The sequence below is a fragment of the Microcaecilia unicolor genome, chromosome 11, assembly GCF_901765095.1.
Source record: "Microcaecilia unicolor chromosome 11, aMicUni1.1, whole genome shotgun sequence".
In the NCBI taxonomy this organism is placed as follows: Eukaryota; Metazoa; Chordata; class Amphibia; order Gymnophiona; family Siphonopidae; genus Microcaecilia; species Microcaecilia unicolor.
The window spans coordinates 99,880,384-100,140,442 of record NC_044041.1 but is presented as its reverse complement, the minus strand read 5'-3'; the positions used below and the strand labels follow the sequence as shown (position 1 = coordinate 100,140,442).

The window sequence follows — 260,059 nt, the reverse complement described above, 5'->3', positions numbered from 1 at the left end:
CAGAGGCACTCATCCAGGCCCGCTGTCGGGAAAGACGAAGGGGCCGGTAGGGGTGTCGGGGCTGGAAGCTGCTCGGGTCCAGGAGACTGCACCGAAGTGCTGGCACCCTGACGTGCTGATACCTCCACGACAGAGAGGGACCTCTCCTCTCGACGCTGCTGCTTCCCTGGCGCCGGGAGCTGGATGCGTCGTGGGTGACCGATGACGGTGCTTCTTCGCCTTTTTACGGTGCCCGTCATCGGCGCTCGGTGGGACAGAAGAGGAGGAGGTGGATCCCCCTCGGCCTCGAGGAATCGGGTCCAACAGGGTTCGGTCCCGAGGGCCCTGGGTAGAGGGAGTGACCGGGGCCGATTGCCCACGCGGCCTCTCACCCCTGCCGTCTCCGGAGAGCCGGTGGGCCGACGGGACTTGTGCTCCTGGGGTCGGTGCCGATTTCATGGACATCGATACCGGTACCGAAGATCCGGCCGTCGATACCGATGCCGTCGACGTCGAGGGGCCGGCGCAAGTTCCAAAAAGACGGTCCCGAAGAACTTGCCTCGCTACTTGTGTCCGTTTCTGGAGACCGAGACACAAAGTGCACGTCTTGGTATCGTGCTCCGGCCCAAGGCACTGGAGGCACCAAGCGTGGGTGTCGGTCTGCGAGATATGCCGGCCGCACCGACCACACTTTTTAAATCCACTCGGGACCTTCGAGGACATCGATGGAAAAATCGCGTCGGCGAAGTCAAAGTCGTCGATGGTGGCGGTAAAAATCACACCTCGAAAATATATCGACTGCGCGGCCACAAGGCCGCAACGAGACGCCCCAGCTAAAAGACGAGGGAAAAACAAAGTACAGCGTTTTTTTTTTTTTTTACTCAAATGAAAAAAGAGAAAAACGGAGAACACGAAGAGAAAAAGTTTGCAGTGTGGAAAAGAAAAGACTGAGCGGGAACGGTCGCGCACGAGCGGGAAGGCGGCCGCGCATGCGCGGTGGGCGTGCCCGCGAAGTTTTTGTTCCGGTTGGTGGGGCTGCCGTGGACGTCAACCCAGTCGTGAGAACAAGCAGCCTGCTTGTCCTCGGAGAATGCCTGATATGCCTTTCAAATGTTAGGAAAAGGTTTGGGTTTATCCTTCATCGATCCCTACCAATCCTGTGGTGCAGAAGCAGATTCTCTGGTACATCAACAGGACCCCTGATGATGTGGCTGAATGTGATCTGGTAGTTTTCCTGGATTTGTGATCTGTTCTAGTGCCCATTTTGATACAGAAAGTGAAAGTGCCTTGGTGCTTTGTAGCTTTTACTACATGAGACGTGGGGTAAGGAATATTGTAGATGAAAATATTCGAGTTATTCCCCAAGTTTTCCACGTCATCACTGTGACCCCTGACGCAGGTGCTAGTCACCGAAACACGGCCCGTGTCGGGTCAAGGCTCATTCATTAAAGAACTTTGTTCCATTTTAAAGGCCCGTGGTGCTGTTTTTTTGTTTGTATTTTTTTTGACCATTAAAAAAAAAAAATCCAAGTGAAAGACGTAGAAAATAGGAGAGGCCAGCATTTTTAGTAGACTGTTTCCCCCATTTCCCCCAGACATCCTAGGAGAGCAATGGGGTACTGCAGTGTACTTCATATAAATGCTCCCGGTGTTATGATTGGGGTCTGAACCCCTCTCAAACTTACCTCTTTCCTGGGGGTCAGCTTCTTAGCTGGCTTCTGTTTCTTTTCTCTGTCCTTTCTGAGCTGGCTCTGTCTCTCTGTGCTGGCAGCTTCCAGCAGCATGGCTCTAATTGTTTCACTATACTGCACCTGTGTGTGTGTTGCCTGAGTTACTCTACCTCTCTTTGGGTGTACTGGCTTCAAGTGCTTCACAGTGTTGCATTGGTGTGGGTTGGGCCTCTCTGGGTCAGTGTGCTTTTGCCTAGGTCTAGGGAGTGTGACATCATCAGGGAGGGCCTTGATAAGGAAGTGGTGTTGTTTCCTTCAGGGCCTTTGCAACAGTGGTGTTTGCTTTAGGTAGGGTGGTGCAGTGTGCACTTCTGACTTTGTGTCTAGTTTCCCTGCTTGCTTTTGTTAAGGGCCAGGTTAGGGTTAGTGCAGTGTGCACTGGTGACTGTGTGTTTAGCTTTCCTGCTTTTCCCTTATGGTTCCCCTGCTTTTCCCTCTTGGTGTTGGAAGCATTGCTATGTGTAGGGCTTTGGAAGCTCTGTTGCTGATAGAAGTACTTCAGGGTTTGGTGTTGTTAGGAACACTGCAGAGTTCGCTGTTAGAAGTACTTCTGGTGTTTGTGCTATTGGGAGCATTGCAGTCTTTGCTGTTGGTGTTTGGTGATTTAGAATCACTTTTGGCTTATGTGTTAGCTTCCCTTCTTTTTCCTTGTGGCTCCCCTGTCTTCCCTTTTAGTGCTAGGAGCTCTTCTGGTTGCTTGCTAGAGTAGTGCTTGGGAAGCACCGTGTTAGTTGTATCTAGCTTGCTAGAGCAGTGCTTAGGTAGCTTGTTAGTTTTGTGTTTAGCTTATTAGTGTAGAGCTCTGCTTGTAGCTTGGTGCTTAGTAGCACCTGTGTTAGCTGTGTTTAGTTCCCTGCTCTGTTAGTTTAGGGCTTAGGAAGTCCCTTTCTTGAGCAGGGCTTAGGAGCTCCTGTTTAGTATAGGGCTTAGGAAGTCCTTTTGTCAGTTTACTGTTAGGAACACTCCTGCTGGTTTAGGGCTTGGGAGCACGTAGATCAGTTTAGGGTTAGGAGCACTTCTGTTTCCAGTCCTGGTCCCTATGTCATCCGGTATCCAGTAAGTCCTGTCGGCTACTCGAACCCAGGAGCTCAACTCCTGGGGGGCTTAGTAGCTAAGCGCAGGTGAAGCTGTGCGGACCAGTCCAGTGTGCTCCAGTCCAGTGTGTTCCGGACCGGTGTGTGTTCCAGTCTGGTGCGCTCCAGTCCAGTGTGTTCCGGTCCGGTGTGTGTTCCAGTCCTGTGTCCTCCAGTCCGGGGGATTGCAGTCCAGTGTTCCAGTCCTGTGTCCTCCAGTCCGGGGGATTCCAGTACATGTGTTCCGGCTCGCTGGGCGGTGCCTGCAGTCCCTGCCGGTGTCGGTGTGCTTGCCCAGCGTTGGTTGGTGGGTTTTGCCTGCTGCTGTCGCTCCTCGTCAGCAGCCCAAGGGCTCACATTTGCTCCAGAGCCCGGCCCCGTGGGCTCTGAACCTGAGAACCTGACACCCGGGTACACAGCTCATCATTGTTCCCGTATCTTTGTCTGCTCAGCATCTCAAAACCCACTACCCCAACCAGTGGTGTGCTGGAGCAGGCTCTCACAGGCTCGCAAGAGCCGGTTGTTAAGTTTTTAAGAATTTTGGGAGCCGGTTGTTAAAGTAGGGCCCTCCATAGCTACTTTAACAACTGGCTCCCAAAATGTGGGCTTGGGCCCCTTCTGAATTATCTTTTACTTTGCTGGTGGGGATGCTGAGCCCTGCCAGCCAAGTAAATAGACTACTGCTGCTCCCCGCTTCTTGTTTCCAGCTCTGGGCAGCAGGCTGGGACTTCTCGAGCATGTGAGAGAAGTTCCAGCTTGCTGCTCAGAGCAAGACGTTGGGAGTGGTGGCAGTCTATTTATTGGCTGCCAGCAAAGATATGCCTAGCGTGCCCGCACGAAGGGAGGGAGGAGAGAGAGGCAAGTGTTGCTCCCCCCATCCCCCCCCCCCGGCCCTTCCAACTTCAGAGCTGGCTACGTCTGGAGAAAGAGCCTGTTGTTAAAAATTTACCAGCACACCCCTGCCCCCAACTGTACAGCACTACAATAGCCCTTATGGGTGAAGGGGGCATTTAAGGCTCACCTCCAACCATAGGAACCATTTTTTTTTTACAGGTGGTGCATTCCCCCCTCCTCTCCTCCTTCCGAGTTCCAGGTCCCCCTCCTTCCCTCTCTTCCAAGTTCAAAGCCCCCCTCCTTCCCTCTCCTCCGAGTTCCAGGCCCCCACTCCCTCCCTCTCCTCTGAGTTCCAGGCCCCCACTCCCTCCCTCTCCTCTGAGTTCCAGGCCCCCTCCTCTCCATCTCCTCCCCTCTGAGTTCCAGGCCCTCCTCCCTCTCTTCTCCTCTGAGTTCCAGGCCCCCCTGCTTCCCTCTCCTCTGAGTTCCAGGCCCCCCCTGCCTCCCTCCCTCCGAGTGGCAGCCCGACCTGCGCTGCCTGCCCTCTTCTCCCACAACAGTCCTCTGCCTACGCCTTGCCTTCCTGCATGCTGGCCAGAATTTAAAAGTCATCTTAACTCGGGGTTCGGCGGCAGCAGTGAAAGGCGAGCAGGCTCGGCGCTTCAGCCTGCCTTCCCTTCTCTCTCAGCTCTGCCTCTGGTCCCGCCCTTGCGGAAACAGGAAATGAGAGCGGGACCAGAGGCAGAGCTGAGAGAGAAGGGAAGGCAGGCTGAAGCACTGAGCCTGCTCGCCTTTCACTGCTGCCGCCGGACCCCGAGGTAAGATGACTTTTAAATTCTGGGCGGCACGCAGTAAGGCGAGGGGCAGGTGGGAGAAGAGGGCAGGCAACGCAGGTCGGGCTGGCTGGGAACTTCCATTCTGGGACTTCCGGCAGGTCAAATATTAGGGGTGCTTGAGCACCCACAGCACCCATGGAGTCGGCGCCTATGCCTCCACCAGATTTTCCTTCAGGGGTCCTGCTGATGTGGCTGAAGGTGATCTGGTAGTTTTCCTGGATTTGTGATCTGTTCTAGTGCCCATTTCTGGTGAGTTTTCGAGGGCTCACAATTTCCACCACAAGTGTAACAGGTAGGGGGAGGTATGGACATGGTCTACCTGTCCACAGTGCACTGCACCCACCACAGACTACTCCAGGGACCTGCATGCTGCTTTAATGGACCTGAGTATAACATGTGAGGCTGGCATAGAGGCTGGTAATATTTTTAATCACATTTTTTAGGGGGGGGGGGGTTGAAGGGGGTCAGTGACCAATGGGGGAGTAAGGGGGGTCATCCCTGAATCCCTCCAGTGGTCATCTGGTCATTTAGGGCACCTTTTTGCGCCTTATTCATTCTAAAAACAGGTCTAGCTCAAAATGTCTTAGTTTTAGTCCTAGGGGCAAGGAACAACCACAGAAGGTGGAGGGACCCACAATTCCTACGTCAAAGTAATACAACGAAAAGGAGTAAGATGGTCTGGCCTTCACAAAACCCAAGGGAGACGTATAAAAATTCAGTCTTTATTAGGAAAATATCAGAAGACTCGACACAGCAGCTGTGTTTCGGTGCCTTTGTGCCTGCATCAGGAGTCTAGAAAAACATGTTTTAGTATATTTGTATTTTATGCTTTAGTATATTTGTGTTTTTGAATCATGATTTTATGTTTTAGTATATATTTGCATATGTTTTTCTAGACTCCTGATGCAAGCGCAAAGGTGCCGAAACATAGCTCCTGTGTAGAGTCTTGTGATATTTTCCTAATAAAGACTGAATTTTTATACGTCTCCCTTGGGTTTTGTGAAGGCCAGACCATCCTACTCCTTTTAGTTTTTGTCCTGGACAGTTTAATTTTGTTTCATTATGGCTGAAAAATATCCAAGTTTTAGGAACGCCCAAATCCCGCCCCTAACATGTCTCCTCAAAATTTGGACACACTGCAGACAAACAGCATAGAAAAACATCTAAAAAAAAGGTTTTGAAAATACAGATTCAGACTTTTTTGTGAGAAAACTGTCCAAATGCTGCTTTATGTCACAACATTTTTCTCTTTCAAGAATGAGCCTCAATGTGTCCCTGTTGGAGCAGATTTGTCCACTTAATCTCCCAGTGACTTCTCCAAATGCAGATCCCAGATTTCTTCAAAAAAGCTATAAATAAATCCTAATAAATAAAATAATAAACTATGGGCCTCTTTTACCAAACTGCGCGTGATTCCCACGCTGCAATACCGACGAAGCCCATTCAAAGTGAATGGGTTTGTTGGCATTCCTGCACTGGGAATCGTTAGCGCACTTTAGAAAAAGAGGCCCTATATTTGCTCCTCCTTGGCTGTCTATTAAGGTGTTCCATTTGTGAGTATCACATCTATATTATTTGAATGTTCTAATCTGAGCCTATTAAGGTATTTCATTGGTATTGTTGCTGACTTTGTAAGTATCATATATATCTATGTTACATGAATGTTCTATGCAGCCTATTATGGTTTATCATTTATAAACCACAGACTTTTATCATATTTTTGTTATATGATTGCTTTATTGTACTGTTTTAATGATTAAGGTCACCAACTTGACATTCTAGCTCATAGATTCACAGACTCCACCAACTTTCAAATATCTGAAGTCTCATGGTTGCCAACACCTTGGTCAGACCATTTTAAATTAAATTTCACACTTAACTGGAAAGAAAATAACCTGAATACATTTATAAAAAAACAAAAAGTCTACTTTCAAAACAAGAGGCAAAATTAACTTAGAAGAATTTTGGTCCAATATCCCGTTAGACACAGTTCTCACATATTCACTTAATAATAGTGGAGGAGTGGCCTAATGGTTAGGGTGGTGGACTTTGGTCCTGAGGAACTGAGTTCGATTCCCGGCACAGGCAGCTCCTTGTGACTCTGGGCAAGTCACTTAACCCTCCATTGCCCGCTGCATTGAGCCTGCCATGAGTGGGAAAGCGCGGGGTACAAATGTAACAAAAAATAAAATAATGACTTTAACCACACCTGGGACAACCTATGTACAACTGTGCTTAATAATATAGCACCAATGAAAACAACATTTTCTGAAATCTCCTTTAATTAATGCATTGGATATGTTGAAAAAATATTTCAAAGATATATTGGGGCTCTCAGAAGAGGTTTATCCCCCAATAATGAGAACCCAATATATTACTGGGACATCTTCATTACCTAAAGATAAACCTCAGGTGCCTCCTTCTATGGAATTGAATTTGACAGATTTCCTGGAATCCTCTCTTGAATTTATTATTGAACATACTACATTACTGGTGACATTCACACTTGAACAGGACAGCAATAACATCTTACGGTTATATTTCAGGCATATGAATGACTTATTCATGGGACATAAAATACAAATTTTCCCTGATTTGGCGCGAGCCACTCAGAGGAAAAGAAAAGAATTTTTGATGTATTTTATTTTTATTTGTTTGTTAATTTGTACCCTGCGCTTTCCCACTCATGGCTGGCTCAATGCGGCGGGCAATGGAGGGTTAAGTGACTTGCCCAATAAATCGAAGGTTTTAAAGTTAGGGGGAACTTTTATTTGTAAATTTCCATGTAAGTGTTGTATTACCTTGAATTTGGTAAACTACCTTTTCTTTAACCCTAAGAAACTATTGGATTTCATTGAAGCAAAGGAAAAGAATGTTCTACCACAGGAACAGAACCCGTAATTAAGGCAATGCTGTTAAAATTGGCTGTGGATGTTCGTATTTCCTGTCCGTTCTGTTATTCATCTTTCTTTTTTTTTTAACTTTTTAATTTTAATATTAGAATTTCTTAGTTCTTGATTCTTTATGTTGTGGACAAAAGTAATATTAGAAGTACTTTTGATTTTATATTGCAGGCAATTTTAGTACCTTGTAATAATTATTTCTGAATTACCCTTGCATTTATGTTGTATGGATATAAATGTAAAAATTTAATAAATAAAGAATTTAAAAAAATAAACATCCTTGACCATTATGGAACCTGTGGAGCTGTGTTAAAATGGTTCCCAGGCTTCCTAAGGTCTAGATCATACCAAGTGAAACAAACAGGTACAATTTCATCAGCATGGTTCCCTGTTTGTGGAGTGCCCCAGGGCTCTGCATTGTCCCCCATCCAATTTAACATCATGTTGATTCCATTAGGCAATTTACTGGAGAAATAGGGTCTCCCAACATTCATTTATGCAGACGATGTTACCATCTATATTCCATTCACTAAAGAAATTAAATTACTCATATAAATCTTAAATCACTTACCACTGAGAACATCACATATCCCCCTGACTCAACTATGAAAATCACAATTGACCAATTCCTCACTTTAGATAACCAAATTTCTAAAGTGGTCTCAAGTGTCTTCAATTCATTATGGAAATTGAGAAGACTAAGACCATTCTTTGCAAAATCAGTCTTCCGTACCCCTATTCAATCCCTAGTCCTAACAAAATTTGATTACTGCAATTCTATTTACACAGGACTTAAAGGGGATCTCCTCAAAAAACTACAAACCGCTCAACACATTGCCGTACATCTTATATTCAGACTACCATGATTCACCAAAGCAACCCCGTTCTCTATGATTTGCATTGGCTGCCAATAAGATAGAATTTCATTCAAGCTATGTACCTTCATTCACAAAATTTTGTATGGTTCAGCCCCAATATATATGAACAACCTCATTGAATTACCCTCACGTAATGCCTCTAAATCTTTCTAGAGAATATCTTATCCTACATTTGTAAGAAAGTAACCTACAAAACAACCCATACTGCTAACTTTGCATATCAAGTCACTAAAATGTATACTGCTAACTTTGCATATCAAGTAACTACTACTACTACTACTAACTAACATTTCTAAAGCGCTACTAGGGTTATGCAGCGCTGTACAATTTAAACATAGAAGGACAGTCCCTGCTCAAACAGCTTACAATCTAAAAGACAAGAGAACAATCTAAAGACAAGTGAACAGTCTAGAGGACGAGTGAACAGTTAATCTGATAGGGTGGATAGATTGGGGCATTCTATATTTCTCGAGCGGTTAGGCGCCGAAGGCAGCATTGAAGAGGTGAGTTTTAAGCAGAGATTTGAAGATGGGTAGGGAGGGGGCATGGCGTATGGGTAAAGGAAGATTGTTCCAGGCATAGGGTGAGGCAAGGCAGAATGAGCGGAGCCTGGAGTTGGCAGTGGTGGAGAAGGGTACTGAGAGAAGGGCTGTGTCCTGTGAGCGGAGGTTACGGGCGGGAACATAGGGGGAGATGAGGGTGGAGAGGTAGTGAGGAGCCGCAGACTGAGTGCATTTGTAGGTAAGGAGGAGGAGCTTGAATTGTATGCGATATCTGATAGGAAGCCAATGAAGTGATTTGAGGAGAGGGGTGATATGAGTATATCGGTTTTGGCGGAATATAAGATGTGCAGCAGCATTCTGAATGGATTGAAGGGGGGATAGATGGCTGAGTGGGAGGCCGGTGAGGAGTAAGTTGCAGTAATCAAGGCGAGAGGTAATGAGAGCGTGGACGAGAGTTCTGGTGGTGTGCTCAGAGAGGAAAGGGCGAATTTTGCTGATGTTGAAGAGGAAGAAGCGACAGGTCTTGGCAGTCTGTTGGATATGCGCAGAGAAGGAGAGGGAGGAGTCGAAGATGACTCCGAGGTTGCAGGCAGATGGGACGGGGAGGATGAGGGTGTTATCAACTGAGATAGAGAGTGGAGGAAGAGGAGAAGTGGGTTTAGGAGGAAAGACGAGGAGCTCGGTCTTGGACATGTTCAGCTTCAGGTGGCGGTTGGACATCCATGCCGCAATGTCGGATAAACAGGCCGATACCTTGGCCTGGGTCTCCGCGGTGATGTCAGGTGTGGAGAGGTATAGCTGGGTGTCATCAGCATAAAGATGATACTGAAAACCATGAGACGAGATCAGCGAGCCCAGGGAAGAGGTGTAGATTGAGAAGAGAAGGGGTCCAAGGACAGATCCCTGGGGAACTCCAACAGATAGTGGGATGGGAGTGGAGGAAGATCCATGGGAGTGTACCCTGAAGGTGCGGTGGGAGAGATAAGAGGAGAACCAGGAGAGGACAGGGCCTTGGAACCCAAAAGAGGACAGCGTGGCAAGAAGTAAATCATGATTGACAGTGTCAAACGCGGCGGAAAGATCGAGGAGGATGAGGATGGAGTAGTGACCTCTGGATTTGGCCAGGAGCAGGTCATTGCAAACTTTAGAGAGTGCCGTTTCTGTCGAGTGCAGAGGGCGAAAACCGGATTGAAGTGGATTGAGGATGGCATGAGAGGAGAGAAAATCAAGGCAGCGGCTGTGAACGGCGCGCTCAAGTATTTTGGAAAGGAAGTGTAAAAGAGAGATGGGACGGTAGTTGGAGGGGCAGGTAGGGTCAAGTGAAGGTTTTTTGAGGAGAGGTGTGACAACGGCGTGCTTGAAGGTGTCAGGGACAGTTGCAGTGGAGAGAGAGAGGTTGAGGATGCGACAGATGGAGGGGGTGACAGTATGGGAGATGGTGTTGAGTAGGTTGGTGGGGATGGGATCAGAGGAACAGGTGGTGCATTTTGAGGAGGAAAGAAGGCGGGAAGTTTCATCCTCGGTGATCTCAGGAAAAGAGGAGGAGTGTGGTAGCCGTGTTAGTCCACTCTTAAGGTTATCAATAGAAATCAAACAAAATAAAACATGGAAAAGAAAATAAGATGATACCTTTTTTATTGGACATAACTTAATACATTTCTTGATTAGCTTTCGAAGGTTGCCCTTCTTCGTCAGATCGGAAATAAGCAAATGTGCTAGCTGACAGTGTATATAAGTGAAAAACATTCAAGCATTGCTATGACAGTCTGACAGGGTGGGAGGATGGGGGTGGGTAGGAAGTATGCATGGGGACATCAAAGTATATCATTGGTATTCTAACAGGGTGGGTGTGGCCCATTATAAACCATAAAGCTGTATGTCTCTGTTGATCACCCTCCCCTCACCTGTCCACACCCACCCTGTTAGAATACCAATGATATACTTTGATGTCCCCATGCATACTTCCTACCCACCCCCATCCTCCCACCCTGTCAGACTGTCATAGCAATGCTTGAATGTTTTTCACTTATATACACTGTCAGCTAGCACATTTGCTTATTTCCGATCTGACGAAGAAGGGCAACCTTCGAAAGCTAATCAAGAAATGTATTAAGTTATGTCCAATAAAAAAGGTATCATCTTATTTTCTTTTCCATGATTTATTTTGTTTGATTTCTATTGATAAGGAAAAGAGGAGAAAGAGACCTGGGTAGGTTGGTTGAGGGAGAGGGTTAAAGGGTGAAGAGGAGGTGGTGGCTTGGTCGTGAACTCAAGGTTGATCTTTTGCACTTTGTCGCGGAAATAGTCGGCCAGTGATTGAGGAGAGAGAGATGGGGGAGTAGGAGCGGGCGGGCACTTTTAGGAGGGAGTTAAGGGTGGTGAAGAGACGACGAGGGTTGGAGCTGAGAGAATTGTCAATTGGGTGTAATAGTCCTGTTTTGCACGGAATAGGGAGGAGTGGAGGGAGGATAGCATGAATTTGTAGTGGAGGAAATCTGAAAGGGTACGGGATTTCCTCCAGAGGCGCTCAGCGGATCGGGTGCAGGAGCGAAGGTAACGGATGCAAGGAGTCAGCCAGGGCTGGGGATTGGTGCACTTTGTGGGACGGGAGATGGATGGCGCGAGGGTGTCCAAAGCAGAGGAGAGAGCGGTATTGTAAGCGGAGACCGCTTTGTCGACAGTTTCGGAGGACGTGATGGAGGGGAGGAGATTAGAGATAGTAGATGATAAGGTGGAGGGGTCAATAGCCTGGAGGTTCCTGGAGGTGGTAGTTAAAGGTGGAGGGGGGGGGGGTGAAGAAGTGTGAATGTGATCAGGTGATGGTCGGAGAGAGGAAGAGCTGAGACGTGGAAACTGGAGGGTGAGCCGGAGGAGGAGAGGACGAGGTCAAGACAATGGCTGTCACGGTGAGTAGGGGTGGTGGAGCACAGGTCCCCCTCACCTGTCCCCGTCCTATCCTTGCAAACGATCCCGGGATGTCTCCAATCTCGTCTCTATTCCCCTCCTTCCCCCCTCCTCCCTCCCCTTCTCATGCGCCTTGTGGAATGCCCACTCAGTCTGCAACAAACTGTCTCTCACCCACGATCTCTTTATCTCTCGCTCCCTTCAACTACTCACCCTAACCGAAACCTGGATCTCCCCGGAAGACTCTGCCTCAGTTGCAGCCCTCTGACATGGAGGCTATCTCTTCTCCCACACGCCCCGCCCAGTTGGCCGCGGCGGAGGCGTTGGGCTACTACTCTCACCCTCCTGTAGTTTCCAACCCCTCCACCTACCGCAGTCTCACTGCTTCTCATCCTTTGAAGCCCATTCCATCCGGCTATTCTACCCTCTACCACTCAGAGTGGCAGTCATTTACCGCCCCCCCTGATAAATCCTTCCCTTCCTTCCTTACCGACTTTGATGCTTGGCTCTGTCTTTCTTGACCCCTCATCTCCGTCCCTCATTCTCGAAGACTTTAACGTACATGCTGATGACCTATCCGACCCCCATGCGTCTAAGTTCCTCACCCTAACATCCTCCTTCAACCTCCAGCTGTGCTCCACCACCCCCACTAAAATGTGGAACTCCTTACCTAAAACCATCAAATGCACCAATGATTATTTGTTATTCAGTCTAGTCTTTAAGGAAACAAGTACTCGCCTTAAATAAACTTATGGCATTAATTTTTACCTCATCCCACCTCCAACTACTCCTTTCTATCCAGCTAATCCTAGCCCTCACCTTTTTCCTCCATATTTAAATTATCTAGCTTAACTCACTAAGAATTTAATTACATCTGTTCTTAACTCAAGTTTTACTGGTCTAACATTATATGATATATTTTACTTTCTGTTTATATATTTTGGAACATATTCATGCTTTTCTAATTGTTACGTAAGCCACATTGAATCTGAATTCTACTCGGGGTTAATGGGGGATATGTTTATTTTATTTATTGTGAACATTTATATCCCACATATTCCCACCAAGGCGGGCTCTATGTGGCGTACAATACAGGAGAAGGTACATCATAATAACAGTAGTGCAAAGCTGAAGGGAAGGGGAAAAAAAGATAGAGAAGGGGAGGTAGGGGAAACTGAAGGGGAATGGAAGACGGAGATGCAAGGATTAAGCTGCTGAGGAGAATGAACGATCACATAGGTAGGTCTTCAGGGATTTCTTGAATACGCTGTGATCAGTGGTCGCTTTTAACGCTGACGGGAGAGCATTCCAATAACGGGGGCATTGGTAGGAAAATGAAGAGGCAAAGAGCAGCTTGTATCGTAAGTTCCTGCAGGTAGGGAAGTGGAGATTGAGGTAGGTGCGGGATGACTGCACGGCATTCCTGGGTGTGAGGTTGACCAGATTGTACATGTAGGCAGGAGCGTCCCCATATATGATCTTGTGTGTAAGGGCACAGACTTTGAACTCAATCCGCTCCTTGATCGGTAGCCAGTGGAGCTTCTCACGAAGGGGTGTTGCTGCCTCAAATCGAGATTTGCCAAATAGCAGCCTTGCTGCTGTGTTCTGCGCTGTCTGGAGTTTTTTTAAGGGCATGCTCCTTACAACCGGTGTAAATACCATTGCAATAATCGAAATGGCTCAAGACGAGGGAGTAAATAAGTGACCTGAAGAGGGCAAATGGCAGGTACTGCTTGATACGCCTGAGGGTCCTTATGGACAGGAACATTCGCTTTGTGATGGACGAGATTTGTAGATCAAGAGTCAAGTGGGGATCCAGAATGACTCCTAGGAGTTTCAAACTTGCAGTGACAGGAATGGAGAAGTTTTGCGTAGTAACCGTGACAGGTATGGACTTCTTGAACTGGGAGGAGAGGATGAGGCACTGCTTTTATCCTGATTAAGTTTAAACTTGAATGCGTTAGCCCAGTTGTCCATGATGGTGACACTGTCCTGAATTAGTCATAAATTAAATAAACTTATGGTCCTGAGGATTAAGGACCATACCGCCCTCAACCGTTAAAGTGATCTTCTTTGTGACTGCCATGATCAAAGAGTCTACCGAAGGAAGTCTTAGGGACTCCAAATCCATGCTGGCATAGAGGCACGCCATTGCCTGTGCCACTCTTTGCCCCGCATCCAGTGTATCTCATTGTGCCGAGATGAGGATCTTCATAGCCTCATGGATATTAAACGGTTTTGAGGGGCTTTTGGTCCCAGACATGCTAGAGGGGTTGGGTGGCAGCCCGGCCACGGAATCAGGTGAAGAGATATTCAAAATCTCGAGTACCCTGATGATCAGGGTGGGAAGGTCATCTTTTTGATATAAATGTGCCAGCTTGGGGTCATCCCCCTCTTCTGGCGGCAATTCCCCCTCCTTCAGAAGGTCTGTGGCCCCTAGAAAGGATGGCATTGTTTGTGTCCGACGCAATGGAGGCATCCTCCAAATCAAAGGCCTCAACCAAGGCCCACTTAGCCAAGAGTGGCTGTTGCAAGGAAAGAGATCTCGGGGGGAAGTGTCCTGTCACCAAGAACCCCCTGTCCGTTTCAATAAGGATTTGTGCATTAGAAGCACAAACTCTGGTGAAAAAGGAGCATCAGTGTTCCCAGTTGCCTCCACTGGTTCTTCTCTCAGACAGGGGTCTAACAGAACAAAAGTCTGCTCAGCCTGGGCCTTCCCCCCTGCCACATGCTGAGCTGAACGTGGCAGGGCTGAAAAAATGGTGCCCATAGGAGGGCACGCCGTCAGGCCTGTGGGTCCCACCAAAATGGGAATTGGCTCCTCCGTGTTGTCTCCCGAAACTGAGCTCCCCCCTGCCCACAACCTCGATTCTGGCGCACTTTGACACGTGCACATATCACACCCTTCAGTTGCTGCTCTTTGGCTTCCACAACGGGAGCAGCACTTTGCGGCTTCTGATGGCACTGACATAAGGAGTGCTGAAGGGTGCGCCACCATCCGGTTTCCCCTCCTTTTTTTTTAAAACTCCCCAGTAAACCTTTCTATATCTAAATCATTCTAAATCATTTCTATAGTGCTACTAGATGTATGCAGCGCTTACACATTATATGCAGGTACTTTCTCTGTCCCTAGAGGGCTCACAATCTAAGTTTTGGTACCTGGGGCAATGGAGTGTTAAGTGACTTACCCAAGGTCACAAGGACCTGCAGTGGGAATCAAACCCAGTTCCCCTGGATCAAGGTCTGCTGCACTAACCACTAGGCTACTCCTCCACTCCTACCTCAGGGGCCTGTTGTAGTTTTTTGGGTGTTTTTTTTTAAACCAAGAGGCAGAATAGCTGGGGCAAACAAACCAAGGCACAGATGCCTGGGAACATAGGAGGGAGAGATACCACCAGGTTTACTCTGAATATTCCAAGGGACCTCAACCCTGATCCAGGGTCAACAGGTACCAGGGGATGGGCTAGGAACCAGATCAATCCAGAGTTGCACAGGTATGCTAGATAGAATACTGAGAAGCTAGCTGCACGACCATATATAGCTACATAAGTACATAAGCACCGCCATACTGAGAAAAGACCAAGGATCCATCAAGCCCAGCATCGTGTCTCCGACAGTGGCCAATCCAGCTACTTAAGTTCTCTCTCTATCTTCATCTGCTAGTATGGAAACATTTTTGACTAGTTTTCAATGTCAGAACGTTGCCATCGACCCACACAAAAATTGTATTCCCTTCATCTCTTCCATCAAAATTTTAAATTTGCACAGAATTTTTTGTGAGTTGGGTAAGATTCCAAAATACTGTTTTGGGAGACGGTGAATTGGAATAATTATGTAGACAGGGTACTCCAAAATAAAATACTAAAAAAACAAGATCATGAAAGTATTAATACATTCGCTGAAATTAATACCAAGTACTTAATCTTTGAGGGAGAGGAAAAGGAAGCAATTCACTAACGCAAAGGAGAAACGCTGATCACTGGCTAGTCAGTCGACTCGTTTTCCTGTGTAATAAGGTGTTATAGTAAAATAAATGCTTCCTTTCCTACGTAGTTTAGATCCAACACCCTCCTCCCTCTCTAGATTCAATCTGTGAGTTAAGCAAGCCACAGTGCCACCTCACCCCACTGTAAGGTCGAGCGAGCCGAGCCCCCAAGTGCATGCATGGAGACGTAGTTCCCCTGTCTTCAGGGTTTCCCAGAGGGGAAATTTCGAGAACTGCAACTCCACGCATGCAAAGCGAATAAACTCCAGATCTGGCTCGGCCTACGGCCTGTTCGGGCGCCTTGACTCTTAACGCGGCAATTGGAACGAGTGTGAGCGGACGGAATAAAAAAAAAAAAAAAAAGCGCGGGCTTTCGTTAAATCGTTGCTTGTTTTCCACAGCAGTTTTCAAAATACTATAGGACAGCCAGTAAATACATAAACAAACGGTCTGGAACCCTGGCTGCTTCTCTTTCACACGTTGAGATTTGTTTTTCTCTCTGACTGTCCTGCCCCCGCACCCACCCAGCCTCCACTCCAGCTGTAATTGCGTTGGCTTGGATTGCAAAGATGGCCGCGCGCGGGCTCTCTGCGAACGAATGGCCTGGGCGCCAGCTGCACCGCAGCCCTTCCCCCACAGGGGGGCAGAGCCGAGTTTCCACTTCTCCTCCCCCTCCCCTTTGTGTCTTTGGCGCCTTCCTCTATCCGCCTCTCTCCCCCCTCCTCCTCCTCACTTACTTTTTTTTTTCCTCTCTCTGGCGCACAGGCCCTTGCTCGCCAACTTCTTTTTATCTTTGCACCTCCTGGGTGAAGGGGGACGAGGAGGAAGATGGAAATGAAGAAGCGGCTGAACCTGGAGCTGAGGAACAGGAAACCGGCAGAGGTAGGAGGGGGTTGCTCGGAGGTAGCCCCGATTCTCTTTCCTAATATCCCCCCCTCAGCTGTTTTTTTTTTTTCTCTCTCTCTCTGTTTCTCCGCCACATCCTTTGGGGCAGGCTCGGTTCCGCCAACTTTTTTTTTTAAGCGGCCGCGCACGTGGTGGCGGCCCGGAGGCCCTGGCGACGCTTCTTCCCAGGGCATTCGTAAAAAAATTACACTCCTCGTTCTCCGATCCGGGGCTGTTGAGTAGAACGTTTGGGGTGATAAACACGTGGCTGTGTCCCGATACTCCCCCCCCCCCCCCCACGTCCTACAGGGTTTGATCGGTGGCTGTGCTGCTGGTACAAGGCTACTCTTGTACCCTGCACAGACGAGGTGGTTGGGGCTTGGCGTGGGAGGGGGCATTCTGATAATTTGAAGAAAAAAAATATGAAGATATTTAGTCGTTGGGTGTCGTGTCTAATCTCGATTTGGTTCTCCTCTCCATGTTGTCCCCTTTACCGACCTCGGGTGTTTTTTTTTCTTTTTGTGCCACTTATATTTGTTGTGGGGGGAGAGGGGTACGTCTGTGTTGTATATTTTAATTTTTGGTGGTATGCGTTTCTGATTTCCATGTCTTACTGTAAATGTTTTTTAAAAAATGGTACCGGATTTTGAGTACCTGGTTCTAGTGTAACAGCCTTTTCCTGCTTTTTTTATTTATTAAAAAATATGCAAATCTTGTCATTTTGAGGTGGCTAGTGTAACAACAAGTAAGTCTCGACCGCCTAGGACGTAAGTGGGGGTTAAGGTGCCGTCGCCGGACGGAGGGTTAGAGTTGGGGGTTAGGCGGTTTACTAATTTCTCTTCCCCGCCTATACCGTCCACCCCACCCATACCCCGTGATCTGCACTCTTGGGGCTGCCATGCAGTATGAAATAAAGTTCTGTATTTCATCCTGAACTAAACTTTTTTTTTTTTTTTTTTAATATATCGAGGCTGAGATGTTTTTTTTTTTTTTTTTCCTTCTTTGATTCTGGGTGAGGGGGGGGGCACCACGTTCTTTGGGGCTTAAGGAGCGAGTAGTTTTCGGGTTTTGACACAGCATTCATACTGCATCTCTTGAGTTTGCTAACCTCCCGAGCAGGGCCGGCGAGGAGGTCGGCCGCTGCTCCCCCCCCCCCCCTATATTTTTATTGCCGTGATAATGGATCGGCCATGTGGGGCGACCTTGCTGTGCTAGCAGGAGGCAACGTGGATCCCTACCCCCTAAGTAGTTAATGCATGTACCGCAACACCTTATTTTCTCAGTTGTTACATCTCAATCTCCCTCTACCATCCCCCCCCCCCCCCAACAAAAAAAACGGTTATTGGGCTCTCAACACTATTTACTACTGACTCCAATTACCTAATAGTTCTGAGGTTATATTAGTAGTTCAGCTATTCAGGCTTAAAATGCCTCCATTGGGTGGGGGAGGGAAAGAGGTTGGTGAGATCTACCACAGTTGTATACGTATATACACTTAAGATATTTAAAGAGCGATATAAACGCAACCTTTTAAAGCAGGTACACTTCTTGATCTTTGTTGTATAAACAAGACTTTGCAGGCCAGAGAGGAGTGGGAAGTCGATGATAAGCTTCTACACCCGCTGTTGAATTATTTTGTACACCCACAGAGCATGGATCATATATTTGAGTAGTGGTGAAATGGCTTTAGCTAACTTGCTAGTGAATTGGAGGAGAGCATTTTAGGCCAACATGCTGTCACTTAAGAAATACAAAGAAAATATTGTTAAAATTCAGGTTGTATTATTATTAACCCCCCACCACCACACACACACACTTTTTTTTCCCCTCTCCCATCTGACCTGGAGTCAATTTGGGGACTTATTCAGGAGCAGGTTTTAAAATTTTAAGCTATGAACTGTGAGCCTTAAAGAGTAAAAGATGTACCCAGGGCACCATATTCCACTTATCAATTTGTTTTAGCTTCTAGAAGGTAGAGGATTCCTGGTATTTTTTGGGGTGCTTATAAGTTGATGTTTTGCTGTGATGCTCTGAGCAGGGCAGAGCTGACTAGAGCAGTTAAAAAGAATCTGACTTTACCAGCATTTTATTCTTATTGGGATATTCTGTTTTAATCTTGAGACCTCTTGTAACAAAAATAATTTTAGTTTTGGAAATGCAGGCAGAAGCCGCTGAAAATCTCTGTGAAAACTGCACTTTGATATTGATATTTATGACTTTTAAAGTGTGATCTTCACAGGCTTCCATACACTTGTGAGGACTTGTGCTGATGTGATGAACCTTAACTTTGGTACAGTGGTACAGATGTGGTCAAGCTCCTGCTCCAGAGGTCATATCTAAAAATTAAGCATATATTGGTGTTTAGGGACTCTAGGTTCATATAACTTGTGCTGGCTGGCTGACCAGGCCTATGGCCTTGTGTTGAACCCGACTCACTGGTGGTAATACATTCATCTTTGGTAGGTGCTGTTACAGGTTTCATGATCTGCAGCTGTGGCTTGCCCATTGATTTTGGAGAGACTTATAAGGCCCTGTCCCACTTCATTATAGTTTTTAAGCTTATATAATTGGTATTTCCTGTACATTGTCCTTCCTGGTTCACTGCCCCTTACAAGGTCACTTGTATTTCATGGTTTTATGCTCTCCTTAACCACCTGGTCTTTGGTAGCCAGCAGCTTTAATTTTCATCATGTTACTGTATGCCCTATGTATGGGGTTGCTTAGACCCAGAAGAGCCTCCCCTCACATCAAACCACTGATGAACACTGGTGGGTGACAGTTTTTGCAGTCATCAGTAGATGATCACAAGAGCTTGAAAGGCATTTTGTGTAGTCATGGTTAAAAGGTTAATTAAAACATATTTCTGCTGTGGAAATACTGCTTAAAAGCAGGTTTGGCTAGATATTTTTGAAACAAGCTTGATTGCTTTTTGGTTCTGCTGTTCTTGATCTGCCAGCATTTGCCAAGGTAGATGGTTTCTTGTGTGTCACTTTTTTGGGAATAGGTAAAACACCTCCCCCACCTTAGTATAAAAATAAAATCCCGTCCCAGCTAGTGGCTGCGTACCAGGGTTCTGTTGACACATTGCAATCATGGGCCTTTTAAATTGAGCATTTGGAGTTGCTGCTGTACCTTGACTGATTTAAAACCTTTGCATGACACTGACGCCCAGGTGCATCAACCAAACATAAAAAAATCTAAAACGTAAAAGTCCTTAACGAATTTGAAAAAACGAAGAATGCACTAAAAAAACAAGTCGAACATATTTGGTGCAGTATTGAAAAATACAATGTATTAATCATTCGTTAAAGTGGTGTAATCCCCATAGGTAATTGGCCCCTAAAGCATGTGCAGAGCGCCAAGCATTTTTCTGGCTGCTCTGCGCATGCCACAAACGTCAAAACAAACAAACACATGGCTCCCTGCTTCCCCCTGCATTAAATAGAAAACTAAAAACATAAATCAAAAAAGGATCGGGAGGGGGCAAATGCGCTCGTCAGGAGCGTCCTGTATGGACGGCCTTGCTCCCCGCTTCCCCCCCCCCCCGCACAGAAACTCCAAATTTTAGCAGTCCCCGCCCCTCCCTTCCTGTTCCTTTCTCTCTACTCTCCCACAGCTCCGCCTCCCGCCCCCCCCTCTGCATTACTGGGCCCGCGCAGCGCCTCTCACCTCTGTATGAAGGCGCCGCACGGGCAAGAAGATCTGATCGCTGCAGTCTTCAGGATGTCTCTCTCCTTCCCTGAACTGGGCCCGCCCCCGTCTGACGTAGGTTAGTGCATCCCGATTTGTCCACATTACAATGGTAGTTACTCGTTTGCATTCCGTTTTCGTTGGCTGCTAGCGTAGTCGGAAAATGGCCTTTAATGCATGCTACGGTTGAAAATTTCTTCGTTAAAGGGTCATTAAAGTTTAGTGCACCTGGGCCTGAGACAGGTTGTTTTTTTTTCCTGCCCATTTCATGTTATGAATAATTGTTCCCCCAAACCCTTCTCTAGTTGTTCTTTCAGTGTCTGTTGGATAGTTCTTCTTTCCATGTGTCTGCAGTATGTGTATTGGTCTCTGATCAGTCAGTCCCTTCAGCACTTCTGGGGTGCATAATTAAAAACTTTTACTTAATTCCTTAAGGTTTTTAGTCAAAGAGGTATTTGCTTTACAAATCAACACGAGTAAGGACACACAGCTGTGGATAGATCAGGAAGAAATTGGATTTGTATATACTAGACTCTTGATTGTAGTGGCCTCCATGTTGTGAGTTGAGTTAGCCGCTAGTGGCTGCCCTTGTGTTTTGTTTGGATTTTGCTCGCACCTTTTTCAGTAGTAGCTCAAGATGAGTTACATTCAGGTAGGCTGGGTATTGCACAGTATGTAGGCTGGGCATACCCAGTGAGGGGTATGTGTTTTCAGTCTAACCCTGAAGTACCAGTGCATCTGACTAAGGACTATTCACAATGAATATTCATGAGATGCGTTTGCATACCACAGTTTTATTTTTTCTGTTTTGTGTAAATCTTTTCCGTTTCACTCTTCAGACTCTCCTCTCCAGATAGCACAGCGTGGTGATTGTGAATAACCTGTAGCCGGAGCAAAGTTTAGAACTGGCCCACTTAGTTATGTCCAGACATGGCCTGCCATTTATGTGTTAAGAGGGAAAGGCTCCCTCTGTTGGAGCTTGAACTATAGATTACAGCAGGGTTTTTATAGATAAACCAGACCTGTGTGTGACATTACAGGTCTGAATTCTTCTAGGACCATGTTACTTATGGCTCTGATTCATGTGGGCAGTTAAAAAAATGTCTTCTATAAGCAGGTGTGGAAATACATATGGAAAATTTAAGTACCAGAGTTTAGGATACTGAAAAAATGTTTTCTTCACTCTATTGCCCTTCTCTTTTTCTTGCCATTTTGCTTTCTTTATTCTATTAGTGTGTTTGTTTTTAAAGGTTAAGTGCCAGATGTGGATGCTCACGTGACCAGAGTCTCTGGAGTATTAATATTAAGTGTTAAAGCTTTTGTGAGACATGTATGTCTATATTCTGTCTTCATTTGTCTTTGACTGGCTTCCCATCTTACTCCCTAAAACCAATTGCCAGAGAGAAAAGCCAGAATTTAGCACAAACAGGTTAAATACATTCTATAACAACGTCATGCAAGGTTCAGCGTTGGGAGTCACGGACCGAGAAAGGGATCAGCTCAATGTGCTGCTGCGGCTAGGAAAGCAAATAGAATGTTGGATATCATTAGGAAAGGGATTGATAACAAAAATAAGGATATTCTGCTGTTGTATCGCTCCGTGGTGCGACTGCACCTCGAGTATTGTGTTCAATTCTGGTCACCGCACCTCAAAAAAGATATAGTGGAATTGGAAAAGGTGCAGAGAAGGGCGACAAAGATGATCCAGGGGGTGGGACGACTTCTCTATCAGGATAGGCTGAAGAGGCTGGGGCTCTTCAGCCTGGAGAAAAGGCGGCTGAGGGGGGGAGATTTGATAGAGGTCTATAAGATAATGAATGGAATGGGTCGATGTGGAGCGTCTGTTTACGCTTTCCAAAAATACTAGGACGGGGCATGCGATGAAGCGGCAGTGTGGTAAATTTAAAATGAATCGGAGGAAATTTTTCTTCAGTCAACGAGTAGTTAAACTCTTGAATTCGCTACCGGAAAAGGTGGTTAAGGCGGTTAACTTAGCGGACTTCAAAAAAGGCTTGGACGGCTTCCTGGAGGAAAAGGCCATAGAATGTTATTGAATGGACAAGGGAATAGTACAGTATTTCTAGGATGAGCGGTACAAATTGCTTGTTCTTTTGGCCGCTGTCGGTGACAGGGTGCTGGGCTCGATGGACCCTTGGTCTGTCCCAGCATGGCAATGCTTATGTACTTACATGTACTTATGTGTTTAGGTGAAACAGGTCCAGATTTTCCTAAGGTAAACAAGTTTAATCAAGTATGTTTTTTTTCCCTTTGGCTGAGAGGGCCAGTTTAACTCCGATAGCTTTGTTTTTGACTTTTTAGACTGCCTCATTCCAGCCCTCCATCTTCACCTAGTCCACTCACAAAGGCTGGATTCTCTGTCCCTCCCCCCCCCCCCCCCCCCCCCCCCCCCCCCCCCCCCCCCGTGTCCGGCTTTGGAGGGACCTCCGCCAACAGGTTCGTTTTTGCCGAGATTTGTATACAGTATTTACCGGTTAATAATAAGTATTTTAATTACTCTGAAAATCATGCTTGTTGGTGGACTTTGGACCAGAGTTTGATACTCGTGCATAGATCCCCCCCCCCTTCCCTGTTCTTGTTTTGTGAGCCGTTGGTTGGAAAACTGCATGTTTCCATATTTAGTTTGTAAGCTATTCTTTTGTTTATGGTTTTCCCTTTTTTTCCAGTAGTTATGCTCATACTTTGATGTGATGTCAGAGTGTGCACAGACAAGTTTTTCCTGACATGCAATCTTGCAGCATCCGGATTTCCTTGGGCCTATGTTAGAGGTGGGGATAGCTGTCTGGGAGGAGCTTTTCCTCCCCCATACACACGTGTATGCACCTACGCATATATAAAACTGTATTATTTCTAGTAGCGCTATAGAAATGATTAATAGTAGTAGTTCTTTATCTACAGCTTGTGGTGACCTTCACCTGGGCTGTGGGTGTGGTTTTGTATACATCTTGACAGCTGTAGAGAAGTTTTGCCTGCATGTTTTTACTGGAGAATGAAATAAGATTAGTGTTATAAAATGATTTGAAAACAAAAAAAATGGCAGTTTTTTCCTTTTGAATAATTAGGATGATGGTGAAATTTCACTTTTTTCACTGTAACGCTTGAAAAAAAATTTGTACCTGAAATTTATATGAAAGGCCAACCCCCCCCACCACCAGTATGCACGTCAGTAAATCAGGTCTGGGAGAGGGTGGCGGTCCAGTCACAAGCTGGAGATCAGGGTTCAGTTCCCCTTGCTCAAGATAGTCCAAAAAAACAAAAGATGTTAGGGCCAGCATCTGTAGTGCTCCTGACCCAGTTCTGTTGCAGGGAATCCCAGCTGCTGTGCTGTATCGAAATCTTTTGGCAACCTTCTGTAGTTTAAGCATCCCCCCCCCCCCCCCCCCCCCCCAAAGGCAGCTCTTAGTTAAGTGATTTTTATTTTCCTTCATTTACTGTTAGAACCATCATAAAGAACTTGGATAAAAAAGAATGAAGGCCTCGATGCTCAGAAGCAAATGTGGGCGCTAGAGGCCATTAGCGCCGTACTAGCGCCCACATTAGCAAGCACACCATCCTCAGGCAAACACAGGAACTAGCACATGTGCTGAAGAACAACACAAATAACATGCAAATATATGCAGAGGAGGGAATTTGCCAAGGTGCCTGCACAGGTTCACTGCACATCTCACTTGGCTCAGTGTATGTGAGATTCATAAATGTCATGCACTACTCCTTGGTGGCCATTTACTCCAGGCAGAACAGATGAACGAAGGACAGGAGAGCATTATAGGCACTCTTAGAGTGATATGGTTTAGGTTCTTGAACCCCCCCCCCCCCCCCCCCCCAATATAAGCATTCCTGTTAAACCCGTCTAGCACCTCACCCCCCGGGGGGGAATGATGGGGCAAGGCCTTGCAAGATTTGATAAACTATAGTGCAGACTTTAAACTTAGTTTGGGCGGCAACATGGAGGAGGAGTGGCCTAGTGGTTAGGGTGGTGGACTCTGGTCCTGGGGAACTGAGTTCCATTCCCACTTCAGGCACAGGCAGCTCCTTGGGACTCTGGGCAAGTCACTTAACCCTCCATTGCCCCTGGTACAAATAAGTACCTGTATATGTAAGCCGCATTGAGCCTGCCATGAGTGGGAAAGTGCGGGGTACAAATGTAACAAAAATAAAATAAAAAATAAATTGAGCTGAAAAAATGAACTTGCCAGCAGTATTTTGAACTGTCTATAGTTGTATTTCGTCTTGGGCTACCAGCAAAGAATAGATTGCAGTAGTCCAGTTGTGATATTGGCAAACTCTGAACAAACAACCTAAAAGCTTGAGAGTAAAGTAAGGCTTTAAATCGTATGCAATTTCCTCATTAAGAGGAACAACTTCTAAAAGTGTATTGTCATTCTAGTTGCACTTTTGTTATTGGGTTGATTGTCTGTTATTGAGCAATGTTTGTTGTTTATATGAGAGATATTTCTACAAAGGGAAGGACTTCTTAACCAGTAATGATATTTGCAAATTTAGTGTAAGTTGACAGTTAAACAGTACACCTAGTATTTTCAGTTGAGACTTAAAAAATGGAATTGTAAGCCTTCAAAACAAAGAAGATCATTCCAAATATGATTCATTTGTCCAAGCAACAGAAACTTTATACTATTTGCTATATGACATGGAGTATCCGTGGGCCTATTGTCTGTAGGTATTATAGTGATATTGTCTGCGTAGGAAAAAATCTTAAAACCAAGAGATGGTATGTAATAGCCCAACAAGCTCATGAAGACATTGAACATGATGGACAATGGATAGCCTTGCGGAATTCCACATTGTGGCTTCCAAGCAGAGGGGAGGTTTTTTTTTTTTTTTTTTTGAAAGCTGAAGGATCTTGTCCAATAGCACTTAAAATTGTCACCATAAGACTATGTTCAGCCAGGTCAAAGGTGCAAGATAAATCAAATTGCAACAACAGAGCCCTTTGACCTCTACCTATCATAGCTCTCCACTCAGACAAGATAGCTCCACTAACTGATTCCTTGCTATAATGTTTATGAAAGCTTGATTGTGAGGCATGTAGGATACGGAATTTATCCAAGTAAGATGTTGAGATGTTAATGATCTCTTCATAATATTAGTAAACAATGGGATAGATGCAATGGGCCTGTAGTTAGACCTCATGTGCCTCACTGCAATATTCTTGATAAGTGTGAGTGCTATATTGCTAGATTAGCTGGAAAGATACTCTTTGAAATCTAGTCATTGTTTCAAAATTTCAAATGAACTCTGGAATTTTCCAGTAAACAGTGGGGTGAACTGTATTTAAATAGTTCTTCTGTTTCATTAATCTTGTCAAAATTTATCCAAAGCTATATACAGGGTACCCCAATTCATCAGCAAATCCAAACTGTTCATAGTTATTAGTGCTGAGCATTAGGGAGCTGTGTTGTGGCAGTATTTTTCTACCGCTGTACTGAACAGTGCTGGAGTTTTGAGCCATCTGCACTTTCACTTCAGTGGGGACCAGGAAGGAAGTGCGGGGATATTTTGAGGACTTTTGTTGAGGCTGCCACATTCAAACTGGTTTCTAGAGCTTTTTACCTTTTTGGATGTAGGTGGTTTGCAGGAACAAGGAAAGAGGGGGTGGGGGGAAGAAGCATACTATTGGTGTGCACAGTGGGCGCTCCTACCAGCAGCACAAGGTTGCTATCATACTTGGCTTGGGAGGAAGGCCAAACGACCCACGTATCCTGGAACCGCCCCCCACAAAGTGCCTCCTTCCCTGCCCTATCCAAATAAATGTAGCAGCTACACACATTCCAGACCACCCTCCAAATGCCTCCTTTCTCACCCACCCATAGTGCCCCCCCCCACCCCCGACAGCATAGTTAAGTGAGGTAAAGGAAGCTATTGGAGCTAAAAGAAAATCCTTCAGAAAATGGAAGAAGGATCAGACTGAAAATTAATAAACAGCATAAAGAATGGCAAGTCAAATACAAAGCACTGATAAGGAACGCAAAGAAAAACTTTTTTGAGGTATTTTAGAAACAAGAAGTTGGCAAAAGAATTGATTGGACTACTAGATGACTGAGGCAGGCGTAAAAGGGGCACTCGGGGAAGACAGCCGTAGTGGAGAGATTAAATTCTTTGCTTTGGAATACCATATCTGGCACTGGTGCATCAGATAAACTGAATCAAATCTCTAAACCTGGAAGACATGACAATTTGACAAATTGAAGAGTTAGCAAATCACTTGGTCCGGATGGTATTCATCCCTGACGACTGATAGAATTGAAAAATGAACTTGCAGATCTATGGTTAATAATATGCAATTTATCTTTAAAATCAGGCATAGGATTGGAGGGTGGCTAATGTAATGACAATTTTTAAAAAAGGTTCCAGAGGCGATCTGGGAAATTATTGACCGGTGAGCCTGACGTCTGTGCCAGGTAGAGAATATTATAAAGAACAAAATTACAGAGTATATACATTTCTTTCAAAGGGCTGAACAAACATGTGGATAGGGGTGAGCCAGTTGATATTGTGTATCTGGATTTTCAAAAGTACCCCATGAAAGACTCCAGAGGAAGTTGGAGAGTCATGGGATAGGAGGTAATGTCCTATTGTGGATTAAAAACTGGTTAAAAGAAAAGAGTAGGGTTAAATGGTCAGTATTCTCAATGGAGAAGGGTGGATAGTGGGGTTCTCCAGGGGTCTGTGCTGGGACCACTGCTTTTTAACATATTTGTAAATGATCTAGAGATGGGAGTAACTAGTTAGGTAATTACATTTGCTGATGACACAAAGTTATTCAAAGTCGTTAAATCACAACAGTATTGTGAAAAGTTACAAGAGGACCTTATGAGACTGGGCATTTAATTTGAGCAAGTGCAAAGTGATGCATGCGGGAAAGAGGAACCCAAACTATAGCTAAAGTGATGCAAGGTTCCACATTAGGAGTCTAGAGGTCATTGTTTGATACATTGAAACCCCTGGTCAGTGTGCAGTGACATCTAAGAAAGCAAATAGAATGTTAGGTATTATTAGGGAAGGAATGGAAAACAAAAATGAGGATGTTGTAATGCCTTTGTGTCGCTCCAGGCGCGAATACTTTGTGCAATTCTAGTCGCTACATCTCAAAAAACATGGAATTTAGAAATGGTACAGAGAGGGGCTTCAAAAATTATAAAGGGGGGGTGGCTTTCCTATGAGGAAAGGCTAAAGCGACTAGGGCTCTTCAGCATGGAGAAAAGACAGCTGAGGGTAAGATATGGTAGAGATCTATTAAATGAGTAAGACGGGGTAGTCGTGAATCACTTGTTTACTCTTTCCAAAAATAGTAGGACTAGGGGGCATGCCAATGAAGCTACAAAGTAGTAAGTTTTAAAACAAATTGGAGAAAATATTTCTTCACTGAACTTATAATTAAACTCTGGAATTCGTTGCTGGATAATGTAGTAAAAGCAGTTAGGGTTTAAAAAAGGTTTGGATAACTTAAGAGAAAAGTCCATAAGCCATTATTAAGACGGACTTGGGGAAATTCCACTGCTTATATCTAGGATAAGCAGCATAATGTGTTGTACTGTTTTGGGATCTTGCTAGGTATTTGTAACCTGGATTGGCAACAGGATGCTGGGCTTGATGGATCTTTGGTCTGTCCCAATATGGCAATGCTTATGTTCTTATGTAATTGTCTTCCTATTGTGCTCTGCTGGCATTTTCTCTTTTACCCCAGGAATACATTGGGGGGGGGGGGGGGGCAGGTAACTGTAGAAGGTAGCTTGTATCAAGATTTGGAAACCAGCCTCCAATTTTTATAGGGGAAAATTCATCACCTTATCTTTATTTAAGAATTTTGAATCTTTAAAAGAAATTACATCATGTGCAAGTCATCCAAAGAGGAAGCTGCTAGACCTTTTGAAAAAAAATATATATATATTAAAAAAAAACTTGGTTCCTCTTTTATGAGTAAGCAGACTAGCATAGAAATCTGGTACAAATACAGTAAGACTATCCGGTTGCTTAATTATCTGGATTGCTTTTGTTCCTTATCTTTTCCTATTTTTATCATAATCTCATCAGTTATCACATTATGCCTGGTATACCGTAAACATTTAATAACATCACAAATAGTTTGATATTTTTCCCATTTATAATTGAAAATAAAGAATAATGCTCAACATGTAACTCTCTAAAAGTATGCTCTCCTTTTTGGAAAAAAAATGTTCAGTTGTCCGAATTTATGATTATCCAGACCATCCTCTATAGAGGATAGTTTGGGTAATCGGAGTTGTACTGTATCAGGGCTGCAAAAGAGCCCAGGTACTAGGTCACTTGGAATTTGGAGTGCGAGACTAGGCCTTAGGAAAAAGCTGGGGAAGGGGCAGAGAGAAGGAAAACAAATGAGCAAAATTTAAATTTAGGTGATGAACACGTGCACAAAATATGATTTAGGAAAAACAATTTTATCCCGGCTCTTAACTTATTCCCAGTTGTTTGACTCCTAGTTGTCAAGTGTTTTTTTTTTTTTTCCCCTATTCACCTTGCGACAATTGCTGTGAGGGGAGGGGTTTGCCTCTGGTTCCTCTGAAAAGTGTTTGAGATGGGGGGGGGGGGGGTGGAATAATACTGGGGATTTATTTTATTTTTATTACATTTGTACCCCGCGCTTTCCCACTCATGGCAGGCCAATTTGGCTTACATACTGTATATAGGTACTTATTTGTACCAGGGGCAATGGAGGGTTAAGTGACTTGCCCAGAGTCCCAAGGAGCTGCCTGTGCCTGAGGTGGGAATCGAACTCAGGTCCCCAGGACCAAAGTCCACCACCCTAAACACTAGGCCACTCCTCCTCAAGGATTGTCTGCTTATATTTAGGGGGTTGGGGATACCACACTGCACGGAGCATCATCTATTCTTTTTGGAGGGGGAGACATGGATTGAGGCTACAAACCAAAATTCTGCTTGCTCTAAAACCTTAGCTTATTTGACTGTGGGAGTTCTGCTATACCTTGTGGTTAGGGGAGTGCAGGTGGTGTTCCAGATTTGGCTTATGATTCCCCTGGGGTGGGAATTCATATAACTTGCATCAACTGGGAACATCCTGTACCTTCTTTCTGGAGGTGTTTCTTTAACTGACCTGGCATAGAAGGATTAAAAATTTTTTTTCATTAATCTCCTCCTGGTCGGGGGGTTCTTTCCTACACCAGATGGCACTTCTTGGACAATAACTCAGATTCTAATGGTGGTGGGGTTTTTTTTTTTTTTTTTTGGACCTTTTCTGGCATTCTAAAATGGAGTAACCGCCTAATGGTTAGAGCAACAGAATGTGAATCAGAGAAGCCTGGTTCAAATCCCATTGCAGCTCTTTATGACCTTGGGCAAGGAACTTAACCCTTGATTGCTTCAGGGACAGAAATTACCTGCACTACCTGAATGATTACCGCTTTGATTGCTTTTGGGCTTCCAGATGAGGTGTAAGAAACTAAATACTATATAGTAGCCCCAAATGATGGCCATTTACCATAAATGCTAGCTGTGAATGTGTACCCTATATATGTGGGTGGTGGGGCGGTTGTGCATACAAATGGGACATTTCTAGACCAGAAAGTTTGTGGGAGCAGGAAAGGATACACCCAGAAATTAGAACAAAAAGGGGTTTGTCAGGCCACTTTCAGATTGGGGTAATTTGAATCGCTAGAAGACTGTTTTGTTTTCTTAATAAAAATAATTTTGTCTGGAGAAAGATAATGTGGTTTGTCTACATAGAGATTGTGGATTTGGAAGGGGGATGGTTTGTTGACCTGCTTTCTGTAGAATGGCTCTGGAGCCATTCATGTCAGAGTTCTTCTCTGTAGGTTTGTAGTGGAGGCTTTGAGGCCAAACACTTCTCCCTTAGATACAAAACAGGAAAAACCCTTTGCAAGTGCTGGCCCTATGCCCGGCTGACGAGAGTTTGCAGTGCGCACACTCTGGAGGACTGGTCTGACTGTATAATGGCTTGGGAGAACAGGCTGACTCACTGTCGGCAGGAGACCTCCTTCTCTCCCTCCCTTTCATTCCTAGCATGCCTGTAAGTGCTCTGTTGGGCTGATCAGGAGTCTGAAAGGATGCTGAGCTGTGCAGGCACAAGCTTGGGGCTTTAGGACTTAGATGTGTGCATGGTCTCTGCAATACATGCGCAGTAGTTCGTCCTAGACATATGGGCACCAGAGTATGCATAGTCCTTCCCACTGCAAAAAGATGAATTGCAGCATTTTTACATTTCCCCTTGCCTTTCTCTTCCTTCGCTCTCCCTCCTAGCTCTGGAATTTCCATGAGGATCTTGGTGAGATGCATTTGAAATGAAAGTAGCTTGTTCTGGGGTTAACAAAATGATTAGAAAAGGTGACAAGGGTCAGATACTTCCTGTCAAGGGCATTATACTGTATCCTGTGTGCTGGGTTTTCTTTTGTTGGGGAGAGAGGCTGAGGCTGCTAGGAACTTTTCTTCCTTCAAGAAGGAAGCACCTGATGCTGACTTCATAGGGGTAGTTTTAAACCAGTTGTGATCTCTGCAGGGATGAATTTTTTTAACAGGTCCCACATGTCTTAATTGTGGGGCTATGTCCCTGTCCCCTGTACCTCACCTTGATTGTCTTAGTGGGTCAGTTGCCTATGTGCCCCTTCTTTACCAAAGGAGGAAAAAGGGGATGGAAGTGTTGATCTGATGTCTGGTTTTAATTTAACCCCAGTGGAAGGACATGGGGAAATTGTGTGAAACTTGGCTTGTTGCAAAAAGTCCTTGCTCTGGTAAAAATGGCAATTGATGCTATTCTGGGGTAATTTTAAGCCTATTTGTGTCTGTCTGCCTGCCCTTGTTTGTATTCTCTAGTGATTCTCTTCCCTGTTGCCCTAGGGCTGCTGTCCTTTGGAAGATGATAGCTGAAGGGTGAATGATTGGCCCTAAAATTTGAGCTCCTTTCACACCAAATCTCTCTATTTTTGCCTGCTTACCTGTGTCTAAATTCTCCAGGTGAAAGAGTTGGTTCTGGACAACTGCCGCTCAGATGATGGAAAGATCATTGGTCTTTCTGCTGACTTTGAGAACCTGGAGTTCCTCAGTATGATTAACGTCAATCTCGTGTCTGTCTCCAACCTACCGAAGCTTGGCAAACTGCGAAAGGTAAGGTGGGTGTGTATGGAGTCTGGGGCTCATTCTGCTTGGAATATGGTATATATGTTGGGGGAGGGGGGAATGACACCTAACTTTTGTGGTAAGACCTGGAGATTAGAGGGTAGGGTGTGTCTTGTGTGGGATATGTTGCATGAATGTGGGAGAGCAGTGGAATTTGTCAAGATTTGTAGGCTGGATTCTGAATGTGCTCCTGCTATGAAGAGACCTTCAGTATTTCCATGTATTTGCCACTCTACACTCCTGAATTTTCCAGTGTTCGGCTCTGGATTAATCAATCTGGCTTCACTGTTCACTTTGAAACTACTCCAGGATTGAAGGCAGAAGAGTTTGTTTATATGCAGTTCTTGAGTTGACTGCAGTTCCTCCATCTGCCTATATTTTAATTCTGCGTCTTAACTCTTGGAATACTAACACAACAGTGTTGGCCTTTTTCCTCTGTGGGAATGAACTAATGAACTGGCAACATTGAGTGACATGTGCATTTGCTATTGGATTCGAGGAGAATATCACCTTCCTTGTCACTTGCAGCAGATGAATCCAGGAACTAGTGGGTTAAGTCCGCCTACCAGCAGGTGGAGATAAGAGATAAACTAAAGGCAGTGATGTCAGACTGCCAGCTCCTTCCTCAGTTAGTATGTCTCTATCACAGCAGGTGGTGGGCGGCTTTTTCTCCAGCTCCTGGGCCCAAGGCCTCTGAGGGTGCACCGGGCCGGTGGCCAGTTTGAGCCGGGGGTGGCGGACTGGTGGTGTCTCTTTTGGCAGCATACTCAGTTGCTGGGTCCCTGCTGCACCTCAAATTCCCTCTGAACAGGCTTTTGCTGTTCCTTTCCTTCCCTGTTTGTTTCTGCCTCCTCACTGAGAGCAGGTTTGTGTTACTGCTGTCCGAGTCCTGTTTTCTGTTGCCTGCTTGTCTGAGTCTGCCTTGAAGTGGAGTCAGAGAGGTTTTTTTTTTCGGCTCAGCCGTCAGTTCCTGCACTTTCCCGGTTCGGGGTATGTCCTGCTGGGTTCTTGTTCGGGGGCGGGCGATGGCAGTGGAGGTGGTGAAACGCTGTTCCTGATGCGGGAAACGGCGTTCGGCGGCAGGCCTTTGCAGCGCGGGCTGCGCTGATTTGGCGGGTCTCGAAGGAGCAGTGGTGCGCCCCCCCCCCCCCCCCCCCCCCCCCCCCCCCCCCCGAGAGTGTGGTTTCCCGCCTGGAGCCTGGTGATTCTCGTGCCATTTTGCAGTCAGTCATGGAGCCGGCTCCGGTAGTGGTTTTGGGCAGAGCTTCTTCTACGCTGGTAGGGGAGTCGGGGGGGGGGGGGGCGTCAGGCACTGTGGGCGGTAGTGCAGGTGCCATGGCTGTGACCTCTTTTGCGGGGGGAGGGGTTTTCGTTTATTTTGCTACTCCATCAGGCGTTTTTGTTGAAAAGGGCCGTGCCCCCACCCCCCTCACGCGGCTGCGACAGCTTCAGCCTTTGATCATCTCAGGGGGTCTGGGGGTAACCAAGAGATTTGGGGTTTTTCCCCAGAGGATTTCTCCTCCCTTAAAAAGCCTAGGTTTTTTAGGGGGTCTCTGGAGGGGTCCTGCATACAGTCGCCTGCAGCTCCCTCTGTGGTGGCGCTCTCGGAGCAGACGGGGATAGAGGATGTGGAGGACGGTGACCTCGCTGACCAACTGGAGGACTCTTCCGCCGTGTGGATTTTCCATAAGGAGTTGTCGTCCTGCTTAATCTCTCACGCGCTGGAAGCCCTGAATATAGAGGACCCTGAGGTTGCGGCTTCTCAGGCGGTCAACCCCAATATGGCTAGTACCAGATGATCTTCTAAGACCTTTCCGGTACATGAAGCTGTTGAAGAGTTGATTTCAGCCCAGTGGGCGGATCCGGAAGAGGGGCTGAAAGTGGCCAGGGCTATGGCCTTGCTGTATCCAGTTTCAGTGGATCGTTTAGAGAAGTTTGCTTTACCTAGGGTAGAGGCTCTGGTGACGGCGGTCACTACTCTTCCAGTGGAAGGTGGTGTGGCACTCAAGGATATGAAGACAGACGGCTGGGGCCTCTGAAACGTGCCTTTGAGGTGGCCACTTTGACACTTCAAGCTTTCTGTTTAGTTCTTATGCGGATAGAGCTTGTCTCAGTTGCCTACATTCTGTCATGGATTCATTTTCTGAGTTGGATATGTCGGATGCTGCTCAATTGCCCCTGATGGATATTGGGCTGGTGTACTTGGCCTTGTATGATTGGGTCCTGCTTTGGCCAAACTCATGGCCTTCACCGTTTCCTCTCAACGTCTTCTGTGGCTCTATCATTGGGCCGCGGATATGGCCTCTAAGCAGCGGCTTATTAAATTGCCTTTCCAAGGGAAATTGCTTTTTGGGGAAGACCTAGAAAAGGTTGTTAAAGATTTGGGGGATTCCAAATCTCAGTCTCCCAGAGGATAGAACCAAGTCTACGCCCAGGCAGGGAGCTTCGAGGTCATGGTTCAGGGAGTCGCAACGGTATCGCCCGGGGCTCTCCAACGCAGCCTTCCAGCGTTCTCATTTTGGGCAGCATTCTTCCTTTTGCAACGAGAAGCGTCTGGCTGGAACCCCCTCCCTCCCTCTCATCAGGGGGCTCCGGCTCGATCCTCCCAATGATGGGGTGCAGGTCCACTCGGGAAGCTTCGGAGAAGTGGGTCCTCAATGTAGTGCAGAAAAGCTACAATTTTTAGAATTCTTCAATCCCATCACAGATTTTTTTCTGGAGTCCCGCTGTTTATCACAGTCCAAGAGGACAGCGGTTCTGCAGTGTTTGTGAGGCATGCTAAGGATAGGGGCTATCGTGCCTGTTCCTCCTCTCGAAAGGCGCAGAGGTCGGTACTCCATCTTCTTTGTGGTGCCAAAGAAAGGAGGGTCTTTTTGGCCTATTCTTGATCTCGAAAAAGTTAACCAGTTTTTGCGGGTTCGTCAGCTCCGCATGGAGACGTTGAGGGCAGTTATTGCTGCTGTTCAACCAGGCAAGTTTTTGACGGCTCTCGATTTGAGGGAAGCGTTACCTACACATTCTCATTTGGCAGCCCCATCAGCAATTTGTCCGATTTGTAGTGCTTGGTCAGCACTTCCAGTTTCGGGACATTCCTTTCGGGATGGCCACTGCCTCACGCACTTTTTCCAAAGTAATGGTGGTGGAAGGATCAAATTGCTTTCTCAGGTACAGACCTTACTGAGTCGTCACACTCCTTGAGTGTGGGACTATGTTCAGCTCCTCGGTTCCATGACAGTGACTTTGGAGGTCGTTCCATGGGCAAGGGCTCACAAGCGGCCTCTTCAGAATTTCTTATTGAGCAGATGGTCGCCGACGTCGCTGGATTATCAATGACGCCTTCCTTGATCGAGCCGGGCCAGGGATAGTATCGCGTGGTGGCTCCGGTCAGGCAATTTGCAGAAGGGTGTTTCTCTGCCTTCTCCCAATTGGGTGGTAGTCGTGACGGATGCCAGCCGTGCGGGCTGGGGAGCCCATTGTCTCATCAAGTAGCCCAGGTATCATGGACCCCTCAAAGTGACTTGGCTGATAAATCGTCTGGAGTTGCGAGCAGTCGTCAATGCGGTGTGGAGTTTTCAGGACCTTCTGCAGGGGCAGGTTTGTGTATTCTCGGACAACACCACGATGGTGGCCTACATCAATCGGCAGGGGGGCACTCGCAGTCTTCCCTTGGTAGTGAAAGCGTCTCGTCTTCTAGTATGGGTGAAAGCGCATGTTCAGAGTCTGTCGGCAGTGCACATTGCGGGTCAAGACAATGTTCAAGCGGATTTTCGTCTGATCTGCAAACGTTGGGGAAGACCAGTAATGGATCTCATGGCCATGGCTTGCAGTGCCAAAGTTCCCCAGTTCTTAAGCCGCAAACGGCAGCCAGGATCCAGACGCTTTTCTCCAGCCATGGCTGGAGCAACAGCTACTGTATGTTTTTCCTCCGTGGCCTCTGATAGGTAGAGTTCTTTGCCGCATAGGGCGACGTCGGGGGCCGGTCATTCTAGTGGCCCCAGACGGGCCCCGATGGCCGTGGTACGCGGATCTCGTTCGAGCACCCCGCCACCATTGCAACTTCCGGTGACTCCCGATCTGCTGCATCAAGGGCCATTTCAGATGGAAAATCCCTCCCGCTTTGGTCTTACGGCCTGGCTATTGAGAGGCGGCAGCTGAGGAAGAAGGGATTTTCAGGACCAGTCATTGCCACTCTTTTGGGGGCACGGAAGCAGTCTACTTCAGCAGTGTACGCACGAGTGTGGAAAGCTTTCTCGGCGTGGTGTGCTTTGCATGTTGAATCGCCTTTTCAGGCGGACATTCCGGTTATTCTGGAGTTCAGGATGGTCTTCAAAAGGGTTGGCATATAATTCCCTTTGAGTGCTGGTGGCCGTGATAGCTTGTTTTAGAGGCAAACTGGACGGTTCCTCTTTAGCAGCTCACTCTGATGTGGTCTATTTCCTACGCGGGGCTCTTCAGCTTCGGCCTTCTCTGTGGCAGCCGTGCCCCACATGGCATTTGAATGTGGTACTGCGAGCCCTCCAGGCCCCACCGTTTGAGCCGTTGAATAAGGTTTCTGAGAAGGATCTAACGCTTAAGACAGTGTTTTTGGTGGCCATTGCTTCGGCTAGGAGGATTTCTGAAATTCAGGCTTTGTCTTGCAGAGATCCTTTTTTGCAGTTTTCTGAAGCAGGGGTGTCAATCCGGACGGTGCTGTCGTTTCTACCTAAAGTGGTTTCGGCTTTCCATGTCAATCAGGCGGTTTATCCTAAGTCTTTTCGAAGAGAGGGTTATCCAGGGGAGTTTGCCTTGCCTCGTTTCCTGGATGTGCGGAGAGCCTTGTTTCGGTACTTGCATATCTCTAACGAGTTTCAACGCTCGGATCATCTCTTTTTGCTCTTGTCGGGATCGAAAAGAGGTGAGGCTGCTTCTAAGGCTTTCATTGCTCGCTGGATTAGGGAAGCCATTGGAGCGGCTTATCTGCTACAAGGGCGGGCGTCTCCAGTGGCCCTGAAGGCGCATTCTACTCGGGCACAGGCCGCTTCTTGGGCGGAGACGTCGGCCTTATCTCTGGAAGAGATTTGTCGGATGGCTACTTGGGCGTCCCGTCATACTTTTGCAAAGCATTACAGGCTAGATGTCTGCTTGGGAGGATGCGAGTTTTGGGGCGGGAGTGTTGGCTCGGGGAGCGTCGGCTTCCCACCCTACATAAGGAATGCTTTGGGTACATCCCACTAGTTCCTGGATTCATCTGCTGCAAGTGACAAGTGACAAGGAAGGTAAAATTGTCTTACCTGATAATTTTCTTTCCTTTAAAGCAGCAGATGAATCCAGGATCCCTCCCTAGTTTCTCCCGACGGTTTTTTCATTTTCCTCGCAGTGTGGCTATTCAGACAGATATGGGAACATGGAATGGATTCCGATTTCTGGATCAAGTTGCAGTTATTTTGAAGTTCTTATTTGGTTCTATTTTTCATAGTGAGGATGTTTTCTGGTTATTGGTTTCATATTTTTTGCCTTGGCAAATGCTTATGAATGACATACTAACTGAGGAAGGAGCTGGCCGTCTGGCATCACTGCCTTTAGTTTATCTCTATCTCCACCTGCTGGTAGGCGGACCTAACCCACTAGTTCCTGGATTCATCTGCGTCAAAGGAAAGAAAATTATCAGGTAAGACATAATTTTACCATAAAGAAGTATATGGTTTACAGGGGACCCCAGATAGTACAGAGTGAGGATGGTAAGGCTCCTGCAGGCCAGGAGTAGGACAGATGACTTACTGGGATCAATCTTAATAATTTTGTAAATTGTACATTTGTGGAGGATCTCATGCGGAAGAGGGATTGGCATTTCTTGGCAGGCTTGAGATGCACCTGGTCCTTAAAGGATAATAAAAGAATTATCAAAGATAAGGTACTATGGGTGTAAATTAGGACCAAGAAGCATAAGAGGCACATGTACAGCTAGTATATGCTATAGCCTACTACAGTGCTTCTTAACCCTCTTCTGGAGGCACACCTAGCCAGTCAGGTTTTCATGAATATGCATGAGATGGATTTGCATGTAATAAGGCTCTGCTATACGCAGATTTCTCCTGTGTGTACATTTTGGTAATCCTGAAAACCTGCCTGGCTTGGTGTGCCTCCAGGAGAAGGTTGAGAAGCACTTGCCTACTGACCTAAAGTTGCTGGGTTGTGAATCAGGATTGGCCACGTTGGGCAGTGGTGCTCAAACCTGTCCCGGGGGAACCTCTGCCTGTCAGGTTTTCAGGGTATTTGCAATGAATATTCATGAGTTAGATTTGCATTCAATGGAGGCAGTGCATTCATATCTAACTGATGAATATTCATTGTGGATATCTTGAAAACTGGACTGGCTTGGGGTTCCTCCAGGATAGGTTTGGGAGAGGTAATAAGAGACTTCAGTTCTGTCTAAAGACGTGAAAATGGACATCTCTCTACACTGTCCCATTGCTGGCCTAATCATTAAACAATCACCTAGGGCAGCAGCAAAGAGCAGCTCAGTCAGACTAAGTCAATAGATCGCAACAACCACACAGTAAAGGAACCATCAGTGTACCTTTTTACCAGAAGGACGGGTGAGTAGGTTTCAAATAGCCCATTTACCTGAGTAAATGATTTTTGGAAACTTACCTGATTATGTTTAAAAGTACCTTTTTTATAGGAATGTGGGATGATCATGCTTTCAGGGTATTAAAATCTTTGGGGAGGGGGTTGTCTGGGTCCTGAAAGGTAATTTGGAGGGGGGGGGGGGAGTGTTAAGGCGTGTTCTACGTTGATACTGTTCCCTCAAGTGAATATTGCAGTAACAGAACAAAATCAGCAAGTCTTTCTGTACTGATTGGGTGAATGAGTGTCTTGATACCCCCTGAGGCATGCAGATGCCATGCTTTTTTTTTTTTTTTTTTAAATTTAATAATTTTTTGTTGTCTAGCCATGCAGTGTTTTTCATTTAGCTTCTTCATTTTTCTTTTCCCTGAATGTAACTCGCCTTGGGAAGTAAGATTAGTATAGTTTGTCTTGCTAAAAGCTGTTGTATTAATTCATGAAGCAGCAAAGTATGTAAAATAATGCTGAACATTTGTTTGCTTTATTTCCACATTGTCATCTTTGCCTACTATAATGGGGTCCAAATTTTGCTAAACGAATAATTTCTTGGCGTCATTAGATTTGTCATACATGGCCTGTACCATCCTGAACTATTGGGTGGTTATCCCTGCCTACCAGCAGATGGGGGTAAAGAAACTGAACTTTCCATGTCACCAGTACATGTGGGCTGGTGCTCAGTGGAAAAACTCCAGTATTCTTCTACTTTCACCAGAGATGGTAGGTTGTACATGCTGGTGGTCCTGGTCCTCGAGGTGCTTTCTCCTTTTGCACATGAGTAAACTAAGTATTCAACAGTGTGCAGAAAAGAACATGAACATAAGTGAATACTGCTTGTCCAAAGGTATTGTGGCTAGAGACAATTCTCTTCAGAAAGTAGAGTAGTAATTCATACCTCTTTTTTTTCTTCCCTTATAGCTACAAATGTAACTTAAGCCTGATTAAATGATTTCATTCTTTCTACAGCTGCTATTCTAATATAGACTTGAATATTTTATCTTACTTGCAGTATCACTATATTAAATTTTGAAATGTGAACCTTTATCTGGTCTGACACTCCTCCTGTATCATCTGGGGATGATGTATGGGCAGCTTTTATTAGTACTATTGGAGGGGGAGGGGAACTGTGGCCCTTGTGTAAAGAGTATACACAATGGTAGGACTCAGGATTGCTTGGTTTCAAGAAAGATTCCTGGTTTAAGGCCTCTGATGGAGGGCCATCATTGCAGTAACTAGATTGGGTAAGTTGTGAGGAGGGAACAAAGAAAATAGGGAGAAAAAGAATCCCAGGATAGTTGCAGGGCTGACCAATCTGTTAGACAAGACTAGGTGGTCACTTAGGGTAGCAGCTTGTGGGGAGGGGGCCACACCACTGGGTCATGACAGTCACACAGACAGAAAGAACTATCATCAGTGTTTACCTTCAGGAAGGTTAGGTAAACTTACAAATAGCCATTGACCCAAGTGAATGACCTTTCAAAATAGCCCCTGTTATGATGTCCAATTATGTGTTTATATAGAATGGTGAAGTAATCGTGATTTAATTTAAAATATTGATATTGGAGGGAGGAATCGGATTGGCTAGGGACCTTTAAAAAAAACAACTGGGGGGTGGGGGGTTCTAAAGCTGAAGGTTTGCCTAGGGTGCCCAAAACTTGCATTGGTTCTGGATAGCTGTGAATGAACTCGCTGAATTAGTTCCCAGCCTTGATTTCTATGCAGTTTGAGATAAGAAAGACTAGGAGGATAAGGGGTTGAGTAGAAGGGGAAGCCCAGGTAATGTTCTTGAGCAAAGGGTTCAAATATGGGTTTCTGCCCTGTGGCTACCTCATGCTTGAGTCTCTGAAACATTATTTGTTAGACACCACAAAATTGTCTTTACTTTTTGAAGGGATACTGGAATGTAGGGTGGCAGAAGAGGGCAACAAATGGTTAGAGAAATGGAAAATCTTATTTAATGTGGGAAAACTGTAGTGTATACTCTTGGGCACAAGAAAAGGATTGCGCCTTGTGCTTTGGACAAGGATATGGGACTTGGAATTAATGAACTAATTTTTGCTGGCTGTCTGGTAGGTTTACTGTGCTGACATTTACCTTTCATGTCTTGCCTGTTTTATCTGCCCTCGCCTCTACACCAGTTGGAGTTGAGCGACAACCGAATCTCTGGTGGCCTAGAGGTTCTAGCAGAGCGAACCCCAAATCTGACACACTTAAACTTGAGCGGCAACAAAATTAAAGACATCAACACGCTGGAGCCCCTGGTGAGTGAAAAAGCTGGGGGAGTTGGGAACATTCACATTGGGCTGTATGCGACCTGTGGTAGGCTTATACCCTGGATGGGGTGCCTCAGTAGCTGCTGGTAGGTGAAAAATTAGATAGTGTGATGAGCTACTTATTGTCTATCCCCCTTCTCTCATTCTGACATTTGTCACTTCCCATGGACACCCTTCTCTGTGCGTAAGTATATTTTAAAATTCTGGTGTTTTTATTTGTGATTTGCACACAGCTACTACTGGTTGGTGACACAGTAATTGATTAACTTTCTTGGGCTGGTATTGGGAAATATACCAGCTTGCTGTTTGTTTTCAACATTATGTGTTGGAGACTTTGAAATCCAGGTTGATGATTGTGACAGTCTTCACAGGATGGGAGCGTGGGGTAGGGTCTTTGATCCTCCACAGAAATTCCAGCAGTGGGGAAGTTTGCTGCAGAGCTCAATCTTGTATTTTGCAGTAGAGAAGAGAAAAGGGATCACTTCATATTCTGTTGTATTTTTTCAATTTGCAGAAGAAATTGCCGAACTTGCGAAGCTTGGACCTTTTTAATTGCGAAGTGACAATGCTGAACAATTACCGGGAGAGCGTGTTTGAGCTTCTTCCTCAGCTCACATACCTGGATGGATTCGATGCAGATGACCAGGAAGCTCCTGACTCAGACCCAGAAGCTGATGGACTGGATGATGAATATGATGAAAACGGGGAAGGCAAGTTTGTGTGTGTGTGGGGGGGGGGAGGGTTAACCTTTGAGGCTCTATTCCTGACCTGTAACACCTGCCTCTTTTATAGGAGGTCTCAGGCTCAACTTTTTGGCTTGTTCTGCTGTCATGGTTCCTTAAGAAGGGCCTGATGGAATTTTGGGGGAAGGTCACTTGGAATCTTTTCCATGGTGGGTGCTGTTTTCATATTTGGTTTCATTTCCCAGAGGGTGAGGAAGACGAAGAAGATGAGGAGGAAGAGGAGCTAGATGAGGATGCCATTGATGATGAAGATGAAGATGAGCTAGATGGAGAGGAAGAGGAGGATGGTGTAGATGATGAGGTGAGTTGACAGCATTTTGTGTGTGTGTGTTTTGGGGTGGGGGGGTTATAGTATATCAGGACATATTATCTTCTTGCCAATGACACCCTTCAGCTGGTATCTACTGTGCTTAGTTGGTGAGTCGAGGTGGCTACAGCAGAAGCCTCTATTCAGAACAGGAGCACCTTTGTTCCTACAGATGCAGATGTGTAGGAGGCGCTTTAAGGTGAAACAGTTATTTATCTTCAGTCCCACTTCAGTCTTATGAATTGGAAATAGTTGGGGTACCGACTTCCCAGATGGCTTCCTTGAACATGCAGAACCTTGCTTACCTATTAATTGGTTCCTTGAAATAGTTGGGGTACTGACTTCCCAGATGGCTTCCTTGAACATGCAGAACCTTGCTTACCTATTAATTGGTTCCTTGAAAGACCCAAAATTTCTATCAATACACATCATGTCAGTAGCACACAGATCGTAGGTCCTATAGTACACCATCACAAGAGCCATGTATGTAGGTATTTCATATTCTCTGAGGACAAGCAGGCTGCTTGTTGTCACAACTGGTGATGTCCACTGCAGCCCCAGGAACGGAAATCTCCCTAGCAACAAAAAGCTTGCTAGAGCCTTCGAGCGCACGGCCGCAGCCATTAGTATAGCCAGTTTAAAAAAAAAGAAAAGGAACCTTTATTTCCTTAGCGTCCCTCCGGACCAGGATTGGATTGATGGGGTGCGTACGCCTACCAGCAGGTGGAGACTGAGAAAATTCTAAGACTAGAGAGCCGATGAGAGCCCTAGCCTCAGTATTTTCTCAGTCTCCAGCAGGCAGGAGGTGAGCCCATTAGTCAGTCAGTCAGTCAGTCACTCTCTCTCTCTCTCTCTCTCTCTCTCTCTCTCTCTCTTTCTCTCTCTCTCTCTCTCTCTCTCTCTCAGATATTAGAGATATTTATAATAGTTCTTGGGTGTTAAACTCGGGTGTCTCAAGTCCCTCCCCCCTTACTCTCCATCTCCCTTGCTTAGTTGGGAAGGGCCTACCCTTTCATTGGAAAGGTGTACTGCCTTTGGGAGAGGCAGCCATTATTACTTTTAAAACCTGTAATATAGGAAACAAAACAGCATTAAAAGCAAATGTCTTTTTCTTTCCCCTCAGTTATAACGAGCATTGGTTGTACTCTATGGCTCTTGTGGACTGCATAAAAGCAAATAAATATTTCAGTACCCATGGTTTCAGGAAGCGGTTTTTTTCATGTTTGGGTTTTTTCTTGCCCTTTTTTTCCTCGCGTATTCCCAGCGGGGGTTCTTTAAAAAAAAAAAAAGGCGTGAAGCGGTGTTTACTCAGGGCAGAGGGAGCTCCGCTGTGGCGGTCACGCTTTCCCGTTGTTTTTTTCTTCAGCGCTGGAGCGTCAGTTCCTGAGCCTTGTAAGTTCTCGGCGGCGCAGAATTTTTAGTAGGCGTTTGTTCCATCTTGGTTTGCCGCTTCCTCGGGCTTCTTCAGTCTCCTCTATTGCGGTTTTTGGTCCTCTCTGCTTCTTTTATTTTTGGCGCGAACGGCCGCCATTTTTGTCTCGGCAGCTGCAGTGTTTCTCCAAGGGAGGTCTTCCATTGTTTGTTCTAGGAAGCGGAGCTACATTTTCTCGGTCACTCTGGAGGCTCTCAGGCCACGGTATTTTCCCCTGAGTTTGCCTTCAGAGGTTCCAGCTTTTTTATATGGCCAATTTTGGTCTTGGGTCTGTTTTTCATAGGTGTCCTTTACCTCTTTTAGTCTTTCAGGAGATCTGTTGCTTCAGATCCATACGTACAGTCTTTGTTAGCCCAGCATCGGGCCATGGGGCTATTTGGCTACTCTTCTATGCTGTATGATATATAAACGCTCATTCCTAGCCCCTTATACATTTAATGTCAGGTAGCCCTTTAGAAAGATACCTGTATGTCTTTGTTTTTATATCTATATATACTGCATTTGGACTGCCTGTGTGATTTTTCCTTTTTACATGTCAGGATATCCACCCATAGGTTAGGTATCTGCTTTTTTTCCTTAAGCATGGTGGCAGTCAGGCATTCTTTTAGCTGCAGTTTCTGTAAAAAAAAAAAAAAAAGAGGGCAGCTGCAGTATGGTGCAGGTGTGCATCCAGATGCCACGAGTGGCAAGCTGAACAGGAGCAGTACAAGTCCACCAGGCATCATAAGAGTGGTAACAATAGCCAGTAAAAAAAAAAAAAAAAAAAAAGAACACTGGGAATTTCCTTGCAGCAGTAGCAGACACAGCTGGTTTCTGCCTGGTATGAATTGTAAGGACAAAAACCTCTGGGAATATCCTTGCAGCAGTAGCAGCCACAGGCAGTTTTTGCCTGGTATGAATTTTACTTGGGTGTATTTTTTTTTTCATAACATAGTTGTTTCAATACTATAAATAGTATAAATATCTATTTTGTGCAACTGCAGCGGCTGGTATTTTATCATGGGGTTCTCCGAGGACAAGCAGGCTGCTTGTTCTCACTGATGGGTGACGTCCACAGCAGCCCCTCCAATCGGAATCTTCACTAGCAAAGTCCTTTGCTAGCCCTCGCGCGCCTGTGCGGCCGTCTTCCCGCCCGAAACCGGCTCGAGCCGGCCAGTCTTCTTTCGTCCGCACTTGGTACGGTCGTGTTTTCGCCGTGTCGAGCCCCGAAAGTCGACCTCGCGCGTCCTTTTTCGACGTGTTTTTTCTTAGGAAAATCCTCAAAAACTGTTGAGAAGTGCTCTGGAAGCCCTCTCGGGTTTCGTTTGCCCCTTCCCGTATTTTTTTCAGATTTTGCCCCGGTAAGTTTTCTTTCGTCGTCGGGGTAGGCCTCTTTTCGGCCTCGGTCGAGATTTTTCTCCCTCTAAGTTTTGGTGCTCGTTTTCGCAATTTCGGCTTTTGATTTCGCCGGCGTGATATTTCCGCCCATGACATCGAAGCCTGCCAGCGGCTTCAAGAAGTGCACCCAGTGCGCCCGGGTAATCTCGCTCACTGATAGGCACTCGTCGTGTCTTCAGTGTCTGGGGGCCGAGCACCGTCCTCAGAACTGTAGTCTGTGTTCCCTGTTACAAAGGCGGACTCAGGTAGCGAGATTGGCCCAGTGGAACGTTTTGTTCTCGGGCTCTTCGTCGGCATCGGCACCGGGGGCATCGAGTGCATCGACGTCGTCAGCGTCCAGACCTTCTTCCTCGGCTGCTAGTGTATCGGGTGCATCGAGGCATCGAGTCTCTGCATCGGCGCTGAGGCATCGGGCGACTGCATCGACGTCGGTGGTACCGGGACCTCGTCTGCTGATGTCGTCGGACGGTGGTGCATCGTCTGGAGTGCAGGTGAGGGCTGTCCATTCCCCTGCTGGTGGCAGTGAGCCTTCGGGTGGGTCTCCTCCTACCCTGAGGGCTCCTGCGGTACAGCCCCCCCGAGACCGACCTCCTTCGGCCTCGGCCCCGAGGAAGCGACGGCTGGATTCTACGTCGTCCTCGTCGGTGCCGGGGAGCTCCGGTGACATGCTTCGGAAGAAGTCGAAGAAGCATCGACACCGGTCTCCTCCCCGCGTCGGCACCGAGAGCTCTGGGTCGCCGAGGGAGTCGGCACCCAGCAGGCATCGGCACCGAGAGGACCGCTCACCCTCTGTTCAGGAGGTGTCGATGCGCTCCACTCTGGACAGCCCGGAACAGCCTCCACGCCCGGAACAGGTTCTGACGTCGACGCCTGCATCGACCTCTCTGCCTTTCTCTGCAGCCGCTCTGAACGAGAGCCTCCAGGCCGTTCTCCCAGAGATTCTGGGAGAGCTGTTGCGCCCTACCCCTCCGGTACCGGCGGTGCTTGCGCCTCCGGTACCGTCGAGCGTGGCGCCGGCTGGCCCATCGCCCGGGGTGAGGTCCCCGACGTCGGTACCGCGTGCGGTGCCAACTGCGGCCACCTCCCAGGAGGGCTCCCCGACTACGTCGGAGGAGGGAGCTTCGCCGATGCGGGCGAGGGAGTCTACCTCTCGACGCCCCCATCGTGGACGTGGCTCCACGGAGTCGAGCCGGGCGAGGTTGCAGACACAGGTTCGTGAACTTGTGTCTGACACCGAAGGTGAGGCCTCGTGGGAGGAAGAGGAAGACCCCAGATATTTCTCTGACGAGGAGTCTGAGGGTCTTCCTTCTGATCCCACTCCCTCCCCTGAAAGACAGCTTTCTCCTCCTGAGAGTCTGTCTTTCGCTTCCTTTGTCCGGGAGATGTCTAAAGCCATCCCCTTCCCGGTGGTTGTGGAGGACGAGCCCAGGGCTGAAATGTTTGAGCTCCTGGACTATCCTTCTCCACCTAAGGAAGCGTCCACTGTTCCCTTGCACCATGTCCTAAAAAAGACATTGCTTGCGAACTGGACCAAGCCACTAAGTAATCCCCACATTCCCAAGAAGATCGAGTCCCAGTACCGGATCCATGGGGACCCAGAGCTGATGTGCACCCAGTTGCCTCATGACTCTGGAGTTGTGGATTTGGCCCTAAAGAAGGCTAAGAGTTCTAGGGAGCATGCTTCGGCGCCCCCAGGCAAAGACTCTAGAACCTTAGACTCCTTTGGGAGGAAGGCCTACCATTCTTCTATGCTCGTGGCCAAAATCCAGTCTTACCAGCTCTACACGAGCATACACATGCGGAACAATGTGCGGCAGTAGGCGGGCTTGGTTGATGCTCTTCCCCCTGAGCAAGCCAAGCCTTTTCAGGAGGTGGTCAGGCAGCTGAAGGCGTGCAGAAAATTCCTGGCCAGAGGGGTGTATGACACCTTTGATGTTGCGTCCAGGGCCGCTGCTCAAGGTGTGGTGATGCGCAGGCTCTCATGGCTGCGTGCCTCCGACCTGGAGAATAGACTCCAGCAGCGGATTGCGGACTTGCCTTGCCGTGCGGACAATATTTTTGGAGAGAAGGTCGAACAGGTGGTAGAGCATCTCCACCAGCGGGATACCGCATTCGACAAGTTCTCCCGCCGGCAGCCTTCAGCATCTACCTCTACAGGTAGAAGATTTTTCGTGGGAAGGAAGACTGGTCCCTACTCTTCTGGCAAGCGTAGGTACAATCCTCCTTCTCGACAGCCTGTGGCCCAGGCTAAGCCCCAGCGCGCTCGCTCTCGTCAGCAGCGTGCGACTCAGCAAGGCCCCTCGGCTCCCCAGCAAAAGCAAGGGACGGGCTTTTGACTGGCTCCAGCAGAGCATAGCCGACATCCAAGTGTCAGTGCCGGGCGACCTGCCGGTCGGGGGGAGGTTGAAAGCTTTTCACCAAAGGTGGCCTCTCATAACCTCCGATCAGTGGGTTCTGCAAATAGTCCGGCAAGGATACACCCTCAATTTGGCCTCCAAACCTCCAAATTGTCCACCGGGAGCTCAGTCTTACAGCTTCCAGCATAAGCAGGTACTTGCAGAGGAACTCTCCGCCCTTCTCAGCGCCAATGCGGTCGAGCCCGTGCCATCCGGGCAAGAGGGGCTGGGATTCTATTCCAGGTACTTCCTTGTGGAAAAGAAAACAGGGGGGATGCGTCCCATCCTAGACCTAAGGGCCCTGAACAAATATCTCGTAAAAGAAAAGTTCAGGATGCTTTCCCTGGGCACCCTCCTTCCCATGATTCAGGAAAACGATTGGCTATGCTCTCTGGACTTGAAGGATGCCTATACACACATCCCGATACTGCCAGCTCACAGACAGTATCTGCGATTTCAGCTAGGCACACGTCACTTCCAGTACTGTGTGCTACCCTTTGGGCTCGCCTCTGCGCCCAGGGTGTTCACAAAGTGCTTGGCTGTAGTAGCAGCGGCACTTCGCAGGCTGGGGGTGCACGTGTTCCCATATCTTGACGATTGGCTGGTGAAGAACACATCCGAAGCAGGAGCCCTGCAGTCCATGCAGATGACTATTCGCCTCCTGGAGCTACTGGGGTTTGTGATAAATTACCCAAAGTCCCATCTCCTCCCAGTGCAGAAACTCGAGTTCATAGGAGCTCTGCTGGATTCTGACGGCTCGCGCCTACCTCCCAGAGGCGAGGGCCACCAACTTGTTGTCCCTCGTCTCGCGGGTACGAGCGTCACAGCAGATCACAGCTCGGCAGATGTTGAGATTGCTGGGCCACATGGCCTCCACAGTTCATGTGACTCCCATGGCCCGCCTTCACATGAGATCTGCTCAATGGACCCTAGCTTCCCAGTGGTTTCCAGCTGCTGGGGATCTAGAAGACGTGATCCACCTGTCCACGAGTTTTCTCAAATCCCTGTATTGGTGGACGATTTGACTCTGGGACGTCCTTTCCAAATTCCTCAGCCACAAAAAGTGCTAACCACGGATGCGTCTCTCCTGGGATGGGGAGCTCAGGTCGATGGGCTTCACACCCAAGGAAGCTGGTCCCTCCAGGAACGCGATCTACAGATCAATCTTCTGGAGTTGCGAGCGATCTGGAACGCTCTGAAGGCTTTCAGAGATCGGCTGTCCCACCAAATTATCCAAATTCAGACAGACAACCAGGTTGCCATGTACTACGTCAACAAGCAGGGGGGCACCGGATCTCGCCCCCTGTGTCAGGAAGCCGTCAGCATGTGGCTCTGGGCTCGCCGTCATGGCATGGTGCTCCAAGCCACATATCTGGCAGGCGTAAACAACAGTCTGGCCGACAGGTTGAGCAGGATTATGCAACCTCACGAGTGGTCGCTCAACTCCCGAGTAGTGCGCCAGATCTTCCAAGCGTGGGGCACCCCCTTGGTGGATCTCTTCGCATCTCGAGCGAACCACAAAGTCCCTCAGTTCTGTTCCAGGCTTCAGGCCCACGGCAGACTAGCATCGGATGCCTTCCTCCTGAATTGGGGGGAGGGTCTGCTGTATGCTTATCCTCCCATTCCTCTGGTGGGGAAGACTTTGCTGAAACTCAAGCAAGACCGAGGCACCATGATTCTGATTGCTCCTTTTTGGCCGCGTCAGATCTGGTTCCCTCTTCTTCTGGAGTTATCCTCAGAAGAACCGTGGAGATTGGAGTGTTTTCCGACCCTCATCACGCAGGACGAAGGGGCTCTTCTGCATCCCAGCCTCCGGTCCCTGGCTCTCACGGCCTGGATGTTGAGAGCGTAGACTTTGCCTCTTTGGGTCTGTCAGAGGGTGTCTCCCGCATCTTGCTTGCTTCCAGGAAAGATTCCACTAAGAGGAGTTACTTCTTTCTATGGAGGAGGTTTGTCGTCTGGTGTGACAGCAAGGCCCTAGATCCTCGCTCTTGTCCTACACAGACCCTGCTTGAATACCTTCTGCACTTGTCTGAGTCTGGCCTCAAGACCAACTCTGTAAGGGTTCACCTTAGTGCAATCAGTGCATACCATTACCGTGTGGAAGGTAAGCCGATCTCAGGACAGCCTTTAGTTGTTCGCTTCATGAGAGGTTTGCTTTTGTCAAAGCCCCCTATCAAACCTCCTACAGTGTCATGGGATCTCAATGTCGTTCTCACCCAGCTGATGAAACCTCCTTTTGAGCCACTGAATTCCTGCCATCTGAAGTACTTGACCTGGAAGGTCATTTTCTTGGTGGCAGTTACTTCAGCTCGTAGAGTCAGTGAGCTTCAGGCCCTGGTAGCCCAGGCCCCTTACACCAAATTTCATCATAACAGAGTAGTCCTCCGCACTCACCCTAAGTTCCTGCCAAAGGTCGTGTCGGAGTTCCATCTGAACCAGTCAATTGTCTTGCCAACATTCTTTCCCCGTCCTCATTCCTGCCCTGCTGAACGTCAGCTGCACACATTGGACTGCAAGAGAGCATTGGCCTTCTATCTGGAGCGGACACAGCCCAGCAGACAGTCCGCCCAATTGTTTGTTTCTTTTGATCCCAATAGGAGGGGAGTGGCTGTGGGGAAATGCACCATATCCAATTGGCTAGCAGATTGCATTTCCTTCACTTACGCCCAGGTGGGGCTGGCTCTTGAGGGTCATGTCACGGCTCATAATGTTAGAGCCATGGCTGCGTCGGTAGCCCACTTGAAGTCAGCCTCCATTGAAGAAATTTGCAAAGCTGCGACGTGGTCATCTGTCCACACATTCACATCTCATTACTGCCTGCAGCAGGATACCCGACGCGACAGTCTGTTCGGGCAGTCAGTTCTTCAGAACCTGTTTGGGCTTTAGGATCCAACTCCACCCCCCGAGGGCCCTGTTTGTTCTGTTCCAGGCTGCACTCTCAGTTAGTTGGTAAATTTTTTAGGTCAATCTCAGTTATGTCCTCGCCGTTGCGAGGCCCAATTGACCATGGTTGTTGTTTTGAGTGAGCCTGGGGGCTAGGGATACCTCATCAGTGAGAACAAGCAGCCTGCTTGTCCTCGGAGAAAGCGAATGCTACATACCTGTAGAAGGTATTCTCCGAGGACAGCAGGCTGATTGTTCTCACAAACCCGCCCGCCTCCCCTTTGGAGTTGTGTCTTCCCTTGTATCTCTTTTGCTACATATGAGACTGGCCGGCTCGAGCCGGTTTCGGGCGGGAAGACGGTCGCGCATGCGCGGTGCGCACAGGCGTGCGAGGGCTAGCAAAGGACTTTGCTAGTGAAGATTCCGATTGGAGGGGCTGCCGTGGACGTCACCCATCAGTGAGAACAATCAGCCTGCTGTCCTCGGAGAATACCTTCTACAGGTATGTAGCATTCGCTTTATAGCTATTTCTGGCAATTCTATTCCTTTTCAGGTCTGACTTATTTTCTATGGGTACATGTTTCATTTTTTTCTGTTCTCACCTCTCTGGCTTCAGGGGAAGTAATATGTGGATGACACCCTTTGCATACTTTGCTATCTGCTCCTATGTGGCCAGTAGCCTAGGACCTAACTGTATCATGTGAGGCTTTGTAGTTCAGGACCCCTGTTTTTACACTTCCTGCAGCTCAGGAGGGTCTATATTTTTTGTCCATTGAGGACGCTATGCCTTAGCCTTTGTCCCGTTTTGTTCAGACATCTGTTTACAGGCTACCTGTTGCTATCACTGCAGGCATGGTAGGAGACAATTGACAGGGGCTCTTACATTTTCAAGCTATTTGCCCAGTCTTTTCTTTACAGTACGGGCATAAGAGGTTTACAATAAGAGGGGGAATGATGGGGCAAGGCCTTGCAAGATTTGATAAACTATAGTGTAGACTTTAAACTTAGTTTGGGTGGCAACTTGGAGGAGGAGTGGCCTAGTGGTTAGGGTGGTGGACTCTGGTCCTGGGGAACTGAGTTCCATTCCCACTTCAGGCACAGGCAGCTCCTTGTGACTCTGGGCAAGTCACTTAACCCTCCATTGCCCCAGGTACAAATAAGTACCTGTATATGTAAGCCGCATTGAGCCTGCCATGAGTGGGAAAGCGCGGGGTACAAATGTAACAAAAAATAAGTAATGAGGGGATAGAATGAAGGAGGGAGATGGGATTTTTTTTTTTGGGAGGGCGAGGTCTGAGTGAATTTTCTGAAGACAAGCAGGGTAGAGCTGTGTCACTGGTCTCGTGTAGCTTAAATTAAGCCTTTTGGCTTACTGGGCAGGTATGGGAGTTCCGCGCTGCTTCTCTCCAGCTTTTTTTTTTTTGGCCATATCCTGGTTGGATGTAGTTTTTCTCTTTAGTTTTTCTCTTTCCTGCCATAAATGGAACAGGACTGTCATAGGATCAAATGCAAGGATTTTCTCCTACCATTGCCCTCGAGTCTCCTCCTGTAGCTGCACCAACTACTCCCTAGTATCAACTCAGGGCCCAGCTTAATCACCGCTGTGGGAGGTGTCCTGATGGTATCATCTCTTTCTGGCACTCCTGCTCACTCAGACACAGCTGTGGCTCTGGTGGTGGGTTCATTTGGGGGGGGGGGGGGCAGTGCTGTCGGATTTCAGACCTTTTCGGCCGTCCCCACTCAGTAATGACAGTGCAGGCTATAGAGCATGGCAAGACATGATTCGCTACTTGCACAAGTCATGTGCCAGTAAAAATGAAACAAAGCTCTCAAGGGCATGTTGGTGTGTGCGGGGGGGGGGGGGGGGGGGGGATCCATGCACAAGGACGAAGTTAAGGTTCCCAAGAAATGCAAAGACCAGGCTCAACCACCCTCCTGATCCTCTGTAGACAGGAAGTGGGCACAGGCCCCAGTACTCTTCTTCCAGACCCCTGCCTCCAAATGTAGTACCTCCAGTGGCTACACCCTGCCTCATCCTGAAAACTCAACCAATGCAGCCATTGCCTCCAGTCAGCATTCTTCTCAAGTAACTGTTCATGCTTATGCAGGACAATTCCTACAAAGGTCAGAGGCCTCTGCAAATCCTTCTCTTATTTAGCCACTAAAGCAGATGTGTTTCTAGGAGGAAAAAAATGCCCAAATACCCTTATGGAGCAGTGAGGCAAATGATCCCTGTCCTGCAAAGCCAAAAGAATTCAAACGGGCATTATGATTGTCAGAGAGTGCTGTCCTGTCCAAAGCAGAAACAGAATGGTACAACTGATAAGCAAAAACATCTGCCAATCGAGTTAAAGAGCTTCCCCTCCCCCCAATGAGTGCAAAAGTAATAAGAGCCATCCAGATGGAGGACATGTTTCAAACTTGTAAGCCCAAGTCACGCCCAATGCTGAAGGTCCCATTCTCAACCCCAGGCAAGAATTCCACATTGCCACAAATTGGGAGAATGACCAAAACACTGGGGGACACATCCCAGGGTCTCATAAGGTCTTGCCAAAATTTTCAAATAGGGATTAATGAAGTATTATCCCATAACCTAGAGGTGAGCATAGTATGGGGCACCTGCAATAAAGTTAGAAAATGTCATGGTGTAAATAGCTGCTACCTACACCGGGTGGTATACTCTTCCATATCCAAAATCCAGTCTCCTGGATGGTGAGCTAGACAATCTAAATGACATGTATTTAAATTTTGGACTCCTAAGCCCTCTATTTTCCAATTACCCAGCATCAGTTGTATAGGGATTTTTGGTTTGTTACCACCCCATCAAAAACAGAAAAGATTTCTATGAAAAGTATGACTCCTTTTTCAAAAGTTTAAGGGGAAGCATTTTCAAAGTATATAACTATCTAGGAAATTCCACTATATTAGAGAGATGGATCCTGCCATGTAACCGCAAGGAAAGACACTGCCATCTCTATAATGTGGCAACCATGGAATCAGGTGAGAAATGTTAAGCCGATATAATTTGAATGTTTTCATAGATAATTGAATCCCCAAATAATGAAAGGAATGGGGTGCCCATTTTAGTGGGAACGAACCTCCCTCCCACCCTGCCGAAGTGAATCTGAAGAGGCCAATGCCAAGAACTTCTGTAAACTTAAATGAAAACCAGAAAAATCTCAGTATTCCTCAAAGGATTCCTTTAATGCCTCAAGTGATTTATGAGTATCTGTAATATGAACTAGCAGATAATCTGAAAATGCAGAGATTTTAAATTCTGAAGTGTCTGGGTTACCCAAAACGTCTCTAATGAAGGGGTCTAAGGCTAAAACAAATAACAAAGGACAGGCATCTCTTATAGCCAAAGAGAAATCATCTTCCATAATAGGGGCATTCAAAAGGTTTGCCTGTCTAATAAGAATAATAATAAACCATAATTTTTTTTTTTGTTACATTTGTACCCCGCGCTTTCCCACTCATGGCAGGCTCAATGCGGCTTACATGGGGCAATGGAGGGTTAAGTGACTTGAATTGAAACACGCGGGAGAGGAACAGTCTCCAAGTATAAACGGCCATCTAAAGTTATCCTCACCTGGCGTGGCATACAGATTTTTCATAAAATTGTTTAAATATTCAAAATCTGACGCCAGCTGGTCCCTGCCAGCTATAAGATTCCCTGTAGGGTCACGTTTAATACGAATCACATTGGACAACAATTTACCACTTTTTCTGCCATGAACAAAAATACAGTAAAGATTTAGTAGCCTGTAACAATGTATTCCATATCATCATGCTGATCAATCCATAGACTGGTGGGTTGTGTCCATCTACCAGCAGGTGGAGATAGAGAGCAAAGCTTTTGCCTCCCTATATGTGGTCATGTGCTGCCGGAAACTCCCCAGTATGTTCTCTATCTCAGCAGGTGGTGGTCACACACAGCAGCAGCTCTGGCTAGGTCTCCAAACCTAATTTTTAGGTTTTGTTGAGTACCTGGGGTTGAGGGCTCTTCTTGAGCAAGTGCAAACCTGGTGGCGCCAGGTCCCTCCTTTTCTCCCCCCTCCCGCTGGCTCCATTAAAAAAAAAAAAAAAATTTTGGACGTCCTTAAGGGCGTTTATTTCGACGTTTATTTAAACGTTTATTGCAGCTACTCATTGGGACACCAGGTCGTTACAGCTCGGAGCGAGAAGCAGGTAATTTTTACCTTTTTATAGCGGGCAGGGGGTTCCCCGATCGATCTCCACGTGGCCTTTAGCGTCGGAGGGCGAGGGCGCGAAGAATCGCTCCCCGGACCGCATGTGCGCTTCAAGCGGGGATGCGGAGGTCTTAAAGTCTGATTCGCCCTTGTTGGGTGTCAGTTTGGAGGCCGGTCAGTGTCCCGGGTCTTCCTCCGGTGCGGCGGTTTTTCCCGCCATAAACGCCCACCCCCCGCTGCTCGCCTCCGCCATTTTGGCCGGCCACGCGGCTAGGACGGCTTCTTCTTGGGCCGCCCTTGAGCTGGGAGACGTTAATGCCATGGCCGCCCTTGATTTGGGCGACGGCAAAAAAGCGGCTAAAGTTAAGCGCCATTTTTCCCGCGCGGCTCCTTCGCGGAGTGTCGCGCCGGACGCCATCTTGGATGCCAAGACGTCCCTGGTATGCGGACTTGATCAGGCTCTCAGTGGACGACCCTCTGCGGTTGCCAGTGGAGCAGGGCCTGTTGCATCAGGGTCCCGTGGTGATGGAGGATCCCTCCCCCTTTGGTCTTACGGCCTGGCTATTGAGCGGCAGTGTCTGAGGAAGAAGGGCTTCTCAGACAAGGTCATCGCCACTATGCTGAGAGCGAGGAAGCGCTCTACTTCTACTGCTTACGCCAGGGTTTGGCGTACCTTTGCAGCGTGGTGTGAAGCAGGCTCACTTTCTCCCTTCACTGCTCCAATTTCTTCAGTGCTGGCGTTCCTGCAAGAAGGTCTGGAGAAAGGCCTGTCGCTCAGTTCCCTTAAAGTCCAGGTAGCGGCTCTGGCTTGCTTCAGGGGCCGCCTGAAGGGTGCTTCCCTGGCTTCGCAGCCAGATGTGGTACGTTTTCTCAAGGGAGTTAATCACCTGCGCCCTCCTCTGCACTCATTGGTGCCTGCGTGGAATCTCAACCTGGTGCTAAGAGCCTTGCAGAAGCCGCCTTTTGAACTCTTGTCGAGGGCATCTCTGAAAGACCTGATGTTGAAAGCAGTCTTTTTGTTGGCTATCACTTCAGCCAGAAGAGTTTCCGAGCTCCAGGCACTCTCATGTCGAGAGCCTTTTCTGCAGTTCACTGAGGCAGGAGTGACTATTCGCACAGTGCCTTCCTTCCTGCCCAAGATTGTTTCTCGCTTCCATGTGAATCAGCAGCTCTGTCTCCCTTCCTTTCGTAGGGAGGACTACCCAGAGGAATACTCCGCTCTCAAATATCTGGATGTGAGACGAGTCATCATCAGATACTTGGAAGTGACCAATGATTTCCGGAAATCGGATCATCTGTTTGTCCTGTTTGCAGGTCCTCGTAAGGGTCTGCAGGCTGCTAAGCCTACAGTGGCAAGATGGGTCAAGGAAGCCATTGCAGCGGCTTATGTGGCCGCGGGGAAGGTGCCGCCTATCCAGCTCAAGGCTCACTCCACTAGAGCTCAGGCGGCTTCGATGGCAGAGGCCGGGTCCGTCTCCTTGGAGGAGATTTGCAAGGCGGCAACTTGGGCATCGGCCCATACCTTCTCCAGGCATTACCGCTTGACTGTGGCTGCTCGGGCGGAGGCCCGGTTTGGAGCTTCAGTGTTGCGGTCAGGGATTTCAATGTCCCGCCCTGGGTGAGTACTGCTTCGGTACATCCCACCAGTCTATGGATTGATCAGCATGATGATATGGAAGGTAAAATTATGTATCATACCTGATAATTTTCTTTCCATTAATCATAGCTGATCAATCCATAGCCCCTCCCAGATATCTGTATTGTTTATATTCTGGTTGCATTTCAGGTTCAAGTTTAGTCTTCAGTTCCTGTTCAGGAGGACTTCGTGTTCAAGTTTTTCAATGGATTCTTCAAGAGTTGAGACGAATTTGTGTTACAGTGAGCTGCTGCATTCCTCTCCCCTCCGTTTTACGGGGCTGGATTGAGACATAAATTCTGCCGGCGCTCCCTCCCGCTTCGTGCGGCTGTAGGGCAGCTTTGTACCCCTCCCGCTTCGGCGGTGTTAGGGTCAGTCAGCTCCTCCAGCGGTTGCAGGATAAGCCAGATCCCCCCGCATCGGCGGGGTGGTGTCCCTCCCCCGCTCTGCGGGGATGAGCTGGACGGATTCCCCTCCCCCACTTGTGTGGGGATGAGCTGGGTTAATTCCCCTCCCCCGTTTCGGCGGTGGTGAGCTGGGCAGAGTGTCCCTTTGTGGGTGTAATTCTCTAAGTGCTGAGTCCTGCGGATGGAGCTTGGATATCGACATACTGAGGAGTTTCCGGCAGCACATGACCACATATAGGGAGGCAAAAGGATTGCTCTCTATCTCCACCTGCTGGTAGATGGACACAACCCACCAGTCTATGGATTGATCAGCTATGATTAATGGAAAGAAAATTATCAGGTATGATACATAATTTTACCTTTTTGAAAGAAGAATCACTTTTACTACACTTGTATCAAGGGTGTAGTGAAGAAATCACAGGCTGCTGCCCGCAAACATTTGAGGGCATTTTTGCAATCCTTATATGAAGACTCCAAAATGAAAACTACATATTCTGATAGAAGGAAACCTGCTCTTTCTAATGGTGCTAAAAGAAAGAATATTGAAGCTGTCCCACTGGAGATCAAGGGCATCAAAGAGTGCCCAAAATGGGCAAAAATGCTTTTTATACCAACTTTGAACGCTTATAATTTTTCAACCACTTGAAGGAAAGTGCTGCAAATTGGAATGCCTCATTACAGCCGTGCATTTAGTACATCTACCAAAAATCAACCTGAAAGGCCAACTAGTTTAGAAACTACAGCAGCCTCAACATCACTGTAAATTGATTTTTGCCGTTTTTTTGGCAAAGTTTGAGCCTAAACCATTCAAAAAGTAAGAGGACTAGGAACATGGGGTTTTGCCAGTTCATTAAGCCCTAAAAGTAGTGCAGGTTCTCCAAATATCCCCCTTGTACTACTAAAACTTCCAGTTTTACAGCTTCTGGAAGTTGGCCCAAAATGTCATTTTTGCTCAGGCGACATTTTGCAACCCTTTACTTGAGGTCCCCTAGAACCTCCAATTTTTACTCTTTTGAACTAAAATTTTGCACAGCTTAGTTTTTTATCATGAAGAAACTATGTACCAAATTTCATCAAAATCTGAGATGGTGAGGTGGGGATGACCTTTAAAATTGTTCCACTTGACACGGATTGACTCCTATCTTTTTTTTGAGATCCGGTGACAAGAATCGCACACAATATTGGAGGTGCGGTTGCACCATGGAGTAATACAAAGGCGTGATATCATCATTTTTGTTTTCCATTGCTTTCCTAATTATACCTAATATTCTATTTGCTTCCTTAGCCGCCGCCGCCACACACTGAGCAGGGGGTTTCAGCGTATCAATGATACCTAGATCTTTTCTGGTCTTTGATTCCTAATGCACTTGCTCACATTAAATTTGGATGCTCAGACTCCCAGTTTGTAAGGTAGTCTTGTAATTTTTCACAATCCTCTTGCGATTTAACAACTTTGAATAACTTTGTGTCATCAGCAGATGTAATTACCTCCCTAGTTACTCCCATCTCTAGATCATTTATAAATGTTAAAAAGCAGCGGTCCCTGCACAGACCCCGGGGGAACCCCACTATCTACCAGTCTTCATTAAGAATACTGACCATTTAACCCTACTCTGTTTTAACTAGTTTTTAATCCACAATAGAACACTATCTCCTATCCCATGACTCCAGTTTCTTCTGGAGTCTCTCATGAAGTCACAGCAAAAACAAGGAGGTTAAAAGTACCTTGCCAAGTGCTTTTGAAGATCCAGATACACAATATTGACTGGCTCACCTTTATCCACGTTTGTTCAACCCTTCAAAGAAACGGGGTGCTGGGCTTGATGGACCTTTGGTTTGTCCCAGTATGGCAATGCTTATGTTCTTATGACTTTGTGAATCTGTTTGTCTGCATTTCTATGATTTCATTCATTGGTGAATCGACACTTAATGCATCCAAGATGAAGCTTTTATTTTTCAGTAGTGATTTACTGTGTGTGCCATCTTATGTTGCATTACGTTCTGGTGAGAAATTACAAATATAAAAACTTAGGGGAGTTATTTTGGATATTAAATTGACATTGGAACCTCAGATACTTCATCTAAGAAGATATTTCTTAAATTACATCAATTGAAAGTAATTAGATGCCCCCCCCCCCTTTTTTCCCTGAACATTTTCGAGTGTTGCATGTGATCTCAATAAGATTGCTGTAATGTTTGTGGGTCTGCACTCAAAGTTTTTTTAATAGGTTACAGCTTTTACAAAATACTACAGCAAAATTAAGAAGGTTTGATTTATTTATTTTACATTTGTACCCCGTGCTTTCCCGCTCATCAAGGCACAATGCGGCTTACATAGTAACAAGAGAATACAATCAATAGTAACAGAATCAACAAAGGGGTATGTGATAGGACAAATGAACAAGGAGTAAATGGGATAGAAGAGGTATGAGAAAAAGGATAGGGATAGGTAAGGCGGTGGAGCGATTAAGGAGAGGATGGGAAGAGCATGGAGGATAAGAAGGTTGGTAGGAGATGTTTCTGAGTCATTGTAGATAATGGTTATTTGAACCAGTAGATAGATGATTTAGCTTATGTTTGTTTATGATGGGTCAAGTCACTTGGGTAAACCTGTTTAAATAGATGGGTTTTCAATTGTTTCCTAGAGGGAAGATATTCATTAATTGACCGAATGTATCTAGGTAGAGCATTCCAAAGTTGGGATCCCAGGAAGGAGAAGTTAGATGCATGGTAGGTTTTGTACTTAGTCTTTTGCAGTTGGGAAGGTGAAGGTTAAGGTGTGATTGTGAAGATGTTGACATGTTTCTGTATGGAAGGTTTATTAGATTGACCATGTAACTTGGTGACACTCCATGGATGATCTTGTGGATTAGTGTGATGGCCTTAAAGTTGACTCGTTCTCTAATAGGGAGCCAATGAAGTTTCATACGGAGGGGTGTTGCACTTTTGAATCTAGGCTTCCCATAAATAAGTCTAGTTGCCGTGTTCTGGGCAGCTTGAAGTTTTTTCATGATTTGGGCTTTACAATGCAATGAAGATACCATTATAGTAATCAGCGTGGGTGAGTACCGTGGATTGTACCAAGCTGCGGAAGGTATTCAGGGGGAGATAAGGTTTCACACATTTCAACATCCACATCATATTGAACATTTTCTTTGTGATGGATGTTGCGTGGTCTTCAAGGGATAAGTGTTTATCCAATGTAACTCCAAGGACTTTCAGAGTATTGGATATAGGAATTGTATAGTCTTAGATACATAAATATCCAATACTCTGTAGAGCTCTGAAAACATTTTTTATATTCATTTTAATATTTGATATCGTACCAAATTATCTTTGTATTTCATATTTTATTGTAACCTGCTTGAATTCCTTGTTGACATAAGCAGGATACAAATACCAAAAATAGAATATTTGAATGAATCAACTAGCTGTAAAGGCACACATTGTAGACCCAGCAAGACAGAAGGATATAGTGACCTGCCAGTGATCCACATTGCAACTGTTTTAGCTAGGTTGAGAAGCAAATGATGAGCAGTTAACCACTTGTCTACTGTGTCAAGACGAGCTTGGTCTATCTAATGACTTATTGGAGATGGATGCTATCTACAAGGGTTTTAGGGTCTTGAAGGAAACTGCCCTAATAAAGGGGAGAAAAATAAATGTGTATGGTATGTTTGAATTCTATTCTGTTGATTATGGCTTTCCTTTCCTGCCGTTTTATGTGAAAAGTATTTTTTAAAATTGTAAACGGCTGCGACCTATTTCAGAAATGGCAGTATATCAAGCACTGAAATACAAAATACAGATTGTGTGTTTGGGGGGGGGGGGGGGGTGAAATGAGATGGGCAAATTTTTTTTTTTTTTTTTTTAAAGCTTGTGTGGATTTCCAGGGTCCGAGATGAGACAGGAATGTGAGAATTTGTCCTTGACAACTGAAGTCTGATTTTAGTTTTGAAACTCCTTGAATTTTTCCCTCCCTCATAAACTGTAATTGACTTCTGCCTATGTCCAGCTTATTCTTGTCTTGCACTGCCTTGGATGGATTTCTTTAAATAAATCCTAATGAATAAATGAAAACCTTATGTAAATGAAAATAACTTGAGCCACTGCTGAAAAAGGCATGAGCTAATTCCAAAATCCCTTTCCCATATTACCTCCCCGTGCCTCACACACAATAGATCTTGCATTCAGTGTAATATCAATGACTGATCCATTTAGTGAATAGTTGTTTAGTCAATTGTGTGTGTGGGGGGGATTTATTGATCATCCCACTCCCTTTTCCCTGCTCTTCTAACCCACTGTGATTGAGCAGTCCTGTGCTTCTTACCTTGTAGAAAGTAAGAACAGTACTTGCAGTGCAACCCATTTCATCTGACCACACCTATGCAGTTGCACTTTGCAGAAAGTTCCTCTTCAAATTGTGTGGTTTTTTTTTCTGTGTGTGGATGCTTTAAGCAGCCTCTCAAGGGTACTTAACTATTGTGCTGCATGTATCCCTTGTTTGATAACTGAGGAGGAATTTTAAATTCTGCTCATGCTTTTCCAGTAGTAGTTCAAGGTGAACTACATTCACATACAGTAGGTATTTCCCTGTCCCTGGAGAACTTGCATGAGGGCAGTGGAGGTTGAAGATAATTGGCCCAAAGTCACAAGGGATGTTAGGGATGAACCCTGGGTTCTCCTGATTCTCATCTTGCTATTCTAACCACTATTGCTCCTCCACTCCCACACCTGCATTATAGAGCTTAGTGATCTGACCTCTTCTGATGGTGTTTCCTATGCAGGATGATGATGAGGAAGATGGAGAGGATGAAGATGAGGAGGATGAGGAAGGTGAGTGTTTGGACCCCCCCCCCCCCCCCCAAAAAAAAAAAAAAAAAATCCTTCCGGAGTCTAGGATTTAGATCCATTGTTAAACCAAGTGCTTGGCTTCTGTCTTATGCTTTCCCCACCTTCTCTCCTCCAGACCTTCCACATGGTGAGAAGAGGAAAAGAGCCCCAGAGGATGAAGGAGATGATGACCCAGAAGATGAGGACGATGATGATGATGAGGATGATGAATAAATCTGTTGGGGGCCAATTGATTTTAGAGACTGTGACCACTCAACATGTGCAGTGTGCGTGTGTGTGCGTGTGTGTACACCTGTGTGTGAGAAGGCTGTTTCTCCTGTACAGCTGCGGTGTCTAACAGTAACCTTTTTGTTTATTTTTAAATATAGATGTATAGAGTATGATACAGCATTTGAGGGGGGGGGGTGAGATCTTTTTGTTTTTTTTTTCCCCACCCAAAATCTCATTTTGCAAAGACCAAAGTGTCCTATTTTTAAATTATCCCCTTCTCTTCCCCCCCCCCTGTGGCTCATGCCACATCCTGCCTTTAAGGCCATACTCCTGTTTTAGGGTTGGGGATGCCACATGGGCTGGAGGGGGGGGGGGAGGTGGGAGGGAATGCTGTGGGTTTTTTCTTAAAAGCAGGCAGGGCTGCAGCAACAGTTTGGCTGTCACATATGGCTAGGACTTAGCTAACAAGAATGCACGCTGCCACCCTGCCCTGTTGATGCTAACGTTGGTTTTTTTTCCAAATAAACTATGAAAACAAAATATGGTGCAATTTTTTTTTTTATTTCTTTGCTTACCCTTCTGTGTATTCCTGACTTAATGAGCCCCCCTCCCCCAACAGGTTCTTTCTTGATGGTCACCACCTCTGCCATCATGTTATTGCCTACCCTGCAGTTTGGCCTGTAGCTGTAAAGAGATGAGAGATTCTTTTGTCCCCCCCCTCTCCTTCCTAAAATTATTTGCCATTACTGTAACCATCAGCTGAAACAAGTTTTATTTTTATTTTTGTGAACTTTGGAATGGTAACCTTGGCCTCTGAAGATGTTATCCCCCAGAACAAGCACAGTATGTTCCTGGTGTGGACAGGGCAGTTGCCTGTATGTTAAGCTGACATGACCTTTGACAGTTTTAATGGTGGCTTTTCTGTAAGTTGTCATTTGGGAACTGAATGTACATCTCCAGCTTCTTTACTATGGGTTGGTATTACTTAGTTTACAAACAAGTGACTGCAAGATAGGGTTGGTATTACTTAGTTTACAAGCAAGTGACTGCAAGGTATCTAGATAATAGCTGTGTAGAAGGACCTAGGTTGGATTTCCAGGCCAGCTAGAGATGTTTCAGAGGTAAAATGTATCCACTGGGTGGAGGATCCCATTCACTGCACGGCAGTGATACCTAGTACCCATGATGAGTGCCTTAGGTATGTAGCTCCCAGAGAAGCTCTATTCCTGTGATTACTGGACTAAAGATGGTCAGAAAAAGGGTATGATGAAAGGGGGAGGAAAATCCCCCCCCCCCCTCGGACCGACCGTTCACTTGTCTATTAGATTGTAAGCTCTTTGAGCAGGGACTGTCTCTCTTTGTTAAATTGTACAGCGCTGCGTAACCCTAAGTAGTAGTAGTAGATTCCAGCTCTGGTCCTGATGGAGCTGGAGACCAGGGTAAAAGAGGGATTATTTGCAGCTCTTGCATCCCTGGGTGAGGGCTCGTATGTACCCTCTGTAGTGGGCCCTGTTGTCACTGTGGACTTTGGCCTTACAGGATTTCCATCATTCTGTATCGTACCCAAGGTGAGACTCTAGTCTGGAACAGTCCAGGTCACTGGATTCCCCCCCCCCCCCCCCCCCCACTTTAGAGTTTTGGTCACCACAGATGCAAGTCTCCTTGGTTGGCGAGCTCACTGCCAGGGATGGGTGGCCCAAGGAACCAGGTGGAGCCAAGAGGCAACCTGGTTCATCAATCGTTTGGAGACCAGGTGATGCAAGCAGCTGTCCATGAGTTTGTATCTTTTTGAAAGGAAAGTTGTCAGTGATGGCGCTGTGGCTTACATCAACCAGCAGGGCAGTAGGAGGAGACGGGCAGTGGCAAGAGCCATCTACAGGCCCTTTTAGCAGTCCATATTGTAGGTAAGGACAATAGGTGGATTTTCTCAGGTGCTCCGTCCTGAATCTGGGAGAAAGGCCTATTGCCCCAGCTTCCAGTTGGCTCACTGTGGATTGCTGGGGCTCCAGTAATTCAACCTAATGGCATCCAGAGTGAGGCTCAGATGCACTAACTCCACGATAAAAGCCCTTCCCTTACCTGAAAAAAATGGGCATGCATGAAGGAAATTGCATGCAAATGATCTGCTTGCTGTTAGCTCATTTGCATGCGATTCATTCTCTGGGGGGGAAGCCAGTCAGCTGAGCATGCGCAGAGCAGTTATGCGTTGCTGCTCTGTGCATACCACAGACTGCTTCATACACGCAGACAAGCTGCATGTATAATAGCCGTCCACAGCCTTTATTTTTTTGTTTACCTTGATCCTGTTTAAAATGCTTATGCAAGATGCTTCACCTCCTTTCCCAGGAAGGCTCCAATATCAGTTGCCAAAGAAGTGCCTGCGAATCACAGCACGTTTAGCTGACACTGGTGTCGGCTAAAAGCGCTGTGATTCGCAGAGAGAGACCAGCTGGAATGACTCTAAAAGAAAAATAAAGTGCTTCTTCCTTAGCATCCCTCCGGACCGGCCCAGGATTGGACTGATGGGTTGTGTCCGCCTACCAGCAGGTTGGAGACTGAGGAAAAAACTGACTCTAGCGAGCCAATAGGAGCCCTGGTCATGTGACCCTAGCCTCAGTATTTTCTCAGTCTCCCAGCAGGTAGGAAGTGAGCCCATTAGTCTCTTTTGTGTTTTTCAGTTTTTTCCTTCTATTCTCTTGATTCTGGGTGTCTGTGCCACAGGAATTCGTTGGGGCTTGTTAGTCTTTGTTAGCATCATTATTTGCAGCCCCAAGGGTGTTAAACTCGGGTGACCCGAGTCCCTCCCCCTTTCCTCCCCATCTCCCTTCTGGTACCTAAATTTCTAAGGGAAGGGTTCCCTTGTTGATTAGCACAGGGAATTACCTTTGGGAGAGGCAGCCTTCTTGATTAAGGGGTCTAGATCTGCAGCGAAAACTTTTCCAATGCATCAGGATATTTGGGACGTTATTAAGGCGCAATGGGAGGCTCCAGATGCGGCCTTTTGTCCGACTAGATCTATGTCTCGTCTCCAGATTCCAGAGGCAGATAAAGCTGTCCTTAAGGTTCCGGTTCTGGATGCAGTGGTGTCAGCGGTTACTAAGCGGACTACGGTTCCCGTGGATGGCGGCACGGCTCTTCTGGATGTTCAGGATAGAAGATTAGATTCTCTGCTCAGGAATAGTTTTGATGTTTCTTCCCAGGCCCCTCCCGTATTCTGTATTTCTGCTTAGGTTTATATGTTCTGTTGTTTGCAGAGATGTGTTCACTTGTTCTTTCTTTTTGTAGAGTTGTTTTGGTTGCAAGTTTGAAAAAAAAAAAAAAAAAAAAGGGATTTTCTGTTAAGGCCATACCGCTGCTCTGGTTAGGGTACTCGGTGAGCCATTATGTTAAGGCCATACCGCTTCTCTGGTGAGGGTTGTCGGTGAGCCTTTGTTAGAGCACGGTATTTACTAGTGCTCCCTGGTTGCTTGAATTCCTTGGGGCACAGACTGTATTCTTCTTTCTGCTTTGTTATTCAAATACTGAGGCTAGGGTCACATGACCAGGGCTCCTATTGGCTCGCAAGAGTCAGTTTTTTTTCTCGGTCTCCAACCTGCTGGTAGGCGGACACAACCCATCAGTGCAATCCTGGGCCGGTCCGGAGGGATTAAAGGAAAGCAAATTAGCAGGTAAGGTCTAATTTCTCCTTAAGCTGCTGACCATCGAGAGGAGCAAGAACTGGCAGATCAAACTTCCTTGCAGCTCACAGCAGCCCCAGCCAGGCATTAACGAGAGGTGCAGACCTCCTGTTAGATTTTCCACAGTAAAGGTAGGGACTGCTTTTGTGCATGGGGTCGGAGGCTGTTCATTGCCTTGCATGCACATTATAATAGTAATTAGCTCATTATAATAGCTATTAACTCGTTTGCATTCCATTTTTGTTAGGTGCTACTGTGACAGGGAAATGGTTCGGAGAACCCATGCATCCATGCATATCTCATTTTACTACTTTGCTTGCTAAACCAGCTAGAACTAGTTTAAAAACCACTTTTTGATTGCTGGCTGATTAGGGGATCTGGGCCTGAATGTAAAGGTAGTGTGCTGCTTCAGTATAGAGGGAGCCAACTTCTCAGGGGATCCCATGAACTTTGGCCATTGGAGCTCCTCTATTTCTCTCCGTGGCCTTTGATAGGCCATCTGTTAAGGATTGCAAGCCATCCCTATGTAGCCCTGCTGGTGGCTCAGGACTGGCCTTCTGGTGGGGGAGCCTGTTCTGCTGCCCAGGGGTTAAGGTCAGGACTTTGAAAGGAGGTGTTTAGAAAAGCATGATTTCTCCCCTGCAGTGGTCTCTATGCTGCTCTGTTACAGGAATTTTTCTATCCCTGGCATGTGTTTGGGTTTGGTGTGTTCTTGAATCCTAGTACAAGGAACAGGTCCTGGAGAGCTCAGGTTCCAAATATTTTGGGATTTGTGCAGCAAAGCCTGGATTAGGGGTTCTTAAGCTTAATGAGGGTTCAGGTCGCTGCTTTGCTTCTCAGGTATTTGACTTAAATTCTGGTTCCCTTGGGTTGCTGTCCTGTATGGTTTTGAATGCTGACTTAAGAACAGTGGATAAAAAGATTAATTAGCAGAGGTGTTTATGAAGACAAATTTGCCATATGCACTTAATTCCTACCCTTTACTCCTCGTAGTTTCAGATACTGGAGTTCAGTCACTTGGTCAAGTAAAACTTATTGGAGCTTGAACAGCAAAAACAGCTGGAATAATTTCTAAGGAATAGTGAGGGGGAAAAAGCACAGAGGCATTACTAAATACTCAAACAGATTTAATGGCCCAGCTTAGAAAAAAATGATCATGAACTTTTGTAACTTCATTATGATTTTGGTCTAAGTTGGAGCTTGAACAGAAACGTACAGAGCAGCTGGCTAGTTTCCTTCTCCAAAGTTTATGGCTGTGCTCAGCAATGCTGATCCTTAACCTCCAGAAAATATTTGTTCACTGCAGATACCTTGAAACCAAATCATAGCATTTTATCTGCATATATTTGGTGTCCAGAATAAGTGGATTATGTCCATCTACCAGTACTTGGAAACAAAATAAGTCTTGTGTGCTTCACCCTGTAAGAGCATTGTGCAGCTTTAGATCTTTAGTATTTTCTCTGTCTACAGCAAATGATGACAAACTGTACGGTTTCTGGACTTTCTGTGATATTACCTCCTGGACCAGTTGGTTTTCATTTAAATATTTTTTTAGAGGGTTACTCAGAAGTCTGTGCTCCCCCCCCCCCCCCCCCCCCAAAAACCCTTTCCTATTCACCTCCCATATACTTCTTTTGGTAACTTTCAATTTGAAAGCAGCAACAGGCCAGCTGAGCTTTATGCTGCTTTGAGGGAACTTGGGCAGTTTTGTCACATACTGTACTTATTTAAAATGGTGGAAATGTTGATTTTCACTGTCAACATTTTTTTTTTTTTTTTTTTTTTTGCTTGGTAAGGCTTGATTAAGTTTCTGCGAATTCCTGTTGGCACAGATGGAGGCTCTGGTAGAGAGCCTGATGCAGTTCATCAGGTCAGTGCAATGCTTGTGTTGAGGTGGGAGCAGGACCAGATTGTTGTCCCAAGTCAGTCATCACTACTGGTTTTGCAGTTTGCACTCTTCAGGCAGAAAGCATAGCTTCCATTTTAACTTATTACATTCCAGTGGCTGATTTGAGGCCTATTAATGTGGAAGCTGCTTTGGTCCAGTCTACACTTATGTTGGTACTTTAGGGAGATCTGTGTCATCTCTGGGAGGAGCACAGGGTTCTCTAGGTGCAGGGATGCCATTTTTGCTTGAATCTATTTTGCTGCCAAGAATGCATATTTAACAAAAGTAGCTTGGGGGAGGGCATTTTCTGCTCCTTTGGGTATATTTCAATGGTTTTTATTGATGACTGATCAGAACAAGGAAAGTACACAACCTTCCAACAATGAATATAACAGATTCCAATAGCAACACAGTGGCCATTCTCATGCATTTCAAAATGTCAAGTTTTAACTGATAAACCCTCTTCCCATACCCCTTCCCAATTCTATATCAACAAGTTAATAAAGTCCATATCAAACGTTACAAACCAAGATAGAACCATAGAAATAAGTAGCAACTCCTGTTACCCACTCCCTCCCATACCTTCTACAACATCCCAGTTACAAAAGGGTAAGCCCCCAAAAAGGGGGTGAGTAAAGAGGGAGGGGGGCAACCCAGCACAGACAGCAGCGAGCATCTCCCTTGAAAAATGTACTGAACCTCTACCTGAAAGTATCCAAAATCAAACTTGTAGCCCTACGTGGGAGTGACTGAATATATACTTCCCAGATAGCCAAAAGCATTTTCTTCCTTTTAGGGAAACCCTGGGCTTGGTTTTGTTTTAATAGCACTAGTGTATACAGCCTATTTCTCCAAGCCCAGTAGGAAGACTCATCTCCCACCCAGGCCCCCAGTATTCCATGTTTACCCAATACTAAAGGCCTCTTTCAGTCAGTGACACGAAAAGCTTCATATTTATTCAAAAGCAATCCTTCAGGCGTGAGTGGCAGAGAGCATCCCCAAAGCCCATCAAAATAATGTAAAAATGGCCTTCCAAAATAGCCGTATCTTTGGGCATCCCCAGAAAGCATGGTAAAAGGAATTATCTCAATTACATTTCATGCAGACCAGTGTTCCCAGTACCCCAATCTTAAAATACTGCTCCTGAGTAAAATAGGCCCCATGTAGTGTCTGAAACGATACTCTCTCAATTCGGCACTCACTGATATTTCAGGTATTCGCTTAATTAACTGACTATAGTCTAAAGCAGAGGCATGCAAACCAATATCCCCATTACATTTAGAAATCGGGCCCTCCCAAGGTCAAGCAGGAGAAAGAAGCAACTCTCTGTGAAGAGAATCCTGCAAATGACTACCCACAGAGAAGGCTAAACCATTGACATCTAGCGATTGTATATAATGTCGCAATTGTGTGCGCTAAAAAATCTGTATTTCCCACTAACCCCTCATTCTGTAGATGCTCCCAAGAAAGCATTTTACCCCCCTCTCCTAGCACATGGTGTAAAAAAAACAAAAAAACCCAAAGGCCTCTGGACGCCCAATGCCAAAAATTAATATGTTCACGACCTGGCAAAAATTGAACATTTTCCAGTAATAGGGAGCTGATCTGAAACTTCTGGATCCCCCCCTAGGAGATGAAACTAATATCGCCATACCTCCTGCATGGGGCAAAGCAACACACTTTGATGAAGATCAGACGGCACAGTCCCCAGTGGACAATGTAAAAGAGAGTTAATGTGTCACAGAAAATAGAATACACTTTCATATTCCACGGGGGTGAACCCCTGTTCCCTAAGAATGCAACCCCCAAGTGGTGTAAGAGGCACGCTCCAATTATAAATGCACAAAATCGGGAGCACCATGCCTCCATATTTCCACGCGCCCAACAAATAGCCAAACAACATTTTTGGTTTCTTGCCTGTCCAGCAAAATTTTGCCAAAGGTTTACATAAAGAATACAAATCTTGCTTCAACAGTCTCAGCGGCAACAACTGCAGCACATAGAGCCACTTAGGAAAAACAGCCATATTGAAAAGCTAAATGCGGCCACGCACCGATAAAGGAAGATGTAGTCAACGATCCAAATATGACCTGATAATGTCTAGCAAAGCCGTAAGATTTTTATCGTATAACTGTGACGTAGCTGGTAATTGAATCCCTAGATATCCGAAAGATCCACTCGCCCAGCGTAAGGGAAATGGTCCCTCCCACTGCCGCTGTAACTTCTCGTCTGTGGGCAATGCTAGTGATTTTTCAAAATTCAACCTAAAACTCGAAAAGTCACCATATTCCTTAAAACTGTCCAAGAGAACCTCCAGGGATCTCTGGGGTCTGTCAGATGTACCAATATATCTGCAAAAGTGGACAATTTGAATTCATGTGATCCAATCTTGACTCTTTAACATCTCGGTTACCCACAACATCTGTAATCCATGGATCTAAGGTCATAACAAAGGAGACTAGGGACAGCTTTGTTGGGTTCCTCTATGTATATCAAAGGAGGGTTAGAGAACATTATTAACCCATATTTTTGCTTGTGGAGAAATATATAATGCCTGTACCACATTCAAGAAAAAGGTTCCTACCCCATATGTCCGCAAAGTGGCAAATAGAAAATTCCAAGCAACGCGATCAAACACCTTTTCCACGTGAAAGCTGACCAACAAAGAGGGAAGATGAGTCCGCTTAACCTGCTCAAGCGAAACGAGCTTTCTCATATGCCGAATGGCTGTACACTCCTGAACAAATCCCACCTGGGGGGTCAGCTATCAAAGAATGCAACACCTGTGCTAAACGATTGGCCAATATCTTAGCAAATAATTAATAGTAACTTTAACAAAGAGAAGTCTACCATTGGGATCTTTCCAAATCTGATGTCCTTTAATATCTAGTCCCTTCCAAAAAAGAATCAAGAGTCCCGCTTTGTGATGGACTGCAGGAACCTCTATTAGGTCTCCAACCCACCATCTTTTGAACTTTGAATGTTCTATTGCAGATGTGTGTTTTTTGCAAAAAGGCAGGTCCGCTCTCTGCTGATTCAATGCTTGCAGCACTTTCTGTCTCTTAATGGGAGACATAACCCCATTAACATTCCAATGCACTACTTTAAGCGGTCATAATAAAAAAATATATATACCATACCGATAAAGCCCATACACTTGAAAGGGCCACGGAAATGTCCCAGCCAGCAGTCCCCTACCCCACAATCACAAAAAACTAAAATGACATAGCAGTGCCATTCCATACTGCACATGCCCCCACCCCTCACTCCCAGGAACACCAGAAAAGGAGAAAAAAAATACATGAAGAAAGAAATAGAGAAAATACAGAAAAAGAAAAACCAAACAAGACAAAAAAAACCCCAAACCCTTTACTCCAAAAACAGTAATCTCCTCTCAGATCCCCTTGATGGTTTCCTCCCCAACATCTCCCTTCCCCCCTCTCCTTTCTCCCCTGCATCCCATTATACACTATCCCATTAAGGACTTGGTTCACGCAGGAACTCTGTCCTGTGAACCCCAACCTCTTTGCAACATAAACGTAAAAGAAAATGGCACCTCTGGCCTCCGGACGCTATCAGGAGAAAACAAAACAAAACCCCTTCATAAATACATACACGTATACATATCTACACCTATACCTCCATACATACAGACCCATACACATACACATACACACTCAAATGAACTGGTGCAGATGTAACTATTTGAAATACAATCATCCATCCCACACTGAAATCCCAAACATACCCACTATGTCCCCATACTATAGGCTGTTCTCAGCATTTTACTAGGAATATCCTACAGCCAAGCAAAAAAAACAAACACGTTTTTGTTCAGCACAACTACGTTGAAACCCAAAACCATATATATCTGCACAATCTGACACACATCCCTTCATATATATAGGCAACTATAGTCCAACTTGCACCATGATGAGGATGTCATGCATTTAAAGACCTTCAGACATATATCAGCTAGATAGTCACTGTTGTGTTAAAGGTATCCCAAAGCAGGATGTCATTTAGGTGCCATCTCTACATAGCTAAAGACATTGTCTTCCTGAAATTAAAGCATACTTCATGTCAGCAGATAGGCCATTACCAACCACTGCTACTGCATATCAGATACCCCATCATGTTGAAGATCACAATGCATAGGCTCCACAGCTCCTTCCACCACATCATAGTTCTTCTGTCCCAACCGGTGCAGAACTTAAGCTCAATGTCAAAAACATATCTGCAATGAAATGGACTACAGCAAACGACCATCCAAATATAGAGCCAAATGGTCCCATCCACTGAAATAGTCACACTTAGACACTCGTAGATGGCAGAGATTGAAGAAAGGCGTTAGCTTTTTCAGCCGATTCAAACAGTTGTGGCTTCCCTTCAGTAAATACCTTTAAACACGCTGGGTATAGAAGCGCAAACTGAATATGGCATCTGTGCAATTCTGTACACACTGGAGCATATGCCTTTCATAAAAAAGAGACTTTCGAGGAAAAATCCTGAAAGCAGAGGATAACTTGGTGAAGACATCCCTGTGGATGAAGAGGAGGAATATAGAAAAATGTACGCAGATATAAGACCTTATGGCCTATCCAGTCTGCCCATCCATGCCATCTACTCTCCCTATCACTCCCATAGAGATTCTATGTACTTGTCCCAAGCTCTCTTGAATTCAAATACTGTTTTCATCATCACTTTCACCGGGAGGCTGTACCACAAATTCACCATCCTTTCTGTGAAGTATTTCCTCAGGTTACTTTTTTTGAGTCAATCCCCTTTCACCTTTATCCTGTGCCCCCTTGTTCCAGATCTTCCTTTCAATTGAAAGAGACTCTCCTGTGCATTTTTAACGATTTTTATTGAAAACAGTATACAAATACAAATTGCCTCCGCAATTCTATGCAAATACAAACCAGGCTTGTAATCGTTAAACCTAATTGCAGGAAACTGATCTCAAATTTTTACATTTTTATCTCACATCCCTCCTCCCTTTTTGTACCTGATAAACGTTTAAACATACATCTTTCAAAACCCATCCCTCCAAATTAACTGTAATATTTAAACTACAAAGTAGAATATTCTCTCTCGATTGACATTTCCTTAATTACTGGAAACTGATGAATGTTAATTCCTTGGTGATAGCTCACCGCAGCTAAGCCATCACTTTTCCAACAGTCTACTATTTGCAAATAAGAACAGTTTGCTAGCTTTAAAAGTTGTATTCTCAACCACAACTTAATAAACATTAACCCTCCCCCCTATAACCTGCTACCCCTCCTTCCTTCCCTTCCACCCTCCCTCCTCCCTACCTAACTCCCGAGACTCCCATCTTCCCTGCCCTCCCTCTCAAGTTCTGTGTGCATCCCCCAATAACCATCCTTCTATGTTTTACTGGACTCCCCAAGGAAGCCCATTCAGAACTTGACTGCGTGCCATTGGGGAGATCTTGTTCAAATATGCCCCCCATATGGCCAAAAATCTCTGCTGCCTCTTGGGTGAGGGTTGGGCCCCATGAGATTCCCATAACATGAGCTGATGTAACTTATTCCTCCAGTACCAATAGGAGGGGAGGTCTGTCCAATACCCGGTGATTATAGATGCACTTCTTCCCTAGCACATATGACTTGCTTAAAAAAAATTGCTCTCCTTGTGTGCCAGCTCTCCACAAGTTGACAGAGCTGAACATCACTTTCTCAAACGTGAGAGCCACTGGGTGCCCCAGCACCTTACGGAAAAAACTGGAGAGAGCCAATCAGAACATTTTGATGTATCAGCACTGCCATATGCTATGCAAGAAAGAAGCCCCTACCGATGTGCATTTTTGACATTTGTCTGTATTCACCACTCCCGTGTGGAATGCCCATCTTTGAGAAAATTAAGCTCTGTGCACTGTTCTGAAATGGCATTCCTGAAGTTCCACACTGTGCACAATCCGGGTTACCCCCACAAGTGATGCCACTATGATACGCTCAGAAATCAGTCTCTTTACATCCTGACTCAAATGAGCCGACACTGCCACATTTCTAGCTGATACCTCCCCAACTCCTTACAGAACCATGACATTGATACTTGCCCAGCTGCGTCTCCCTCTAAGAATTCCCTTAGTCTTTTCCCAAAACCTAGTGATAAACTATCCCTCGGGAGGGTATGCACAATGAGATAATTGAAAAGCAAAAATCGCTGCTGGACCGCATCCACAGTGCTGCACAAAGTCATGTGCCAAGACTAAGGACCCCTCAGTCTGAATGAAACTTTCCAACAATGTCACCCCCTGATCCTCCAGACTACGAAAAACAGCATTTTCTCATCCCCGGCGTAAAATCAGCATTGCCTTGCAAAGGTAACAATACACTACTAGTTGGTCTCTATCCCCACAACTGAAGCAACTCTTGCCATAAAAGCCACAAAGGCCTGAGTAGTACACTACTCCGAGCCCTCTCAGGGAGCCGTTTTAGGGGAGCATGTATCAAATAGTTCAAATGCCAGGGACTGAAATATGCCCGCTCCATAGCCAGGTCTGTATAAGCGGTAGTGCCCAAGATCCAGTCCCGCAAGTGGCGCAACAGACACGCCTGATTATATAAGTGCATATCTGGCAATACCAGGCTCCCCTGAATCTGAGCTCCAACCATATGCTGCCATCTCAACTTGGGCTTTCTTCCTGCACAACAAAACCTTACCACTATCCATCGAAGCATGGTCAATTCTCGCTGTAATAACCAAATTGGAAGCGACTGCAATACATAAAGCCACCGTGGAAAGATTATCATGCGATATAGGTGTATTTATCCTAGAAGAGATAAAAGGAATCGAAGACCACACTAACAGCTGTTCTTTCATGTCCCTGAGCAGCTTTGAGATGTTAAGTTCATATAGTTGAGCTGGATTCAACGGCAGTTGAATTCCCAAATATCAAAAAGATCCATGAGCCCAACGCAGTGGGAAGCTATCACCCCATTCATTCCGCAGCCCCTCAGTACTGGCTAGTGCCTCTGATTTCGCAATGTTCAGCTGGAATCCTGAAAAATCACCATACTCCGCTAGGCTTTCCATAAGATGTGGCAGAGACTGATGAGGATCTGTGAGTAGTATCAATAAATCATCGGCAAAAGCAGCTGTCTTAAAAACGACGTCCTGAACTCTAGCCCCTCGGATATCGACGTTACCCTGAATTTCCCATAATAATGGGTCAAGTGTGAGAACAAAAAGAAGCGGCGATAGAGGACACCTCTGTCTATTTCCCTATTAATTGGGAACCAATCGGAGAGCAGACCATTGGCATACACTTGCGCTTTGGGCTCAGTATATAAGGTTTTTATCGCCTGGGCGAAAAATCCAGTAATACCATATGTTTTCAACACTCCAAAGAGAAAAGCCCACTCCACCCTATCAAAAACCTGTTCGGCTTCAAAGCTGATTAAAAGGGCTGGTGTCTGCTCTATGCGGACTGTTTCCAGCGCCGCCAGTATTCGTCTCATGTTCTTAGCAATCACTCTGCCACAAGTGAATCCCACCTGTGGTTCCACTACCAAGGTGGGGAGAAATCTCGACAATCTATTAGCCAATATCTTGGCCAGAAATTTGGCCTCCGCGTTTAGCAAGGAGATTGGACGATACGAATCAGGGCGGTTCATGGGTGTACCCAGTTTCGGTAAAACACTAATTTGGGCCGAATTAAGATGAAAGGGCAAGCATGTTGAATAGCTGCATTAGTCACTTCTGTCAGCAAGGGACTTATCTCAGATTGCAAAAGCTTATAAAATTCATGCTGCATTCCATCTGGTCCAGGGGCCTTGCCCAACCTGCTTTGCTTAAGCACCCATTCCACCTCCTCAACAGCAATAGGCTCATTCAACACTCTCAACTCCAAGTCAGACACCTGAGGCAGATCAATACTAGAAAGATATGCTGCACTAGGCATCGTTGACTCAACTTGTGGCGTATACAGCTGCCTAATTTTTTTTCCAAAACTGTATTGATCTCAGCATCGGTATGTACCCGGCCTCCTCTATCATCTATCAGTATGAGTATTTTACAAGTGCCCACCTTCTTATTTGCCAGTCTAGCCAAAAGTCTCCCACTTTTATTGGCAAATCTATAAAGTTGATACTTATAGTATGCAAAAGATTTCTTGGCTCTCTCATGTAAAAGCTCATTCAAGGCTTGTTGTGCCTCTAGTAATTGTGCTCTAGCTCGCAGCGAGTGCACCATCCCATACTGCCTCTGAAGAGTTGTTACCCGCTTCTCTAGCCGAAGCATCTCCCTAAGCCTAACTTTCCTTTTAAAGGCAACATAAATAATTTCTCCCTGGAGAACGGCCTTTGCTGACTCCCAAAAAAGGATTGGGTCAGTCCTGTGAACTTCGTTGTTATCCCTATATTCATGCCACTTAGCTAGCAAGAACGGCAAGAATTTACTATCCCGATATAAGAAAGTAGCAAATTGCCGTGCTCCAATCGAGGGAGAAGACCTGCCCAAATACATTCTAATTTCTTCCCAACCATGATCTGAAATCATTATAGGTCCAATCCGAGCATCCTCCACCAAGGCCAAGAGTTCCCGCGAAATTAATACATAATCTATTCTCGACATCGTAGAGTGAGCTTGAGAGACATGCGTATAATCTTTCTCCAAAGGATAAATGTTCTCCACACATCAACCAACTCCAGGGCAGTGCACAACCTAGGAATACCCCTCTCAAGTTCTGGCCAATTCTCTCCCCGTCGGCTGAGATCTATCCAGAGTGGGATCTACCACGTTGTTCAAATCCCCCCTAACAATATTGGCACTTCCCCAAAGTCATGAATCCTGCAAGTAATCTGTGCAAAAAAATGCTCTTTCACAATTATTTGGGGCATATATGTTGCATAATAACAGCGGCTGTCGCTCCAGTACCACTAAGGCTAGGCCAAACCTCCCCTTCGAGTCCACTACTACCTGCTTGGTGTCTACATTTAGGCCTTTTCAGATTAACGTCACTACTCCTGTTCTACCCACCACTGAGGAATAAAAAATCTCTCCCACCCACCAGCGCTTCAACTTAGCATGCTCCACCTTCGAGAGGTGTGTCTCTTGTAAAAATGCTATGGAAGTGTTTTGGTCATTAAGGGCTTTCAATAACTTTTGCCGCTTAATCGGGGACAGGATTACCCGACATTCCAGGTTACAACCTGAAGCGCAGCCGTGCTACTCTAATCTAATCACAGGAAATTACTAACAGCTGTTACCTGAAAACAAACCCCTGCACCAAGAGAGTGTCCCCGCCTCCACTCCCTCAGCGAAAAACTGTGTGAAAAGTATCCCCCTAGGCTAATATCCAAACAGTACCCAATACAGTGTTCATATGGTATGCACACAGGAATCCCCCCAAATCCACCCTCCTCTGCAAAGACCTCCCACCTATCCCCATCCTTCTTTGTTTCCACCCCAACCCTTCTGACCCCTTGCTTCCCCCCCCCCCAAATCCTTACCCCCATCATGCATCTTTGCATAACTTCCCGCATAACCGAGTTAAGAGCACCCCCCCCCCCCATAATGCTGGTGAACACGTTCCCCTTCCCCCCCCTCCAGTGCTGCATTTCACAGCCCTGTCTTTCTATGAACATCACCCTCATGCAGGAATCTTTTTATTGCCCTCTTGCTGATGTAGACGGTAGTCCATTGAAAACAATAGCATCCTCGGGGTCACATCCGATGATCCTTATGTCTCTTCTAAACAGCAACCTGCAATCTGTGACCTCTTCCGCAGACATAACGGTTCACAATCCATTGCATCCCAAAGGACTCCAGCTCTCTGCATTCATGCCCAGATCTTTATCCATTTTGTTGCGCTGCCGTCATCCTGTCTACATACAGCCTTGCCTCCTCCACACGGTCAAAAAATAACACTTGTCCGTTATCAATCAGTTTGAGCTTCGCCGGATACAAAAGGCTAAATTTGTATTTCACTCCAAAAAGTAAACGTATCTGAGTAGAGGTAGTTAATACCAGTGGTGTGCTGGAGCCGGCTCGCACGAGCCGCTTGTTTGGGGCGAGCCGGCTCCATTGCACGAGGTAAGCATGGTAGGAGGGCGCCATCACAGGCCATGCTTACCTCCCCTCCCGCTCCCAAGCATGTCCAGCGATGTCCTTCGCCCCCACCTTCCCCTCCCGCTCCCATCCGTCAGTTTCTATTACCTCCCTCGAAGCGCCGCGTTATTTAAAGCCCTGCTGCCCGTCTCCAGCCTTCCCTGCTTGCTTCTGATGAGTTTGTGCCCTTAGTCCCACCTTCTGACATTCTGATGTCATTTCCTTTTTCCGCGAAGACGGGACTGAGGGAACGAACGAACTACTACTACTTAACATTTCTAGAGCGCTACTAGGGTTACGCAGCGCTGTACAGTTCATCAGAAGCAAGCAGGGAAGGCTAGAGACGGGTAGCAGGGCTTTAAATAATGTAGCACTTCAACGGAGGTGATAGAAAAAGATGGATGGGAGGGGAGGGTGGGGGCGATGGAGAATCGCTGGACATGGATGGGAGCGGGAGGGCAGGGGAGGGAGGAGAATTGCTGGGCATGGATGGGTAGAGGGGGGCAGGGGAGAGAGGAGAGTTTCAGGACATGGATGGGAGGGGAGGGCAAGAGAAATTCTGGACATGGATGGAGGGGAGGGAAGGGAGAGAGAAGAAAGGCTGGACATGGAGGGAAGATAGAGGAAGGAGATTAGATGAGGAAAAGGAAGTGAGGAGAGAAACTGCACATGGATGGAGAAAATAGGCAGAAGCTGGATCCACTGTACAGTCAAGTCTGCGGAGGACCAGAAATGAAGAAGAAAGGAGAAAAGAAATAAATGGAAAGGAAGCCCTGAAAACGGAGTCAAGGGGAACAAATAGAGAGCAGCAGAATCAAATACTGGGCCAGCATGATCAGAGAAACAAAGTCACCAGACAACAAAGGTAGAAATTTTTTTTTAATTTTCATTATAGTGTTTGGAATATGTCCACTTTGAGAATCAGGTGCTGAAGATTAAAAGTTTATATTTATTTACTTATTTATGGCATTTTATCCCATATTAAACATGAATTCGATTGGAATCTGGAATCATTTAATTTATTTTTCCTGGAGAGAGTAATGCATTGCCCCCCCCCCCCCCCCCCCCCGGCTATAGCCAGCTCTGCAGTTTTGGGGGGACGCAGTGGTGGACGGGGGGCGCCGAGGTGGATCGGGGAGAGAGCCTGTTGTTAAAAATTTACCAGCACACCACTGGTTAATACCCTCCCTGAACTGCCCCGAAGGCGCACAATCATAAGTACATAAGTAATGCCATACTGGGAAAAGACCAAGGGTCCATCGAGCCCAGCATCCTGTCCACGACAGCGGCCAATCCAGGCCAAGGGCACCTGGCAAGCTTCCCAAACGTACAAACATTCTATACATGTTATTCCTGGAATTTTGGAGTTTTCCAAGTCCGTTTAGTAGCGGTTTATGGACTTGTCCTTTAGGAAACCGTCCAACCCCTTTTTAAACTCTGCTAAGCTAACCGCCTTCACCACTTTCTCCGGCAACGAATTCGAGTTTAATTACACGTTGGGTGAAGAAAAATTTTCTCCGATTTGTTTTAAATTTACTACACTGTAGTTTCATCGCATTCCCCCTAGTCCTAGTATTTTTGGAAAGCGTGAACAGACGCTTCACATCCACCTGTTCCACTCCACTCATTATTTTATATACCTCTATCATGTCTCCCCTCAGCCGTCTCTTCTCCAAGCTGTATAGCCCTAGCCTCCTTAGTCTTCCTTCATAGGGAAGTCCCATCCCCGCTATCATTTTAGTCGCCCTTCACTGCACCTTTTCCAATTCTACTATATCTTTCTTGAGATGCGGCGACCAGAATTGAACACAATACTCAAGGTGCGGTCGCACCATGGAGCGATACAACGGCATTATAACATCCTCACACCTGTTTTCCATACCTTTCCTGATAATACCCAACATTCTATTCACTTTCTTAGCCGCAGCAGCACACTGAGCAGAAGGTTTCAGTGTGTTATCAACGATGACACCCAGATCCCTTTCTTGGTCCGTAACTCCTAACGTGGAACCTTGCATGACGTAGCTATAATTCAGGTTCTTTTTTCCCACATGCATCACCTTGCACTTGCTCACATTAAACGTCATCTGCCATTTAGCCGCCCAGTCTCCCAGTCTTATAAGGTCCTCTTGTAATTTTTCACAATCCTGTCGCGATTTAACAACTTTGAATAACTTTGTGTCATCAGCAAATTTAATTACCTCGCTAGTTACTCCCATCTCTAAATCATTTATAAATATATTAAAAAGCAGCGGTCCTAGCACGGACCCCTGAGGAACCCCACTAACTACCCTTCTCCATTGTGAATACTGCCCATTTAACCCCACTCTCTGTTTCCTATCCTTCAACCAGTTTTTAATCCACAATAGGACATTTCCTCCTATCCCATGACCCTCCAATTTCCTCTGTAGCCTTTCATGAGGTACCTTGTCAAACGCCTTTTGAAAATCCAGATACACAATATCAACCGACTCCCCTTTGTCCACATGTTTGTTCACTCCTTCAAAGAATTGAAGTAAATTGGTCAGGCAAGATTTCCCCACACAAAAGCCATGCTGACTTGGTCTCAGTAATCCATGTCCTCGGATGTGCTCTGTAATTTTGTTTTTAATAATAGTCTCTACCATTTTCCCTGGCACCGACGTCAGACTTATAACCATCTTCTCTATTGTATATCCAATTCTAAACTCCCATCCTTTATAAGGTTTGTAATCACTCTGTGTTCAGGCATAGTTCCAAGGTGAGGTCTAATGCAAGTACTCTTACTGAACTCCCATGAAATCTATGCCATTCCTGCTATCATTCTAAGCCTCACTGCTTCATAAGAGTGAGCATTTCTAGCACACAAAAGCCTATCGGCTTGGTGAAAAATTAAAGATACTCTTCAATTCTACTGCTTAACCATGTGGTGGCTTAAAAGGAAAAATGATTTTTCAGCTTATTCTGAGGGGGTCACAAACACACACACTATCCTATGGGTAGACAATCCCACTTTGTTTAAGAAATGCGTAGTATCCTCTGGAACTAATCCTTGGACTCAGAGTGTGGCTGATGATATTAACTGCACCTCTGATATTGAAACTAAATTTGAAAAGTACTGTTCCTTATACTCAGTTAAGTCAGAGCGTAAGAGAAATGCTGCTTCTCTTTGGTTACTGTGGGCCACATGTAAGAAAGTTTTACTAGAGCGGGCAGAATTGAAAGAAAAATTACTAGCCAAAGAGAGAGAATGTATGCAGATAGATAATGAAAAGGAGTTCTTCCATATCATCAAGCTGATCAATCCATAGACTGGTGGGTTGTGTCCATCTACCAGCAGGTGGAGATAGAGAGCAAACTTTTGCCTCCCTATATGTGGTCATGTGCTGCCGGAAACTCCCCAGTATGTTCTCTATCTCAGCAGGTGGTGGTCACACACAGCAGCAGCTCTGGCTAGGCCTCCAAGCCTAATTTTTAGGTTTTGTTGAGTGCCTGGGGTTGAGGGCTCTTTTGAGCAAGTGCAAACCTGGTGGTGCCAGGTCCCTCCTTTTCTCCCCCCTCCCGCTGGCTCCGTTAAAAAAAAAAAAAAAAAAAAATTTTAAACGTCCTTAAAGGCGTTTATTTCGACGTTTATTTAAACGTTCATTGCAGCTACTCACTGGGACACCAGTTCGTTACAGCTCGGAGCGGACAGCAGGTAATTTTCCCCTTTTTATAGCGGGCAGGGGGTTCCCCGATTCTTCTCCTCGTGGCATATGGCGTCGGAGGGCGAGGGCGCAAAGGGTCGCTCCCCGGATCGCTTGAGCGCTTCTAGAGGGGATGCGGGGGTCTTACAGCCTGATTCGCCCTTGTTGGGTGACAGTTTTGTGACCGATGAATGTCCCGGTCCTTCCGGCGTGGCGGTTTTTCCCGCCATAAACGCCCATCCCCCGCTCCTCGCCTCCGCCATCTTGGCCGGCCACGCGGCTCGGACGGCTTCTTCGTGGGCCGCCCTTGAGGTTGGAGACATTAATGCCATGAACGCCCTTAATTTGGGCGACGGCACAAAGCGGCTAAAGTTAAGCGCCGTTCTTCCCGCGCGGCTCCTTCGCGGAGTGTCGCGCCGGACGCCATTTTGGATGCGCAGCATGTCTCTCCCCCGCTCTTGCGAGCGCCGGTTGAGGGTGCGTCTAGGGCTGTTGCCCAGGCTGCGGAAGTGCACAGTCTGGGGGGTTTCTCCCCCGAGTTTGTTTTGCTGCTGCATCAGGCTTTCCTCATGCAAAACGCTGCCCCTGCTCCCTCGTCTGGTAAAGAGGTTGAGGTTCCCAGAGGTAAACACCCTCGGGTTGAATCCCAGGCCTTGGAGGACTTTGTCTCCTCCGATGTAGATGAGGGCAACGTGTCTGAGGTCTCCCAACGGTCCTTTGCGGATTCCTTGGAGGAGACGGATCCCCGCTCGGATGGAGCGGATGACCCCTCTGCAGCGGCTCTTTAGCTCAGAGGATTTGCCCAACCTGTTAGTGCAGGCCATGGGCATTTTGAAGATTTCCTCTCCGGAGGACGTCTCTCCCTCAGCCCCTGTTGGCTCCGCCATTATGCTGGGGACGAAGCGCCCGCCTAGAACCTTCCACATGCATGATGCCATGCACTCCTTAATTTCGGCTCAATGGGATGTCCCGGAAGCGAGCCTTAAAGTGGCTAGGGCTATGTCCCGCCGCTATCCTTTGCCTGAAGGTGAACGTGAGGCCTTTCTGTGGCCTACCGTGAATTCTTTAATCACTGCGGTGACTAAGAAAACGGCGTTACCAGTGGAAGGTGGCACGGCCCTAAAGGACGCCCAAGACAGAGGATTGGAGGCGGCCTTAAGGTCGTCCTTTGAGGCGGCTGCTTTAAGTTTGCAGGCCTCAGTTTGCGGCTCCTATGTGGCCAGGGCGTGCCTGACTATGGTGCAGCGGGCTTCCCCCTCGGATCATTCCTTGAGGGCTGTTTGGCCGGCCCTGGAATCGGGCTTAGCCTATTTGGCAGACTTGCTGTATGATGTCTTGAGAGCCTCAGCTAAAGGCATGGCTCAGACAATCTCTGCGCGGCGGTGGCTTTGGCTGAAACATTGGTCTGCTGACCATGCCTCTAAATCCCGCCTGGCTAGATTGCCTTTTAAAGGCAAGCTGCTCTTTGGGGTCGAGTTGGACAAAATCGTGACTGATCTCGGCACGTCTAAGGGCAAGAAGTTACCAGAGGTCAGGGCTCGGGCTAGTACTCGCCCTGGTACCTCCAGAGGACGGGCTCAGGAAGCCCGTCGGTACCGCCCGGGCAGGTCGGGCTCCTCTGCCCTCTCTTCCTTCAAGAGGAACTTCTCCCCCAAGCAGCATTCCTTTCGCAGAGACCGCCGTCCCGGAGGTGCTCCCTCCGGTCCTCCCCCAGGGTCTCGTACCCAATGACGGGGCCTTGGTCCACGCCTCAGTGCAGATTGGAGGACGGCTGTCCTCGTTTATGGGCGAGTGGACCACAATAACTTCAGACGCTTGAGTGCTGGAAGTCATCAGAGACGGCTACAAGCTAGAGTTCTGCCGACCCTTAAAAGACGGGTTTGTACTCTCTCCCTGCAAGTCTCCGGTCAAAGCTGTGGCAGTGCAGCAGACCTTGGACAATCTGTTCCGCCTGGGGGCGGTCGTTCCGGTGCCAGAGAATCAGCCTGGCAAGGGACGTTACTCCTTTTTCTTTGTGATTCCAAAGAAAGGAGGTTCTGTACGGCCTATCCTCGACCTCAAGGGGTCCATTGGGCCTTGAAAGTTCGGCACTTTCGCATGGAGACCCTCCGCTCTGTTATAGCGGCAGTGAAGGCAGGAGAGTTCCTGGCATCCTTGGACTTCAAGGACGCGTACTTGCATATTCCCATCTGGCCTCCTCATCAACGCTTTTTGCGTTTTGCAGTACTGGCCGACACTTCCAGTTCAGAGCCCTCCCGTTCGGGTTGGCTACTGCTCCGCGGACCTTCTCCAAAGTAATGGTGGTCATCGCGGCCTTCCTGTGGAAGGAAGGAGTTCAAGTCCATTCTTATCTGGACGTCTGGTTGATCCAAGCCCCTCTTATGCAGAGTGCGGCAAAGCTGTGAACCGGGTGGTTGCTCTTCGAGCTCCCTGAGGTGGATCATCAACTGGGAGAAAAGCCAGCTGCGCCCGACTCAGTCCCTGGAGCATCTGGGAGTTCGATTCGACACCCAAGTGGGCAGAGTGTTCCTGCCAGACAATTGGATTGTCAGGCTCAGGTGGACTAGTTCCTAGTAGCCTCTCCTATTCGGACTTGGGACTATGTGCAGCTGTTGGGCTCTATGTCGGCCACGATGGGTGTAGTGCCCTGGGCCAGGGCTCATATGAGACCACTTCGACAATCTCTGCTGCTGCGCTGGACTCCGATGTCGGAGGATTATGCTGTGCGCCTTCCCTTGGACCCAGCAGTGCGCAAGGCGCTGAGCTGGTGGACGCAGACAGACAAGTTGTCTGCAGGAATGCCTCTGGTGACCCCGGAGTGGATTGTCGTCACGACGGACGCCTCTTTGTCGGGCTGGGGAGCCCACTTCTTGGGAAGGACAGCGCAGGGGCTCTGGTCTCCTGCAGAGGCAAAGTGGTCTATCAACCTCCTGGAACTCAGAGCCATTCGGTTGGCGTTTTGGGAGTTCATCCCGGTACTGGCGTTGAAGCCAGTACGGGCCCTGTTGGACAATGCCACGGCTGTGGTCTATGTCAACCGCCAGGGAGGTACCAAGAGCGCCCCTCTAGCCAAGGCAGCCATGAATCTGTGCCAGTGGGCGGTAGCGAGCCTAGAGCAGCTGTCAGCAGCCCACATTGCCGGAGTCATGAATGTCAAGGCGGACTTCTCAGTCGCCATACCTTGGATCCCGGAGAGTGGCAGTTATCGGCTCAGGCGTTCTTGGATATCACGAAGCGCTGGGGCCAGCCGAGCCTAGATCTATTGGCGTCATCGGCCAGTTGCCAAGTGCCGCGCTTTTTCAGCAGAGGACGGGACCCTCGATCTCTGGGAGTAGATGCTCTCCTCTAACAGTGGCCAACACAAGAGCTTCTCTATGTGTTCCCGCCCTGGCCCATGTTGGGCAGGGTGCTAGACCGATTGGCAAAGCATCCGGGCCGGATAATCCTGGTGGGGCTGCCAGTGGAACAGGGTCTGTTACATCAGGGTCCCGTGGTGATGGAGGATCCCTCCCCCTTTGGGCTTACGGCCTGGCTATTGAGCGGCAGCGTCTGAGGAAGAAGGACTTCTCAGACAAGGTCATCGCCACTATGCTGAGAGCGAGGAAGCGCTCTACTTTTACTGCTTACGCCAGGGTTTGGCGTACCTTTGCAGCGTGGCGAAGCAGGCTCATTTTCTTCATTCACTGCTCCAATTTCTCCAGTGTTGGCATTCCTGCAAGAAGGTCTGGAGAAAGGCCTGTCGCTCAGTTCCCTTTAAGTCCAGGTAGCGGCCCTGGCTTGCTTCAGGGGCCGCCTGAAGGGTGCTTCCCTGGCTTCGTAGCCAGATGTGGTGCGTTTTCTCAAGGGAGGTAAGCACCTGCGCCCTCCTCTGCACTCAATGGTGCCTGCGTGGAATTTTAACCTGGTGCTCAGAGCATTACAGAAGCCGCCTTTTGAACCCTTGTTGAAGGCATCTCTGAAAGACCCGACGTTGAAAGCAGTCTTTTTGGTGGCTATCACTTCAGCCAGAAGAGTTTCCGAGCTCCAGGCACTCTCAGGTCGAGAGTCTTTTCTGCAGTTCACTGAGGCAGGAGTGACTATTCGCACAGTGCCTTCCTTCCTGCCCAAGATTGTTTCTCGCTTCCATGTGAATCAGCAGCTCTGTCTCCCTTCCTTTCGTAGGGAGGACTACCCAGAGGAGTACTCTGCTCTTAAATATCTGGATGTGAGACGAGTCATCATCAGATACTTGGAAGTGACCAATGATTTCCGGAAATCGGATCATTTGTTTGTCCTGTTGGCAGGTCCTCGTAAGGGTCTGCAGGCTGCTAAGCCTCCAGTGGCAAGATGGGTCAAGGAAGTCATTGCCGCGGCTTATGTGGCCGCGGGGAAGGTGCCGCCTATCCAGCTGAAGGCTCACTCCACTAGAGCTCAGGCGGCCTCGATGGCAGAGGCCGGGTCCGTCTCCTTGGAAGAGATATGCAAGGCGGCAACTTGGGCATCGGCCCATACATTCTCCAAGCATTACCGCTTGACTGTGGCGGCACGGGCGGAGGCCCGGTGTGGAGCTTCAGTGTTGAGTTCAGGGATTTCTATGTCCCGCCCTGGGTGAGTACTGCTTCGGTACATCCCACCAGTCTATGGATTGATCAGCTTGATGATATGGAAGGTAAAATTATGTATAATCATACCTGATAATTTTCTTTCCATTAATCATAGCTGATCAATCCATAGCCCCGCCCAGATATCTGTATGGTTTCTATTCTGGTTGCATTTCAGGTTCAAGTTTAGTCTTCAGTTACTTCAGGAGGACTTCGGGTTCAAGTTTTTTCACTTGGATTCTTCAAGAGTTGAGACGAGTTTGTGTTACAGTGAGCTGCTGCATTCCTCTCCCCTCCGTTTTGCGGGGCTGGATTGAGACATAAATTCTGCCGGCACTCCCTCCCGCTTCGTGCGGTTGTAGGGCAGTTTTGTACCCCTCCCGCTTCGGCGGTGCTAGGGTCAGCCAGCTCCTCCCGCGGTTGCGGTTGCAGGATAAGCCAGATCCCCCCGCATCGGCGGGTGTGGTGTCCCTCCCCCGCTCCACGGGGATGAGCTGGACGGATTCCCCTCCCCCACTTGTGTGGGGATGAGCTGGGTTAATTCCCCTCCCCCACTTGTGTGGGGATGAGCTGGGTTAATTCCCCTCCCCCGTTTCGGCGGTGGTGAGCTGGGCAGAGTGTCCCTTTGTGGGTGTAATTCTCTAAGTGCTGAGTCCTGCAGATGGAGCTTTGATATCGACATACTGAGGAGTTTCCGGCAGCACATGACCACATATAGGGAGGCAAAAGTTTGCTCTCTATCTCCACCTGCTGGTAGATGGACACAACCCACCAGTCTATGGATTGATCAGCTATGATTAATGGAAAGAAAATTATCAGGTATGATTATACATAATTTTACCTTAATCACAATGACTAGTTGCTTAAGTTATCAAGTAGATTCTCTTAAACAGCAAGTCCAACAGCAGGTAGCCCAAGAAAATCAGATGCAGACCCAAATTTCAGCCTTAGAAATACAAGCCAGCCAGGTTCCCGGTTTGAAGCATTTAGTCAGAGAGTTATCACTGCAGACTCCCACTCTAGGTGAAGAGCATGCACATTGTCACAGGGAGATACAAACCTTAAAACAAAAGCTACAGGATTCTCGCTTGCAGGCATCAGCTATTACAGGCCTTCAATATACCCGTCCAGACCCAAATCCATATACCCCCCCAGACCCAAAGACAGCCACAGCTAAGCCTGTCAGCTGTGATAAAAATATCACAGTCTCAACCTCTAGCAGGAGGTTTCACTCAAACTATTAGCTCCCAACCCTTATCACAGACAGATATGGAAGTGATAGCTAAGCAGGTAGGCAAGATAGACCCCAATAATTTTCCCCATGCTTGTATTGTGCTATGGAAATTAGAGCAGGAAGAGAAGCTTGATGCAGAGGAATTGATTAAGATTATTCGTCTCTGTATTAAACCTGAATATGCAGAGCAAATGGAAAAAGCTATTAGCTTGGCTAAACAGGTAAGCTTTTCCTTACTTAATTTGGCAACAGCTGCTTGTGTCTCTTTTGGCACGAGAATGTTTAAAGCCCAAAGTGCTGTTATCCAACAGGGTAAGAATGAGAGCACTGAAGATTATGTTAGAAAAGCCATCCTATTACTGGTGATGACTGGACTAGCTGAGGGGAGAGATTCAAGAGGGCAGATACCAAAAGATCTTTTAGATGTGCATATAGATACTGAGGATCTAAGGGAAATTTGTCAGGGCATGCATCTTGCTATTGCAAGAGCTTTATGCTCGTGGGCCCCAGGTGAGCCGACTTCTGCAAGAGAGTTGTGTGTGAAGGCAATGAATGTCCAAAAGTATCAGCCTTATGCCTCACACCCAGTGGCAGCAGCTGGACCAGTTTTATATCCTGATTTAGCTCCATACCAAGAGCAGGCCCCCCAGGCCCCCTCACAGCATCCAAAACCCCAGTGCATAGGAACACAGCCTGCTCTGTATTCTGATTTAGGCACTCATAAAGGTGAGCCTCCAATTAAGTATTCAGCTCCTCAGCACACATTTGTGCAACCTATTCTGCAGTCTAATTTCAATACTCATGAAAGCAGGCCCTCAACTAAATATTCAGTTCCTCAACACATAGATGCACCACCTGGGCTGCATTCTGGCCTAGGCTCTCATAAAGGTAAACCTTTAATAGAGAGATCAGCTCCTCAGTATGTAGCTACTGAAAACCGCAAGCAAGCATGTGACATTTTGAAATCTCATGGTGAGAATCTTTCATATTGGGAGAACAAACCCACTAGTGTCCTCACAGCAAGAGCCTTACAGATAGCTACCCAGAAATCGTATAAAAAGAGAAATCTGCCACCAGATAAGCAGAAACCTATAACTGCAGGTCCTACCGTGCCAGACACTGACATATTCTCAGGCCTCCCTGAAATGTATTTCAATGAAACATGAGGAGACGCGTCCAGCCTGGACTGGACTTCTCCACAGCATGACCCGCTCTGCAGATGGCAGTGGGATCCAGGTGGTTGATTTTTAGTATAGGTTGGACAGGAGTATAGGAAAAAGGTTTGCATTGAAGTACCCTTATAATATTGTTTAAGATTTAAAATGTCTCTTTGTAATAAGTAACTCCCACTTGAACTGAAACTGAAGAACTGTTGAACCTTGATTGGATTAATAAGATGTGCTTATATATTTATAGAATGAACTAAAGCCTGTCTGCACACTGCTTGAATACTATGGTCTAAGATTATAGGAAGGAACTTTGGAGCAAGAGAGGGATCCCCCACCAGAACCAGCCATGTGACCTGCTATATTAATGTGAAAGTGTCTTTTTCTTGTCTTTTTCACAGTTCGATTTTCTACTTATGAGAGAGTGATCCTGTTCTACTTATGAGATATTAATATTTTTAATGGTGCTAGTAATTGATACATACATGGCTATCTCAGATACATTTTAAAATAAACAAATCTGTGCCTTTCTACTTATGAGATAGTGATACCATGTATAATTTTTGCTTATTATTGCGCATAAGAAGTACTTCTCAACGAATGAAACTGCTTTGGTAATCCAAATTGGATGCCGCATATGCTGCTTTTGTGTTTATTTGCAGGTTAAGCCCAATCCTGAATCCGGAATGGACCGATCGGATACATAAGGCCTACTAGAGCTCTTTGTTTGTTTGTCATGTGGTCTCCATTTTTATCTGTTTGTTTTATCTTATGGTATACCCAAAGAGCTATAACACCACAGACATTCCTAGACCCTCCCACTAGCAGCCCTTCCATTAGTTCAAATTATGCCATGTCCTTTTCCAAAACATGTTCTCACTGGTAGGCAAGCTATAATAATAAAAAATAAAAAGTGTTCAACATGATTCAAGCTATGGTATGAGTATAGCCCAGCTAAGGCTTGTCTTACCATTTTTATTAAGTTCTATGAATTGTTATTTAATGTCATGTAATTATATGTGTGTATTTAAAATTATGAAAAAAAAAGGTTTCTCTTTATCTGACCCTCCTGATACAATCAATATAGTGAATGTTTCTGATTACAGCCAGTACGCAAACAATGTCTCCCTGGAATGAAATATTGGCTGTGTGCAAAGCACAATTAGCATATCTTTTCTAAATTCTTTACAACATTAAACACATGGTTATTGTCTATTAATTTGCTACATTAAACACTGCTAAAGCAGATAAAAATTGTAAACTTTACCACACTCATTACACGTAAAGAGTTTCTCTCTGAAAAAAAAAAGTCTCTCTCTGAAAAGTATTTCATGGTACTATACCATGACTCTGTTTTTGTTTATTTGGTCAGTGAATGATAGGAATAATTATTTTCCTTTTGTGTATTATTATGATAATTGCATACATATGTCTTTCTTATTTCTAATGAAACAGTAGTATAATAGCTCCACATTTACACTCTTGCTTATGTATTAGAACTATCTGTCCTTTTATCACTGCTGTGAATACCTCAGTTAGCCTCTGAGATAGAGAATATAGGGAAACCTTCACAGTGTCAGGAAACACTCATGGAATATTTTCCTTGGAATGTCAAACGCTGAGAATAGTGACTGAATAGATTGTTCCACCCCATTGCGGTGGTATAAATTGGTCATATGCTCACTCTCATACTATTGATTTGGCTAGCATACTGGGTAAGATATCCTGTGGCACAAACCTGGGAGCAGCCTATGCCCCTGAACAGGTGACAAAAAGGAGATGGTCTCTGGGGCGTGGCAAGATGAGACTTGTGTGGCTGACGTCATATAAAGTGTACTTGCAAGCCTATTTTAAACCAGAGCAAAAGCCAGACTCTGCCACCTGACTGAATAGAAGCCTAATGGGACAGATGCCAGAAGACCACAGAAAACTTAACCTAGCAGCCTAAATGTAAGTCATGAGCAAACAAAGGTAATAATAATGAATCATTTGTTTATAATAATAGTCACAATTCCTATTAGGTGACATGTTCCAAGGTTCAATATCCACTATTCAAAAACTCACTTCTCCCAATACACCCATGTATATAGTCCAATATCTTTGCTATTGTTTTATTTGAATTCTGCTTGATGTTAGTGTTGAGATTGTAACTTTTTACTTCTATTGTTATAGTTATTTGTGATTCTCCATTCCAATATTGTGTAAATATTGTCTCTAAGAATCAAGAGAGGGAACTATGTAGCATGATATAAGTTTAATTGTGAGAGTTAAGTTTGCTGCATCAAATCTAAATCATATAAAATATACAGCTTCAAAGACACTACCCCCCCCCCCCCCCTTTCCTCTGGAAAACTACTAGCTGGGTGGTTACCTAAGACCATCAACACCTATCCAAAGAATCAATCACAGAACAAAAGACAGTGAAACTCCACCTATTACTCAGACTCAGAAAAGCCCATCAGAAAAGCCCAAAAGAAGCTCAATCACCCTCAGACAATGGACCAACAGATGTTCCTTTCAAAGACAGCTATCTCAGAGACTGCAGTAACAAAAGACTACACCTCCACCTATTTTCAAAGACTAAGCCCATCTAAGCTCAATCACTCAGACAATGGACTAGCAGATGTCCAGGCAGGAAGTCTTGTGATGTCATTGAGCATGTGACCTGTTGCCATGCTCCGTCTCAAAGCCAGATGCCCAGGATTCAGCTATCCAGGAGCTTTCCAATTGGACCAAGGGCAACCACCTGACATGAGTCTAATGCCCAGTTCAGACACTTTAAAAAGCAGGGACTCCTTCTTTAGAAAGAGAGTTTTTCCTGGCTGTTCCTGAGTTCCTGATGCTTCTGTCCTAGTCGCCGCTGCCCTGAATTGATTAAATCTAAAAGCAAGCTAGAATCCTGACTTCTCAAGCTGGACATCACATCCACCTTAAAAGAAACTGCTTCAAGCTCCATCAGACAGCAAATCTACAAAGAAACCTTTTGTTCCAGCAAGATTCTCATGCATCACTCTCCATAGCAGCCTCCATCAATGTGAGTTATCCAGCTTAATTTAAAATCAAACCTGTTATTTTGTAGCATACTTCCATTGGTAAAAGATCCTTTCTAAAACTACCTCTCTATTGTAAACTTATTACCTTGCCTGTACTAGAAATAAACATTTTCTTTTAAAGTTAACTATCTGGCCTTTATATTGGGAAAAGCACATGTTCTCACATGTGCAAGCTCCAAATGCTCTGAGCACATGTTACCTTTTAAAGTTACACTGATACCACGTGGTCACTTTTTAAACTTAGTGCCATGCTTTGAGCTCATGTTCCAAAACGTACAGTGCAGGTTAATGTAATTAATTCGAAGTTAGTATATAAAATTCCTCTCTATTCTTACATGATTATTATTCTTAACAATTTACCTTTAATTGGAATAGAATAAGTATGTATAAGACTAGAGAATCGAATTAGAATTAGAATTGGAATATAAGCACATTTCATTTTGTAATTCTTTGCGACCACATGCTTTGAGTAATTCCCTCTGTTAATACATATTCTATTATTAACTAGAGAAATATTATATTATAAAATTATTCGTTTCACCATCAGTGAGAACAAGCAGCCTGCTTGTCCTCGGAGAAAGCGAATGCTACATACCTGTAGAAGGTATTCTCCGAGGACAGCAGGCTGATTGTTCTCACAAACCCGCCCGCCTCCCCTTTGGAGTTGTGTCTTCCCTTCTCTTTGTCTTGCTACATATGAGACTGGCCGGCACGAGCCGGTTTGGGCGGGAAGACGGCCGCGCATGCGCGGTGCGCATCGGCACGCGAGGACTAGCAAAGGACTTTGCTAGAAAGTGTTCCGATTGGAGGGGCTGCCGTGGACGTCACCCATCAGTGAGAACAATCAGCCTGCTTGTCCTCAGAGAATACCTTCTACAGGCATGTAGCATTCGCTTTAATGGGCAGGACTCATGGGTGCCTAGTGACACTTGCAAAATAGTAACATGGTCTTTGCTACATCCATTTGTTAAGCATTACTGATTAGTTGTACTACCGGAGCAGAAACTGCTTATGGAGAAGAGATGCTTTGGGCAGGGAGTAACAGAATCTCTCCCATCTTAAGAGCTGCTTTGCTACATCCCATAGGCTCTGGACTAGACTAGACTGAATAAAAGGCAGGAGAAATTATGGCTTGCTTTCCTTGTGTCAAGACCTGACCAGATTCCTGCCCTATTCAGCTGCTATCGTTATTTAGCAGTTTGTTATTGTTTCAGTTTAGTTTTACTACTGATATTGGTTGTGTTAATAAAAAAAAAAAAGGTGTGGACCTCCATCTGTTCTAACACATCTGGCCAGGAATGCTTGGATATTCAAAATACTAAAGATCTATGGATGCATGGTGCCCTTATAGAAAAAAAGTGCACAGGCCTTTATTTTTCTGCTGGTAGATGAGCATATAGAGTTGAGGACAGAAAATTAGCAATTAAGTCATAATGTTTCTGTTTTGCAAACCTCTTCCCTACCTTCTCCCAACTTTTAGGCTTGCACCTGATAGTGATGGCACCCCAGATGTTTGTTTGTCTTTTCACACTATGTATTGGTCTCCACATGAGGGGTCTTTTACAAAGACACATGATTGGTGGAGGGTTTCTTTTTTTTGCCTAAATTCAGACCAGCCTTGTACCCTAACAATGCTGCATGTTGGAAAAGGTTGAAAGGATGATGCACAGTTTTGATGTCTGTACAAAACAATTTGACACACTTTGTCTCGCTCCTTTCAAGCTGTGCTATCTTTCTATGAGGCTATGACCTTTTTCCAGAGCAAGTGGTAGATATTCAGGTGCAGTTGCTAGTCCTAAGAGGATTTTTCAATTATAGGTTATAGCTGGGACAGCACTTGCACAGGTAATTTCAGTGGTAGAAGTGGTATGTGGATCTTTAATCTCCTTGCCTTTCAGCCTTCTGTTCTAACCACTTGGGTGGGTGTTCCACTTCTGGAGCCACACACCATGTGATCTCAAGAGCTTTTTTTGTTGTTGTTTGGTAATTTGTTATGGACCCATAGAAAGTTTTGTTGCTAGCAATGAGTTGTTTGTTTTTTTTCTTTTAGGACCAATACAAGGTCATGGTTTCTGTGTTCAGATCTAGCTCATTTAACTTTCCTTATCCTATTATAGTGCCCCAGGACACTGCCCATGCTCAAATGATTGGTTGGAGTAATAGGGCTATTTTTGATCCTTACTCTCCCCTACCCTCTCTTTATTTTTTGCCAAACCTTATGCACTATAATTGAAAGGCAGTGATGTATTCTGTTTGAGGTGCAAGTGGTCACCCCCTGAAAGAAGGCATTTCACTTTTTCTTAATTTTCTAGTGCAGATGTATCAGTTGCATTATTCTAGTCCACTAGTAGAGTATTTTTTTTAATCCAACTTATAAAATTCACTTTTTAGGAGAGAAAAGCAGAAGTGAAAGTTTTGTTTTTCGCTACTTTTAGGTAGTCTGCTCCAGCCCTGGAAACATTTTAGTATGTGTTCCTTGGTCACCAACACATATTTGAATGACTTCTGTAGAGGAAAACAAGATTGATGAAGATTTTGAGGGGGGCTGAGGTGTGTGTGTGTGGGGGGGGGGGGAAGTTAAGATGGTTTACTGGTAATGGTCATCTCTTCATAACTCACATAACCTGCTGAGTACAGAAACATCTGGTAGGCTAGGCGTGTGTCAGAGCTCCTCTACTGCCAATTGCTTCCCTTGTCACCCTTGCATAGGTGGTAGTAGTTTTAGATTGAGTGTGGTTTCAACTAGTAGAGGTATTTCTCAGAGGACAAGCAGGCTGCTTGTTCTCATGATTGGGTGACGTCCACGGCAGCCCCAGGAATGGAAATCTTCCTAGCAACAAAATGTTTGCTAGAGCGCGCGGGCGTGGCCATCTTTCCCGCCCGTCGCGTGAGAGTCCCGCTTCAGTTATTTTTTTCTCCGTGCTAGAGAGTGGCTGCTTGCGGCCTCTCTCTGTGCCCCTGAAAGAGCCTCATTTTCTTTTGAATTTAAGTTGTTTCCCTTAAAAAAAAAAAAAAAAGAAAACCCTTTATTTTTTAGTTTTAGGTCCTGTTAAGTTTTCTTTCACTTCTGACCGCCGCTGTTTTTCCGTCCATGTCATCGAGGACGCCCAGTGGCTTCAAGAAGTGTACTCGGTGCAACTGGGCGATCTCTGGTACTGACCCTCACGTGTGGTGTCTTCAGTGGCTTGGGCCCGACCATCACCCAGATGCATGTAAGTTGTGTCTTAGCTTAAAAAAAACGGACACAGGCGTTGAGACAAGCTCAGCGGGATTGACTTTTTGGAGCTTCGTCCGGTTCTTCGCCGTTGGTATTGATATCGGCACCGAAGATGGCATCGACTTCGGGAGCACAGGTAATGGCTGTCCGGACCCCACACGCTGGGGGCAGTGAGCCATCAAGTGGGTCTCCATCTGCCTCGAAGATTCCTGCTGTGCAGGCCCACTGGGACCGACCACTCTCGGACCCGACCCCAAGGAGGTGTGTGGATTCCACGTCGGTACCGAGGAGTATCGAGGACGTGCATCGAGCAAAGGCGAAGAAGCATCGTCATTGGTCTCCTAAGCACAGTACTGGGAGCTCCGGGGCGTTGAAGGATTCGGCCCCCATGAAGCGCTGATGCTGGGAGGAGCGCTCACCCTCCATTCAGGAGGTGTCGGTCTTCGGACAGCCTGGTACTGCCTCCTCGACCTCAACAGATTCTGGACCCGGTTCCTGCACCGACCCCGCAGCCTTGCTTGACAGCGACTCGGGACGAGCGCATCTGAGCCATTCTTCCAGGTTTGCAGGAAGGGTTGCTGCGTCAGCCTGTTCCTGTTCCTGGGGTGCTTGCACCTTCGGCACCGTTGATGGAAGCGGTAGCTGGCTCTGGCCCTGTGGTGAGGTCTCAGACGCCGGTGACTCTTGCGGCATCGACGTCGGCTGCCACCCAGATCAACTCCCCGTCGACATCGATGGAAGGAGGTTCATTGCCGTTGGCATGTGGGTCGACTTCTCGGCATTGCCATCGGGGACATGGTTCCTCGGCGTCGAGACTGGCCCGGTTTCGGACTGCAGTTCAAGAACTCTTGTCCGATACCGAGGAGGATACCTCATGGGATGAGGGAGAAGATCCCAGATATTTCTCTTACGAGGAGTCTTGTGGTCTTCCCTCTGGTCCTACTCCTTCGCCAGAAAGAAAGCTTTCTCCTCCGGAGAGTCTTTCTTTCTCATCCTTTGTCCGGGAGATGTCTGTGGCTATTCCGTTCCCTGTGGTAACTGAGGAGGAACCCAGGACTGAGATGCTCGAGGTCCTTGACTATCCTTCGCCACCTACGGAGTCGTCCACTGTTCCCCTGCATAATGTCCTTAAAGAGACACTGCTGAGGAACTGGAGGAAACCATTAACTAACCCCACCATCCCTAAAAAAAGCTGAGTCCCAATATCGGATTCATGGAGAACCTGAGTTGATGAGGTTGCAGTTACCTCACGACTCTATGGTTGTGGATTCCGCTCTCGGGGCCAGGAGTACTAGAGATTTCGCCTCGGCGCCCCCAGGGCGGGAATCTAGTACTCCTGACTCATTTGGGAGAAAGGCCTATCAGTCCTCTATGCTCGTGTCCAAGATTCAGTCATACCAGCTCTGCACGAGCATCCACATGCGGAACAATGTAAAGCAACTGGCGGACTTGGTGGACAAGCTCCCTGTGGAGCACGCCAGGCCTTTTCAGGAGGTGGTCAGGCAGCTGAAGGCATGTCATAAATTCCTGTCGAGGGGTGCTTACGACTCTTTTGATGTTGCATCTAGAGCCGCTGCTCAGGGTATAGTAATGCGCAGACTCTCATGGCTGCGTGCCTCTGACCTGGACAATCGAGTCCAGCAGCGGATTGCGGATGTCCCTTGCCGGAGGGATAATATTTTTGGCGAGAAAGTCGAGCAGGTGGTCGAACAGCTCCACCAGTGGGAAATCGCTATGGACAATCTCTCCTGCTGGGCGCCTTCAGCTTCTACCTCATCAGGTAGACGTTTTTTCAGGGGAAGAAGGAGTGCTCCCTATGCCTACAATAGGCTCAGCCCCAGCGCGCTCATTCGCGTCAACAGCGTGCGCCCAGACAGGCCCCTGCAGCTCGCCAGCAAAAGCAAGGAACGGGCTTTTGACTGGTTCCGGCTGAGTATAGCCGTTATCAAAGTGTCCGTGTGGGACGATCTACCGGTCGGAGGGAGGTTAAAATTTTTTCACCAAAGGTGGCCTCTTGTAACCTCCGATCGGTGGGTTCTTCAAATAGTCCGGTTAGGATACTCCCTCACTTTGATCTCCAAACCTCCAAATTGCCCACCGGGAGCTCAGTCCTTCAGCTTCCAGCACAGGCAGGTACTTGCAGAGGAAATCTCCACCCTTCTCAGCGCCAATGCGGTCGAGCCCGTTCCACTAGGGCAAGAAGGTCTGGGATTCTATTCCAGGTACTTCCTTGTGCAAAAGAAAACAGGGGGGATGCGTCCCATCCTAGACCTAAGTGCCCTGAACAAATACCTGGTCCAAGAAAAGTTCAGGATGGTTTCCCTGGGCACCCTTCTCCCCATGATTTAGCAAAATGATTGGCTATTCTCTCTGGACAAAAAGGTTGCTTTTACACACATCCCGATACTTCCAGCTCACAGGAGCTATCTTCGATTCCGTCTGGGAGCGCAGCACTTCCAGTAGTGTGTGCTGCCCTTTGGTCTTACGTCTGCGCCCAGGGTGTTTACAAAATGCCTGGCGGTAGTTGCAGCGTCAATACGCAGACTGGGAGTGCATGTGTTCCCTTATCTCGACGATTGGCTGGTAAAGAACACCTCAGAAGCAGGGGCTCTATAGTCCATGCAGATGACTATTCAACTGCTGGAGCTACTCGGGTTTGTAATAAATTACCCCAAGTCCCATCTTCTCCCTGTTCAAAGACTGGAATTTATTGGAGCTCTGCTAGATTCACAGACGGCTCGCACCTATCTCTCTGAGACGAGAGCAGACAATCTTCTGTCTCTAGTTTCCCTGGCCAGAGCGTCTCAGCGGATCACAGCTCGGCAGATGTTGAGAGTTCTGGGCCATATGGCCTCCACAGTTCATGTGAGGTCCATGGCCCATCTTCATATGAAATCTGCTCAATGGACCCTAGCTTCGTAGTGGTATCAAGCTGCTGGGAATCTAGAGGATGTAATCCAGCTGTCCACCGAATTTCACAATTCCCTTCAGTGGTGGACAATTCGATCCAATTTGACCTTGGGACGTCCCTTTCAAATTCCTCAGTCTCAAAAAGTGCTGACAACGGATGCATCCCTTCTGGGGTGGGGAGCTCATGTCGATGGGCTTCACACTCAAGGAGCTTGGTCCCTTCAGGAATCAGGTGTTCAGATCAATCTCCTGGAGTTGCGAGCGGTCTGGAACGCTCTAAAGGCTTTCAGAGATTGGCTGTCCAATCAAATTATTCAAATTCAGACATACAATCAGGTTGCCATGTTTTACATCAACAAGCAGGGGGGCACCGGATCTCGCCCCCTGTGTCGGGAAGCCGTCCAGATGTGGCTTTGGCCTTGCCATCATGGCATGTTTCTTCAAGCCACGAGTGGTCGCTCAACTCGGGCATAGTGCACAAGATCTTCCGAGAGTGGGGCACCCCCTCGGTAGATCTTTTCGCCACTCAGATCAATCACAAAGTCCCTCAGTTCTGTTCCAGGTTTCAGGCCCACGACAGACTAGCATCAGATGCCTTTCTCCTTTATTGGGGGAAGAGCTTTCTGTATGCATATCCTCCCATACCTCTGGTGGGGAAGACTTTACTGAAACTCGGGCAAGACCGGGGAACCATGATTCTGATTGCTCCTTTTTGGCCGTGTCAGATTTGGTTCCCTCTTCTTCTGGAGTTGTCCTCCGAAGAACCGTGGAGATTGAAGTGTTTTCCGACCCTCATCACTCAGAACGAGGGGGCACCTCTGCATCCCAACCTCCAATCTGGCTCTCACGGCCTGGATGTTGAGAGCGTAGACTTCGCCTCCATGGGTATCTATGAGGGTGTCTCCCGAGTCTTGCTTCCAGAAAAGATTCCACGAAGAGGTGTTACTCTTTTAAATGGTGTGACAGCAAGGCCCTAGATCCTCGTTCTTGTCCTACACAGACCCTGCTTGAATACCTTCTACACCTGTCAGAGTCTGGTCTCAAGACCAACTCCGTAAGAGTTCACCTTAGTGTGATTAGTGCTTTTCATTATCGTGTAGAGGGTAAGCCTATCTCTGGACAGCCTTTAGTTGTTCGATTCATGAGAGGTTTGCTTTTGTCAAAGCCCCCTGTCAAACCTCCACCAGTGTCATGGGATCTCAACGTCGTCCTCACCCAGCTGATGAAGCCTCCTTTTGTGCCTCTGAATTCCTGCCATCTGAAGTACTTCAGCTCATAGGGTCAATGAGCTTCAAGCCTTGGTAGTTCATGCTCCTTATCTCAAGTTTCATCACAACAGGGTGAGTGCGGAGGACTACTCTAAGTTCCTGCCGTGGGTGGTGTCGGAGTTCCATCTGAACCAGTCAATTGTATTGCCACTCTTTTTCCCTCGTCCTCATACCTGCCCTGCTGAACATCAGTTGCATACATTGGACTGCAAGAGAGCATTGGCCTTTTATGTGGAGCGGACAAGCCCCTTCAGACAGTCCGCCCAAATGTTTGTTTCTTTCGATCCCAACAGAAGGGGAGTCGCTGTTGGGGAAACGCACCATTTCTAATTGGCTAGCAGATTGCATTTCCTTCACTTATGCCCAAGCTGGGCTGAATCTTGTGGGTCATGTCACGGCTCATAGTGTTAGAGCCATGGCTGCGACATGGTCATCAGTCCACACATTCACATCTCATTACTGCCTCCAGCAGGATACCCGACGCGACAGTCGGTTTTGGCAGTCGGTGCTGTAGAATCTGTTCTAGGTTTAGAATCCAACTCCACCCCCCTAGGCCCATTTTTATTCTGTTCCAGGCTGCACTCTGTTAGATGTTTCTTCGTAGGTCAATCTTTGTTATGTCCTCACCGTTGTGAGGCCCAATTGACCTTTCTTTATTGTTTTGAGTGAGCCTGGGTGCTAGGGATACCCAATCGTGAGAACAAGCAGCCTGCTTGTCCTCGGAGAAAGCGAAGATAACATACCTGTAGCAGGTATTCTCCGAGGACAGCAGGCTGATTGTTCTCACAAACCCGCCCGCCTCCCCTTTGGAGTTGTCCTTTTCACTTGTTATTGCTTTATATTTAACTGAAGCAGGACTCTTGTGTGATGGGCGGGAAGATGGCCATGCGTGCGCGTGCCTGCACACTCGAGGGCTCTAGCAAACTTTTGTTACTAGGAAGATTTCCATTCCTGGGGCTGCCGTGGACGTCACCCAATCTTGAGAACAATCAGCCTGCTGGCCTCGGAGAATACCTGCTACAGGTATCTATCTTCGCTTTAGTGCATCCTGCTCTACCTGAATTTACACATCTTCAGTAGCATTCAGGATTGTAGGTGGTATCCTATATAATAAAAAGCATCTCCAATGTTCTGAAGCTGAGAAAGTGAAGCCTTGAAGCATTCGTGCTCCTGCTGTATCCATCTCCTGAAATGACGTCACTTACGTCCGTGTTCGTAAAGACCAATCACTGGAAGGGAACGCTGCAGAGTTGCCAGGCAACGGAACGCGACGTCACACGCATGAGGGTGTCGTTGTCCCTCCTTTCCTCCCTCCCTCCCAGTTCCAGGCCCCCTACCCCAAATTTTAAAAGGCAACTTCACTTATGAAGTCGGGTTTACGGCGCCCAACAGCAGCAGCGGTAGCAGGCGTGCAGGCTCGACCCTTCTCTCTCTCTCAGCTGTGGTCCCGCCCTTGCGGAAAAAGGAAATGAGGGCGGGACCACAGCTGAGAGAGAGAGAAAAGGGCCGAGCCTGCACGCCTGTTACCGCTGCTGCCGGCTGCCGTAAACCCGACTTCATAAGTGAAGATGACTTAAAATTTGAAGGTAGGGGGCCTGGAACTGTAAGGGAGGAACGACGACACCCTCATGAGTTTGACGTCACGTTCCGAGGGGATGACCCTGGAACTGGAAGGGAGGGAGGGGACGACCCTGGAACTTGGAGGGAGGGAGGGAGGGGGGACACTGGACTTGGGAGGGAGGGTGGCCCAAGGCACACACTCTCATTCTCACACACATACACTTTCTCTCTCACAGACACATTTGCACTGTCTCACTCTCTCTCTGTCACACACTCGCACATTCACTCTCTCACACACACTCAAACATACACACTCCGAGGAAAAACTTGCTAGCGCCCGTTTCATTGGTTTCAGAAACAGGCCTTTTTTCCTAGTATCAAATAAATCCTGCTGCCCCCTGTGCCTTAGGGTCTCTCCACATAAGGCCTGCTGTGTGGGTAAACTCTATTACCAGCAGATAGACCAGTGATGGGCAACCTTTTGAGCTTGGTGTGTCAAAATTCGCCAAAAAACCGAGCATAACTCGGGTGGTGTGTCACTTCGAGAAAAAAAAACATAATTTCGCGATATTTATAGTTTAAATAACAAAAATGTATAATTGTAATATATAACTGTATTTAATAAACCAAAAACTAATTATTTAACTTACCTGCTTAGTGACTTCTTTGTTCATCTGTCAGTCGGTTTCTTTTGTTGGTCTTGATATTATTTAACTTGTGTGGGGTGCCGTGAACTAAGATAAGTGAGGGGGAGGGGGAATTCTTTAACTAATCTGCCTATTAGTGACTTTTTTGTTGCTGAATTTCATTGGCTAAATCTTCAATTGATATTTCTACTGAGTGGTAACTCTGATATTCTCTTAATAATTGCATCTTTATTCTGCATATCGTGAAATAGAACTGGTGCACATCTTAGGAGAGTTTCTTTAATAAATTCTCCCTCACTGAGTGCTTTTCCATGCTGAGCTATGGAGTGAGCAATGCTCAAACTTGCAGATGTTAAATTTGTAGAACCTTTTACAAATTTAAGGATGGAATTAGATTGGCTCTTATAAAAGTGTAGCTGCCTGGAAATGTATTCCTTCCTTTCATCCTCACTTTTTTTCAAGAGCTGGGAATGATTAGTTTCAAAATGTCTATTTATATTCCACGTTCTGCTTACTACCGTTTCAGTACATAGAACGCAAAATGATCTGCCATTTTTTTCTATAATGCCATACATCTCGGTCCATGTCTCTTGAAAGGGTCGGCTACTGCTACTACCACTTCCTTTACTTAACCTTGGTTTTTTATTTTTTGGGTTCTCCATCAGGGGGGCAGTGACAGAAGATAGAATTACAGATAGCCTGTTAGCCCTGCAGGCAATTAGGGGTTAACTAGCCTAACTGACCACCTTATGTAAATTAAGATGGCTGCCGCTATTTCTAATGGCGGGAAACGGCACCCATAGCACATGCCCTCGCCTCTCCCAGCTTCCCCCTCACCTATCTCAGTAATGATGGTCAATTAGAAATCCACGACACCCCAGAACAGTAGATTGGATGATGGTTGCTGTGGTTATGTGGTTGCTGGTAATGGCGATCACAGAGATGCGTCCCCCACGGCATTCCGCTGCTCTCTGCTCCGCCGGCCGGAAGTGAGGTCAAAGATCCCCTAACGGCCGTGCAGGAGGCGGGGCAGAGGGAGCAGCAGGGAGGGAACGAGCGGAGGACTCGGAGGGAGCCAATAGAGGCGCACATGGCACCCCCCCAGTGGGTAAACATGCACCGGGGGGGGGGGGGGGGGGGGGGGGAAAGGTCGCGCGATCCGCCCCGGGTGTCAGCAAGGAACGCTGCTGCTTCTCTGTATGAGGCCACATGCGGCCGCGTGTCACCGAAAATGGCTACGCGTGTCAGTACTGACACGCGTGTCATAGGTTCGCCATCAGGGAGATAGACAGAACTACTGCTTGCACTGTAAGTATTCTGTTCAGCCTCAAGCCAGTCACTATTTCTTAATCTCCAGCATACAAACCATTCTGTACAGTCCTTCAGGAGGCTGATATTCAAAGTCTGGGTGGTAAAGCCTACAATGCAAACTCTATTGCATAACAGTGCAGAAAAACAGAATGCCATTTGCTTCGAGCATTGGTTGTAATTTTATGTGTGAATAATTGTTGTCCTAGTTACCTTTTTATGTTGCCATCCCTGGTGTTTTTAAATTGGTTTACAGATTGGTTAAATTTGTGCTTGGAACATGGTCATAACCCTAATTATTTAGGCTAACATTGTTCGTACGTCAATCCTAAACAACTAATCTGGTCCATTATCTCGGGTAGCAATTATAGGTCAGTAGCATCTATTAAAATCTTTAGAAATGAGGAATGAATTTTTCCCTTCTTGGGCTTCAGTGTGTGGCATCCCTCAGGGATTTTACCTGTTACCTCTTGTCTTTAATGTAGTAATATCATCTTTAGGAAAAATCTTAGTCATGTGGTTACATTTTTCATCTGTGCATATACCATCACTTTATTACCCTGGATGTAGGCCTATCAAATGTTGATAATAAGTCTATATTTGGAGTTAAGCTAGTGGAAGATTGGGTAGCTATTCATAAACTAAAATTAAAATTTGGACAAAACAAGATTTTTCATGGCTTCTAATCCAAGACAATATTTCATGTCATACGATTAATATAAACAATATTTCTTTTTCAATCAAATCAGAGTCAAAAATTTTGGGTGTAGTTCTGGATACTGGTTTCTCCATAGGAACATGAGGCACAACTAACTAAAAAATTATTTTTTAGACTGAGAAGGCTAAGAAAGATTAGACATCTCTTTGAATCCTTACAGTTTAGGTTGGTTGTTCAGGCCTTGATTTTTAAGTATGTTAGACTATTGTTTTATTGGATGAATGTGACTAATTTTAGAGAGGCTGTAATCTTTGCAAAATGTAGCAGTTTGATTGATCTATTCTGCTAAGAAGTATGATAAGCTATCTTCCCTCTTGGTTAGGGCCCACTGGCTTCCCATTAAAGCTAGGATCCATTTTAAAGCTTGTACAGTCATCTTCAAAAATTTACATGGAGTGGCTCCTGAATCTATGCTGTCAGAGTAACACTATAAAACTATGGAATACTTTACTTTTAACCTCTTCTATCTTCAAAATTTGTCAGATTTGTCAGTTTTTCAGGTCTCATTTGTTTTAATTCTGGAATGAGCTCCTGGCTATTCTTATATATTTCATTAGGGTCTTGCTATTAAAAAAAACCTCTTAAAGCATGGTTATTTTGAGAAATTTTTGAAATGTTTAATATTGAATTCTTTTACAATTTATTTGATTTGTCTTTTTTTTTTTTTGTTACTTTCCAGCAATGCCTGGTTCTTTTTGATGTAAACCACATACAACCAACACGGTGGCTGCAGTATAAAAGTACTGTTTTAATAATTTGTATTATTAAACCAAAAGCAAGGTGGGAGGAATGTGCCTGCTACATGCCCACAAGTTTTACAGTAAGTCCAGTGAGCTTGTGCAGGCAAAATTGGAAGTGCAAATATACACTGGTGCTGTACTGTGCCTTTAACTATGAGCTTTTCAAAAATTGTTTGCACATAAATTTTTGAAATGCTCAGAAAAACAGATGTGCTTTTGCTTAGACCCATACACATTTGTTTTTCACTATCAGTCTATAGAAGCTGCCTGGCCTTCCGTTTTTTTTCTAAAAGAAAACCAAAGTGGCAGTTTAATGTGAGAAATAAAGAGGAAAAAAACCCCTCTCTTCAACCCCCTGGCAATAAGTTTTCTGCATTATTATCCAGCAGTTGCTTCTGGTTATTGCAGTGCTGCTATCTGAGCATCAGCAAAGAACAGTTACTGACCCCATGAGCATCCATTTAACTATACTGGAATGTAATTTGCAGCTGTCTTTGGGGTACATCTTAGCACTGGTGTTTGAGCTCTAAGCATTTGGTGCTAGGTTTTGAGCATTAGCTCTCTGGTCAGGTAGGACTAGATGCAGACCCCCTCTCTCTCTCTCTCCCCCCCCCCCCAAAAAAAAAAAAAAAAGTCCTCAGGCTAAGGCAGTTCTGGAGTACCCCCTTTGTAACCAGGTTTTTAGGATCTACACAATGAATATGCATAACATTGATTTGTATACTCTGCCTCCAGTGTAAGCAAATCTTTTTTTTTTTTTTTTTTTTAATGCATATTTCATTGTGGATAGCCTGCCAACCTGATTGGCAAGGGTGTACTCCAGGACCAGCTTGGGAAACACTGGGTCCTTTCCCATACCCTCTCTCAGGCTTGATTGCTCCGAGAACAGTGTCTGGGCTGGCTGTGTCTTACTCCTACATTGTGTGTGTGGGTTGGGGGGGTATAGCTTGAGTATCCTGGCCTGGAGCTATTGCAACAGAGGGCCCACAAAAGTGATGTCAGTAACAGTGATTCTTGGCAGCTTGAAGGAGTGGTGTGACTTCTTCAGTGGGTGTGGGATGGAGCTGCTTGCTTTGAGTGACTCTAGGAGTGCACCCAAAAACAGCTCACAGTCCCAAGCAGCAGGGAGAGCAGAGCCGGCACTGCCTTTCATAGGACAGCTACTGGAGTAGCAGCATGGTGCATGACTATACCTAGGTGCTACGAGGATTGGGGGGAGGAGGGGGGACACCTGTATCACCATACTGAGATTTTGGCAGGCTCTGGCCCTAGCACAAGGCTGACCTGCATTGGTGAGGGGCCCAATTTTGGAAAGAACTATTTCCATCTTGGCATTAGCAGCCTTGGAGCCAGTACAGTACCACATAGCTGCTTTGGATCTTGTGGGATTGGATGGCAGTAAAGTAGGGACCTCAGGAGTACAGGGTTTCTTCATTTGTTCTGCTGATGCACAAGGCATTTTTATTGAAGCAGGTGCTAGGCAGGAGGCCCTGGATCACTTCCTGTGGTGAAAGACTGCCTAGTACAATTAAATAGAGCACTTTGTAAATGTTTTAAATAAAAATGGGCTAATGTGTTAGTTGACTTTCTGGACTCCAGGGAGTGTCCTTGAGTGGCCCAAGAAGGATGAGGTTAATGCCAGAGGAAGACTACATGATGGTTGGAAGTTTTGATTGAAATGAGCTCAGTCTGATTGCTGAAGACCTTGCGGTCCTTACACTCTGAGGAGCATCCAGCAGACACATTTTTGAAGGGGATTAAGAAGCCATCTCAAGCTTTTTCCATTCATATGGCTATCAAGGAGATGATAGCAGCTGATTAGGATGCCTTAGATACAAGGTATAAGGTCAGACATCCACTGCTATGGTGCGATCTGGATGGGGGTGAGGGGAAGAGGACACTTGTAGCTTCTCAAGGTGAATACATTAGTGGCAACTGTGACAACATTCCCAGTAGAGAGGGTGTTGCCTTGAAAGATCTGCAGGTTTATCTCATTAAGGATCAGTGCTATTTGCATTTTGCAGTCTTGAGTTAGCATTTTCCACTCATGCAGTCTCCATTTGGTTTGGCTATGATGCTGAGACGTGCCAAGGTGGTGGAGGTTTTGCAGAAGGGAATGGATATGCCACCCTTATTTGAATGACTGATTGATACAGGCAAAGGTGTACCAGGAAAGTCAGTGGGCTACACGTTGAGTAGTACAATTCCTGTAGATGTTGTACTGGGTAGTCAACCCGACCAGTAGCTAGCTGCACCCCTCAGAGCTAAGCGTATTTAGCAGAAGGCTTTGATACTCTGCAGAGGGTTGTGAAGTTGCTGAGGTTGCAGACCAGTGGCCTATTTGGCATATTGAACCCACACATGAGATTACCTACAAGTACTGGGATTGATGATGGTGATCTAAAATTGGTGTTGTGGGCCAGGACCTATATTGGTTCACTGCACACTCAGGCCCTGAGTGCTCCATCTTCCAGTTGGGGCAAGGGACAGCTTGTGGTGGTGGCAGCTCCAGCTCTAAACTTGGAGCGGGGCTCACCAAGCAATGCTAGAATGGATGACAGTGTTGACATACCAGCCTCAGGGGTTGAGTCCATTGCCTAGGCAAAGTAATCAAGAGGCTCTGCTTGTAAAGGAAGTGGTCTGGTGGATAAAACCCTCTGGAAGTGAGGGTTATGTGTGTGAACCATCAAGGGGGCATCAGGCACAGGCATGTCATAGAAGAGGTGAGCAAGCTCATTAGTTAAGAGCATCACATGTTGGACTGGTTGGCAGCTCATGTACCTAGACTAGAAAATGTTCTAGCTGACTTTTTCTGAATCCAGGAGCATGGAGCCTCACAGAAAAGGCATTCAAGAACATCATGCATCACTGGGAGCAGCTGCTCATGGATCTTGTGCCAGTAGTTGCAAATGAAAAGGGTCCCAGTTTCTTCAGTTACAGAAGGGATCCCCAATTTGTAGGCATAGATAAACTAGTGCAAACACGGTAGCAGTCCAGGCTGTTGTGCATGTTTCCCTCAGGGCTCCTGCTCAAGATAGAGAGCCAGACATGGTGTTGGTAGCTCAGACTGGCTACAGAGACCATGGTATGAGGATTTTTAGAGTACATAAGTAATGCCACACTGGGAAAAGACCAAGGGTCCATCGAGCCCAGCATCCTGTCCACGACAGCAGCCAATCCAGGCCAAGGGCACCTGGCAAGCTTCCCAAACGTACAAACATTCTATACATGTTATTTCTGGAATTGTGGATATTTCCCAAGTCCATTTAGTAGCGGTTTATGGACTTGTCCTTTAGGAAACCGTCTAACCCCTTTTTAAACTCTGCCAAACTAACCGCCTTCACCACGTTCTCCGGCAACAAATCCCAGGTTTAATTACGCGTTGGGTGAAGAAGAAATTTCTTCGATTTGTTCTAAATTTACTACACTGTAGTTTCATCGCATGCCCCCTAGTCCTAGTATTTTTGGAAAGCGTGAACAGACGCTTCACATCCACCTGTTCCACTCCACTCATTATTTTATACACCTCTATCATGTCTCCCCTCAGCCGTCTCTTCTCCAAGCTGAAAAGCCCTAGCCTCCTTAGTCTTTCTTCATAGGGAAATCGTCCCATCCCCGCTATCATTTTAGTCGTCCTTCGCTGTACCTTTTCCAGTTCCACTATATCTTTCTTGAGATGTGGCGACCAGAATTGAACACAATACTCAAGGTGCGGTCGCACCATGGAGCGATACAACGGCATTATAACATCCTCACACCTGTTTTCCATACCTTTCCTAATAATACCCAACATTCTATTCGCTTTCCGAGCTGTAGCAGCACACTGAGCAGAAGGTTTCAGTGTATTATCGACGACGACACCCAGATCCCTTTCTTGGTCCGTAACTCCTAACGTGGAACCTTGCATGATGTAGCTATAATTCGGGTTCTTTTTTCCCACATGCATCACCTTGCACTTGCTCACATTAAACGTCATCTGCCATCTAGCCTCCCAGTCTCTCAAGGCCCTTCTGTAATTCTTCACAATCCTGTCGCGAGTTAACGACTTTGAATAACTTTGTCTCGTCAGCAAATGTAATTACCTCGCTAGTTACTCCCATCTCTAAATCATTTATAAATATATTAAAAAGCAGCGGCCCCAGCACAGACCCCTGAGGAACCCCACTAACCAACCTTCTCCATTGTGAATACTGCCCATTTAACCCCACTCTCTGTTTCCTATCCTTCAACCAGGTTTTAATCCACAATAGGACTTTTCCTCCTATCCCATGACCCTCCAATTTCCTCTGTAGCCTTTAATGAGGTACCTTGTCAAACGCCTTTTGAAAATCCAGATATACAATATCAACCGGCTCCCCTTTGTCCACATGTTTGTTTACTCCTTCAAAGAATTGAAGTAAATTGGTCAGGCAAGATTTCCCCACACAAAAGCCGTGCTGACTTGGTCTCAGTAATCCATGTCCTCGGATGTGCTCTGTAATTTTGTTTTTAATAATAGCCTCTACCATTTTCCCCGGCACCGACGTCAGACTCACCGGTCTATAATTTCCCGGATCTCCCCTGGAACCTTTTTTAAAAATCGGCGTTACTTTGGCCACCCTCCAATCTTCCGGCACCATGCTCGATTTTAAGGATAAATTGCATATCACTAGCAGTAGCTCCGCAAGCTCATTTTTCAGTTCTATCAGTACTCTAGAATGAATACCATCCAGTCCAGGAGATTTGCTACTCTTCAGTTTGCCGAACTGCCCTATTACGTCCTCCAAGTTTACCGTGAAGTCAGTAAGTTTCTCCGACTCGTCCGCTTGAAATATCATTTCCGATACCGGTATCCCACCCAAATCTTCCTCAGTTAAGACCGAAGCAAAGAATTCATTCAATTTCTCCGCTACGTCTTTGTCTTCCTTGATCGCCCCTTTTACCCCCTCGGTCATCCAGTGGCCCAACTGATTCTTTTGCTGGCTTCCTGCTTTTAATATACCGAAACATTTTTTTTTACTATGTTTTTTTGGTTCTAATGCTATCTTTTTTTTTTTTGTAATCCCTCTTGGCCTTCTTTATCTGCGCCTTGCATTTGCTTTGACACTCCATATGCTGCTTCTTGTTATTTGCAGACGGTTCCTTCTTCCATTTTCTGAAGGCATTTCTTTTAGCCCTAATAGCTTCCTTCACCTCACTTTTCAACCAGGCTGGCTGTCTTTTGGAGTTCCGTCTTTCTTTTCTAATTAGTGGAATATGTTTGGCCTGGGCCTCCAGGATGGTATTTTTGAGCAGCGTCCATGCCTGTTGTACAGTTTTTACCCTCTCAGTTGTCCCTCTAAGTTTTTTTCTCCACTGTTCTTCTCATTTTATCATAGTCTCCTTTTTTAAAGTTAAACACTAACGTATTTGACTTCCTGTGTATAGTTACTTCAAGGTTGATATTAAAATTGATCATATTATGATCACTGTTATCAAGCGGCCCCAGTGCCATAACGTCCCTCACTAGATCATGTGCTCCACTAAGGTCCAAGTCTAGAATTTTTCCTTCTCTCGTCGGCTCCTGCACCAGCTGCTCCATAAAGCTGTCCTTGATTTCATCAAGGAATTGTACCTCTGTAGCGTGTCCTGATGTTACATTTACCCAGTCTATATTTGGATAATTGAAGTCACCCATTATTATCACATTGCCCATTTTGTTTGCGTCTCTGATTTTTTTTAATCATTTCTGCGTCTACCTGCTCATCCTGGCGAGGCGGATGGTAGTACACTCCTATCACCGTCCTTTTCCCTTTTCTACATGGAATTTCAACCCACAATGATTCAAAGGTGTGATTTGTGCCCTGCTGAATTTGTAATCTATCTGTCTCAAGGCTCTCGTTAATATACAATGCTACCCCTCCACCAGTCCGGTCCACCCTATCACTACGATATACTTTGTACCCCGGTATGACAGTGTCCCACTGGTTATCCTCCTTCCATCAGGTCTCAGTAATGCCTATTATATCCAATTTTTCATTTAGTGCAATATATTCCAACTTTCCCATCTTATTTCTTAGACTCCTAGCATTTACATATAGACATTTCAGAGTATGTTTGTTGTTCCTATTTGCCTGATGCTTAGTACTGGACACTAATGATTTGCCATCTTTTGTCTGATCTTTAGTTGTATTTAAGGGCACCTGGCCTACCACGGTCTGTTGTGCAACCTCACTATCCAGAAACCCTATCTTCCCTGTTTGTGAGGTATCTTTGCAAGATACCTTATCCCGAACCATGCACTTTTGAGCGACTGTCGGCCTTCCCCCCATTTCTAGTTTAAAAGCTGCTCTATCTCCTTTTTAAATGCCGACGCCAGCAGCCTGGTCCCACCCTGGTTAAGGTGGAGCCCATCCTTTCGGAATAGGCTCCCCCTTCCCCAGAATGTTGCCCAGTTCATAACAAATCTAAAACCCTCCTCCCTGCACCATTGTCTCATCCACGCATTTGGACTCCGGAGCTCTGCCTGTCTATTGGGCCCTGCGTGTGGAACAGGTAGCATTTCAGAAAATGCTACCCTAGAGAATCTGGATTAGAGCTTTCTACCTAAGAGCTAAATTTGGCTTCCAGAACCTCTCTCCCACATTTTCCTATGTCATTGGTACCCACATGTATCGACAGCGGACTCCTCCCCAGCACTATCTAGAATCCTATCTAGGTGACGCGTGAGGTCCGCCACCTTCGCACCAGGCAGGCAAGTCACTAGGCGATCCTCACGTCCACTAGCCACCCAGCTATCTATATGCCTAATGATCGAATCACCAACTACAATAGCTGTCCTAACCTTTCCCTCCCGGGCAGCGCTTGGAGACATATCCTCGGTGCGAGAGGATAGTACATCCCCTGGTGGGCAGGTCCTGGCTACAGGAGTACTTCCTACTTCACCAGGGTGATGCTCTCCTTCTAGGAGACCTCCCTCCTCCAAGGTAGCACAGGGGCTACCAGACTGGAGGTGGGACTTCTCTACAACATCCCTGTAGGTCTCCTCTATGTACCTCTCTGTCTCCCTCAGCTCCACCAAGTCTGCTACTCTAGCCTCAAGAGAACGGACACGTTCTCTAAGAGCTAGGAGCTCTTTGCATTGGGCACACACATATGACATCTCACCAACTGGGAGATAATCATACATGTGACACTCAATGCAAAAGACTGGCTAGCACCCCTCTCGCTGCTGGACTGCTGACTCCATCTTAGTGTTTTTGAGTTTTCAATAATTTAAAACTTGCCTACTAAATATGAGGTTCATGGTAGCAGCTCTGTTGGTATGGGTATGAAACAGAGGGGCTTGTGTAGGACCTGATAGAGATGCAGGACACGGCTCCATTTCATCTTATGGCATGGCTTTTAAAAGGGCAAGGTTTCAGAACAGAGGATACTCTGGTCAAGTCATAGCCTCCATGTTCTTAGCATACATCAGGATGTGGTGTATTTCAAAGCATGGTGCCACAAGGCAGATGCTTTTCTTACACCTTGTTGGTAGTAGACAAGGCTTTGACTTAAGGGTGCAGATTGCAGCCTTGGTCTGATTTAGAGGGTTGGTTAGATGTAGGTCAGTGGTGATACATCTGAATGTGGTGCATTTTCTGAGAGGGGGTGAAGCTGTTGAGACCCTTGAAATGTTTGGTTGTTCCCCCATGGCATTGGAATATTCTTTTAGTCTTGATAAGGTCACCCTTTGAACCCCTTGGGGAAGTTTCCTCAAAGGATGTTAGCTTGAAGATAAGTTGTTGGCTATTTGGTTAGTAGGAGTCTTGTTGAGCCTTTTCTTGGTTATTTAGCTAGAGAAGGTGGTCATTCATCCAGTTTCCGTATTTTTTCTGAAGGCCGCATCCTCCATTCATGTTAATCCATCTCACTTCCAGTGGTGTGGGAGAGGCTGCGGCAGCTAGATGATATTAGCTGGATGTACGAAGAGCCTTGATTTGTTTATCGTAAGCAGACTGAAGAATGTCAAAAGTCAGACAGATTTTGTGCTTTTTGAAGGGCCCAGGAAAGCAGAGGCAGCTTCTAAGGTGACAGGCTCACTGTATTGAAGAGGCCACAGCCTCAGCGTATATTGTTCAGGGATGGCCATGTCACTTGGTTACAAAAACAAATTCCACCAGGGGTGAAGCTACCTTCTGAGCAGAGCACAAGCTAATTCCTAAACAGGAAAATTGTAGAGCGGTTCCCTGGTTATCCTCGCACTCTTCCATGCAGTACAAGCTGACCAGATCACAACTTTTGGAGTACAAGGTTTGACAGCTGGTTTGTCTGTTCCCCTCTCCCTTCAGGGACACTGCTTTAAAACATCCCATGCACCTGGACTGGGATGTTAAAGAAGGTGAAATTAGGTCCTGATAATTTTTTTCCCTCTAGACCAGTCCAGAACTAATATGTGTTTTTCAGTATTGAATGTAGTAAATGACAACAGATAGACATGCAAGGTCCATCCAGCCTGCCCAACAGTCATATTATCAAATTGTAGAATCCATACTGCTAAGTTCCACTTTATGATGTCTTCCTCTCATCTAGTTGTAAATATATAGCACCCATACTTGTGTGTGGTATAAAAAGTATACACATTTGATCCTAATCCATCCTTGCCATTTTCAGGACTCAGACCATAAAAGCCTGCTCTGCACTAGAGATTGGTCTTGCCAGATACAGAACCCAGACCATAGACCTCAGTCCAGTATTGTCATAGGTTTTGATGTGTCCTTTATAGTTAACCTTTGGAATCTGTATGTCCTTGCACGTCGTCTACATTTAAATTTGATCTGCCATTTAGATGCCCGGTCTCCCTCGGTCTCATTCTTCTGCAAAACTTTGCAGTCCTTTTCAGTTTTAAATTTGCAGATAATATATTCTAAAAGTTATAACATAGTAACATAGTAGATGACGGCAGAAAAAGACCTGCACGGTCCATCCAGTCTGCCCAACAAGATAACTCATAATTGCTGCTTTTTGTGTATACCCTACTTTGATTTGTACCTGTGCTCTTCAGGGCACAGACAGTATAAGTCTGCCCAGCACTATCCTCACCTCCCAACCACCAGCCCCTCCTCCCAACCACCGGCTCTGGCACAGACCGTACAAGTCTGTCCAGCACTATCCCTGCCTCCCAACCACCAGTCCCTCTGCCCACCACAATCTCATTTATCACACCGATCTCCAGCTCATTTATAAATATGTTAAACAGAGGTCCTTGTACAAAAAACCCTTTACAATTCTTAGATTGCTCTAGTCTTCTTCTTTAGTGCAAATGCAGTACACTTGGTGTGTGTGTTTTTAAACATTATGACGGTAGGGTTTCTATAGCGTCCCTCTAGACAGCCACAGTTGTGTTATGGACTCCTACCAGCAGATGGAAACTAAGAACCACTGAGTTTCCTATATAGGTTTAAGTGAGGTGTGCAGGCTGCTGTTCAGTTGCAGCAGATGGTTGCAGTGGTATGCTTGTGCACTTTTTGTTTTTTTTTTGTCGCGGGGGGGGGTGGGGGGGGGGGGGTTGATTTCCCTTGCTAGGGTTTTTACATCGTTTTGTGAGTCAAAAACTATTATTTCAAAGCAAAATTGATCCCAACTCCCTTTTACTCTCTGCTTCTGAGGCCAATGGGGGTGTCAGGCAGGTGGCTGAGTCCCTTCCTCCTCGGATTGGGGTGTAAGAGCCTTGGCTATCCTTCAGGGTCTGCCCTTGGCCATGCTGATTGGAGATCTCTTCCACAACTTGATGTAAAAAACCCCCCACTAAACTGCAGCTTCTTTTGGGGCTTGTTTGAGCTATTTGCCTTTGATTTAAATATTAAAACAAACAAAAATACTGGCAGAGCCGCTAGTGTGAACAGTGCAGGGAGTCAGTTTCCTGCCTTTTGCAGGGCCGTTTCAGTTTTGCACCGCATGGTGTTCCAGCGGCAGTGTGGCCTTGTGCTCCACAGGTGTTGCTGAAGGCACCATGAGTGCTCGGCACCTGAAGTGCTGTGCAATCTGTCAGCAGCGTGTTGTAGATTCGGTGGGACATGCTTCGGCCTGCGCTGGCAGGGACTTGTCAGGGCCGGCAGCAGCACCACTGGTACGTCCTTCTAGTGCGGTTGCAGTATTGTCCGGCATACCAGGGGAGCATTTGATGGCAGTGGCAGTTCTGATTTTGGTGGGAACCGCTGCCATTTTTCCATCTACATTGGCTCCGATCAGCCTCTGTGATTGCTGCCCATGGCTGCTTTGGGACCTGGCCTAGAGTCTGCAATGGTCCCTCAGGATTCTGGGATGGATTTTCCGCTGGACTGTGTTGGCCATGTCCAAGGCGTTTTGCCTATAGTGAGAGGGTGGGCAGTTTCTGCAGGGTCCTCAGCTGTAGTCCCAGGGGACCTGCTCCTCCCTCTCCCCCCCCCCCCAAAAAAAAAAAAAAAAACCAGCATGTGGACACGTGTGGAGGAGCTGTTTTTGAGGCTCATATCTGGGTATCAGTTGAGTGCCTTGTTTGGCTATAGCTACTGTTACAAATACAATTTTAAAAAATGGGGTGGGGGGGGGGGGAGTAGAGGTACATCTCAGAAGTCCTATCTCACCCCCACCCGGATCATTGAAGCCTCCTTTAGTAGACAGTGTGGTGAGTTTGTGCCATATTCTATTCTAGCATTTTTTACTTCTCCATGTCAGTACTCTGCTAGTGTGACTGTGTGTGCATCTCTGTCCTCATCCTGAGAACAGTTTGCAGTCTTTTATTTATGTTGCAGAATTGAGTATTGTCTGCATAGGTCAAAACCTCCAAAAGCCCCTCTCCTTTGGCTGTGGTAAGGTGCATTTTATCATTTAAACTGTGCAGAAGTGAGTAGTAATTTAGCATTGTATTATTTCAGTGTTTGGCACCTGTGACTGAGTAGAGTTTTAGAATTTTCAGATTTCTGTGGTCAGTTAACAGTCCCTCAGTTTAGTGTGCACTGCACATGGGGCTGCTGTGGTAAGCTGTATTTCATCACTGCTGTATTCAGCTTTGCAGTGTTTGGCATTTGTGAGTGCATGGAGTGCTAGACTTTTCAGATTTCCATGGTAACCATTAACAGTCCCTCAGCTTGTGCTGCACATGGGGCTGGAACTTTGGCAGGGGGAGATGGAGTCTTCCAGAAAAGTGTTTTAGTTAGGTGGAATAAGTTAGTCAGACTTTCAGGCTGCTCGCTGACCACTAATAGTTAGTGCTTTAGGAGCAGTTACATTTTCAAAACAAATCTCTCCTGCCACTTGTCCTCAGAGTGCTCTCTCACTGATTATTTGGCCTGCTATTCTCCAATACTCAGCCCCTCTGTAACAACACTGTATAATTATTCTGGGGTCTTCAAGAGCACAAGAGTGTGGTTTGCCTTTATGAGTATTCTTACAGGCGCACAGACTTTGGTCTACATTTTTGATGTACCTTGTCTCCTCTTGGCGAAGCTAGTTGAGATGCAGCTTGCTGCACTAACCAGTAGGAGGAATGGCCTGAAGGCTAGTGCAGTGAGCTGAGATACTGGGGACCTGGGTTCCATTCCAATAGTAGCTTCTTGTGCCTGTGCAAAATCACTAAATCCTCTATTTCCCTAGCTACTTAAAAAAAAAAAAAACCCACATGCCTTACATCAGTGTTTCTCAAATCTGGTACAGAACTACCCCTTGCCACTTAGGTTTTCAGGATACCTACAATGAATATTCATGAACTTGATTTGTCTACACTGTTATATGCAAATCTTTTATGCATATATATCATGGATATCCTGAAAACCTGACTGGCAAGGATTACTCTCCTACGCCACTCTTTCCTTTCTCATGGGCTCAAGAAAGTTTTTGCCAACTTCTCTGAGCCTATTAGCCCATATTAACATAATTGGTTCTGCTGAGAGCATAGCACATTGCTGTTCCTGCTTTATTTCATCCAAGTTTACCAGCGTGGGCAAGCAGGACTCAAGTTAGGCCTGGTGGCCCGGATTCAGCCAAGCTTAACTTCACCAGCTTTAGCCTCACATGCTAGATACACCTTCTTGGTGTATGCTAAGCAGTTTATGCTTGTGGGTTGCATGGAACTTGTGAAGCCTGACCTCTTAATGCAGTTAGTGGAGTGCTGGGGTAATGATACACTGCCTTGAGTGAATTCCTTCTAGAGGCAGTACAGTACTCTTGATAAATGCAACTTACTATATACCTCATGGCTACATATGGCTCCTGTTGCAGGGACCTGTCTTATAGCTATTCACTTGTTTGACTTCCCAGCTTACCACCACATCTCACGTTGCCAGAAGCCCAATACTTTTGGGTTCTCTTGCTGGATTATCTTTTACAGTTTTGCAAGATAGCTGTATCAAACCTCATACTCTCTTCAACTGCATAAGTTCAGCCTCATGGACTTGAGGGTGACTTCATTCAATGCCAAGGTTCCTCTGTTTTTCAGGTGGAAGACTGCTTCACGGAAGGCTTGAATGCTTTGATGCACCGGTGGCCATTGTCAGGACTCCTCTGTTTCCTCTGGCCGCTGTTCAGCTGTGTTGTTCAGGATAGAGCATGATGGGGGACTAGTGGTTTGTGTGGCTGCAGCCTGGCTCTGTAGACCACGGTATGGAAATCTGGTGTGTCTTCTGGTCTGGGATACGCTTCAGTTGCCTACGTTGGTGGTGGTGGGGGGGGGTGACCCAGATGCAACAGGGTACGGTATGGCTCAGTTCTCTTTTATGGCTTGGCACTTGAGGAAGAGAGGATATTCTGCTTCCTTTCTTGCTAGGCTTCTGTGGTCTTGCATGCAGTCTCTTTCCCTCGCTTATGTGCAGGGGTTATGTATTTTGTGGAGTGGTGTGAAAGTCAGCGATTGTTTCTCTGTGTATGTCCGTTTCCCAGGTTTTGGATTTCTTGCAGGCAGGGCTGGACAAAGGAGTGGTCTTGTCTTTGCTTAAGGTGCAGCTTGCAGTGCTGTCATGTTTCAGGGGACTGGTTTGCAGTAAGTTCCTGGCTGTACATCATAGTAACATAGTAGATGACGGCAGAAAAAGACCTGCACGGTCCATCCAGTCTGCCCAACAAGATAACTCATATTTGCTGCTTTTTGTGTATACCCTACTTTGATTTGTACCTGTGCTCTTCAGGGCACCGTATGTCTGCCCAGCACTAACCCCGCCTCCCAACCATCGGCTCTGGCACAGACCGTACAAGTCTGTCCAGCACTATCCCAGCCTCCCACCACCAGTCCCTCTGCCCACCACCGGCTCTGGCACAGACCGTATAAATCTGCCCAGCACTATCCATCAGGACGTAGTCTGTTTCTTCTGGGGTACGAGTCTTGACTGCCAGTATGGCCCATTGTTCCTCCCTGGGACCTTAGTCTGGTATTGTCTGTGTTGGTTTCCTAAGGTGATATCAGTGGTTCATGTCATTCAGTTGTTTCCCTGCAAGTAGTTGGCAACTGGGCTGGTTCAGAGGAGCTATAGCGGCTGCATTGTTTTGTTACATTTGTACCCCGCGCTTTCCCACTCATGGCAGGCTCAATGCGGCTTACATGGGGCAATGGAGGGTTTAAGTGACTTGCCCAGAGTCACAAGGAGCTGCCTGTGCCTGAAGTGGGAATCAAACTCAGTTCCCCAGGACCAAAGTCCACCACCCTAACCACTAGGCCTTGACAGTACATATGTGTTACTCAGAATTGCTGAGGCTCTGATCGTCTTTGTTGGCCAGCAGCAGGGGGGAAGTGGTCCTAGGCTACTCTTGCTTGGTAGATCAAGGATGCAGTCACATCTGTTTATTTGCTTAAGGGCAGGCTGATTCTGGCCTTCTTTGCAAGAACATTCCGCTCAGGTGGCCTTATGGACAAAGCATTCCTTGGTGTCTCTGCTGCATTCTTGCATGTGTAAGGATGTGGCATCTGGAGCTAGAGTGGGGGAAGTGGAGTTACTGCTTTGGTATGTCCCATCTGTGATGGATTAGAGAGAAATTAGGTCTTACCTGCTAATTTACTTTCCTTTAGTCTCTCTAGATCGTCACAAGAGCCCATCCAGCTGTATGCTGTTTCTGGAATAGGTTTGGCTGTGTTCCTCATGGGTCATCTTAGTTTTGGGTGCACAGCATGGAGTGGGTGGTTGGCTTTGTTTGAGGCAGGAGTCTTTCTCCTCAGTACATTATTAGAAGAAGAAAGAAACCAGGCCCATCATTTAAATAAAAGAAAAAACCAACCAAAAAAATACCAGTACACAGGACATGGGGTCAGGGTGCTTTGGTGATACCTTTTTGGACTGGGATCCTTTTGGTGCTGGGCAACAGCAGTAGCTGGTGTTGGGCCCTATTCCCATGTTCCAGTTGTGGTTTTGCTAGGGGTTTTGGGGTTAGTAACATAGTAGATGACAGAAAAAAAAGACCTGCACGGTCCATCCAGTCTGCCCAATAAGATAAATTCATATTTGCTGCTTTTTGTGTATACCCTACTTTGATTTGTACCTGTGCTCGTCAGGACACAGACCGTATAAGTCTGCCCAGCACTAACCCCGCCTCCCAACCACCAGCCCCTCCTCCCAACCACCGGCTCTGGCACAGACCATACAAGTCTGTCCAGCACTATCCCTGCCTCCCGATCTTGACTAAGCTCCTGAGGATCCATTCCTTAGCACAGGATTCCTTTATGCTTATCCCACGCATGTTTGAATTCCGTTACCGTTTTCATTTCCACCACCTCCCGCGGGGAGGGCATTCCAAGCATCCACTACTCTCTCCGTGAAAAAATACTTCCTGACATTTTTCTTGAGTCTGCCCCCCTTCAATCTCATTTCATGTCCTCTCGTTCTACCACCTTCCCATCTCCGGAAAAGGTTCGTTTGCGGATTAATGCCTTTCAAATATTTGAACGTCTGTATCATATTACCCCTGTTTCTCCTTTCCTCCAGAGTATACATGTTTAGTTCAGCAAGTCTCTCCTCATACGTCTTGTAACGCAAATCCCATACCATTCTCGTAGCTTTTCTTTGCACCGCTTCAATTCTTTTTACATCCTTAACAAGATACGGCCTCCAAAACTGAACACAATACTCCAGGTGGGGCTTCACCAATGACCTATACAGGGGCATCAACACCCCCTTTCTTCTGCTGGTCACACCTCTCTCTATACAGCCTAACAACCTTCTAGCTACGGCCACCGCCTTATCACACTGTTTCGTCGCCTTCAAATCCTCAGATACTATCACCCCAAGATCCCTCTCTCCGCCCGTACCTATCAGACTCTCCCCGCCTAACACATACGTCTCCCGTGGATTTCTAATCCCTAAGTGCATCACTTTGCATTTCTTGGCATTGAATTTTAATTGCCAAACCGTAGACCATTCCTCTAGCTTCCTCAGATCCTTTTTCATGTTTTCCACTCCCTCCCGGGTGTCCACTCTGTTACAGATCTTAGTATCATCCGCAAATAGAAAACTTTACCTTCTAACCCTTCGGCAATGTCACTCACAAATATATTGAACAGAATCGGCCCCAGCACCGATCCCTGAGGCACTTCACTACTCACCTTTCCTTTCCTCGAGTGAATTCCATTCACCACCACCCTCTGGCGTCTGTCCGTTCAACCAGTTCCTAATCCAGTTCACCACTTCAGGTCCTATCTTCAGCCCCTCCAGTTTATTTAAGAGCCTCCTGTGGGGAACCGTGTCAAAAGCTTTGCTGAAATCTAAGTAGATTACGTCCATAGTTTTCTCTGGAGTAGTTCTGCTTAGGTAGTCAGACTGATTTTCAGGGGCCTGTACAGCTCACTTATACCTATATTTGAAACACAGTGGTTCTTAGTCTCCAGCTGCTGGTAGGAGTGCATAACCCATCTGTGAGTCTATAGGGACTAAAGGAAAGTAAATTAGCAGTTACGTCTTAATTTCTCCATTTTGATTAAAATATTTCTAGAACTTGACAATCAGATTCTAAAAGCTTAGCTTTTGGAAAAAGTTGTCTATATTTAGTGTTTAGTAGAAGTTGTTTTTTGAGTAAGGTAGGTGAGCAACACATGATAGCCATGAACTTAAAAAAAACACAAAATGAAATTAGCTGGGGTATTGAATCTGTTTACTGTTTTAGTTTACTGTACCATATTCAGAGAAAAATAGGTTGTCAGCAAATTGACTGTATAAACAGAGGGGAACGGTACTTTATCCTATGCTACTTTAAATGTTCTAATATGCCTTCAGCTAGGTAATCTGTCCTTAAAGTGACAGAAGGTGTGTGTCTAACAAGGCATGGCTCTAGCATCACTGAGGATCTCCCTGAGCATCTTGGTGATGCTCTTTGTGTGGGAAAGAATCCCTTCAGGCAAAAAGTGAAGGATGCCTTTTATCAAATCTCATTCCCTCTATGCTCCAGGAGCTCTCCACCCCCACCCCCCCTTTAGATGACCAGCCAACACTCTTTGACAGTGGACAGCAATCCAATTCCAACAAGCAATTCTAATTAAGCCTACTGTCCCTGTAGGGTAGTAGTGTTACCAGAATCGGCAAGGCCTCAGCTACAGCAGCAATGTTACTACTGTAGTGCCAGTATAAGTCTTCAAATATGTGGTGTGGTCATTCATCCACACACAGGTACTACGTAACTACTCCAGACTTCCACCATCAGCAAAAGGATAAGCCCTGCCCCCCCCCCCCCCCAAAAAAAAAAAAAAAAAAAATACCACCACCACCACCACCATTTTTTCCCCATCAGATCATCATCCAGATCTTGGACCTAGAATCTCTAACAAGAGCCTACCTTATTAAGCTGGTTCTTCCCCATTCCAAAGAAGCTGGAAGAGCTCTAGCCCCATTCTTCAAGGATGCAGTGTTGTTGGGGAACAGAAGCTCAAAATGAATGCTAGCAATCAGGTTAATGATTTGGCCTTCAACAATGCTCACACAAACACCCCCATCACTGGAAAATTCCTTTAGTTAAAGTTTCTAAGACATTACTTCTAATACAAGGTTCCTCTCTTAAGCCTGTCCTCCACTTCCCAAATATCTAGCAGTTGCAGCTGCCTCTTTTTGATAGGAGAGGACATTGTTTCCCCATCTAGATGAGTGGCTGGTGTCATGATGGATGGTGCAAGCCATGTGTGATTCACTGCAGAACACCATCTCAATGCTTCAAAGAGCGAAGATACTTACCCTGTAGCAGGTATTCTTTGAGGAGAGCAGGCTGATCATTCTCACAATTGGGTTGGCGATCCGCGCCGGCCCAGGGAACCGGCGTTTCAGATAGCAAAAAGGTTTGCTACAGCCTTCTGAGCACACCACGTATCGAACAGCCCATGCGCTGAGTGTCTTCCCGCCCGCTGCGTGGCTGCACTCCTCAGTTCAGTAAACAGTACAAAGGAGAGATAAAGAGGAGACAACTCCATGGGGAGGTGGTCGAGTTTGTAACAATAATCAGCCTGCTGTATTATACTCACAATTGAGGTATCCCTAACATCCAGGCTCACCCAAATCAAAAAAGGTTTGTCAATTGGACCTTGCAACAGCAAGGACATAACATAAATACGTAAGCACCACCATACTGGGAAAGACCAAGGGTCCATCAAGCCTAGCATCCTGTCTCCGACAGTGGCCCATCCAGGCTTCAAAAAACCCGGCAACCCCCCCCCCCCCCCCCCCAAAAAAAAAAAAAAAAAAAAAAAAAATTGTTCAACGGACTTTTCCCTCAGGAATCTGTCCAAACCCCTTTAAATTCCATAAGGCCAGCTGCTGTCACTACATTCTCCGGCAACGAGTTCCAGAGTCTAACTACACGCTGAGTAAAGAAAAACTTTCTCCTTTTTGTTTTAAATCTACCATATTCTAGCTTCATCTTGTGTCCCCTGGTTTTGTTGTTGTTTGAAAGTGTAAACAATTGATTCACATTTGTCCGCTCTACTCCGCTCATTATCTTGTAGACTTCTATCATATCACCCCTCAGCCGTGGGATTAACTAGCTGAGTGTGCAGCCTGGAATAGAACAAAGGGCCTAGGGGGGTGGAGTTGGATTCTAAACTCCAAACAGATTCAGCAGTACTGACTGCTGTGTTGCGAATCCTGGTCAAGGCAGTAATGTGATGTGGACTGAAGACCACGTTGCAGCTTTGCAAATCTCTTCACTGGAGGCTGACTAAGTGAGCCACCCATGCAGACATGGCCCTCCAAAGTCAGCCCAGCTTGGGCATAAGCGAAGGAAATATAATCTTGTAGCCACAGATTGTGCATTTTCCGATGGCGACTCCGAGCCTGTTGGGATCAAAAGAAACAACTGGGTGGACTGCCTGAAGGGCTTTGTCCGCTCCATGTAAAAGACCAATGCTCTCTTGCAGTCCAAGGTGTGCAAGCTGCTTTCACCAGGGAGGGCATGAGGATGGGGACTGATTCAGATGGAACTCAGACACCACCTTTGGCAAGGAACATAGGGTGCATGTGGAGGACTACTCTGTTGTGATGAACCTTAGTATAATGTGCATCCACTCCTAAAGTAGAAGATATTGAAGCAGGGTCTGTGTCGGACAAGAAAGAGGATCTACGGCCTTGCTATCACATCAGATGGCAAACCTCCTCCATTTGAAAGAGTAACACCTCTTTGTGGAATCTTTCCTAGAAGCAGACTCGGGAGACACCCTCCGAAAGTCCTAAGGAAGCAAACTCTAGGCTCTCAACATCCAGGCCGGAAGAGCCAGAGACTGGAGCTTGGGATGTAGAAGCGACCCCCTCGTTCTGAGTGATGAGGGTCGGAAAACACTCCAATCTCCACAGTTCTTCGGAGGACAATTCTAGAAGAGTGAACCAAATCTGACGCGGCCAGTAGGGCGCAATCAGGATCATGGTTCGTGGTCTTGATTGAGTTTCAGCAAAGTCTTTCCTACCAGAGGTATGGGAGGATACTCATCCAGAAGGCCTTCCCTAATGCAGGAGAAAGGCATCTGATGCTAGTCTATTGTGGGCCTGAAGCCTGGAACAGAACTGAGGGACCTTGTGATTGATTTGAGTGGCAAAAAGATCCATCGAGGGGGTGCCCCACGTTCAGAAGATCTTGAGGGCAACACCCATATTCAGCAATCACGCGCGAGGTTGCATTATCCTGCCCAGCCTGTCGGCCAGACTGTTTACATCTGCCAGATAAGTGGCTTGGAGAAACATGCTGTGATGGCGCATCCAAAGCCACATCTGGACAGCCTCATGACACAGAGGGCGCAAGCCGGTGCCGCCCCCTGCTTGTTGGTACATTGCAACCTGATTGTCTGTTTGAATTAAGATAATTTGGTTGGAATGCCAATCTGAAAGCTTTTAGAACATTCCAGATTGCTCAGAGTTCCAGGAGGTTGATCTGAAGACCTTTTCCTGGGGGGGGGGGGGGGGGGGGGGGGGGGGGGGGGGGGGGGGGGGGAGGGAGACCAGGCTTCCTCAGTGTGAAGTCCATTAATATGAGCCCTCCACCCCAGGAGAGATGCATCTGTCATCAGCACTTCCTATGGCTGTGAAATTTGGAATGGTCATGGATCGGTTTTGTCCACCACTGAAGCGAGTTCCGAAGTCGGGGGACAGTTGGATGACATCTTATAGATTTCCCGCAGCTTAATGCCACCGAGAAGCTAGGGTCCACTGAGCAGATCTCATATACAGATGTGCCATGGTGTAACATGAACGGTGGAGGCCATGTGCCCCAAGAGTCTCAACATCTGCCGAGCTGTGACTTGCCGAGACGCCCAAACCGTGAACACCAGAGACAGAAGGTTGTCTGCCCAAACTGTTCTCGTGTCCAGCAGTGATCCAATGAACTCCAATTTATGAGCAGGAGAGAGTTAAATTCAGGTACAGTAGATATTTCTCTACCCCAATCTACTTTGGACCCAAGGCAATGCAGGATAAAAATAATTTGCTCAAGGGCACATACATGGAACAGAAGAAGTAGGTTGAGAACCCTAGCAGTCCTACCTGGCTGCTGCTCAAATGACTAAGATTATTGTACAACACTGAACTAAAGATTATGGGGCTTATTTTAGAACCACCATTAGGGTCTGTTTTAGATATGCATAAGATGCAACACAAAGTAGAGGGTGACTCGCCACTCAAGACGGGAGTAAGCAGCTGTCCAGTTTTTATTAAGGCATCAAAGAAAGATACGACATTGGTCTGTGTTTTGGCAGAGCTGCTATCTGCTTCAGGGATCACAAGACTGTATAAAAACATATATAATACATTAAACATTCAATACTGAATATAAAAGCATAAAATAAACACATGCTAAGAAATGCATAATAGAAAAAAATATACAATACATACATAGGGTAAAAGACTGCATAACATAAGAGCTAGGGACTGCACTACTTGAAATATAATCCAGTAAACAATAAAAGAATAAAAATAAAGCAATATCAGTACAGATGTGCTAGTAGTGTGTTTAGCAGATCTATTGCTCTTACTGTATATATATTTAGTTTATGTAATGTGTATTTAAGTGTATACACAGCAAAAATCTGCCAGCTGCAAAAAAAAAAAAAAAAAAACCTCATGGCTTATATAGCAAGCATTGCACTGTAAAAAAAAAAAAAAAGGGGGGGGGGGGAGATTAAAAAGAGCAGGGATATATTCGATAACTAGTTTAAAAACCTGTGTGGCTAAAAGTATCTTACAAATAACCAGTTAAAAATATAACCAGATATATAATCGGTTAAAAAATACACCTGTTTTTTTGGCAAAAAAACAGTAAGAAACTAAACAACCACTGCTACTGTAGCACACACAAAAAAACAAACAAAATGATGCTCTAAAACATACCACTTAAGTGGAAGTGCTTAAAAATAAAACAAAATGAAAAACTGTGTAAAAAATGGGTCTGGTAACAATGTGGGGCCAGCTTGTAAAATTGCCATAAAAATTAACCGGTTAGTCAATAAGATCTGTTTACTTACCTGAAAGACAGTTCTGTCAAGTAGAGAGTTTCCAAAACAATGCTGTCATCAGACGTAAAAAAAGGGGGGGGGGGGGGGGGATATGAAGGGGCATTAGCCTATTTAAATAGTTATCACATCAATATCGGCGGCAAAACTGCACTTGCATTACCAAAGAGCATAACTGGTTAGAACAAAAACCAGCTATGTAGAAAGATAAGTGGTTATGTAAAAATGGCTTATTCAGTGGGACGGCATAAGAGCAAAATAAGAGAGAAAAATACAATAATAAGCCATAGAGCATTAAAAACATAAAACAGTGGCAAGTAGCTGGTAAAAATATTTCCTAAAACCAAAGCTAGGGGACTGCTTCTGGTCGAATGGTTCTAAGAACAGAAACTGTGTATCAAAGAAGGAATGCAAATGAAATGGCAGGTTCAAGAACAGTCCCAAGTCAATAGATTTAAAACCTGATGGTGCAAGGTTTCCTAGGAAATGAGTAAGTCATTTGTTCGCTCAGTAAACATTAGTCTATATCACCTCCTCTCCAGGACCTGTGAAAAACTTATAGACAAAGCAGATCCTTTTTCTGTGTATACACTTAAAAACACATTACATAAGGTACCATAACATAGAACAATGGCTCAACCAAGGTGAGCTCTTTAGCATTTTGCTCCATCAGCTTTATGTGGTGGTAGTGTTTTATATATATATCAGTTCCAGTCTGTACTAATTACTGTTTCATTCTTTGTTGTTTTATTGTTTTGCTGAATTATATTTCAAGTACTGCAGTCCTAGTTCTTTTATGTAGTCCATCTCTTTTACCCTTTGTATTTCTTCTATATTGTATTTGTGGTTTTTTTTAATGACACTTTTATATTCAGCATTGAATGTTTAATGTATTTATATGTTTTTATACAGTCCTGTAACCCTGAGGAAGGCAGCAGTCCACAAAAATACAAACCAGTGTTGGGTCTTTCTTTGGTGCCTTAATAAAGATTGTCATCTACTATACTCCTGTCTTGAGAGTGTGAGTCACCCTCTACTTTGTGTTGCATCTCCTGTTCTTCTTGTGTATTTTAGATGTGTATAAGCCAGCACTTAGACATTTAGTTTACACATGCAAATGGAAAAGGGGGCATTGGCTGTGTTTTGGGCTGGCCTAAAAAAATGAACATTTATGCTCCATTTCAGAAGGGGAACATACATCTATGTCCTAAAAGATCAACATTAGGATTTGCAGCTGCTACCAAGGATATTTAGATTACAGAATGACACAGGGACCTGCAGTAACAGTGGGGATGGGGACAGAGCCTATGGAGAAAGGGGACAAACTCCCCCCCCCCAATCATTCTACTTTGAAGGATGTTAAATGAATTGGACAGCAAAATTTGCATGGGGGATCCTGTGCATTCCTGCTACCGGTAGATCTTCTGAAAAGACATTTTCTATTGCAGGAAGGACAATGGAAGACAGGAGAGTTAGAGTGAATCCTGACACTGTTGAATTATTATTCATCCATAGATTAAAAAATCGTAACAGTGCTTCATAGGGCATATAGAATGGGTTGTCATCTGTACCCCAGACATTTTAACAGGGGTGGATTATAGTTCCTTGGGGTAGAAGTCAGCAGTTGTTGGGTTTGGAACAGTAAAGGATGGTGGTGGTGGGGTTATTATAGTTGCTCATTATTTTCAATTTGTGATTTAAAAACAACAGTTGCACAGCATATTGTTCCTTTTTATACTTTAATAATGAGAACAGAGCTGCTGGGGACAAAAGCTGCAGGGATCAGACGGGGTGGGAACTTGTCCCGTGTCATTCTCGTTTAGATTTCAGAAAGTCCAAGATGGCAGCTGAGGCAGAAGAGTTGCGACTTAGCTTCCATGTTGGCTTCTGGCTAATTTGTCTGCCCATTTGTGCTAATATAAGGGGTAAGAAGAAAAAAGGGCAGACACGCACCTAACCACAAAAAGTAGATTAATGCTTCAGGGCCAATTCAGACTGCCCTCAGGAAAGTTGAATCGTGGTCGTAGGAGCCACTGCAGTGCCTTTGGAGGGTCTGCTGCATAGTGGATCGGACCTTAGTACAGAGCAGACATCTGAGCCTGGAGGAAAGGCTAGTTCCTCTGATAGCAGAGCAGCTTGTCAAGTCCTGCCCAATTGAATGCAATGAAGGATGGAGAAATTATGAAACAAAACTTGAACTTTACAAAGTGGAATAAATTTAAGACTCAATTTCCTGTGGTCTTCACTTATTTCAAACCATGGAGATGTAAGGAAATATTTGCAGTAAATATTGCTGTTCTCCAGTATCTATCTTTCGAGACTGAAATGGGAGCTCTACTCCAGTTGGGGAAGAAGCAGGGTAGGCTTGGATATTACAGCTTTTCTTGACAGCTCCTTGGAAGTGATCACTGCCAAGTGTGCCCTGCTGGTAACTTCTGCACTGGCATATGTCATTTCTAGGTTCAAATATTCCTATATTTCTTGATCTTTCTCAGGTGACCAAGAGGCAGCATAAGGACTCTTTGGGCCTATGCTCAAGGGTCTTGGCGACTGGGGTGGCTTATCTGTTGAAATTTCCTGCTACTATGTTAAATATAATGCCAATAATTTTGTTTTCTTTGACCCTAACCAATTGTTAGAATTTTTAGTGGATTGAGAAGGTAGACCAAATGTGAATGTGATAACTGTACCATCTGGTTAGCTTATCCACCTAGCACTGTGTTTATTCTCTCTTTTCTTTTTTGTCTCCTACATATTGTGGACTAACAGACAAAAGTTTATTGGATTAAGGGGGGAGGAGGGTACCCAACCTTGCTTAGATAGAGTTTCTTTTCTGATTTCTTCTTCTGTAATACTTGATGTTATATTGAAATTTAAAATAATAATAAAAAAAAATTTCAGAAAAGTGCTCCTATTAAACAGCGCTCCCAAGGATTAGGGGGGAAGCTTGGTGTCTCTCCCTGAAAGGCAAACTGGCAAGGGATACCAAGGTCTATGACAGGTTCAGGAAAATGTTTGTTCTAAAATGACTAAAACATTTAGGTCCGGGCACAAAAACATTTTTCTGTTATTCCACAACAAATTTTTGTGTGCCTATTTTGACACACTGATATTTTAGAAGTTGATTTTTCCTAAAATGTATGTTTATGCTTACTCTACCACTGCATAAATGTCAATTTCTCCATATATTTTAGAACAGGCTACTAGAGAAATTTGCAGGATCCTGACCTAGACATCTCCAATCCAATTTCAGCGTCCTTTCTAAAATGCTGTGTGCCATGTGGATTACACAACTTGCTGGGGAATATATGGAAGCAGACTAAGGCTACTCCTAGACTGTCTTCCTTTTTTTTTCAAATCTTCCCCCCCACCCCCCCCCAAAGACTCCTTTGTCAACACCTATCAGTATAAGGCAGCCAGCACTGCAGCAGAACTATGCTTAGGGCAACTATAACAGATAGTAATTGGGAAAGGAGGATGGGACTTGATATAGTGCCTTTCTGTGGTTACAATCAATCAAAGCAGTTTACACATTATATACAGGTACTTACTTTGTATGTACATGGGGTAATGGAGTATTAAGTGACTTGTCCAGAGTCACAAGTAGCAGCACTGGGAACAAACCAGTTCCCCAGGATCAAGTCAGCTGCACTAACCTCTAGACTACTCCTGCACGTCATCAAGCATGGGACTTTTCATCTACCCAAAGTTGTAGAGAATCAGAGAAAAAACTTATTACTGGGGCTTCAGAAACACTGCAGTATGGACATGTTAGTACTCAAAAGAAAAGAATATGGCAGAGGACACAGACTCTGTATCATTCTATATTAAATTTTACAGAAATTTAGCACTGAGAATAATCCATTCATTCTCTCCTTCACACACAAATTGAATCTAATATTACCTGATCTACTCAATTCTAAGTAGACTGTCAGACTAAACCTTTAATCAACAAATGTATGCTGTAGGTCTGAATCTGTTGGTGCGGGAAAAGACCATCTATGTCAGTGCTTAATTGCTGTTATAAGCTACTGATCATAACCATCAGTCTGAAAAACCTCCCAATCTTTAAATTCCACTATTGAATGTGTGTGCAATCTGTGCATACTTTTAAAAATAATTTTATTGTATATTTTGAATTTTAAAATACTTTGTCAGAAATTCCAAAAGAAGTTCCACCTTACCCTATGGACACCATGGATATAGTTTTGTTGTATACTTCTTTACTGCAAGAAAAATGTCTAGAAATAATACACTAGGCTTTAGCACAACGTGTTAGGCCACAAGTCCTCACCTGTTTTTTTTAAGTTGTTGGCCCAAATAGCACTAAAGGAGAATTTATTTTCTTCAATGATTATCTATGTTAAAAAAGAGTAGCGGTGGGAGCTACTTTTGCTCCTTCAAGTAGCATTTTTGGGGGGGGGGGGGGGGGGGGGGGGGACAAGATTGGAGCAAACTTGTCTATAAGTGGCATCATTATATATATATCTTCTTTTTGTGGAAAGGTAATCTTCCACAACTGAAAGTTTATGATCTGGATCAATTCACGAGATGCCAATATAAAATTTACAATACAGTTTTCCAAATCTAACATTAAACTTCTTGGATGTCAATATTAACTCACCCTCTCGACTGTTCTGTACCATCAATATTTCCAAGGCAATCAACAGAGAACTGAAGCAGTCTCTCCTCTTGTTGCCATTTTTGAGATATAGACAAATATGTACTAAACAAGCAGAATTCAAGAAAGCAGCTAAAAAAAACCTAATAGATAAATTGATTGTGCGAGGGTACGCCAGAAAAATACTGCAACATTCTTACAAATTTAACCATAGAGAACTGTTGTTACAACCAAGACAATCAGGAGAAGATACAACTATCAATATTTTTGTAACAAACTATACAAGATCAACTAAAAGAGTAGGGATAATCCAAAATCATTGGAGGATCATACAGTAGTCACTGTCAGTTTGAGGATCAGGAGATATGCATGGCATATTCCAGAGGCCATAATTTGCAGGAGATATTGGGCAAAACAGAAGTCTCACACACAGATTATGAAGAACCTTTGGGCCACTTCAAATGCGGATGATGCAAGGCCTACACTATCACCAAAGAAGATTATGGAATTCATGAATTCTACTAAGTGCAAAATTTACAAGTTGAGACATCATACAGACTAATAGCACGTCTTATATGTGATTGAATGCCAAAAGTTATACATTGGAAAAACATAGCCCTTCAAAATAAGATTGAACAAACACAGATTTTGTATAGTGCATAGTAAATGGGAAGCACCAGTGGGTTGCACACTGTATATCAGTACCACACAACTTTGAAGATTTAAGATGCTTTATCACAGAGGAGAAAATAAGAGGAGAGGACGGGAAATTTTTTACAACAAGAGCAAAAATGGATATATGCATTGAACTCTTTAGAACCAGGACTTAATTTAAACTTAAGATTGGAAAGCTTCTTTCTGATTTATGCTTTCTTTTATATCATCTTTTTGCACATTTTTTTCATGAATTTAGTCTGGTATTCCTTTCAAAAAAATGTTTTTAAAGATAATGCGTGTAATTAAAAGATCAAAGATTGAAGGCACTTTAAACCAATCCACTTTGTGGGGTTTTTTTCCCCCCCGGAAGAGACAGTCTATTGGTCAATCGGGGTAGTGTATATCAAAAAGAGGCGCCATTTTGAAAATAATTTTTCAGGTAAAGCAGGGTGACAATATGAATGGTGAGCCTGATGGCTTTTATTTTGCTTGAGAACAGATTATTCAAGGTTGCATTAAAACAATATCTGTTTTTATTCTAGAAAGTAGATACTTAGCGATGTATACATTGCCGGCAGCTCCTGAGAAGTAGCATGATGAAATGGAGAAGCTCCGTAGAGCACAACTGAGCATAGCACAGTTGAGCTATGTCATCACGATAAAAAAAAATTCAAAAAAATTAATTTTAAAAAAGTACATATTGCATATACGTTCAATAGCAGGATTTAAAGATGGGGGAGCTTTTTCAGATGATGGTTATGGTCAGTAGCTTATAGCAGCACTTAAGCACTGACACAGCTGAAGTCTTTTCCTCCACCCACAAATTCTATGCACCAACAGATTCAGACTTATTAACTGCACATCTTGTTTCCTCCTACAAATTCATAACTTTTAAAAAGTTGAGCAGAAAAGGCTTTGCATGATTTTTTCTCTCCAATTGCTTTAAAAATATCAATACAATAAATGCTTAGACTTGAGAGCACAGTTTATAACTCTCACAGAACAGTCTCTAACAAGCTCAAAGCTCATGAAAGCTTGACAATGAAGAAAGTCGTCAGTCTGCAATTCATTTTTTTTTTTACCCCACAATAAGACACAAATAAGAGTCATTCTTGTTCCTTCCCGGTCTAAAAAAGGAAAGCTCATCCCAGTTGGGAGTACAGTGAATTTCCCATTTCTGCAGGTAACTTGGAATGAAAGGGGGTCAAGCCGACATCATACCCTGTAAAATAAAAAGAAAACACATTATAAACTAAAAATAAAATGAGGGGCTGATCATTTTATTATGAGGGGCTGACAGTTCAATAATAGGATGATTGGGTTGAATTGCTAGACATAGCTCCAAGCTTATTAGATGGTCAAGTCTTAGAGTACAAAGACAAAAAAAAAAAATTAAAAAATCCCTTCTGATGTACATATGAAAGCTAACCAAACTGCTCTGTAGTAATGAAAATACTATTCTTATGGTATATCAAGTGGTCAGACTAAGAGCAGCACTGGAACAAACTAAAAGCTGCATCCTCCATGCAATAGTTATTTTGCTTTTGGGTGATTTAACAGAAAAATACTGGAGATTACACATGGTTGAGCAAGTAGGTAAAGGAATTAGCATACATATAGTCAACTCACAGAATTGCTTGTAGATTGTTTAAAAAAAAACACCTTTACAGTGAGCACAAGAACATTTGTATTTCCAAAAGAACCGTGATTGCAGCTGGGAAGAGAGGACATATCCCCCTCCTCTCATCCATCACAGAAGCTCCAGCACAACACACCTATCTCATGCTGTAGTCTGTTCGGAGGGTTCTTGTGGTGATCCTCAATGTGAAGTGTCATCTCATCTCGCGAGGCAGTGGAGTATGAGCACTGCATGCAGTTGTACCGGCCTCTTGTGTGCTCCCACACTATGCGGCTGTTAGCGGAGTGGCCTGCATGGATTTTGAAAAGCCAACAGTCATTCATCTGACTGAAGAATGGGCATTAATGTCTAATATCAGGGGGGTGTTATGTGTAGTAGGAAAAATTTCAACCAGTGACAGAACAATTCTCTATTCCTATTGGTTTAGGGTTGGAGTACACAGAACAGGACAACAGTTAATTACTTAACTGCAACTGCAGTTCTACACAGATGCCACAGCAACAGGATTACACTGTTGGATCAAACATACTTTCAGATGCCTAAGTGGAAGAAGCTTTTCCCAAGACAGTTATACATTACAGCCACTGGAATCAATCAACCTCAGTTTTCTATTTCATATTATATGTAATGAGAAAAATTAGTTCTTGTGCCCCACCCCAAAAAAAAAAAAAAACATGCAAATGGGTGCACATCAAAAGATGAGCAACTACCTTTTCTCCAAAGAGAAACACAGCTATTGAGTCGCTCTTAAACTCAAAGCACCATTTGGTCATGATAAAATGTATTGGAAAGAAAAGCAAAATACAACAGGACACAAAAATCACAAACACTTGCTTTTCTCAAGCCAATATAGGAAAGGTTTATGAAAAATCACAATCAAAACACACTTCAGACTTCCAGAGGCGGCTATGGAAACAAACAAAAAATAAATAAAACAAGAAGATTCAAATAAGAATGAATATGGCACAGGTGGTGGCACAGACAACGGTAAAGAAGCACTGTGTAACCTAAATACAATGGCAATTATAACCCTAAGACAGCAGGGGCTGTACTGGTATTTCAAGATCGCTGCAGTAATCTTCTGTGAGAACAGGGAATTTTTTTAATGCAATCTTGGTAATTTTGCTAGCTGTGGGATTTACTACAAAGCTTAGAAAAAAAAAAAAAGTAAAAAAAGAGGAAACTAAGTGTTGAATTAAAGTATTAGCTTTAAGAATTAAATTTTAAGATGACAAGGGCTGATCTGGTGGTACTAGCAGGTATGGTGGAGACGGTAAAATTATGTATAATCATACCTGATAATTTTCTTTCCATTAATCATAGCTGATCAATCCATAGACTGGTGGGTTGTGTCCATCTACCAGCAGGTGGAGATAGAGAGCAAACTTTTGCCTCCCTATATGTGGTCATGTGCTGCCGGAAACTCCTTAGTATGTCGATATCAAAGCTCCATCCGCAGGACTCAGCACTTAGAGAATTACACCCACGAAGGGACCTCTGCCCAGCTCACCACCGCCGAAACGGGGGAGGGGAATTAACCCAGCTCATCCCCACACAAGTGGGGAGGGAATCCGGCAGCTCATCCCCGCGGAGCGGGGGAGGGACACCACACCCGCCGATGCGGGGGGATCTGCTTATCCTGCAACCGCGGGAGGAGCTGACTGACCCTAACACCGTCCGAAGCGGGAGGGGTACAAAGCTGCCCTACAGCCGCACGAAGTGGGAGGGAGTGCCGGCAGAATTTTAAGTCTCAATCCAGCCCCGTAAACGGAGGGGAGAGGAATGCAGCAGCTCACTGTAACACAAACTCGTCTTAACTCTTGAAGAATCCAAGTGAAAAAACTTGAACACAAAGTCTTTCTGAAGTACTGAAGACTAAACTTGAACCTGAAATGCAACCAGAATAAAACAGTACAGATATCTGGGAGGGGCTATGGATTGAGCAGCTATGATTAATGGAAAGAAAATTATCAGGTATGATTATACATAATTTTACCTTCCATATCATCAAGCTGATCAATCCATAGACTGGTGGGATGTACCGAAGCAGTACTCACCCAGGGCGGGACATTGAAATCCCTGACCTCAACACTGAAGCTCCAAACCGGGCCTCCGCCGTGCAGCCACAGTCAAACGGTAATGCTTGGAGAATGTATGAGCCGAAGCCCAAGTTGCCGCCTTGCATATCTCTTCCAAGGAGACGGATCCGGCCTCTGCCATCGAGGCCGCCTGAGCTCTCGTGGAGTGAGCCTTCAGCTGGATAGGCGGCACCTTCCCCGCGGCCACATAAGCCGCTGCAATGGCTTCCTTGACCCATCTTGCCACTGTAGGCTTAGCAGCCTGCAGACCCTTACGAGGACCTGCAAACAGGACAAACAGATGATCCGATTTCCGGAAATCATTGGTCACTTCCAAGTATCTGATGATGACTCGTCTCACATCCAGATATTTAAAGCAGAGTACTCCTCTGGGTAGTCCTCCCTACGAAGGAAGGGAGACAGAGCTGCTGATTCACATGGAAGCGAGAAACAATCTTGGGCAGGAAGGAAGGCACTGTGCGAATAGTCACTCCTGCCTCAGTGAACTGCAGAAAAGGCTCTCGACATGAGAGCGCCTGGAGCTCGGAAACTCTTCTGGCTGAAGTGATAGCCACCAAAAAGACTGCTTTCAAAGTCAGGTCTTTCAGAGATGCCCTCGACAAGGGTTCAAAAGGCGGCTTCTGCAACGCTCTTAGTACCAGGTTGAGATTCCACGCAGGCACCACTGAGTGCAGAGGAGGGCGCAGGTGATTACTCCCTTGAGAAAGCGCACCACATTCTGGCTGCGAAGCCAGGGAAGCACCCTTCAGCGCGGCCCTGAAGCAAGCCAGAGCCGCTACCTGGACTTTAAGGGAAACTGAGCGACAGGCCTTTCTCCAGACCTTCTTGCAGGAACGCCAACACTGAAGAAATTGGAGCAGTGAAGGGAGAAAGTGAGCCTGCTTCACACCACGCTGCAAAGATACGCCAAACCCTGGCGTAAGCGGTAGAAGTAGAGCGCTTTCCTCGCTCTCAGCATAGTGGCGATGACCTTGTCTGAGAAGCCCTTCTTCCTCAGACGCTGCCGCTCATAGCCAGGCCGTAGACCAAAGGGGGAGGGATCCTCCATCACCACGGGACCCTGATGTAACAGGCCCTGCTCCACTGACAGCCGCAGAGGATCGTCGACTGAGAGCCTGATCAAGTCCGCATACCAGGGACGCCTGGGCCAATCCGGACCCACCAGGATTACCCTGCCGGGATGCTTTGCCACCCGGTCTAGCACCCTGCCCAACATGGGCCAGGGCGGGAACACATAGAGAAGCTCTTGTGTCGGCCACTGTTGGAGAAGAGCATCTACTCCCAGGGATCGAGGGTCCCGTCCTCTGCTGAAAAAGCGCGGCAATTGGCCGATGACGCCATCAGATCTAGGCTCGGCTGAGCAGATAGCTGCCACTCTCCGGGCTCCAAGGTATGGCGACTGAGAAAGTCCGCCTTGACATTCATGACTCCCGGCAATGTGGGCCGCTGAAAGCTGCTCCAGGTTCACTTCCGCCCACTGGCAAAGATTCATAGCCTCCTTGGCTAGAGGGGCGCTCTTGGTACCTCCCTGGCGGTTGACATAGGCCCACAGCCGTGGCATTGTCCGACAGGACCCGTACAGGTTTCAACACCAGTACCGGGATGAACTCCAAAGCGCCAACCGAATGGCTCTGAGTTCCAGGAGGTTGATAGACCACTTTGCCTCTGCAGGAGACCAGAGCCCCTGCGCTGTCCTTCCCAAGCAGTGGGCTCCCCAGCCCGACAACGAGGCGTCCGTCGTGACGACAATCCACTCTGGGGTCACCAGAGGCATTCCCGCAGACAACTTGTCTGTCTGCATCCACCAGCTCAGCGCCTTGCGCACTGCTGGGTCCAAGGGAAGGCGCACAGCATAATCCTCCGACATCGGAGTCCAGCGCTGCAGCAAGAGTGTTGAAGCGGTCTCATATGAGCCCTGGCCCAGGGCACAACTTCCATCGAGGCCGTCATAGAGCCCAACAGCTGCACATAGTCCAAGCCCGAAGGGGAGAGGCTACTAGGAACTGGTCCACCTGAGACTGAAGTTTGACAATCCGATTGTCTGGCAGGAACACTCTGTCCACTTGGGTGTCGAAATCGAACTCCCAGGTACTATGAGCCCTGGCCCAGGGCACAACTTCCATCGAGGAGCCGTCATAGAGCCCAACAGCTGCACATAGTCCCAAGCCCGAAGGGGAGAGGCTACTAGGAACTGGTCCACCTGAGCCTGAAGTTTGACAATCCCGATTGTCTGGCAGGAACACTCTGTCCACTTGGGTGTCGAATCGAACTCCCAGGTACTCCAGGGACTGAGTCGGGCGCAGCTGGCTCTTCTCCCAGTTGATGATCCATCCCAGGGAGCTCAAAAGAGCAACTACCCGGTCCACAGCTTTGCCGCACTCTGCATAAGAGGGGGCTCGGATCAACCAGTCGTCCAGATAAGGATGGACTTGTACCCCTTCCTTTCGTAGGAAGGCCCGCGATGACCACCATTACTTTGGAAAAGGTCCGCGGAGAAGTAGCCAACCCGAAAGGGAGGGGCTCTGACTGGAAGTGTCGTCCCAGGACTGCAAAACGCAGAAAGCGTTGATGAGGAGGCCAGATGGGAATATGTAGGTACGCTTCCTTGATGTCCAAGGATGCAGGAACTCTCCTGCCTTCACTGCCGCTATAACAGAGCGGAGAGTCTCCATGCGAAAGTGCCGCACTTTCAAGGCCCGATTGACCCCTTTGAGGTCGAGGATAGGCCGGACAGAACCTCCTTTTCTTGGTACCACAAAGTAAATGGAGTAACGTCCCTTGCCAAGCTGACCTTTCTGGCACCGGAACGACCGCGCCCAGGCGGATCAGATTGTCCAAGGTCTGCTGCACTGCCACGCTTTGACCGGAGACTTGCAGGGAGAGAGTACAAACCCGTCTTTTAAGGGTCGGCAGAACTCTAGTTTGTAGCCGTCTCTGATGACTTCCAGCACCCACGCGTTCTGAAGTTATTGTGGTCCACTCGCCCAGAAACGAGGACAGCCGTCCTCCAATCTGCACTGGGGCGTGGACCAAGACCCCGTCATTGGGTACGAGACCCTGGGGGAGGACCGGAGGGAGCACCTCCGGGACGGCGGTCTCTGCGAAAGGAATGCTGCTTGGGGGAGAAATTCCTCTTGAAGGAAGAGGAGGGCAGAGGAACCCGGACTTGCCCGGGCGGTACCGACGGGCTTCCTGCAACCGTCCTCTTGAGGTACCGGGACGAGTACTAGCCCGAGCCCTGACCTCTGGTAATTTCTTGCCCTTAGACGTGCCGAGATCGGTCACGATTTTTGTCCACTCGACCCCAAAGAGCAGCTTGCCTTTAAAAGGCAACCTAGCCAGGCGGGATTTAGAGGCGTGGTCAGCAGGACCAATGTTTCAGCCAAAGCCACCGCCGCGCAGAGATTGTCTGAGCCATGCCTTTCGCTGAGGCCCTCAAGACATCATACAGCAAGTCTGCCAAATAGGCTAAGCCCGATTCCAGGGCCGGCCAATCAGCCCTCAAGGAATGATCCGAGGGGGAAGCCCGCTGCACCATAGTCAGGCACGCCCTGGCCACATAGGAGCCCGCAAACTGAGGCCTGCAAACTTAAAGCAGCCGCCTCAAAGGACGACCTTAAGGCCGCCTCCAATCTTCTGTCTTGGGCGTCCTTTAGGGCCGTGCCACCTTCCACCGGCAACGCCGTTTTCTTAGTCACCGCAGTGATTAAAGAATCCACGGTAGGCCACAGATAGGCCTCACGTTCACTCACAGCCAAAGGATAGAGGCGGGACATAGCCCTAGCCACTTTAAGGCTCGCTTCTGGACATCCCATTGAGCCGAAATTAAGGTGTGCATGGCATCATGCACGTGGAAGGTTCTAGGCGGGCGCTTCGTCCCCAGCATAATGGCAGAGCCAACAGGGGCTGAGGGAGAGACGTCCTCCGGAGAGGAAATCTTCAAAGTGTCCATGGCCTGTAACAACAGGGTGGGCAAATCCTCTGGGCTAAAAAGCCGCGCTGCAGAGGGGTCATCCGCTCCATCCGAGCGGGGATCCGTCTCCTCCAAGGAATCCGCAAAGGACCGTTGGGGAGACCTCAGACCACGCTGCCCTCATCTACATCGGAGGAGACAAATTCTCCAAGGCCTGGAATCAACCCGAGGGCGTTACCTCTGGGAACCTCAACACTCTTTACCAGCCGAGGGAAGCAGGGGCAGCGTTGTGCATGAGGAAGGCCTGGATGCAGCAGCAAAACAAAACTCGGGGGAGAAACCCCCCAGACTGTGCACTTCCGCAGTCTGGGCAACAGCCCTAGACGCACCCCTCAACCGGCGCTCGCAATAGCGGGGGAGAGACATGCTGCGCATCCAAAATGGCGTCCGGCGCGAAACTCCGCGAAGGAGCCGCGCGGGAAGAACGGCTTCGTAACTTTAGCCGCTCTGTGCCGTCGCCCAAATTAGGCGTTCATGCTTAATGTCTCCAACCTCAAGGGCGGCCAAGAAGAAGCGTCCGAGCCGCGTGGCCGGCCAAGATGGCGGAGGCGAGGAGCGGGGGATGGCGTTTATGGCGGGAAAAACCGTCCACGCCGGAGAAAGGACTGGGACATTCATCGGTTAACGAAACTGTCACCCAACAAGGGCGAATCAGCTTGAAGACCCCCGCATTCCCCTCTAGAAGCGCTCAAGCGACCCGGGGAGCGACCCTTTGCGCCCTCGCCCTCCGACGCCATATGCCACGAGGAGAAGAATCAGGGAACCCCCTGCCCGCTATAAAAAGGTAAAAATTACCTGCTGTCCGCTCCGAGTTGTAACGACCTGGTGTCCCAGTGAGTAGCTGCAATAGACACTTAAATAAACGTCGAAATAAACGCCTTTAAGGACGTTCAAAAATTTTTTTTTTTTTTTTTTAACGGAGCCAGCGGGAGGGGGGAGAAAAGGAGGGACCTGGCACCACCAGGTTTGCACTTGCTCAAAAGAGCCCTCAACCCCAGGCACTCAACAAAACCTAAAAATTAGGCTTGGAGGCCTAGCCAGAGCTGCTGCTGTGTGTGACCACCACCTGCTGAGATAGAGAACATACTGTGGAGTTTCCGGCAGCACATTACCACATATAGGGAGGCAAAAGTTTGCTCTCTATCTCCACCTGCTGGTAGATGGACACAACCCACCAGTCTATGGATTGATCAGCTTGATGATATGGAATAGTACTTTCAATGAAGTTCAGGCATGCTTCGTCAGGAAAGGATAAAAAAAATTTCAAGGATCATATCAAAAACTGAGGGGAAGGGTGTGAGTTATTAGATTGTATGTGGGAAAATTATTTGCTCATCTGCCCAAAGTGGAATAATCTCAAAGACCAAGCTGGCCCACCGAGTCTGCCCAATTATCTGCCACTATTTACCATGTAAACCAGAAAGAAAAAAAAACCTGGAAAAAGGTAGAAAAATGGCAAGTTCAAAAGAGTTTCTTTAAAATGGAACAGCCATTCTACTATAAATACATACTTTATGCTTACACATCAATAAAATGAATGCCATTGGCAGGTCCCTTTCCTTTTAAATGAGCTAAAGATAATATGTGGGTTTACAAATCCCGTGCAATCTACATAAACTTTATCAGTTAAATATAGTCTCACCGTTAACGATATGTTACGCCTGCTGACTTCATGGCATGACTATTTATCATCTTTATTTGGACAGGTAAAGGTGGTGAAAGTCAAAGTGGTTAGTGCAGCGGACTTTGATCCTGGGGAACAGGGTTCGATTCCTACTGCAGCTCCTTGTGACTCTGTGCAAGTCACTTAACCCTCTTGGCTTCAGGTACAAATAAGTACCTGCACATAATATGTAAACCACTCTGAATGTAGTTGCAAAAATCGCAGAAAGGCAGAATATCGTCCCATTCCCTTTCCCCCTAAATGGCTTTCTGTTTTACAATACCTCCCAGTTCTACTGAAGAAAGGGGACATTCAGAGATAGAATAGGATGCTGAGCAGGTTTATGTGGAGGTGCAAGAAACCCATATGCATTTATTTATTTATTGCATTTGTATCCCACATTTTCCCACCTATTTGCAGGCTCAATGTAGTTTACATAGTTTAGTAATGATATTGTCATTCCAGGATATAAGATACAATTAGTAATATGTAGAGATTAAGTAAGGGGAAGAAGAAGGAAGTGATTGGGCGGGTAAGTTTGGAAGGTGGACTTTCATAACTGGATGGATTGGTGGGGTGGATTGTTGGGCTATAGGTTCTCTTTGTAGGCCTCGTTGAAGAAGTATGTCTTCAGATATTTGCGAAAGTTAGTTTTTTCCTCAATTGTTTTCAGGTCTGTGGGTAATACATTCCATAACGGCGTGCTCATGTAAGAGAAGGTACTGGCATACATCCGCTTGTATTTTAGACCTTTACAGCTGGGGAAGTGCAGATTGGGAAATCTGCGGGACGATTTTGTGGCGTTTCTGGGAGGTAGGTCCAAAAGGTTTAGCATGTAGATTGGGGCGTCTGCGTGAATGATTTTGTGTACAATCGTGCAGATCTTGAACGCAATGCGTTCCTTAAGTGGGAGCCAATGAAGTTTCTCTCTTAGGGGTTTTGCACTTTCATATTTAGTTTTTCCAAATATGAGTCTGGTGGCAGTATTTTCATATTTAGTTTTTCCAAATATGAGTCTGGTGGCAGTATTTTGGGCTGTTTGGAGTTTTTTGATAGTCTGTTCTTTGCAGCCAGCATACAGTGCATTGCAGTAATCCAGGTGGCTTATTACCATTGATTGTACCAGGGTTTGGAAGACGTGTCTCGGGAAGAAAGGTTTTATTCTTTTGAGCTTCCACATGGAGTGGAACATCTTTTTCGTCATGTTTAACTCCAAGAATTTTCAAGTTTTGTGAAACAGGAAGAGAACAGTATGGTGTGTTTATGGAGAAGTTTTTTTGTGTTATGTTGTGAGGTGAATATAAGACGTGTTTTTTCTGCGTTAAGTTTTCGTTGGAATGCATCCACCCAGGTGTGCATGATGTGGAAGCTTTGGTTGATCTCGTTGGTGATTTCATTTAGATCATGTTTGAACGGGATATAAATTGTGACATCGCCTGCATATATGTAAGGGTTGAGGTTTTGATTGGCTAGAAGTTTGGCTAAAGGTATCATCATTAGGTTGAATAAGGTTGGTGAGAGGGGGGGATCCTTGGGGGACTCCACATTCAGGTATCCATGGGGGTGATCTGTCTGTGATCATTGTTACTTGGTAATGATCTTGTGGTCAGGATCCTTTGACCATTTGGAGAACTGTAACCCTCCTATTCCGAAGTATTCTAGATATGTACAGTATTCCATGATAACCATGTCAAAGGCACTGGACATGTCAAATTGTAGGAGGAGTATGTTGTTGCCAGTTGCAATTGCTTGTTGCAACTTAGTTCATTGCAGACACTAGAACCGTTTCAATGCTGTGATTTGACCGAAATCCTGATTGAGAATCATGCAGAATGAGTGTTTATTTAGGTATTCAGTAAGTTGTTTCGTCACTATGCCCTCCATGAGTTTGGTATGAGCGAAATAGATGCTACTGGTCGATAGTTAGTTAGGTCCATGGAGCTTTTCTTAGCATCTTTTGGAAGCGGGGTAAGTAGGATGTTTCCTTTATCCGTGGGAAAGAGCCCATTTTGCAGCCTGTGGTTACATTGGTTCGTGAGGTCTGTTTTAAATTGTTTGGGTGCAGATCTTATTAGACTGGTAGGGCAAATGTCTAATTTGCATTGCGATTTGGCATATTTTCCGAGCCAATGTGAGATCTCATCTGATGAGAGCGTGTCAAAGTTGGTCCATAATCGATCTGCTGAGGGGAGGAGGAGGATTAGGGCTGCCCGACATCCAATGATATCATGAAGCTTGTTGGTGACATGCTCAAGGACATGAATATGTTGGTAATCTTGATCTAGAAAAACAGTTAAGCAAGCCCTATAGTTTGGCTTATGTCTTACACAGTCAACCACAGCTGTTATTGGCTTCTATAAATGTTATTTGATACTTCAGTTGGTTGGTGACCGTGGAGAAGTTATGCCGACACCTCAGGGAAAGGAAACGTATATTCCATCTCTCACGATGCTGGGGAATGGAACATTTCTTTCTGGGATTAGAGAGCACAGGATTTTGATCATGGCACACAAAAGGAATACTAGTGATGTACTATAGGTACGTTTTTACTGGTTGGAGGCCTTCAATCTTTTTTTTTTTTTTTAAGGATATTATAAAGATTGCCATTATGAACTGATTTGCTGCATCAACAAGGGCTGTTGATGTGGGCAATTTTTTGGGGACCCCCTTTGGGAGCTATGAGGGTGTAATGGGGAATGATTGGGAAGGGCTATAAATATCCTTATGAACAGTTCAGGGATCCCCCTTTTCAAATCATGATAAATTAATGGACATTGCATTTAGGGAAAAGAGTATGGAGTTGAAGATTTTTTTTGAAGGTCTTTTGGGAGAATCCATATTGAGAGACCACTGCGTCTCACCCCTCCCAACAGAGACCTGCCCCCCCCCCTTGTAAGGCCCTCCCTAGGCCTACCTTAAATCCTGGTGATCTAGCAGCCTTCTCTGGGGGCCACAACAGAGCCCACCTGCTCCGTCTGCTGCAGCCGCTGAATCAAGATGGCTGCTGAGAATGCTGCAGGCAGTCCCCCGACAACCATTTTGAGATGCAGGAGTTGCTCCTGCATACGGTGAGTATCAATCTCAAAATGGTTACTGGAACCTCTCCCAGCAGTTTCATAAGGTTCCTGCAGGAAGTCTTGGTAGCTATCTTAATTCAGTGGTCGTACGAGCAGGAACGAATGGACTCCATTCCTGCCCCCAAAGAGGCCATTAGACCACCAGTGTTTAAGGTAGGCCTGGAGGAAGGCCTGCAACCCATTTCCTCCAGGGTGGGGGCAGAAGTGGTTGTTTTCTGCTGGGGTGGGGGGGGGGGGGTGGGGGGGCAGGAGGGCAAGTTGTTTTGGATTCGGCCAGAACCAAGACCACTAGTTTTGGCCGGCCTCTAGTCTTCAACCTGGGTAGCTCCAAGTTGTTTATTATAAATTTTGGTATAATAAACAGAAAAATACCTCAACAGTACATTAAAATTACATATCAACTAAAAGTAAACAAATACTCAAAAAGTTATTTAGAATTTTAAATTAAATAAAAAAAGTGCTCAGTTCACATTCAGTCATAAAGTAAGTGACGGGCTCAGTAGAAAACCATCATTGCACCACTTATGTTCTTATAAGTGCAGAAATTACAAGTGCAGACCTTACAAATCAGCTGCACCTATAATAATGCCCAACGTTAAACCAGCGATTTACCATCACAAAACACACTAATGACAAGTACAAAAAGGCACAGGAGACGATGCTAAAGTGTCTATAGTCTTAATGACCAGTGATCATGATGGAGACAGTGCTGGATATTATCATGATAAGAATGCTTTACTGAAAATTAAAAAATGATTTAATAATCAGGTGGGGGGGGGGGTATGGAGGGTTTTGGCCAATGATTATGTTACTGTCTGTTGTAGATGATTATTGTCTCAACAGATAAAGGTCCGCAGTTTGAGGTCTTTTCCTCCTTTTTAATAAATTTAAAACATTTTTTTTGTTAAGCACTATTCAAATTTTGTTTTTTTACAGTTACAATAAAAATATTGAAACTAACAAATCTCTAGCCTCAAGAAGCCAATGCAGTTTGACATATGACAAAATTCTGTCAAATTTAGTTAAACCAAAAATCAAAATATACTACTGTGCTCTGTACAGGCTGTAGTCTTTTTAACAGAGACCTAGTACAACTCAGATAATCAAGGATACAATAATCTAGTTGGCAATAGCAACAGAACCTGTACTAAGAGTCTAAATTTATCTTAAAATAATTTTGAATACAGTGAAGTTTCCTCATCAACAAAAATTATTTCTTCACTAGAGAAGTAATTTGAGCTTCTCTAGAGACAAAGCAAAAAAATTTTTTATCAGCTAATTTTTTTAACCACTGGAGACAATTTATATTCTGCTTGACTGAAACAGATTTAGAAATAAAATCTGGTTTGTTATTGATTAGCAGAAATCTGGTCTTGTCTGTATTGAGTTTTAGTAGTGGTAAAGCATCCATCATTAAAAAAAAATATATTAAATTTTGTACTCTTTAAACGGTATCAATCTCTGAACTAGAGTTCAGAGGAATAAGTAATGTGATGTCATCTGTATAGCTATAAGACAACCCCTCCCCCCATTATTCTTCAACACAAACACCAATGAGTGTAAAAATAATTTTAAACACTATTGGGGAAAGAGGAGAGCTCTGAAGAACTCCGCATATTAAACAAAGAACTATAATTCTTTCCACGATATTATCTTAAACTACTTACATAGGAGTCTAAACTGAAAACTTTATCAAGAGCCTTCAAGTATGTAGGCTCAAATTATGTAGCTAACATTAGAAATTATACATTTTGCATTTCAGAAAAAACAAAATCACCACACAACCAATACATACAGCTTGGAAAAAGTTCCAGAAAAGTTTATGTCATGTCTGTGTCTCCACATAAAGATCAGGAAACACTACACAAGATGACCACAAAAACAAAATTAAGATTATGAAAAAAAATGCCCAACACTAGATACCCATTTCAATTAATCTAATAGAATTTACAACCCTGAATATATTTCTGTCAGACAGGGTTTGGCTGAAACTATGTACTTCAATATCCACACATAATTAATTTAATTACTCCACAACTTTCACTGTGCTATGACTGGACATTGTTAAATTCAAATTGTTTTGTAGCTGATTTGCATTTATACTCAGAATCGGGAGCTTATATGATTAAAACTAACACTAATCAGCCAGCATCCTTAGACTCCAATTCTTTGATACTGTTTTCCCATTGTTGCATGTCCTGGTGAAACCTCTCATGTTCATCACTGATATGTCCAGGATTGTCAGGGAAGTCGTCCAATTGTGAATGTAAGAAATGTATCTTTAGTAACATATTGTATTTATCATCTGAAAGATCTGAGCATGATGTCAAGAAGTATAGCATATTTCGGTGCCTCCTTGTTACCCAGAAAGTTTTGCTCCACATCTTTCATAGACTTCCATACCACCTGTTCAACGTCTAGGAGATTTTCAAGTTCAGTGTCCATCACATCCCTGAGCCAAGGACCAACAAAAATGCCTTCCTTAATAGTGGCATCACTAAGGCATGGAAACTTCTCTCTCAGGTATTGACATAGTTTTCCTTCCTTGTCCATAGCTTTGACAAAGTTCTTCATGAGTCCCAGCTTGAAATGAAGGGATGGCAACACGATCTTCATCGGATTTACAAGTGGCTCATGTGATACATTCTTCTGGCCAGGTAACAAGTGTTTGTGGGCTGGTCATTCTTGATATGGTGTGTCTGCTCTCTACATATCACTGGGACAGCAAATGACATGAAAGGCTATGAACTTTTGATCCAAGCTCTCATATTGCACATGATGCACAATAAATATGGGGAACACAGCTTTTGTCTTGATCACCAACTTTACATCCAAAATACAGTTCAAAGGCCTTCATCAGACATGGTGGCTTTTTGCACCTTTATACTGGACTCAACGCAAATATAGTAGAAAGCATCCGCATGATTTAATACATTTCTGAAACATTTCTAGTTTAATTAACCATCAGGTCCTGCAATAAACCAGCTATTCATTAACTTTTCCTAGAAGCAATACATACAAGTAGGGCTAAACAACGTCATAATTTAAAGTGAACAGCATTCATTTACCAGTGATGTCGTGTTGATACGCGTCATAATAACATTTCTGGAAAACCATATGTTATAGAAACATTTTGGATGTGATCATGGAAATGACATAAAAATCCATAAGAAAGACCACACATATGGAAACAAAACAACATTCAGTGTAATCAAATTTGTATCAGTCTCAATTACCAGCAAAGCCAACAAGATGGCTGGCTATTAATTCATTCAATGACGTCCCTAAATAGCTGCATCCAAAGCTTTTATCATTTCATTCCAACATTTGATCTTTTCTCATCAGCATTTTTTTCACTTTAAAAGGAAGGTAATATAATTGTGGTAAGGAGGAAGTGCCTCCGAACTCTTAACAAATTTCTAGGTCCCACTGAAAACAGATTGAGACATCTGAACTTGGTTTAACAATTATCTCCAAATCTTCTCTGCATACTACTTTGGTCAAGAATCATACATATTTTTGGATCTTTTGTATATCAGCAACCCTTTCTTTTCTTAAAATGTTTGTGGTATCTTTGACCAAATAAGTCGGCCAAAACAATAACAGAGAAAACTTCAACTTAGTGAACCAATGTCAAGAGTAATTACAATATGAACATCACATCTTTATAAGGTTTTCTTTCCAACCACAACAGCAGCAGCAAAGAATAAACAGGTTTTAAAACAAAAAATAACCCACCAAAGGGGAAAAAAAACCCCCACCCCAAGAAGCTGAACATCATCAGTTTCAGAAAAAGCCACACAAGGTCACCCATTACAATTAGTTTGCATTTAACCACCTTTTTATATTATCTTTGATTTAAATATATTTGTAAGGTTCCTTTTTAGTAATAATGGCTTATTTATATATCTGTTATTTATTGATGCTCCTTGGTTGATTTTATTTATAGACTCTTGATGCAGGCATTGTAGTCGAAGTACGGTTCGGACGAGTTGTATGAGCCAGAAAAGTCCCTGGCGGGGCCTCTTAAGGATTTAAATAGTTCTTTAAAATGGGAGAGATTCTGAGGATTGGAGACAAGCACTTATGACCCAAGTAGAGAACTGGATTGGAAACTGGTTGACCGACAGGCGGTGGTAAATGGAATCCACTCAGAGAAAAAGAAGGTGAGTAGTGGAGTGCCTCAGGGAGTCGGTGCTGGGGCCAATTCTGTTTAATATATTTGTGAGAAAAATTGCTGAAGGATTTGAAGGAAAAGTTTGCCTTTTTGCAGATGACATGAAGATAGCCAATAGAGTGGATACCCTGGAGAGAGTAGAAACCATGAGAAGGGATCTCCAAATGTTAGAAGAATGGTCAAGGGTCTGGCAGTTAAAACTGAGCATAAAGTAGTGCTAGTTAAAATTTAATGCCAAAAAGTGCAAAGTGATGCACTTGGGGTGCAGAAATCCAAAAGAGATATACCAGATAGGAGGGGAGAGATTGGTAAGCTCAGCTCAGGAGAGGGACCTTGGAGTGATGGTGTCGAAACAACGTAACAAGGCGGTGGCTGTCGCCAGAAGGATGCTAGGCTGCGTAGAGAGGAGTATAACCAGTACAAGAAAGGAGGTGTTGATGCCCCACTACAATTGTTGGTGAGGCCCCACTTAAGGTGAAATTAGGCCTTACCTGCTAATTTCTTTCCTCTAGATCCTCCAGACCGTTCAAGACGCTTGGTTATGCACTCCTACCAGCAGAGGGAGACTGAGAACACTAAAACTTCTTATACAAGTAGCCTATGCAGACCTTCTACTAACCAGTAAAACAGTAACAAAGCTGAGGAACAAAACACCTCCACCTAAACAAAACCAATGAATCCACACTCAGATCTCCTCCCCTTAAGATGGGGGAATTCAACTGCAGATGGGCACAAACGGTACCACAAACTGCCCTTAGTAAAACTCCAGGACCCAAATCACAGGAGCTACTAGAAGTATCAGCAACTGAAATCTAAAGAAAATATCATACTGAACTGTCGATACACTGGGTGGGCTCTTGAACGGTCTGGAGGATCTAGAGGAAAGAAATTAGCAGGTAAGACCTAATTTCACCTTCCTCAGCAATCTTCCAGACCGTTCAAGACGCTTGGGACGTACCAAAGCAGTAAACACATCTAAGGGTGGGACCTGCGAAGCCCAGAGGACAGGATGCAGCTCCAAAACGGCATCCTCCCTTGCCTGTACATCCACTCTTATGTTTGACAAAAGAATGCAGGGAGGACCACAACCGTCACTCTACAAATGTCCACTGGTGGAACAAAATTACTCTCTGTCCAAGAAGCGCCATCCTCCTAGTGGAATGTGCCTTGATCCCCACCGGCACCGTACGGCCATGCAAAATGAAAGCCGAAGAGATGGCATCCTTCAACCACCGAGCTACAGACGCCTTAGAAGCAGCCACTCCCTTCTTGGGCCCCCCATGAAGGACAAATAACCTGTCCGAAGACCTGAAATCCTCTGACCTGCGCAAGTAAACCTTCAACACACTGCGCACATCCAATTTCACCAAACGACGCTGAGAAGCATCCCCCGTCCGGTCCCCCAAGACCGGCAACGAAATCACCTGATTGACATAAAAGGAGGATACCATCTTAGGCAAAAACGAAGGGACTGGACGCAGCGAAACCTTTTCCTTAGAAAACCACAGAAACGGAGGCCTACATGAAAGAGCCTGAAGTTCCAAAATCCTGCGAGCCGATGATATAGCTACCAAAAAGACCACTTTCATAGTAAGGTCTTTTATCGAACAAGACTCCAAGGGCTCAAAAGGAGAACCTGCCAAAGAGTCAAGAACGATATTAAGATCCCACTGAGGAACTACCGGCCGCTGAGGGGGATGAAGCAACTTCACCCCCCCCTCAAAAACGGACTACATCCGGGGAAGACGCAACCGACCTGCCCTGCACCTTACCCCGAAAACACGCCAAAGCAGCCAGCTGCACCTTCAAAGATGACAATGAAAGGCCCTTCTCAAAACCATCCTGCAAGAAATATAAAATGCACGACACAGAAGCTGTCGAAGGGACACACGCCCGTCCCCACACCAATCTTCAAATATGCGCCACACCGCACATAGGCCAAAGACGTCGAACGTTTGCGAGACTGCAGCATCGTCTGACTCACCTGAGGAGGAAAACCCTTTCCTTCTCAACCGTTCCCTCTCAAGGGCCACACCGTAAGAGAGAACCGAGCCGGATCCGGCATGACAATTGGACCCTTACACAACAGCAACGAGCCCCCCAGTCGCAGAGGCTCGCCTTCTAACAGGTGCATCAGATCCCCGAACCACGGCCGACGCGGCCAATTCGGAGCCACCAACGGACCCGCATGACATTCTACCCTCTGTAGGACTCGACCTATCAAGGGCCACGGGGGAAATACGTACAGCAACACCCGCTGAGGCCACGGAAGGACCAACGCATCGATCCCTTCCGCTCGTGGATCCCGACGCAGACTGAAATATCGAGGAACCTGAGCATTCTGTGCCGACGCCATGAGATCCACTACTGGCATTCCCCACTTTAGAACTATCTTGTCGAACATCGACCGGTGCAGATACCATTCTCCGGGGTCCAACATGTGTCTGTGTAAAAAAATCCACGTTCACGTTGTCCACCCCAGCCATGTGTGCCGCCGAAATCTGCACTAGATGCCTTTCCGCCCAACTCATGAGAGAGCCGTCTTGATTGCCAACCGCAGACTCTTTGTACTGCCCTGCCGGTTGACATACGCTACCGCTGTCGCGTTGTCGGATATGACTCTTACCGCCTTTCCACCCACACTTGAGCGAAACGCCAACAGAGCTAGCCGAATCGCCCTTGTCTCCAACCAGTTGATAGACGACTGAGCTTCCTCCGTCGACCACCGCCCCTACGCGGACCGACCGAGACACTGAGCTCCCAAGCTCAGCAGACTAGCATCCGTTACCAGAATCACCCACTGAGGAGGTTCCAACGGCATGCCCTTTTTCAGATGGGCTGAGCACAGCCACCACCACCACTACTACTATTTAGCATTTCTATAGCGCTACAAGGCGTACACAGCGCTGCACAACCACTGGAGACTGCGCCGAGGAGCCCCCCTCAATGGCAACCGCAACTCCAAACTGTATACCTGGGGAGACCACCGGGACAACAGAGCCGACTGAAGCTGACGCATATGCGCCCTGGCCCATGGTACTACCTCTATTGTCGCTGCCATGAGGCCCAGAACCCGAAGGTACATTCGAACCGTCGGACTCTGGACAGACATTAACAGCCCGACCTGCTGCTGAAGAGAGGCGATCCGAGAATCCGGCAGAAAAACACGACCCACTGCCGGGTCGAACCGCACTCCCAAGTACTCCAGACTCTGCGATGGGATCAACTGACTTGTGACTACATTCTCTACCAATCCGAGCGATTCCAGAAACGCGACCACCTGAGCCGTCGCCGCAACACTGAGCCCGAGACTTCGCCCAGATCAACCAGTTGTCCAGATACTGATGCACCAGAATTCCCTGCCTCCGCAAAGCCGCTGCTACCACCACCATTATCTTGTAGAAGGTGCGTGGAGCCGTTGCCAGACCAAAAGGCAGAGCACAGAACTGAAAGTGCCTCCCTAAAACAGCAAAACGAAGGAAACGCTGATGAGCCTCTTGAATCTGCACGTGCAGATACGCTTCCATGAGATCCAGTGATGTGAGAAATTCTCCCTGATGAACAGCCACTATGACCGAGCGCTGAGTCTCCATGCGGAAGGATGGCACCTTGAGCGCCCCATTGACCCTCGAGATCTAAAATGGGTCGAAACTGGTCCTCCTTCTTCAGCACCACAAAGTAAATGGAATACCAACCCATTCCCTGCTCGTGCCGAGGAACGGGTACCACAGCTCCCAATTGGATTAAGTGACCCAGAGTGTCTTGAATAGCCTTTAACTTGACTCGAGAGTGACAAGGAGAGGGAAGAAACAGATCCAGATCCGGCAGCGGGTGCTCGAACTCGAGCGCATAACTGTCGCGAACAACCTCCAGTACCCACTGATCTGAAGTAATTTGGGTCCACCCCTGATAAAACAGATAAAGTCACGCCCCGACCTTCACCAGAGGCCGGACCCGCACACCTTCATAAGGAGGACTTATTACCATTTCCGGCACCTCCGGAGGAGTCCCGACCTCCTCGACGACCCCCTTGAAAGGACAGCGTCCGCTGGAAAAACCGGCTTTTAGAAGCAGATACAAATCTGCCCGGCCTGTATCGCCTCGCGTCCTTAAACCGACCTCTAGCCGAACCCCCTCAACTAGCCGACTTAGGCCGTAACTCCGGCAACCGTGAGACCTTGGTATATCCCCAAGACCACTCATCAGTTTATCCAAGTCCTCTCCAAACAACATAGAACCTTTGAAAGGTAGAGAACACAACTTTACTTTAGAGGCCGCATCTGCCACCCAGCCCCTAAGCCAAAGAGCCCTGCGAGCCGTCACCGCCAGAGCCATATTCTTAGCCGAAGCCCTTAGCAAATCATAAAGGGTGTCTGCCAAAAACGAAGACCCCATCTCCAATTTGGCCAGGTCCTGAACCAAACCAGTCCTATCTAACGCAGGCTCATCCAAGAGCTTCTCCGCCCAACGGAAACAAGCTCTGGCTACCAAGCCCCCACACACAGAGGCTTGCAAGGCCAAAGCCGACCAATCAAAGCTGCCCTTCAGAAAGGACTCTAGCTTCCTATCCCGAGGATCCCGTAAGGCTGTACCACCGTAACCACCGCATCCACAGTAGGTGGTTTCAAGCAGGGCCAAATCTTCCGGAGGCAAGGGATACAGCTGCGCCATAGCCCTAAACACCTTACAAGCAGCCTCCGGCACAGACCGTTCCTGAAAAACCATGTCTCTAATGTCTGAATTCATGGGAAAGGAACGGGAGGCTCTCCGAATCCCCTTAACCAAGGGATCTACCTGGGGTCCCTCCGCAGAGGGAGTGGCCGCCGGAGCAAACTTCAAAGTAGAGATCACCTGATCAATGAGCTCTAACTCCTCCTCCTTATGAAAAATGCGAACCACTGAAGAATCTTCCCCAGGCCTTAGCCCATCCTGATCCTCAGACTCATCTAAGAGATCCTCCTCTCATGGGTCACTCCAAACCTCCGACCCAGGCAGAGAAAGTATCTCCATAGGCTCTGAAATATCCACCCGCGGGCGCTTAACTCCCACTGAGCTAGCAGCCTCCGGGGAACAAACAGCCTGAGAGGGGCCAGCTCTCCAGGCATTATACAGAGACCAAACTCAGGAGGGAAACCAGACCCCCCCCCTCCCCCGACACTGCTGAAGCCCCAACAACACTTCCCGCAGTCACTGCGATGGACCCCCCTCGCTCCCGCGGCGTCAGGTCCATCGTGTGATCCGCGGCTAAACTAGGCGCGCTTCCCACCACACACGGGTCCCCCGGCGCCGGTACGGAATGCGCGGCCAAAAGGGCCACGCTTCCCGCCAAAAACGGCTCAGTCTAGGCCGATCCGGGACGCGCAGCCAAAATGGCCGCATTTCCTGCCAAAACCGGCCCCGCCGTTGTCGGCCCGGAACGTGCAGTGAAATCACCGCCCAACACCTCCGCCGACTCAGGGGAAAGCACGGGGGGGGGGGGGGGCATGAGCGCTGACAACGTAGGCTCCCCATAAAATTTACATTGGCCACCTTTCACTTCGCCGCGCTTCGCGCAAAACCGACACCTCACCAGCTTAGACATAATGGCCGCGAACACAATAAAAACAGCTGCTTTGTGCTCTGACAGTAATAGGCAAAACCGCCTAAGGCAAGAACGCCCTTGAAGACGTTTTATCTCTGGACTGCCACAAGAACGGCCAAAATAGCCGCCTTTTAAAAACATTATTATTATTATTTTTTTAAAACCTCCTTGCTGATGCCTAAATGCCTCAAGGGTACAGAACGAGGTCTGTAGCCGAGGTCAAACAGTCCTCCAGAGGAAGAGCACAGGGGGAGGGACCCGGCCACCCGGGTGTAACACCCCACAGGGAATAAGAAGCCCCTTAGAACTTACACCCTGTAATAGAGATCCAAGTGTGGGTTCTCTAACATTTACAACCCAACCTAGAAACCCCAAATGGGCCTACCAGACTGAGTACACTGCACAGGCTGCACACTTCTACCCTCTGCTGAGACTGAGAAAATACTGGTTAGTAGAAGGTCTGCACAGGCTACTTGCATAAGAAGTTTTAGTGTTCTCAGTCTCCCTCTGCTGGTAGGAGTGCATAACCCAAGCGTCTTGAACGGTCTGGAGGATTGCTGAGGAAGAGTATTGTGTTCAGTTTTGGAAGCCATATCTTACTAAGGATGTAGGAAGACGAAATGGTTCAGAGAAAAACGATGAAAATGGTATGGAATTTCCATTGTAGGATGTACAAGAGACTTACTGACCTGAATATGTATATCCTGGAGGAAAGGAGAAACAGGGGTGATAATACAGACGTTCAAATACTTGAAAGTTATTAATCCGCAAACAAACCTTTTCCAGAGACGAGAAGGCGCTAGAATGAGAGGACATGAATTGAGGATGAAAGGGAACCGACTTAGGAATGATGTCAGGAAGTATTTTTTCCATGGAGAGGGTGGTAGATACCTGAAATACCCTCCCACGGGAGGTGGTGGAAACAAAAACTAACAGAATTCAAAAAAGTGTGGGATAAACAAAGGTATCCTGTTTAGAAGGAATGGATCCAAAGCAGCTTAGTGGAGATCAAGAAGCAAAACCGGCAACTGCTGTGTAGAAGGGCCATCATTGGGAGATATGGTAGAGCCACTGTGGGGGCTCCCTATGTGTACTTTTGGCCACAGAATCACGACTGTCATAGGTTATAAACTTGATTAAAGGTGTTTGCAATTCATCTGGTTCATATTGCAAAAACAAACAAAAAAAACCCAATTAAGTCACTTTGCTATATTATCCTTTTCTGGAAGAAAAAGATATGACACCTTCTGTATAACTACATACATCAAGGATCATTTCTTGAATGCATGTAAACCTCTGCATATCGCAGGCTTATGAATGCTACATTCACCCATAGTTCATAGGGGTTATTGCCTAAACACAGGAGGTATATATACAAACATGTCAAAGTCAGCCTTATTCTCCATAATTTATACCTCCTATGGTTTTTCAACCCATGCCCATGTCTACAATTGTCAAACTACATTTACAGCTTAATGGTGAACTAAAGCATCTGCAAATTACAATTTAGAACAGATTTTCTTTAACATTATACTATCCCAAAGTCTCAAGGAACAGATTTAACTGTTACTTCAAACTTTCAGTCACTGGCTAGCATCCCTTGAATGGCAAAATTAATGGAGTTAACAGCTGCGAGTCAGATTACATCTTACTGCTTGCATAATTTTCAGTTTGGATTCAGGGCAATGCACAGCACAGAATCATTGTTATTGATAGTGGTATATAAAGTTAAGGAATATAAGTCGACGAGTTCATTCACTCCTGCTCCAATTTGGCATTTCTGGAGTGTTCAATACAGTCAATCACAAAATTTTATTAAGCAACTTATCTGAATCAGGTGTTTCAGGATCAGTACAGAAATGGATGGAGGATTAAAAAAAAAAAAAAAAAAAAAAAAAAAAAAAGAGGGTCCTATCATATTATAAAGAACAATACCTTTTCATTTAGTTGGCGTCCACAATTTGGGGTTCTGCAGGGTTCATAGTTGTAGCCTATATTGTTTAATATATTTATGAGTTCTTTAGGTTCACTATTGGATTCCTCAGGCTATTGTGGTTATTCTTACGTGGACAATATATTTGTCTTAATTCCTTTGACTATGAACTTTGGTTATTTCAAGCTTTGATATCTAATTGCATCTCTCTGATTTATTCCTGGACTAATCAACATCTACTAAAATTAAATGCAACCAAGACCAAACTTTTATATTTGGTTTCATCTATTATTACAATACATTCAGGAAAACAACTTTGTTTTGAGTCATCCTCTAAAGTTTTGGGGTTTATTTTGGACACTCTATTATTGTCAATGGAATCGCAAGTAAATTACTTGAGTAAAAAAAACATTTTTTTTTTAAAAAGACTGTCGATTAAGGACAATTATCCCTTTTTTTTTTTCCTTTCCAGAACATTTTCGTAGGATAGTACAGGCAATTATACTATCCCAGTTAGACTACTGCAACATTCTGTACGTTGACTTGAACTCAAGACTTGTTACAGAAGACAGCAGCAAAAATGATTTATGGTAGTTCACCTTTGTTTAGACAATTGTACTGGCTACCATTACATGCTTGGGTAGAAGTTAAAATAGCTTGTATTATTTTTAAAATCTTGCAGGGAAATTGTTCCTTACTCAGTTAATAGGAGTGGAGTGGAGGAGTGGCCTAGTGGTTAGATCACTGGTCTTGAAATCCAGAGGTGGACGGTTCAAAATCCCACTGCTGCTCCTTGTGATCTTGGGCAAGTCACTTAACCCTCCATTGCCTCAGGTACAAACTTAGATTGTGAGCCCTCCTGGGACAGAGAAATAGCCAGTGTACTTGAATGTAACTCACCTTCAGCTACTACTGAAAAAGGTGTGAGCAAAATCTAAATTAATAATAGTTTATCCAGTTCTTCAGAAAAACTCTCACTTTCACTCTACTTTACAGCTGGGCTTTCAATCAGTCATTCACATACCAGGCTAATAAACTCAAATTATTACCTGAACAAATACAAACCCTTACAGATTATTTAATATTTTGTAAGGCATTGAAGACTTTTTTTTGGAAAGAACCTGACAGATTGAATAGTGTAGAGACTTATGTGTGTTAATAATATTTTCATATTGCTGTAAACCGCTTAGAATCTTCTTTAATAAAAGCAGGATATAAATACGCAGATTGGAATGGAATGTGATGCCACTAAATTTGAAGACAAATGACATGGGCAAGAGGGAATCTAACAAGTGTGTGTGTGTTGGGGGGTTGTCACCATTAAAAATTGCTGTTGCCAAGACTTTAGTTAATGCTTTTTATACATCACGTTACTATACATTAAATATAATTATTTTATATAAAAATGGGTTTATCTAAAGAATGACTCCTGGGATATTGTAAATGATTTACTTTAGGTAGCGGATCAAGTACCCAGAATCTTTAGGTAGTATCCTTAATGTTAAAAATTACAAACTTTTTAAGCAGCAAAGTATCTGACATAAGTACATAAGTAATGCCACACTGGGAAAAGACCAAGGGTCCATCGAGCCCAGCATCCTACCCACGACAGCGGCCAATCCAGGCCAAGGGCACCTGGCAAGCTTCCCAAACGTACAAACATTCTATACATGTTATTCCTGGAATTGTGGATTTTTCCCAAGTCCATTTAGTAGCGGTTTATGGACTTGTCATTTAGGAAACCGTCTAACCCCTTTTCAAACTCTGCCAAGCTAACCGCCTTCACCATGTTCTCCGGCAACGCATTCCAGAGTTTAATTATGCGTTGGGTGAAGAAACATTTTCTCCGATTTGTTTTAAATTTACTACACTGTAGTTTCATCGCATGCCCCCTAGTGCTAGTATTTTTGGAAAGCGTGAACAGACGCTTCACATCCACCTGTTCCACTCCACTCATTATTTTACATGCCTCTATCATGTCTCTTCTCCAAACTGAAAAGCTCTAGCCTCCTTAATCTTTCTTCATAGGGAAGTCGTCCCATCTCCGCTATCATTTTAGTCGCCCTTCGCTGCACCTTTTCCAATTCTACTATATCTTTCTTGAGATGCGGTGACCAGAATTGAACACAATACTCAAGGTGCGGTCGCACCAAGGAGCGATACAACGGCATTATAACATCCTTACACCTGTTTTCCATACCTTTCCTAATAATACCCAACATTCTATTCACTTTCCTAGCCGCAGCAGCACACTGAGCAGAAGGTTTCTGTGTATTATCGACGACAACACCCAGATCCCTTTCTTGGTCCGTAACTCCTAACGTGGAACCTTGCATGACGTAGCTATAATTTGGGTTCTTTTTTCCCACATGCATCACCTTGCACTTGCTCACATTAAACGTCATCTGCCATTTAGCTGCCAAGTCTCGTAAGGTCCTTCTGTAATTTTTCACAATCCTGTCGCAAGTTAACGACTTTGAATAACTTTGTGTCATCAGCAAATTTAATTACCTTGCTAGTTACTCCCATCTCTAAATCATTTATAAATATATTAAAAAGCAGCGGTCCTAGCACAGACCCCTGAGGAACCCCACTAGCTACCCTTCTCCATTGTGAATACTGCCCATTTAATCCCACTCTCTGTTTCCTATCCTTCAACCAGTTTTTAATCCACAATAGGACATTTCCTCCTATCCCATGACCCTCCAATTTGCTCTGTAGCCTTTCATGAGGTACCTTGTCAAACGCCTTATGAAAATCCAGATACACAATATCCCCTTTGTCCACGTTTGCTTACTCCTTCAAAGAATTGAAGTAAATTGGTCAGGCAAGATTTCCCCACACAAAAGCAGTGCTGACTTGCTCTCGGTAATTCATGTCCTTGGATGTGCTCTGTAATTTTGTTTTAAATAATAGCCTCTACCATTTTCCCCGGCACTGACGTCAGACTCACCGGTCTATAATTGTTAAAACTTTACCTAATTTTATTTTTTCACAGTGGACTATTTCATTTCTTGATCAGCCTCAAGGTCTACAGCAGCTTTTTATTTATTCATTTCTATTCATTGCATCTAATATCCTTATACCTCTTGCCTTCTCCTTGCTGTTCATCCATTCTGTATGAAGCTGTTCTACACCAGATTCAAGACGTAATGCAAGGAAACACGTTTCTTCACAGTAGGGAAGGTGGTCCCATAGAAAAGCATCCCAATGGAGGTGGAGGTGTAAAAATGGTATTGTGTGCAAGTAGCCTTGAGATGGGCACCCAGAATCCTGAGGGGGGGGGGGGGGGGATGTTAAAGCAGGATATCAAGTAGTAATCACAGTATTGTAGAAGGAAGGGATAAGTGACAGCCTAACCAGAACTTAATGGTTTATAATCAATAACTTAACAGAAGCAGGCTTAAAAAAAAAAAAAAAAGTATACTAGTGCATTAATGGTCATATTTGTCTGTATCCTCAAAATATAATTTTAAGAAATTAGGATAACCAAGTGTAAAAACTGGCTGAATTACTAAAAGGAGAAAGTGTAGCTGCTTACTTGTCAAAGGGAGTTCTCCGTAAACAGTAGAAAAATGTAGACAAACTGATGGGTTGACATCATCTCAACAGCTTCAAGTGGCAGTGCTTGCCCAAAGAACATAATAGCCATACTGGGTCAGACCAAGGGTCCATCTAGCCTAGTATCCTGCTTCTAACAATGACCAATTCAGGCCACAAGTACCTGACAGAATCCCAAACAATAGCAAGATTCAGGCTACTGCTCCCAGGGACAAGCAGAAGCTCTCTCAATAGTAGACTATGGACTTTTTTCCAGGAACTTGTCCAAATCTTCTTTAATCCCAGAAACACTACTCATACTATATCCTCTAGCAACAAGTTCCAGAGCTTAACTATTCGTTGAGTGAAAAAAAATAAAATAAAATTCCTCCTGTTCATTTTTAAAAGTAGTACCATGTAACGTCCTTGAGTGTCCCCTAGTCTTTGTACTTTCTGAAAGAGTAAAAAAAAAAAAATCAACTTACGTTTACCTTTCTACATCACCCAGTATTTTGTAGACCTTTATCATAATCTCTTCAGCTATTTCTTTCAAGCTGAAGAGTCCTAACCTCTTAAGCCTTTCCTCATATGAGAGGAGTTCCATTTCTTATTTTAGATTCCCTTTTTCAAACCTTATCTAAGTCTGCTATTTCTTAAAGATATGGTAACCAGAATTGCACATAATACTCAAGGTGTGGTTGCACCACGGAGCAATACAGAGGCATTATAATATTCTTTGTCAGTTGGGTATGGGAGGGGGAGGGATGTTGGGGATAATGAAAAAAAAGTAATGCAAGCAATGCACAGTTGATGTTGTAAGCTTTTCAGGCTACATGTTCATGTGGATGTGTATACGACATGCTCTTATAATAATAAACAGATTTAAACATAATATTCTTTGTCTTATTTTCTATCCCTGGCCGCCACCACACACTGGGCAAATTTCAGGATATCGTTCGCGATGACACCTAGATCTTTGCTTGGGTGACAACTCCTAAGGTGGAACCTAGCATCAAATAACTATGATTTGAATTACTCTTCCCAATGAGCATCACGTTGCACTTTCCACATTAAATCTCACATGCCATTTAGAAGCCCACTCTTCCAACTTCCTAAGGTCTTCCTACAATTTCTTACAATCTGCATGCATTTTAAACAACTTTGAATAGATTTGTGACAGAATTGGCCATTTCTATTCATCAACCAATTCCTAATCCACAACAGAACATTGAATAAGTCCCTCATGAGAGACTCCTGAGAAAATGAAAGTCATAGGATAGGAAGCAAACACTTTCTGAAAATCTAGACACACACACTACATTGACCGGCGCACCTTTATCCACACATTCAAAGAAATGAAGCAAATTGGTGAGGCAAGACTTCCCTTGGCTGAATCCATGTTAACTCTGTCCCAATAAACCATGTTTGCCTATATATTCAATGATTTTATTCTTTATAATAGTTTCCACTACTTTGCCCTGCACAGACATCAGGCTTACCGGTATAATTTTCCAGATCACTGCAGAACCCTTAAAAAAAAAAAAAAAAAAATCTTGTTACATTGGCCACTCTTTAATCTTCAGGTACTAAGGATTATTTTAATGCCAGGTTATGGATCAGTAATAGATCTGCAATTTCATATTTGAGATCTGGGGTATATACCATCCGGTCCAGATGATTTACCACTCTAATTTGTTGATTTGGCTCAATACATCTTCCAGGTTCACTGAGATTTATTTCAGTTCCTCTGCATTGTCACCCTCTCTGGTATAGGTAGATCTCTTACATCATCTTCAGTAAAGACCAAGGCAAAGAATGCATTCAGCCTCTCTGCTATGGATCTGTTTCCCTGTGTGCCCCTTTTGCTCTTTGATGATCTAACAGTCCCATGGATTCCATCACAGGCTTTCTGCTTCTGATATACCTGAAAAAGTTATTACTATGAGTTTCTGCCTCTAAGACAAAATTCTCTTTGTATTTTATTTTGGCCTTCTTTATCAATTCTTTGCATCTAACTTGCCAATGCTTATGTTGCTTCATTTGGATCTTTTTTCTATATTCTGAAAGATGTTCTTTTGGCTCTAATAGCCTCTTTCATGTCCCCCTTTAACATAGTGGCTGTTTGCTTTTCTTTCCACTTTTATTAATTAGTGGAACACATCTGGTCTGGGCTTCTAAAAAGTTTAAAAAAAAAAAATTCATTTTGTATTCAATGCCATGAAAACAGTCTACAAACACAGATCGGAATAACAATTTTTACACACAGTGATCATTCACCCCCCCCCCCCCCCCCCCCCCCGTGAGAAAGTAAACTGTTAGAAACCTTATACATAAGTACACAAGTATTGCCATACTGGGACTGTCCATCAAGCCCAGCATCCTGTTCCCAACAGTGGCCAATCCATAAGTACCGCCATACTGGGAAAAGACCAAGTGTCCATCAAGCCCAGCATCCTGTCTCTGACAGCGGCCAATCCAGGCTTCAAGAACCCGGCACCCCCCCACCCCCCCCAAAAAAAAAAAAAAATAATAATAATGTTTAATGGACTTTTCCCTCAGGAATCTGTCCAAATCCCCTTTAAATTCTGTAAGGCCAGCTGCTGTCACTACATTCTCCGGCAACGAGTTCCAGAGTCTAACTACACGCTGAGTAAAGAAAAACTTTCTCCTGTTTTAAATCTACCATATTCTAGCTTCATCCTGTGTCCCCTGGTTTTGTTGTTGTTTGAAAGTGTAAACAAACGCTTCACATCTGTCCGCTCTAATCCGCTCATTATCTTGTAGACTTCTATCATATCACCCCTCAGACGCCTTTTCTCCAAGCTGAAGAGCCCTAACCCAGGTTATAAGTTCCTGGCAAGATCCCAAAACAGTACATTTAATGCTTATGCTAGAAATAAGCAGTGGATTTTCCCCAAGTCAGTTTTAATAATGGCTTATGGAGTTTTCTTTTAGGAAGCTATCCAAACCTTTTTTAAACCCCGTTAAGCTAACTGCTTTTAATACATTCTCTGGCAACGAATTCTAGAGTTTAATTACACGTGAAAAAATATTTTCTCCGATTCGTTTTAAATTTACTACTTTGTAGCTTCATTGCATGCCCCCTAGTCCTAGTAAACAAGCAATTCACGTACACTCGTTCCACTCCACTCATTATTTTATAGATTTCTATCATATCTCCTCTCAGTCATCTTTTCTCCAAGCTGAAGAACCCTAGCTGCTTTAGCCTTTCCTCGTAGGGAAGTCGTCCCATCCTCTATCATTTTCGTCGCCCTTCTCTGTACCTTTTCTAATTTCACTATATCATTTTTGAGATGCAGTGACCAGAATTGAACACAATATTCGAGGTGCGGTCACACCATGGAGTGATACAAAAGGCATTATAATGTTCTCATTTTTGTTTTCCATTCCTTTCCTAATATCATCTAACATTCTATTTGCATTCTTATCCACCGCCGCACACTGAGCAGAGGGTTTCAATGTATCATCAATGATGACACCTAGATCACTTTCCTGGAAAGTGATTCCTAATGTGGAACCTTGCATTACATAGCTACAATTTGGGTTCTTCTTTCCCACATGCATCACTTTGCATTTGCTCACATTAAACGTCATCTGCCATTTGGATGCCCAGTCTCCCAGTCTCGTAAGGTAATTTTTCACAATCCTCTTGCGATTTAACAACTTTGAATTCTACAGCGGGCTGCAGGGTGTAAAGTAGACCAGAATCATTCCCAGCACCTTTGGAATCGCTTTACTTTAGGGGAAGTGATTTCTTTGATGTCCAAACGTTCTAGAGAAGAGCAAGGTGATCATTTGGAAATGCCAACTTTGGAGTGCTGGAGGGGTGGCTTCATGCCAGTATAGCAAAATGGTTTTCTCTGCTAACAAAATCCCTCAACAAAGGAAGTCTTGAAGTCCCGAAGCCTTTGGAACTGAGAGGCCATATTCATGAAATATTATCAGAGGGAACTGATGAATAGATCGGCCCCACTGTTTGCTTGTCTCTTGCATTATTGTTTTCCAGAACAATGTTACCACAGGGCAATTCCAAAACAAGTGGACTAAAATTGTAGGACTATATCCACATTTGGGACATGCTGCTGTAGCTGCAAACGCTGCCCGTCGTGCTGTATGTGAAGAGATATAGAGGCAAAGGGCAAACTTATATTGTAATTCCCACATGGAAGCGCCAAGCAAGGTGCGATACACCAAAAACAAGGAATCTCTTATTTGTTGCTATGTAACCGGCTCCATAAGCTCCTCTGACCTTTGGCGTGTGAGGTTAGCATAGTTCAAGTTCTCTGTAGTATCTTTCAGGTATCTATGATGGTAAATTAGGGGCACTCAATTTTGAAGGTGCAGCATGACAGCCTCATTCAATGTGTCTTGCACATCCTCACTTAATTCTGTCCAAGGGAAACCCCTCACACAGCACTGCAATTGTAAATATGCAAAATGGTATTTTTAAACATCCATGCCTGATTTAAAGTCCTAACCTTTGCAGCTGAGCTTTTTTCTTTTTTAACCAATTCTCTCATTGTATCATAGTTAGCATTTTGAAAATTAAATGCTGCTACAGTAGATTTCCTTAGTGACTGCACTCCAGTTAAGTCAAATTTGATCATGTTATCATCACTGTTTCCCAGCGGACCCAACACCATTATCTCTTGTATTAAGTCCTGCATTCCACTAAGAACTGTATCTAAAATACCTCCCCCTCTTGTCGGTTCCTGGACCAGCTGCTTCAAGCAGTTCTTTAATATATGTCTAGGAATTTTACCTCCCTAGCACTCTTTGATGTGGCATTTAACGAGTCAATATTGGGGTAATTGAAATCACCATTATACTGTTTCCAAATTTCCTGCTTCTCTAATTTAACACATCTTCATCTGTCTAATCATCCTGGCCTGGCAGATGGTCGTAAAGCCCTATGCGTATATTCTTTCCCTTCACACATGGAATTTCTATCCATAAGGATTCCATGTTGCTGTCTGTTTCATGCAGAAGTTTTAGTTTGACTCAATTCCCTCTGGAATGGGCTCCCTCTAATCACTTTGTAGTAATCTATCAAAAAGTTTAAAAGTAAATTTAAAAGACTGGCTTTTCACTCAGGTTTACGAGGATGTATTCTAAGATCGTAATCACAGTCCAGCTTTCCTCTTTTTTTTTATGCTGTTTGACCCTTCCTCCCCTGGCCTTTTCCCTTCTACTCTACGTGATTGGTGTGCTGTCCTATTAATATTGTAGTTCCTTTCTTTTCCTTTTATTTTTATTGTTTTTATATTTTGTCTGTACACCACTCTGCTTGTTAGAGCAGTAAAATATGTTCAATAAAACTATAAACATATAGCGCAACCCCTCCCTCCAATTTGATCTACCCTATCATTGCGATATAATTTATACCCCGATTGATTACCCTCCTTCCATCAGGTCTCTCAGATATCTATTATATACTCTTCATTTAGTGCAATATATTCTTCTATCTTATTTTTTAGGCTTCTATAAGCCGCTTACAAGTTGACAAGGATAATTTGCAACCTTTGCTCTGTTCTACCCTTAAACACTCCTGACTTGATAAATGTCCTGTTATAATAGTATCCTTCAAGGATACCTCACTTTGACCATGCACTCCTGAGTGACTGTTGCCCTCCCCCTTCCCAATTCTACTTTAAAAGCTGCTCTCGCTCCCCTTTTTAAATGTTAGTGCCAGCAGCCTGGTTCAATCCTGGTTAAGGAGGAGTCCATCCTTTTGGAATAGGCTCCCCTTGCCCCAGAATGTTGCTCAGTTCCATGAAACAAATCTAAATCTCTCCATTGAGTAGGCTGATCCAAGCCTGCAAGAGCATTCCCATACTAACCTCAGCTTACCCCAACCATTCCCCTCACTCTGTTGCTTGAGAAATTCAGTATTCCCCTGAAGTTTATGGAAAACTCTGTTTTCTCCGTCAAAAGATCAGGGGAATGCAGCCACAATGACAAGCGATTGTGTAACTGAGGGTTGCCTGGATTTGTTTATGGTGTATGATCTGGAGGAGATAAAGTGTGGTCGGCTATGTGTGCAAATTGAGACTATGCAAAGAGCTGCTTGGCCAAAGGCACTGTCCTTGTATGAAGAAGTTCTTAAGTACTAAAGGAGGGCTCTTTTGCAGTCCAAGGTGTACAGTATTGTTTCTGCTGGAGTGTGGTTTTAGAAAATGTTGGGCTTGGTTATGTTGAAATCTGAGATGACTTTGGGAAGAAATTTGGGATGCATTCATTGGACTACTCTACTGTGAACGAGGTGTACAAAGGTTAGTGTACTAGCACTTGCAGTTTGCTTACTCTGTGTGCCAAGATGATGGCTACTACTAGTAGCATGGTTTTCCAAGTGAGGTGTGTGAGGTTTGCTTGGTCCAGGGGTTCCAAAGGGTGTTTGAGCAGTTTGTTAAGGACTAGACTGAGGTCCCATTGAGGGTGTAGTGGTTGAAGAGGTCTTGTGTTGACAAGGCCTCTCATGAAGTAGGTAACCGTTAGATGAAGGGAGAGCAGTTTTCCTTTGATGTGGGCATGATCAGCTGTCATCACTGAAAGGTGGAAGTGGATGGAGGAGATTTGTAGGCCTGAGTCAGAGAAGGACAGCAGATAAGGCAAACCACATGTCAGGTGCACCAGAGTGAGAATCTCCATCATTTGAATCAATCAGATCTCTGTAGAGAATGTTTTCTGGATACTAACGGATCTGCTGTACATCATTGGCAAGGGAGAGGTCCGTTAGGGTATGCTGCTCAATTTCCAGGCTGGCAGAGCAATGAGAATCAGTGAAGCTGTCAGTCTGGACCTTCCAAAGGACCCTGGGTGGGGGACATGGCGGAAGGTGTAGAGCAGGCCATGTTACCAGGAGATAGCAAATACATGTGGGCAAGTCTGTAGCTGCCAGGGTGAAGTGAGCAGAGAGCATGGATTTTCACTATGACCACGGTGGCAAAAATATCTATGTATCAGATGCCTAGGTATCGACAAATCTGTTGTGCCACTGAACTGCAGGAGGGACCACTTGTATGGATCTAGCCTGCAGCTTAGCATATCTACTAGGTGATTTTGTTCTCCCAGTACATGTGTAACTTGAAGGATGGCTCCAAAAGTGTGAGGTTCCAGAGTTTGGCTGCTTTTCAAAGGCAAAGAGTGTGAGTCACTCTACTTGTTGATGTAGAACATGGCTACTTGGTTGTCTGTTCTGACTAATGTTTATGTGGTGTAGCCAAGTTATGGTTTATTTAATTTCATATACCACCATTCCTGAAGGCATTACAGGGCAATTTACAAATAGAATACACAGGACAGTATAAAGCGAAGATACTTACCTAAAGCAGGTATTCTCAGAGGACAGCAGGCTGATCATTCTCACAGGTGGATCTGCATCGGCCCAGGAACCGGCATAATGCATAGCGAAAAAGAAAAAGCTTTGCTAGCGCCTTCTGGCGTGTATGCCGCACATGCGCGGAGTGCCTTCCCGCCTGTAGCACAACCACACTACTCAGTTTTATCCAAAAGCATAAATGAAAGAGGTGGGAGGGATTGTGAGAACGATCAGCCTGCTGTGCTCGGAGAATACCTGCTTCTCAGAGGACAAGCTGGCTGTATCCTTCTCACAAGTGGAGAATCCCAGAATCCAGGCTCACCCAAAACAACAAACACTGGTCAATTGGGCATAGCAACTGCGAGGACGTAACACAGATTAACCTGAAACTGTATACAAAGTAGCTGAAAGTTCAGCCAGGAAAAGAACGAAATGGGCCTAGGAGGGTGGAGTTGGATTCTAAACCCCAAACTGTCGCGTTAGATATCCTGCTCAAGGCAGTAATGAGATGTGAATGTGCTGTGGACTGAAGACATCGTCGCAGCTTTGCAAATCTCTTCAATGGAGGTTTCAAGTGGGCTACCAACACAGCCATGGCTCTGACATTATGAGTCGTAACATGGCCCTCTACAGTCAGCCCAGCGAAGGAAATACAATCTGCTAGCCAATTGGAAATGGTGCGTTTACCGATGGTGACTCCCCTCCTGTTGGGATCAAGAGAGACAACTAAGCGGACTGTCTGAAGGGCTTCATCCACTCCATGTAAAAGGCCAACGCTCTCTTGCAGTCCAAAGTGTGCAAGTTGCTTTTGCCAGGGCGGAAATGAGGATGAGGAAAAAATGACTGGTACACATGGAACTCAAGACACCACCTTCGGCAGGAGCTTAGGATGCATGCAAAGGAAGGGAAGGGGAAGGGAAGTGGGACTTGATATACCACCTTTCTGAGGTTTTTGCAACTACATTCAAAGCGGTTTACATATATTCAGGTACTTATTTTGTACCAGGGGCAATGGAGGGTTAAGTGACTTGCCCAGAGTCACAAGGAGCTGCCTGTGCCTGAAGTGGGAATCGAACTCAGTTCCTCAGGATCAAAGTCCACTGCACTAACCACTAGGCTACTCCTACTCTGTTGTGATGAAAGTAAAAGGTGCATCCACTACTAAGGCCTGAAGCTCACTGACCCTAAGAGCTGAAGTAACAGACACCAAGAAAACGACCTTCCAGGTCAAGTACTTCAAATGGCAGGAATTCAGTAGCTCAAAAGGAGCTTTCATCAGCTGGCTGAAAATGACGTTGGGAATGGGATCCCATGATACTGGTGAAGGTCTGACAGGGGGCTTTGACAAAAGCAAACCTCTCATGAATCGAACAACTAAAGGCTGACACAGAGGGCGAGATCTGTTGCCCCCCTGCTTGTTGGTGTATTACATCGCAACCTGATTGTCTGTTTGAATTAGGATAACTAGGTTAGACAGCCTATCTCTGAAAGCCTTTAGAGCGTTCCAGATCTCTCTGAGCTCCAGAAGGTTGATCTGAAGACTTATCTCCTGGAAGGACCAAGCTCCGTGAGTGTGAAGCCCATCTACATGAGCCCCCTACCCCAAGAGTGATGCATTCATTATCAGCACTTTTTGTGGCTGAGGAATTTGAAAAGGAAGTCCCAAGGTCAGATTGGACTGAATTGTCCACCACTGAAGAGAGTGTACCAGCTCGAGGGACACTCGGATGACATCTTCTAGGCTCCCCGTGGCTTGATACCACTGAGAATTCAGGGTTCATTCAGCAGATCTCATGTGAAGGCATGCCATGGGTGTAACATGCACTGTGGAAGCCATGTGGCCCAACAACCTCAACATCTGCCAAGCTGTGACCTGCAGCAATTTACGAACCTTGGACACGAGGGACAGAAGGTTGTCCACACGTGTCTCCGGGAGAAGGCTCCAACAGCTCCAGTCTGTGTATTGAGCAGGGCTCCTATGAATTCTAATTGTTGGACAGGACAGAGATGGGGTAGTTTATTATGAACCCTAGTAGCTTGAGCACCTGAATAGTCCTCTGCATGGGACTCCCGAGCACTGTCCTCCAAGGTGCTCTTCACCAGCCAATTGTTGCAATAAGGGAACACATACACTCCCAGTCTGCGTAGTGACGATGCAACTACTGCTAGACACCTAATAAACATCCTGGGAACAGACGCGAGGCCGAAAGGCAACACGCGGTACTGAAAAAGATGTGTTCCCAGCCGAAATCAAAGATTACTTCCAGCTCACAGGAAGTATTGGGATGTGTATATATGCATTCTTTAAGTCCAGAGAGCATAGCCAATCGTTTTTCTGAATCATGGGAAGAAGGGTGCCCAGGGAAACCATCCTGAACTTTTCTCGGACTAGGAATTTGTTCAGGGCCCTTAGGTCTAGGATGGGACACATCCCCCCCCCCCCCCCCCCCTGTCTGTTTCTGCACAAGGAAGTACCTGGACTAGAATCCCTGCCCTTCTTCCCCTGGTGGAATGGGTTCGACCGCATGGGCCCTTAGAAGGGCGGAGAGTTCCTCTGCAAATACCTGCCTGTGCTAGAAGCTGTATGAACGAGCTCCTGGTGGGCAATTTGGAGGTTTGGATTCCAGATTGGAGGGCGAATCCTAACCGGACTATTTGAAGAACTCACCGGTCGGAGGTTATGAGAGGTCACCTTTGGTGAAAATAATTTTAACCACCCCCCAACCAGTAAGTCATCCGGCATGGACACTTTTATGGTTGCTATGCTCTGCTGGAGCCAGTCAAAAGCCTGTCCCTTGCTTTTGTTTAAGAGCAGCATGGCCTTAGGCGCACGCTGTAGATGAGAATGAGCGTGCTGGGGTGTAGCCTGAGCAGGCTGGCGAGCCACCGGAGCATAACTACGCATAGAAAAGATGTAAGTAGTACTCCGGGACCAACCAAAATACCTCCTAGATGAGGAGGTGGTCGCAGAAGGTGCCCAGCAGAAGAGAGAAGACATAGCATCGGTATGCTTCTTGATAGATATGCTTCTCTCCAAAGAGGTTATCCCCTGGCTTGGTGCATCCACCATTCTCTGCTGGACCGAATGGTCCAGGTCAGAGACATGCAGCCACGAGAGTCTGCGCATCGCTATACCTTGGGCAGAGATTCTGGATGCCATGTCAAAAGTGTCGTAAGTGCCCCTGGCCAAGAACTTGCAACATACCGGTGCGGGCTCAGGTTGCCTGTCTGGGGTGCGGCAGCAGGATAATCGGCTGCTGGGAGACAGGTGTGCCGGCACCTCTTCAATGGAGGGGGAGCGCTCCTCCAGGCACAGATGCTTCTCAGAAGCATGATCCCTGAACGTCCCAGAGCTCTCGGCACCGTAAGTCGAAGGAGATCGGTGTTTGTACTTCTTGGCCTTCGCCCGATGCACCTCACAGTCTCCTCGGTGTCGATGAGGAATCCTCATGATGCCCCGGGGTCGGGACTGACAACAGTCGGTCCCAGGGAGCCTGCACAGCAGGAGGCATCGAGACAGGTAGAGACCCACTCGATGCCTCACTACTCCCCAGTGTCTCTGGGTCTCGCAGCAGCCATCCCTACCGTGACTCCCAATGTCGATGCCTCCGTCGACGTCAACACTGCCAACCTCGATGTCGAAGGACCAGACCAAGCTCCAAAAAGTTTCTCTCTGGGCTCCTTGGGAAATTTGTGCCCTTTTCTTCATACAAAGACAAAGGATGCAATTTGCCAGAATATGGACGGGCCGGAGGCACTGGATACACCAAGAATGTGAATCAGTACCCAAGATAGTCAGGTTGCACTGCATACAACACTTCAAGCCACTGGGAGTCTTTGATGACATGGCTTTGAAGACTGCTTCAGCGAAATCAAACGGCTCGATTTTGCCTATGAAAAAATAAAGGCACAAAAATAGGGGATACCCCAGCCGAGCAAGCCTAAGTACAGCCTGCAATAAAAAAATAAAGGAAACTTAGACGTGGGCCAAGAAAAATAAGGGTACTTTTTTTTTTTTTTTTTTTAAACAAAAAGGTAATAAGTGGTAAAAGCAAAAAAAAAAAAGCCGAAAGGCCCTGGCAGTAGAGGAGCCAAAGACAGGATTGCTGCTCCTCACGTGGAAAAAAATGAACTGAGGAGTGCCGGCCATGCAACGGGCGAGAAGGCACCCCGCGCCAGAAGGCTAACAAAACTTTTTTTTTTTTTTTAACTATGCCGGTTCCCGGGCTGACGCAAATCATCGACCAACTTGTGAGAAGGATAAAGCCTGCTTGTCCTCGGAGAAAAGAAAGGAATACCATTGGTAATAGGAAAGCATCATACATATGCCAAGCAGACAAGAGAAAACAAGAACACAAATTAAACTTAAGTCATAAAACAATCACTCAAATCAGAAAACAATCAAATACAATATAACAACTAGTGTCAAGTACAGTATAACTAGTGAATCCGAAAACTGCCAGCAGCGCCTACTGCATCCTCCCCGAATGCTTTTTAGAAAAGAGCAGCTCAAAACGTTTAGTCTAATTAGAGTCAAATATATGAGAGAATTCCATAAAGATGGTGAAGTGCAATTCCAAGTGGTTTCTAACATTGCATTTCTAGAAGGAATTTGCAGACAAAAATTGTTGAGGGTACAAAGAGCCCACATGGGCAAAGGAACAGCAAGAGCAAAGTATGCGGTGGGGGGGGGGGGGGGGGGGGGGGGTGCCATTATGCAGAGCTTTAAAAGAACAAGAATCTTAAATTGTATCTAAAACAATGGGCAACCAATGGAAAGAAATGAATAAAGGAGTAACATGTTCAAAGTGTTTTAAGCGATAGCATGGACAGCTGTATTTTGAACAGGCTGAAGTAGAAAGGCCAGAGTAAATAAAGTTACAGTAATCTAAATGAGAGGAAATGAGCTCATAGCGAAGGGTCCGCTGACATGAAATGTCAAATGGTTGAACCATTCAAAATTGACGGAGAAAAAAAAAAGGAAGTCTTTACTAATAGAAAAATTTGCTCTTTAAAATTCAATTCTTGGGTATTACCCCTAGATACCAGGAACGATGGAACTAATTTAATTGGCTGATTCCCCATTTGAGGGGCTAAAGAGAGGGCACAGGGCTTACCAGTAATCCAAGCTACCATTGTTTTTTCTAAATTAAGGAGAAGACGATTCTCCCCAAACCAGGAGGAGATCAAAGATAGAACAGAATTTAACTTAGAAAGGTCCGGATGTAAAGAACTGGTATGATGAACAACCAAAGGGAAAATTAGGTTCTTACCTTGGTAATTTTCTTTCCTTTAGTCACAGCAGATGAATCCATTACAAATGGGTTGTGTCCACCTACCAGCAGGGGGAGATAGAGAACACTGAAAACCATAGTGCCTCCTGGATGGTTAGCTCCATCTGCCTCTCAGTATTTGAAGCTTCCAAAGCAGTGTTAAACCGCAAAGTAGCATAACATGAACTTTCCTCACAGCGAACGAACGCCCCAGAACAGCAGCAATAACACAAAGGAGGGACAAACTCAACCTCCTGTAGAAGAACAGAAATCCTGAAGATTGTTTTCCAACTTCTCCCAATGAGGGAACATGTCTGCAGGAAAAACTGAACACAAAACAGAGTCAATCAAAGAGGGATCATGGATTCATCTGCTGTGACTAAAGGAAAGAAAATTACCAAGGTAAGAACCTAATTTTTCCTTCCTTGTCATCAGCAGCAGATGAATATTACGAATGGGATGTATCAAAGCAATCCCTAGATAGGGCGGGAACAAGCCACACTACGCGCAAGCACTTGTGCTCCAAAAAGCGTGTCCCTCCTGGCAGCCACATCCAGCCTGTAATGACGGTCAAAAGAGAACTTAGAAGCCCAAGTAGCTGCACTACATATCTCTTGAAGAGAGAGTGCTCCAGTCTCAGCCCAAGAGGAAGAAATCGCTCTTGTGGAATGTGCCTTAAAGGCGTCAGGCGGAGGCCGGCCAGATAGCAGATATGCAGAAAAAATGGCTTGCCTAAGCCAACGGGCTATAGTGGCTTTAGACGCTGGAGACCCTCTGCGAGGACCGGACAATAATACAAAAAGGTGATCAGAGGTCGTGAAAGCATTAGACATCTGCAGATACTGCAACAGAGCCCTGCGCACATCCAGAAGGTGCAACTGCCCAAAAGATTCCGGAAACTCCTCCCTAGTAAAGGAGGGCAGATAAATAGGCTGGCTTAGGTGAAACGCTGAAACCACCTTAAGCAGGAAGGGAGGCACAGTACGTACCGTAACTCTGGACTCTGAGAATTGCAGAAATGGGTCTCGACAGGACAGTGCCTGGAGCTCAGACACCCGTCTCGCCGATGTAATGGCCACCAAAAAGACTGTCTTTAGAGTCACATCCTTCTCCAAAGCTTGCCTCATCGGCTCGAAGGGCAAACACTGAAGAGCCTTTATGGTTCAACGATTTTTATTGATGACAATCAAATATACCACACACAATTATATGATCATACACAATCACACCAATAACAAATAAGTACAGGCCTCTCCATACAGCTATCATCAATATTTCATACATATAGGTTCCAAGCCGGACAAGGGGCCCGCAAGGGAGGACGGAGCCGAAGCACCCCTCTAAGAAACTGTGCAATGTCTGGATGCACAGCTAAGGAGAGGCCAGCGACCTTCCTTTGAAAGCATGCCAATGCTGCCACTTGCACCCGTAGGGAATTATAGGCCAAGCCTTTTTGTACACCATCCTGCAAAACTAAACATAGTAGATGACGGCAGAAAAAGACCTGCACGGTCCATCCAGTCTGCCCAACAAGACAAACTCATGTGTGCTACTGTTTGTGTATACCTTACCTTGATTTGCATCTGCCATTTTTAGGGCACAGACCATAGAAGTCTTGCCAAGCACTAGCCCCGCCTCCCCCCACCGGCTTTGCCACCCAATCTTGGCTAAGCTTCTGAGGATCCATTCTTTCTGAACAGGATTCTTTTATGTTTATCCCACGCATGTTTGAATTCCGTTACCGTTTTCACCTCCACCACCTCCCGCGGGAGGGCATTCCAAGTATCCACCACTCTCTCCATGAAAAAATAATTCCTGACATTTTTCTTGAGTCTGCCCCCCTTCAATCTCATTTCATGTCCTCTAGTTCTACTGCCTTCCCATCTAAGGAAAAGGTTTTGTTTGCGGATTAATACCTTTCAAATATTTGAATGTCTGCATCATATCACCCGTTTCTCCTTTCTTCCAGGGTATACATGTTCAGGTCAGCAAGTCTCTCCTCATACGTCTTGTAACGCAAATCCCATACCATTCTCATACCTTTTCTTTGCACAGCTTCAATTCTTTTTACATCCTTAGCAAGATACGACCTCCAAAACTGAACACAATACTCCAGGTGGGGCCTCACCAACGACTTATACAGGGGCATTAAAACCTCTTTTCTTCTGCTGGTCACACCTCTGTTTATACAGCCTAGCAACCTTCTAGCTACGGCCACCGCCTTGTCACACTGTTTCGTTGCCTTCAGATCCTCAGATACTATCACCCCAAGATCCCTCTCCCAGTCTATACATATCAGACTCTCACTGCCTAACACATACGTCTCCCATGGATTTCTACTCCCTAAGTGCATCACTTTGCATTTCTTCGCATTGAATTTTAATTGCCAAACCTTAGACCATTCTTCTAGCTTCCGCAGATCCTTTTTCATGTTTTCCACTCCTTCCTGGGTGTCCACTCTGTTACAAATCTTAGTATCATCCGCAAAAAGGCAAACTTTACCTTCTAACCCTTCGGCAATGTCACTCACAAATATATTGAACAGAATGGGCCCCAGCACCGATCCCTGAGGCACTCCACTACTCACCTTTCTCTCATCCGAGCGAATTCCATTAACCACCACCCTCTGGCGTCTGTCCATCAACCAGTTCCTAATCCAGTTCACCATGTCGGGTCCTATCTTCAGCCCGTCAAGTTTATTCAAGAGCCTCCTGAGGGGAACTGTGTCAAAATCTTTGCTGAAATCTAAGTAGATTACGTCTATATCACGTCCCTGATTCAATTCTCCAGTCACCCAAAGAATTCAATGAGATTTGTTTGACACGATTTACCTTTGGTAAAACCATGTTGTCTCGGATCTTGCAACTTATTGGCTTCCAGGAAATTCACTATCCTTTCCTTCAGCATCGGTTCCATTACTTTTCCAATAACCGAAGTGAGGCTTACCGGCCTGTAGTTTCCAGCTTCTTCCCTATCACCACTTTGGTGAAGAGGGACCACATCTGCCATTCTCCAATCCCACGGAACCTCTCCAGTCTCCAAGGATTTATTAAACAAATCTTTAAGAGGACCCACCAGAACCTCTCTGAGCTCCTTCAATATCCTGGGGTGGATCCCGTCTGGTCCCACGGCTTTGTCCACCTTTAGCTTTTCAAGTTGTTCATACACACTCTCTTCCGTGAGTGGTGCTCTATCCACTCCGTTCTCATTTGTACTTTTGCCAGTCAATCGCGGTCCTTCTCTAGGATTTTCTTCTGTGAAAAAGTCCAGAATCAGCGAGATAGAAGCCCGCATGGATGTGATCGCCTTTGGAACACACCAGGCCTCAAACTGGCGCCAAATCCGGGCATACACAACGGAACTGGACCGCTTGCGGGCCTGCAAGAGAGTGGAGATGACCTTGTTAGAATAGCCCTTGTCTCTCAATTGCGTCCTCTCAATAGCCATGCCGTAAGACCAAAGCGGCAGGGATCCTCCATGGTTACCGGGCCCTGCATCAACAGGTTCGGTACCAGAGGCAAAGGAAGAGGAGCCTCCACCAGCATCCGCTGGAGGTCAGCATACCAGGGCTACCTGGGCCAATCCGGGGCAATGAGAATCACCACTCCCTGGTTCAGCCGAATTCGCAGAAGTACTTGCCCTATCAAGGGCCAAGGCGGGAACACATATAGGAGGCCCAGAGGCCAGGGTTGAACCAAGGCATCCAACCCCGCCGAGCGAGGATCTCTCCGTCTGCTGTAAAAGCATGGGACTTTGGCATTTGTGTTTGACGCCATCAGATCCGCTACGGGCGTTCCCCATTTGGCACAGAGTTGAAGGAACACTTCGTCTGCCAACTCCCACTCCGCCGGGTCGAAGTGGTGTCTGCTTAATCGGCTTGCACGTTGCTCTGACCTGCAATATGAGCTGTTGACAGGAACTGTAGATGCAGCTTGGCCCAGTGGCAAATCTGAGCGGCCTGCGCAGCCAGTGCTCTGCACTGCGTTCCGCCTTGACGATTTATGTAGGCCACTGCCATCATATTGTCCAACAGCACTCTGACAGTCAATCCCTCCAAGGTCGATTGAAAGGCCAGCAACGCCTGGAAAATTGCTTTTAACTCCAAGCGATTGATGGACCACTTCGATTCTTCGAGTGTCCACAGACCCTGGGCATGCCTCTCCTAGCAATGAGCTCCCCAGCCCTTCAGGTTACCATCGGTTACTAACAGGCACCAGTCGGGGAGCGCTAACGGCATTCCTCGCCGCAGCTTGCTGTCTGAGAGCCACCACTCCATGATGAGTCAGGCCGCAGGAAGCCAACTGAGTCTGCACTGATAATCCTGGGAAATGGAAGACCAACGTTGTAGCAGAGAACACTGCAGCAGTCTCATGTGCGCTCTCGTCCAAGGCACCACTTCTAGGGTGGCCGTCATCGACCCCAAGAGCTGGACAATGTCCCAAGCTCGTGGGCGAGGCATCCTCAGGAGCAGACGGACCTGGGTCTGAAGCTTGCACCGCCTTTGCTCGGGTAAAAAAAAACCAACAACCCCGAGGCCGTGTCGAACCGAACCCCCAAATACTCTAGAGATTGAGAGGGGGGTCAGGTGACTTTTGGGTATACTGACGACCCAGCCCAGAGATTGCAGTACTGAGACCACTCTGGCTGTTACATGACGACTCTCTTCTGCAGAGTCCACTCTGATGAGCCAGTCGTCAAGGTACGGGTGAATCTGGATACCCTCTCGCCTGAGAAAGGCAGCTACTACCACCATTACCTTGGAAAAGGTTCGGGGAGCTTTGGCGAGGCCAAAAGGCATGGCTCGAAACTGAAAGTGTTTTCCCAACACCGCAAACCAGAGAAACCGTTGGTGCGGGGGCCAAATAGGGATGTGCAAGTAAGCTTCTTTCAGGTCCAGAGACGTGAGAAACTCTCCTGGCTGAACCGCCGCAATGACAGAGCGCAGGGTTTCCATGTGGAAATGCCGTACTTTGAGTGACTCGAGAATGGCCGAAAAGACCTACCTTTTCTCGGCACCACAAAATAAATGGAGTAATGGCCGCAGCCGCGTTCGGCGGGAGGCACGGGGATCACCGCTCCCAGGTGCAACAAGCCTTGAAAGGTCTCCTCTACCGCCGCCCGTTTGACGGCAGTGCTACATCGGGACTCCAAAAACACGTCTCTCACCGGGGCAGTAAATTCCAATCTGTAGCCGTCTCTGATCAGGTCCAAAACCCATTGATCTGAGGTAATCTTGACCCACTCCTCGAGAAAGAGGGAAAGACGTCCTCCAACTGCAGGAATCGAGGAGTGGGCCGGCACACCATCATTGAGAGGGTCGCCCATGAACTCCAGGCCTTGAACCGGCCGCTGCGGAGCGTTTGTCCGAGCGAAAAGAGTTCCTCTGCTGAAAACGGGCATGCGAAGTAAACCCAGCAGAACGCCCCGGGCTGTACCTTCTAGCTTCACGGAAGCGAGGTCTGGAAGAGGAGGGAACCGCCTGACCCTTGGAAGAAGGCCGCGGCCTATCCTCGGGTAACCGCTGGGGTTTAGCATCCCCCAGGCCCTTGACAATTTTCTCCAACTCCTCACCAAATAGGAGAAGGCCCCGGAAGGGCAACTTCACCAACCTTTGCTTAAAGGCCATGTCAGCCGCCCAATGCTGTAGCCATAGAAGGCGGCGAGCGGCCACCGCCACAGACATCTGTTTAGCCGAGGCTCTGACCAGATCATAAAGGGTGTCAGCCAAAAATTACAAGGCCGACTCCATCCGCGGTGCCACCTCCACAAGGGGCTCCACTCCATCCCCGGGCTGTTCCACTGCCTGTTGCAACCAAGCGAGGCAGGCTCGAGCAGCATAACAACTGCACACAGACGCCCGTAAGGCTAGGCTTGAAATTTCAAAAGACCGTTTGATTGCTGATTCCAGACGTCAGTCCTGCCTGTCCTTCAGGGAGACCCCTCCCTCTACTGGGAGGGTAGTCTTCTTCGTCCCAGCTGTGACTAGGGCATCTACTTTAGGCACGGCCAAGCATGCCAAGTGCTTCTCACTAAGAGGGTATAAGTGCCCCATTGCCCTGGCAACTTTCAAAGGCCCCTCAGGATCAGCCCACTGAGCCGAAATAAGCTCTTGGATGGAGTTATGCAAAGGAAAGGCTCAAGCAGGCTTCTTAGTATTTGCCATCCTCGGCCTCCTCTGGTAATCCTCGCCAAGCGCAGGATCTTCAATAGAGGGGGCCTGCAAGAAATAAACGCTGGCAGCTCCTCGCGGTGGAAAATTGTAACCGCGGTGGGATCATCTGGATCCAGTGGCAATCTGGCACCTTCCTCTGGCTCCTCAGACCACGACGGCCTGCCAGACCCTTCAGAATCCCCACAGCCCAACCACGGGGGGGGGGGGGGGGGGGGGGGGCGCACCACTCTCTGAAGGGAAATTTACCCCTCTGCACTTGTCCTGCGGCCAACTGTCTGGGGGGAAAACCCCTGACGGCAATCCCGGGCCACCCTCCACCAGAGGGGAACCAGGTAGCAACGTAGAGTCAGACACCTGCGGCAGAGCCCTCTCTTTAACGTGAATGCTTTATGTAAAAGCAACACAAACTCAGGGGAGAAAGGTTCACCCTGGTCTCTCGGTTCCAATCCGGGGCAAGCAGCTCTTCTGGTAGCTTCCATCCGAGACTCCCCTCCGGCCTCAGACCCCCTCCGCTCCTGCGGGGGTCGGACTATGCGGCGCTTCTAAAATGGCGCCCGCTGCCAGCTCCACCGAGCGGGAAGAGTCATCGCTCGCCATGCTCATGCCAGCCCTGATGCCTGAAGAGCACAATTTACAGAGCCCCGCTGCTGATCTGCGCTTGCCACAACGTGAACAGTGCTTAACAACCTCTGCAGCCATCGCCAAAAACAGCGGAAATTTTCAAAATGGCGGATTAGCGCCAAAAACGCCCCGATCGCGGGCCCTCCACGGAGGAGCTACAAGACGCTCTTACCTCAACAGACCGAGTCCCAGAGCTCTGGTCACGCTGCACAGTCAGAAGATAGCCTCAGAATCGCAGCGCTAACAAGCGCGTTGCGGTTTTTGTTTTTTTTTACGCTGTGAGGAACGTTAGAGGCAACAGCTACAGAGGCACTCCGGAGGTCCAGAAGAGTGGGAAAGGCAGGAAAAGGACGAACCAATGTGCCTGCATCCACATTCAAGAGAGTGGGAAAGGCAGAGGCAGCGCAAACCTATATGCCTGCATCCACATAGGGGGAAGGGTAAGGCAGGGAAAGGGCTAACGTATGTGCCTTTCAAGTGGAGCTGCAATAGCCACAACACCCCTGCTACAACTGGCAAAAGCACAGGAGCCACCCCAGGCAGATTCTTGAAGGAGCTGAATAAGCTGCGTCCAACCCTGCTGGGAGATAGAGAATACTGAGAGGCAGATGGAGTTAGCCGTCCAGGAAGCACTATGGTTTCAGTGTTCTCCATCTCCCCCTGCTGGTAGGTGGACACAACCCATTCGTAATGGATTCATCTGCTGCTGATGACAAGGAAATATCATCTTCATAATAAAATGCATGCAAGTCTTGTTCTTGTATAACAGTGGCCAGGGGACAGAAACCAACTGAATAGTAATGGTGATAACACTAACCCCTGTGGGACTCCAGAGAGGAAAGAATGTTAGAGGACGCAACAGACCAGAAAGTACAATACGAGAGAAAAGAAGAAAACCATTCAAACACTTTCCCTGCAACTCCAACCTGATTTAAACATGCAAGAAACTCTGGGGCCTTTGCAAACTGTCATGGATTCAGGGAAAACGTTAGCTCTTGGACCGCTGCCAGCAAACAACAGCAGCAGGCAAACCCTTCAACCAAGACTGGACTGAACAGGCAGGATCGGAACAGGGTGCACAGGAGCAGAGCTTGATTAGGCAGGAACAGGGTATACAGGAGCAGAGCTAAATAAAGCTAGAAGAAAGGCTCTCAAACGGGCCGAAAGACCGAACTGGAACCCGTGCACACCAGAGCCCTCTCACATGGGCCGCAAGGCCGAACTGGAACCCAAGCACAACAGCAGAAGGCAAAAAAGAAGGCACGTACACACAGGCAGAAGCAGACTAGGCAGAACACTAGGATGGGCCACACAGCCACTCAAAGGAAAAAGGGAAGCCACACTGATGTCATGCCTACAGAAGAGGCTTGAAGCACACAGAAGCACCAAAGTGAGGCTTGAAGCACACAAATGGTAGCAAAGGCAACAATGTAAGGGAAAAATAGATTGGAGCCACCTCTGAAGCTGACCACCGGAAGAGGGGAAAGGGACTTGATATACAGCCTGTGGTTTTGCAACTACATTCAAAGTGGAAGACAAGATGAGTCCGAAAGTGGGATCACGATCACAGTTGTGACACTAAACATAGTGATGTCTCTTATCAATGGATACATGAAGGCCGAAAATTAATACAACAGTCTCACAGCTATGTCCCACTCAAAATCCCAATTGACAAGGGTGTAAGATTAATTTTTCTCTGTGAAAGATGAGATTTGCTGAAAAACCATTTTCAGCAAGTTTAGAAATATAGCAGAGGTTAGAGATGGGGTAGTAACTAGACAATAATGATGGATCTGAAGTGGGGGGTTTTGAGAATGGGGTGTACTACAGAATGCTTCCAACTGCTTCCAAGTTAGGAAAGCTTGCGGGGCCAGGGACATGGCTTGAAGCTGCAGGATACTGATGCGCAGAATCATCTCTTGGGATGTCCACTTTCCTTGCATGCACAGTTGTAGAAGTGTCTGTAGTGAGGGGTTATATCGAGTAGTGACATGGAAGTGAAAACCCTTGCCAAGGTTAAAATTGTCCTGACATCACTGTAAGGACTGACTGCACTGAAGAGTACAATTAGTGTGGCGAGAAACTGGGAATGTTAGTCCCAGTTGTGCTCAAGATGCTACTGCAGAAATCACATATGTAGTTGTGTAAATGGAATGAAGTGGACCATTGCTACCATGTGTTCAAGGGCTTGAGGCACGTCAAACTAATGGTGACAGACCAGTGCAGACTCAAGTAGACTGCCTGTATTGTTAGCCTGTGGTAGGAAAATCTTGGGTCTCTTGGATGTCTTGACGGCACCAATGTTAAGTGCTGAATGGCCATAGTTTGGATTTTTCCATGATGAGAAAAGAGAGCTGGTTTGTTTATCAAGTGGCAGTGCCAACAAGTTGATCAGTCCTGTCAGACAGGAGCCAATAGAACAGAAGAGAGGCCAAATGAGAGGACCTTGTACTGGTAGTGTTGGTTGAAGAAAAGTGAATTGGAGGAAATACCAATGTTGCAGGTGAAAGGCTAAAGAAAGAGAGAGAGATAGGGGAGATGAATGAGGTCTACAAAATCTTGAGTGGTGTAGCACGAGTAGAAGTAAATTGATTTTTTTTTTTTACTCGTTCTAAAAGTACAAAGATTAGGGGACACTAAAGGAAGTTATATGGAAATACTTTTAAAATAAAAAAGGAGGAAATATTTTTTTCACTCAACAAATAGTTAAGCTCTGGAACTCTATGCTGGAAGATGTAGTAACAGCGGTTAGTGTATCTGGTTTAAAAAAAAAAAAAAAGGTTTGGACAAGTTCCTGGAGAAAATGTCCATGATCTACTAGTGAGGCAGACATGGGGAAGCAACATCTTGCCCTGGGATTAGTAGCATGGAGCTGCCATGATCTGGGTTTACATCAGGTACTTGTGACCTGGCTTGGCCACTGTTGCAAACAGGATACTGGGCTAGATGGACCATTGGTCTGACCCAGTATGGCTACTCTTATGTTCTCCTGTTATGTATGCATGCATAGGCATCACTGACATTTAAAAAGACAAGCTAATCATTTTGGACAAACTGAATTATAATAGTGGCTAGGGTATTCATTTTTAACTCCTTTCAAATGAATCTGTTTAATTCTTCGAGATCCAGTATTGGTCAATGGACTCTCGACTGAGGATTAGAAAGAACTGGGAGTAGAATCCGTGTCTAAGTTGGACAGGAGAACTAGTTCCACTTCATTGTACTTCAGGAGAGATTTCAGCTCAGAGGCCAGGATGCTGTGATGAAACAGATCCCTAAAGTCTGTTCTGGGGTCTTTGTGGGAGGATTTTTGGAGAAGTGTATGCAGTAGCCATGCTTGATGATTTTCAGTACCCACTTGTCTGTTGGGATAGACTGACAAGCCTCTTTGCCATTCAGGGGCATGCTCCAGTTCTTCAAAGCATCAAACTGGAAGTGGTTTTGATGCCCGAGGTTGTGGTGGAAGACTGCTGTTTCCACTCCCAGGTTCTGTTGTGTAGCTGGTATGTCTGCACTGTTTGGCGTGACTGCAAGGGTTGTTAATGTTTGAAGTACCTTATGGAGTAACTGACCTGCTGCAATGACTGTTTCCTAAAGCTGAATGACTGGGTTCTCCATAAAAGAGCCAGCTGTTCATTTGATGAAACTAAGAATTCCCTGTCATGGCAAATAAGGTATCTTACTTTCGTACCAAACAAACTGTCTTTCAAACAGGGAGCATCTACTAGGTGGTCATAAAGGTAATCTTGGGAGGCCTGTATCTCAAGAGCCATGCAGTTCTCTGTGAAGTGACTCCAGTGGCTGAAATATGGGAAGTTGTGTCTTAAGAATCATGTGTATAAAGCACATGGAATCTGCACTCTTGCGAATCAAGGGCAATGTGGGATAACTGCCTGCAAATCCTCTTGGAATGGGGGGGAGGGGGTCACACAGCCTTCACACCAAGATGTAATAGTAGTGCAAGAAATGGAACTGGTGGAATGCAACCTTGAGGTTGAGCATGGTACCTTGGCACAACTTTATTACGTGATATCAACGAGTTTTTTGTTCTCTCTGGAGGAAAAGTGGCTTGGGTTTTGGATCTCTTAAGTACCGTTTCTGAGACCATATATTGGTGAGGTAGCCAAGAATGAAGATACCCAGGTGCCACACAAACATTCTACTTGACACTGCTTGGATGTCATTTGCGTCAAGAGTGTAGTTTACCATGTCTTTAACTGGAGATATTATAGGACTTGGTAGATTGGGCCTGGTAGGACTTCTTTGGGTGGCACAAGGGATTGCAGAATTGCATTGAAATCCTGCTGGTAAGCGATAGTTGTTGTAGTGTGAAGCAAGGAGAAATTAGATCTTACCTGCTAATTTGCTTTCCTTTAGTCCCTCCGGACCGGACCGGACCAGGATTGGACTGATGGGTTGTGCTCGCCTTCCAGCAGGTGGAGACTGAGAAAAAAACTGTGACTCTAGAGGGTCAATAAGAGCCCTGGTCATGTGACCTTAGCCTCAGTATTTGACTAACAAAGCAGGAAAGAAAGACCTTCTGTGCCGAATGGAATCCTAGCAGCCACAAAGCACTCGGCAATGCCAAGTATTAGAGCTCACCAGCAACTCTAACCAGAGAAGTGGTATGGCCCCTTTTTGTATTTGAGCTCACCAGCAACTCTCACCAGAGAAGTGGTATGGCCCCTTTTTGTATTTGAGCTCACCAGCAACTCTCACCAGAGAAGTGGTATGGCCCCTTTTTGTATTTGAGCTCACCAGCAACTCTCACCAGAGAAGTGGTATGGCCCCTTTTTGTATTTGAGCTCACCAGCAACTCTCACCAGAGAAGTGGTATGGCCCCTTTTTGTATTTGAGCTCACCAGCAACTCTCACCAGAGAAGTGGTATGGCCCCTTTATTAGAGCTCACCAGCGACTCCCACCAGAGCAGTGGTATAGACCACTTAAAGTTTTACATATACATACCAGCAACTGAGCACCCTAGCAACTCTCACTAGAGAAGAGGTATGTCTCAGTTGTATTATAGCTCACTATAAACTCCCACCAGAGCAGTGGTATAGACCACTTAAAGTTTTACATATACATACCAGCAACTGAGCACCCTAGCAACTCTCACTAGAGAAGAGGTATGTCCCTCTCGCAGTAAAGCTTACTAGCAACTCCCACCAGATGGCTCACATGAATTATAACTCACCAGCATCTCACAGCAGAGAAAAGGTAAGACCCTATTTAAAGTTCTCTCTCTATATATAAACCCATACATACCTATAGCTACATATAAATTCCAGCAACTGATATAAACCCATACATACATATAGCTACATATAAATTCCAGCAACTGAGCCTACCAGCAACTCCGACCAGAGACATGGCATGGCCCACTTAAAGGTCACTATATATAGTAGCATCTGTTTTTTTTTTTTTTTTATTCTGTTGAAAACAAAAGACGAAACCTGGGAGGGGCCTGGTCCGGTCCGGAGGGACTAAAGGAAAGCAAATTAGCAGGTAAGATCTAATTTCTCCTTCCTTAGCGTCCCTCCGGACCGGACCAGGATTGGACTGATGGGAAGTACCAAAGCAGTAATGTTACGGGAGGGACCCTATGAAAACCCTGAGGGAATACTGGAGTTGCCAAGACCACCTACTGACGACAGGGACCATTCAATATACAAAGGACTTTGAGGGCCCCCAAATGAAATCCCTCTGCAAAGGGACAACCGATCATCTAGTTGTGAAATGAATTTCATTACTGTAACTGTACCCCTGGAGAGAAGACAATTAGAAGGTCTGAATTTCCTAATGCAGCGAAATATAGTGAAGCAGAAACGACCAATACGTTACGCCGATCGGCTAGAAGGACAGAAGGACTATCCCAGCGCCGAAAATGTTCAATAGTGGTGAAACACCATGTAACAGAAGGACAGGACAATCCCAACGCCGAAAAATGGGAAATAGTTGTGAAATACCAAGATCCCCGTTAATGTCGAAATCATTGAATCTGTTGTTATCTTAAGATCACGAAGAAGACCCCATAACAGCAAGAAAAAACTGATTGAGAAAGATGAAAACATGACCTTCCGGGAGACAGAAAAGAAGGAACCAGAAGAAAAAACAGCTGCAACCTGCAGGTAAAGAAAAGAGAGAGACGCGGTCCGATGATGCAACTGCAGCCTAGTTACAATTACTGACGCAGCAAATCCTGTCTTAGCTCAACAAGGCTGTAGAAAAAAACCAAAGAAGAAGACCAAAACAAACCTGGTCTGAATGAAAGATGGGACTGTGGAACAGCAGGGCCTTGCTAACAGGAAGATGTAGAATAGACACCAAGAAAGACGCTAAAGATCCGCATATCCCGGATCTCAGGACCAATATGGAGCTGCCAGATCTACTGGGCCCCCGTGTGTCTCTATCTCTTGTAAAAGACGACCCCAGAGAAAAAACGGAGGAAAGAGATAGAGAAGACTACCGCTGCAATAGGACACCTACCCCTGCCGCTGACGAGGAGCCTGTGAGGACAGAGCGAAAGCAAAAGGTTGCAGAACTGAAGCGTCCCACTAAAGAACTATCAGCTGACCACGCTCATAAGGTAAGAGTCCATTCCTCTGAAACTAGGGAGAAACAAAAGAGAAAAATGTACTTAATAAATCTCGTTTTTGTTTTTTGTTTTTTACTCCAACCACATGAAAAACAGAGCGACAGTAAGGCGAAAAACTACCCATGCTAATAAAGTCGCCTTCTGCCATATGAAGCATAGTCTCTACATTGATCTTTGAGAAAAGACATAGGCTGTCAAGGAATTGTCTGACAGATTCTCAGAGAAAGAGACTCCTCTAGAAGTAAAGAAATTATTCAAATTTTGAAGAAATTGAAGAAGTGACAAGTTGCCCACTGAAAATGGGGTAGCCTGCCTAACCAACAGGCACCCCAGCCACGGAAACTGCCAAGGAACGATAAAACATGTCCACTGTGCATATTACAGAGACATACGTGCAGTAAGGATGCTTTAGCGTGTTCTTTTACAAAGAATGAGCCAGCATTACAACTAGTAACAGGTGTGGAAACCTTAGTACTGTGGTGGTGGTAGTGGTCGTTATGGTTGAAACACCAGAACAGAGTGCTGCACTATTGAGAAGAGCGAGACCACCTCAGGTGATCCGGATATGAGAGAATAGCAGAAAAATGTCAAGAAAAATATAGCCTAGGAAAGAACTCCAACAAATCGCTGTCATGGACAGTAACCTGAATATAATGTCAAACAAAGAACGCAACCTAGGAGCTATATTTGAATCTGCACCACCTTAGTAGCCAGCCGCTCAGTCTAAGACTGGTCAACTTGCTTGGTAAAAAGTTTTCCTGATGAGCCGGACATGTAGATACTGGAAAGTAGAATTCTCTCTTCCATAAGAACTACTGCCACCACTACCAAAAGCTTGGTAACGGTGGGAGTGACTGCTGCGAGATACAACGGCAGCGAAAAAAATGGTGTCCCAGAATCTCAAACCGCATAAAACATTTGGCAAGCGGTCCTGAAAGGAATATGTAGGTAAGTTGCCATCAGATCCAAGGATATTAAAAACAGTATGCCATATTCAAATGACTCCATAGAAAAAACATGTGACATGGAGACCGCGGTACCTTGAAAACAAACACAATAGGTTGCTTGCAAAGTCAAAAGCTTGAAGATCCAAGAACCGCCAACAAACAAAATAGGAGGATTACAAATCAAAAATCCTGAGGGTCCAAGAGCCGCTGTAGATTGCCCCCTACCGCACTAGCAGTGCAGCAAGGACAGGAAGACTCTAGAAAGACGGCTGAAAGAAAGTTGACAAAGCTAGAGGCATAACCGTCTCGAAAAATCTGCAATGATTCCGCCTCAACTGTAGAAAATGGAAACACGAATCCTGAACTACAAACTCCTACTTGTCTCTTACAGAGCTTGCAGTACCGTGATAGTGACAGGTAGCCTGTAAACATACGCGGAAACAAAACAGGACCAAGAGTAAGGAATAGCCTCCCCACTGAACAGAGAAAATACAGGCCCTTCTGAGCTGTAGAAAGTGAAAAAACAAGGGTCCTGAACTACCAAGCCTCACCTGATACAGGTAGGTGCTAGACTATTGGCCACATAGGAGCAGATAGCGACATGCGCAAATAGTGTCATCCACATCTTACTTCCTCCCCTGAAACCAGAGAGGTGAGAATTGAACAAATTAAACATGTACCCATAGAAAGTAAGTTATGAGAAAAAATATACATCCAACAAGTACAATCCATACCAGGCAGAAAAAACTGCCTGTGACTGCTACTGCTGCAAGGATATTCTCAGTGTTTTTTTTTCTTTTTAATCTGGCTACTGTTACCAATATTATGATGCCCAGTCCGCCTTCCAGTGGTGAACCCGGACCGCTCCTGATGAGCTGGGCACTTGCGTTATCCGGAATGCACACCTGCACCACACTGCAGCTGCCCTCTGTTTTTTGTTTTTTTTTTTTACAGCAAGTGCAGCTACCTGAATTGCCACAAAAATCGGATACCTGACATGAGAAAAGGCAAAAATACTGTGAAGGAGGTCCTCACTGTGCGCTATCTACTCACACACAAAAATCAAACAGTCTGACCAAATACAAAAGCAATAGATATCGGCACCAAAACATACAGGAATCTCCTAAAGGGTGACCTGATATTAAGAACATAAGGGACAAGCAAATTATTATTATTATTATAATTATTATTATTAACATTTGTATAGCGGTACCAGACGCCCGCAGCGCCTAACATCTTACATAGAAAGACAATCCCTGCTCCATAGAACTTACATGAGTCTTCATGTAATATAGTATAGAGGAGCAGCCATTGACCCATGGCCAGACTCTGGGCCCAAGAAGAAAAGACCTGAGGGAAATACCCGTCTGCTGCAAATCCCCAGACTACCCCAGAAACAACATCTCCGTTTCCTTCTACACTCCCGAAAAAACAAAACAGAACCGGAGAAACGCTGCCTCGTAAAGGAAACTGCAGCTGGTGGCAAACATAGCTACCTAGCGCGCCAAAAGTAAAAGAACGAGGTTCGAAGAAGAAAAAACACGGAGGACACTAAAGGAGATGTGACCGCAAACGAAGCAGGAAATCGCTGCCGCTGGTAGAGGAAGGAAAAAAAAAAAAAAAAAAGTTACCCTCCGGTGCCGAGCAAAGACATGCTTTAGCCTCTCCTCCGACGCTAATAGACAGCGCAGCGCATCCTGAGCTTTTCAGACTGATCGGAGAAGAGCGGGCGCGCGCCGAAGCGGTTCGCGCCATTTTTTTTTCAATTCATAGCCGCTAAAACGCCAGAAAATGGAGGAACATAATTGTGAAAATTAAAAAAAAAATCGCCCTATAAAGTCTCAAACACTGAATTGTTCCCATCTTTTATTTATTTATTTATTTTTGCACAGCTGAGCTAGAAAAGAAAAAACTCCTCAAGCATAATAAATCACAACCGAGCTGACTGCCAGAAAAAATCTGGGGAAAGAAAAAAGGCTTCTTCTCGTAATTTCCCTCTATTTGTTTTAACTCTTTTAAAGTAAAATCCTCAAAGAGAAATATTCTCTTAAGTTTCTTTTTTTTTTTCCAACTGAGTTAGAAAAGACAGTGCTGAAGAGAAGTAGAATAGCACAGAGCTGCCTGCTCGTTAACAGCCTGGGTATATACATTTTTTTTTTTTTTTTAAACAGTTGAGCTTGCTCATTAAAATTGTGACTTTCTAGAGTGGTTGCCTCTCCCAAAGACATACACCTTTCTAAACAAAGGGCAGCCCTTCCCAGCTAAGTATGGGAGATGGGGAGGAAGTGGGGAGGGACCCGGGGACACCAGAGTTTAACATCCCCAGAGGCTGTAAAAGAAAGAAAGGAAAAGAAACTCCTACTTGCCCAGCATCTAACAGAGAATTCCTAGGCACAGAAAAAGAGGTAGTATTATTGTTGTTGTAATTATGAACCTCTAAAGAGAAAGAGATAGAGACAGACTAAAGGGCTCACCTCCTGCCTGCTGGGAGACTGAGAAAATACTGAGGCTAAGGTCACATGACCAGGGCTCTTATTGACCCTCTAGAGTCACAGTTTTTCTCTGTCTCCACCTGCTGGAAGGCGAGCACAACTCATCAGTGCAATCCTGGTCCAGTCCGGAGGGACGCTAAGGAATAGGGTATTAAGTTTTCTGTAAGAGTTTAGGATAAGAGCAATGTCTCCTTCAAGTCTGGAAGTCATTCTTGGAAGTAGAGGTTTGCAGGAGGTGGGTCAGCAAGGGCATAGTCTGCCTCAAGCAAGTCTATGTCGCTGCAAGTAGAGGCACAACATTTACTTTCTGGATATAACAGCTCAAAAATCAAGTCCCAGGTGTAGCTGTTGTGGTCTGTCAGGGCCAGTTGACAACCCTCTAAGGGTTGGTCCTGTGGGTTTTGGCTGCCTGGGTCCTGAACGACCTGCAGCTGAGGAACTGTCCCTGCAAGCATTGAGCAGTGCTCCCATGAAGAAATTTTTAAAGGAATTGGAGCATGGCTGTTTGAGAATCTCCTTGAAGTGCAGGGGCAGGGAAGGTGGTTTCAAGCTGCAGGATTAGTATGGAGGCATAGTGTGTGTGTAGGGGGGGGGGGGTGCAGCATGAATCTGATTTCTTGTGGACAGGTTTCAATATGGTTGGGCCCACGTCTCAAGAGGTGATCTTTGGAGATCTGGGCTTTCGCCAAGTGCACTGTCCCTTTAAGGGAATTGGCCTTTCTAGTACTTACTTTTTGACAACATAACTTGCTTTGATGGTCCAGTGGTCTGCAGTTTGTTTGGCAGCCTTGGTAACCTGGGCAGATGAAGAGCTTGGGCTGTCTGCTGGCTTTCCCTGCACTGTGCTTACAGTGTGTCTTCCCCTTGGGTCAGACTGTGGTCTGTGCTGGGGAAGATAGAGCAGTATGAGGCAGTTTGGCTATGGCTGCCAGAAGGCATGGTGACTATAACTTGGGTGGCTCTTTTGATTTTTGTGCTGCTGGAAACCAGTACGTACTGTGTATCCAGTCTGCTGCAAGAGTGACCATTGCTGGCAATGGTGCTCCCTGCGGGTGCCTGTTGGCCCACTGGGAGCAAAGGAGGGCAGAAGCATGGTTGTATGGATCTCATGGGTACCTGTCTCGGTCTGTTGGAGTTAGACATGCTGTTGATTGCTACCAATCCTGTTATGGAACAGGGTTATTTTTGAGAAGTGAGCTGTAATTTTGAGAAGCGGTACAGTTAACTGCCAACTCTGGAGAATGGAAAAACAGACAAGGGGAACAATTAGGGTGGAAAGCCTCTGAATGCTCAGGGCACCCTACTTAAAAAAAACAAAACAAAACAAAACAAAACTTCCCTGAGCTTTAGGAGGAGAGCACCGTCACACTGTCAGCTATCGAGATGTCATCACCCATAAATGTAGCTGCATTCCTCTGCTCTATCAACGAAGAATGCCCTACTCAAATTTGACCAAACAGCAACAAGTTGTGCCATGCTGCTACTGTTGCTTTAAAAGGTAGGCATCGTTTCCATCACTTATCCCAAAAGGTCCCTTGAAACAGTACAAAGTGTCTACCCTAAATTCAAGTTCTATCCTCTGAAATTATCAAATGTTCAGTAAGAGAAACAAAATACTGCAAATGCACATAAATGTCTCACCTTGATTTTTTTTCCACACTGCATTGGAGATGGGAAGACCTTGGCTGGGAATATAGGACCTCAGACGCTGCTGGACAGTTGCCTGAGGTAAGCCATAGGGGGAAGTGTGCATGTATGAAAGAAAAGGCCCAGTGATGGAAGTAGGTGGTTGGCTTGAAAACCGTGTCAGAGAAGATGTCCCAAACAGGGAAGGCTCCAACAGAGAGAATGGGTGAGGTGTAGAGACCAGAGGCATGGAACTCAACAAGCTGGGAAGGCTGCCAGGAAGTGATGTCACTGTCTGCGAGGGGATAGCAGAAGTGGAAGTTGCTGTACCAGGGTTCATCCTTGGGACAATGGCCTCTTTTTTGATGTGCATTATTGTACTTTCTAGCTTTGGCAGTCCCTCTAGCATCAATGGCTTGGAGGGATCCGAGGTAGAAGGTGGGTTTGGTTTCTCAGCTCTTTGTTGAGAAGGGTTTGTAGAGACATCAGAGCAAACATGCAGATGCTTGAAAAGGGAGCGGTGTGTCCGAAAGTGCTGCATGCAGTTCTCACATCTGTGAAAAAGAAAGGTTATAGGTCACAAATCTATGGCTGGCAAGCTTGTCTCACAATCAACAAGGAAAAAACTCCACTTGTGATGCAAACCAAAAGTATAAGAAAAAGTGGACCCAGGCAATGAAGATCAGAACCAGATAATTCTTTATTGTACTTAGCAGCTGAAAACAAGAGTCACTCGACACCTATCTCAGAGAAGGTACAATTCCCTAGGGTTCGCGTTCCCTGCTTTAATCCTAGCCTTTTTAATTTGAGATAGAAATGCCGTCAATTAGAACAGTGTTTCCCAAATCCAGTCCTGGAGTACCCTTTAGATTGGATGGACCATGCGAGTCTTTATCTGCTGTTATTTACTGGGCTACTTCCCTTGCCAGTCAGGTTTTCAGGATATCCACAATGAATATGCATGAACCTGATTTGCATACACGGCCTCCATTATATGCCAATCTCTTTAATGCATATTCATTATGGGTATCCTGAAATCCTGATTGGAAAGGGGTACTCCAGGACCAGACTTGGGAAACACTGAAATAGAATGTCGCTGGTTTAAAACTCATGACGAAGTCGTTAGCAGAATGGAGAAAGGTGGTAGAAAATTATAAAGATCGTATTTTAAGAGTGAAATGTGAATATTATGACTTGCTAATTGTTTCTGCAACTTCTAATACCATACAACTGTTTCAAATTGTTAACTCCTTGGCTAAGCCAAAACTGTCACCAACTCTGTTTGCAACAGCGGCAAATTATTTTGTAAATTTTTTTTCCAGGAGAATATTAAGCAGCTGCTGAATCAATTAACATACAACTTCAAAAAGCCCAACACTCATTCCAATTCTTCTTAATTTTATTGTAAAATATTCTCAAAATATCCATCAGACCGACAGTCATGGGCGTTGGGCTTTTTGAAATTGTATGGATGTGTCTACCCCCGCTTAAGAATACGTCTACTAAGTGAATCAATTAGCACCATTTTTTTGAAGAGTCTTCAGAGTTAGTAGGTATAGATATTGCAGAAGTGTTTGTGCCAGCAGATTGAGTCTGGTCAAGTTTTATGGTACCAAGTATGAAGGAAATTTCTAAATCCTGTTGCAAGCTAGATATCTGTCCAAGAATGCTATTAAGTATACCTCCTCAATCCTTCCCCATCTGGCTCTATACCATAAATTATAGACCATTTGGTAGCAGGTCAATTTCCATGTAGTCTGGGTGACATTTTATTAAAGTCCATTTTGAAGTCTTCTACTATTGTCCTATAGCAAATATTCCATTATTTGCTAAAATTATGGAGGGCTTAGTGGCTAGACAGTTGGTAGCTTACTTGAATCAACATAATTTGCTCTTACAAACAAGGTTCAGCACAGAGACATTGCTTAATTCTTTGTCGGATCAAACCAGGTCAGTAATGTCTCGTGGCTGCCATGTCATTTTGCTGCAATCTGATCTGCAGCACTTGACCTGGTGGGTCCATTCTATCCTAATAGAAGTTCTGGATAGTTTTGGAGTAATGGTTCTGGTCCTTCAGTGGTTTGATGGTTCTCTTAGAAGGAGAGTTTATAAGGTTGATATGGGAGGGCAAGAATTTGCCCCCTGCACTTCTCTGGTTGGAGTGCCTTAGGGGTCTCCTTTATCCCCCATACTTTATGTTTTAATGACAACTCTGGGGAAGGTTTGGCTAAGGACCATCTGTACCTTTACGCAGATGATACTATGATAATTTTTCAGTTACCAAGATCTGTTGATGAAGGTATTAAAGAGGTAGCAAGATATTAATTTGATGGAACAGTGGGCCACTCAGTATAAATTGAAATTAAATACCAATAAGACAAAGAACCAATGCTTTTCTCCTCCCTTGACAGAACCAGCCATTGCATCATTAACAATTATGGACTCCCATTCTGTACTGGCATGCTCTGAGGGTATCAATTATGAAGAATCAAATTAAGCAACTCGCTAAAAGGGTTTTTGTCAAGTTGAGAAAGTTACAGTGCATACAAAAGATAATTACTCAAGAATGTTTTCAAGTGGTGATTCATGCACTGGTACAGTCTCAACTTAACTACTGTAACTCCTTATATTCCTGTAGCTCTAAATCATCAATATGGCGTTTGCACATACTGCAGAATGCGCCGGCGAAAGGTAAAATTATGTATAATCATACCTGATAATTTTCTTTCCATTAATCATAGCTGATCAATCCATAGACTGGTGGGTTGTGTCCATCTACCAGCAGGTGGAGATAGAGAGCAAACTTTTGCCTCCCTATATGTGGTCATGTGCTGCCGGAAACTCCTCAGTATGTCGATATCAAAGCTCCATCCGCAGGACTCAGCACTTAGAGAATTACACCCACGAAGGGACACTCTACCCAGCTCACCACCGCCGAAACGGGGGAGGGGAATTAACCCAGCTCATCCCCACACAAGTGGGGGAGGGGAATCCGTCCAGCTCATCCCCGCGGAGCGGGGGAGGGACACCACCCCGCCGATGCGGGGGGATCTGGCTTATCCTGCAACCGCAACCGCGGGAGGAGCTGACTGACCCGAACACCGCCGAAGCGGGAGGGGTACAAAACTGCCCTACAGCCGCACGAAGCGGGAGGGAGTGCCGGCAGAATTATAAGTCTCAATCCAGCCCCGTAAAACGGAGGGGAGAGGAATGCAGCAGCTCACTGTAACACAAACTCGTCTTAACTCTTGAAGAATCCAAGTGAAAAAACTTGAACACGAAGTCTTTCTGAAGTAACTGAAGAGTAAACTTGAACCTGAAATGCAACCAGAATAAAACAATACAGATATCTGGGAGGGGCTATGGATTGATCAGCTATGATTAATGGAAAGAAAATTATCAGGTATGATTATACATAATTTTACCTTCCATATCATCAAGCTGATCAATCCATAGACTGGTGGGATGTACCGAAGCAGTACTCACCCAGGGCGGGACATAGAAATCCCTGACCGCAACACTGAAGCTCCAAACCGGGCCTCCGCCCGAGCAGCCACAGTCAAGCGGTAATGCTTGGAGAATGTATGGGCCGAAGCCCAAGTTGCCGCCTTGCATATCTCTTCCAAGGAGACGGAACCGGCCTCTGCCATCGAGGCCGCCTGAGCTCTTGTGGAGTGAGCCTTCAGCTGGATAGGCGGCACCTTCCCTGCGGCCACATAAGCCGCTGCAATGGCTTCCTTGACCCATCTTGCCACTGTAGGCTTAGCAGCCTGCAGACCCCTACGAGGACCTGCAAACAGGACAAACAGATGATCCGATTTCCGGAAATCATTGGTCACTTCCAAGTATCTGATGATGACTCGTCTCACATCCAGATATTTAAGAGCAGAGTACTCCTCTGGGTAGTCCTCCCTACGAAAGGAAGGGAGACAGAGCTGCTGATTCACATGGAAGCGAGAAACAATCTTGGGCAGAAAGGAAGGCACTGTGCGAATAGTCACTCCTGCCTCAGTGAACTGCAGAAAAGGCTCTCGACATGAGAGCGCCTGGAGCTCGGAAACTCTTCTGGCTGAAGTGATAGCCACCAAAAAGACTGCTTTCAACGTCAGGTCTTTCAGAGATGCCCTCGACAAGGGTTCAAACGGCGGCTTCTGCAATGCTCTTAGCACCAGGTTGAGATTCCACGCAGGCACCACTGAGTGCAGAGGAGGGCGCAGGTGATTAACTCCCTTGAGAAAGCGCACCACATCTGGCTGGGAAGCCAGGGAAGCACCCTTCAGGCGGCCCCTGAAGCAAGCCAGAGCCGCTACCTGGACCTTAAGGGAACTGAGCGACAGGCCTTTGTCCAGACCTTCTTGCAGGAACGCCAACACTGAAGAAATTGGAGCAGTGAAGGGAGAAAGTGAGCCTGCTTCACACCACGCTGCAAAGATACGCCAAACCCTGGCGTAAGCAGTAGAAGTAGAGCGTTTCCTCGCTCTCAGCATAGTGGCGATGACCTTGTCTGAGAAGCCCTTCTTCCTCAGACGCTGCCGCTCAATAGCCAGGCCGTAAGACCAAAGGGGAAGGGATCCTCCATCACCACGGGACCCTGATGTAACAGGCCCTGCTCCACTGGCAGCCGCAGAGGATCGTCGATTGAGAGCCTGATCAAGTCCGCATACCAGGGACGTCTGGGCCAATCCGGACCCACCAGGATTATCCTGCCGGGATGTCTTGCCACCCGGTCTAGGACCCTGCCCAACATGGGCCAGGGTGGGAACACATAGAGAAGCTCTTGTGTCGGCCATTGTTGGAGAAGAGCATCTACTCCCAGGGATCGAGGGTCCCGTCCTCTGCTGAAGAAGCGCGGCACTTGGCAATTGGCCGATGACGCCATCAGATCTAGGCTCGGCTGGCCCCAGCGCTTCGTGATGTCCAAGAACGCCTGAGCAGATAGCTGCCACTCTCCGGGCTCCAAGGTATGGCGACTGAGAAAGTCCGCCTTGACATTCGTGACTCCGGCAATGTGGGCCGCTGACAGCTGTTCCAGGTTCGCTTCCGCCCACTGGCATAGACTCATAGCCTCCTTGGCTAGAGGGGCGCTCTTGGTACCTCCCTGGCGGTTGACATAGGCCACAGCCGCGGCATTGTCCGACAGTACCCGTACAGGCTTCAGCACCAGTACCGGGATGAACTCCAAAAGCGCCAACCGAATGGCTCTGAGTTCCAGGAGGTTGATAGACCACTTCGCCTCTGCAGGAGACCAGAGCCCCTGCGCTGTCCTTCCCAAGCAGTGGGCTCCCCAGCCCGACAATGAGGCGTCCGTCGTGACGACAATCCACTCTGGGGTCACCAGAGGCATTCCTGCAGACAACTTGTCTGCCTGCATCCACCAGCTCAGCGCCTTGCGCACTGCTGGATCCAAGGGAAGACGCACCGCATAATCCTCCGACATCGGAGTCCAGCGCTGCAGCAGAGAGTGTTGTAGTGGTCTCATATGAGCCCTGGCCCAGGGCACTACTTCCATCGTGGCCGTCATAGAGCCCAACAGCTGCACATAGTCCCAAGCCCGAAGAGGAGAGGCTACCAGGAACTGGTCCACCTGAGCCTGAAGTTTGACAATCCGATTGTCTGGCAGGAACACTCTGCCCACTTGGGTGTCGAATCGAACTCCCAGATACTCCAGGGACTGAGTCGGGCGCAGCTGGCTCTTCTCCCAGTTGATGATCCATCCCAGGGAGCTCAAAAGAGCAACTACCCGGTCCACAGCTTTGCCGCACTCTGCATAAGAGGGGGCTCGGATCAACCAGTCGTCCAGATAAGGATGGACTTGTACTCCTTCCTTTCGCAGGAAGGCCGCTATGACCACCATTACTTTGGAAAAGGTCCGCGGAGCAGTAGCCAACCCGAACGGGAGGGCTCTGAACTGGAAGTGTCGGCCCAGGACTGCAAAACGCAGAAAGCGTTGATGAGGAGGCCAGATGGGAATATGCAGGTACGCTTCCTTGATGTCCAAGGAAGCCAGGTACTCCCCTGCCTTCACTGCCGCTATAACAGAGCGGAGAGTCTCCATGCGAAAGTGCCGCACTTTCAAGGCCCGATTGACCCCTTTGAGGTCGAGGATAGGCCGGACAGAACCTCCTTTCTTTGGTACCACAAAGTAAATGGAGTAACGCCCCTTGCCAAGCTGACTTTCTGGCACCGGAACGACCGCACCCAGGCGGATCAGATTGTCCAAAGTCTGCTGCACTGCCACAGCTTTGACCGGAGACTTGCAGGGAGAGAGTACAAACCCGTCTCTTAAGGGTCGGCAGAACTCTAGCTTGTAGCCGTCTCTGATGACTTCCAGCACCCAAGCGTCTGAAGTTATTGTGGTCCACTCGCCCAGAAACGAGGACAGCCGTCCTCCAATCTGCACTGGGGCGTGGACCAAGACCCCGTCATTGGGTACGAGACCCTGGGGGAGGACCGGAGGGAGCACCTCCGGGACGGCGGTCTCTGCGAAAGGAACGCTGCTTGGGGGAGAAATGCCTCTTAAAGGAAGAGGGGGCAGAAGAACCCGACCTGCCCGGGCGGTACCGACGGGCTTCCTGAAACCGTCCTCTGGAGGTACCGGGACGAGCACTAGCCCGAGCCCTGACCTCTGGTAACTTCTTGCCCTTAGATGTGCCGAGATCGGTCACGATTTTGTCCAGCTCGACCCCAAAGAGCAGCTTGCCTTTAAAAGGCAACCTAGCCAGGCGGGATTTAGAGGCGTGGTCAGCAGACCAATGTTTCAGCCAAAGCCACCGCCGCGCAGAGACTGTCTGAGCCATGCCTTTAGCTGAGGCTCTCAAGACATCATACAGCAAGTCTGCCACATAGGCTAAGCCCGATTCCAGGGCTGGCCAATCATCCCTCAAGGAATGATCCGAGGGGGAAGCCCGCTGCACCATAGTCAGGCACGCCCTGGCCACATAGGATCCGCAAACTGAGGCCTGCAAACTTAAAGCAGCCGCCTCAAAGGACGACCTTAAGGCCGCCTCCAATCTCCTGTCTTGGGCGTCCTTTAGGGCCGTGCCACCTTCCACCGGCAATGCCGTTTTCTTAGTCACCGCAGTGATTAAAGAATCCACGGTAGGCCACAGATAGGCCTCACGTTCACTCACAGCCAAAGGATAGAGGCGGGACATAGCCCTAGCCACTTTAAGGCTCGCTTCTGGGACATCCCATTGAGCCGAAATTAAGGTGTGCATGGCATCATGCACGTGGAAGGTTCTAGGCGGGCGCTTCGTCCCCAGCATAATGGCAGAGCCAACAGGGGCTGAGGGAGAGACGTCTTCCGGAGAGGAAATCTTCAAAGTGTCCATGGCCTGTAACAACAGGTTGGGCAAATCCTCTGGGCGAAAAAGCCGCGCTGCAGAGGGGTCATCCGCTCCATCCGAGCGGGGATCCGTCTCCTCCAAGGAATCCGCAAAGGACCGTTGGGAGACCTCAGACACGCTGCCCTCATCTACATCGGAGGAGACAAATTCCTCCAAGGCCTGGGAATCAACCCGAGGGCGTTTACCTCTGGGAACCTCAACCTCTTTACCAGACGAGGGAGCGGGGGCAGCGTTGTGCATGAGGAAGGCCTGATGCAGCAGCAAAACAAACTCGGGGGAGAAACCCCCCAGACTGTGCACTTCCGCAGCCTGGGCAACAGCCCTAGGCGCACTCTCAACCGGCGCTCGCAACAGCGGGGGAGAGGCCTGCTGCGCATCCAAAATGGCGTCCGGCGCGAAACTCCGCGAAGGAGCCGCGCGGGAAGAACGGCTCTTAACTTTAGCCGCTTCTGTGCCGTCGCCCAAATTAAGGGCGTTCATGGCATTAATGTCTCCAACCTCAAGGGCGGCCCAAGAAGAAGCCGTCCGAGCCGCGTGGCCGGCCAAAATGGCGGAGGCGAGGAGCGGGGGATGGGCGTTTATGGCGGGAAAAACCGCCACGCCGGAGGAAGGACCGGGACATTCATCGGTCACGAAACTGCCACCCAACAAGGGCGAATCAGGCTTTAAGACCCCCGCATCCCCTCTAGAAGCGCTCAAGCGACCCGGGGAGCGACCCTTTGCGCCCTCGCCCTCCGACGCCATGTGCCACGAGGAGAAGAATCGGGGAACCCCCGCCCGCTATAAAAAGGTAAAATTACCTGCTGTCCGCTCCGAGTTGTAACGACCTGGTGTCCCAGTGAGTAGCTGCAATAGACGCTTAAATAAACGTCGAAATAAACGCCTTTAAAGACGTTTAAAATTTTTTTTTTTTAACGGAGCCAGCGGGAGGGGGGAGAAAAGGAGGGACCTGGCACCACCAGGTTTGCACTTGCTCAAAAGAGCCCTCAACCCCAGGCACTCAACAAAACCTAAAAATTAGGCTTGGAGGCCTAGCCAGAGCTGCTGCTGCTGTGTGTGACCACCACCTGCTGAGATAGAGAACATACTGAGGAGTTTCCGGCAGCACATGACCACATATAGGGAGGCAAAAGTTTGCTCTCTATCTCCACCTGCTGGTAGATGGACACAACCCACCAGTCTATGGATTGATCAGCTTGATGATATGGAATTGATTTTTTTAAAAAGTGAAAATCAAATCATACTTCACCTTTACTGAAAAAATAAAAAAACTCTCCACTGGCTTCCAACGGAGGCTCGCTGTCAATTCAAATTATACACAAGATATTTTACGGTTTTGCTCCCGATTTCTTGTCAGATATCCTTATTCTTTGGAAGTCGGGTTGATCTTTTAGGTTGCGAGACCAAGGTTTATTGCAGTTTCCTATGCCCAAAGGAGTCAGGTATAAATCTATTCATGCAATGGGTTTTGCTTATATCTCAGCACAATGCTGGAACTCACTGCCTTCAGAATTAAGACTAACTCATAATCATCTATGTTTTTGTAAGCTGTTAAAAACTTATTTTGTTTGGATTATATCTGCAGTTACATGAAAAGAGGTATTTATTTAGTAGTATTGGCCATTTGTTGAGAACGATGTTATTTCCTAGGGTTGCCTAGTTTCTTTTATATATTGTAATCTGCACAGATACAGTAATGTTATGTAGTGGAATATAAATTTATTGTATTTGTATCACATGGTTTCTTTCTTGAGAAAGCATCTAGAAACATTAAGAGAAACACAGATGCTCAATGGGATAATTTGCTGTCCTCCATAAGGGATTTAGAGGGAGAACAAACACACAGGTTCCTTAACTTGGTGTGAACTGCAGGAGGCCCACCTCTCTGGAAAGCCTGTAATCAAAATGAATTGGCTTTTAATTTAGTGCGCCTCAAACAGAAACACTATGAATACAAGGGCAAGGCCGGCAAGGTTCTAGCTTTGTATGAGGCGGCTAATAATCTTAGTGATAACCCGAGAACTTAAGGGCAGATCTGGCTCCTTAATGTATAAATCCCACCAGATTAGTTTGTTGCTTTTTACAAGCGTTAGGATCTTGAGTATACAATACTTAGCTACCGAACATTGATGGTTACCTTACCTCTCAAAATCTGCCATTAACAACTAAGGAGAATAGAGCTAGACTTGAGAAACCAGTTACTCTTCTTAAGGTGCTAAAGGCAATTAGATTTTTGCCTACAGGTAAATCTCTAGGGGTAGACAGTTTTCCTGTGGAATATTAAAAAACCTTTTTTTGCAAAGCTATCTTCCCTTTTGGCAGATGTTTAATAATAGAATGTGACAGGGTGACCCTTTACCTGTTACAATAAGAGACCTGGATTTCAGTAATAGCTCAAAATGCTCCTTATATAGACCAATCTGAGTTCTTAATACAGATGTGAGACTGGGAAACATGCTTCTGTACCTGGTTCACCCTGACCATGTTGGTTTTGTTAAGGGATGCCAAACAACAGATAAAATCCAATGGGGTGGTGAATTTAATATCAGTGGCCCATAAAAAGATTGACCTCTATGTTTCTGTTGGGAATGGACATGGAAAAAAACAAAAAACTTGCAATAGACTATACTAGGCTTTCTTGGAAGGGGTCATGAGAAAAGTGAGTTTTGGAGGTTATTTTTTGGGGGATGGTTCAGGGGATTTTATACAGCCTAAAGCTTGCATCAGATCCATGGAGGTAACTCTGCAATGTTTGTTTTGGAGAGGGGTATGAGAGAGGGATATCCCTTGTCCCTGTTACTTTTTGCTGTCTCAATGGAGCCCCTAACTGTAGCCATAAGGAACAACCTAGATAGCCAAGAGGTGTGGGTACCACATATTATAAAGTAAGTCTGTTTGCAGATAATGTTTTGCTGTCATCTCCTTGAACCACATTGCCTAGTTTCCTAAGAATAACTACTTCAGAGTCTCAGGCTTCAAGGTCAACATGGGAAAAAAGGTAAAATTATGTATCATACCTGATAATTTTCTTTCCATTAATCATAGCTGATCAATCCATAGACTGGTGGGTTGTGTCCATCTACCAGCAGGTGGAGATAGAGAGCAATCCTTTTGCCTCCCTATATGTGGTCATGTGCTGCCGGAAACTCCTCAGTATGTCGATATCAAAGCTCCATCCGCAGGACTCAGCACTTAGAGAATTACACCCACAAAGGGACACTCTGCCCAGCTCACCACCGCCGAAACGGGGGAGGGGAATTAACCCAGCTCATCCCCACACAAGTGGGGGAGGGGAATCCGTCCAGCTCATCCCCGCGGAGCGGGGGAGGGACACCACCCCGCCGATGCGGGGGGATCTGGCTTATCCTGCAACCGCAACCGCGGGAGGAGCTGACTGACCCTAACACCGCCGAAGCGGGAGGGGTACAAAGCTGCCCTACAGCCGCACGAAGCGGGAGGGAGTGCCGGCAGAATTTAAGTCTCAATCCAGCCCCGCAAAACGGAGGGGAGAGGAATGCAGCAGCTCACTGTAACACAAACTCGTCTCAACTCTTGAAGAATCCAAGTGAAAAAACTTGAACACGAAGTCCTCCTGAAGTAACTGAAGACTAAACTTGAACCTAAAATTCAACCAGAATATAAACAGTACAGATATCTGGGAGGGGCTATGGATTGATCAGCTATGATTAATGGAAAGAAAATTATCAGGTATGATACATAATTTTACCTTCCATATCATCAAGCTGATCAATCCATAGACTGGTGGGATGTACCGAAGCAGTACTCACCCAGGGCGGGACATAGAAATCCCTGACCGCAACACTGAAGCTCCAAACCGGGCCTCCGCCCGAGCAGCCACAGTCAAGCGGTAATGCTTGGAGAATGTATGGGCCGAAGCCCAAGTTGCCGCCTTGCATATCTCTTCCAAGGAGACGGAACCGGCCTCTGCCATCGAGGCCGCCTGAGCTCTTGTGGAGTGAGCCTTCAGCTGGATAGGCGGCACCTTCCCCGCGGCCACATAAGCCGCTGCAATGGCTTCCTTGACCCATCTTGCCACTGTAGGCTTAGCAGCCTGCAGACCCCTACGAGGACCTGCAAACAGGACAAACACATGATCCGAATTCCGGAAATCATTGGTCACTTCCAAGTATCTGATAATGACTCGTCTCACATCCAGACATTTGAGAGCAGAGTATTCCTCTGGGTAGTCCTCCCTACGAAAGGAAGGGAGACAGAGCTGCTGATTCACATGGAAGCGAGAAACAATCTTGGGCAGGAAGGAAGGCACTGTGCGAATAGTCACTCCTGCCTCAGTGAACTGCAGAAAAGGCTCTCGACATGAGAGCGCCTGGAGCTCGGAAACTCTTCTGGCTGAAGTGATAGCCACCAAAAAGACTGCTTTCAACGTCAGGTCTTTCAGAGATGCCCTCGACAAGGGTTCAAAAGGCGGCTTCTGCAATGCTCTTAGCACCAGATTGAGATTCCATGCAGGCACCACAGAGTGCAGAGGAGGGCGCAGGAGATTAACTCCCTTGAGAAAGCGCACCACATCTGGCTGAGAAGCCAGGGAAACACCCTTCAGGCGGCCCCTGAAGCAAGTCAGAGCCGCTACCTGGACTTTAAGGGAACTGAGCGACAGGCCTTTCTCCAGACCTTCTTGCAGGAACGCCAACACTGAAGAAATTGGAGCAGTGAAGGGAGAAAGTGAGCCTGCTTCACACCACGCTGCAAAGGTACGCCAAACCCTGGCGTAAGCAGTAGAAGTAGAGCGCTTCCTCGCTCTCAGCATAGTGGCGATGACCTTGTCTGAGAAGCCCTTCTTTCTCAGACGCTGCCGCTCAATAGCCAGGCCGTAAGACCAAAGGGGGAGGGATCTTCCATCACCACGGGACCCTGATGTAACAGGCCCTGCTCCACAGGCAGTCGCAGAGGATCGTCGACTGAGAGCCTGAGAAAGTCCGCATACCAGGGACGTCTGGGCCAGTCCGGACCCACCAGGATTATCCAGCCCGGATGCTTTGCCACCCGGTCTAGCACCCTGCCCAACATGGGCCAGGGCGGGAACACATAGAGAAGCTCTTGTGTCGGCCACTGTTGGAGAAGAGCATCTACTCCCAGGGATCGAGGGTCCCGTCCTCTGCTGAAAAAGCGCGGCACTTGGCAATTGGCCGATGACGCCATCAGATCTAGGCTCGGCTGGCCCCAGCGCTTCGTGATGTCCAAGAACGCCTGAGCAGATAGCTGCCACTCTCCGGGCTCCAAGGTATGGCGACTGAGAAAGTCCGCCTTGACATTCATGACTCCGGCAATGTGGGCCGCTGACAGCTGTTCCAGGTTCGCTTCCGCCCACTGGCATAGATTCATGGCCTCCTTGGCTAGAGGGGCGCTCTTGGTACCTCCCTGGCGGTTGACATAGGCCACAGCCGTGGCATTGTCCGACAGGACCCGTACTGGCTTCAACGCCAGTACCGGGATGAACTCCAAAAGCGCCAACCGAATGGCTCTGAGTTCCAGGAGGTTGATAGACCACTTTGCCTCTGCAGGAGACCAGAGCCCCTGCGCTGTCCTTCCCAAGCAGTGGGCTCCCCAGCCCGTCAAAGAGGCGTGACGACAATCCACTCTGGGGTCACCAGAGGCATTCCTGCAGACAACTTGTCTGTCTGCAGCCACCAGCTCAGCGCCTTGCGCACTGCTGGGTCCAAGGGAAGGCGCACAGCATAATCCTCCAACATCGGAGTCCAGCGCTGCAGCAGAGAGTGTTGTAGTGGTCTCATATGAGCCCTAGCCCAGGGCACTACTTCCATCGTGGCCGTCATAGAGCCCAACAGCTGCACATAGTCCCAAGCCCGAAGAGGAGAGGCTACTCGGTCCACCTGAGCCTAAAGTTTGACAATCCGATTGTCTGGCAGGAACACTCTGCCCACTTGGGTGTCGAATCGAACTCCCATATACTCCAGGGACTGAGTCGGGCGCAGCTGGCTCTTCTTCCAGTTGTTGATCCACCCCAGGGAGCTCAAAAGAGCAACCACCCGGTTCACAGCTTTGCCGCACTCTGCATAAGAGGGGGCTCGGATCAACCAGTCGTCCAGATAAGGATGGACTTGTACTCCTTCCTTTCGCAGGAAGGCCGCGATGACCACCATTACTTTGGAAAAGGTCCGCGGAGAAGTAGCCAACCCGAAAGGGAGGGCTCTGAACTGGAAGTGTCGTCCCAGGACTGCAAAACGCAGGAAGCGTTGATGAGGAGGCCAGATGGGAATATGCAGGTACGCTTCCTTGATGTCCAAGGAAGCCAAGAACTCTCCTGCCTTCACTGCCGCTATAACAGAGCGGAGAGTCTCCATGCGAAAGTGCCGCACTTTCAAGGCCCGATTGACCCCTTTGAGGTCGAGGATAGGCCGGACAGAACCTCCTTTCTTTGGTACCACAAAGTAAATGGAGTAACGTCCCTTGCCAAGCTGACTTTCTGGCACCGGAACGACCGCACCCAGGCGGATCAGGTTGTCCAAGGTCTGCTGCACTGCCACAGCTTTGACCGGAGACTTGCAGGGAGAGAGTACAAACCCGTCTCAAGGGTCGGCAGAACTCTAGCTTGTAGCCGTCTCTGATGACTTCCAGCACCCAAGCGTCTGAAGTTATTGTGGTCCACTCGCCCAGAAACGAGGACAGCCGTCCTCCAATCTGCACTGGGGCGTGGACCAAGGCCCCGTCATTGGGTACGAGACCCTGGGGGAGGACCGGAGGGAGCACCTCCGGGACGGCGGTCTCTGCGAAAGGAATGCTGCTTGGGGGAGAAAGTCCTCTTGAAGGAAGAGGGGGCAGAGGAGCCCGACCTGCCCGGGCGGTACCGACGGGCTTCCTGAAACCGTCCTCTGGAGGTACCGGAACGAGTACTAGCCCGAGCCCTGACCTCTGGTAACTTCTTGCCCTTAGACGTGCCGAGATCGGTCACGATTTTGTCCAGCTCGACCCCAAAGAGCAGCTTGCCTTTAAAAGGCAATCTAGCCAGGCGGGATTTAGAGGCGTGGTCAGCAGACCAATGTTTCAGCCAAAGCCACCGCCGCGCAGAGACTGTCTGAGCCATGCCTTTAGCTGAGGCTCTCAAGACATCATACAGCAAGTCTGCCAAATAGGCTAAGCCCGATTCCAGGGCCGGCCAATCAGCCCTCAAGGAATGAGCCGAGGGGGAAGCCCGCTGCACCATAGTCAGGCACGCCCTGGCCACATAGGAACCGCAAACCGAGGCCTGCAAACTTAAAGCAGTCGCCTCAAAGGACGACCTTAAGGCCGCCTCCAATCTTCTGTCTTGGGCGTCCTTTAGGGCCGTGCCACCTTCCACCGGCAAAGCCATTTTCTTAGTCACCGCAGTGATTAAAGAATCCACGGTAGGCCACAGATAGGCCTCACGTTCACTTTCAGGCAAAGGATAGAGGCGGGACATAGCCCTAGCCACTTTGAGGCTCGCTTCCGGGACATCCCATTGAGCCGAAATTAAGGTGTGCATGGCATCATGCACGTGGAAGGTTCTAGGCGGGCGTTTCGTCCCCAGCATAATGGCAGAGACAACAGGGGCTGAGGGAGAGACGTCCTCCGGAGAGGAAATCTTCAAAATGCCCATGGCCTGCACTAACAGGTTGGGCAAATCCTCTGAGCTAAAAAGCCGCGCTGCAGAGGGGTCATTCGCTCCAACCGAGCGGGGATCCGTCTCCTCCAAGGAATCCGCAAAGGACCGTTGGGAGAACTCAGATACGCTGCCCTCATCTACATCGGAGGAGACAAGGTCAAGGCCTGGGAATCAACCCGAGGGCGTTTACCTCCGGGGACCTCAACCTCTTTACCAAACGAGGGAGCAGGGGCAGCGTTTTGCATAAGGAAGGCCTGATGCAGCAGCAAAACAAACTCGGGGGAGAAACCCCCCAGACTGTGCACTTCCGCAGCCTGGGCTACAGCCCTAGACGCACCCTCAACCGGCGCTCGCAAGAGCGGGGGAGAGACATGCTGCGCATCCAAAATGGCGTCCGGCGCGACACTCCGCGGAGCCGCGCGGGAAAAACGGCGCTTAACTTTAGCCGCTTTGGTGCCGTCGCATAAATTAAGGGCGTCCATGGCATTAATGTCTCCCTCAAGGGCGGCCCACGAAGAAGCCGTCCGAGCCGCGTGGCCGGCCAAGATGGCGGAGGCGAGCAGCGGGGGATGGGCGTTTATGGCGGGAAAAACCGCCACGCCGGAGGAAGGACCGGGACACTCATCGGTCACGAAACTGTCACCCAACAAGGGCGAATCAGACTTTAAGACCCCCGCATCCCCTCTAGAAGCGCCTAAGCGATCCGGGGAGCGACTCTTTGTGCCCTTGCCCTCCGACGCCATATGCCACGTGGAGATCAATCGGGGAACCCCCTGCCCGCTATAAAAAGGTAAAAATTACCTGCTTTCCGCTCCGAGCTGTAACGACCTGGTGTCCCAGTGAGTAGCTGCAAGGAGAAATTAGATCTTACCTGCTAATTTGCTTTCCTTTAGTCCCTCCGGACCGGACCAGGATTGGACTGTTGGGTTGTGCCCGCCTACCAGCAGGTGGAGACTGAGAAAAACTCTGACTCTAGAGAGCCAATAGGAGCCCTGGCCATGTGACCTTAGCCTCAGTATTTGAATAACAAAGCAGGAAAGAAAGAAAGAACTTCTGTGCCGTATGGAATCCTAGCAGCCACAAATTCCTCGGCAAAACCGAGTACTAGAGCTCACCAGCAACTCTCACCAGAGAAGTGGTATGGCCCATTTGTATTAGAGCTCGCCAGCAACTCTCACCAGAGAAGTGGCATGGCCCATTCATATTAGAGCTCACCAGCATCTCTCACCAGAGAAGTAGTATGACTCACTTAAGGTTTCATATATATTCCATCAACTGAGCTCACCAGCAACTCTCGACAGAGAAGTGGTATAACATATTTAAGGCTTTATATCTATTCCAGCAACTGAGCTCACCAGCAACTCTCACCAAAGAAGTGGTATGACCCATTAAGGTTTTATATATATATATATATATATATATTCCAGCAACTGAGCTCACCAGCAACTCTCACCAGAGAAGTGGTATGACATATTTAAGGTTTTATATATATTCCAGCAACCGAGCTCACCAGCAACCACCAGAGAAGTGGTATGGACCACGCAAAGTCTTTTTTTTTTTTTTTTTAATATATATACAGTATCATCTGTTTGTTTGTTTTTTTGAAACATTCCACTTCCAAACTTAATAAAAGAATCTAAAGAGTTGATAGAACATGGGAGGGGCCTGGTCCGGTCCGGAGGGACTAAAGGAAAGCAAATTAGCAGGTAAGATCTAATTTCTCCTTCCTTAGCGTCCCTCCGGACCGGACCAGGATTGGACTGTTGGGAAGTACCAAAGCAGTAATCTTACGGGAGGGACAGACATTGAGAATGCGGTAGAGTCCCTGAAAACACCCAAACTAGGATGAATACGAAGCCAAAAGCTTGACGATCCAAGAACCGCCAATAAACTAAATAGAATAACTACAAAGCAAAAAAGCTGAAAAGTCCAAGCGACGCTGAACATTGTCCCCTACCAAGTGGCCACTATATAATGTCCCCCTACTGCACTATCTGTGCAGCGCAAAGGACAGAGAGACTCGAGAAAAACAAAAAAACGACTGAAAGAAAGATGGCAAAGGTAGAAGCAGAGCCGCCTGTAAACAAAAAACTGCAATGAATCTACCTCAGCTGAGAAAGTGGAAACCGAAATCCTGAAGTACAATACTCCCGATATCGTAGACTATTGCTGACCTAGCAACAGATTGGAAGTATGTAAAGCCTGTCAGTGAGAAAGTACCTGATCACTAGAAGCTAAATAGGTAAAAACAAGAATGCAGTTAAATACTATGCAGAAGAAGAAGGTAGCTAAATCCCTGCTGCAAACTAGACTGAAGGTGCAAATAAACTGACAGCCGCTGCAGTTACCCAACATGAAGAAAACATATCTCAGAGCGCAATTCAAATGAGAGAGAAAGAATCATCTGTAGCTGTTGCCTCTGCAAGCAGATCACCTGAGACTCTTGTCGTAAACCCCAATTAGTGAAAACGGGAATAAATCAACAGTAGACACTTGTTAGTACCTTTCATCTGTTAGATACATATAGAAGTCCATAAAACACTACACAGTTCCAGGAATAACATGTATAGAATGTTTGCACGTTTAGGAATCTAGCCAGGTGCTCATGGTCTGGATTGGCCGTGGACCGAAAGGTGGGCTCGATAGGACCTTTGAGCTTTTCCCAGTGTGGAATTACATATGTACTTATGTAGTAGTACTATAAATATACATATATATTTTCACAGATGCAGCCATCAAAAAACTGCTCACTGTGTATATGCTCCCGGCATACTTGCAGGAAGAATGCTCAATCTCAACCACCAGACCCAAGTGCTGCACTAGTGAGAATACAGAGGCCAACTGAGCGGAGGGAATCCCATCCGAGATAAATATCTGGATACGAGAGGGCATCTATCTCTGCCGCTGACAAGTCTTTTTAGCAAGAGAGTAAGCGAGGCACATGGAAGGTCAGAGCGAAAAGAAATAGTTCTAGAACTGGGACCTCCCCTTAAGGTACTATCCACTGAGAACTCCCAGAAGTTTTTTTTTTTTTTTCCCAATGGTCACGAAATTGACGGAGTGAAAAGCTGCCAAAAAAAAAGACTACCGAGACTCCAAAGAGAATGAAGAAAAAATTCCTTCTTGGGAGCTAGAAAGTAAAATTTTACTCTGCAAAATAGAGCAAGGTAATGGCCGAAGGCCCAAGAACATCCAGAGAAAACAGAAAGTGGGACGCTTGTAGAGAAGACAAAAAACAGTCTGCGCCAACGTGACTAAACAAAGAGAGAAAAAATAGAGACATGCTACGAAATCTAATGAGATCACACGAGAGCTCAAAAGAGAGATCAAATGAGAGACTTGGCTACACGCCCCCCCGTAACCTAGAGTGTGCCCGAAATGCACCACCCGTTGCTTGACCTGACAACTCTGCCAATAAGACTGTCTGTAATGAACCAGACATCTAGGAAAGGATGAAACGAGGAGACGTTGTTTCACGAGCGCTGCTGCTACTACGACCATAACTTAAGAAAAAAGTGCGCGGAGCCGACGCAAGACCGAAGAGCAGGGCAAGAAAACTGGTAATGAGGACCTTCTCATCATCCTTGTATCGTGGACATTACTCCTCCTATACTGAGATGTACTAAAATCTACCAACCCACACCCATAAGAAATGAATGTGGTACTTGCAACCTGGATTGACCACAACTGAGGACAGGATGCTGGGCTTAATGGACTCTTAGACTTTCCCCGTATGAAAATACTCATATACTACGCAAAAATGCAAAGGAAGTGAAAGAATCCCCTTCCAATTGAAAGGAAGGTCTGGAGTGAGGACGTATAGATTGAAAATGAAAGGATCACCATACGTTGCGCGTGGACTGAGACACACTGGCCTTTAATTTTACCGGATCTCCCCAAACCTTGTATCATGTCATGCCTCCTTCCTCACTGAGAGTACAGAGATGAACAGACGCACACTCACGAGATATGAATGTGGTATTTGCAATCTGGATTGACCCCATCTGAAAACAGGATGGGGACTCTTGGCCTTTCCCATTATGGCAACACTTATGCCCTTATGGCAAAAAATGCACAGAAAATGAGTGAATCTCCTTCCAAGAGAAAAAAACTCTGGAGAGAGGAAGAATAAAATGAAAATGAAATGGAATAGACTTGGAAAATACCTATTACGGAAAAGGTGGTGAATTTGTGCCACAAGAGACAAGACTGTACCTGACATCAAGAAAGCTTGAAACAAGACCCTAAAATCTGTAAGGAAGAGAAAGGGATAGCAGATGTTATGGATGGTCATACTGGACAAAACCAGAATGTTTACCATGTGCCCAGGCTGAACAGATAGAGGAAACAAAAATACAAGTAGATGGCGTGAGGACCTCCCACTATCCTTAAGTGGGAGAAAATGCAAATTGACCGGATAACTTTACTCCCTAAGTTAACATATATCTTGTAAGTCCTAGAAGAAAACTAAGATAACACATGAGAAACTCCAAGACAGTTGGAAAGTAGAGAAGACGTGAATAAAACATGCCTTCTAAAGCAGTTGAGAAAACTGGGTGCTCGGTAGACAGGACTGAGTCTCCTAGAATATGAGAACCATCTGAACCATGTAGCCTATGCAGCTGTCATCTGCTATGCCAAAGAGAACGCATAGCCATGAAAGAAAATTGCTGAAAGGAAGTAAGACCTTAATGTCCAGAATTGCAAAGTACGCAACAATTGAGTATCAGACAATGTATTTCATTGCACATGGCATCTGAACCATATAGCCTACGCTCTAGAGAACGTTTGTTAAGATCTTAAAACACAGTATAAGAACATAGCCACGGAGGAAAATTTCCTGAAAGGAATTAAGATCTTATGTCCAGCATTGTAAAGTACCAAACAATAGACTATCCGGCAATGTAGTTCTATCCACATGGCACCTGACCCAGATAGCCTATGCCATAGAAAATGTTTGTTAAGTTCTTAAAAACACTGTATAACATCATAGCCAAGAAGGGAAATGCTTGAAAGGAACTAAGATATTATGGCCAGATTTGTAAAGTACTAATCAATTGACTATTAGACAATGTAGTCCTATTCACCAGGAAATGAGAAAGACACAGAGTGACGTACACTGGACCCCCATAAAAACTGTGCTAGACAATAGCAAAGACCTTTCCTCCAAACATCACGCACAAGGGAAAGGAATAGGAAAATGGTTATTTTGGAGCTGAGATACAATTTAATTCGCCCCATTGTCTAAAACAGAGAATTCCCGACTGAGCTGCACTTTGAATCGGAGTCTTGCCAAGAACAAAGAAATCGCCAACTGAGCTGCACTTTAATTCACAACATTGCTAGCAACCAAAAAGTCCACGACGGAGAAAAAACAGAGGGAAAAACAAAATGAGCGCCATTCGCATCGTAGCATTTCTTTTTTTTTTTTTTTTTTTTTTTTAATAGCTAGAAAAATACATGTAAAAATTAATTTCAGGGAAAATATACTACCAATTGCCCCAACTACCAGAGAAACAATATCTCCTTTCCATTGCACAAACAGCCAAACACAGTAAAGCAGAAAAACGCTGCCACGTCAAGGGAAATTGCAGCTGCATGCAAAACAATGGCGGCCAAGCGCGCCAAAATGAGAAGAATAAAGTTCAGGGGAGAAAACCACTAACTGGACCGACGAAGAAGCAGGAAATCCGTGCCGCCGAAAAACAGATAGCCTCCGAGGCCGCACAAAACATGGTTTAGCCTCTGGCCCGAACAGGAACCGTCAATACAGCTCCCAAGCTATACAGACCCGTCCAAGAGCGAGCACGCGCTTAACAGTTCGCGCCTCTTTTTTTTTTTTTTTTACAACTACCGCCGCTAACAACGCCGGATAGCAGAGGAAAAATAATGAAGATAACAAAAAACCGCCGATTAAAGTCACAGATGCTGACTTTTCACTTTTTTTTTTTTTTTTTTTTTAAATAGCTCCGCAAGAAAAGATAATAAAGACTCTTCAAACAGAATAAGACAGAAGAGCTACCTGCTCGTTATAAGCCTGGGGAAAGCAAAAACTACTTCCTTTAAATTCCTTTCATTTGAATTAATTCTTTTAATTTTCTTTTACTTGATTTAATTCTTTAAAAACAGCTGCCTATTAAAAGTGGCTGCCTCTCCCAAAGACGGTACACCTTTCCAGAGAAAGGGATGGCCCTTCCCTGCTAAGCCAGGGAGATGGGGAGGAAGGGGGGTGGACTCGAGACACCCGAGTTTAACACCCCAGAGGCTGTCAAAGAAAGAAAAGAAACCCTGTCAAGCCTCTAATTATGATTCCAGGCACAGAAGAAGTATTATAAATATATCTGTAATATCTTATAGAGAAAAAGAGAGAGAGAGAGACTAATGGGCTCACTTCCTACCTGCTGAGAGACTGAGAAAATACTGAGGCTAAGGTCACATGGCCAGGGCTCCTATTGGCTCTCTAGAGTCAGAGTTTTTCTCAGTCTCCACCTGCTGGTAGGCGGGCACAACCCAACAGTCCAATCCTGGTCCGGTCCGGAGGGACGCTAAGGAATAAACGTTTAAATAAACGTCGAAATAAACGCCTTTAAGGACGTTCAAAATTTTTTTTTTTTTTTTAAACGGAGCCAGCGGGAGGGGGGAGAAAAGGAGGGACCTGGCGCCACCAGGTTTGCACTTGCTCAAGAAGAGCCCTCAACCCCAGGCACTCAACAAAACCTAAAAATTATGCTTGGAGGCCTAGCCAGAGCTGCTGCTGTGTGTGACCACCACCTGCTGAGATAGAGAACATACTGAGGAGTTTCCGGCAGCACATGACCACATATAGGGAGGCAAAAGGATTGCTCTCTATCTCCACCTGCTGGTAGATGGACACAACCCACCAGTCTATGGATTGATCAGCTTGATGATATGGAAATGGAAGCTTTTAGTATGTCTGGAGATTACAGAGATGGATCACTTAAAGGGAGCATTCCCATTTTTGTAGGTGGAGGGGAGTTTGAGATATTTAGGAACACATTTAATTGCGAGACCCTCAGACTCTCTGTGATTGGATATTTCAGAGTGACGACACTTACTTAAAGTACCGGTTGGGCTTGTAGTGGACTTTCAGGTGACTCATCAGATCTTGCATGCTAGGAAACACCTCTTTACAGCCCAGGGTAGAACAGTGAAATACTTTGCCTAAGTAGGAGAAAACAAAGGGATAAGAATATAGTTTAATAGATCTAGTTTTCCATTTTTGTTATGTAAAACATGGAAAATTCTAGTCTGATAGATTTATAATGAACAGCGAGACATGCTGAGGTCTGATGTTTAATGAATAGCCAAAACTTTAAGGAGTAACGTTTCAAGTGTAAGAGGAAAAAAAAATCCCTCTCACAAAGACCTACATACTTTTTTTTTTTTTTTTTTAAAGCAAGGAACATTTCCCTTAAAAATTCTCCAATACCAAAGAATACTACACAGGAAGATTTTGTGTAGTAATGGGTGAAAATCAAGAGCATGGCCAAGACCACAGTAAATGTTCTGAGGCACAAACCAAAAGTTTCCTTGAGATCACCAGTTTTGGTTTGAGCACAGTAGTCTTCTGTTTGTCACCCTTAAGGCACTGGCAGTATGCATCATCCAGTCACTGCATAGCCCACTCTACAAACTATTCATTTCTGTGTGAACAGTCAGATGCCAGTGACCTGAGTCAGGGGTGGCCATATTCTTGATGAGATTGCTCTATTCTCTAATCAGCCATATCTTCATGCTGATCTTTCAAAATCCTAACACAGAAGACAAATGCACAAACTCTCATTTTTAGTTTTCCTCTCTCAGAAGTCTCTGGTCACATTCCATCTCCTCTCCTGCAGTCCAGATTGTCTCCTATTTCTGCCTTCAGCACTGACAACTATCCCCATGTGCTAGGTTTAATTTTATACAGGTTTGCACTATGAGGAACAAATGACTGCCCATGTTGTGTACACACTAGCTATGAGAAACTATTAGCACCTAGAAGCTACAATTTTATAGGTTAACATGCATGCTGATGGGTGCATGCAAGTATGGTATTTAGCCAACTACCTGCTCAAATTTAGTACACAGCCCAATAGCATTTTAACATGTGTATGAAATTTAAGTGATATGCACCTGAAAACTCAGTGTGAGTTTTAGTACATAGGTCCCTGTATATGATTATTCCCCCATCCACCCATTCCTTCCTTCTTCCCAGCCTCCCACCCTTACTGTTCCAGGATTGTCACTAAATCCAGAGAGCAGCTTCCATTAGTGCAATGTGGCAGAAAACAATTCCCTCTTTCTACACTATGCTAAGCTTAAATGAGAGCCATATTTTACACCCTCTATATCTCACAGAGAATTAGAAGCACCACTTTACCTTCCATGGACTGAGTAGGCCTGTAGTGTACTTTTATATGATGGATCAGTTCCTGCATGCTGTGGAATGCTTGTTTGCAGCCATGGCTTGAACAATGATAGCGCTTTCCTGTCAAAGACAATAGCCATAATATATTATATACTGCTCCATTTTTGCACAAACTAAGCATCCATCCTCAAAAAGTTAATTGACCAGGCAGGTTCCTCCTGCTCCTCTGGGATTCCAGCTCAACAGAAACTGCTATGAACTCTCAATTGCAACTACTCAGTGTTTTATTCTACCTTATTTTTATACATCTTTCTCACAGTTCAGCCGTCACAGATACAGTACTCAGCTAAGAATCACAAACTCTGCTTCCCTCTATAGGAGAAAAAAGAAATCTTATAACTGAGGCAAATAATATGCATACTGATTAGAAGAAATTATGTACCCTGCCTCACGGCACAGTTGGTTACTAACTTGATATGCAAACTCTTTCAAGTCTGTCAGCTTCTTTTTATTCATATCCTCAGATGAAGTAATATGTTAGCTTACCAGTAAGCTGCAAAACCCACCTTCACATGGATTTCTATGGGAAAATTAGGTTCTTACCTTGGTAATTTTCTTTCCTTTAGTCATAGCAGATGAAGCCATTACGTATGGGTTATGTCCATCAACCAGCAGGGGAGATAGAGAGCACTCAAACTTTCACAGTGCCCTCTTGGCCAGCTAGCTCCACTGCCTCTTCAGTATTTGAAGCTTCCAAAGCAGTATGGCAAACCGCAATGGGAATCACAAGAGCTTTCCTCACAGCGAACGATGGCCCATCACAAGGGCATGAACTCATAAAGGAGGGAATGCACATCCTCCTGGAGGGAATAAACTCATCCTCCTTATTGTATAAGTGGAGGGGAACACACGCGCCTCCTGGAGGGAATCACACATCCTCCCAACACACTGGAGGGAATGAACTCATCCTCCTATTTATAGAACTGGAGGGGAACACACGCGCCTCCTGGAGAGAATCAACACATTCTCCAAAAAAAACATGCTGGAGGGAATGAACACATCCTCCTAAATTTAAACTGAACATGAATCCTGAAGATTGTTTTCCAACTTTCTCCCAAGGAAGGAACTTCAGGAAATTAGAACAGAACCTGAAAAACAGATTCACAGCATTCAGACAATCATACAGGGAGGGCTCATGGCTTCATCTGCTATGACTAAAGGAAAGAAAATTACCAAGGTAAGAACCTAATTTTCCCTTCCTTGTCATCAAGCAGATGAAGCCATTACGTATGGGATGTAACAAAGCAATCCCTAGATAGGGTGGGAACAAGCCACACCACGCGCTAGCACTTGTGCACCAAAACACGCATCCCTCCTGGCAGCCACATCCAGCCTGTAATGTCGGGCAAAGGAGAGCTTAGAAGCCCATGTTGCTGCACTGCATATCTCTTGAATAGAGAGTGCTCCAGTTTCAGCCCAAGAGGAAGAAATCGCTCTAGTAGAATGTGCCTTAAAGGCTACAGGCGGAACCCTGCCGGCCAGCAGATAAGCTGAAAAGATAGTTTCTTTGAGCCAGCAGGCAATAGTGGCTTTAGACACTGGAGACCCTCTGCGAGAACCGGATAGCAAAACAAACAGATGATCAGAAGTCCTGAAAGAGTTAGTAACTCGCAGATACTGCAGCAGAGTCCTGCGCACATCCAAAGGTGCAGCTGCCCAAAAGATTCTGGAAACTCTTCCTCTGAAAAAGAGGGCAAGAAAATAGGCTGGTTTAAGTGAAAGGCTGAAACCACCTTAGGCATAAAGGAAGGCACGGTCCGAACCGTGACTCCGGACTCTGAAAATTGCAGAAATGGGTCTCTACAGGACAGCGCCTGGAGCTCTGACACCAGTCTCGCAGAGGTAATGGCCACCAGAAAAACGGCCTTCAGTGTCAAGTCTTTCTCCGATGCTCGCCGAAGCGGCTCAAAAGGAGATGCCTGCAGGGTTTTCAAAACTAGCCCCAGGTTCCAAGCTGGACAGGGTGCTCGCACTGGAGGTCGGAGCCGAAGCACCCCTCTAAGAAACCGTGCCATATCTGGGTGAGCAGCCAAAGACACGCCTTCCACCTTACCACGAAGGGAGGCCAATGCTGCCACCTGCACCCGCAGGGAATTATAGGCCAAGCCTTTTTGTACACCTTCCTGCAAAAAGTCCAGAATCGGCGAGACAGGAGCCCGCATTGGAACAATGGCTCTGGAAGCACACCAAGACTCAAACAGGCACCAAATCCTGGCATAAGCCACGGAAGTGGACCGCTTGCGGGCTTGCAGGAGAGTGGAAATAACTTTATTGGAATAACCTTTATCCCTCAATTGCGCCCTCTCAATAGCCATGCCGTAAGACCAAAGCGGCCGGCGTCCTCCATGGCTACCGGTCCCTGAGTCAACAGGTTCGGTACCAGAGGTAACGGCAGAGAAGCCTCCAGGAGCATCTGTCGGAGGTCTGCATACCAAGGTCACCTTGGCCAATCCGGGGCGATGAGGACCACTTCTCCTGGGTGCAGCCGAATCCGCAAGAGCAGGCGCCCTATCAAGGGCCATGGGGGAAACACATAAAGTAGACCCGGAGGCCAGGGTTGAGCCAAGGCATCCAACCCCGCCGAGCGAGGATCTTCTCCGTCTGCTGAAGAAGCACGGGACTTTGGTATTGTCCATCACGGGCTTGCCCCATTTGGCACAGATCTGCAGGAATACTTCGTCTGCCAGATTCCATTCTGCTGGATCGATCTGATGCCTGCTCAGATAATCGGCCTGCACATTGCTCTGACCTGCAATATGAGCTGCCGACAGACACTGAAGATGCAGCTCGGCCCAGTGGCAAATCAGTTCGGCCTGCGCGGCTAGTGCTCTGCACCTTGTTCCGCCTTGTCGATTTATATAGGCCACCGTTGTCGTGTTGTCCAACATCACTCTGACAGCCAATCCTTCCAGGGTCACTTGAAAGGCCAGAAGCACCTGAAACACCGCTTTCAACTCTAGGCGGTTGATGGACCACTCCGACTCCTCGGGTGTCCATAGACCCTGGGCATGCTTCCCCTTGCAGTGTGCGCCCCAGCCCTTCAGGCTGGCATCTGTTACCACTAGGCACCAAACGGGGAGCGTCAGCGGCATTCCTCGCCGCAGCATGCTGTCCGAGAGCCACCACTCCATGCTGAGACGGGCCGCAGGGAGCCAAGTAAGTCTGCATTGGTAATCCTGAGAAATAGGAGACCATCTCCGGAGTAGGGAATACTGTAGAGGTCTCAGGTGCGCTCTCGCCCAGGGTACCACTTCCATCGTGGCTGTCATCGATCCCAGCAGCTGGACAATGTCCCAAGCTCGTGGGCGGGGCATCCTCAGGAGCAGACGGACCTGATTCTGAAGCTTGCACCGCCTTGGCTTGGGTAGGAACACATAGCCCGAGACTGTGTCGAACCTGGCCCCCAAAAACTCTAGAGATTGTGAAGGGGACAGGTGACTTTTGGCCATATTGACGACCCAGCCTAGAGATTGCAGTACTGAGACCACGCTGGCTGTAGATTGGAAGCTCTCTGTTGCAGAGTCTGCTCTGATGAGCCAGTCGTCTAGGTACGGGTGAACCCTGATACCTTCTCGCCTGAGAAAAGCAGCTACTACCACCATTACCTTCGAAAAGGTTCGGGGAGCTGTGGCGAGGCCAAAAGGCAAGGCCCTGAACTGGAAATGTTTTCCCAACACCGCAAACCTCAGAAACTTCTGGTGCGGGGGCCAAATCGGTATGTGCAAGTAAGCTTCTTTCAGGTCTAGAGACGTGAGAAACTCTCCTGGCTGAACCGCCGCAATGACTGAGCGCAGGGATTCCATGTGGAAATGCCGCACTCTCAGGGACTTGTTCACTTCTTTTAAGTCCAGAAAAGGGCGAAAGGACCCACCTTTTCGCGGCACCACAAAGTAGATTGAGTATCGGCCGCAGCCTTGCTCGGCGGGAGGCACCGGGGTCACTGCCCCTAACTGAATCAGACCTTGTAAAGTCTCCTCCACCGCCGCCCGTTTGACGGCAGAACCGCATCGGGACTCCACAAACACGTCTCTTACTGGGGCGTTGAATTCTATTCTGTATCCATCTCTGATCAGGTCCAGAACCCACTGATCTGAGGAAATCTTGGCCCACTCCTCGACAAAGAGGGAAAGCCGTCCTCCGATGACAGGCATCGAGGAGAGGGCCGGCGCACCATCATTGAGAGGGTCGCCCCTGAACTCCTGGTCTTGAGCCACCGGCTGCGGTACGCTTGTCCGAGCGAAAGGAGTTCCTCTGCTGACCACGGGCACGTGAAGTGAACCCAGCAGAACGCCCCGGGCGGTACCTTCTAGCTTCATGGAAGCGAGGTCTGTACGAGGAGTGGACCACCTGGCCCTTAGAGGAAGGCCTCTGCCTATCTTCGGGCAAGCACTGGGGTTTTGGATCACCCAGGCCTTTCACAATTTTCTCTAACTCCTCACCAAATAGGAGAAGTCCTTGAAAAGGCAACTTCACCAACCTCTGCTTAGAGGCCATGTCCGCTGCCCAGTGTCGTAGCCACAGATGACGGCGAGCCGCCACTGCTACTGCCATTTGTTTAGCCGAAGCTCTGACAAGGTCATAAAGGGCATCAGCCAGAAAGGACAAGGCCACCTCCATCCGCGGAGCCACATCCAAGAAGGGCTCCGCTCCATCTCCGGGCTGAGCCACTGCCTGTTGCAGCCAAGCTAGGCAGGCTCTCACAGCATAACAGCTGCATGCAGACGCCCGAACAGTGAGACCTGCAATTTCAAAGGACCGTTTCAACGCTGTTTCCAGCCTACGGTCTTGAACATCCTTCAGGGCAACACCTCCTTCAACAGGGAGGGTAGTTCTCTTTGTCACCGCAGTGACTAGGGCATCCACTGTAGGCATTTGAAAACGAGCCATATGTCCCTCACGCAGAGGGAATAACTGCCCCATAGCCCTGGAAACTCTCAAAGGTCCCTCAGGGTCAGCCCACTGAGCCGAAACAAGCTCTAGGATGGAGTCATGCAAAGGGAAGGCCCGAGCAGCTTTCTTGGTACTAGCCATCCTGCGATTACCCGAGGAGGCCATGCCACTGTCAGGATCTTCAATCGAGAGGGCCTGCAGGGTATCTGAAATAAGCGCTGGCAGCTCATCACGGTGGAAAATCCTCACCGCGGAGGGATCATCCAGATCCTGTGGTAAATCCGCACCTGACTCTGGTTCCTCAGACCAAGAACGTCTGTCAGAGTTCTCCGAATCCTCACACCCCGACCACGGGGGGGGAAAAAGGTGCACCACAATCTGAAGGGGAATTAACCCTTCTGCGCTTATCTTTAGGCCAAGCATCCGGGAAAAAAGCCTCACTGGGCAGTCCCAGGCCAGAATCCATCGGGGGGGGGGGGGTGGGGGGGGGGGCAATCAGAGGAGCCTCAGGCGACCCTTGAGGAAGGGCTCTTTTCATCATGTATGCTTTATGCAGCAAAAGCACAAAATCCGGGGAGAAAATCTCACCCTGGGCACCCAAATCCTGTCCGGTGCTAGCCACTCCTGAAATAACCTCATCTCGAGGTGCCCCACCCGGCTCAGGTCTCTCCGTGTCCACGGAGGCCGCGCCATGCGGTGTAAGCAAAATGGCGCCCGCTGCCAGCTCAGAGCGGAAAGAAACATCGCTCGCCATGCTCGGGCCGGCTCCTACGCCAATACAGCACGATTTACAGAGCCCTGCTGCTGATTTGCACTTGCCACAAGTGGAACAGCGCTTTACATTGTCCGCAGCCATCGTCAAAAAACGGCGGTAAAATCCAAAATGGCGGTTTCGCGCCAAAATCGCCCCGATCGCGGGCCCACCCCGGAGGAGTTGGAAAACACTCTTACCTCAAAGGATCTAGTGTACAACTACGATCCTGCTGAAAATCAGGTCAAAAACCTCTGTTCCAGCGTCTCTGCGTTTAAAAACGCGACGCAACTTTTTTTTTTTTTTTTAAAGCTGTGAGGAAAGCAGAGGTATTGAAGACTCCGGAGGCTCAGATGAGTGGGAAAGGCAGGGAAAGGGCGAACCTATATGCCTGCATCCACTGTTGGTGGGTAAGGACAGGGAAAGCAAGGCAATATGTCCACATCCACAGAGGTATGGGTAAGGCAGGGAAAGGGCTAACCTATGTGCCTTTAAAGTGAAGCTGCTATAGCCTCCAACACCCCGGTTAACAACTGGCAAGCCAGGAACCACCTCCCGGCAGATTTTTCTGGAGCTCGAACAAGCTGCAGCCACCCTGCTAAGGGAGATAGAGAATACTGAAGAGGCAGTGGAGCTAGCTGGCCAAGAGGGCACTGTGAAAGTTTGAGTGCTCTCTATCTCCCCTGCTGGTTGATGGACATAACGCATACGTAATGGCTTCATCTGCTTGATGACAAGGAAACTGTGGATGCTTTAAGATTTTACCGACCTGGTGAGGAGCCACAGGCTTAAGCGATTTGTTCCTATGACATCAGTTCCTCCCTCTTCAATAGCTTATCTAAATCCTTACCGAAGGACAACTTTCCTCAAAAAAGAAAGTTTACTAAGCTGTGCCATAGAAACTACATCCGCTGACCAACTACAAAGTCAAAGGAATCTATGACCTGCAACCCACAGTGCCATTTCCTTTCTAAATCAAAGCATCTGCCAAGAACCTCAAAAACATCTCAGTCTATCTCCACATCACCTAGGCCAGCTATGTCCGAAGGCCTGTCCAGCACATGTTCTGCCCATCTGAAAACACATTCTTGCCACACAACCACTACATACTGCCTCTGCAAGGCTAGTGCTGAAACCTCAAAGCCCTGCTTCAACAAGATCTTTATGCGATCCTGAGGATCCTTCAGGGCTGCCCCTCCTTTCACCAGGACGGTGTCTGCCAACACCACCACATCCAATTTTGGAAGTCCGAGGACCTCCTTTTTCCTCTGGAAGCAAAAGCCTCACCACAGCCTAACCTTCAATCCCATATTTGGGGACACCCATCCTGTTGAGAGCATCTCTTATCAATTTGCCTACTCCTACTGGACCAAATATGACGACTAAAAACGTCCCTGTAGACCTGGCCTCCAGCAGATGGTAGGTGTGCTGAGAAATACTGGCTGGCTATGGGCTGCACAGGACACTTAAAGGAGAACTTTGAAGCCAGTTGTTCTCAGTCTCTATCTGCTGGTACAAATGCATAACCCACGTGAATGGACCTGTCTGGATAGATATTCTCAACCCAGCCAGGTTTACAGGATACCTAAAATGAATGTGCAAGAGAAACAGCATACAATAGAGGTAGTATGCAAATTTATCCCAAGCATATTCATTATGGATATCCTGAAAACAGACTGATTGGTGTGTCCCGAGGACCGGGTTAATAACCCTTGGTCTGCATGGATGCTAAGGAACTACAGTTTAGCTTCAAATCCAATCTGGTATCATGCTTTACCTAGAACACCTCCCCCACTCCCCTTGAGAACATGCACACTTGTTTCTGAAGGTATTTCCCTCCATTAAAACTTCCCACAAAGATGTATGTACTGTGTCACCCTCTTCCTATCATGTAGGATTACTCAGTATTAAACAATTATAGTAAATTCTGAAGGCAATCTCCTCCTGACTCTGCTGTCTATATAACAAACTCAATAATGAAGGAGATATATATGACCACAACTGGCATTCCTTCTGACCAAAGATTAAATCTTTAGATTCCAGAGGTATTGCCTCAAAAAGCCCCCGGCTCTATATCTACAAAAGCTCACGGGGGCTGGGCTGCTTCATCACTGGCAAACACCTCGTATGAATTTTTTAATATCTTTTTTTATATATCTATTCGTTTTTCCATTCTCCTATTTCTTCTCTTTCAATATATACACTATACATAGTATTAAACTTAAAGGCTACTTAGCTTTGCAGAGGTCCAGTTTTTTTTCTTTATTTGATGCTGAGCGCGACCACGACCAACGGTGGCCAGCGTTTCGTCACCTGCCTCAGGGTCATATGGTCTGCGTCAATCTCAGCTAAAAAATCGAACAGCTCCAAAAAAATCGAACAGCTCCAACGTTGGAGCTGTTCGATTTTTTAGCTGAGATTGACGCAGACCATATGACCCTGAGGCAGGTGACGAAACGCTGGCCACCGTTGGTCGTGGTCGCGCTCAGCATCAAATAAAGAAAAAAAACTGGACCTCTGCAAAGCTAAGTAGCCTTTAAGTTTAATACTATGTATAGTGTATATATTGAAAGAGAAGAAATAGGAGAATGGAAAAACGAATAGATATATAAAAAAAGATATTAAAAAATTCATACGAGGTGTTTGCCAGTGATGAAGCAGCCCAGCCCCCGTGAGCTTTTGTAGATATAGAGCCGGGGGCTTTTTGAGGCAATACCTCTGGAATCTAAAGATTTAATCTTTGGTCAGAAGGAATGCCAGTTGTGCTCATATATATCTCCTTCATTATTGGGATTACTCAGTATTCACAACTAAACATCCAGGCTGCTGGTTTGCTTTAAGTAAATTGCCCCATCCCCCCACACTTGAAACATACTTACTGCATGCAGAAAGCGCACGAGGAGGTAGCTTTTCCCTTCCAACCTTCAGCTGCGTTTTGATGGTTCTAGAAGTAACACAGACATTCTGGTACATCTGTAGGGCACTAGCAGAGTCAGGTAACACACCAGACTTCAAGGAAGGGGTCTTCTCTTGGTGATGCTTGTCAGAGAAAGAATGAACAATGTAGGCCAGATTTATCCTCTCTATATAGAGCATATATGCATATCTTTCAAAGATCTTTCACTGGGAGCAGCTATAACAGGCAAACATTCTCCACGAGTTGGCTTGTACTAACAAGATAAAAAGGTTATTTGAACACCTGAAGTTGTCACAAAAAACAAAACACACAAGTCCCCTACAGATTAACGTTAAGAGTCCCAGGTATGACATGGGACATGATGTGGCTGCATAAAGAAAGATATATAGTTGCCAACATCTTGAGGTTTTAAGCTACTTCATTCTTAGGAAATAATAATAACACCACACTTTACAATTGTCAATGTAAGGCTGCCATCATAATACAAGACAACTGGTAAACAATTGTTAGTTCTGATCAAAGGGAAAAAAAAACGTTTTTCTGCCTCCATTAAGCTCCACTGATAAAAGCATTATTCCACACTGATTATTGTAATGTCTTACTTCTAGGCCTGCCTGTATGAGGTTTGAAAGCACTACAGGTTGCTCAAACGCATTACCAGTTCTAAATTTGATCATCTCTCCCGTTTTGTTTAAACTACACTGGCCTCTGGTTTAGTGGAGGATCAAATATAAAATAATTTTGCTTCTTTTTCAGATTTTGAAAAATTGTGCTCCCTTGCTTATTGCTGCATGTATATCAACCACCTAGACTTAAGACCTGCTGATAAGCACTTATTGTATGTGCTATCATGTCATATGATAAAATTAAATGAGCATAGGTCCTGTATTTTCTGTATTGCGGGACCAAAACTATCAAATTCCTTGCCAGTTGATACGAGATCAAGTATGAATGTAAGACATTTTAAGACAATGATGAAAACACCTCTTTAACTGTGAATTTGAGGACCAACAAACTCAATTTTGCGAGGTTACTCACCTATAGCAGATATTCTCAGAGGACAGCATGACACAGATTACCAGACAAGTGACATCACTGATGAAGTCCTGGTGTGGACGCTGCCCAGCATTCTAAACTTTCTGGAAGCTTTTGGCAGGCCCAACCATGCATGTGCACATGACTTCCCACCTACCCAACTCATGCGCAACCTGCAGTTGAATAAAAAGCAGAGAGAATTCAAACTCCTAGTGGAGGTGAGAGAGATATGGTAGTCTGTATCCTACTGTCCTCGCAGAACATCTGCTAAAGGTGTCAATCTTCGCTTTCTTTAGCGACATCAGCTTATAACAGATGGCAATTCCTAGCTACCAGGCTCACTGAAAACAAACCACCATTACATATAATTGGGTCTTTCAATAGGCAAGAACAACAAGGAACCAATTAACCTACAATTTATGGACATTTCTGTTGTGTGGGTTCAGCCTGAACAAAAATGGGCCTAGGAGGGTAGAGCTGGATTCTAGACTAAGCAAATTCTGAAGAACTGTCTGACTGAACTGTCACGTTAAGACTTGCTCTGGAAACCCGTGCTCTCCTCTTTGCTGACGACATTCTGCTTATGCGGAGAGATCCCGAGACTTCTTTCCCAAGAGTGCTAGTGACATTATACGCCTACGGGGGAGTCTTGGGTTTCAAGATTAACTTAGATAAATCTGAGGCGCTAGATATAAATATTACCACTGAACAAAAATCCTGACTACAGCACATAGCCCCATTTCGTTGGGCAATGTGATATATCCGATATCTAGGGATTAATATACCGAGACACACTGACAAGCTCTTTCAATTCAATTTTCCAGAGATAAGAAGACAACTTTTTCAAGATCTACAGAGATGGGATGGTTTGCAATTGTCCTGGGTTGGGAGAATTAGCGCAGTCAAAATGGTGATACTCCCGAGGGTATTATACCTTTTTATGGCACTACCGATTTCAATACCAGACAGCTTTTTACGAGGCCTCCAGAGAAAAGTCTTTTATCTGGAAAAAAAGACCCCCGCGAGTTAGACGGGAAGTTATGTATCAATCAAGAGAGCAAGGGGGGATGGGATGGGAGTCCCTTCTTTCATTTCGTATTTCCAAGCAGCACATCTGAGAATAATAGCTGCATGGTTCACAGATACGGAGAAATTAGGAATAAAGATGGAACAGGGCTGGATGGGATTCTTTCCGCTCAGGGCTATACCATGGCTGACTAAACAGGAGTTGGATGAGCTAATTAAAAGATGTCCACCATTGATGCAGTGGCCCCTGCTTACCTGGAGCAAAATCAGAGAACAGTTTCTCCCGGGACGTAGATATTTTCGCCACATGTATCTTAGATTTGCTCCCCATTTTGAACCGGGTAGGCAGGACACAGCCTACTGTAACCGGAAGGATATGGGACTGTGTACATTAGGACAAATGTGGGAAGAGGGTAAGATGGTACCTTTTGCGGAGCTCTGCAGGGAACACGGGTTATGCCCCCTGCAAGCTTTCCAATACTATCAAGTCCGGGACTTTATAAATCGAAGGAGAAAGGGAGAGCTTAGTCTACCTGAAACCCGGGTAGAAAGTGGAATGGTGAAAGGAGGGGGAAAGGGTAGCATTTCAAGGCTCTACGGAGCATTAGTTCTATATTCCAACCCAAAAGAACACTATTTGGGCAAATGGGGTGGACATATACATTCCCACAATGGAAATTAGCATTAAGGTCTCTGCTTAAAGTGTCAATCTCTAGTGCCATGATTGAAAATGGACATAAAATATTATATTGCTGGTATTACACTCCACATCGCATTGTAAAGATGTACCGGGCTGGTTCAGCAAAATGTTGGAGGCAATGCGATGAAACAGGAGATATGTTCCACATTTGGTTGACCTGTCAACATGCTCAGGCCTACTGGGTAGAGATATTGAAATTTCTACATGAGGTGACTGGGGTGACCTACCCAATGAAAAAGGACCACTGTTTACTGCATTTTAAACCTAAAGGAGTCCAAAACCCAGTACATCAATTTGCTGGACAAGTATTTGTGGCAAGTAAGCTGGTTCTGGCAGCAGCTTGGAAGCAACCGTCGCTGCCGGGCCTTCAGAGAGTCCTGCAGAAACTGGACTACATTTGCTTGATGTCAAAACTTACAGCGCTAAGGACTGGCCGTTTTGTTACAGCACCAGAAAATCTGGAAATCTTATGAACAATAGCAGTCCTCACAGAGCATCTCTAGATAGTAAAATACAATGCAATATTGGGAAAGATAGAATTGATAAGACATTGAAGAGGGAGAGGGGGGGTGGAGGGGGAGGGGTTAGAAGAGGATGATAAGACCAGGTTATGTGAAACTGTTATGGCAGGTATTGGTTAGCATGTTTGCTGTATTAGAAAGTTCCACCTATTGTCAAGTTTATATATGAAAATAATAAATAAATAAAAAAAGACTTGCTCTGGGCAGTAGTGAAAGTGTGGACTGAAGACTGCAGCTTTGCAGAACTCCTCAATGGAAGTTGACTTCAAGTGGGCTACATACACATTCATGGTTCCAACATAACCCTCTAGAATCACACAGCCTAGGCATAAGTAAAGGAGATGAAATCTGATTGCTAGCCGATTGGATAGTGTGTGTTAACCAATGGCTGTCCTCATCCTATATGGATCAAACGAAACAAAAAGCTGGGTAGACTGCCTATGGACTTTAGTCCACTCCAGATACAAAGCAAAGGCTCGCCTACAGTCCAAGGTGTGTCCAGGACAGGCATACTGTTTTAGGAAAAAATGTTGGTAGGACAAGTGACTGATTAAGATGGAAATCAGACACCACCTTTGGAAGAATGCATGCAGAGAACCACTCATGATGAAACTTCATGTAAAGATGGACCAGTTACTAGGGCCAGAAGCTCACTGACCCTGTGAGCTGAAGTGACCACCACCAAAAACAAGACCTTCCAGGTCAGGTACTTTAGATGACAAGAGTCAAGTGGCTCAAAATCAGCTTTCATCAGCTGGGTGAGAACAATGACAGTTGGAGGATTGATTGGAGGCTTGGTCAACGCAAACCTCTCACGGAGATGGACTTACCGCCACATGATAAGTGCCAATTGCATGGAGATGAACCCTTAGTGTTGGTCTTGAGACCCGATTCAGAAACGTGTAGAAGGTATTCAAGCAGTTTTTGTGTAGGTCAACAGAAAGGATCTAGGGCCTTGTCCTCATACTACATGGCAAATTTCTTCCACTTGAAAGTACACCACAACTTGTTGGATCTTTCCTGAAAGCCAGCAGGACCTTGTAAACATCTTCAGGATGCAAATTCTACACTTTCAAACAACCAAACTCTGAGAGACAGGAATAAATGTTTGTATGAGACACCCCTCATTCTGGGTGATGAGAGTAAAAAAAAAAAAACCACTCCAATCTCTAAAGGTTCTTTGGATGACAACTTCAGAAGAGGGAACCATATCTATCTCGGCCAGTAAGGCGTGATGATCACAATGCTAAGGTCCTGCTCGAGTTTCAAGTTTTTTTTCCCCCAACTAGAGGTATGGGAGGATATACATACAGAAGACCCCTTCCCCCAATTTCAGGAGAAAAACATCCGACACTAGTCTACCATGTGACCTGAGTCTGGTGCAGTACTGAGGGACTCTTGTTGCGATGAGTGGCAAAAGGATCCACAGAGTACCCCACTCTTGGAAGATCTTACAGGCAATTGTTGTGTTGCATCACTCTACTCAATCTGTCTGTCTACTAGACTACAGTTCTTGCCTGCCAGGTATGTGTCCCTGAGTGGAGGCCCATTGCCATATCCTGAAAGCTTCCTGGAACAAAGGGTAGGAGCCCGTATCCTCCTACTTGCTGATGTAGTACATAGCAACCTGATTGTCTGCTTGGATTACAACAATTTTATTCAACAGCTGATCTCTGAAAGCCTTTCTAGAGCACCCCAAACAGCCCTCAGCTACAGATTGACGTGAAGCTGAGTTTCGAGTGGATCAGCCCCAGAGTGTGAAGCCCTGAGTAAAACTGCTTTGAACTGTCCACCAGAGCAGCAACTGAGCTAGCTTGGGGGGGGGGGGGGGGGGTGTAACAGATGACATCCACTAAAATCCCTGAAGCTAGGGGTCTACTGGGCACCAAGTGGAGCCCAGCCATGGGTGTGACATGCACAGTGGAGACATATGGCCCATCAACCTCATCTGCCAAGCTGAGTCCTGATGACTGCATTGAACCTCAGTGGAAATATAAGTGAGTGCCATCTGCCTGTACCTGAGGTAGGTAGACTTGAGCCTGAAATGTGTCTAGCAGGGCTCTAATGTACTCCAATTGGGACTTGGGGGTAATTGATAACAAAGCCTAGTATTGCCAACACCCAAAGAGCTCTCTGTATTGATCTGTGAGCATCTTCCTTCGATGTGCACTTTTTCAGCCAATTGTCGAGGTAGGGAAGCATGAACTCCCAGTCTACATAACAGAGCTGCAACTACTAAAAGGCATTTTGTGAGCACAACAGGCACAGTAAGAGGCCAAATGGCAGAACGTGATACTGGTAGTGGCTTATCCCTGCTTGAAATATGAGGTACTTCTCTGTGATAGGAGGTGTCTGGATGCAGGCGTAAGCATCGTTTAAATCCATAGAGCATAGCCAATCATTTTCTTGAATCATGGGAAAAAGGGTACCTAGTGAGTCATCCTGAATTTTTCTATGACCAGATATTTTTTTCAGGACTCTTAGATCTAGGATGGAATGAAATTGACCCACCCCCCAATCTTTTGGGCACGAGGAAGTACTTGGAAGGGTTCTGCAAGTACCAACCAGTTTCAGGTTACACAGCTACCACACTCCTCTACTTAAGGTTACAAGGGGAAATCTTTCTTGGAAACATTCAGCCTCCCTCCTACCAGTAGGTCGTCTGGGATGTGCACTTTTATGTTGCCTATGCTCTGTTGGAGCCAGTCAAAAGCTCATCCTCTGCTTAGACTGCAGGTTGGGAGTTTTGGGGCCTCTGCTGCTGAGAACGGGAGTGCAGAGGTTGGCTTGTTGCACAGGATGAAGGAGTGAACCTAAGCTTTTGAGAATAGTAGGCACTCTGTTTCCACCCGAAAAACTCAGAGAGGCGACTACGGCTGCAGGAGGAGTGGGCCAAAAAAGGGACTTGATGGTATCAGTTCTCTTCTTTATGAGCTCTGCTACCTCCTCCACCTTGTCTCAAAAAGACGTCTCCTCAGCAAGGAACGTCCGCCTACTTTCCCTGAAGAGCTGATTACAGGTCTGAGACATGAAGCCATGAAAGTTTTTGCATACCGATACATATGGTGGACAATCTGGACACCACGTGAAAAGTATCAAAACTGGCTCAAGCAATGTGCTTACAACATTCCTTCTGCTTCGTGGCTAGCTGGCGAAGTTCTGTGGCCTGCCCCAGCGGAAGTTTGTCTGCAAGCTCAAACGCACTGCCTACCTAGTTCAAGTAAATGCTCATGTAGTGCTGGTAATACTGGATGCAGGAAGTGAGCATTAAGCTTTGAAAAGCTTTCCTCCCCCCCTCCTCAAAAAAGACTCCAGAGTATAAGCATCCCCTGCCTGAGGGAGCAAAGTACGCGTCTTCAAACTTCTGGCTCTTAAGGGAGCAGATTAGATCACCATGGAATGGTATGGAAGCTGCGGCTTCCTGAATCTTCTGGACTTTATAGAGTCCACCTTCTTTGGAACAACTTGCACAGAGACTGGGGTCTTCCAATTCTTCATCTGTGCATTCTTAAAGATGCTGTGAACAGGTACTGTCACAGCTTCCATAGAAGCCCTGGGCTCATCCTCGACTTCCAACTTAAATGGCTTCCACCATTTTCCTCAGAAAAATCAACAAAGGAGAGCTGCTCTGGGGGGAGACTTTCTCCTTCCCTGTGGTGGGGGAGGGGTCCGAAGATAGGCCAATCAATTTCTCCTCCAAGAGGTCAGGTCTTCCCCTGACAAGCTGCAAAGGAGCACTACTGTCAGTCAATGCCGGCTCTGATGCCCAATGAGGCACCAACTAGGATAGACTGTTGTGCAACTATAGTCTGTGCTGGTTATCATGCCAGGCTAGGATGTGCTTCAGCTCCTTCTGTAGCATGACCTGGAAACTCTCCTTGAGTGGAGGCATCAGTAAAGGCAGAACCGGTACCAGTGTGTAAACAGTCTGTGAAGATGTTGGAGCCGATTCGGAGGCAGGATCCCAGCTTCAGGGACACTGATGGATCTGCACCGATTCCACAGATGGGACGCAGTCCTCACGGCACAGACATCTCCTCTCAGGTACTGGTGAGACTGTGGCCTGGAGCTCCTGGCTCTGTGCAAAGAGAACCAATGCTGATGTTACTTTCACCTTTGCTTAGTGTCTAGCATCGGAGTCTAGAGGCCGACCAAATTTTGGTGTCATACCTGGCCCCAAACCCTTTTTCTACTCGGTTTCGGTTTTGGCCGGACAGCTAAGGCCATGGTTTCAGTTTTGCCAAAAATGGACCGTGTTTTTTTGGTGGAAACTGAAAATTTGTGCTTTGTCCTGTTTCCCTCCCTCCCCTCCAAACAGGAGTTGACACCACCCCCTGCTCACATGTAGGTGCCCCCTCGGGTCTATCTTAAAACCCCCGGCAGTCTAGGGGTATAGTGAGGGCAGGAGTGATCCCCGGTCTCTCCTGTCCATGCTGGCTCTGCTCTCAAAATGCTGCCATGACCCCTAATGGCAATCTCACGGGACTGCCACAAGAGGTCACAGCAGTTATCTTGAGAGTACAGCTGACATGAGGGTTACATATTTAAAGACAAAAAACAATGGTTGCTACCTTAGCTAAAGAAATATTTAGTCATATCAAATGCGTAAATGACTTATTTAATGAATACACAAACAGTGACTAACTTACAGTACCACAGTAGACAATTTACTTTTCAAAAACTTCCACCTGAGCCCAAGTGTACTTCTCAGAAGGAGCAGATATCCCTGAACAACTTTGGCTGGCTTCTAAGATACATGTGAAAGTCTTTGCGTGACATATGTTTAAAATTGTGCAACAAATTCCTCTGACAAATTCAACCAGCAGATCAGAAGTTCCTTTCATTTCGTTTAGACCTTTTTTGTCAGGAGCCACATAGCACTCCTTGACCTTGTGTAACCCTGCAATTTGTCTCCAGGTATTGCCATGGAACTTTGACTTTGATTATGCTTATGATTTTTTTTTTTTTTTTTTGGGGGGGGGGGGGGGGGGGGGGTTAATTTCCGGGGGGGTTTTGTTTGATTTTGTGTTTACTTTTGTATTCTCTGTATGACAAAACCTTTAATAAAAATATAATAAAAAAAAAAAAAAAAAAGAAGTTCCTTTCATTCTTTTCAGCGCCCCCATGTGTCCAGACTGACTAATAAGCCAGAGAAGGTTTCTTTCATTATGCAGGTAGGTGTGTTGGTCATAGGCAAATAAAAGAAAGAGAATATTTTCCTAGAAATTAAAAAAAAAACCTAGAGGACATAGTAACATAGTAAATGACGGCAGATAAAGACCTGTACAGTCCATCTAGACATATCTGAAGTTGTCCAAAAGGAGGAGACATCCTCTTAAAAGGAGAATGTATGGTAACCCTAGCTGACATGGGTATCACTCCTGCCCTGATTATACCTTAAATCAGGGATTGTAAGGTAGTGTGTGTGTGTGGGGGGGGGGAGCTACTCTTTGCATTCTTTTTTTGTGTGTGTAATGTTCTTGCAAGTAATGCAGTTATGATCTCACATAATAGTTTATATGCTAAATAGAGTGCTCCAATTAAATGCTTTTGATACAAAAAGTTTAGCAGGAATTTAATTATGTAAATTTGGGATTGGAAGAGCTCCTTAGGAATTAGCCTCTCTATGGAGCTATGACATCAGCTGTCACTCCAAATGTGGTGCAAAGTCCATTGTAAAATTATTGTGGCTTTAGCTAAAGTCCTAATTTTCTGTTCTTTGGCTGCTGGGGAGGTAGCAGACAGCAGCGAGAGGGGTGCTATCCAGTCTTTTGCATCGTGTCACATGTATGATTATCTCACATTTGGTGAGAGGTTATATGTATGTGCTCAATACAAACAGCTCCTAGCACTCAGAGAACAAATCTGTTCTCTTGAGGTTAGAGTAGCAGATAAGCTGAGGGAGAGGTACCTAGAGGAGGCCTACAAGCCAACCTAGGACATTGTAGAAAAGTCCCACCTCCAGTCTGGCAGCCCCTGTGCTACCATAGAGGAGGGAGGTCTCCTAAAAGGACAGCATCACCCTGGTGAAGTTGAAAGTAATCCTGTAGTCAGGACCTGCCCACCAGGGGATCCAATAGTCTCTGGCACAAAGGATGTCTTTCAAGGAAGGAAGGAAGGGTTAGGACAGCTGTTGTAGTTGGTGATTTATTAGGCATATAGATAGCTGGGTGGCTAGTGGACATGAGAATCACCTGGTCACTTCCCTGCCTGGTACGAAGGTTGCGGACCTCACACATCACCTATATATGTTTACTTGGTCAGCTTTAAGATTGAGCATCAAAAGAATTTCTTGCAAACCAACAATCTTGAAAGACGACAGCTTCAGTTTGCATTTTGAGACAGTCATCATCTACTGACTGTCTGATGACATCGCTTCTAGAATTTTGTTGTTGCTTATTGGTGCCCTTGGGACCGCGGTCAGACTGGTTTTGAAAATAATTTTTTTAATTTCTTTTCTGGAGCTTAAAGCTGGACAACAGTCTATTTGTTTGCAGTATTATGTTCAGCAATTAGGATAGGCAGTTGAGTGTGTGTAGTATGAATGTGGTAGGAGTGTATTTATATACTAATAAATATTTTTTGATATCGTTTCAATAAAGGTCTGGAGTATTTACATCTAAATATATCTGTGATATATTTTATTCCAGTTTTTTACATTATCCCCAGTTTTGTGGCTTAACTTAAAAATGAATACCTGTTTTTATGCTCATTTCCAAGCAGTTTTTGCTTCCGATTAAGATGGCTGCCAGCCATAACAAGTGGAATTGGAGTAACAACAAATATTTCCTTCTGTTAATCATCTTTTGGGGAGACATTGATCCCTTTCAGCTTGAAAGACATTAACAAGGTAAAATTATGTATCATACTGATAATTTTCTTTCCATTAATCATAGCAGATCAATCCATAGACTGGTGGGTTGTGTCCATCTACCAGCAGGTGGAGACAGAGAACAATCTTTTGCCTCTCTATATGTGGTCATGTGCTACCAGGAAATCCTCAGTATAGTCAATATCAAAGCTCCATCCGTAGGAATCACCAAACAGAGAATTACACCCACAAAGGGACACTCTGCCACCCAACCACCGCCGAAGCAGGGGGAGGGGGCACCCACACCCGCCAACGCGGGGGGGGGGGGGGGGGGGGAGAACTGGCATGTCCTGCTACCGCAACTGCGGGAGGAGCTGGCTTAACCCATCACCGCCAAAGTGAGAGGGAAACAAAGCTACCCTACTACCGCACAAAGCGGGAGGGAGTACTGGCATAATTTAGTTATGAATCCAACCACTGTCGAAACGGGGTGAAAGAAGCAGCAGCTCATTGTAACACAAAGTCGTCCCAACTCCAGGGAAATCCAAGTGGAAGAACTTGAACTCGAAGTCCTCCTGAACAGGAACTGAAGTCTAAACTTGAACCTGAAATATAACTGAACTAGAACAAACAGTACAGATATCTGGGAGGGACTATGGATTGATGTGCTATGATTAATGGAAAGAAAATTATCAGGTATGATACATAATTTTACCTTCCATATCATCAAGCAGATCAATCCATAGACTGGTGGGATGTACCCAAGCAGTACTCACCCAGGGCAGGACATGGAAATCCCAGAACGCAACACTGAAGCTCCAAACTGGGCCTCGGCCCTTGCTGCCACGTCCAAGCGATAATGCCGTGAGAAGGTATGAGCCGACGCCCAAGTCACCGATCTGCAAATCTCCTCCAAGGAAACGGACCTGGACTCTGCCAACGAAGCCGCCTGTGCTCTAGTAGAATGAGCCTTCAGCTGGATAGATGGCACCTTCCCTGCGACCACATAAGCCGCCGCAATCGTTTCCTTGACCCAACGTGCCACGGTAGGTTTAGATGCCTGCAGACCCCTACGGGGGTCCATGAACAGCACGAACAGGTGATCCGACTTCGGGAAATCGTTGGTCACTTCCAGTATCTGATGATAACTCGTCTAACATCCAGGCATCTGAGAGCACAATACTCCTCTGGATAATCCTCCCTACGTAAGAAGGGTAGACAAAGCTGCTGATTCACATGGAAGCAAGAAACAATCTTGGGCAGGAATGAAGGCACTGGGCGAATAGACACTCCTGCCTCCGTGAATCGCAGGAACAGCTCTCTACACGAGAGCACCTGGAGCTCGGAAACCCTCCTGGCTGAAGCGATTGCCACCAAAAAGACCGCTTTCAACGTCAGGTCCTTCAGAGACAGCCGCGATAATGGCTCAAAGGGCGGCTTCTGCAAGGCCCGCAGCACCAGATTGAGATTCCACGTAGGCACTATCGAGTGCAGAGGAGGGTGTAGGTGATTAACCCCTTTGAGAAAACGCACCACATCTGGCTGAGAAGCCAGGGAAGCACCCTTCAGGCGACTCCTGAAGCAAGCTAGAGCCGTTACCTGGACCTTAAGAGAGTTGAGCGACAGGCCTTTCTCCAGACCTTCTTGCAGGAACGCCAAAACTGAAGCAATTGGCGCCGTGAAGGGCGACAGGGATCCTGCCTCGCACCATGATACAAAGGTACGCCATACCCTGGCGTACGTAGAAATAGAGCGCTTCCGAGCTCTCAGCATAGTGGCGATGACCTTGTCCGAGAAGCCCTTCTTCTTCAGCCGCTTCCACTCAAGAGCCAGGCCGTAAGATCAAAGGGGGAGGGATCCTCCATCACCACGGGACCCTGATGTAAGAGGCCCCGCTCCACTGGAAGCCGCAGAGGACTGTCTACAGAAAGCCAGATCACGTCCGCATACCAAGGGCGTCTGGGCCAGTCTGGACCCACCAGGACCACCCGGCTTGGGTGTTTCGCCACCCGGCCGAGAATTCTACCCAGCACAGGCCAAGGCGGGAACACGTAGAGAAGCTCCTGTACCGGCCACTGCTGGAGAAGAGCATCGACCCCCCAGAGATCGAGGGTCCCGTCCTCTGCTGAAGAACCGCGGCACTTGGCAATTGTCCGAGGTCCCCATCAGATCCAAGGTGGCATGCCCCAGCGCTTTGTGATCTCCGAGAACAACCAAGCAGACAGTTGCCACTCTCCGGGATCCAAGGTATAGCGACTGAGAAAGTCCGCCTCAACATTCAGGACTCCCGCAATGTGAGCCGCCGACAGCTGGTCCAGATTCGCCTCTGCCCACTGGCATAACTTCATGGCCTCCCTGGCTAGGGGGGGCGCCCCTGGTACCTCCCTGGCAATTGAAATAGGCCACGGCCGTGGCATTGTCTGACAGGATTCGAGCTGGCCTCAGTATCAGTACCTGAAGAAACGCTTGAAGCGCCAACCGAATGGCCCGAAGTTCCAAGAAGTTGATGGACCACTTCGCCTCCGCCGGCGACCATATCCCCTGCGCTGTTCTTCCCAGGCAGTGGGCTTCCCAGCCCGTCAAGCAGGCGTCCGTAGTAACGACAATCCACTCCGGAGACGTGAGAGGCATACCGGCTGACAACTTGTCTGACATCAGCCACCAACTTGGCGCCTTTCACACCGCCGGGTCCAGGGGAAGGCGAACTGCGCAATCCTCTGAAACCGGAGTCCAGCGCCGCAGAAGAGAGTGCTGTAGTGGCCTCATATGGGCCCTGGCCCAGGGCACTCACTACCTCCATTGTGGCCGTCATGGAGCCCAACAGTTGCACATAATCCCAAGCCCAAGGAGCTGAGGAGGCTAGGAACCGGCCCACCTGGGCCTGAAGCTTGAGGCTCTGGTTGTCCGGCAGGAACTCTCTGCCCACTTAGGTGTCGAACCGAACACCCAGATACTCCAGGGACTGAGTCGGGCACAGCTGACTTTTCTCCCGGTTGATGATCCATCCCAGGGAGCTCAGATGAGCAATGACCCTGTCCGTCGCTCTCCCACACTCCGCAAAGGAGGGAGCTCGAATCAGCCAGTCGTCCAGGTAGGGATGGACTTGCACTCTTTCCTTGCGGAGATAAGCCGCAATGACCACCATCACTTTGGAGAAGGTCCGCGGAGACGTAGCCAACCCGAACGGGAGGGCTCTGAACTGGAAGTGCTGGCCCAGCACTGCAAAGCGCAGGAAGCGCTGATGAGGCGGCCAGATGGGAATGTGCAGATAGCTTCCTTGATGTCCAAGGATGCCAGGAATTCTCCTTCTTGTACTGCAGCAATCACGGAGCGGAGAGTCTCCATACGGAAATGCCGTATTCGCAAGGTCCGATTGACTCCCTTGAGGTCGAGAATAGGCCGAGAAAAGCCTCCTTTCCTTGGCACCACAAAGTAAATGGAGTAACGTCCTGTGCCACGCTGCTCTACGGGCACTGGGACCACCGCCCCAAGGCGGAGCAAGTTGTCCAGAGTCTGCTGAACTGCTGCCACTTTGGGGGGAGACTTGCAGGGAGAGTTCACGAACCCGCCTCTCAGGGGCCGGCAGAACTCCAACTCTGATGACTTCTAGAATCCAAGCATCTGAAGTTACCCTGGTCCACTCGCCCAGAAAAGAGGACAGCCTTCCTCCTATCTGCTCTGGGCCATGGACCAGGGCCCCGTCATTGGGTACGAGACCCTGGGGGAGGACCGGAGGAAGAACCTCCTGAGCGGCGGTCTCTGCGAAAGGAATGCTGCTTCGGGGAGAACCTCTGCTTGAAGGAGGAGGAGGAGCCCGACTCGCCCAGGCGATACCGACAGGCTTCTTGAAAACGGCCCTTAGAGGAACCAGGGCGAGCACTGCTGGCCCTTGCCTTGATCTCCGGCAACCTCTTGCCTTTAGAACTGCAGAGATCAGTCACGATCTTGTCCAGCTCATCCCCGAAGAGCAGCTTGCCCTTAAAAGGCAACTGTCACAGTGAGCAGCTGCAAGTAAAATCTTTGCTGCTTCAAGATTGTTAAGTTTTTTTTTTTTTGTAATGGAGCCAGTGGGAGGGGGGAGAAAAGGAGGTACCTGGCACCACCAGGTTTGCACTTGCTCACGAAGAGCCCTCAACCCCAGGTACTCAACAAAGCCTAAGTAAATAGGCATGGAGACCAAGTCAGAGCTGCTGCGTGTGACCACACACCTGCTAGATAGAGAGAATACTGGGGATTTCCTGGTAGCACATGACCACATATAGAGAGGCAAAAGATTGCTCTCTATCTCCACCTGCTGGTAGATGGATACAACCCACCAGTCTATGGATTGATCTGCTTGATAATATGGAATGACATTGTTTAGCTTAGCTGTGTATAAACATGCTTGTCTGTACATGAAGGTGGAGTAATCTTGTCTATGATGAAAAGTGAACTCTTCAATATTAAAATAAAAATATGCCTAAATTTCTTCTTTACTCCTACAGCCAATTACAGAGATATATTGCTCAGTAGGTGTATGCTAGTGAGCAAAGCTCAAGTTCCCTGGATATGGACAGAACACAGGAAGAGATTGCCCCAGCTTCTTGTGAAGTCTGAACTACCCTACTACACTGCATTAAATGTCAAGAGGAAATTAAAAAAAACAAAACAAAAACAAAAATGAGGGGGGAGGGGGGAAGGAAGAGACAAATCTCACTCAAAATGACTTCAGATAGCTTTTCAACACAGCTTCAAAACATAATAAATGATGGAAGATAAAGACCAAAATGGCTCATCCAATCTGCACATTTGCAATTGTACACTTTAAGGAGATGCATATTTACCTTTATATATCTATACTATGCTGGATTTCATAAGTGGCGCTCAAAATTCGGTGCCCCCCCCCAACAAAAAAACAGCGCTAAATGGTATTTTATAAATGGGCCTTCCAGGATCAGTTCCCTTTCTAGAATAGTGTATAGTGCTGGGATCCATGCCTAAAAACCTGTCTAAATTAGGCATGGATCCCCAGTATTCAGTAGGGTTTCTTTTGTGCAGCTGTTCTAAATGCAATAACCTCTTCTGCAAAGTCACCAAGTTCTGCCCTTTTCCCTTTTCTTGCGCGACCACCACTTAATCAAAGCACCCCTCACCACTACCTTCAGCGCATCCCATAACACCCAGTTACTTCCCCATTGTCATTAAAGCGTCGGAATTCTTGAATAGCAAGCTCTCTCATCCCCAAGCAGTGACTCACTGAGTCTCCAGACCCCTTGTCGCCTGCATTGGTCCAACCCAATTAATTTAATCCACAATGGCGCATAATCAGAAACACAAATGGTCTCTATCTCAGCCACCCCCACCATATGCCATCCATTACGATGCACCCATAACCCCATCTATCTGGGAATACGTCTGTGCTGCATGCGAGTAAAAGGTGTAATTCCACTGCACCCCATGTAACAACCTCCAACAATCCACCACCTCCAAAAACTGTAGCAATGCTTTAGTCCCAGGGCCACTCTGCTGCCCTCCTTCTGTCGAATGATCTAGCCTCGCATCCAGGGCATATTAAAATCCCCCCCACCACCACAACCTGCCCTCCGACAAATCCCGAGATTTCTTCTTTTAATGTTTGAAAGAAGTCCCTCTGCCCCACATTCGGAGCATAAATGTTAATCAGTGTCAACCCCTTCCCACGCAACCACCCTCTGAGGTCCACACAACGCCCACTAGTATCCCGAAACACCTCGTTAATCACCATTCCACAAGTTTGTCTTATCAAAATAGCCACTCCCCCCATCCTTTTTGGTCCCATTCTCTGATGTACCACCACTTCCCGAAAAGGCCTACGATGCAGTAGGTAAACATCCCTCGGTCTTAAATGTGTTTCTTGCAAAAATGTTACATCCCACTTCAGCCTACCCAACTTCTTAAATACTCTACTGCATTTCCCCTGATTAGCCCATTTACATTCCATGTACCCACCAATAAGGTCTCTCCCCTCCCCCCTGCTCCAAATCCATACTCCTCTGCTCCAACTTATCCCCAATCTCTCCCCTTCCCCGTAGCTGATCTGTCAGTAAATCAGCCATCCCACGAGGAATCAATCAACGCACTCTCCCAGGACTTTAACCTCTCCAAAGCTAATCCCTATCCCTCCCGCCACCCTACTTACGCCCACATCCATTGCATTCATTCACACTCCTCCCCCCAACCTCCCCACTAATTCAAGCAATTCACCACTAGTCCACACAAGATCTGTGTTCCTTCAGGAAGCTTGCTTGTCAGATGTCTTTCCCCGATCCACCACCTTCCGCCACGCCAAATTCGCTCTGGGTTCCTTGGCGGTCTCCTGCAGCTCCTTCTGACAGGAACATCTCTGCACCCCAAACAGCACAGTGAGGACCACGCCTCATCTGGGAGCTTAACTTTACATGATTTACCATTCAGTTAGCCACATCCCAAATGGAAAAAGCCACTTGTACCGGATCCCCTCATAAATATCGTGGCTTCTCAGAAGGATAGACGCTTTTGCAATGTAGTCCAGGCCAAATCTTGAAACACTCCATCTTACAGTTTTTCCAAATTTCTTTTTGCTGCCTTGCTCTGGTCAATATCTTCTCCTTCATGGGGAAATCAGCAAAACACACGTCCCTCTGGCGAGTTTCCCGCTGCGGGCCAGCCACTCTGTGCGCTCTCTGGATGCGAAGGTCTGGCAATTGGCCTCCATCCTCAGAATTCAAAATGAACCCACACAGTTCTCGAATCACTGATTCACAATTACTAAAGATGTCCAACTCAGGAATTCCCTCAAATCGCAAGTCCTCCACCTGCTCCCTGAGTTGTTGTAATTACCGCGTTCTCATTCACCACTTTATGCAGTTTCCCCATGTCCTGCTTGAAAGTCTCCATCCCCTCCTCCATCTCACGGACATGTTCCCAAATCGCGAATTTCGGCCCTGATTTCTCTCAGGGCAGTTTGTATATCCTGTCAGGTCAGCTTTCAAGTCCTGAAACCAAGCCACTACCTCCGTTTTCGCAATTGCACCAGTCTCAAGGCCATCCTCAGCGTGTCTTCCTCAGCCACCGCCGGACTCGCCGCCATCTTTACTCCACTCTGCTGCAGCCCCGCTGACGCCGCCTGTGTTTTCTTGCCTTGCTCTGTTGAAAAATGGAATTGCTCCAGTCCCTTCTTCGGTGGCATTCCTCAAGGACCTTTCCCCTTCGATGCACACTTCCGGATGCCACTTAATTCTATGGGATTCGCTCGCTCTCAACCATGCCCCGACGGCGCTCCGCGCTTAAGCTGCCATCTCAGTCTGTGACTTCATGTCCTTCATATTTTGCTAAATTCTCATAAGTCAGATAAAATCTGATTTGGACACACTGTTTAGACCTGGGACTTCGCCAGCCGCCACCGCGGGCTTCCTCCCGAAGGCCCACAGCGATTGATGCTGGTGAAGCTCGAGCAGAGTCTCCCTGATCTTACGCGGGGCCCCTTTCAGCCACTCATCAGCCCGGGCCCACTCGCCCTCTTCCACACTTTGCCTCACCTTCGTCTCACACTCTGTCGCTGGCCTCAAAGAGCAGGAGGCGACTGCGGCCGTCATGGTCAGCAAGTCCGGAGGAATCTTTAGAGCCGCCCTTCAGCAACCCAGAACAGCAGCCGATGTAAGAACCACCACCATCTCTGCTAGCAGGCCCAGAAGTAAAGGCTGCGTTGCTGCCACCACCACTCCCGACGGCATACAGGCTGGGGCCCGCTCAGATGCCACCGATCTCTCCTCTATGCTGGGGAAGCCACCAGAAACGAGCAGGCTGTCTCCCGTCGGTGCATCCGGAAGGGCCTGGCAAGGGTCACAGTCCCACAGAGATCCAGCAACCGCTGTCGAGGCGGAGGGCACGGCTCCTTGCCCGCCACCTGCTACCGCTGCCCTTAGCCTCCACCACAGCCCTGTGTATATTAAAATTTGAGGCATCTGTCCCAAATAAAAAGTTACAGGTGATTTACAAAACTATATACAGAAATTGACTGAAAGAGAACATAAAAAAGGCAACAAAATATTGTAAACAACTGAAAAAGCCAGGTCTTACAGGCCCTTACAAACATAGGGTAACTACAGTAAGCCCTGCATGAAGCTTCTTAGGAGCTGTATTCAACATCCAACTTAACGGGCTTTTTGGTGCTCTGTTCTCTTTCTACCCCACTACTTTCTGACTTATTTCAACTAGCAACTGTAGGAAATGTTCTAGTATGTTTTATGACTAATCAGCATATACACCACCACTTTTTCTTATGTTTCTAATATTTGCTGATTTTTACTTTCAGCTGCAGTTGTTCCAATTGCTTTTACTGACCTACCATTTGTTTTACATATTTTTTTCAATAAATTATCTTAGCGGTAAGCATTTTATCCGATTCATTGAGGGGCCCTTTTACTAAGCTGTGCAAAAGTCTACGCACACTCGAGTGCCAAAATGGAGTTACCGCCCGGCTACCATGTGGCTCTTGCGGTAATTTCATTTTTGTCGCACGTAGTAATAATAAGGTAAAATTATGTATAATCATACCTGATAATTTTCTTTCCATTAATCATAGCTGATCAATCCATAGACTGGTGGGTTGTGTCCATCTACCAGCAGGTGGAGATAGAGAGCAAACTTTTGCCTCCCTATATGTGGTCATGTGCTGCCGGAAACTCCTCAGTATGTCGATATCAAAGCTCCATCCGCAGGACTCAGCACTTAGAGAATTACACCCACGAAGGGACACTCTGCCCAGCTCACCACCGCCGAAACGGGGGAGGGGAATTAACCCAGCTCATCCCCACACAAGTGGGGGAGGGGAATTAACCCAGCTCATCCCCACACAAGTGGGGGAGGGGAATCCGTCCAGCTCATCCCCGCGGAGCGGGGGAGGGACACCACACCCGCCGATGCGGGGGGATCTGGCTTATCCTGCAACCGCAACCGCGGGAGGAGCTGACTGGCCCTAACACCGCCGAAGCGGGAAGGGTACAAAGCTGCCCTACAGCCGCACGAAGCGGGAGGGAGTGCCGGCAGAATTTTAAGTCTCAATCCAGCCCCGTAAAACGGAGGGGAGAGGAATGCAGCAGCTCACTGTAACACAAACTCGTCTTAACTCTTGAAGAATCCAAGTGAAAAAACTTGAACACGAAGTCTTTCTGAAGTAACTGAAGACTAAACTTGAACCTGAAATGCAACCAGAATAAAAACAGTACAGATATCTGGGAGGGGCTATGGATTGATCAGCTATGATTAATGGAAAGAAAATTATCAGGTATGATTATACATAATTTTACCTTCCATATCATCAAGCTGATCAATCCATAGACTGGTGGGATGTACCGAAGCAGTACTCACCCAGGGCGGGACATTGAAATCCCTGACCTCAACACTGAAGCTCCAAACCGGGCCTCCGCCCGTGCAGCCACAGTCAAACGGTAATGCTTGGAGAATGTATGAGCCGAAGCCCAAGTTGCCGCCTTGCATATCTCTTCCAAGGAGACGGATCCGGCCTCTGCCATCGAGGCCGCCTGAGCTCTTGTGGAGTGAGCCTTCAGCTGGATAGGCGGCACCTTCCCCGCGGCCACATAAGCCGCTGCAATGGCTTCCTTGACCCATCTTGCCACTGTAGGCTTAGCAGCCTGCAGACCCTTACGAGGACCTGCACACAGGACAAACAGATGATCTGACTTCCGGAAATCATTGGTCACTTCCAAGTATTTGATGATGACTCGTCTCACATCCAGATATTTAAGAGCAGAGTACTCCTCTGGGTAGTCCTCCCTACGAAAGGAAGGGAGACAGAGCTGCTGATTCACATGGAAGCGAGAAACAATCTTGGGCAGGAAGGAAGGCACTGTGCGAATAGTCACTCCTGCCTCAGTGAACTGCAGAAAAGGCTCTCGACAAGAGAGCGCCTGGAGCTCGGAAACTCTTCTGGCTGAAGTGATAGCCACCAAAAAGACTGCTTTCAACGTCAGGTCTTTCAGAGATGCCCTCGACAAGGGTTCAAAAGGCGGCTTCTGCAATGCTCTTAGCACCAGGTTGAGATTCCACGCAGGCACCACTGAGTGCAGAGGAGGGCGCAGGTGATTAACTCCCTTGAGAAAGCGCACCACATCTGGCTGAGAAGCCAGGGAAACACCCTTCAGGCGGCCCCTGAAGCAAGCCAGAGCCGCTACCTGGACTTTAAGAGAACTGAGCGACAGGCCTTTCTCTAGCCCTTCTTGCAGGAACGCCAACACTGAAGAAATTGGAGCAGTGAAGGGAGAAAGTGAGCCTGCTTCACACCACGCTGTAAAGATACGCCAAACCCTGGCGTAAGCAGTAGAAGTAGAGCGCTTCCTCGCTCTCAGCATAGTGGCGATGACCTTGTCTGAGAAGCCCTTCTTCCTCAGACGCTGCCGCTCAATAGCCAGGCCGTAAGACCAAAGGGGGAGGGATCCTCCATCACCACGGGACCCTGATGTAACAGGCCCTGCTCCACTGGCAGACGCAGAGGATCGTCGACTGAGAGCCTGATCAAGTCCGCATACCAGGGACGTCTGGGCCAATCCGGACCCACCAGGATTACCCTGCCGGGATGCTTTGCCACCCGGTCTAGCACCCTGCCCAACATGGGCCAGGGCGGGAACACATAGAGAAGCTCTTGTGTCGGCCACTGTTGGAGAAGAGCATCTACTCCCAGGGATCGAGGGTCCCGTCCTCTGCTGAAGAAGCGCGGCACTTGGCAATTGGCCGATGACGCCATCAGATCTAGGCTCGGCTGGCCCCAGCGCTTCGTGATGTCCAAGAACGCCTGAGCAGATAGCTGCCACTCTCCGGACTCCAAGGTATGGCGACTGAGAAAGTCCGCCTTGACATTCATGACTCCGGCAATGTGGGCCGCTGAAAGCTGCTCCAGGTTCGCTTCCGCCCACTGGCATAGATTCATAGCCTCCTTGGCTAGAGGGGCGCTCTTGGTACCTCCCTGGCGGTTGACATAGGCCACAGCCGTGGCATTGTCCGACAGGACCCGTACAGGCTTCCACCCCAGTACCGGGATGAACTCCAAAAGCGCCAACCGAATGGCTCAGAGTTCCAGGAGGTTGATAGACCACTTTGCCTCTGCAGGAGACCAGAGCCCCTGCGCTGTCCTTCCCAAGCAGTGGGCTCCCCAGCCCGACAAAGAGGCGTCCGTCGTGACGACAATCCACTCTGGGGTCACCAGAGGCATTCCCGCAGACAATTTGTCTGTCTGCATCCACCAGCTCAGCGCCTTGCGCACTGCTGGGTCCAAGGGAAGTCGCACAGCATAATCCTCCGACATCGGAGTCCAGCACTGCAGCAGAGAGAGTTGAAGTGGTCTCATATGAGCCCTGGCCCAGGGCACTACTTCCATCGTGGCCGTCATAGAGCCCAACAGCTGCACATAGTCCCAAGCCCGAAGACGAGAGGCTACTAGGAACTGGTTCACCTGAGCCTGAAGCTTGACAATCCGATTGTCTGGCAGGAACACTCTGCCCACTTGGGTGTCGAATCGAACCCCCAGATACTCCAGGGACTGAGTGGGGCGCAGCTGGCTTTTCTCCCAGTTGATGATCCATCCCAGGGAGCTCAAAAGAGCAACCACCCGGTTCACAGCTTTGCCGCACTCTGCATAAGAGGGGGCTCGGATCAACCAGTCGTCCAGATAAGGATGGACTTGTACTCCTTCCTTCCTCAGGAAGGCCGCGATGACCACCATTACTTTGGAGAAGGTCCGCGGAGCAGTAGCCAACCCGAATGGGAGGGCTCTGAACTGGAAGTGTCGGCCCAGTACTGCAAAACGCAGGAAGCGTTGATGAGGAGGCCAGATGGGAATATGCAAGTACGCTTCCTTGATGTCCAAGGATGCCAGGTACTCCCCTGCCTTCACTGCCGCTATAACAGAGCGGAGAGTCTCCATGCGAAAGTGCCGAACTTTCAAGGCCCGATTGACCCCCTTGAGGTCGAGGATAGGCCGGACAGAACCTCCTTTCTTTGGTACCACAAAGTAAATGGAGTAACGTCCCTTGCCAAGCTGATTTTCTGGCACCGGAACGTCCGCCCCCAGGCGGATGAGATTGTCCAAGGTCTGCTGCACTGCCACAGCTTTGACCGGAGACCTGCAGGGAGAGAGTACAAACCCGTCTCTTAAGGGTCGGCAGAACTCTAGCTTGTAGCCGTCTCTGATGACTTCCAGCACCCAGGCGTCTGAAGTTATTGTGGTCCACTCGCCCAGGAACGAGGACAGCCGTCCTCCAATCTGCACTGGGGCGTGGACCAAGACCCCGTCATTGGGTACGAGACCCTGGGGGAGGACCGGAGGGAGCACCTCCGGGACGGCGGTCTCTGCGAAAGGAACGCTGCTTGGGGGAGAAGGTCCTCTTAAAGGAAGAGGAGGCAGAAGAGCCCGATCTGCCCGGGCGGTACCGACGGGCTTCCTGAAACCGTCCTCTGGAGGTACCGGGGCGAGCACTAGCTCGAGCCCTGACCTCTGGTAACTTCTTGCCCTTAGACGTGCCGAGATCGGTCACGATTTTGTCCAGCTCGACCCCAAAGAGCAGCTTGCCTTTAAAAGGCGGGATTTAGAGGCGTGGTCAGCAGACCAATGCTTCAGCCAAAGCCACCGCCGCGCAGAGATTGTCTGAGCCATGCCTTTAGCTGAGGCTCTCAAGACATCATACAGCAAGTCTGCCAAATAGGCCAAGCCCGATTCCAGGGCCGGCCAATCATCCCTCAAGGAAGAATCCGAGGGGGAAGCCCGCCGCACCATAGTCAGGCACGCCCTGGCCACATAGGAACCGCAAACTGAGGCCTGCAAATTTAAAGCAGTAGCCTCGTAGGACGACCTTAAGGCCGCCTCCAATCTTCTGTCTTGGGCGTCCTTTAGGGCCGTGCCACCTTCCACCGGCAACGCCGTTTTCTTAGTCACCGCAGTGATTAAAGAATCCACGGTAGGCCACAGATAGGCCTCACGTTCACTCACAGCCAAAGGATAGAGGCGGGACATAGCCCTAGCCACTTTAAGGCTCGCTTCTGGGACATCCCATTGAGCCGAAATTAAGGTGTGCATAGCATCATGCACGTGGAAGGTTCTAGGCGGGCGCTTCGTCCCCAGCATAATGGCAGAGCCAACAGGGGCTGAGGGAGAGACGTCCTCCGGAGAGGAAATCTTCAAAGTGTCCATGGCCTGTAGCAACAGGTTGGGCAAATCCTCTGGGCTAAAAAGCCGCGCTGCAGAGGGGTCATCCGCTCCAACCGAGCGGGGATCCGTCTCCTCCAAGGAATCCGCAAAGGACCGTTGGGAGACCTCAGACACGCTGCCCTCATCTACATCGGAGGAGACAAATTCCTCCAAGGCCTGGGAATCAACCCGAGGGCGTTTGCCTCTGGGAACCTCAACCTCTTTACCAGACGAGGGAGCAGGGGCAGCGTTGTGCATGAGGAAGGCCTGATGCAGCAGCAAAACAAACTCGGGGGAGAAACCCCCCAGACTGTGCACTTCCGCAGCCTGGGCAACAGCCCTAGACGCACCCTCAACCGGCGCTCGCAAGAGCGGGGGAGAGACATGCTGCGCATCCAAGATGGCGTCCGGCGCGACACTCCGCGAAGGAGCCGCGCGGGAAGAACGGCTCTTAACTTTAGCCGCTTTTGTGCCGTCGCCCAAATTAAGGGCGTTCATGGCATTAATGTCTCCAACCTCAAGGGCGGCCCAAGAAGAAGCCGTCCGAGCCGCGTGGCCGGCTAAGATGGCGGAGGCGAGGAGCGGGGGATGGGCGTTTATGGCGGGAAAAACCGCCACGCCGGAGGAAGGACCGGGACATACATCGGTCACGAAACTGTCACCCAACAAGGGCGAATCAGGCTTGAAGACCCCCGCATCCCCTCTAGAAGCGCTCCAGCGATCCGGGGAGCGACCCTTTGCGCCCTCGCCCTCCGACGCCATATGCCACGAGGAGAAGAATCGGGGAACCCCCTGCCCGCTATAAAAAGGTAAAAATTACCTGCTGTCCGCTCCGAGCTGTAACGACCTGGTGTCCCAGTGAGTAGCTGCAATAGACGCTTAAATAAACGTCGAAATAAACGCCTTTAAGGACGTTCAAAAATTTTTTTTTTTTTTTAACGGAGCCAGCGGGAGGGGGGAGAAAAGGAGGGACCTGGCACCACCAGGTTTGCACTTGCTCAAAAGAGCCCTCAACCCCAGGCACTCAACAAAACCTAAAAATTAGGCTTGGAGGCCTAGCCAGAGCTGCTGCTGTGTGTGACCACCACCTGCTGAGATAGAGAACATACTGGGGAGTTTCCGGCAGCACATGACCACATATAGGGAGGCAAAAGTTTGCTCTCTATCTCCACCTGCTGGTAGATGGACACAACCCACCAGTCTATGGATTGATCAGCTTGATGATATGGAATTTTTATTTTCGGACGCACATGTTGGATGTGTGCCAAGTGGTATTTGACACTCGTAGGTCATTACTGTCTGGTTATCAAGTGAGACTTTACCGCGAGGTTAATGGCTGGTGGTAAGGTCTCAGACCCAAAATGGACACGCGACAATTTTCATTTTGCCACATATCCATTTTCAGCAAAAATTTTTAAAAAGGCATTTTTTAAAGGTGCACTGAAAAATGATTCTGCACACATCCAAAACACACATCTGCACTACCTCAGGCCATTTTTCAGAACACCTTTGTAAAAGGGCCCTTGAGTCACTTAAAGATTTTATAAGTATGTTTCTATTACATATCTCCTTGTGATTAGAGATTTTATCTGTTTAGTATGACTGTTTTTAAATGTCTTTCATCAGTTTTACTTTTAAAATTTCAATGGGCTGACATTAGTGTATGTTATATTCAAATAATGCACATTCAACATAAGGCACAGATATAGCATGTCCTGCCAATATCACATCTCAACCATATATGTTTACAAAAGAATTTTTGAAAAATTTTAGTTTTGAGTATTGTTCAATGTTATTACCACAACTGTTTGGTTCACTGCACATTTGTTAGATCAAATAAACTTGGTTACTTATGTTTAAAGCTTTTTTAAATTAATTATCTACATTTGTTGCAGACATGGTCATGCCCCTGGTACAGGCAGATGCCAAATGTGGCCACGTCAGGTCTTATTTCATCAATAAAGTCACCTTTTACCATACTGCCATTTTGCTTCCTTCACCCTCTTCTGTGACTTGTCTCTGACTTTTATCACCTTCAGTGTGACTAGCATCTTTTGCTTCTCATATTTTAAGAAGCTAAATTGGGAAGAGAAGGTGTTTTTCTGCTGCTTCCTCTTGAGTAATTTTGGTACTTTGAGAAAACAGGATATTGCCTCTTGTTTTTTTTCAACTGCATATGGGTTTGGTTTGTGTGTCCTGTTTGTAAATGTCCATTATTGAAGCACATTAGAAAATAAAATAAAAAAGCCAACTCTGTGGAGTCTAGTTTGAACCTGAATAAAAGATGAAATTAACAGCATACAGTAATTCTTGATAACCCTAAAAAGGTAACCCAAAGTGGTATGCGGTCAAATAATTTTACAAGTTAGCTAAAAGAAGGCTGGCAAAAACATGGTGCTTATAGCAGTTCCCATGATCTATAAAGGAGCATGCACCAGTTTGCTATAATTCAACAGTGTTAACCAGGTCAATACTTGTGGGAGGCTAGAGTCATTCATCAAGATAACAGGGCCAGAGGCAAATGAATGATTGGCAACAGCCACACTACTTTTGGCAGACATTACAAAAGCTTGATGAGAAAAACATGATGGGGAGTTGGGTGCTGATAAAGTATACTACTTGTATGGCAAATTTATGGCATACCTGTAAGCTCCTTTCCTTCAATATAGTCCTGAATGAGGTGTTTTATCTCCTCCTACTAGCCGATTGAGGTAGAGAAACTGATCTTTTCCACTGAGCACCAGCAGGTTACTGGAAAACTCCAGTATGCAACTGCTAAAGCAGCAGGTGGTCCCTCCTAGGAAAGAACATTTATGCTCTAACCACTACCACCACATCCCTTACACTCATCTTTTTTGGTGTTTTTGGTTTTGTTTTTAAAACTTCCTGAAGAGAATGCGCAGCCCATGAGCTATAGGTCCAAGTTTTCCGAGGAAGGCTCACAGGACGGTACAACCCGACTGAAGGAAAAGAAATTAACAGGTATGCCATAAACTTTTTCCTTGCTAGTCATCTGGGCCATACCATCCTAAAAAAGCAGGAGGAACCTAAGCAGACTCAGTGGGTCCAAGAGATGAGACTTGCTCATCACCTGCAAATAACAGATAAGAACCTTACAGATGTCCAGCTTATAGAGACTTTGTGTTGAAATGTCCAAGTTTCTCTCCACAAAAGAGGGGGGGGGGGGGGGGGGGTAAACACACCTCCTGATTTCACACAAAACAGAGAAATCACTTTGGACTGAAAAGAAGCAACAGTGTGAAGAGTCACTGAATCCTCCGAAAAGCAAAGGTAAGGGCCCATGCAAAAAACAGCCTGACACTGAAACCCTCCAGGACGAAGTGATCGCGACCCTAAAGACTGCCTTCATGGTATGGCCCTTACCCGAGACCCACCTGAGGGGCTTGAATGGAGTCCCTGAGAGCACAGAAAGCACCAAATTCAGATCCCAAAAGGCCACACAAGAAGACTTGTGCACGATTACTGAAGGGCGTTGTTCAATATCCCCAGCATAGCATAGACCCCTAGAATCCTAATCAAAAAGCTATAAAGGACCACCAGCTAAACCTTGAGAGAGTTAAGCACCAGACCCCAGTCAAATCCCTGCAGCAAAAAGCCAAGAATATTGGAACTCTGAGGGAGTCAACGAACACTAAGCACAACAGGACTCGAACACCTGCCATATGTGGACACAAATCAGGGATGTAGAGGACTTACTGGCTTTAAGTAGGATTAAGAAACCATGTCACACTAGGCCTCACTTCTCAAGGGCCATACCATAAGCCAGAAGGGATCCGGATCTTTCATTGGCTCTGTCAAAGCATGCTGTGACCCCTGGGAAGGGGTGGCCAATTGGCCACCAACAGCCAGACCAGGTTCGCCATAGCATGGCATGCAAGGCCAATCTGGAATACTTAATAAGGGAAATGCACAGTCCTGCACAAGAGCCTGCATATTAGAGGCCATGGTGGGAAGATGTACAATGGCCCCTCAACAGGAATCTAGCCCTTGAGTTGCTGCCTTTTTTTAGAAGGAGAGCTCTTCCTGGCTGTTCCTGATGCTCCTGTCCTAGTCGCCGCTGCCCTGAATTGATTAAAACTAAAAGCAAGCTAGTATCTCCTGGAATCCTGACTTCTCAAGCTGGACATCACATCCACCTTAAAAGAAACTGCTTCAAGCTCCATCAGACAGCAAACCTACAAAGAAACCTTCTGTTCCAGCAAGGATCTCCTGCATCACTCTCCATAGCAGCCTCCATCAATGATGAAAACCTGAACTTTTGTTTGATCCAGCTTCTCCCTGCTTGCTCCAGTCAATCCGCTCCAGCGTGTTCAAGCTTGTTCCAGTTCACCTGACCCAGCTTCCCCCGCTTGTTCCAGTCCATCGGCTCCAGCGTGTTCCAGCCCATCGGCTCCAGCCCGCCTGATCCAGCCAGCGTGTTCCAGCTCGTTCCAGTTCTCCTGAGCCCAGCTTGTTCCAGCCCGCCTGATCCTTCCAGTCTATCGGCTCCAGTGTGTTCCAGTCCGCCTGATTCAGCTTCTTCCGGCTTGCCCCAGTCCACCGGATCCAGCGTGTCCAGCTAGTTCCAGCCGCCGATCCAGCCTTCCCCCTGCTGTCCATCGGCTCCAGTGTGTTCCAGCCTGCCTGACCCAGCCTCTCCTTGCTTACTCCGATTCTTCTGCTCCAGCGTGTTCCAGCTCGTTCCAGTCTTCCTGATCGCAGCTCGTTCCAATCTTCCTGATCCCAGCTTGTCCGTCTGCTCATCCTGACACAGTTCATCTGTTCCTGCTTGTTCCAGCCTGTCCATCTGTTGCGGCTTGTTCCTGCTTGCTTCAGCTTGTTCCGGCTTGCTCCAATCCATCTGCCTGTTAACAAATCGAGTAACCTGCCTGCCTGCTTGCGAGCCTCTCAGCCATTGACTTACCTACCTGCCTGCTAGCTTATCAGCCATTGACTTACCTAATCGCCAACCCAAAACCTAGCGTCAAGCCCTATCTGCTTAACACCTCAATCATTACATAGTCACCCATTAACACTTGTTAACTGCTTAACACCTCAGTCACTATACAGTCACCTGTTACACCTCAGTCACCACCTATGGCCCCTGTCCATGTTCTCTTCCTTGCCCTGTCCCTTCCTAACCTTCTTTCCCCCCCACTCCCACTGTCTACCATTAGAACTACCCGCTGCCCTCCCACCCTGCCCGCCACCGCAATACCCTATTCACCTCCATCCCTCACCATCCCTCCTAGCTCTCAACCTTTGGCACTTCCTTCCTGCCATTAACCCATCCCCTTTCCTCCTAAGTACACCCCGTCTTCGTCGTCCGACCTCCCCCACCCTCCTCCGCACTCTCTTGCTCCTCCTCCTGCTATCCGCGAGACATTAACCCTAATCCAGGTCCCCCTCACCTGTCCCCGTCCTATTCCTGCGAACAATCCCGGGATGTCTCCAATCTCGTCTCTATTCCCCTCCTTCCCCCCTCCTCCCTCCCCTTCTCATGCGCTTTGTGGAATGCCCACTCAGTCTGCAACAAACTGTCTCTCACCCACAATCTCTTTATCTCTCGCTCCCTTCAACTGCTCGCCCTAACAGAAACCTGGATCTCCCCGGAAGACTCTGCCTCAGTTGCAGCCCTCTGCCATGGAGGCTCTCTCTTCTCCCAAACGCCCCGCCCAGTAGGCCGCGGCGGAGGTGTTGGGCTACTACTCTCACCCTCCTGTAGTTTCCAACCCCTCCACCTTCCGCAGTCTCACTGCTTCTCATCCTTTGAAGCCCATTCCATCCGGCTATTCTACCCACTACCACTCAGAGTGGCAGTCATTTACCGCCCCCCTGATAAAGCCTTCCCTTCCTTCCTTACCGACTTTGATGCTTGGCTCTCTGTCTTTCTTGACCCCTCATCTCCATCCCTCATTCTCGGAGACTTTAACGTACATGCTGATGACCTATCCAACCCTCATGCTTCTAAGTTCCTCACCCTAACATCCTCCTTCAACCTCCAGCTGTGCTCCACCACCCTTACTCACCGTGACGGCCATTGTCTTGACCTCGTCCTCTCCTCCTCCGGCTCACCCTCCAATTTCCACGTCTCAGCTCTTCCTCTCTCCGACCATCACCTGATCACATTCACACTTCTTCACCACCCCCCCTCCACCCCGTCCAACTTTAACCACCACCTCCAGGAACCTCCAGGCTATTGACCCCTCCACCTTATCATCTACTATCTCTAATCTCCTCCCCTCCATCACGTCCTCCGCAACTGTCGACAAAGCGGTCTCCGCTTACAATACCGCTCTCTCCTCTGCTTTGGATACCCTCGCACCATCCATCTCCCGTCCCACAAAACACACCAATCCCCAGCCCTGGCTGACTCCTTGCATCCGTTACCTTCGCTCCTGCACCCGATCCGCTGAGCGCCTCTGGAGGAAATCTCGTACCCTTTCAGACTTCCTCCACAACAAATTCATGCTATCCTCCCTCCACTCTTCCCTATTCCGTGCAAAACAGGACTATTACACCCAATTGACCAATTCTCTCAGCTCCAACCCTCGTCGTCTCTTCACCACCTTTAACTCCCTCCTAAAAGTGCCCCCCCCCGCTCCTACTCCCCCTTCTCTCTCTCCTCAATCACTGGCCGACTATTTCCGCGACAAAGTGCAAAAGATCAACCTTGAGTTCACGACCAAGCCACCACCTCCTCTTCACCCTTTAACCCTCTCCCTCATCCAACCTACCCAGGTCTCTTTCTCCTCTTTTCCTGAGATCACCAAGGATGAAACTTCCCGCCTTCTTTCCTCCTCGAAATGCACCACCTGTTCCTCTAATCTCATCCCCACCAACCTACTCAACACCATCTCCCATACTGTCACCCCGCCATCTGTCGCATCCTCAACCTCTCTCTCTCCACTGCAACTGTCCCTGACACCTTCAAGCACGCCGTTGTCACACCTCTCCTTAAAAAAACCTTCACTTGACCCTACCTGCCCCTCCAACTACCGCCCCATCTCTCTTTTATCCTTCCTTTCCAAAATACTTGAGCACGCCGTTCATAGCCGCTGCCTTGATTTTCTCTCCTCGCATGCCATCCTCGATCCACTTCAATCCGGTTTTCGCCCTCTGCACTCGACTGAAACGGCACTCTCTAAAGTTTGCAATGACCTGCTCCTGGCCAAATCCAGAGGTCACTACTCCATCCTCATCGATCTTTCCGCCGCGTTTGACACTGTCAATCATGATTTACTTCTTGCCACGCTGTCCTCTTTTGGGTTCCAAGGCCCTGTCCTCTCCTGGTTTTCCTCTTACTTCTCCCACCGCACCTTCAGGGTACACTCCCATGGATCTTCCTCCACTCCCATCCCACTATCTGTTGGAGTTCCCCAGGGATCTGTCCTTGGACCCCTTCTCTTCTCAATCTACACCTCTTCCCTGGGCTCGCTGATCTCGTCTCATGGTTTTCAGTATCATCTTTATGCTGATGACACCCAGCTATACCTCTCCACACCTGACATCACAGCGGAGACTCGGGCCAAGGTATCGGCCTGTTTATCCGACATTGCGGCATGGATGATGTCAAATGCCCACTGTCCCCACCTTTCTAGAATGAGCTGAATGGCCTCCTGCCCCAGCTCCCACTCTCCTGGATCCACAGGGAACAACAAAGTCCATCTGGACATAGTCTTTACTGGCAATGTGAACTGCCAAGAATGCCACCAGGTGAACTTTCGTACAGCAATAGTGGACACCCACCTCCAGGGCCACTGCCTGGCTCTTCATGCCTGCTTGTTGATATAAGCCACCACCATGGCATTATCTGATATCATCTGAACTGCCTTTCCCTTTATCAAGGGAAGAAACCCCAGCAAGGCAAGGAAAATTGCCAGTTTCCTGAACACTGATGGACCATGAGGCCTCCAGTGAGAACCTAGTCCTATGTGCCACCTGATCTGACAGCGGCCTCTCCAGACACTGAGAGTGGCATCTGTAGTTACCACCACCTAATCCGGAGGGTCCAAAGGAACACCCTGGAGGTGCCCGAGGGAGTCTCAGTGTCCAAACTGCGCCTCATTGAGGCTTGCAGAGGAAGCCATCAAATGAATTCCTGAGAAACTAGGGACCAGTGAGACAAGGTTGTTTGAAGAGGACACATGTGTGCCTTTGCCCACGGAACAATTTATAGAGTTGTCACCACGGAGCCCAGCAGTTCAACGTAGTCCCAAATCGTCTCTTGGATCTGGAAGGCTATAAAGCCTTTGCTCCAGCAGTTTGACCATGGGCGCCTCCAGAAGGAACCCCCCCCACCCCCCAAGCTGTATTGAAGTGGATCCTCAGGTACTCCAGCACCTGAGATGAGATGTCTCTTGCTTCAATTCACCACCTAAGCCCAGACTCTCCAGCAGCGCAATGAGAGATCACCAACCTGGAATCTGTAGCCAGGGCAGCCTGAACCAACAAATCATCCAGGCATGGGTGGACTCAGATGCCCTAACAGTGCAAGTGATCCACACCTCGAGGAGCAGAGGGAGTGACAATTCCCACACGTGAGTAACAAATCAAGGAGTCTTATTAGGGCACCAGGGGTTATAATACCAGCAAAAAACAAACACGCACCAAGGGCCTCTAGAACAGGGATAGCAGAATTTTACACAGGCTGTATTTCGGCATAAGCGCACACACACACTAGTAAATAAGGCCCGTTTCTGACACAAATGAAGCGGGCGCTAGCAAAGTTTTCCTCGGAGTGTGTATGTTTGAGAGTGTGTGCGTGAGACAGAGAGAGTGAATGTGCGAGTGTGTGTGTGACAGACAGATTGAGTCTGGATGCGAGTGTGTGTGTGTGAGAAAGAGTGTGTGCGAGTGCGTATGTGAGACACTGAGTGTGAGAGTGTTTGAGACAGTGTGAGAGTATGTGTGCGATACACAGACTCTCTATGAGACCGAGTGTGTGAGAGAGACAGTGTGACACAGAGTGAATGTGATACAGTGTGAGACATAGTCTGAGAGACTGAGTGAGAGAAAGACACTAACTGTGAGAGAGTGTGTGTGTGACAGAGATACCTCCCCCCCCCCCCCCCCCTGTGGTCTCAGGACACACTGCCTCTCCCCCCTCTGCGTGGTTGGCAGCACCGTGCGAGTGTATGTGTGACAGAGAAGAGTGAGACTGGGTGCGAATGTGTCTGTGAGAGAGAGTGTGTGTGATGGGAAAATTAGGTTCTTACCTTGGTAATTTTCTTTCCTTTAGTCATAGCAGATGAAGCCATTACGTATGGGTTGTGTCCATCAACCAGCAGGGGGAGATAGAGAGCACTCAACTTTTCACAGTGCCTCATGGCCAGCTAGCTCCACTGCCTCTTCAGTATTTGAAGCTTCCAAAGCAGTATGGCAAACCATAATGGGAATAACATGAACTTTCCTCACAGCGAACGATGGCCCCTTAACAAGGGCATGAACTCATCCTCCTGGAGGGAATAAACTCATCCTCCCAAAACATGAACTGGAGGGAATGAACTCATCCTCCTATAACTGTAACAAGAATCCTGAAGACTGTTTTCCGACTCCCCAAGGAAGGAATATAACTTCAGGAAACAAGAACAGCACCTGAAATCAGAATCACTGCAATACAAACAATCATACAGGGAGGGCTCATGGCTTCATCTGCTATGACTAAAGGAAAGAAAATTACCAAGGTAAGAACCTAATTTTCCCTTCCTTGTCATCAAGCAGATGAAGCCATTACGTATGGGATGTAACAAAGCAATCCCTAAATAGGGTGGGAACAAGCCACACCAAGCGCTAGCACCTGTGCTCCAAAACGCGCATCCCTCCTGGCAGCCACATCCAGCCTGTAATGTCGGGCAAAAGAGAGCTTAGAAGCCCATGTTGCAGCACTGCAAATCTCATGAAGAGATAGTGCTCCAGTTTCCGCCGAGGAAGAGGAAATCGCTCTTATGGAGTGTGCCTTAAAGGCTGCAGGCGGAGCCCAGCCAGACAGTAAATATGCTGAAAAGATAGCTTCTTTGAGCCAACGGGCAATAGTGGCTTTAGACGCTGAGGACCCTCTGCGAGGACCTGCAAACAGCACAAAAAGATGATCAGAGGTCCTGAAAGAATTTGTAATTCGCAGATACTGCAACAGAGTCCTGCGCATGTCCTAAAGGTGCAACTGCCCAAATGAATCTGGAAACTCCTCCTCAACAAAGGAGGGAAGAAAAACAGGCTGGTTTAGGTGAAACGCTGAAACCACCTTAGGCATGAAGGAAGGCACGGTCCGAACCGTGACCCCTGACTCTGAGAATTGCAGAAAAGGGTCTCTACAGAACAGCGCCTGGAGCTGACACCCGTCTCACCGAGGTAATGGCCACTAAAAAGACAGCCTTCAGTGTCAAATCTTTCTCTGAAACACGCCGAAGCGGTTCAAAGGGAGCCCCCTGAAGGGCCTTCAATACTAACCCCAGGTTCCAAGCTGGACAAGGTGCCCGCACGGGAGGACAGAGCCGAAGCACCCCTCTAATAAACCGTGCCACATCTGGATGAGCAGCTAAGGACACGTCTTCAACCTTGCCACGCAGGGAGGCCAATGCTGCCACTTGCACCCGCAGGGAATTATAGGCCAAGCCTTTGTGTACACCATCCTGCAAAAAGTCCAGAATCGGTGAGACAGGAGCCCGCAACGGACAAAGCGCTCTTGAAACACACCAGACTTCAAACTGGCGTCAAATGCTGGCATAAGCCATGGAAGTGGAGCGCTTAAGGGCCTGAAGGAGAGTGGAATTACCTTATTTGAATAGCCTTTGTCTCTCAATTGCGCCCTCTCAATCGCCAAGCCATAAGACCAAAACGGCAGGCGACCTCCATGGCCACCGGACCCTGTGACAACAGGTGCGGAACCAGAGGTAATGGAAAAGGAGCCTCCAACAGCATCTGTCCGAGGTCCGCATACCAAGGCCTCCTGGGCCAATCCGGGGCGATGAGCACTTCTCCTGGATGCAGCCGAATCCGCAGGAGCACTCGCCCTATCAAGGGCCACGGAGGAAAGACATACAGCAAGCACAGGACTTTGGCATTGGAACTGGTCGCCATAAGATCCACCACTGGCTTGCCCCATTTGGCACATATCTGCAGGAATACATCGTCTGCTAGTTCCCACTCCGCTGGATCGATCTGATGCCTGCTTAGATAGTCGGCTTGCACGTTGCTATGACCTGCAATGTGAGCTGCTGACGGGGACTGTAGATGCAGCTCGGCCCAGTGGCAAATTTGTTCGGCCTGCGCGGCTAGAGCTCTTCACTGAGTTCCGCCTTGTCGATTTATGTAGGCCACTGCTGTCGTGTTGTCCGACATCATTCGGACAGCCAATCTTTCCAGGGTCACTTGAAAGGCCAGAAGAGCCAGAAACACCGCTTTCAACTCCAGGCGGTTGATAGACCACTCCGACTCGGGCGTCCACAGACCCTGGGCATGCTTCCCCTGGCAATGTGCGCCCCAGCCCTTCAGACTGGCATCTGTCACCACTAGGCACCAATCGGGGAGCGCCAGCGGCATTCCCCGCCTCAACATGCTGTCCGAGAGCCACCACTCCATACTGAGGCGGGCCGCAGGGAGCCAAGAAAGTCTGCACTGATAATCCTGAGATACTGGAGACCATCGTTGAAGTAGAGAATACTGTAGAGGTCTCAGGTGCGCTCTCGCCCATGGCAACACTTCCAAGGTGGCCGTCATCGATCCCAACAGCTGGACAATGTCCCAAGCTCGCGGGCGGGGCATCCTCAGGAGCAGACGGACCTGATTCTGAAGCTTGCACGCCTTTGCTCGGGAAGAAACATATAGCCCGAGGCTGTGTTGAACCTGGCCCCCAAATATTCTAGAGATTGCGAGGGGGGGCAGGTAACTTTTGGCCATATTGACGACCCAACCCAGAGATTGAAGGACTGAAACCACTCTGGCTGTAGTTAGATGACTCTTTTTCTGAGTCTGCTCTGATGAGCCAGTCGTCTAGGTACGGGTGAACCCGGATACCCTCTCGCCTGAGAAAAGCAGCTACTACCACCATTACCTTGGAGAAGGTTCGTGGAGCTGTAGCGAGGCCAAAAGGCAAGGCCCGAAACTGAAAATGTTTTCCCCAACACCGCAAACCGCAGAAACATCTGGTGCGGGGGCCAAATTGGTATGTGCAAGTAAGCTTCTTTCAGGTCCAGACATGAGAAACTCTCCTGGCTGTACCGCCGCAATGACGGAGCGCAGGGTTTCCATATGAAAAAGCGGCCTAGACCTTGTTCGGCGGGAGGCACCGGGGCAAAGCCCCTATCTGGCACAGACTGTGCAAAGTCTCCTCTACCGCAGTCCGTTTGGTGGCAGAACCGCATCAGGACTCCACAAACACGTCTCTCACCGGGGCACGAATTCTATTCGGTATCCGTCTCTGATCAGGTCCCACTGATCTGCGGAGATGACAGGAAGTGAGGAGGGGGCCGGCGCACCATCATTGAGAGGGTCACCCCTGAACTCCAGGCCTAGAACCGGCAGCTGCGGAACGTTTGTCCGAGCGAAAGGAGTTTCTCTACTGAAAGCGGGCACGAGAAGTGAACCCAGCAGCACGCCCCGGGCTGTACCTTCTAGCTTCATGGAATCGAGGTCTGTAAGAGGGTAGTTCTCTTTGTCACAGCCGTGACCAGGGCATCCACTTTAGGCATTGCAAAGCGAGCCAAATGTTCCTCGCTCAGAGGGTATAATTGCCCCATAGCCCTGGCAACCTTCAAAGGTCCCTCGGGGTCAGCCCATTGAGCCGAAATAAGCTCTTGGATGGAGTCATGCAAAGGAAAGGCTCAAGCAGGCTTTCTGGTACTAGCCATCCTTGGATTAACAGAGGAGGCTGTGCCACTCCCAGGATCTTCAATCGAGAGGGCTTGTAAGGCATCTGAAATAAGCGCTGGCAGCTCCTCGCGGTGTAAAATCCTCACCGCAGACAGATCATCAAGATCCTGTTGCAATTCTGCACCCGACTCTGGCTCCTCAGACCAAGAAGCTCTGCCAGACCCCTCAGAATCCTCATAGCCTGACCACGGGGGGGGGGGGGGGGGGCGGAGGTGCGCCACACTCAGAAGGGGAATTATCCCTTCTGCGTTTATCAGGAGGATAAGAAACAGGCAAAGCCAACTCCAAAAGGCCAGGATCCACCGGGGGGGGGGGGGGGGGGGGGGGGAGGCAGAGGTTCCGAAGATCCCTGTGGAAGAGCTCTTTTAAGCATGTATGCCTTATGCAGCATTAAAACAAAATCAGGGGAGCAAACCGCTCCCTGACCGCCCAGATACTGCCCAGGGCTATCAGCTCTATTATTAGCCTCACTCAGAGGACCCCCCCCGGATTCAGGGCTCTCCGTCGCAACGGAGGCCGCGCCATGTGGAAAATCCAAAATGGCGTCTGCTGCCAGCTCATAGCGCGAAAGATCGCCGCTCGCCATGCTCGGGCCAGCTCTACTGTCTGTACAGCACGATTTACAGAGCCCCACTGCTGAACTGCGCTTACCACAGTTAGAACAGTGCTTTACAGTCTCCGCAGCCATCGCCGAAAACGGCAGTAAAACTCAAAATGGCGGTTCGCGCCAAAAACGTCCCGATTGCGGGCCCACCCCGGAGGAGTCAGAAAACACTCTTACCTCACTAGACCGGGTATCACAGCTCCGGTCCTGCAGAAGAATCTCAAGAAAAAAACCTCTTTTCCAAGATCGCTGCGCTAAAGCGCGACGCAACTTTTTTTTTTTTTTTAACGCTGCGAGGAAAGCAGAGGCAAAAAGAGGTAAATAAAATCACTCCGGAGGCTCAGATACGTGGGAAAGGCAGGGAAAGGCGAACCTATGTGCCTGCATCCACTGAGTGGGAAAGGACAGGGAAAAGCAAGCTAATATGTCCACATCCACGGGGGCATGGGTAAGGCAGGGAAAGGGCTGACCTATGTGCCTTCAAAGTGAAGCTGCTATAGCCTCTAACACCCCGGCTAACAACTGGCAAGCCAGTAGCCACCCCCAGGCAGATTTTTGATGGAGCTCGAAGAAGCTGCAGCCACCCTGCTTGGGGAGATGGAGAATACTGAAGAGGCAGTGGAGCTAGATGGCCATGAGGCAATGTGAAAAGTTGAGTGCTCTCTATCTCCCCCTGCTGGTTGATGGACACAACCCATATGTAATGGCTTCATCTGCTTGATGACAAGGAATGTCCTGTCTCCCCTGCCCCCCTCCAGCCACCCAGCGATTATCCGCTATCCCCTGCCCCCCCTCAAGCCATCCAGTGATTCTCCTGTCTCCCCTGCCCCCCTCCAGCCACCCAGCGATAATCCAGCCACCCAGCGATAATGCTCTCTCAGAACGTTGGAGGTGAGTGCCCCCCCTCCAGCCACCCAGCTATTTTCGTCTCCCCTGCCCCCCCAGCGATATCCCCTGCCCCCCCCCCCGAGCCGTCCAGCGATTCTCCTGTCTCCCCTGCTCCCCACTCCAGCCACCCCGCTGGTGAGTTTGTTCCCTCAGTCCTGCCTTCTGATTACCTCCCTCGACGTCATCACGTTTTGATGCGAGGGCGGGGAAGAGAGAGATGGTGAGTCGAAGTCGATGACACACTTACGAACCCTTCACTGAAGCCACGGAGTCAGCTTCAGAACGTTGAGGGTACTTTTTATTATAGTAGATATATATATATAGATATATAGCACAGACAGCTGAAGAGTGGAGAAAGAAAAGGAAATCTTGTAAAGCAAGTAGCAGAGCTAGAAATGCATACCTCTGTCCAAAAGAAAAATTTAAAAGCATGGAGAAGCGAAAATTTTAAACATATCCTTAGAAAGCATGGCAAGGCCAACACTGATTTTGCGAATGGTTGGGATAGAAAGAGATCAGCAAGAAGACATGGACAAGAGATGAGCTGGTATTATCTATTGATTTATAAATCACATCCTCAAACAGCTCAAATGAGATGAACAAAGGTCTATAAAAACAACAAAAATTTCATTAAAGCAAAACCCATTAAAAAATATACATATATAAAAACACACATGCATAACACAACATAGCAAGCAATTACTATAAACACTAACAAATAAAATGTTGCTGAAAAAGTATTAAATCTACTGCATCAAGCTAAATCACTTTGAAGGCTCACTACATCATGAAGGAAATGTCACAATTTGGGTGCAATCATGGAAGGCACACTCTATAGTATGTCCGCCTTCAGTTCTGTCCGGATTTAGAAGATGATCTTAAAGTCCAGAATGGCTCATGGCAATAATACTGGTTAGCACTTTTACATTTTGTGTGTCTCTACCAAAGGAAAAATGTATCTATTCTAAACAATGCAGAATGGAAGGGGCTATTTTTGGTCTTTAAATGCTACTATTCACCAGAACCATCAATATGAAGCAGCAAAAATGATCCCCAATATATATATATATTTTTTCTCAGTTAAAAAAATGAGAAAAATCAGGAATAAGAGGAATTGAAAACATTAAGAAGCAGATGCTCGAAATGTTTCAAGATTCTAGCTACTGCCTTAAATGTTTATAAACAATTAAAAACCTCTCACTGGAGACATTACAGTATAGACTGAATACTAGCGTTTACTGGTTTATGCTTATATGATCTCTTGTTATATGTGCATACACAACAAAATTTTGCACTGTACATGATCTTTTACAGGCATACATTTTCTTCCATGATTATCATTCACAGGATTTTGTTGTTCAAGATAAATATTAAGTTGTACATATCAAGTCACACACAATACGAACAACAATGTGGGGGTGGAGAATGCAAAAGTCAGGAGGCACCTCTAAAAATTCATCAGTACTATAAATACACCAATCACATATCGGAAGAGAGAGGTGCCAAATAAAGACAGATGTATCTGGAGGACATTATCAGAGAAACTAACTGGCCTGATCCTTTAATCCAAGTGGTTCTTTACCCAGCCCTTGGGAAACACCAAGCCAATCAGATTTACAGGACATCTACAATTAATATACACGAGATAGATTTGCATACAGTGGAGATAGTGTATGCAAATTTACCACACACATATTCATTGTGGATTAAAAATAAACTGATTGGGTTGGTGTGTCCACAGGACTGAGGTGAAAACCCCTACTCTAATCTAATGAAGCAATGGAAAACTGCGAAAGTGTGGCCTTCTTTTAGGATACTGATTTATTTTTAAGCAAAAGACATGCAATTGCTAAACCAACTGGGGGATTCAAATCCCCAATCTCTGGGGATTCCATGCCCCCTCACCCGCCTGAAATTCTTCTCCCTCCTCGCCACGGTTCTCCTAGGCCGCACCGCCAGGCAGTCATCTCTTCTTGTAACTCCTCTTAACACCCACCCACTGACGGGCCACTGTTCACGAATTGTCTAGGGAGCGATTCACCTTTCCCCAGGTTCCCCTCAATTTCTCTAGCACCTCCCCCGCCCCTGTTCCCTGCCCCTTTCTCTTCCTTCTTCTACGAAAGTCAGTTCCACCGTTCCCCACCTCCGGTCCCGTTCTGTTCTTACGATACCCCCCCCCCCCCCCCCCATCTATCTATTTCCCCCTAAGTAGTTAGAAGTCTCGAAGAGCGAGCGAATGAGTAAGCGGGCAGCTGAAAGAGTTGCTCACCTACCATGACACGAGTAACTCGGGCGCCGGCCTTTGTTCCGCAGGAGCTAGGGGGAAGGGGCGGGGGAAGTGAAAGAGTAGGAGGAGAAAAGTGAAAACGACGCGGCAGCCATTTTATTATGGTACTCTCGCGAGAAGCTAAGCACGTGGGACAAAAGTTGTGGGGGGGGGGGGGGGAGGAGGGCGTGACTCCGCTAAACTGGAGATATATCGCATCAGCGCACGGACCTAAAAAAAAAACAACAAAAGTGCTTGTGCGGGATTGACGGGGAAGTATCGCGAGAGAATCAACGCGTGGGACCGAAAATAAACGCAAACAAAAAAATCCCCACAAAACCTAGAGAATGTGACTCAACGAAAATAAGTTTCACGTCAGTCATAGAGTGCGGGACCAAAAAATTAACGATGTTATTCTGCGAAACAGGAAGTTAATTTTCGCGAGAGTTCCAGCAAGCGTGACTAAAAGGGGCGTGACTACGTTCCGTGAAACAGGAAGTTCGAGTCGAGAGGTCCAGTGTGAGCGATCAGGGAGGTTTTTTGTTGTTGTTGTTATTGTTGCTAATAAATTTGTTGAAATCAGAATATCAAAGATAAGTGATTATAATTGTACAATCATATGTATACCTTCATGTAAAAAACATAATTAACAGAAAAGTAGGCTACTAACAAAACTGCTTGTGAATATCTGGCCAAGATGAGATATCCAAAGGATGTTGCATCGCTTTCAAGATTCTGTTTCAAGTAACAATTTATAGTAAAGAACTATAAGAGCGAAGGCATACTATTGATATAACGTTTTGAGTACAACCATCCAATGTTCAAAACAGGAAACAAAGTTCTCTTTAAAAAATTACATGATGTCATTTTCAACATAATTTGTAGATAGAATGTATTTGGA

General features: G+C 46.7%; 2 protein-coding genes across 5 annotated transcripts; one reads left to right on the top strand and one right to left on the bottom strand.

Annotated features, from left to right (window-relative positions):
* The first annotated feature begins 16,339 nt into the window (after positions 1-16,339).
* Positions 16,340-41,292, top strand: LOC115480952 (acidic leucine-rich nuclear phosphoprotein 32 family member B-like). The gene is made up of 5 exons (XM_030219936.1): positions 16,340-16,507; positions 31,202-31,351; positions 40,105-40,227; positions 40,754-40,949; positions 41,168-41,292. Exons 1-5 carry the CDS (start codon positions 16,454-16,456, stop codon positions 41,290-41,292), a joined length of 648 nt encoding a protein of 215 aa, XP_030075796.1. The 5' UTR covers positions 16,340-16,453.
* Positions 41,293-127,067: 85,775 nt separating this feature from the next.
* On the bottom strand, positions 127,068-259,274 carry ZNF414 (zinc finger protein 414). 4 transcript variants are annotated; one of them, XM_030218321.1, is made up of 8 exons: positions 259,166-259,274; positions 220,281-220,450; positions 219,205-219,364; positions 210,637-210,744; positions 209,330-209,435; positions 187,299-187,837; positions 130,311-130,463; positions 127,068-129,757 (listed from the first exon to the last, which is right to left on the bottom strand). In XM_030218321.1, exons 3-8 carry the CDS (start codon positions 219,296-219,298, stop codon positions 129,678-129,680), a joined length of 1,080 nt encoding a protein of 359 aa, XP_030074181.1. In that variant the 5' UTR covers positions 219,299-219,364; positions 220,281-220,450; positions 259,166-259,274; the 3' UTR covers positions 127,068-129,677. The 4 variants fall into 4 exon arrangements, with proteins under 4 accessions (XP_030074181.1, XP_030074180.1, XP_030074179.1 ...); XM_030218320.1 differs by lacking the exon at positions 220,281-220,450 and having other exon boundaries at positions 259,162-259,274; XM_030218319.1 differs by lacking the exon at positions 220,281-220,450.
* Positions 259,275-260,059: the final 785 nt, after the last annotated feature.

What these genes read in the sequence shown, in the direction of transcription:
- LOC115480952 (XM_030219936.1), top strand. Translation starts at nt 16,454, where the DNA reads ATGGAAATGAAGAAGCGGCTGAACCTGGAGCTGAGGAACAGGAAACCG. An exon ending in GGAACAGGAAACCGGCAGAG is followed by an intron (nt 16,508 to 31,201) that starts GTAGGAGGGGGT and finishes TAAATTCTCCAG; the next exon opens with GTGAAAGAGTTGGTTCTGGA. An exon ending in TCAACACGCTGGAGCCCCTG is followed by an intron (nt 40,228 to 40,753) that starts GTGAGTGAAAAA and finishes TTCAATTTGCAG; the next exon opens with AAGAAATTGCCGAACTTGCG.
- ZNF414 (XM_030218319.1), bottom strand. An exon ending in TCGTGCGCTTTCTGCATGCA is followed by an intron (nt 210,745 to 219,204) that starts GTAAGTATGTTT and finishes TGTCTTTGACAG; the next exon opens with GAAAGCGCTATCATTGTTCA. An exon ending in CAGACTACAGCATGAGATAG is followed by an intron (nt 129,758 to 130,310) that starts GTGTGTTGTGCT and finishes TTTATTTTACAG; the next exon opens with GGTATGATGTCGGCTTGACC.